The 288,358-nt window shown below is 46.3% G+C and overlaps 1 protein-coding gene across 1 annotated transcript; it reads right to left on the minus strand.

Annotated features, from left to right (window-relative positions):
* Positions 1-67,933: 67,933 nt before the first annotated feature.
* LOC147712006 (calcium homeostasis modulator protein 1-like) lies at positions 67,934-184,648 on the minus strand. Its single transcript, XM_086920275.1, has 2 exons — positions 183,802-184,648; positions 67,934-69,668 (listed from the first exon to the last, which is right to left on the minus strand). Exons 1-2 carry the CDS (start codon positions 184,348-184,350, stop codon positions 69,204-69,206), a joined length of 1,014 nt encoding a protein of 337 aa, XP_086776401.1. The 5' UTR covers positions 184,351-184,648; the 3' UTR covers positions 67,934-69,203.
* Positions 184,649-288,358: the final 103,710 nt, after the last annotated feature.

A 288,358-nucleotide genomic window follows, 5' to 3' on the forward strand; every position in this document is an offset into this window, starting at 1 on the left:
GTGGTAGAGTGAGGGTGGTAGAGTGAGGGCGGTAAAGTGCGTGGCTGAAGGTGGCACGTAGCTCTCTGCTGCTGGCACATTCTCCTACAGAACTATCGTTCAAGTTTGGGAGTATTAGCATTTTTTAAGCAGTTCTAAGCCATGCATGCTTCCCCTGTTGCGAGGTTTGGTCTGCCCAGGCCATATGCTGTAGAAATATAGAGACGAAAGTACAGTGTTTAGTTTCCAAATGTATCGCCTCGTCAGGGAGGTAGTAGGTGCTATATAAATAAAAAAGAAAAAATGAAAGACTCTGGGACGGACCGGCTGACCGGTTACAGGTTATACTTAGTGAAAAGTTAATGTTTCCTCTAGCCATCAAGTAATAAGCATGTAGCTTCAGGAGGGGGAATTAAAGAGAAGCTATTTACAATCAATTATTCAAGACTTGCATAGCGGCTAATCACCCAGTAGGGTATCCAGGCGCTGAAGATGTGTCTAGAATTAAAGGAGGACACCCTTTAATTCAGGAACACGCTTGGCCCGGTGATAGCCGAAAAGCTGTAAATGGCACTTTCAGTCAGACCTTTCAATATTTTAGCAAACTGGTTATTTTGAAAGTAAAACTGCAAGTCATAGACCTCAACTTGCTGCTGGCTTAAAGCCAGGCTGACGTTGTTACGCATTACCAGTCAACCATATAGTGGAATTCTGCTACGGTCCCAATTGTAGATGTGAGGTGTTCCAATTCTGGCATTCCAGCTACAAACTGGTTATTGTGGTTTTACTTTTTAATAATACAATTATATATATATATTGATGCTCTATGTAGCGCCAACTTCATTCAAGGGCACTAGAGCGCTTTACAAGAGAATCACATTATGTTCACACACTCTCACAGGCAGGGAGGTTAGTTTTTCGTAACAGGTAGGGCAGGAAGCGAACGGAAAGGTTGAACGAATAGAAATGTGGCCCCTGCCATATCCAGTTGGCCTGTGCAGTAGTTTCTAGCTTTGTGTGCTAAAGCTTTGTGCCTATATGGGGCCTTGATGTCCAATTGGACCGGAATTGGGCAGGCTGCATATGCTTATCTGCCATTAAATCCTCATTTCTGTAAATCCCCTTGGGATGCAGATACTATTGCCCAGTAAGTACCCCGCTATCAGGATAAGTGGCTGCCCCCTGGGGTTGGGCTGAGGGCCCTTCCTTCTCCTTTTGTCACAGCACAGCTAGAGAGTGCGCTGTGAAGAGCTGAGAATGGTGCATTGCTGCTGTGCTTTATTGCAGCCATATAACTGTCTCCGAAAGCAAGAGGTGACGGACCAACACGGGGTGGAGGAGGGGGAGGGGGGAGAGACAGAATGAGATGAGCAGACTTTGTTCTAAAAAGATTGAAGAGTCGTGGTTTTCTCTGAAGGCACCAGGGCACATGTTCAATGCTGAGTGGAAGGAGGGAGCACAAGGAGCGAGGAGAGAAGAGGGAGGGACGGGGTCACGGGGAGCTATGGGGAATGCTATGCTGACATTTTTAACACCACAGACACACATATAAAAAAAGCCAATAACAAAAATAAGCTGTGTTTTAGGAAGGAACAGGAAGAAGGCTGTTTGTGAGGGTGCACGTGTGATTGTGCAGTGTGGGCTTGCATGTGTGTTTGGTATGGAAATGCATGTATGCATATGAGACTGCATGTGCCAAGCGCGAGCAGAGCATCGGCAAGCGCGCACTTAGGACCCGTCCCCCGCCCCCTACCGTATCTAGATAGGGGCGGCCGGTCTGCCCCAATGGGCGACCGGCCGCTTAACACTTCCGGGGCAGGAGGACGCACTTCCGGTGCGACAGAGGGCGGAGCCTGGTGACCTATTTAGGTTCTAGGGGCAGGGACCCCGGCCTCTCCTTCCTCTGTCGCACCGGATCGGTGGCGGCCCCCCAGAAGCGTCCCCCCTCCTACAGCCCCTAGTATAGTTTTAAACTCCCACCCACCCGTCCCTGTAGCTCAGTGGATTAGAGGGGCTTGTTGCGGTAGAAAGACCTTGGAACAGTACAATTGACCGACGGAATGGACGGGAGTCCGCCTTGCGTACTCCCTAGGCCAGCACTGAGGGGGGAGACGGCAAGCTCTCCGCTGTGAAATAGGGCCCCGGCTGGGGAGGCTAGGGCGACAGGTTACGAGCCTCCTGGGTTCCCGGTCAGCCTGGTGGTCAGAGGGTGGGCCCCTGGAGAAGGCGGACAAGGATCAGAGGTTGGGGGCCCACTCCTCATGGGGCGCAGGTGGGTTCCACCTCGCGTGGATGCACGGCATGGAAGAGGGGAGCCGGAAGCCCCCTTAGTGCTGGAGGATTAGAATCTTAATCTGGCGGAAGAAGATCAAGAAGTCAAGAATAAAATTGTGTTGATAACTGTATGTAATGAATTTTGAAATGCCTTGTCATGTTTATGAAATGTCAAAATATTAAACATGGCCGTTTTACACCCACACAAATCCCTGTTGTTGATTCTCATGTGGGTTGTCAGGTTATAAGGAGGGAGCGGGGAGCATGCTGGGGAATCCGGGTCCTATATGAATGTGCATGTTTATAGAAATGTGAGTGCGTGTCTATTTGCATGTATGTAGTTATTTAGGCACCTGTGCTCATGCATGAGCCTGTGCCTTGATGTGCGCATTCCCACGCATGTGAGTATTATTGTAGGTCTGTTTGCGTATACAAATATGTGGTGTACCTTTGTACAAGATTATCCTTGTTAATTTTCCTACCGTCAAATTGCATATTAAACTATCTGAAGGTTCTTCTCTATTGGCCCCGGGATAATGTTATTCTTTATAACAGCATTCTGACAAGCAACCTGCTGATTGTGCGTGCGAGATATTGAGGAAATCCGAGCGGCATAACCAAAGCTGGTGCTCCCGCAAGAAACATAATGAAGTCAGACTGCCATTGGAATTTCTTATTTTGCAGAAACAATGCCCTAAATCTGCTGCTTATATCTGCAATACAAAGATGCACATCCCAGTGGTGCGTGCACGCGCACACACAAAATGTTTAAAATGCCATGCAATGCCACATTTCCATTAGTGAACTCCGGGCCTTCTTAAAAGGAAAGAAGAGACCTGGTGGGGGGGAGGGACGAGGGGGAGGATGACAGAATGAGAGATGGGGAGCTAATGAAACAAGCATTGGCGGTCCCTTTCAAGTGAAAGCGGGATGTAATTAGGGGGGAGATGAAGTGAGGCCAAGACGCTGGGGAAGCAACAGATGCCTGTCAGAGTGCATTTTGGTGTGAAGGGCTGGTAAGGCTAGGACTGAGTCAGTTACTTATAAAATAGTTTGATGCTTATGGATTACGAATTATAGCCAAGCAGCCAGTGTTAGGCTGTATGTTATGTTTTTTTTAAAGATTGTTAAACATGGGTTAGATGTTAAAGGAAGACTGGTGGCGGATAGGTTTGGTTGTGGCAAGATAGTCATACCTGGTGCAGCAGCAGAAGTGGGCTATTTGTGTAAATGAACCAAGTCAAAAACGCTCTGCTGAGATTAACAGAGATTGTGTGAAATCACCTATGCACACTGGTGTTACGGGAGAGCACTTTGATCATTGTGAATTCCAAACATGATGTATGGATGGCAGCCAGCTAACAATTGCGACCCAGGGGGTCTGATTGCAGCAGCCTGTAGTTAAGATGCTTCTTCAGAACGTTGCCTTTTCCTGGCTGGAACAGAGTGATTTACATACAAGATATGCGGCGTCTCACAAGTACATACGAATACTGTGTAAGTGTATGACTTTGCAGCGAAAAGATCATAAAAGCTGTAGAAGCTGCATGAGCATTTGGCACAGCTTATTAAATGTAGAGTAAGCATACGACGTTGGGTACCATTTAAAAGGAGTGGCGTGAATACGTGACATCAGACAGTTATTCCAGTTGGCAAGCAAGAAGCATCTGTGGCTATTTGTAAATTCCATTGTGAGAAATTAAAACGGACATATTAGAGAGGGTGTCCGATTGGACCATCGGGGGCTGCTTATAAGAGGCATTGAAGCATGTGACATCAGACAGAGGGGGTGACCTTAGGACATTGGAGGTCACTTATATGCGATGGCATTTGAGATTCGACATCTGACAGGGGGCATTTACAAGAGGTGTAGACTGAGAAACTTTAGACGCAGCTATCAAAGTGGTACATCGTGAGCTATCACTTACTAGAAGTACTCTGTAAACAAGGTGCTTTTTCGCTGCTGCATGAAATGCATTTACATTTCAATCAAGAATAACAAAGAAAGGGGGGTGCAAGGGAAGGAGAGGTGGAGGGCGGGGGGGACATGAGAGGTTTTAAAAGGCGCACATGAGAAGGGTTTCAAGAGGACAAGTGGAGGTAGCGGGATATCAATGAGGGATTTACAGAATGGCTGCAAAAGAAGCAACAATGAGCGAGGCGAGGGGAGGACACTCAGGGAGAGAGAGGGGTGTCAGGGATGGGGACAGAGAGTGAGAGGAAACAGAGAGAGAGACAGGCAGAGATAGAAAATGGGAGGGATTGAGAGATGGAGAGAAAAGGAGAGCACAGGCAGAGAGAGACAGAGGAGGTAGGCCAAGGGAGTCTGCGAAAGAGAGAGGCAAAACGAGAAGGAATTAACAAGGGGGAGCGGCATGCATAATCCTGATCTAGGAAGAAGCCCAGGGGAGCTTTGAAGCTCTCGGAGAATGCGAGTCATGGCCTGGCGGCAGTGAAGTGTGAAGCAGTGGGCGGGGAAGCACAGGAGCAAATGGTAAGGGGAGGAGAAATGTTGCTGGCTGGAGGAAGGCTCGGGCAAGCTCGTGGACGAGAGCACATGCACTCGTGGAAATCCTCTTTGGGAGAGCTTAGTTTAACTCTTGGTTTCACTGCTATAGACTCGTCCTATTCATTCCTGCGGAATGGAATAGGCCGAGACCTACACTTATATGCGATGGCATTTGAGATTCGACATCTGACAGCGGGCATTTACAAGAGGTGTAGACTGAGAAACTTTAGACGCAGCTATCAAAGTGGGACATTGTGAGCTATCACTTACTAGAAGTACTCTGTAAACAAGGTGCTTTTTCGCTGCTGCATGAAATGCATTTACATTTCAATCAAGAATAGCAAAGAAAGGGGGGTGCAAGGGAAGGAGAGGTGGAGGGTGGGGGGGGACATGAGAGGTTTTAAAAGGCGCACATGAGAAGGGTTTCAAGAGGACAAGTGGAGGTAGCGGGATATCAATGAGGGATTTACAGAATGGCTGCAAAAGAAGCAACAATGAGCGAGGCGAGGGGAGGACACTCAGGGAGAGAGAGGGGTGGCAGGGATGGGGACAGAGAGTGGGAGGAAACAGAGAGAGACAGGCAGAGATAGAAAATGGGAGGGATTGAGAGATGGAGAGAAAAGGAGAGCACAGGCAGAGAGAGATAGAGGAGGTAGGCCAAGGGAGTCTGCGAAAGAGAGAGGCAAAACGAGAAGGAATTAACAAGGGGGAGCGGCATGCATAATCCTGATCTAGGAAGACGCCCAGGGGAGCTTTGAATCTCATGGAGAATGCGAGTCATGGCCTGGCGGCCGTGAAGTGTGAAGCAGTGGGCGGGGAAGCACAGGAGCAAATGGTAAGTAGAGGAGAAATGCTGCTGGCAGGAGGAAGGCTCGGGCAAGCTCGTGCACGAGAGCACATGCACTCGTGGAAATCCTCTTTGGGAGAGCTTAGTTTAACTCTTGGTTTCACTGCTATAGACTCGTCCTATTCATTCCTGCGGAATGGAATAGGCCGAGACCTAAAAAGAACATACATAGAAAGTGTGGAAAGTGATCCTGTTGTTGATGTACACTTAACAAACTCAAAAGACAAAGAGCATGACAAGAAAAATTGAAGCCTTTCTAAATCTGTATTATTGGTATTATTTTCTATATCAAAACTTAACGTTTCTCAGTGTGAAAGTACATTGTTTTTTTTTTTTAAAAAGACCTTTATTGATAGTAAAGCCATTGACACCACCAAGTGTAACACATGAGCACAGTGTACCTCTTCATACATTATGATCATCACATGAGCAGCAAAGTACTAGTTCGTACACAGCCTTTTTGCCGGCATCCCGGGGGCCCGGCGACGTGGTAATGCATCGATTGTATAACTGTGCCATTAGAAGTGTTATGTCACAAGCCACGTGTTGGTACGGTGTGGCAACTGGCAATTTACTACTGCAATCGCGGTCAACAGATCTAGTACCGAGACAAGGTCAAGAAACAACCCCAACTAACCTCCAACCCCACCCTCTAGAGTGTGTCTGTGTGTCTGCCAACCCAGCCCCAACTATCATGTCCCCATGTGTGCCTACTCTGTGTCCAGTGTCTATCCTCCCGCAGTGAACGGTCCTCCCCCGGCAGCCCCCAGTCTCATCAGCCCCCCACTTAACTCGGAGCACTCCCAACTCCTCCCCCTTCTGTATAGCGAAGAACACAGTCAGGACCTTACTCCTCCACCCTATCCTGTAGTTCAACCGCCTCGGATGTGTCAGAGCCTTCCTCCTCCCCCTTCTGCAGGTGTTCTTTATAAAGATCCCAGAAATTCTTGGGCCTACTCCTGGGCGGTAACAGGTCGCTGTATAGTTCTGTCTGGGTGCAGCAATACTGTAGGTCTCGCATCCATCTTGTTTTGGTTGGCAGGGGCCCTCGCATCCAGCATGCCGCCACCACCCTCCTCGCCAACAGCAGTGCCATGTCCACCAGACGACGCAGAGAGGGGGCCAGTGGCTTAGAATAACCAATAAGCGCCAGCGCCGGTGTGCGGGGCAGAGTCTCCCCCAGAATCTGGTCCAGTTCGGCAAATACCTCCCCCCAGAATGCCTGCACCCCAGGACATAACCACGCCAAATGGAAAAAGTCCGCCACCATTGTCCGGCAGCGCTCGCATTCAGCTGTGGGGCGAAGGCCATAGCGGTGCAGACGCTCAGGTGTATAGTACACCCGCTGTAGATATTTAAAATGCACCAACCGGTGCCTGCCATTCAATGAAATCTTACGCGTGCTGGAGCAACAGTATCGCCACATAACATCGTCTATGGGGGATTGAAAATCAACCTGCCAGGCCTCCCTGGCCTTAGAAGGCTGTAGGCGCTGATGCATTACACCCAACTTGTTAACCTGCGAAATGAGCTTCGCCGACGAGGTGGATTTAATTACATAGGTCAGTTCCGGGACCTCCTCCGGTTCCTCTAAGTCAGGGCCCAATGTTTCACGGAACGTAGAGCGGAGTCTATGATATTGGAATTTCTGTAGCGGGGTGTGGCCTGACTCCGTGGCCGTCAACTGGTCCCAGGTTTTAAGCGTGCCATCCGCGAATAGGTCCTCCATTCTCACTATGCCAAGGGTCCGCAAGGCTTTAATCACTCCTTGTTCACCCAACGGGTCAAGCCAAAGGGCCCACTCGACAGGCATCAATGGGGAGTATAGCAATGTGCAGCCACGAGAACTCACCAAGTGGTTCCAGGCATGGTTGGTCGCTTTAAGTGAGTCCATCTGGCCAACCGTGCGGTCCGTGGGCAGGCAGACAGTGGCAGGCAGAGGGAGCGGGTCCGCAAACAGCCGCTCCAATATGAGGTGCGGGGTCCGAGCATCACCATGAATCCACGAGTGTAAATGCGTTGCCTGTGCTACCCTATAATAGCGTTCTAGGTCCGGTGCTCCCAGTCCTCCCATCTCGCAGGGGAGTATCAGGGTCGTCCATCGGACTCTGGGCTGCTTGCCACCCCAGGCCAGTCGTATCATGACTTTAGTAAGTTGTTTAAAGAAGACCTTCGACAATACCACAGGCAAATTCAGGAAGAGGAACAGGAATCGGGGAAGCACCACCATTTTCATTAAAGCGATTCTACCAGAAAGGGAGAGCGGAAGCCTGATCCAGGTATCAACGTCATCGACCAATTTGCTATATGCCACCCCGTAATTGTCCCGAATTAGGATCTCAGGATCTGTATGAAGGCGAATGCCCAGATAACGAACAGAGTCGGAGGACCACTGCAGCGGGTACTCCATAGCGAACGGCCGTGTCACCGGGGTGAGCGGAAAAGCAATCGACTTATCCCAGTTCACCTTCAGGCCCGACAGTGAGCCGAAGCGGACCACCTCACGAAGAACCGCGGCCAAGTTAGCCTCCGGGTCTCTGACATACAATAATGTATCATCTGCATAAGTCGATATCCCTATTTTATAGGTGGGGAAGCTAATACCCTCCAGGCTGTGGTATTCCCGTATGGCACATGCCAGGGGTTCCGCCACCAGTGCATAGAGCAACGGCGACAGGGGGCAACCCTGTCGCGTGCCCCTTCCAATGTATATCGGCTCCGTCACCCTATCGCCCAAACGTAGCCTGGCCGAGGGCCGATGGTACAGCGCCCCAATCCTTGCATGAATGGCTCGCCCAGACCCAACTTTCGCAGTACACGTACCATGAAGGGCCACTCAACCGAGTCAAACACTTTTTCCATGTCAAGGAAGATTGCCAGCGCGCTGTTCTCCTGCTTGACATGCTGCTTAGTGCCCAGTACCGTGCGTATGTTGTAGGTCAAATTTCTGCACGGGACAAACCCGGATTGCTCCGGGGCGACCAGTCCAGGGACCAGTAAGGCCAGCCGAGTGGCTATGACCTTTGCATAAATCTTAGCATCGACATTCAGCAGGCTGAGTGGTCTGTACGAGCCGCAAAGGTCAGGCGGTTTCCCCGGTTTAGGTATAGTGATGAGCAGCGCTTCGCGCATAGTAGGCGGCATTTCGCCATTCTCACAAACTGCATCAAAGAGGGCAACCAAGTGTGGCAGCAGTAGGTCCTTAAAGGCTTTATAAAAACTAACCGTGAGGCCATCCGAGCCCGGGGCACTGCCCGATCTCATGCTCGCTAGAGCCTCCAGTATTTCGTCCTGGTGGAAGGGGGCCATCAAGAATTCCCTGTCCGAGTTCTTGAGAAACGGCATAGCAATATGATCTAAATAGTCCTCCATTTCGTCCTCTACTCCCTGCGTCTTGGACTGATATAACCCTGCGTAATATCTTCTGAAGGTCTCTAGTATCTGCTCCTCATCTGTGACTGTGTCTCCCTCCGGAGTCCTCAGCTCCTCAACGACCAGTGGGCGTCTAGAGCTTCGGACCATGCGCGCTAGTAACGCACCAGGCCTTTCCCCTTCCCCGTACACTCTGGCGGTGGCATATTTGCCCATATAAAGGATCTCCCTGTCCGCCAGAGCCTGAAACTCGGACAGAAGTTGGGTGATCGCCGGTCCCTCAGTATCGCCGCCTGACTTCAGTCGCCTAGCCTCCAGCCCCGCTATCCTATTCTCCAAAGTGGTGAGGTCCCGTCTGATGGAGCGTAACACACTTGAGTGCTTTGACATAGCCACCCCCCTGATGTACACCTTAAAAGCTTCCCAGACCGTAAAGAAGTCGTCTACTGTACCTATGTTTGTCACAAAGTATTGTTCTATGTCTTCCACGAGCCCCCCCCTGAAGGCGTCATCCAGCAACGCGAAAGGGGGGAACCTCCAAGTGAAGGCCGGGATCCCCTTCCTGGCTGTTAAGAGGTGTAGGAGGATAGGGGAGTGGTCCGAGAGTGTGCGTGGAAGGACCTCGCATGCGCTAATATTACCAAGTACCTGGGGGGATGCCAACCAGTAATCTATCCTAGTGTGGACATCATGGAAGGCCGAGTAATGTGTAAAACCGCCCTTCGTGGGGTGCCTCTCCCTCCAAACATCCACCAAGTCTGATTTAGTCATTTCAGCTCTCATATATGAGGCCGAAGCCACCGGGCGCCGAGCAATGCCCGCAGAACGGTCCATAGTTGGGTCAAATACAAAGTTAAAGTCCCCGCCCCATAACGTCCAAGGCTGTGCATATGACCTGGCAAGAGCAGACAGAGTCGCGTAGAATTCAGGGTGGTCATAATTGGGGCCATAAACATTCACCACCAATAGATCTAGGCCCTTACCCACACATCTAGCCAGGACGTACCTGCCCTCCGGATCAGAGTGCACTGGAATGAGCTTCAGCTGTGATGAGGGATTGGCCCAGATTAACACCCCACGGGCGTGTGTCGTGAAGCCCGCGGCGACTATGTTCCCAGCCAAACCCCTACCTTTTAGCATTCTACTGGAGTGTGGTAAGTGCGTTTCCTGTAACAGGGCTAGGTCCACGTGATGTCTGCTAAGATAGCTAAGGACCTTCCTTAATTTACGGAAGTCGTTCAGACCCCTCACATTCCAAGTCATCAGTTTCAGCGTATCCGGGGCATGTGTAAGCAAATTCGGTGCAGCATTAGACATTACAAGAATACACTCGTGCATAAGTAGCAAGGATAGGCAAATAAGGACACAGCAGTTCACATAATCTCAAAATCGCCAGCCGGCGTCTCTGAACAGGTACAGCACCACACCGCAGTTCACACTCCGTACAATCAAACCCCACAAACAACCCCAGGCAACAACACTCCCCAACAAACCAGATCCTAGTCCCCACCCCTCGAGCACCAACCCACCCACAGCCGACCTCCCCCAACCTGGTCAGACAGGACCCAAGAACCCCCCCCATCAACCCTCAAAAAGTGTAGCGTTCAACAGTTCAACACTAACCCCTCAGAGAGTATCACAACCAAAGGCAACAGGGCAGAGCGCGCCAAAATACTGCACCACCAACTGTTCCGAAGGAATGTGTGATCAGCGCCTCAGTCCGGCCCCACTTACATAACAGTGCCCCTCGAAGAGCAAGTGTAACAGCCCTCTCCCACCCATACCAGTCCCCCCAATTCTGCAGCATTTGTCCAGGATACCTTCTCCCGCTGCAACTACTACCTTACCAGCAGCGCGTGAGACCTGTGTCCGATCAGCATCTCCACCCCCTAACCAAACAACCCTAGTGGAGCGAATGTAGGCCTCTCGCGCCTCTGCAAACATGGAGTCCTCATGGTGCCAGGGTCAGGTGACTGCCGTCATTGAAGAGTTCCAAACCACGCTACAGTGACCTCTAGTCCTGTTCTTCCAGGTTCGATGTCGAGCCGGCTTCGTCTTCCTGGCCTCGCCGGGCCTCCTTCCGCTCCCGCTTCCAAGTCTTCAGGGACTTATGAAGTTCCTTAGGGTCCGTGAAGTAATACGACCTCCCACCGGTGTTTATACGGAGCTTGGCGGGGTACAACATTGCATAGTCCAGGCCCAGAGTTCGGAGTTGTTTTTTATATGGCGCAAACTGTCGCCTTTCTTCCTGCACCCTGGCTGTGAAGTCCGGGTAGATGGATATATCCATACCCTCATGTTGTAGTTTGCCCTTCTCCCTCGCCATTCGTAAAGCTGTGTCTCTGTAGCGGTAGTTAAGTAGCTTCGCGATAATGGGGCGAGGAGGCGCGCCAGGCTGAGGTTGTGGGCTCGTTCCACAATGAACATGGGGAAAACACCTCCTCACCCAATAGCAGCTTCAGCAGTTTCTCTACGTACAACTCCATCTTCCCCGTTTGTGTAGTTTCCGCTACGCCTGTGATACGGAGGTTGGATCTGCGGGAGCGCGCCTCCAAGTCCTCTGTCTTGTCCCGGATAAAATGTAGTAGTCTATCGAACTGCTTTCTTTCTTTGTCCCACTCTGTTTGAGCCTCCTCAGCTTCGGTGAGACGGCGCTCCGCCATGTCTAGGCGCTCCGTATGTTTGTCCACACGCTCCGCCATGAATGCCCTTCTCCATTGCAGCCAACATTTCTCGGAGTTCCGTGGGTGCCGGGGCTGTCGCCATGGCTCCCTTCGGCGATGTTTCCGGCGCCGCCACCTCCGACCCTTTTGGCCGGCGCCGTTCAAAGGAGAGCTTCCCTTGGGCCGTGTCGTTCTTCCCCATCGTAGTTCCTAATGTGTAGAAGTGCAGAGCCGGGGAGCCCCTCTACGGCAGCAGGCCGCGTATGCAACCCTGGGGTCTTCGTAAGCAGGCGAAGTACTGCCACCAGTCTCCGGGTGTCCGACGCGACCAAGATGGCGTCTGCAATGGCGGACGAAGCCCTTCCTTTCACTGCAGCAAGTCTCTCACCCTCACAGCCCAGAAGGCAGCCAGAACCACAGTTCCTGCCCCGGTCGATCTCGCCCCTCCTTGACCAGGGGGCGTCGGACAGGTCGGCTATGGCACCAAGCTAACGGACGCTCCACCTCGTGGCGCAGGAGTTCAGTGTTGTATGCTGCCCCCCGCCGCAGAGCCTCCGGGCCCTTCACTCATGGGGCAGTCGCCGACTAGGAAGGAAAGGACGCCTCAATCAGTGACAAATCCAAACTACGGTCCGGTCCGCGCCCAGCCCGATCACTCTCAGCGCTGAGGCCGCACGCCCGATGACGTCGCCCGGCCACCTCTCCAGGATAGTGCGCGGCTGCCGGCCTAGTTCTCCACCGCCGCGCCGCCGGGAGCAGCACCCTCAAGTGGTTGGGAAGGCTCGCCCGCAATCGGTCCAAAAGTTCTCCAAAGGCAGCAGGGGGTGCCAGCAGATGTTCGAGAGCCCGCTATGGCATGTTCGGCACAATTAAGGATAGTTTAACAGGATTATTCCGGGGCTATGCGAGGAGCCGAAGGCTCACGCGTCCGCCATCGACGCCGGCTAGCTCCGCCGTGAAAGTACATTGTTGATATATGATTTCAAAAACATAATTTTGCGGACATTATGGCATTCTAACAAAAACGGTGAGTTTCCATTATGTGTTTTGGCCTAATGCTTGCGGTTACCCACATGAGTGCCATGTGTTTTGAATTATCGTGCCCAGATGCGTGCGCAATTATTCAAAACACATGGCTCGCTGTGACGCGTGCACGCACCTCTCGTTTTTGCTTGATCCGCAAGACACTTCATTTTCGAGCACTGTGGGAGAAGGTGGCGCAGATCAATGTTTCAGCTTCCACTCAGTCGTACTGCTGTATCCAGGAGACCCCTTTGTCATATCTGTACTTTCAAGATTCCGCAGACAGACTTAGAGCTAATGGTCTCCAGAGAACTTTAGGATTGAATGGGGCTGACCCTTTAAACGCCCTGGACAGAGCTACACATGACCAATCAGGCTCTTCTTCCTAGGTGATGGATGGCGTGTCCTGGATAAAAGGTGTTGGTAGCTTGTGGAAATCAGTGGGCTGTTCCCAGTAAGCACTAATGTGCTGGTCCATTGCAACTCCTTCGAGCGTATTACATAGAGATCAAAAACGAGTTAGGTAAATATGAAACGTGTCAAATGCAAATGGAAAAATTAAGATCGCTTAGGATAAATACAATATTATTAGGTGATAAAAAAGAAAATAACATGTCAATTTCAGTCAAAAGGTCCTATGGAAGTAGCATATGCATGTAGAGGTTACCGTTTAATATATACCGCAAACTCTGCCCAAGGGCATTGGTTTACCATGATCACCAAATTACTTTACACAAGATCAGATTTTTTTTAGGTACAGGGAGATTAAGTGATTTGCCCAGAACCACACGATGTTGAGACAACGCCGTGACTTGAACTTGGTTCCCCAGTTTCAAAGTCGGCAGCTTTGGCCGATAGACCACATCGTTCTACCGAAAAATTACAGCGAGGAAAGAGAAGAAAGGTCGCTCACAGAGGAAAAGAAAAACCCGGCGGGGGAGAAAGACAACCTGATCAGTTTAACTGCGTAAGAAGTGGAATGAAACACGCAGGATTTGGGAGAACGTTGTCTCACTGTTTGCCATGCGTAAGGATTACACAAATGTGTATTGAAGAATGTGCATTTTTCTTCTTTGCATGTAATGCAAGTGTTCAGCTTTTGGAAGATGGAGGCACAGGAACATCATGCGATCTCCACAAGATCACACAGAATTGCTGAAATGGTGAAGCCGGCATTATATCGCAAGTCTCCTTGTTCCAGGTTTGACAATTCAGCTACTATAACAAGTCTTCTCCCTGTGCCCCACCTGATACTATGAAAAGTTACTAACTGCACAAAGAGCCCAGAACAAGTCTTTAAATGGAGCCAAACGGGCAATTAAAACCCACGCAACACAGCACCCCGGTAAAACTCCCTGCCTTTTTACCCTGCCCCCAGCACAGTGGCAGCGACAGGACATCCTTTTAAATACAAGCCCCAGCTGTCCCGTGGGCTGTGCAGGGAATGTGACCCCCACACTAGAGGTTAGCAGCAGCACTTAGTTTTATGTTCCTGCCTCCAGGAGGGCCAGGGTAAAGCTGCCTCGGGTTCCACAGCTTGCACTTGTTTACTCAGTTGTGCAGAATTTGGGGCCTACCTCGTGCTAGTGGCTCCTTTCTCCGGAGACAATCCCAAAGTACGGCACGTAATTAGCAATTAAGTGATTGTGGAATGTTGGGGGTGTGGTGCCATTTTGTTAAAATAAGAAACACCTCGTTCCCGCTCTTCAAAGCCTTTGTGTTTTTCAGTAAACTAAAACATAGCGTGAACATGTGGCCAATGAATGCCGCTAGACTTATTTTTTTTATTTTTTTTTCAAACTATTTTTTATTACAATAGCAGTAAAATTGGCAATACAGGCCGCAATCAATTACATTCCATTATTGACTTAGGTCACATTTCTCCTATAATACATCGTCCCATTAAATCTATGTGTACCTTATTACTGTGTCAGTACCTCATCCTATTTCTAATCCCCTCTTATTCCCCTTCTAACTCGTCATCTGAGCTATCTCCATCTGATTCTGGGAGCGGATCACAAATGTCCCCTCTAAAAGCATTCCATGCCACCCATATCTTATTCCATTTCCGCGGGCACTTTCTGGTGGCGTATACTGTACGTTCAATGATCATTGTTAGGTCCATGATTCTGCACCATGCAGACAATGTCGGCACCTCTGCCGCTCCCCATTTCTGTGCGATGTCTCTCTTGGTGATTAATAGACCCAGTGTAGTCTATAACTGCCCATAGCGTGTGAGGTCGTTAGGTTCCCATATGTTTAGCAAACATCTTTTTGGTTCTGGTAGGAGTGATGTTTCTGTAGTCTGAGATAGTGCGTAGTACCTGTCTCCAATAATTTGCTATTATTGGACAAACCCATATTGTATGTTAAAAGGTTCCCTCGTCCCCGCATCCTCTTAGACAAAAAGGGTGTGGTGCTCTCTGTATTTTATGTAGGGTCGTCCTAGTATAATATATTCTATGCAGGATTTTAAGTTGCACTAACCTCAATCTGGTAGAGATGCCTACTTCCTTAGGTGATGCTAAGGCCTCTCTCCATTCTGGGTCATCCATGTCACCTACCTCTGCAGTCCAACTCTCTTTCAATATACCTGTGGGGTCTGGCAGATTGTTAAGTAGTTTTCGATATGTGAGAGAAGGGACACTTTGGGGCATATGGTCCGTCAGTAGTCGGTCCTCTAACGGGGAAGCTTCAGGGACTTCAGTATCGAGTGGGAGTACCCTTAGTAAAGCGTGTCGTATTTGCATGTATCTAAATTTTTCGTTCGGGTCTATATTATATTGCTGCTGCAACTGTGTAAATGGTATCACTGTTCCCTTGTCCCATAGATCTTCCACTGTGGAGATGCCTATGTTGTCCCACTGTGTAAAGCCCTTACTCCGCCGTAATTGTCCTAATGCCTTGGCGTCCCAGAGTGGGGTCAGTTTCGTGATCACCCCTCTCCATCCCAGTCTGGCTTGCGCTGCATACCAAATCAGCGCTGTATGTTTAGTAGGTCCCACTAGCTTCGCGACTAAACCTCTGTTATAGAGTACCGCTAGCATGTTATTCGTTCCCAATTGCGCCCTGTCTGCGCTGTAGGCTGGGTCGTCGTGGGGTATGTGTATCCAGTGATTTATGACTTTGAGTTGTGCGGCCCAGTAGTACAGTTGGAGATTTGGGATTCTATCCCTCCGTCGTACCAGCTGTTGTACAGTTTCGCCTGAGCTATGCGTGCCGGACGGTTGCCCCAAAGAAGAACTGAAACCTGTGCCGCCACCTGCTTAAAATATCGGGGTGGGATCAAATCGGGTGTATTTTCAAGGGCGTATAGGAACCTAGGGATGGCCTTCATTTTGTATAGTGCTGCTCTGCCGGGGAGTGTGAGGGGTAGTGATGCCCAGTGCGTCACGTCACCCTTCAGCCGCTCTAGTGGGGGAGCTAAATTCTTAGAGAAGAAGTCTGTTGTGGATTTAGTGACGTGTATTCCTAAGTATTTAAACAAATCTTCTGTAGCCAGCAATGGACACTCTGTCGAAAGTATTGGCTTCGGTCCCTGCAGGATGTACATAACCGATTTAGACCAGTTTATCGTATACCCTGAGAATCTTCCATGGGTGTTACATATATTAAGTAGTTCTGGTATGCCGCTCTCTGGCTCTGTGAGATAGACCAACATGTCATCCGCGTAGAGTGAGAGACGGTCTTCCCACCCCTCCTTCCAACTGATCCCCTTTAACAACCGGGTTTTTCTAATCAGTGTCGCCAGGGGTTCCAGCGCTATTGCGAATAGCAGCGGCGATAGGTGGCATCCTTGACGTGTTTCCCGTGCCAGGGCTATTTCCTCTGATATGTGGCCATTAGCCATCACTAGAGCCACCGGTTTAGTATATAGGAGTCTTACCCAAGCACAGAACTTAGGGCCAAAGCCCATATGGGCCAAATAAATATTGCCACTCCACCATGTCAAACGCCATTTTTGCGTCTAAGGACAATATCACAGCCGGTTCTGCTAGATCTGTGGCCCGTGCTATTGCTCCTTGCACTCGTCTAAGATTGAGGGCTGTGTTCTTGTGGGGCATGAACCCCAATTGATCCGGGTGTATCAGTTGTGGCAGGTGGGCTATCATTCTTTTAGCTAATAGTTTTGCTAGGATTTTGCCCTCTGCGTTTAGCAATGAGATTGGGCGATAGGATGTACACTCTGTTGGTGGTTTACCAGGCTTCGGGATCGCCACTATCGTCGCAATACATTGGTCTAATGGAAGTTCGGCCTGTTCTAAACTCTCTTCGTACATAGCCAAGAGAGGCGGGCCCATCGTTTCCGCCATTAGTTTGTACCATTCTATGGGTATTCCGTTCGGTCCCAGTGCTTTCCCTGATTTTACAGAGTGTATTGCAGTTTGGAGTTCTTCAAGCGTTAGGTCCGCTTCCAACTCCAAGGCCGTTTCCGGTGTAAGGGTGGTCATCTCAATGTGCCTGAGGGTTTCTCATATGTCCGTTTCTGTTAGGTCTACAGTGGGGGTATATACCTCCCTAAAGTGATCTGCTAGGATACGTACTATGTCTTCTGGGTGTGATGCTAGTGTCCCATCCCTCGTTCGTAGCTGCTGTATTCCTCTTACGCCTTCCCCTTTCCTATCTAGCCAAGCCAGCATTTTACCAGCTTTGTCCCCTACGTCATACACTCTGTCTCTCGTCGCCGTAATGTTCCCAACCGTCCGTATTCTCAGGTAATCTCGATATTGCTGCTGGCGTAATTTTAGGGTGTGGGCTGTGTCTTGGGTCGGGATTGCAGAGTGTGCTGTTTCCGCCGCCAGAAGAGCCACTTCCAGCTCTGTCAGTTCCTTTTGTTGATCTCGTTTATACCCAGTGATTGACGCTATTGCCTGCCCTCTAAATACCGCTTTATAAGCCTCCCATACTATTACTGCTGAGTCTACTGAGGCCGTGTTTTCTTCGAAATAGAGTTTGGTCGCTTTGCGGAGTGCCTTTTTGATAGTCAGGACCGTAAGGTTCCTTGGGTATATGGGGTATAGGCGTCTGCGGGTTTTTTCTCCACAGGAAAGTGTAAATATCATCGGGAGTGGTCCGATATGCCTATAGGCTTTATGTCGACGTCCTCAATATTTTGGAGTCTAGAGTCCAGCATTAGAAAATAGTCTATGCGGGATAGACTGTTGTGGACTGTGGAATGGTATGTGTACTGTTGAGTCTCCGGGTGTGTGTGCCTCCATACGTCTACGAGGCCCATTGCTTCTAGAAACCCTCGGAAACGTGAAGGCCCAGGTGTCTGTGTTCGAGTTGGGAACCTATCTAGTGCCACATCAATTGTGGTATTAAAGTCCCCTCCTATGATGAGATTCCCTTCTGGTAGCGCCAGTAGGAATTCTCCGAGCGCCGGTAGAGCCACTGTGTGAAGTGCCGGCGGTATGTAAACCGATACAACATTCAGGAGCCTGCCTTCCCATTGACCCTGCACCGCTGCAAACCATCCCTGATCATCTATTTTAGTCTGGAGGATTATGAATGTTGAAGTCTTTTTAATTAGAATGCCTGTGCCTCTAGATCCCGTGGAGAATTCAGAGTGTGCAGGCATTTTGTATCCCCACCTGTCCATTGCCTTACATGCTGACCCCGTGAGGTGCGTTTCTTGTAGGAGTGCCAGTGCTGGGCTGTGTCGCTTTAGTGCCTGTAGGACTAATCCCCTCTTTATCTTGTCGCCCAGTCCTCTTACATTCCAAGTTACGATTTTAAGGGGGATGACCGAGGTCTCTTGCGTCGTCACATCAGCGTTACTAGGCAGTGTGTAGTGGGCCATAAGTGTGATGTTCTAATGAGGAGAACATAAAGGGTTGTGTCAGTATGCGTATTCGTGCAGTGTCCTTCCATCGTGAGTACGATAGAACAGTGTCTGTAGTGTGTAATGTGTGTTTGAGTTAGAAACCTATCTACTGATCGTCGGTCTTCACTGTCTCTATTGCCTCTAACAAGTGCAAACAAATTGCGTGAACTGTTAACTTCCCCTCCCTAAACCTCCCCACCCTCCCTGCCTCCCTGCTTCGCAGTATTGCAACTTCCCGCCACCCCAACTTAGCAGAGCGCTCTCCCCCTCCCAACATTATAGTACTTGCGTGTCCGGGGTAAAAGGACCAATGGAGTCCCCAGACCGTCTTGCCCTCCAAGGCCGGCCATAGTCTGCTTCCATAGCTGCCCCAGCCGTGATTTCAGTACGATGGTACTTTCTGCCGGTAGTCTCTTGTCTTAGTGATGTTGCTTAGCAGCCTACTCTTCTTCATGTCTTGGCGAGTGACCTGGGTCCTGGTTTCTGGTTTCTTGCGTATCTGACTCCTCTTCTCCCTCACGCCGGCGGTGATGTCTGTTTCCCCGATTGCTGCTTCCCACTTGTCGCCATCCATCTATCCAGTCTTGCGCTGCCTCTGGTGTCTCAAAGAACCATGTCCGTTCGTCAGCCATTACTCTAAGTTTTGCTGGGAAAAGCATATAATAGGGCAATTCCCTTGCTCTTAGCACTTTTTTGACCTCCAGGAAGCTCCTCCTGCGCTTGGACACTGCAGCCGTGTAATCCCGAAAGAAGGATATTGTTGAGTTTTGTACCCGTATAGGCAGAGAGGTTCTTGCGGCCTGCAGTATGACATCTCTATCCCTGTAGTTAAATAGTTGTGCGAGTACCGGTCTCGGGGGGGGGGGGGGAGGGGGGGGGGGCCCGGTTTCGGTCTGCCGCCAGGAACTCTATGTGCTCGCTCCACTGTGAAAAAGTTTGAGAGCCCCTTGGGTTGCAGTCCCGTCTTCACCAGTTATTCCACGTACAGGTCCATTGCTTGCTTGCCTTCTGTCTCCGGAATTCCAATTATGCGCACATTATTGCGTCGTGCGCATCCTTCCTGGTCGTCTATTCTGTCTGCAAGCAGCTTATTGTCTTTTTTAAGTAGGGAGACTTCAGTCTGTAATTCTGATGTGTCCGTCACTAGGGATTTTGCCACTATTTCAACTTCTTTCACCTTGTCCGCAATTTTGTGGAGGTCCGCTCGCAGGAGGGAGACGTCAGTGGAGATAGCTCCAACCGTGGTTTGGACATTCGTTAAGGCCGTCATAATGTCTTCTAGAGTGATCTTCTTTGCCCCTTCTCCTTCCTGGTTTTTGCCTGTGGACGTACGTCCTTCTGACTGCGACGTGGAGTTTTTTTCGAATGCGAATTTGTCCAACTTAGCTTGGGCGGCGGCGTTCCTAGGTCCTCTGCCCGCCATTGCTTCTTCATATGTGGAGTGAGCTGTGGCTTGTGTGGTGGTGCAGCACTTTTCCTGTAGCGTGATTTTAAGGAGGCTATCAAGCATCAGTCTGCGTGGTCAGCTTTGGATATGGCGACCTCTCTTTTAACGTTTATTCCCCACTATTCCTGCGTTATTTGGCGGTATCAGGAAATGTGGCTCCGCATCAGTAGTGTCCTTTCTTCCAGTAGCTCACCCCCTGCGCTTCTCAATGCCACTGCTCTCCCCTTAGTTGTCTTGCAGAGTCTTCCCTTATGGCAGTGGGTAACTTGTGTCCGATTCGTTCTCTGCAGTAGCCCTGGTCGCATGATTGCACTCTGTGTACTTCAGAGCATTTTACGGCTGTTCTTTCTGATGGTGGATTATGGCTGCAGCGTATTCGGTGTCTTCTGCTACTCCGCCTACTCGCCGTGTGAGGTGGTGAATGGCGCTCGCCGTAATTGTCCCCAGAGTGGCCTTTATTCTAATCTATGCGTGCAGTAGTACTCGCAGACTGCCTTTCCTAGGTGCAGAGATATTTCAATAGGGGTTTCTGCAATGTTCTAGCCGCAATGTGCCTGGCCCGGTGGATTATGAGCACGTTACTGTTGCGGGAAATGCTGTCACGTACCTTCCGCCTTTAATATGCCGGGTCGGCCTCTCCGAGCCTTTGCATCGCGTTCAGGTGCTGTTTGGGTCTTTTTGTGGTCCCAAGCCCTTACGACCTGGGTGATATGGTTTCTGTTTGAATTTACGGCCCGTGTCTGAAATTGTGGCCCTTCACTACACCGCGTATGATGTGGTGGTTCAGGTTGGCCGTTACTCACTGCCGCTTCCTCGTTGAGCTTCCCGCGGCCGCTCCTCGCGGTTGCTTCCTTCCTGCGTGTGATGCCCCCAGATGCAGGCCGGGTTACTTGCGTCCTGTGTCGGTGTTGGTGTGTACTTTAGCCCCCGGTCTCCTCTGTGCAGTTAGGCCGCCCCTACGTAGTCGGTGGTAATCCGACTTCCCGGCTTTGGATTTGTACAGGAGTTTCACCGGCTGTTGCCGCCCAGCCGCGGGTTCAGGCTCTGGCTCTTGGGGGTCCGTGTGCTCCCGGATTCATGTGCAGATTGATTGAAGGCCTGTGTTCTCCCCGGAGCTTGTGGGTCAAGCAGCCATCTTAGTCGACTGTTAGCCACGCCCCCTAGACTTATTTAAGAATCATTTCATTTAGAAATTCCCAATTTTAAAGAGCTTTTGCATAATGAATGTTTTAAAAGACCTGTTGCTGTTCAGTCTTCCATTTGGCATGTCGATTGCATTCTCCCTGTAAGCCACTGTAGTGATCCCATGTCTGGAGAGGTTACCTTTTGGGTTAAGCTCTGCACATTTGTTTAGTGAGTTTTGGCCTTGTGGCCTGGTGTAGCTCAGGGCAGTCTTGGCCCTTCTCATCGGTTCTGGGGTTTTGCGTTGACTGTAGTCCCAGTGGCAAGGTGTCACTGTGTGAAGTTTGTAAGTGGATCAGTAAGCTCAAACTTGTACTTAGTGCACATTTCTTTTGTTTGTACCGAATAACCCCTGTGTGGGCCTTGTTTGAACCTTTGGGGTCTGTGCATCATAAGGTGTACCCCTAGTCACAATGATGCTCGTTTCCACCCTTTGGTTCGTTGGTTCTGGTGCTGTTCGTGTAACTAAAATGGTACCTTGGGAGTGAATGTGTGAGCAATGGGATGTACTGTTAGTCCGGCAGCTTCACATTGCCATCTGTATGATTGGTGTGCCATTTTAGGCTAAGTGTGGTGCATATTGAAGTTCTTATCTGTTGTGTAGCTGTTGCTTGTGTGTGTAAGGAGTTGTCTCTAAAGGCGTTATTTTCTTTTTTCCCCAGTTTTATATAGCACAAACCCAACCCAAAGGTATCAGAGCACTTTACATGAGCACCAGTTGCATAAGAGACAGGCACGTTCATTTTTAGGCGCGGGGAGATGAAGTGATGTACCCAGAATCGGAGGTGCTCAATTCAAGGTGTTATCCAGGCCTTCCCCTGAGAAAGCCTTATGTCTGCAAGTTCATCCTTTCAATTTTGCGACCGAAAATGGGCCAATGCTGAGGATCTATAGTTGTGACTACATTTAAATCAATTGAATCTCCTTCACTAGACCTACATTGGGAGGAGGTGTGACATTGTGTGCACGATTAATCAAAGTGCACTTTTTTTCTCACAAGGTCAACATCTCACCACATGTTTTCGTGGTTTGTTAGTGGTTAACTCTATTCGCAGTAAACATAGTGCTTGCTAAACGACCTCTGTCACAAGCTGGTGAACCAGAATGAGTGAATTCTTGGAAAGTCGTATAGATACACAGCGGCAAACCAAAACGGTTATCGAATTTCACCCCAGGCTCTAAAAGCTTTTCGGTGCCAGCTATGATTTACCCATTGATTATTTGACTTCACTGGCTTAATATAAACTAGCAGGACTGCCACAGGTGTGGCTGCAAAAGGAGGAAGGTTACCCCATGCATGTATCTCAGTTATGCGGTAGTCTGTGAGCTAGAACCTTATGTGACTGAAATTAAATGTGCAAGATCGGCAGTGTAATTTATTTCAGATGGACAGTTGGATGAAAGATTCTCCCCATCACTCATGCCAACGTCTCCTGCACAGTTAATTATTCCAGGAGTTCACACCAGAGTTGTGGCCAGAACAGCACAAGTGCTTACTTCCATTGAAAGTTTCAAGCAGAACCTCCGAGCACTGTCCAAGCAGGGAATAAACTATGAGGGGGGCCACCAGAAGAAACCACCTGGTAAAGAAGAAGTAGCACAAAGTCAACCATCTTTAGATCCCTCGAGGGTCTATCTAGGTTAACCTGCTATTCAGGAAATGTAGTCAGCCGAGAGCCTATTGGCTGTAGTAACTGAGATATGTTTAGAAGAATTTCCCAATTTAAATTACTGTGGTTTATCTGATCAGAATCACCTAATTGTAGCTGCAAAATAACAGAGCGCTGTTCAGACTGAGGTCTTATTGTGCATGTGTTGATGAGGTGAGAGGGCGCAAAGAAAGCAGGCAGGAGGACGAAAAAGTAGCAATTATAACAAGCAATGGCATAGCCAATAGGCTTCACCTCTGGGACCTTGTACGTGTTTGGCCATGCAATGGTTGATGTTGTTGCACAAAGGATATTGTGCTGGATAACTCAACACTTAGAAGGTCCCAAAGGCGAGGCCTATTGGCAATGCCAATACTTGTTTAATACTTATAAGTCACCTCTAGGGTAGGCCCTAAATGCCCATAGTGTGAAGTGCATGGTATTTAAGTATTTAAAGTAGGACATGCATATTTAAAGATTTACATGACCTGGCAGTGAAAAACCTCCAAAGTAGTTTTTAACTCCAGCAAGGCTGGCTCTGCCATAGAAAAGCACTGGGTTACATTATAACTCCTTATAATGCATAACCTCAGTTTGGGCTAACTAGAACAATGGTTTGAGGGCTCATTGGAATAAGAATTTTAAATTGAACTAATGGTCAAATCGGGTTTTAAATTACTGTTTTGAAAATGCCACCCTTAGAATGTTTATATCATACAGCAATCAATGTCTGTAAGGGTATTAGTTAGTGGTCAGTTGTAAAACAGCACAACTAATTACTGGAAGCACGGGGAGAAACAAGGGAGACAAAAATATAATTTGACAACCAAGAAATGAGATTTTGTAATTTATATATATTTGTTTTAAATGACTTGATACATTTTTGACATGTAGAAAAGAGCAGCACTGAGTTACATTGAATGGCATGTAACCTGTGGGATACTGTGCACAAGTGCTCGTGAAATGGTGATGGTGCAAGTGTCACGTTAGGAAGTATGTACAGTGATACGAAGGGCGAAACAAAAAAACACACAGTTGGTGGTGACATTTACAAAGTGGAGATACCCAAACAATAAATTATAATATATACAAGAGGAATCAAGATAGGTATCTTCATGGAATTAGCTCCGAGATTTTTGCTGCAATAGTCGACGGCATTTCGGCCTGTTGAAGTGGTAAGGCCATCATCAGGACCAGGTTACTCATAATTAATGACAGTGGCGTAGTACACAATGGGAATTCCAATAGTAGGTATGCGGAAATCCTGTGTAAATCAGGTAAAAGACGCATGTGTTGGTCTGGAAGAGTCAGAGTTGTATAAATCAGGATGCCTCTAGCAGATGGTCCAGAGTGAGTCCGGTGGTTGCTTTGCGGGTCCGCAGTAAGTAAGTAATGGCTGTTGGAAATTTGAATTGTAGCAGGTTTATCAGCGTTGAATAAATCACAGTTAATCTATGCCACCCTACTCTGCAACACTGCGCTCTATGCCACTTCACTCTATGTCAATGCAGTCCATCTCTCTTGCCCCTGTCACAAGTAATACGAGCCAAGCTCTTGCCAACAATTACTTATGGGAGTGAAGTACAGAGAGGCAGAGATGCAGTGATTTTGGACAATACAGTTACAGCTGTATATAGGATTATTTTTAGCCTGCCCAAACATACCTCCTTGGCTCAAATTAGGCTTGAGTTTGGCGGCCAGAGACAGCTTCTGGCAAGACAGGGGGCGTACATAACCGCTTGGGATAAAGTCCGGAAAGCCAAGAAGGGAACCGTAAATGAATATTTATGGTCGGAATGGATGGATGACCTTAAACTCCTACCCCGCACAAGCACAACAGAGTTATCTTGACTTGGGATACTCAAAAACTACTAAGTTGAAGTTTTTAAAGTATAGATTGGGCCTTTTACCATGTATCTGCCATTTTCCACACTGGCTTAAGGATAAGGCGGGATCCCTCTGTTGCTTATGTGGCATGGCGCCTGAGGACATGCCGCATCTGTTGTGTTCCTGTGACAAATTGCTGGAGGAACGGAAATGTTTGTTAAAATTTCACTTTAACCAGTGAGGAATACGGTCACGAAGACAAGCAGTTCTTACCTGCTTTGCATCCAAAGACCCGTAGTTGAACTGTAGTTTCGTGAAGTTTATGAAGGTGGTGGAAAAGAAAATGTCGAAACTTCACCCTTCATTGACTCTCAGATAACATTAAAATACAAGTTATATCTCGTTTTTAACAATTATCGTAAAAAAAAAAATAGTCAAGCTTACGATTTTAAATGGAAAATTGAAACAGAATTCATATCATTTTAAATATGCAGATGTAATTTTATGCTTATAGTGAGAAATGTTTTGCGTGTAGACGTAATTTTAATGGTTTTATTGCAATGGTTTTCATTAACTATGCAAATAAAAAATTACTTACTTACTATGCCAATGCACTCTATTCTGTACCACTCCACTGTATGACCAGTGCACTTTATGAAAATCCCCTTTACACAACTCTAAGCTACCCTGCACCAGTGCACTCCACTCTGAAATATTCTACTGTACGCCACTGCACTGGGTGCAAATGCACTCAGCACCACTCCACTCTACTCTGCACCACTTTATGCCACTGCACTCTATGCCAATGCACTCCACACCACTGTACTCTATTTCAATGCACTCTACGCTAATTTCCTCTCCACCACTGCACTGTACGCCACTGTACTCTCCGCCACAACACTCTGCACCATTGTACTGTCTGTGCATTCTGCGCCAATCTATTCTAATCTGCACCACTCTACTCTATGTCACTTTACTCTTCACCACTGCACTCCACTCTTTGACAGCATACTTTGCAACACTGCACTCTCTGCCACTCTACTTTATGCCACTCTACTATATGCCACTGCACTCTAAAACAGTAAGCGCTGCAACACTGTACTCTCTGCCACTCTACTTTATCCCACTCTACGTTATGCCTCTCTACTTTATGCCACTGAACTCTACGCCACAGAACTCTGCATTGCTCCACTCTATGCCACTACACTCAATGCCTATCCACTCTACGTTACTCTAATTTACTCTGCACCACTGCACTCTGTGACATTCTACTCTATACCCCTACACTCTACTTCACCTTACTCTGAAACAATCTACTCTATGCCACTGAAGTCTACGCCACTCTATTCCACTATGTGCCACTCCACTCTGTGCCAATCCATGCCACTGCACTCAATGGCACTGCACTCTTCGCCACTGGACACTACAACATTTTACTCAAAGCCAATACACTCTACACCAGTGATACTCTAAGTACGGCCTGGGGCCGCTTGCTGCCCTCTTGACCTTCACAAGCTGCTGTTTAGTTGCGGAGTAATATACAGAAACAAATGTTAAATAAACAGCCAATCATTTATTAACCTGCAAATAAATGCTTTTCCGCTTATTTAGCATGATTTTACACCTCTTTAAAAAATCCCTAATCCACCCAGACCGCCTACCACCACCCTGCTGGCATCAGTGTCGCCCTTGGTCACTCCCCAGACTGCACTTTGCGGCCCCTGGGCAAATGTTTGTGAGTACCCATGCTCTACGCCATTGCACTCTATGCCAATCTACTCTGCGCCACTGCACTGTACACTTCTATACTCTACTCTATGCCACTCTACACCATTGCATTCTATGTAACTTTATTCTGTACCACTGCACGCCACTGCACTCTACACCAATGCAGGCTATGCCACTCTACTCTACACCACTGCACTCTACTGCACTCTAATCTGCTGCACTGCACTCCCTGCCACTGAACTCTCTACCACTCTAAATTTGCACCAGTATATGCTGCTTTACTGCACTCTACATCAATGCACACTATGCCACTGTAACTTGCTGTGCACCACTGCACTATGACACTGCACTCTATGTCACTTCAATCTATGCCTCTCTAATCTGCTCTGCACCACTCTACTCCATACCAGTGCACTCTACCCCACTGTACTATGCACCACTGCACTCTTCGCCGCTGCACTCTACGTCACTCCATTCTAGGCCACTCCACTCTGCACCATTCCACTCCATGCCACTCCAATCTGCAACACTGCACTCTATGCCAATGCACTCCATGCCAATGCTCTCTTTAACACTTTGCTCAAAACCAATACACCCACACCACTGCACTCTATGCCAATCTACACTGCACCACTGCACTGTATTCCACTATATTCTATTCTATGCAACTGCACTCTATGTGACTCTACTTTACACCTCTGCACTCTCTGACACTCTACTCTGCAGCACTGCACTCTCTGCCACTGAACTCTCTGCCACTCTACTCTATTCACTCTACTTTATGTCACTTTACTCTTTGCCACTGCACTGTACTCTGTACCACTCTATACCACTCTACTTTTCTCTACGCCAATGCACTCTATACCACTCTAAGCTACAGTACACAACTGCAACTCTATGACAATGAACTCTACGCCACTTCACTCTACGCCTCTCTACCTGCCTCTGCACCATTCTACTATATGCAAGTGCCCTATACTATTCACCACTTCACTCTTCGACACTGCACTCTACACCACTTCAGTCTATGTCACTCCACTCTGAACACTGCACTCTACACCAATGCATGCCATTTCTCTGTACCACTCCACTCTACCCTCACCACTCCAATCTACACCACTTCCCTTTACTCCTGTACTCCACTCTGCGCCATTGCAATCAATGCTGCACCACTCTACTCTATGCCACTGCTCTCTACCCTGCACCACTATACTCTACTCTGAACAATGTACTCCACGTATTACTCTACTCCACTCTATGCCACTGACTTCTCTGTGCCACTCTACGCCTCTGCAGTCTATACTATGCCACTGTTCTCTAAACCACTGCACTCTACACCACTTTACTCAAAGCCGATGCACCTTACACCACAGCATCTATGTTAACTTCTTTGCACCACTGCACTTTACCCCACTATACTCTACAACATTCTACTCTATGCCACTGCGCGCTATGCCCGCTATACCATTTCACTCTACATCACTGCACTCTATGCCACTCTATTCTACTCTGCACCACTGTACTCTACGTCACTGCTCTCTGTGCCACTTTACTCTGCACTCTATGACCCTGCACTCCGGGACTCTGAACTCTATTACTCTGCGTTCTGACACTCTACTCTGCATGACTGCAGCCTATGCCATGACACTCAATGCCACTACAATCAATGCACTGCACTCTACTCTGCACCACTGCACTCTACATCACTCTACTCTATGCCATTCTACTCTACACCTCTGCACTCAAACCTGCACTACTCCACTCTATGCTATTTCACTTTACAAAACTTTACTCCACTCTTCACCACTCCACTCTACATCATTGCACTCTACCCTACTGAAATCTACTCTGCGCAGCTCTACTCGATGCCACTGCACTCTGCGCTACTCTGCGTCACTGCACTCTACGCCAATGTACTCTACACAACTTTACTCAAAACCAGTGCACTGTAAGCCACTGCACTCTATGCCAATCTACTCTGCACCACTAAACTTTGCGCCACTTCACTCTAGGCCACTCTACTTCACTCTACTCCTCTCCACTCTATGATGCTCTACTCCATTAATCTTTGCTCCACTGACACGCTACCCCACTCTATGCCACTCCACTCTTCTTCACTCTACTCCACTCTATGCCATTCTACACCACTACTGCACTCTACAACACTATGCAACTCCCTCTATGCCATTCCATGCTACTTTACTTCACTCTATTCTGTGACACGCTACTCCACTCTTCTCCGTTCGATTCCACTCTATGCCACTCAACTATATGACAATATATTCCACTGTACTCTAACAACACTCTACTCCACTCTACGCAACACCCTCCATTAATCTCTGCTCCACTGACACGCTACCCCACTCTATGCCACTCCACTCTACATCACTCTACTCCACTCTATGCCATTCTACAATACTCTCTACCATTCTACACCACTACTGCACTCTACGACACTATGCAACTCCCTCTATGTCACTCCATGCCACTTTACTCCACTCTATTCTGTGACACACTCCTCCACTCTTCTCCAGTCCATTCCGCTCTATACCACTCAACTCTATGACAATCTATTCCACTGTACTCTAACAACACTCTACTTCACTCCACACAACACCCTCTACTCCACTCCACTCTGCTCTACACCATTCCACCAGATTCTATGCCACTCCACTGTACAACACTCTACTCAACTCTGACACTGTACTCCACTCTACACCACTCAGCCCTTCCACTCTATGACACTATACTTCCTCCAAGACACTCCAAAACACTGTACACAACTCCATGACACCCCACTTTACTGCTCTCCACGCCACTCAACTCTACTGTGCGCCACTCCACACCACTCTACTTCACTTTATGACACTCCACTCTCCTTTACCTCACTACCTTTTTTTTTTTTTAAAGTTTGTTTTTATTGTTGCATCCATACGTATATGCATAGAGACAGTCATCAGCCGGCATGGCGTCAACATTCCGCCACTGTCAGCCATTTGCGCAACTTTTTGGTTCTACAACTCTTAGTTTGCAATTTATATCCATAACATTTAACAAAAAACAGATAAATCAAAAAGCAGCATACACCCCTCTACCCCCCTCCCACCACCAAGCACAGACAGTACATCATCCCAGTCTGGGACTCATGTCCCCTCCCTTTTATAGTGAGATTAATCAGTGCGCACACATACCGCATTGTGTCCTCTGTTAGGTCCACTGTGCTCTAGATCTCCCCACCCCGTGCTCCCCCCTTATTGCCCACCCTCCAATCCATGGTATTGCCTCCATTTTGCCCATACTCTCCGGTACTTTTTTTTTTGGGCAGCCTCTGGCTTTATAAGTCACTCTTTCTGCAGCCATATATAAGTCCAAGCCCCTCCTCCACTCCTCTATATTAGGCATTTCCGTTGCCCCCCAGTACTTTGCAATGTCCCTTTTCGCTACCACCAATGCGAGTACCAGAAAGATAAGCAGGGGGCGTGGCAGGTCCACCTCGTTTGTCATGCCCAATAGCGCCAATTTTGGGTCTTGCGACAGAGTCACTCCCAAGACCTCCCCTAGCTCCGTGAATATGTGCGACCAATATGTCTGTATTATGTCGCATGCCCATATTGTGAGGTAAAAGTTCCCTTGGTGGTGGCGGCATCTAAGGCAGGTCGAGCCCTCTATTCTCCCCATTTTAAGGAGTCGTACCCTATCAAAATAGGTTCTGTGGAGCACATTCAGCTGTATGAGGCGTAGTCTCGATTTGATCGCCACCTCCCGGGGATGCATGAGGACGATCTCCCAATCCAAATCTTCCATTTCTCCCACATCCGCCTCCCACACGCCCCTCAGCCCTACCAAGTCGCCTAGCATATTATTTGCCAAAGTTTTGTATGTGAGGGATACCGCCTGGCTCATAACCTGTTCCTGAAGCAGCCTACCCTCCAGTGGTGCATATTCCGGAATCTCCGTGAGCGTAATGTTTTGGGCCCTACATGCATGCCTCAACTGTGTGTATTTGAAGAATTGTGTAGTTTGCAACCCAAATTCGTTCCTAAGCGCCTGAAAGGACTTTGCAATCACATCCCCTATAGTTGAGATACCTATATCATCCCATCTCCGGAAGCCGCGCAGCTTACTGAGTTCTCTTAACTATTGGCAGTGCCACAGCGGCGTCTGTCGGGTAGGTTTCCTTTCCCACCCCATTCGCCTTGTAGCCTTGGTCCAGGCGATCAGAGTGATCACCGTCGCCGGTAGAAGCGGTGCCCGCACCGCCCCTCCGTAGAGATAATACAATGGGTTTTTGGCGGACATTTTGAACCTTTCCAACGTATAGGTCGGGTGGTCCACTGGTGCATGCAGCCAATCATTTATTGGTATCAGGTGTTCCGCCCAATAGTAGGCCTCTAGGTTGGGGAGTGAGATCCCTCCACTATATTGATGGCGCTGTAGCGTTGATAGGGCCACTTGCCGCTGTTTCCCCAGCCACAGGAAGGTACGGAGGTCTGCATAAATTTTGGGTATCGTCTTGGCCGGGAGTGGGTAATACTCGTTTTGGAGCGCATATAGAAACGTAGGGAGTACAATCATTTTGTACATTGCCGCTCGGCCTAATAGAGTGAGCGGCAGCTGCCGCCACCTGGTCATATCCGTCACCGCGCTCTCCATAATCCGTTCTATATTTTTACTGAAGGAAAGTTTCCTATCCAGGGTAATGTAGGTACCCAGGTACTGGAATCCCTCCGGGGTATGGACTAGTTGCTCCGGTAGGTTTCCCCCTTGTTCCAGTCCCTGTGGATCATAGAGAACCGATTTGTGCCAGTTTATGGTATGACCCGCCCTCGCACCATAGCCATCCAACTCCCTGAACAGCTCCGGGACTGTAGTTTCAGGTTTAGTGATGAACAGTAGCACGTCATCCGCGTATAATGATATTTTTTCTTGTGCTGACGCTGAGATTTCCTGGGAGAAGCCACAGATCTCTGGGTTCTGTCTAATCTTTGCTGCCAGAATTTCGATGGTGAGCGTGAATAGAAGGGGGGACAGAGGGCAGCCCTGGCGTGTACCCCTTCCGATCTGGAATTTGTTGGGAAAACCTCCCATTCACCCGAACCCGCGCTCTCGGCGCCGTGTACAAGAGCTGAACCCACTTCTGGAACTTAGGGCCAAGGCCAAACCTCTGTAGTGCCGCCATCAGAAACGGACAGTGTACTGCGTCAAACGCCTTCTCCGCGTCGAGGGAAAGGAACCAGTGGGGCTCACTCCTCCCTTTGACTTCTTGCAACCAATTGTGTGCGCGGCAGAGGTTCAACTTGGTCGCCCTATCCGGCAGAAACCCCGACTGATCCATGTGTATGAGGTCTGGTATGACCGACCGCAAGCGTTTAGCTAGGATGGTCGCCATGATCCTCACCTCCATGTTGAGGAGGGAGATGGGGCGGTACGAGGCACACTCATCCTTCGGTTTGCCCTCCTTGTGGATCGAGACAATTGTTGCCAGGGCGAGGTCCGGTGGCAAGCTCCCCATCTGATAGGCCTCCGAGAAGAGGTTTTTAAGGTGCTGTGTCAATAGATCAGTCGCCCGCTTGAAAAATTCCGCCGGAAAACCATTCGGCCCGGGTGTCTTCCCCAGTTTCAGTGTGGCAATGGCGTCAGATATGTCCTCCAGTGTCACATCTGACTCCAGAGCTGTGCATGCTTCGGAGGACAGTGCGGGCACCTCCGTGCATCCTATGTATTGCATTGCATCCTCACTAGAACCCAGGTCTCTGGCCTCATAAAAGTGTTCATAATGTGACGCAAACACGTCTGCTATTGCCTCATCTGTGTGTACCCGTCTGCCCTCAGCCGATTTGATCTGGTCCACCCACCTTGCTGCCCGTTCCTTTCTGCTGAGCCAAGCCAGGAGTTTGCCGGACTTGTCCCCCACATCATATAGACGGTGGAGGGTTGCCAAGGATTGGGTCCGCGCCTCGTTGGAGACTATCTCCCTGTAGCTTCTTTGGGTATCTAACAGTTGTCGGAGAGTCCCTGCCTCCTTCTGCTTTTGATACTCCGCCTCCAAGGCCAGGATTGTCAATTCCATGCCCGCCACCTCGGCCTGTTGCACCCGTCGTACCTCTCCCAGCCTACTCTGTATTCTATCCCGTAGGACCGGCTTCATTGCCTCCCAGAAGGTGACCCGTGAGTCGACCGTTCCTTCATTCTCCGCCACGTATACCCTAATGTCAGCTCTAATGCCACGTATTATCTCAGGTGTTTGAAGGTCCCATGCCTCTAGACGCCATTCAGCCCCCCCCCCTCCTCCTCACCTGTCCCATCTGAACATATAGGGGAGAGTGGTCCGAGATTCCCCTCGCTTTGTATTCCGCCATGTCATCCGAGGTTAGGTTCTGTCTTGATGTGAATATATAGTCTAACCTCGAAAAGACCCTGTGTGCCCCTGAGTAAAAAGAGTAAGCTGTCTGTGTAGGTTGGAGCCACCTCCAAATGTCAGTAAGTCCTATGTCAGTCATCTGCTGTGCCAAAGCCGATCGAGTGCCTCCTCTACGCGTCGTCCCTGTGCGGTCCTGTGTTTCACACATAACATCATTAAAGTCGCCACCCACTACTTGTATGGTATCCGCTGTATCTATGAGAATGAAAGTGATTGCTTTGAGTGTGCGCGCCTGGAGTTTCGGTGGCGCATAGACCGAAATTATAGTGTACCTGCGTCTTTTCCATGTCCCCTGCACTCCCACATATGTCCCCTGGGGGTCCAGCCATGTGCGTGTGATGCTGAACGGGGCTGTTTTTTTAATTAGGATCGCCACCCCTCTAGAGTCTGACGTGTACCCTGCATGTGCCAGTACCTCATGACGGCCTCTCGCTATGAACGCACATTTATTGCCTCTAAGATGTGTCTCCTGCAGCAGGATGATATCCGGCGCTACTCTCTTGAGGTAAGCATTCACCAGTCCCCTTTTGATCCTTGACCCTAGGCCATTCACATTCCATGTTAAGATGGTGACTCCCTTGTCACCCTGCTGCGGGGTTGCTAATGTACTTGCCATGGTGTAAAGTGACACTCTTTCATGGTGTGTCCCAATGATGGATGAGTGGCATGGTGTATTAAGGTGCGCTGCTGCTTCTTACTAACTGACGCCCCCCTCTTCCCCCTGACCCTCCCGTTCCCCAACTTGAGAGAGGTTGAAAACTTTCCCCCCCACCCACCCTCCTCCCCACCTCCCTCCCCTTCCAGTCGCATCCCAACGTGGGACCAAACTATCCACGGGAGAAGATCTGTCGCCCTCCCACACATCCCTCCCATCACAAACCAAAAAACAGTAGGAGAAACTTAAAGAACAGAGAAGGGCGTGTCAACTTGCGTGCTCCCATATGTCGATCTGCCATCTCCAAAGTCCCAGAGCACCATCGTTCATGAGTGTGAGTCTTGTGTGTCCATTACGGGCGCGCAGGACTGCCCCGAGGAGTCCTGCTCCAAATGTTGGATTTCCTTGACTAGCGGGTGGACAGAGTCCCCCACTTCCACTTCTCCCTCTCCTCCGGATGCGCGGCCCTCCGATTCCTCCTCGTCATCACCTTCCGAGCGGATTCCATTCCGCAGGCAGCTGAACCTGGAGCCTGCCACTGAGTCGTTACCTGGTGATGTTGATCTTCCTCCTCTCTTGTCACCCGGGCCATGGGTCTGGTACGGTGTCGCTGGCGTCTGCTTCCTCACCCTTTGTGATTTCCGCCACTGTGGTTTCGGCACCTCCCAGCGCGTCTTTCCCGCAGTGACCTATCCAGTGCTTCACGGCCCACGACCTCCCTGCTGTTCAATATAGGGCGTTCCTCGAGCCACTGCCATGCGTCTTCCGGGTGAGAGAAAAAGATGGACTTGTCTTTGTAGAGCACCTTGAGCTTAGCGGGCAAGAGGAGCATATATGTAATGTTCAAGGTCCTCAGATTTGCCTTCACTGAGTCGAACGAGCGGCGCTGTTTCGAAACTTCCTGGCTGTAGTCCAGGAAAATCATTATGGTCTTCCCCATTTTTCTGGCTTCCCTCAAGATCAGATCTCTGTCCGCAAAGTTCAAGAAGAGCGCTATGACCGGTCTCGGTCTCGTCCCTTCCGGAGGTTTAGCCAGGAGGGCCCTGTGCGCTCTTTCAATGATAAAAGACGGGAGAACTGTGCTGCCGGGAAGGTGGTCTTCAACCTTCAACCAAGCGTGGAGGAATGAGGACATGTTCGTCCCCTCAATTCCTTCTCTAAATCCCACGAAACGAAGGTTCTTGCGTCTCGATCTATTTTCCGCATCATCCACCTTCCACTGCAGCTGGCGGTGCGAGGCCTGTAACTCCGCCATATGCTTCTTCAAGGCGGATATCGATGCATCATTGTCACTGATTCTCGTTTCGGTCGCCGTCACCCTATCGGACAGTTTCCGAAAGTCTTGCCGCAGCAGTGTAACCTCGGAGCCTACTTCCCCAATCTTCACCTCCAGGGCCGCCCGAGACTCTTGTATATCCGTTCCGGATGCCTGGATGGCCTCCAATTACAGTGCTGTGTCTGTTCGCGCTCCGGATGCCGCCGACTGCTGCTCCGCTGTGTTTCTCGGTGCCGCAAAGTTGTCCATGGGGCCTTGCTTCGTGGGTTTAGGTACCAAGTCTCTTTTCCCCATGGCTGTCCACTCCTTGGATCCCTTAGCAGGACGTAAGCTCAGACCTCTGGAGTGCCGAAAGTATGGCTGGAGCCGAACGATGGGGGCGGGGGAGGGGGTTCCTCCTCCCCTTATGCTGATTTATCGTGGAGTTTGTAGGCCCCCAACCTCCCCCGTCGACTACCTCTCCGCTGGTGGCGGTCGCAGCTTCCTCTGTTCGCCACCTTCTCCGCTTTCTGGGCCCGTTCTTAAGTGTCCCTTCCGGATGTCACAGAGTGAGAGCGGCTCCTTCACTGCTCCCACCTCGCCCAAGAGGGGCACAGCGCCGCCAGACGCCCAGGGCCTCCACACCGGTCTCCTCCTCTGGTCCTCCGGGTCCCCTTCCAAATGGCCAGGCAATCAGGATGTCGATCGGGCAGCGCTCCGGGGGGCGGCGGGGCACCCCCAGGTCCCCTACCGACTTCTAGGTGTTCCCGTGGCAAGTATCCCCCTCGGGTGTCTTCCGATCACCGCCTCAGGGTCTATGCATAGGTCCCGTTGTTCCAGTGCCTCACGGCCCTCCCCTGGGATTGCCTCCTCTCGGGGATCGCACCGGAGCTCCTCCGCTCCCCAACCCCGCCATCAGCTGGTCGTGTGGCAAAGGGGAGATGGTGGTGACTGGCTCCGGCTCTCTCTTACCGGCTCTGAGTCGCGCCGGCCGCCATCTTGGTAAAGGCGGCCGGTCTTCAGTGGTTCTCTGATCGCCCCCCTGTGCACCGGGCAGTCGGTACCGCGGACTGGCTCTCGTGTGGCGACGTCCCAGGCACTGGATTCCGGTACCGCAGGGTCTCGGGCGGGCTCCTAGGTGCCTCGTGACCATCGGGCGTTGCGGCCGCCATCTTGGGCTCACAGGGTCGCGCTGAGTCGGGAATTTAATCTGGAATTTCTGCAGACCCCAGCGCGGTTCTCGCCACAAAAGCACCCTCGCCAGCTCCCAGGGTGTTACAGCTCCCGCTGATCTGTTTTGGGCTTTGTGGGGATTAGTTTAACGATGGATCTAGGTGCAGCTCGGCAGGAGCTCCAGCAAGGCACTTCCTAACTGGCCATGCTGCTGGCCACGCCCCCCTACCTCACTAACTTTTAGCCATGCTGAACAGCAGCCACTCTGGTGTACAACATTGCTAAAACATATTGGCAAAGCCAATGCCTCTGGCATAGGCGAGACCTATTGGCTTTGCCAATTCTTGTTAATTCATGTGAGTGCACTTGTAAGTGTTTTCTACTGTAAGTGTTCCTGTGATTCCACCTGAAAGTGCACCTTTGTTTCCTTCTGGGTGTTTTTCTTTGTTTTATCTAGGCATTTGGCACAGTCAGTGTGTTTGCATTTCCTTCTGAGAGTGTGTCTGTATGATAATGGCCACTAACAGAAGGTAAGTCCCATAATGTCCTTTGAGAACTTCTTTCCTCAGGGATGATCGGTGTGCTCTACCCTATTGCGAATGCCCCTTCCTTTTTTGAAAGAGAACATGGGGTTGTCTATTGCCAGGCCCCCAGATGTCAAGATTCGCAAATGTTTGTTTACTACCTTCTTGACATTGTTGGAATAATGATTAAAAGTTGTTACACAGATTAAGTGGTCTGTTTGGCTTTTGGCAGAGTGTTGGAACAGTTGCTCATATCTGTTATTAGGGTACCCATTTTCTAGCTTTTATAATAATTTGTTCTGGATAGTCTTTATCTCGTTGTTTAGCTGCCAGTATATATACATGTCTTTCATAATTGGTTGTGTCAATGCAGTCCCGTCTTAATCTCAGAAACTGGCCAAATGGCAGATTCTCTCTGGGGGGTATTGGATAAAAGCTGTCAAACCTCAAGAGATTGTTTCAGTCGGTGAGTTTCTAATATACCTCAAATTTAACTGTATTCTTATGTGCACCAATTCTTAAATCTATTAAGGACAATTCCTTGGCAGTGATAGAAAAAAGGGAGTTTTAAGAATGTATTTATTTCGGTCAGCCAACGAGCAAATTCTCTGGCTGCCAAGTTCAGCCCTGCCATATCACAAAGATATCATCTATGTATTTCTTCCAGACCCTAATGTGTTTAGGGAAAGGGTTGCTGTTGGTGTAAATGTCCATTGTCTCAATTTCATCCTCTACAAGCAGGCCAGAGTGAGAGTGGATGCACTGCCCATCGATGTAGCACGTGTATGTAGGAAAAACTTGCCTTCAAACTCAAGATAATTCTCTGCCAGAGCCATATAGGCGCAATCTAGCACAAATTCATGTGGTGTCAAATGGCCCCACTGGAGTACAACAGAAGGGAATCTATCACAGTATAAATCTCTTTCTGTGGGATACTCGTATAGAGTGCTCATAGTCCATACTGATCATTGATTCATTCTCATGGTCAATGCCCTTCTGCATATTTAGTATTTCATTTGTAGATAAGGCTGGTGGGCTCAAGAGCAGGATAGCAATTCAAGCACTGAGCCAATACCCAAAACTGTTGGTCAGCCAGGAGGTGAATCTGACAGGATGTAAAAATAAATATTATCTTATCAGGGTGGGGTGAGGTTGCCTATAATGAAGCACACCACTACAATGTGGGTGAGGCTTTTTTCGTAAAAAATTATCTTGCTTGCCAAATAACTTGGATGTTAAGGGTGCCCAATACTGAATCATCACATTATTCGTGGATTAGTGTTACATAAAGGGAGGATGTGTGATGATTTCTCTTTTTGTGATATACAATGTTCAAATGCATGGCATTTACCTTCTTTGTGTGCCTTTCTTTATGACAACAAACAGATAATACCTGGCTCCGCATCTTATTTATTTTGAAGTACATTGTGTTTTTAGTTATTCTCTTACATGTTTAAGCATTTGCTTTGTTTACATTAAGGTTTTGTTTCAGCGAAGGCATTTGTGGGCATCATTTCACATATCTCGGTGTAGCATGCCATCCGTTTGGATAGACGCTTGGACGCCCCTATTGAGGGCAGTAAGGGCTATGCAAATGATGCAGTACAATATGATGTCTCACAAGTACCTGATGTTTCTTTTTCTTTCTACAGTGCTAGCTCATCAGACTGCAGGATGTCTCAAAAAGTCTCTGTTATATTTGATCTCTGTCTCTTTTCCCTGGCTGGGATTTCCCTGTGGCTTACATGGTGTGACTGCTGGAATGTTTGGGGACATCTCAGAATGTAACATGCCTTGCCTGTGTGTGAACTGACAGTTGATGGCAGGCAGGCTGAGCGACATGGAGGCCACTCCTGGTGGGGTTTTACCTTTACATCTTAAGAACCGAACTGACAGTTGATGGCAGGCAGGCTGAGCGACAGAGAGGTCACTCCTGGTGGGGTTTTACCTTTACATCTTAAGAACCTAACCTGCAACTCAACTTAAATAAAGCTATCCTATTTATACACCCGGCTCAAGGATCTTTTGTGTATAACAGTCTCCTCATGTTATATTCCTTAAGTCCTGTAAGAAAAAGCGCCCTTGACTTAGAGCTATTGTTTCCAACTCCATTCAATTGTTAAAAATACAACACGTAGTTGGGAAGCCTAAGGTATAACTAATATTTCGTGCAGATTAGCAAGTAGACACCAAAGGCTCAAAGTCAATTGTCAATTCAACTGACCGGGCTCTCACCAGAAAACAGTCACTAGGAGCATAAAGCTAACATATACAAAAATCAAGCCAGTATATATAAATATTTTCTACGAATACAAGTAAATAGAGCATAAATGCGTGACTGAACTGTGTTACTCTCAGCAAAATCATATCTAATGAGGTGTCAGGATCTTCTCCTCGAGAAAGGGCTGGGTGTCCACTAGGTTCATTATTCTCCCAAATGTTGCTTTCACATTCCAAGTTTGTAAGTGAGGTTGCACCTTTAGGAAATGAGTAAATGTGCAACTCTGGGCCTTGAAAATTCAAACGCATTCAATGTCAAAGGAAGCCTCAAACTGCTATAAAAAGACAGCCAAATGTCATGATAAAATATAGGCACATTCTTGGTTATATATGTTGTGATTAACACTGGGCTACAAAGGAGTGTATAAAGGCAATACCGGTAAAAGTTAAATTTTTACATTTTTTTGGGAACAGCCTTCCTTCCCCTCTGCCCTCAGCATGCCATACTCTGTTCGAGAGTAGGTTATTCTAAGTTGCATACCTGTCTGCCTTGTTCTTTTCTATTGTATTTCTGGAATTGTCCACACCTCACCTCATAGATCACAACCACTCCTTTTTTTGGAACCAGATCCCTGCAACCTCACAGTAACTAATCTCATCTAGACTATCTATTCATCCCACCAATCATGTGCATTATCTCACTAATGATGGCACCTAAATGTTTTTAATCGACCAAGAAGAAACTAGCATAAACACATAGAATTGTGTCCTTAAGAAGACAAGATTAATCACAGTAAACAACAATGATCATTAATAACAAACAACCACTTGATATTCAGTGCCAGAATAGCACTCTATCTGCTGTTTCTAAATACAACTAAACACTCTAATAGGGAGGCAGCAGCAACATCATATTGCGCCTCAACTAGGGATTCAACATGGATTTGGGGTGCATGTGTGATTAACATGACGTGCACGCCTTACTAACCACAACAGCAAGTCCCAGCAAATGTGAAACCCAGGTTGCTCCCAGCCACCCAAGTTCAAGCTGTAGCACAGCAGGCACTCAATGTTTTTTAGCCTCCGTTTGACCCCCAGGACTGCACAGAACATAACATCCACACTGGGTCCATTCTAGGAACCGTACCATACTTTTGTACCTGCATTACTACACACAGCCAACAGTCATTGTATTTAGTGCTGGTTGTTGGCAGTGGTTTTATTACTCATTACATACATAATATTTGTACACCTCCCCTGGACGCCTTCTTGGGGCCGGGGTCATAAATCATTATCATACATGATCACAAAATTGATTGTAGATTGTTCTTTGTTGTTTTCCACGCCCCTTGTGTGTGGGGGTAGCCTTTCCCCGGAGTTAGGCCCCAACTCGCAACCTTGCTAGTCTCTTTTGTGCCCTGCCGTCTGGCGGGGACTGGGCCGCGAGTGCCGTCTCCGTTTGCTACCCTCATTTTTGTCAGGGGTACTCACCCAGCCATGAGACATCCCAGAATGAGTAGCCCTCCTTCTACACACCACCCTGTCGGTGTGTTTCCATAACCAAACCAATACACCTTTTGTTTCCGCCCCTCTTTAGCTGGATTTGCGCTCTCTTTGTGCTATCTTCGCGTGGGGGTAGCTTCTTCCCGGAGTTAGGCCCCAGCTCACTACCTTGCTAGACCTTTGTGCCCTGCCATCCGGCGGGGGATGGGTTGCAAGTGCCGTCTCCGTTTGCCGCCCCCTTTTGCTAGACCACTTCATTTAGCCGTGAGGCATCCCAAAGTGAGTGGCCCCACTTCACTTAGCAGTGAGGCATCCCAAAGTGAGTGGCCTTACTCTTACACACTGCCCGGTGTGTCTCCATCGCCAACCATTGTACCATTAGTTCATTTCGTCCCTGTCAGCACTGCGACGCTGCTGTTGTAGGTGTGGGTGGGGGGACTCAAAAATCGCTGGCGCTGCTTCCCCAGCTCCCTGATGTAAAGGTGAGCTGCCCAGGAGGAGTGTCGTCTTATATCCCCTCCCCCTTCCTCTCTTCCCTTTGTTCTTGGAAGGGGGGGAGAGGGCCTCTGGCGTGTTTTGCCGGGAGGCGCAAACTAGCGCAAACTGGATCAGTTCCTTGTGGGCTCTGGCGGCCGTTATGGCACCGGCCCTCTAGGCCCCCTTCGTGGGCGGTCTTTGCTATAACACCTGCACTGCGACCATTCCAGGAACCGTCTCATACTTGTGTACCTGCATTACTACACACAGCCAACAGTCATTGTATTTTGTGGTGGTTGTTGGCCGCAGTTTTATTACTCATTACATACATCATATTTGTACAACTCCCCTGGACGCCTTCTTGGGGCCGGGGTCATAAATCATTATCATACATGGTCACAAAATTGGTTATCACTCAGTGTCATTTGGTCATCATCATTCATGGGTTATAAATCATTGGGTATCATAAATCATTCTGCCACAATCGGCCATTATTCTGTCGGCATAAATCACTCTGGCTTAGCATCATAAATCAGTGGTCATAAATCATGGTCAAAAATCATCAGGATGCCCTAAATCATTCTGTCACAAATCTGTCATCATTTTGTTTTCATAAATCATTCTGCATGAGCATCATAATTAGGGCTCCCGGTTTTCCGTTTTTAAGGATATTTACATATAAATACAGACGGAAATAGATATTTCCTTTGTCTGTATTTATATTTAGAAACCGCAAAACACTGGCAAATGTTGCCGCGCTGAAGCTGCATGCTGTTTCCTTTCCACGCCCCTGGAAATTCATTTTTATTCCTTCGAATCAGGGTCTTTTAGTGCCCTCATGTGGACCTATAGGCACAGGGTCTTTCAGGGACGGCCGTTCCCCTGAGCCAATCCTCGTCAGAATCAAGCATATGTGTGTGGGCTTGCCAACACCTCCGGCCTCGCCCTCATAACCTTTTCCCTTTATTTGGGGGCTCACCTGACTGTATTTCTTCTTTCCCTACCCGGTTTGACAATGCCTTCTTGCCACCATCCGCTTTTCTACCTGCACCGGCCCTTCTCTTGACGTTTGCATCTCCAGGACACCGCCACTCAAGCCCTGCACCTGGCCGCCACCGTTTCTACTGGCAAGGTAAGTGGGTTTCCCCTGCCCCGCCCCGTATGCCCCGGCTGCAGCAGAGGACCGTGTTCTCCGTCGTCATGTGGGTGAGGGGGAGGTGGGGGTTGTTGTCATTGATTTCCCTAATTACTGTGTGTGAATGCCACAGGGTGCCTTGTGTCCCATAGTATCAGGACTTGGCTAACCTCGCGCCACGGAAGTCAGACTGATGAGTTTGGTCCTTTCATGCCACGTATTTTGCAATGATTTGAAACTTCTGCTGAAGGCTTGTTTGAATGTACGTTTTTGAAACCCCAAATGTGTCCCATAGTATCATTAAGGCTCGGAGCCTGCAGTGTCTCAAGAACATAAAGCCTAATAGTTTATAGCGGACCCGCTGTCACGCCATTCCATGATTGATTGCCTACTTAGCATGAGGTTAACGAACTGGGAGGGGGGGTGAGTGGGATAGTGGTCGGACCGACTCGAGAGCCATGATTCCCTCCCTCTGGGATGCAGTGTGTCTCCCTCAGCTGTTCGCCCTTCAGAGATCCCTCTTCACCCATGAAAAGCCTCCCTGCTGCTTTAAACGTCCTCCTGCTGCAGCCAGAGATGAGAATGTCCGAGATTTGTGGTCTTGGATTCGGGCTGTCATCTCACACCAACTGCCTTAACACAGCTCCGGCCTCGCCCTCATAACTTGTTCCCTTTATTCTAACCTGCCCCAGAATTAAATATTTTCCAGGCTTCCCCGTGACACGTCTTTGCAGCATGCTTCCAAAGGCACATTCTTTCAGAGTTCTCATTAATTTCCAGCGGCACATATAGCCCTAATTATCTGCCCTAAGGCTGGGACTTCACAGCCTCACCAGCATCTTGCTGGGAAAGTCTTGGCCTGCAGATTTGTAGCAGGAGCTATTTACATGGCTTAACTACGCACAAGCAATTTTTTCACTGGTTGCTGCATGCATGATGATAACTGATTAAAGGGAAATTCAGTCCAGCAGAGGCCAGTATGTAGATATCACTGGTTTTCCAAGGTCAAGACGCGGTTTCATGCTCTTGTCACACCAGTGGTCGAAGTGGGGGAAAAAAAGTAGGGGAACTGTGGGCAGAGAATCAGGGGGTGGATTGGGTCAGTGGGCGGAGTCAGAAGTGTGGGAGAAAGAGCAAAATATCCCAATTTTTAGCATTTCTTTCAGGTGAATGTATTGTGTTGACCAATAACAACCGGGCGCTGGTGTGCATTGTCAATTTAAATAAATGCGGAAAAATACTAGCTGTGGCGGCGTCTTTTGCGTGTGGCAAAAATAAATGTTGATAAATACAGAAAAAATGCCCAAAAAATAAATATGGATAAATACAGAAGGAAATGGAAAAAAAATAAATACCATAAAACCGGGAGCCCTAATCATAATCCATCAGCCATAAATCATCTGCTGGCCATAAATCACTGAATTATGACCATCTCCGATGGTCGTAAATCAACCTGACAGCTCATAGATTGTTCTTTGTTGTTTTCCATGCCCCTTGCGTGTGGGGGGTAGCCTTTCCCCGGAGTTAGGCCCCAACTCTCTACCTTGCTAGTCTCTTTTGTGCCCTGCCGTCTGGCGGGGGCTGGGCCACGAGTGCCGTCTCCGTTTGCTACCCCGATTTTTGTCAGGCGTACTCACCCAGCAGTGAGGCAACCCAGAGTGAGTAGCCCTCCTCCTACACACCGTCCTGTCGGTGTGTTTCCATAACCAAACCAATACACCTTTTGTTTCCGCCACGCCACCAGGGAGGCTTCCATCTTCCTGTGGCGACCCCAAACCTATGTCGTCCCTTTGCGCCTCCCTCTGCTCCTTCTGTGGAGCCTGCCCATGCAGTTGCTCGACTTGAGCGCTAGGATACTAACCTCTAGCTGTGTCCCCAGGACGCTGACATCTGGTAAGCTCTGACGGCAATCTTCACACAAACGCCATGGTGTGCTCTGCTCCGTCCTTGCCATTATGTAGTGGCAAGCCTGTGTCCTTTTTAGAGTCTTACAGCACTGTCTACTCTCGCCATGGCTCACACATGAAATCAGAAATTGGGAGAAAGTCAGATACCTGCATGTGGAGGCGTGATACAACATACCTTATTTAAATAACGTCCTCTACTCCACCCATGCTCCTGTCAGGCTCCCCCCGGTAAGCCCCCCTGCAAAACCAGTAGCCTTGCTTAGTAGCTGCCAGGCTGAACTAATCACTCAGCTGTACATCTTTCTTACTCTGGGAGGATGGGAACCCGAGTGTACCCTGCCAGGGGTGCGGGACGCATGCCTACCAATATGTTAATATTATTAATTTCCCTACGCCTGTATTCATCTTACGCCCGCCTGCCGCCCCATTGCCCCACATACTCTTGCTGGGGTGGTAGCCTGTTGGTCAGGCCCTCATCCACTTCTAGCACTGGTGTTCGAAAGCTCTAAGACCTATGTGCAATGCTATTGTTTCTCTGCCGTACAAAAGTGGGTGGTGATGGATGGAGTATCTGAACCAAACAAACACTCACACCCAGTCAACAGATCTGGGTTTAATCCATCACCGTTCTTTAGCCCACTCTGCCACCCCAGTTCAGACATGGCCATATGCAAATCAGTCTGACCCTGTGCCTTATGGGAACAGTCCAGCCCGAACTAACAAGCCATGCCTTCCCTGGACCGGAAACAAGCTTCCGAGGACCGGTTTCTGGCATTTCAGCCGTCTTCAGCCTGGCTTGCTTGAATCCAGTGGCAAAGTGAGCAAGGGACTCACGGCTGAGCATACCCTGCCAACTTATGGCGAACAAAGTGGTACAAAAGGGGTGGTGATGTTTCTCTGCCATCAAGGTCATGCCACCCAGAGACCCTCGCTTATTTTTGTTCCCCGTGAGGAGGCCGACCTCCGATTCCGGCCTCAGGTGCCCCCCTTTTGACTTCATCTAGCCCTAGCAGAACTGAGCTGAGTATAGCAGGCACTAGGACTCTCTTACTGGAGAGTGGGACTTTATGTATGTATCCCTAACACCAATGAGAGGCCCATTGGGGCAATGGACTGGCTACACCATATTATGGGGCTATGAACGTCCTGCATTCTCTACACTACTAAGGATTCCAGGGGCTGCTCAAAGTCCCCCTTGGTTTAAAACCTTAGCAGCTCCCTCCCTGGCTGTTGGGCAAAAGGTTTGTGGGGCTCTCTGACGCCTCTTCTAGTGAAAATTGCTGGCGTCGCTCCCCCAGTCCCTGATGTAAAGGTGCGCTGCCCAGGGGGAGCGTCGCCTTATATCCCCTCCCCCCTTCCTCTCTTCCCTTTTTCTTGGAAGGGGGGAGAGGGCCTCTGGCACGTTTCGCCAGGCGGTGCAAACTAGCACAAACCGGATTAGTTCCTTGTGGGCTCTGGCGGCCGTTATTGCGCCGGCCCTCTAGGGGGGCGGCCTTTGCTATTCCTAGTTGCTTTGTGTTCCACCGGGCTCCATTTCCAAAAGAATAAGTGCCAAGGTTCCAAGGTCTTCTCAGGAGCCCCTGGCTTGCGTTGCCGAACTTTGGGGCGGGCAAATACAAAGGCAGTCTAAAATTGATTCCACATTATGCCTCTTTCATACACCATCCTAGGCTGTCTGCCCATTATTCTCACTCTTGCTCCTTATTCTACTCTCTGCCTCTTTCTCTTACTATCGCTGCTCATTCTTCTTCATCCCTGCTTTCTCCCTTTGTTTTACAATCTTTCCCCCTGTTCTGCCTTTCTCTGTTGTTCTGGGTCAAATTCCGACGAAGAAAAATAAGCCCAGGTCCCCCAACATGAGTGCCGGGGAGTCCCACCGACACCCACAGACTTAAATTAAGCCTTGCTCCTTCCAGCCTGTTGAGGAGCTCTTTGCTCGTAGAGAGAAGGGTTTGACTTATTTTTGCTTGTTCTGCATTAAATACTGCAGTAACCCCAGTGTGTTGACCCTGGTGAGCTCCGGGCCGTGGCTCTAGCTCTGTACCCTGTCAAATGTTGAAGGACTCCCACAGACACTTTATCCAATTTACTAATTTTTAACTGTTATTTCCCACCAGGTTCCGCAATAGACATCTACGTCCTCAAAGCATTTGAGGAAATAGAAAAGGTGATGGAAGCTGAAGGATTTCCTTCTGTTTTTCTATTAGGTGACTTTAATGGGAAGATCTCCAATGGTCTTCTCGAGAAATGGGAATATGACGAACAAGAGGAAGTACTGCTAATCCCTACTCCACTATTCCCTGCAGGGATTTAAGCAGATAATCGTGGGAAAATTCTACTATCTTCTCTTCCAGTAATAAACGTCGTCATATTAAATGGATGCACAGAAAGAGATATCCCGCTTACTTTACAAGAAAGGGTAGCTTTAGTTCCTCGAGCCTGGACTATATGATGTGTAGTCAGGGTTTATTTGGAAGAGTATTAATACTAACTACATCATTTGTCCTAGGAAGTGATCAAGCAATATTAAGCCTTGAAACTGAAATTATGCTGCAACTTACTTCATCTCCAACTTTTGTGTATTCTCATAGTACTGTAATGGTGAATCAGGCTTAAGGGCGATTAATATGGACTTCTACCGTATGTAATAAAATCAACTTTTCAATCACTAAAATTCAAGTACTACAAATAAACTACTCTTCAGATCCAATGGTAAATTACAAAATGGCCCTTATCAAGATAATGCAACTCCTGGAGGAGACCTCAAAACACCGAGATACTCCGGTAATAAAATATACAAAAAAGAATCTGAATAAAAACACTGGTGCGTTAAACAAATTAATCCGACAGCAATTCTTACAATTTTCAGAGGCAAGAGATAAAGAAATTAAATATCTAAAAAACTGCAGACGGAGGGAAAAAGAAAAAACGGTAAAGGGACCAGGACCAAAATTGGGTTGACATCCAAATGGCAACTAATAATCGTGATATCCGCACATACTGGAATCTAATAGCTAAACAAACAGGAACAAATAAATGCTTGCAAGCATCACCAGTTCCTCCAACTGACTGGGAAATATACTTAACCAATTTATACAAGCCAAACCCAAGTTACGAAAATCGGAGGCAAGCACCAAGTGAACTGGAGGAAAATACTCAAGACAATCTTGCCCCTGTTACACGTCAAATAGAGCAATATATAAAGATCGCAAGGTCTACAGCCGCCATGGGTCTGGACCAGATCCCGATACATGCCCTTAAAAACAACTCAGAAATGTGGAGTACATTTTTGGTTCCCTTATATTCTTATTGCTACTCCACAGAGAAAATTCCGAAATCATAGAAGGGGAGCACAGTGATTCCCATCTTTAAGAAGGGCTCTCGCTTACGTCCCCGTAACTACCGACAGATTGCCTTATTGGATGCAACAGGGAAAATCTTTGCGGCTAGCGTATTGGATCATCTTAAAGACTGGGCCTTTTCCACTGGAGTAATCCCCTTTAATCAGGCTGGGTTTCGCCCAAAACATGCTGTTACTGACAACATCGCAGTATTACAGTCAATCATAGATAAATATGTGGTTACAAAATCTCAAGTTGTTCATGCTATCTTCGACGATTTTACAACAGCATTCGACAGAGTGGACGGACCCACACTTTGGAATAAGCTCAGAAACCAGGGAATTCCATCAAATCTCCTTTACATAATTATATCACTCCATACCGAAACTTGGTGTCAAGTTCAAATGGGAAAAGAGAAGGGTCTTACACAACCAATAGATACATTTAATGGACTAAGGCAAGGTTGTCTGTTGCCCCCCCCTCTTTTCGTTATATCTTAGTGACCTACCGGCATGTTTTTCGCAGGTCACTAATTTCCCTCCAAAGATAACTTCTTGTAAAATTTATATCATGATGTATGCTGATGATGTTGTAATATTTGAACTTACCCCAATTGGACTTCAAAGGAATCTTGAAGCTCTCACCAAATGTACAAAGGAAAATGACTTGATTCCTAATACAACAAAAACGAAAATTTTGCGGATGGCTCCGGAGTTCCACGCCTCCGGATAGCCGTCACGACCCTTGGCCCCGCCCATCTCGGCAGCGCGGCAGTGAATTGCGGCAGTATATCGCCGCGGTAATGGCGTTTTTGAAGTGCAGAGCTGCGGGAAAAATGAATTGCGGCTCGCTGTTCTTTTGAGTTGGAGCTCCCTGGAGTCCCTAAGAATCTGCGGCAGAGAGAAGGTTCCCGTGCAAGCGCCCCCCTTGCCTCACCCTCCCCCCTGTCCCTGGCTGCCCCGTGAGGAGACTTTGTCGGATTTATGACCGCTTTCTGCACAGGATAAAAGATTTATTCCTGCACCACCGTCTGAAGGAAGGAAGGCTCCTGCCCCCTGGAGTGACAAGCAGTGAGGCAGGATGTACTTCATCTTTGTTCACCGTGTCCTGCACACCTTCTGCAAGTTAAAGGTGAGGCAAGGGGTAGCTAAAAAAAGAGACATCAGGGCGGTACATTAAGACTGTTTGCTGTTTACTATCGCTATTTACAGTATCCGCCCTGATAAAATGGGGAGGCAACTGAAAGACAACGAAGACAGTGAGGAAGCAAGTAAAACTGCGAAAATGGAGTTAACTGCCCGTCTCAAAAGTAAAACACGCTTAGCACTTGCCAGAAAAGCTGCATGGTTAGCTGCTAAAGAAAGGGAGAAGGCTAAGAAAGGAGAGGGAAGCTCAGCCTCGCCCATTTTGGGGAAGGATTCTGCGGTTGATAGCTCCGAGGATGAACTTCACATCACTCTAATTTCTCCCCCTAATGGAAGGGTAGGAGTTCTAGGAGAAGTAGGAGAAAAAGATGGGGGAGAAAGCCACATGCATGATGCGACAGATGATGCAACGGAAAATACTCCAGCACAAATTAAAAAAGGAGCGGGGTTCGAGTCACCCCCTGGCGAGAAAAATATGAACATAGTGAAGGAGAAAAGAGACTTTCCCTTATTTGAAAAAAAGACCGTGCGCACTCCCCAAATTTCAGCTACCCCGCTTGAAAAAAATCCAGAAACGGAAATTGAAACTGAAACTTCAGCTGTATCCTCAGTACCAGTGGTAGGGAATGACTCTCTCATACAACTGCCCGAGATTGTCCCACAAGTGATATGTGTAGCTCCCTCACCGTCAAGGTCAAGTGGCTCTGTGGTGGCAGAAAAGCTTCAACCAAGCAGTATAGCATCTGAAATGGAAGCAAGTTCGATCCTGATTAGTGAAGATCCTAATCTAGAGACTCTTTCTGTGCAGAGTTCACCATCCGCTGCAGCTCTTCCATCTCCCTCTTGCTCGCATGTCGAAGTGCATTAAGTAGGGAACTTAAAAGGTTTGACACCTGCAATCCCAACTTTGGCGTCCCAGGTGTTTCAAAAGGGGGAAAGTTGTAGCCCCGAGAAGGAAGTGAGCTATCAAATGGACATCCGCGAGCTGTTAAACCTAATTCTGGACGAGATCCGGGAGATAAAGTTAAATCAGCAAGTTGAGATAGCCGCTCTACATTCTAGATTGGAAAAATTTGAAGAATCAATGCAAGGACTTCCCAATAAATTGAACAAGGCGGAGGAAAGAATATCGGCTCTTGAGGACCACATCAATCAAGCAAGAATAGAGGCCGAAAAGACTGCAACTAAAAAGAGCTTCTTGGAAAGCAAACTTGAAAACAAGCTTGAGGAGCTTGAGACCATTCCCGAAGATCTCAGGATAGTGGGGGGACCTGAAGGACTGGAAGGTTCAAATATGCTCCAGTGGGTCAACTCCTTTTTCATCAAAAAGTACTGCCAGAGTTTGAAGGTGATCTGTCCATCATGAGAGCACATCGGGTCCCGGCTCAGAGGTTCGCCAATTCAACCTTTCCTAGAACTATCCTAATGAACTTCGCTGACTTTAGGATCAAGGAAGAGATTCTATCAAAAGCATTTCAACAAAGGCAATTTTCCGTTACTGAGACAATTAAATGCAGAATTTTTTCAGACATGACTGCTGCAGCTGCTCGCCGCAGGAAAGAATTTGTTAAAATTCTCCACCTGTTTAAAATGAACGGCGCCCAAGCCTCAATCGCTCAGCAGTTTAAGTTAAAAGTTCTCGTAAAGGGAAAGTTTTATATGTTTTCCAATCTTGAAGAAGCTCAATATCTCTTAAAAGAGATAACTCCGGAAACAAATGTTTGAGTAATTAAAACCAGCCCGCTGAGCAATAATGGTAGAGCTTGAAGGAAAAATTGCAATTAGTTCAAAAATTTTGTTTTTCTCTGTAATAAAATAGAATAGGATAAAATTATTTTGCCTGTCGAGGGGGGCACCGGGCTTATAGGGTCACTAAGGGTGTAACAAGAAGACACCCAGGCCATCTGAAGGGGGGAATATGGTTAGCGTGGGGGGAATGGAAAGGGCCACTTCCCAGGGGAGGGTGGGGGTCCACTCGGGGAGGGAGAGGGGGGGTCGGTGAAAGCAGTAAAAAAGAGCAGAAGTTGTAGGCAGGGTGGGTATCCAATTTTGAATGAAGGATTTAACAACGCCAAAAATTTAATATGGAATTGAACAAATGTAATATCCTATCAGTCAATGCCAATTGTGTTTTAAATAAACAAAAATACGGTGCTCTCATAAAATGGGCAGTCTCTCTAAGTCCCCATGTGATATTTCTCCAAGAGACCCATCTAAAAACCAACACCCTCAATTTATTTATCCCGAAATATTTCTCCCATGTGTTTTTCACTTCAGCTGGGGTGGCCCAGAGAGGTGTTGCAATTTATTTTTCAAGGAGACTATCCGGAGAAATCTTAAAAATAAGAAGGGATCCCAAAGGGAGATGGTTATGGGTAGCAACTAAAATCCAAGGGAAAGTAATGAATTTCGTAAATTATTATGGGTAAATATCCGACGAGGTATCTAGTATTTTAGAAATCAACAACCTTCTAAGGGGGGTCCCTGGACAGATCATCATGGGAGGAGATTTCAATTACATACAAGACTTAAAAAAAGACACATCTAACAAAAATAAGAAACAACTAAAGCCTAATACTAAAAAAGTTGTGGGCGCCTTTATTACAGAATATCAGCTTATAGATCCATGGCGTGCCCTAAACCCAGAAGGGGCATCCTTCACCTGCTATTCACACCGCTTCCAGACGGCATCAAGAATCGATTACTTTTTGATATTAAGATCGATTCAGATTTTAAATTCATCTATTGGTTGTAATCCCTTTTCCGACCATGGGAAAATAGAGTTGGAAGTTAATTTAGGTGGTGGGGGCAGGGACCAGTCCAGGTGGCAGCTGGATCGCACCCTGCTCCAGAATCACGACTGGGTGGCTGGTTTCGGAGAATGTATCTCAGAATACTTTAAAATTAACAATGATTCAGCAGAACCATTCCCGGTCTGGGAGGGATTCAAGGCGGCAGCACGTGGCCAGATATTATCTTTTACATCCGCCCAGGCCAAAAAGAGGAGACAAAAGATATCTACGCTCCAAAAGTCTGTAGATACAGAATATGCTTTACAGCTCTTTCTTTGCCCAAATCACCTGGAGCAAGCAAAGGCAGAATTAAGGGATTTCTTTATATTGGAAGAGATCAACAGTTCTAGAACCTTCCAACAAAGGATATATGAGGATAGCCAATTGGCAGGAAAGCTCTTGGCGAACTCTGTGAGGAAAAAACAAGAATCTGCTGCGATAGTTAAAATCAGAAATCCGTTAAATGATCAAGAGATAGTAGACAATAGTTCGATTCAAAGGGCTTTTCTGGAGCATTTTAATCGCATTTACTCCACTGAATATCAAGTTGAGGAGGGTCTGATTCAGGATTACTTTATAAACTTAGATATCCCAAAGATCACGCCCAATCAGGCTTTACAACTAGGGTTAGAAATTAATACAGGGGAAATAGTTGATGCTATAAAGGCAACACCAGGGGCGAAAGCCTGTGGGCAAGACGGGTTCCCAATTGAATTCCATAAAATCTTCATAAAAGAACTAGTAACTCCTCTAATGAATTTATTTAATTACATCAAACTAGGAGGAATGGTACCCGCGTCCTTTAAAGAAGCAATAATAATATCTTTTGTAAAAAAAGATAAAAGTCCAGAAGATATCAATTCTTATAGGCCAATAAGCCTTCTGAATTCTGACTATAAAATCTTAATGAAAATCTGGGCCCATTGTTTTATGTATGCGACGCAAGAAGTCATACATAACGATCAGTCAGGATTCATAGCAGGCCGTGTTATGGCTTCTAACACTGAATTCTTAGTTCAGGCACGACTATTTTAATGTTAATTCAACCCCCGCCTGTATCCTAATGGTCGGCGTTGAAAAAGCATTCGACCTAGTTAACTGGACAACCCTGTTCCATTCTCTTACCAAATTCGGGTTCCCAGAACAAGTGATTAAGATGCTCCAGAACATCCTATCAAGGTGCCTCAGCACAGATTACAATAAATTCAGAAAAAGCTGGCTCACTCCAAGTTAACCGCTGGACCAGGCAGGGCTGTCCTTTGTCTCCTCTCCTTTTTACTTTTTTTATTGAACCCTTGGTTATTAAAATTAGAAACAACCCCGACATCCTCCCCCCTATCTCTGGGATGGCGAAGCTTAAGCAATTTGCGGATGATATTATCCTTTATGCAAAACCAAACAAGGAGAATATTGAAACATATTAAAAGAATTTAAAGCATATGAACAAATAGGAGGTTACAAAATTAATACAAAAAAAACAGAGGTCCTCGCATTAAACACCAGTCTTATCCATCTTCCATCATGCTTGCATGTCCAGGCCGTAAGTCGAGACCCTATTAGATATTTAGGCATATACGTGACCTGTGATTACCATCCGCTCTATCTCCTTAACTATGTGAGAATGAAGAATAAAATTAAGAATCTTCTCTCCCAACGGCTTTTAATCCTTCTCTCCTTGATTGGTAGGATATCTATGATCAAGATGTCGATTCTACCTTTACTAATATTCTTGTTTAGCAATGTCCCTATTCAATTGAAATCTATTTTTTTCAAAGATATTGAATCTATGATCAGAAGCTTTGTTTGGGGGGGAAAACCCCTAGGGTAAAGCTATCTGTGATCCAACTCCCAGTTGACCAGGGGGGACTTGTTCTTCCACACATAAAAACATATTATGAGGCAGCCTTTTTGGATTTGGTGGCAGGTCTGATAGGTCCAAAAAACAAACGAGATAGCTTCTTCTTAGTAAAAATGCTTCAAGAGTCCAATTCTCAAACCCAGGTATTTTTAAAGACCACAAAACTCCCTAAAAGGACGAGATATAAGACCATAAAAGAACATCTATCTAGATTACAGTCCTTTTTCAAGAAAAATCTGAGCTCCTCAGCTTCCCAGTTTTTAAGCTTACGAGAGTGTTTCTGTTTGGGCCTCCAAATTAGTAATAGCCGAATACTAAATTGGGAGAATTTGGGATTTTGGGAGTTAAGACACTTCTTTGTCCAGAATAGAATTATCTTATGGCAAGAAGTACTAGCTAGAATAACCACACCCATACAACCAACGTTTTTTGAATATCTACAAATCGTTCACTTCCTCAGAAAAACAATTGGTGGACATCCCCTCACAATAGGTGAGCCGGTAACACTCCTTTATGAGGCCAAAATCACGGGCATAGGAAATTGGTACAAAAGGCTCCATTGTGCCGGTCAATTAGACACGGTAGATAGCCATCTTGAGAAATTACTTAGTCAAACTCAATGTAATTTAACACACAAGGAATGGGAAACTATACGTTTGTTAGGCTATAAATCACTACGTGCCGCTAACTTTAAGAGGATGGCCTTCTTGTCCCGTTGGCTAGCGTACTGGACGCCGGAAGCACTCGAGAAAAGGTTCCCAGAGGTCGAGAATAAATGTTTTAGATGCCAAGCCGCTGGTCAGAGGGGTTGGCTTCATACCTTTTTTTCTTGTCCTCTACTGAAATCTTTTTGGGAGGCCATACTCATAGACATTGAGGAGGCTATAGGGAAAACACTAATACCTTCAGCTGAATTGGCCCTCTTTGGTATATCCAAAGATAGAGGTACTCTCAATGATAATGATGAAATTTTTGTGTTTAATTCTTGTACAGTTGCTCGTTCCCTAATACTCCAAAATTGGAAATCGAAGGAACCTCCATCCCATCTAAAAGGGTTTAACAAAATGAGGAGGTCCCGGAATTTCGAAAAAGCATATGCCTGTAGAGTGGGAGCAGTCAGATGTTTTGAAAGAAAATGGAAGTATGTTGAGAATCTGGAGGCAATAAAAGAGGGGTTAAGTTAAAAATTAGACTGAATACTAAAACCAAATCTATATGATTTTAAAAGCAGTCATGAAATGTTGCTAAACTTAATTTAACAAGCAAATTTCATAGCTCAAGCACTTTATTTCAGGTTGGATTGCACTGTTTTGCACTTGCACTTTACGTTCAAAGCTTGCGGATGTTGCACATTGCCTGTATTACGTTGGATTGTACTGTATTGCACTTGCACTTTATGATCAAAGTTTGCGGATGATGCACATTGCTTGTAATTGAAAATTAATTAATATTTTGTGTAATAAGGATTACAATAATGACTGCTTTCGAGTTTTATGTATTTTAAATCTCTCCCCCTTTTATCTTGTTCTTCAATCATGTTTTACTCTTGCGTGACTCTATTTGACAAAGAAGCTTTTTTTTAACCTTGTTTTCATTTCCATTGCTCAAATTCTTCATTCATGAATTGTATTTTAACCTCTTTCTGCTCAATAAAAATGTTTTGAAAAGAAAAGTTTCACCGTTTCGAGGGAGAAAGCACTACACAATGTTCAACTGGACATTGGGGGGTGAATCGCTGGAAGTGGTAAAAGAGTACACATATCTGGACCGAATATTTACTCAAGCATTATAAAACTTTCCCCATCTGCAGCACATTAGCTGAAAAGCAGACGTCCACGTTGGGGCACTCCAACGCTTATATTCCTCTTCAGGAGAAAGGCATTTTTTTCCCACTATTACAGGTCTATAGTTCTAAGATCCCTGCCAATTTTATCATATGCTTTGGAATATATCCCAATACAACACTGGCATCAAGTGCAAATTAAGGAAGGGAAAATTATTTGCAAAATGATTAAAGTCTATCATTACGCACTACGTCTAGAACTTTCCTTAGTTAGTTTCAATGCCCAAGCCATCACTAACATCTTAAAATGGGCTTATAATATCTTACACTCTGATCCAGGTACCCTAAGAGCATTAATAAAATGTGAGACTTTCGAGCAGGAAGTAAGGAATAAATAAATAAATAAATATATAAATTATACTTTTACTTCTAGGGATACTCCCTCTTAAATCGTTGACATCTAAATGGAACTATAAAGAAAATGCTACCAGTGAATGTGATTAATGTAAAGGAGGAATCCAAGATCTAAAGCATGTTCTATCTATATGTCCAAATCCGATAGTAGTTGAGGCCAGAAAGCGCTATTTAAGATTGATTCAATTTAGATACAATAGTTCATCAGTGGAAAGATTGAGTATGTTATGTAAATTTCCACCAAACGAATTTGTTTGTCACAATCTGTTTACATTTTATAAATCATTTTTAAAATTATATTGAAAAATTCATTGTATACTATATATTTTAACTGTTTTATCAGAAAATCTGATGTTTTCAGTAGAGAACTAAACCAAATAAACTTGAACTTGAACCTGAACTTGTGTAAGTGGTTCCGTGTGTTGTAGCTAACATTTTCTAGGGCTTGTTTATATCCCAGATAGCATCAACATTCAGCAGACTCCAGTTCCTAAATTTAAATCTTGAGATTTGAGGAAGCTTGGAAACATGGGACGTACTTTTATTGCAGCATGCACATGACAACACTGTTTAAAAAGTATTTTTTTTAATGTTTGTGTTTTAGTTTAATGCACTGCACTCTCTTTTGGAAAACAAACGTAAGCGTTACCTGTTTTCCGGAAGACACTGACATTGGTATCAATTACCCTGGGTGAATTACGTCAATCATATGGCATAAATACATAAATACCCTGATTGCCTGTTAGAAGGACATCATTGTTCAATTTAGCACTAGCAGCACTTCATATTTAGGGATTTTTTTTTACATTTGTCTAATTTCCAGCCACAGACCTTCCCTTTTCCTCTTCATACACTTAATGAAGCCCATCTTTGCTTGGCAGCGCGAGGCTGAGTGTCGGACAATCAAGCTAGATCCAGATAAGAATGTTACTTTTTTTAATACAGGCAATCCTGTTTTTCTGATTGTCTGTTTATGCACCCGTGACCTTTATGTGCTGCTGATTGTGAAAATAAGTGTGTGACAGCATCCATGTCTGTGTGCGTCTTCCAGTGTGTGTCAGTGCTAGAACCTTTAACGATGTGCACATGAAAACTATAATGTCTGGTTTCTGTTATTGTGTGTGGTGTGTCAATGGTCCCAGTATGCTGATAAATGTAACTTGTATTGCAGAGGTAATTCTATATGAGTAAAACCTACCTATAAATAGAATGTGACCTGATCACCTCTGCAATACTTGTCTGTCTTTACATGATTATTTCACTTTTAGTGCTACACCTGCCTCACCAATTTCAAAAGTCTCCGACCGCTACTGTAATGGACTCACTGGGTTCCATCCGTCTTAAGCCTCCTGGATACGTTCGGGTGGATGGGGACCTGCTTTGAGCACAGAGTGTTTTCTTGTTTAACACATTTTTGAATCATGCAATTCAGTCATGAGAATTTGTTAACTTTTTAGAAATTGGAGAAGAATCCAGAGCTTTGTGGGTCATATAAGACAATCAAATGACTAAACTTTGAACATACTTATGAAGGTTCTGTCTATGAGATTGGCTACATTACCCCAAGACCCTATTTGTTTCTGGTCTCTTACTAGAAGCAAATACACACTATTTTTTCAAGGCAATAGACTAGTTCAGCTGTACATCAACACAAGGGGCCATTTTGTTCTTGGATTCCAAGAAGGTTTCCGACGTGGTAAATGTTAAATAGTTCTCGATGAAGGACACGAATGCACTGCCTCAGTATACCAGGTTTATGATATCCGTCTAGCAGGATGCCTCCACTGGATTGGTCCTTAATGCGAAATACCTTGGCTTTGAGGAGATTGACGGATGGACCTCCCGTGTTGACCTCTGTCCCTATTCTCTTGTCTATATTCTTTGGAACCATTTGCTAGCTGTATAAGAAATGCAGTGTTAATAAGCACCAACTGAAATCTCTCATGGCCCTCAAAAATCAGGATGTATGCACAACAACACACTTTTTTAGAGGCTGATGAGGGAATACCCATAAGGTTTTCAGTTTGATAAATAAATTCCCAAAGTTTTACAGCTACACAGTTATCAATTCATTCTGCTATATGTGGAGTTCCAACTGGCAGTTGCGAATCTGTAGTGTACAAGCTATGGGCAACTATTTTCCAGAATTAAACAAGATTTCCAAATATGGACCCTTGCTTCAGCTTCCATGATAGGATGCAATAATCTTGTAAAATGTTTTTCTTGCCGCAGTGATTTTACGTGTTCCAGACCCCACTGACCTGTCTTCAGAAAGCCTCTTTTTTAGAAAGCTAAATGGCCTTGTCATTTCTTTTGTTTAAGCTATAACAGTTCATCGATGCATCAAAAATTACGCACCAAATTTGAACACAAGGCTTGGACTTTACCACATTTTAAAAATGAGGATCTCTCTGCCATCTGACAGGTATTATATACGCAGATTTCCCCAAAATGAAAAGCCAATTTTGTCAGATGTTTTTATGTGAATTATTGGTATACTCATGAATGTAAACGCAATAGGGCTAATTTAGAGTTTGGAATGATAGTAGCACAACCAAAAATTGGTGAACATCCTGCCCCATCAGACTTGCGATAGTTCTGTTTCTGTTAGAGTTGAGGGAACCACATGGTTTCCATCATATTTTCTACAATGTTTTTTTTTATTGGGATGGCTCCACTTACCTTACCGCCCCCAGAATCCAATACATTACCGAATGTTGCTTAGTTTGGAGTGGGAATAAGCAACCCTACTGAGTCCAACAGTTTCTACAATATTGCTTAGTTTGGAGTGGAAATAGTCAATCTAATCCTCAGGAGTCAAACATTTTCCCCAATATTGTTAAGTTTGGGCTGAGTGTGGTAAATCTGACTCTTCTCTTCCCACAGATTCCAGCACTCTCCCTAATGTTGCTTAATTTGGAGTAGAAATAATAAATATTACCAGTCAAGAGTCCAAAACTTTCCTCAATAATTCTTAATTTGTAGTGAGAATAGTAAATTCCCACCCCAGCCCAACCCTCAATGTTGGTTATATTTTAGATGGATTAATAAATTTGACTTCCAAACTCTACATTACAACACTTTCTACAGTGTTGATTAGTTTGGAAGGGGGAATAGCAGTTCTGCCCCCCTCGCCTTAGCGTCCAACACTTTTTCCAGTGTTGTTTAGTTTAGAGTGGAAAAGTAAATCTGACCACACAAATAGATGCATTTTCCTCAATGTTAGTTTGACTGGAGTTAGAATAGTAAATTTGACCTTCCTGCATTTTGCATTTCTTCCAATGTTAGTTGAATTGGAGTTAGAATGGTTTAAGCCTCCCACCCCAAAATAGATGCACTGCCCCCAATTTCTGTAGAACCGGAGTTTGAATAGTAAATCTAGGCCCCCCCAACTAATGGGCCTGATTATGTTGTCTTTCGAGCAACATCATTGCGGAATCGGGACCTGCAAACCTCTGGTCGGTGGTCCTGACTTCCTGTTTACAATGCGACAGCACATGGTGTGGTCGCACACTCCCATTTCCCTATGTGAACCGGCCATAGCACAAGATCCTATAGGGAAATGGGAGTTTGTTTTCATCCCTGCACTGCATGGCAGGCACCTCCTGGTGCCTGCCATTCAGTGCAGGTAGCAACAGGGGGGGCAGCATAGGTACCCCCTCAGCCCCCAACCAAAGGCCCAAAGAGAAGGGGGCCCAACTAGGGACCCTAACTCGCTTTTCGACAATCAATCAATCAATCAATCAAGAGTATTTGTAAAGCGCGCTACTCACCCGCTAGGGTCTCAAGGTGCTGGGGGGGGGGGGGGGGCTGCTACTGCTCAAAAAGCCAGGTCTTGAGTTGCTTACTGAAGGAGAGATGGTCCTGGGTGAGTCGTAGGTGGGTGGGGAGGGTGTTCCAGGTCTTGGCCGCCAGGTAGGTGAAGGATCTACCTCCGATGGTGGTTCTGCAGATCCGTGGGACGGTGGCGAGGACGAGGCTGGCGGAGCGGAGCTGGCGGTTTGGCGTGTAGAACGTGAGGCAGTTGTTAAGGTATTCGGGGCCCAAGTTGTGGAGAGCCTTGTGTGCCTGGGTGAGGAGTCTGAACGTGATCCTTTTGCTCACGGGGAGCCAGTGCAGGTCCCTCAGGTGGGCGGAGATGTGGCTGTGTCGGGGGATGCAAAACACACAACAGAGCAGAACAGGTCAAGAGGTGGTGTGTGACTATATCAGTGACTATGAAACAGTAGGATGCAAATGTAGACCAATGCTGTCGAAAACTATTGGTAAAACAAAGCTGGAACAATTCCCATCAGCCCACCCTTATGGTGAGTTAACGTCACGTGGGAATTGTCTGATCAATCCATACCAGGTCCGGCCATATAGTGCCGGTGTGGAAGATGGATGTCAGGAATCTAGCCATGATGTTTTACCATTAAGTGGACTAGATAATGTGCAGTGCTCGAGTGATTGTGATGGATAAAATTGGCTACACAACCTCTGAAAGAGCGTACATACAGAGGTTAGTGTGTCAAGGGTTAAAAACACGCCTGGTAGGAAGGCTACCTTGTGGCGCGGTGCAGGACGGTCGACATGTTTCAGCCAACGGGGCATTTCCCCGGCTTTCTTCAGGACCTTGTATGTAGAGTGGCTACTGCAACTATAACTACAGGTGATGTGTGGAATAGAAAATAACCAAAAGTATACTAATAGACAAATACATATCTACCAGGAACTTTAACGCTTAGACGTCCACTGGCGGGAGAGAAGCATGTCTTCTTCCTATCAACAAACAAAAAAGTTTTGATGTATAACAACACTAGATTACACCGCCACAACCATCTGAATACAGAGAGACCGTATAGAGAAACCACACCTGCATGAATAATTGACATTCTGCATATATTGAAAAAAAGCATAATAGCTTTATCACCTAGAGGAATTTCCTCACAGTGATACTCACCCAGCCTTGTGTGGGTGAAGACCTCACCTCAGCCGGCAACCGCTCGGGAGTATGAGGCCCCGCTCTGTGGTGTAGAAAAAAGGGGACACAGTAAGCACACTGCTCTACAATGCCCAAGCCAATTGCTCTACACACATAACCCAACGAACGTGTGATAGGTGCACAACTGCCAAGCCAACACACAACATCCTACCTATAGACAGTGTTATGACTCCTCGTTCAGTTTTATAGCCTAGAAGCTTACAATAGAAGCTTGCTACAAAAACTTACTCTAAAACCAGATCTAATGACAATAGTGAGAAAAGCTTATAATAGCCAAAGGGTGACCAAGAGGGCTACCCACAGTTAAGGGCTCCTGCAATATAAAGGAATCTAGAGCAGTGAAGTCCCCTTTAAGCAACCCAGTCCTGTGAAAAAACAAATACCAGCCAGGTTACTACCAATCCTATGTTATCAGCAGAAACCCACCGATCCTATCTCATCTGCGGGGATTGGCCAAAATGAGGAAAGTCCAATAGGACGCTCACCTGTCCGTCGGTGCCCCTGTCCATGAGCCAAGCGGAAGTGGAGGTGGTGGGAAGGCCGCCCTTCACCCTTAAATACCCATCAAACGGAGGATAACGAGGCGTCCGGGGCGTTCAACATGACACAACTGTCGGAACCAGCGCGAGGAGAGACACTACTCCCTCGCGAATGCGCAAACCGTTGGAAACCGAAGGTAAAAGGATTTAGATTTACACACATCGCGTCGCTTGTCAAAGAGATTGCTGTGCTCAATCACTGATGCACATGTAGCGTTATATGCCTCCCAAAAAAATGTTGTATAATTTTATATTTTTATATTCAATTCGGTAGCTCACCCTTAGATCACGCGCATGCTCACACCGGGAGACACTGTTCCCTAAGGCATGCGCCCGGCAGATGACACTGAACAAGGCTTAAAACTCATGTGACACACAGATATCTCTGGCGTGTATCTACCGATTAGGGAGCCATCAAAAGTACCAAGTATCAATTGAAATCACTGCGATATTTTCATCAAGTATTAAATAAAAATATGATATACACTCTCATCCTAGAGGCGTTTGCAGTGAGTGCAGTGCATGGTACATAGTGAAAAATGATTGTTTACTGTACTGGAAGTTAAATCAGCCAAGGGCATTCTGTCCACAACTAAATACTCATGGAGAGGAGAGCACAAGGTGTCGGGGGATGTCCAAGACGAGTCGTGCTGAGGCGTTCTGGATGCGCTGGAGTCTTTTCTGTAGTTTGGCGGTGGTCCCAGCGTAGAGGGCGTTCCTGTAGTCCAGACGGCTGGTGACGAGGGCCTGGGTGACCGTTTTCCTGGTTCCAGTGGGGATCCAGCGGAAGATCTTACGGAGCATGTGGAGAGTGTTAAAGCAGGAGGAGGTAACGGCGTTAACTTGCTTGGCCATCATGAGGGAGGAGTCAAGGATGAAGCCCAGGTTGCGTGCAAGGTCCAGGGGCTTGGTTGGGGGGCCCAGAGCAGGGAGCCACCAGGAGTCGTCCCAGGCGGAGATGGATGGGCCGAGGATGAGGACTTCCGTCTTGTCTGAGTTCAGTTTCAGGCGGCTGAGCTTCATCTAGTCTGCGATGTCTTTCATTTCGTCCTGGAAGCTGGCTCTGGCGGATGTGGGGTCGTTGGTGAGGGAGAGGATCAGTTGGGTATCGTTGGCGTAGGAGATGATGTTGAGGTTGTGCTTGCGTGCGATGGCTGCGATGGGGTCATGTATATGTTGAAGAGGGTGGGGCTGAGCGAGGAGCCTTGAGGTATGCCACAGATGATCTTGGTGGCTTCTGCGAGGAAGGTTGGGAGACGGACTCTTTGGGTTCTGTCGGAGAGGAAGGAGGTGATCCATTCCAGGGCCTTTCCTTGGATCCCGGCGTGGCGGAGGCGGGTTGTCAGGGTGCGGTGACAGACCGTGTCGAACGCAGCCGAAAGGTCGAGCCGGATGAGGGCGGCGGTTTCTCCATTGTCCAGCAGGGTCCGGATGTCGTCGGTGGCCTCGATGAGGGCAGTCTCGGTGCTGTGGTTCGCTCGGAATCCGGACTGCGATGGGTCGAGGGAGCCGTTCGTCTCCAGGAAGGCTGTCAGCTGTTTGTTGACGGTTTTCTGGATGACTTTTGCAGGGAAGGGGAGGAGCGAGATGGGGCGGAAGTTCTTGAGGTCTGAGGGGTCTGCGGTGGGTTTCTTCAGGAGGGCGCTGATCTCTGCGTGCCTCCAGCTCTCCGGGAAGGTGGCGGATATGAAGGAGTTGTTGATGATGTCCCGAAGTTTGGGTGCGATGATGGAGTCGGCTTTGTTGAAGATGTAGTGTGGGCAGGGATCGGCTAGGGAGCCCGAGTGGATGGTGTTCATCGTGTGGGTGGTATCTTCCGTGCTGACCTGAGTCCAGGCGCACATGGTGGTGGTGGGGGGTGTAGGTTCGGTGGTGGGGTACGTGTTCGAGCGCCGAAGCTGTTGTGTATGTCGACGATCTTACGGTGAAAAAAAGTGGCCAGAGAGTTGCAGAGGTCTTGAGAAGGCGTGATGTCGTTGTTGCTGGCGTTGGGGTTGGAGAGCTGTTTCATGGCATTGAAGAGTTCCTTGCTGTTGTGGGTGTTGTTGTCCATTCGTTCTCTGAAGGATGACCTTTTGGTGGTGCGGATCAGCTGGTGGTGTTTGCGAGTGGTGTTCTTGAGGGCTGTCATGTTGTCCGTTGACTGGTTGTGGAGCCAGGCTTTCTCGAGGTCATGGCAGGATTTCTTGGAGTCTTTGAGATCGTTGGTGAACCACGCGGCTTTCTTGCTGTTGAGTTTGCTGGGAGGGTTTTTCAGTGGAGCAAGGGTGTTGGCACAGTCGGTGATCCACTGTGTGAGGTTGCAGGCTCCTTTGTTGGGGTCCGTGGTGTTGGTGGGAGGGTTTAGGCGCAAGGAGGTGCTGAGTTGGTCGGTGGTGATCTTGCTCCAGCATCTTCAGGGGGTTTGTTGAGGGCGGTGGTGGGTTGTTGTTTTCCTGAAGTTGAAGTGTACGCAGCTGTGGTCGGTCCAGTGGAGCTCGTTGGTGTGGCTGAAGGAGATGTGGTTGCTGGAGGAGAAGACAGGGTCGACAGGCTTTCCATTTCAGAAAACCCGGCATGGAAATCCTGTGGGAAACCGAGCATCCTAATCCCAAAGGCGGAAACTCCGTCCATTGGTATTAAAACTGGTTTCCTACTGGCCAACGAGCTCCTGAGCCTGCAGGAATCTAGCCGAAATGACTGGCCGTTTTCAATTCTGACCACCTAGATCATGGGTACTCATAGTACGGCCCGCGGGCCGTCAGCGGCCCGGCAAGCCTTCCCTGGCGGCCCGGGGACCTTGTTTAAAAAATAATTTATATTGTGTCAGGATACACGCAGTTTGCAGCAGCCCGGACTCTCAGAGACTCTGCTCTGTGGGGGGCGGGCGATTCCAGTGATAGAGTGGAGCTGCAGGGGCCTAGGAGGTGAACAAAGCCTCATTAACATGTTAATGGTCTTTTAAAGACCTGTGAAGTATAGGGGTGAGGCTGTGCGTGTGTGTGCCACAGAGGGAGGGAGAGGGAGGGAGAGGGAGACAGAGGGAAGGAGGGGGCTTAAAACGGATCAAAAGTTAGCCAAAAAAAGTTGGCAACACGTTTTCCCGTGCAGTGGAAAGGCATTCGCAACTTCTGAATAAATCATCAGATGGGATTAAATCCTCGAAAATGTATTCATCAGAAATACTTTGGTCCCAATTACTGGTGTCTCTGGAATTCCGCATCAGTATTCTTGCATCACACATTAAATTACCAATATTATGGATACTAGTGAATTACCTTGCTGGAACCGGCAATACAACATTTCCACAGAAATCCTCCATTTTTCAGCCTATTCACACCCAGCAACTTCACAGGCTTTCAGAGGGGATTATCACAAATGCAGTATTCATCTATTAATAACAATTGCCAATTCGTCTGGAAACAGAATCCAGAATTCCACAGGACACACGATGGGGCCTTAGTGATGTTGATGCTCATTTCTTCAGCAGGGGCCTGCCACAAAAGGATCATCAACAACATTTTCTGATCACAGTGTCTGATTCACATCATTCTAACACGAAGATTAAATATGGCGGCACGCAAATGAGACGGGAATAATAAACAATACATGCAGGATAAAAGAGAAAACAGAGTTTGGGGGCCTGGAGAGTTTATTTTGGTAGGAAAATATTGATGGTCATGACACATTTTGTTTAGCATACACTATTTAAAGAGTGTAGTCCAAGTAGGCAACGGAGACCGTTCGTTCGACAGAGGGAGGGAGACAGAGAGAGGCAGTCAGGGGGGGACAGAGGAAAGGAGACAGAGGGAGGGAGAGGGAGACCGAGGTAGAGGGAGAAAGAGGGAGAGGGAGGGAAGGAGGGGGAGGGAGGGAGAGTGAGACAGAGGTTGACAGAGGGAGGGAGACAGAGAGGGAGAGAGAGGCAGTCAGGGGGAGACAGAGGGAGGGAGACAGGGGGAGGGAGAGGGAGGGAGACAGAGGGTGAGGGAGGGAGAGGGAGACCGAGGGAGAAGGAGAGGAAGGGAGGGAGAGAGAGGGAGGGAGGAAGGGAGAGAGTGGAGGGGAGGGAGACAGAGGAAGGGTGGGAGACAGAGGTTGACAGAGGGAGGGAGACAGAGGGTGAAAAAGATAGTGATATCAAGAGAGGTAGTCAGGGGGAGACAGAGGGAGAAAGAGGGAGGGAAACAGGGAGGGAGACGGAGGGAGGGAGGAAGGGAGACAGAGGGAGGGAGAGAGACAGGGAGGGAGACAGAGGGAGACAGAAGGAGACAGAGAGAGAGAGGGAGACAGAGGGAGGGAGACAGAGAGGGAGGGAGGCAGAGCGGGAGGGAGACAGAGAGGGAGGGAGACAGAAGCAGGGAGACAGAGGGGGACTGAGACAGAGGGAGACAGAGAGGGTGACTGAGGGAGGAGCGCGACAGAGGAGGGAAAGAGACAGAGGGACAGAGACAGAGGGACAGAGACAGAGGGAGACAGAGGGACGGAGAGTGGGAGACAGAGATAGAGAGAGGGAGAAAAAGGCAGACAGAGGGAAGAGGGTGACAGAGGGAGGGCGACAGAGGGAGGGCGACAGAGGGAGACAGATGGAGGGAGACAGACGGAGGGAGACAGACAGAGGGAGACAGACAGAGGGAGACAGACAGAGGGAGACAGACGGAGGCAGACTGACGGAGGGAGACAGACAGAGGGAGACAGACAGAGGGAGACAGACGGAGGGAGACAGAGTGAGAGAGAGGGAGGGAGAGGGAGGGAGAGAGATGGAGAGAGATGTGTGTATGCCGGGTCTGATGGCTCCGTGGACGAAGGCGTCTGCTGCAGGGACCTGTGTTCTTATGATCAATTTTTTTTTTGCTTTAGCCCCGCCCCCTCCCCTTCTGACCTCGCCCCCACCGGTGCGGCCCTCAGCCACAAACCAAGCTGTACATTTGGCCCCCGAGAGAAAGTTTGTGAGTACCCATGACCTAGATTGTAAGTAGGCGGTCAGAAGTGAAACCGACGATCTTTGTCAAAAAGCCTCTGACCTCAGGCTTTCCGACCAAGATCGTAATAGGCCCCTACATATTTATTTGCCAAACCTTCAAATGTAATAAAATAGTATTACATTTTCATAAATGTATAAGAAATTACTTTATATTTGTACATTTTCAAAAATAAATGCATTTGCGAAAATATTTAATTTGATTTTTCCAGAAAAACAGATGTTTCTAAAAATATTTTTGGATAGATCTTCATTTTGTAAATGAAATATTTAAATGTAAAATTATTTTAGTATTTTATCATTATTTGCAATGTTAAATGCATATTTTTGAAAGAATACTTGCAAAATAAATGTTAATTATATAGAATATATTTATAAAAAGAGAAGCAACTTTTCATGATTCAAAAAGTAGTTCTTAATACATTTCCTATTTTAAAATTATATTATCAATATTGTTTTTCAGTATATATATATTTTTATATTTTTGTTAAATTCTAATGTTAATTTTAGATCTCAAAATATTCAAGCTATACTTTTGTACTGGATTTTTTTTATTGTAGATGTTTTTATAGGACAAGAGTTTGGAATCTTGTTATATTTCTAATAAAAATTGTGTTTATGATATCTTAGTAGTCAATAGCTTCACCTCGATATTTTGGCCGACCAATATTTTTTTTAATTGTAATTGATATTCAGAACCAGGGTCTGTCAGGTTCTCCTATAAATTTCCGCTGAGACTCTGCCGGCTCTTCTGCAATCTCCATATTGACCTACAATGGGCGATAGCCCACAGCCAGTAAGATACCAGTCTATTTTCTCTGTTTGTGGGCCAAAATATCCTTTGGCATATGAGAACTGGGGTTGGGTCACTAATAAAGTACTAATGAATACTCTACCTCATATTCTCACCAGAAGCAACCTTGCAGAATTTCACATGGGTCAGAATAAATCACACAGTGTCTACTGTTAAGTTAATACACTTGTGGTCAAATAACAACAAGCTTAATAATCCATAGCAACTGTTGTTATATTAATACAGTGGTATGCAATTTATTTAAAAAAACATTTTAAATTTAATATTTGCTTATTATTTATGAAAGCACATTGTGAACGCAGCCTAAGCAATTTGTACCAGAGCACTTTATATGTAACAGCAGGAACACATTAAAAAAAGCTATTGTAGGAATGTGGTGTCAGCAAAGAAGAGAAGGTGAGGTGTCAGCAGAGAAGAGAAGGTGTGGTGTCAGCAGAGAAAAGAAGGTGTGGTGTTTCTAGCAGAGAAGAGACGGTGAGGTGTCAGCAGAGACGAGAAAGTGTGGTCTCAGAAGAGAAGGTGCAGTGTCAGCAGAGGAGAGATGGGGTGGTGTTTCTAGCAGAGAAGAGAAGATGCAGTGTCAGCAGAGAAGAGAAAGTGTGGTGTCAGCAGAGAAGAGAAGGTGCAGTGTCAGCAGAGGAGAGATGGGGTGGTGTTTCTAGCAGAGAAGAGAAGGTGCGGTGTCAGCAAAGAAGAGAAAGTGTGGTGTCAGCAGAGAAGAGAAGGTGGTGCAGTGTCAGCAGAGGAGAGCAGGGGTGGTGTTTCTAGCAGAGAAGAGAAGGTGTAGTGTCAGCAGAGAAGAGAAGGTTTGGTGTCTGTAGAGAAGAGAAGGTGTGTATGCAGAGAAGAGAAGGTGCAGTGTCAGCACAGAAGATAAGTTGTGGTGTTTGTAGCAGAGAAGAGAAGGTGCAGTGTCAGCAGTGAAGAGAAGTTGTGGTGTCAGCAGAGAGGTGAAGGTGTGGTGCCAGCAGAGAAGAGAAGATGCGGTGCCAGCAGAGAAGATAAGATGTGGTGCTTGTAGCAGAGAAGAGAAAGTGCAGTGTCAGCAGAGAAGAGAAGGTGTGGTGTCAGCAGAGAGGTGAAGGTGTGGTGTCAGTAGAGAAGAGAAGGTGTGGTGTCAGCAGAGAAGAAAAGCTGCGGTGTCAGCAGAGAAGATGAGGAGTGGTGTCAGTAGAGAAGATAAGGTGTGATGTCGGCCGAGAAGAGAAGGTGTGGTGTCGGCAGAGAAGAGAAGGCGCAGTGTCAGCAGAGAAAATAAGTGGTGGTGTTTGTAGCAGAGAAGAGAAGATGCAGTGTCAGCAGAAAAGAGAAGGTGTGGTGTCAGCTGAGAAGAAAATGTGTGTTTTTTTCAGCAGAGAAGAGAAGGTGCGGTGTCAGTAGAGAGGAGAAGGTCTGGTGTCAACAGAGAAGAGAAGGTGTGGTGTCAGCAGAGAAGAGAAGGTGCGGTGTCAGTAGAGAAGAGAAGGTGCGGTGTCAGTAGAGAAGAGAAGGTGCAGTGTCAGCAGAGGAGAGAAGGTGTGGTATCAATAGAGAAGAGAAGGTGCGGTGTCAGCAGAGAAGAGAAGGTGCGGTGTCAGTAGAGAAGAGAAGGTGCGGTGTCAGTAGAGAAGAGAAGGTGCAGTGTCAGTAGAGAAGAGAAGGTGCGGTGTTAGCAGAGAAGAGAAGGTGCGGTGTCATTAGAGAAGAGAAGGTGCGATGTCAGTAGAGAAGAGAAGGTGCGGTGTCAGCAGAGAAGAGAAGGTGTGGTGTCAACAGAGATGAGAAGGTGTGGTATCAGTAGAGAAGAGAAGGTGTGGTGTCAGCAGAGATGAGAAGGTGTGGTATCAGTAGAGAAGAGAAGGTGTGGTGTCAGCAGAGGAGAGAAGGTGAGGTGTTTGTTAAGCGTCATGGCTCTGTGCAGGCATCAATACCTGCTCCCTGTCTATTATCTTTTTATCGGCGTATGAACATAACCTACCCACGTTATTTGAAATCACCTTAAACCTAACAGTGGCAATATATAAAACAAAGTTATTGAAAGATCATGAAATCACCTAATAGGAGAAGGCGTGGGAATCAACAAGTCCCCAAGACACTTTGCTTTCACCAGACTCTGCTTCTTTGAACAATCACTGTTTCTCCGCATGTTCGCCCCACCACCACCCCCTGGGTCTGAAGTACTCAGCTGCCAAGTGAGCCACTGAATGAATTCCTGTGTTCTAGGCTCTGTGCTATTTCACATAAACTATGCATTGTTAGAGCATCATCAGCTGGCAGCATTAAATGGCACATGGAACTAATAGGACATGCTCCAAATGAGCCTCCATGAAAAAGCTGTGTTGGCAGAGGGATTTGTCCAATTAAATTGACATGTTTAATATTCTTCATTGTGCAAAAGAAAGTAGAGCTGGCATGTACTAAGCAATACAGAGTCCAGCATAACCACGCAAGGACAGACGTACTCACACAACTATTCCACCCTGCACATTGATGAAGCACCTATCAACATATTGCCACTTTCTTAGGTTTTATATATTTTTATGTAATACTGCAAAGTCATTCTCAGTTTATTTCATAGACTCCCTCCTAAAAGTGGCCACTTTTCATTGACGATGCTGAATCATTTATCACAGTTTAAATATATTGAATTTTCATGAATTCACTATTCTAATCCGTCTGTTTCGATATCACACATCAGCCCGCATCCCAGCTCACGTGTGCCTGACCCTCCGCAACGTGAAATCAGAGCATTCCTCGTGAAAATATCACTAGCTCCCACTCCAAAGGCACAAACAGATCAGTTCCAGGAGGCCTCCTATAATTTTACTACTGAGTTTTTCCAAGAAATCATCTCATCATGAGATCATCATTGAGCGCTGTCTTCTGAATGTGGCACTGGTGATGCCACAGTGCAGTTGTGTTGACATCTTCATCATGTCAGTCGTAAGCACAATTGAAATGCAAGCCTAGCACTGTGTTGTGTCTCTGGCTAGTAGTTCAGACTTTGCTGTAGTACGTTATTATCTCCTTCTTGGGCAGCGTCAAGTTGTTGAGCTGGTTGTGTTCCTTGATGCACCCGTTGCCATTTTGGTGCACCTCTTGGTTGAGGTCGAGCGGGGGCTTGCAGATATGCCAGCTCTGCAGGAGCTTGTTCATGGTCCCCTGGTCCGTGATGCCCAAGAGCTTGTCTTCCTCCTCGTTTTCAGAGGTCTTCGTTTCCTGGAGGTGTGGGTGGACCAGCTTCATGTCCTTGTTCATGGTCTCGAAGAATTGCTGAATGCATACTTTGGCAAAGCTCTTTGCGTGCTCCGTGCAGGTTTCATCGAAGAGCTTGCGCTCGATGTCGATGTAATGGGACCAGTACTTGCTCTTCAAGAAGGCGGCTTGCGTGAAGCATGGACGGATTGACCTCGCAAGAAAGGCCATCATCGTCATAAGCAGCACAAATGTCCAGCCAAGAGCCTGGAAGATACAAGAATAAAGGGAAGAATGTCAGCAAATTTTGTTTCACTTATTGGACTACACAACATAAATTGCCACTTCACTGGTTTCCATTCTCCTCACTGCTGCACACTATTTCACATGTTTATTGCGTTTTGCACTAGAAAGCATGCAATCTAACCTGCAAGCATGAAGGATCTTCAGTTATATTTTTCTTTAAGATGTTTACATTACGTTGCAACATTAGGGCCCTCATTACGATGTGAGGCGGACCATCACTGACAGCCCATCGATGGCGGTCCGCCTGACATATAAGCGTTTGGGAATCCTCACTAAAGATCAGCAATAGAAGACAGGAACCGCGCAAATAGGATAAGGAACCCGTTTCTCTCAGCGTGTGTTGACGTTAGGGGGTGAAACGTTAGTCGTTTTGACGATATTAAACCCCTTTTGTAACCAGTTACCACTCTTCCCCCTTTTGTCACACAGCTTCCTGATCGGTGCGCGACAGGAGCCTTTCTCGATTGAAGTGTTGATTTTAAGGTAACTTAACTTATGTTTTGCAATTAATAAATGTCAAAACATTGCTTTTGGCTAATTATATTAAAAAATCCCCCTCTGTCTTTTAAACAGTTCCACGATCATTGGGGACAGGGATTGAGGTTTCTCTGTACATCCAATTGGAATTTATTTCTACAACATAAGCTTGGACGACATGTTGATGGATGATTGAATCCCCCACTCAAATAAGGTAATCTAATGGACAGACCATTGCGATTAATTGGCACATTAGGGTCAAAAGCATTAGTAGTCCTTAGTTTGCATCATTATGTATTGCAGGAGTTATTCCTACTTGGCTGATCCGAGGATACACTGGTTTCGGCCCTGCTCCCTAGGGTAAGCATACTGCCCGCAGGGGAGTTTTTATTTAGTTTTAGTTTATATCACTACAACAGGGTAATTCCCCCTTTTATTCTTTATAGGGTCATCTTTAACCCTTGGTTGCCCTACCAATTGTCCTGAGTAAGAACCGCACGGTCCTGTTCTAACTTACCGGCTGACCATAAGTCGAGTCGAAACGCCGACAATACTTTTCCAACCTAGGATCCACACTTGCCAAAAAATGTGCACAAAAAAATTTACTTGGCTGTCTGTGTTTAGTTTATACTGACATCATTTGGTATTTAGCATTATTTTGTGGACCAGGTTCCGACACGGAAAATTGTGAGACCGTGATTATAGAATTAAAATGTGAATACCTTTATCCTATTACTTTGAATTCTTTTCTTTTCCTTACTCACCATACACTCTTTTGATCACTTCTTTGTGCACGCCTTTTCGGGCAACCTTCTTACTTCAAAAAAGCAAAAAATACTTTTGTATATCATCATCTACTTGTGTAGAGACAATAAATTAAATATTGTACTCTGAATTGCTGTTGTAGTGGTATATATATAATTGTTTGACTATGTGAAATAATTGATTTGGAGCGGATCCTGTTGGAACGCCCAGGAACATTCCTATTGTTTGAATATACACTGATTGAATCAGGCTGAAAAGAATTACCATTGTTTTTTCTTACTGACATATAGAGCAGCAGCCCAACTGCCGGATTATGATGTCAGCGGTCGGATTGCAGAGAGCGGGGAAAGACTGCTGCCTTCAACAGGCTCAAAGAGCCCATCAGGGAGGCAGTCGGACCGTAATCCCTACAATGAGGGCGGTGCGTGCGCAGACACCGCAGTAGGGATTACAATGTCCATTACCCACAGCCTTTGGAAAGGGAATTTGGGTGCCCCTACAAGGCTCTCCGTCCCCTGTGGGCCTCCGCTATGTGGTCAGGAGGGCACATGTGGTGTCCTCCAAACATCCATGCATCGTGTGCCAGGCACCACATGATGCCTGCCACACAGTGCATGGATGTTTAAAAACATCCTTTTTACTATTGTGTAAAGTGCTGGCCCTTTTCAAAGCCGCAGCACAAGCCACTATAGAAAAAGGCGGTTGCATCATAATCTGGCGGGTGGGACCACCGGCTACTTGTCGGGCGGTCCCAATCCCACTGTGACCACCATCATAATGAGGCCCCAAGAGTTCCATGGTTTTATTGACTATTTTGGTTTGTACAATTGAATACATGTTGATAATACATAATAGACAGTTTACAGGCAAATTAATAACATGGGTTTGTCAAAGCGTCTATATGTATCTGCATGGGTACATAGGTGGTACCTGTTTTATGCTATATATTGCTGTGCAGATGAGAATCAGGTTAATAACGGTGTCCTATTGATGTAAATGTTGCTTTGTCATAAAAGATTTAAGGTATCTCGTCTCTAATGTCAAGTTTAAGGTGGCCTGTCAATATTTGCTGTCTTTCTGTAGGTTGTAATTTGTTTTTCCAACCCAGTGCCGCTGCCTTTGCCCTTAAGTTATTGTAGTGCAAGACTTCTCCCTCTATGTCTGTCCATTGTTCCAGTATTTTACGCCATTTCTCATGCCACGAATTCATGAATGACCTCCAACTTTGAGGTTTGCATCTTTTGGCAGCCACAAGGGCATGGCCTAAAAATCTGTTTCCTAGTTCCTAGTTTATCTTTCTTTGTGTGTGTGTGCAGGCCTAGAATGCACATATAGGCTTTTAGGAGTGGGGTTCTGCCCATCGTCAGCCGCTATAATCTGTAATACTCAGAAAAACCTGACAGTGTCGGCCGCCAGTTACAAAGGGTGGTGGGACATGTGGGGTGAGCTCGGGGTGGGAGAGACGAACGGGGGGGGGGTTAATAAAAATGATAAAAACTTACCTGACGCCGCCTCCCGCGTCGCTTTGCTCCTGCTGGCTGTTTCCTGTGTCACAACAGCACCTGAGACAGACTCCCAGCCAATCACTGTGCTGCAGAGCAGCGCGGGGATTCTTCTGAGCAGGTGGGAAAGATGCCCTGCTCAGATCAGGGAGTCTGTGGGGGTTCCTCCATCCTGGCTGCTGAATGCTGCCGGGTTGGAGAAACCTAAGTACGCATGTGTGTTTCGGTCGGCCTGAGATGGCCGGCCAACACACATAAGCACTTAGAGACTAGGGAGTGCACAAGCACGCCTCCTCCCCCTCCCATGCTCTGCCCCTCCATGCACAAGCAAGCAAACGAAGAATAAAATGATGCTATAGAGCATCGTTTTATTTTTCCTTTGCTGCATCTGTGCCAGGCGGGGGTTGGCGACACTCCTCCGCCATTGCAAAGGAGTTGCCACTGAAACCTATACCATGAGCAAGAAGATGGCTTTCACCTACTGCATTTAATGCAATTTGAAGACATGATGAGGTACATTTTAGAAAATGTCTTGGGTAGTAAGCATGTGTGATGCAAACACTTAGAACATAGTTTAAGTTGGGCATTCCTGGAACCATTTTGACTTTTGTATAACCTCAGTGCAGGTGGTCTCATTTATTTCTCTATCCGTATAGCCCATTGCGCTCGCTGCCCACTCAGGTCTGCCTTAAATTCCATCAGCTGTGCTTTATATTGGAGACTAACTGATATTTTCTCAATTCCCAATGTGTATATTGCAGAACTTTGAGGTTAGGAGATTCAACCCTGACATCCCCCCACCCGCCCCCCCCCCAATTCCTCCTGTAGGGATCCCACTAGTCTGCTACATTTCAGAATGTGTCTTTTTCGGATTCTGTAGTCCTGGGCCAGGACTCGGATGTTCAGTAAGGTGTCTTCTCGAAACAGGTCTCCCAATGTTTGAATTCCATGTTCATTCCAGTTTGGAATGTCTGACCCACATTTTTCAATCAAAGCCACTACAGAGAATAATGCTGGTTCGCTGTTACACTTTGTCGTTTTCTAAGTATCACATCTAACATTATCTCGCCACTTTAAGTAGCTGGGACAGCTGGGTACGTATTCTTTTGGGGGGCATCAGTAGGGCCCTTATATTAGTGAGTGGAAGTGCAGTCGTTATTGCTCTTAATCTGCCCTTACTGCAGGATCATCCCATTTTTTTTGGCCTTTTTGCTGAACCCTATTCTTGCGGCTAAAGAACTCTGTACATTTTACACCTGCTAACCAGCAGTAAAGTACTTGTGCCCTTCCTTTCAACATGGTAAAATGAGTATAATCCAGACTGGCTTGTTTAATTTCCCAATAAGTTCCTAGTTTATGGTAGTCACAGCTTACCCTCTGCCTGTACGTTAAATGTCACCAGTGTGCTGTAGCACACATTGTGGTACACAGTGCAGTGACAGGACAAACTTGACTGCAGTATGCCATGCAGGGGCATAATGAATCCCCCGCTTTAGCAGCTATAGCGAGAGTAGGGTTTTTATAGGCCTCTTCCGTCTGCAATTCAGCAGACAAAAGCTCTTATTTAATACTGTAAAAATAACAAACAATAGGTTTACAGACAAAGGATGGAAGGGTGGAAGGGAGGAAGGGTGGAAGTAAGGTAAGGTGAAAGAAAGGTAGCAAGTGTGGTAGAATGGATGAATGAGTTGGTGGTTGGATGGATAGAAGAGTGGGGGTGAATGGGTAGATGGGTAGATGGAGGTGGCGAAAGGATGGATGAGTGGATGGACAATTGAAACAACGGCAGAGCAAATAGAAATCTGACTGGATGGTTAGATAGATGTATGGTTGGATAAAAAGATCAATTTAATGAGGAAAGGTTTATTGAAGGAAGGGTAAGTCAAAAGATGGATGTGCGGTAGATGGATGTGTGGATGGATGCATGCATAATAGATGCGTGAACGAATGGATGTAACGGCCAATTCATGCATGGAATGGTGAAAGGTGTGATGGATGAGAGAATGAATAGATGCAAAGTTAAAATGGTGGATATCAGCACATGAATGGAAGGGTAAAATGGTGAATGGATTGATGCTTGGATGGAAGAGACAAGGAAGTTCTTCAATGGAGGCTCAGACTCACTTGCTGTGCTTGCTAGGTGCGAACATAGCTTTGGCTCGAGGGAGGGATTTACATTTTCTGGCTACTCCCTTAATGTCATGAGTAGCACAGTGGTGCACGTTTAAACTGCAAATTTGACCTGTCAAAATAACCACTTTTGACAGGCCTAAATCCCTCCTTTTAAATATTTGTAAGTAACCTCTGACTAAGCCTTACTGTAGATTATGGCAGGGTGATGATATTTAAAAGTAGAACATGTAAAGGTCACTGTTAAACATGTCCTTATAGCAACTAGCTCCTCAAAACTGTTTTCACTGAAGTAGGGCTGGCTGTTCTATAGAAAGCACTGGCGTAAAGCGCTCAAGGCCTGACTCTATCATATGTAGGCCCAACTCCATCTTGGCTAATAGAGGTCGCCATCTTTACAATCTTTCTTAATTTATGCAGAATCATTGTTGTGTCTGCTATTAGAAGCAGATGTTGTCTGACCTTATCTTTCTAAAAACTGCGAAAGCGTTAAGTCATTCGATGGATAACTTAAATACGACATTCATTTGAGTCAAATGTCTACTTTCCACCATATCGGTTTACTAGGCACACATACAGACATATAGCTGAAATAATGTGTCTGAATTAACATTTCTTTTCCTTATAAGTTCATAAGAAAACATCTGGGACGCACACCTTGATGCACCTAATCAATGTCAGACATTCCTAAACTTATGTCAGAAATTTCAGTTTCTGATAAGATTTTGCATGTAAGGATTATCACTTGACCAATTGTCACGAGAGGTTCTTCACCCAGATTATCACCGAGATTCTGCCAGAGATGGGCTCGCCTACTGCCAGCACACTTTGCACTTTATAGAAGCTACATCTCGCCTACAGCCAATAAAACCAAGACTCCTGGAGAAAGACCCCAGCGTGTGTTTGCCCTTTACGGGGAACACTGTCTTCACGCCTCCACTGATAAAACAGCCTTTGCTGTCAACAAGGTGTACAGTGCATCTTCCTAAGAAACTCTAGCCTACAAGTTTCTCTGCCTTCCATGCTTTCTTAGTGTGGCAAATAGAAGTAGATGTTAGGTTCTAGATGACATTTTAATGACATGTTAACCATGTTAGAAATGTTAATTATATTCTTGTTATTTATAACGTGTCTTTTGCTGTTTTGATAATATTTTGTGTATTTGTTTTAGATGTACTAAGTAACAGAATATTCCTGTAGTGATAAATACATTTTACTTAAAATAGTTAGTTCTTCTTGGTACAGTGTGTGTGATATTGTGAATAATGAAATAAGATTTGTTACTGTTATCACGGTGCCACTAATCCCTTTATGGAACTATTAGTAACCCAAAAGCAACATCTCTATTCTCAATAACATGTTGAATAGTATTTTGCGGGACTACAATAACCTGTCTTTGACATTCATCGCTGGTGCATTGAAAGAAGTTCACCTGTGGGTGGAAAAGTACACCTTGTAGAGCTATGCCAAAGTCGTAGCCTACGCAAGAGCATCAGGATACAATATTACGTTTGCTAAATGTTATCTCTGCCTAGAAAACAGCTACGGAAATATTTTGAGGACTCTTTTCAATCGTTATTTTTAAAACTATATTTTATTGATTTTGAATGAAAACAACAAGCCATACAGTGCACCATGACAGTATTAGACTGGATCCATCAAATGACATACACTGGGAGCATATAAGATTGAATAAGACAATTAAAGACTATGTGGAAATATCCATTGGCCCGAGGCTCTTTCAAGACAATAATAATACGTGAACCAAGACATAAAGCAAATCCATACTAATATAATAAAGAGAGAGCCCAAACCTTTGAAGCGGGTAATCTCAGGAACCACAGCACCAACCATTGGAAAGGGCAGTTGCAGCAGAAGGACATAGGCTATGCAGACGCCCACCATATACATTTAAAAGGTAAAAGAACCGTGCCAGCAAAGTAGTCCCTTGTGGGCGTGTCTGCGTTGTGCTATGGGCGTGTGCTGGGGGCGTGACAAACGTTGGGGGCATGACAAACGCTGGGGGCATGTGGTACGTTCCGCCCTTCATGCCATGTCTCATATCGTGTGCTAATCCCACCCTGCTCCCTTTAAATACCCCTGCACCCCATAATCATAACCCACCCTTACTCCGTAAAAATACCCAACACCCTTAAACACTAACCCATCTTAACCCTATAAATATACTCTGTACCCCAAAACCCAAACCTATCCCTAAACCCTAAAAATACCCCTGTACCACAAAACACAAACCTAGCCCTGAACCCTATAAATACCCCTGTACCTCAAAACCCAAACCTACCCCTGAACCCTAAAAATACCCCTGTACCCCAAACCCTAAACCTACCCCTGAACCCTAAAAATACCACTGTACCCCAAAACCCAAACCTACCCCTGGATCCTAAAATACCCCTGTACCCCAAAACCCAAACCTAGCCCTGAACCCTTAAAATACCCCTGTACCCCAAAACCCAAACGTACCACTGAACCCCAAAAATACCCCTGTACCCCAAAACCCAAACATAGCCCTGAAACCTTAAAATACCCCTGTACCCCAAAACCCAAACCTACCCCTGAACCCTAAAAATACCCCTATACCCTAAAACTCAAACCTACCCCTGAACCCTAAAAATCCCCTATACCCCAAAACCCAAACCTATCCCTAAACCCTAAAAATACCCCTGTACCACAAAACACAAACCTAGCCCTGAACCCTATAAATACCCCTGTACCTCAAAACCCAAACCTAGCCCTGAACCCTAAAAATACCCCTGTACCCCAAAACCCATACCTATCCCTAAACCCTAAAACTACCCCTGTACCCCATAACCCAGAACTATTTCTGAACCCTTGGCAGTGCGGAGTCATGGTACTTTCGTAATGAAAGTATGCAGAGTGATGGTATGCGGAAAGAAAGTTGCTGAATAATGGGCGTTTACCCTCCCCCGGTAAGTACATTGGTGGCACGGCGGCCCACATCTCCAGCAACATACTCATATATTTTTTCACCACCCATTTGAAAAATGCACAGGTCTCTCTCATTGATGGCCAGCACCGACATACACTTTTAGACAAACTTCCCGCCACAAGTTCTACAATTGCGAACTCTAGAGCTGGGGAGCTACGTTCGAATCTCAGCATCAGCTCAACATCCTGTGATTCCAGGCAAAACGCTTTGTTTCCCCGTTTTGAGAAGTTGTAAGTGTGATCTCCACATAAGATTGGTTTAATTTGCCAGGATTAATATCCGTTTTTTTCGGCTCGTAATATATTCAGGGACAGAGACATTTCTGTTTGCAGCAAGGTTTCTTTATTTTTATTCAAACGACAAGGACAGCTGACACGTGTTTCGCCCCCTCTTAGCGATTTGCGCCGGGGCTTTCTCAAGGCTGTTGAAGAGGAATAAGAGAAAGTTTTAAAATGGTGTGGTCTAAAAGCAGTTGACCCCAAGAGAAACCAGAAAAACACCAAATGTGTGGAAGTGATTAGATTAATTCTTTGATACCAAGACGCCTAAAGAAACGATATCTGTGCTTAGAGAATATTGGCGCCTGAGTACAATGCAGTGGTCAGGAGAATCCCAAAGAACCGCGAAACAAGATTGAAGAGAGAAAAGCGTGGATGAATTGATAGTACTAATTTGCAAATAGACAGCAAGATTTGGGTGAACGTGAACGGCAGTGTGAAGAGGGAATTGGTCAAACAAAGGAGCCCCCAAGGTATTAAAGCAAAGAAAAATGAAGGAGAAGCGATAAACAGTGTAATCAATAAGATACAGTCATAATACCTAAATGGGTTAAGTCACGTCGAAATTCATAAGTGCAATAATGTTGACATCCAGTCATGTATGTAACATATTAAATAAGACATTATGTCAAGCGGATTCGTACTATGTGAAGTCAAAGAAGTTAAAAAGAAACAAATTTCAAACCGAGATACCCGAATTAATGCTAGCAATACATAAAGTTAGTCTAGCCCATTGACAATAATGTCTAGCAATTATATATTGTACTTTTTTCACGGAAACCCAACCATCCAAGCGATCATGTGGCAACAAATGCTACAAACATCTGGTTGTTCTTAATATCTTACATTTGAATTGGGGCATCTGTGTTACAGAAACCTATGTTTGCCTCCCCTCAGCAGCATCTGGTTAGTTATGTTCAGAACGACTCATGTAAATAAATGTTTGCATAGTCTACACTTCTTATTTGTACATAATTTTTTCATACATTTAACACATTTTCTCGCATTCTGTGACATAATTGGAACCATATATACTCATGATTACTTAACAGCTAGGTTGCTTCTGCATGGTAATGTTAATGTGGGACAGAAGGAGTAGTGATGACTACCAAGTCTTGCAACCGGGCATATATCAGGGTGGTCCGGAGAGGCATAATCGCCCCACATGATCCGCCCATTGATAGATACTGCGTGACTAACTGGCTGACATGCCGTCGGGTGTATTAGTGTAAAAACACCGGAAAATCACTACACGGGGGCCGTTTGTAGAGGTGGTGTCAAGACTGGATGTCAACATTATTGCACTTATGAATTGTTCTGTTTAAATTGACAGGAAATGTTTTATTACTGAAGAACTATATTTATACGGACAATGTACAAATCTTGAAACAGGAACTTTCGACGTGACTTAACCCATTTAGGTATTATGACTGTATCTTATTGATTACACTGTTTATCGCTTCTCCTTCATTTTTCTTTGCTTTAATACCTTGGGGGCTCCTTTGTTTGACCAATTGAACAGAGTGACATTCCCTCTTCACACTGCCGTTCACGTTCACCCAAATCTTGCTGTCTATTTGCAAATTAGTACTATCAATTCATCCACGCTTTTCTCTCTTCAATCTTGTTTCGCGGTTCTTTGGGATTCTCCTGACCACTGCATTGTACTCAGGCACCAATATTCTCTAAGCACAGATATCGTTTCTTTAGGCGTCTTGGTATCAAAGAATTAATCTAATCACTTCCACACATTTGGTGTTTTTCTGGTTTCTCTTGGGGTCAACTGCTTTTAGACCACACCATTTTAAAACTTTCTCTTATTCCTCTTCAACAGCCTTGAGAAAGCCCCGGCGCAAATCGCCAAGAGGGGGCGAAACACGTGTCGGCTGTCCTTGTCGTTTGAATAAAAATAAAGAAACCTTGCTGCAAACAGAAATGTCTCTGTCCCTGAATATATTACGAGCTGAAAAAAACGGATATTAATCCTGGCAAATTAAACCAATCTTATGTGGAGATCACACTTACAACTTCTCGAAACTGTTTCCCTAACCCTGAAGCCCAAGAGGTCCAGAGCTTCGAGTGTGTCTCCATCCACCAACTAACCACACTTATTTAAGTGTTGTCTAAAGCCTTGAAATCCTTGGGCCTTTGCTACCTCATCCGCTTTGTTTCCCCGTGCCTACCACAAATGAATGTGTTCTTCTGTAATGTAAATTGTGCTCATGCCATGTTGTCGAGTTCACGCTATATAATATTGCAAGGAAAAATAAAGTAGGGAAACTCGAGTTCACACACTACTGAACGCACACTCTTAAGTGCATCAGCAATGCACTGTGAATCGGAGCATTTCACAGGCCTGTCACAGATAAGAAATGCTATCAAAACGAAATCCTACAAAACAATATACTACTGGCCGGCAGCAATTCATACCCAGGCAATGTTGGGACGGGCTGCTAGTATCATATAAACAAACATTGACCACTTGGTTGTCTAGGAAACAAAAAGTACAGGTACAGAGCTTTCTGTTCAATCCTCTGTCTCAGACCCATCCTCACTGGAATGATTATCATCATCGTTAAACAAACCCAACAGTTGAGCATTTTTGCATTAGAGCCTCAGACGCCCCCATCATTATGTGAAAGCCACATGTGCTGTTCCTCTGCTACTCCCCAATGTAGCAAATCCCTCAACCAATGGGTTAGCATCGGGCCTTGACCCCAACCAGACAATGGCTACCTGTCTCTTTGCCATCAAAAGGCCAGCTGGGCTAGCCGATCGGGAATCTTGCATCCACTGGGTCGCTTCACCATGCCCAGGAGGCAGGCCTGTGGTTTCAGTGAAATGCTAATTCTTTTAGCCGTTTTTTTGTGTGGCACCACATGTGCCCGATACGTTTGCGCCTGGGCACATTCCCAGTCCAGATGCCAAAAAGTGGCCCCAACCACCCCACATTGTGCCCAGACTGCGCCCCTCCCTGAGTCTATTTTATTAGGGCCACATGGAGTAACGTATGCATGATGCTGATAAGAGAAATGCAGAAGCTTAAACCTGTTATTACAGGACACATTGCGAACAAGATGTAATGCAATTTCCCACTCAAGATCAAAGATGGGTGTGACCAGCTCCCTCTCCCAGGCTCTCCGTACCGGGTAATGTCGTGGCTGCATATCACTTCTAAAGGCTCTGTAAAAATGTGTGATGAGATGGATCCTCTCCCTCCACTTTATTAACCCATCAAGGACTCCTGAGGGGCAAGGGGCTGCCAGAAAATCTGTCCATAACTCCCTTGCCACATTCTCCAACTCGGCATAATGTGCTGGCCCCACTCCAAAAGGATCCTGTGCATCTTGAAAGGATATGAAGGTGTCCCCTGGATACAGGTCCCCCACCTCTCGACAGCCGCCCTCTCTCTATTGCTCCATTGACATGCTAGAGTCTCTATTTTGAAAGAGTGCCAGGTCCCACAGCTTCAATGCCCTACTGAAGGGAGTCCTGCGAACCAACGTCTGGACCACTTTTTCCCATAGCTGTGCTGTATGAATAACCAGATACGGGAGTGGGTGCTCTGATTTTCTGCCCAACCTCAGTAACTGGGGCAAGGTGTCCCCCTCCTGACCAACCCCCAGGAGTCGCTTCTGCCAGTTATCTGAGCCTGTGAGCCAGTGGGCGGTATGCCTCAGGTTAGCCGCATAGTAGTAGAATTGTACATCCAGCACCACCAGCCCCCCATCTTTCAAGTCCCTCTTTAGCGTTGCAAGTGCCACCCTGCTGCGCTTACCTGCCCATAAAAGAGTCACTAGCAGGCTATGCAACTCGCAAAAAAAATCAAACGATCTGGCAGCGGAAACAGGGGATACTGTACTAGATACAGGCATCTCTGGAAGAAAACTATTTTTGCAATGGCTGTCTTACCCATGACGGATAAAGGGAGCTTATTCTAAAATGTAATGAAATTCTCCAGTCTGGTCAGTACCCTATCCACATTCTGAAGCTGGTGTTTGGCTTCAGAATTAGTTACCCAAATCCCTAAATACCAGAATCCTTCCAGTTCCCACTGGAGTCCCACATCTGGTAACTGATGCGGCTGCTTCCCAATTAACCCTCCCTATGGGAACACTAATAATTTGCGGATATTGATCCTGAGACCGGGGACTTCACCGAAGGCATCCTAGAGCCTCAGCAGCTGCAGGATAGACTTAGGAGTTAAACAAATCAAATTCGAAGTTAAAGTTGAATTTTATCTAAGTATTACAGAAAAGGTATTTTAGAAATATTATCTTTTGTCTTCCTAAAACCTTTGGAGGCCTTTCTGTAAGTAGTCACCTGGCAGCTTGATGACTTCCCTGTGGTGAGGTGTGAATTGCTTCCAAGATAAAGGCGATGAGCCTTGGGTGTTGGGAGGAGTTGCCCTACCCTTGACAGGGTGGACAGATGTAGCTCACACGTGGGGTTGCCCCCTCTTTTGTTGTTCTTGTCAGCCAGACATCAACCCCAGCAGGAAGAGGAGCTGCCACAGAACTGGTTTAGAGTGACCACCGGGTGGGGCTGAGCACCCTTTTTGAAATGACATTGTTGCAGCCTGTTTGATGGATCTGCTGGTTTTACATATATGATTTGGGGCACACTTTAAAGGAGAGAAACAAAATTCCAAAACACTTTGTGTGCATCAACTGTCTGGTTGCTGAAAGCTCAGCTTTGATAGTAACAGACATTTGTCTCTGAGTTTGTTAGGGATTGCGTCAAACTAGATTTTAGTGCTAGCTTTAAAAGGACAACAATATTAGTATAGTGCACTCCCCATACACACATCCAGCCCTCAGAGCCCAAGTTTAGGGCAGCTGAAGGCTTCAGCCATCTGAAAATGCCCAAAGTGGGTAGGGTTAGCCCTGGAAACCGGTGTTAGAACAAAATATCGATGTAAAAATATCGGGAGGCAGAAATATCGGAAAATAAATATTGTGATACACAAATATTATGATGCACAAATATTGTTTGCAAGAATATTGTTTTTAGGTAATTAATATTGTTTTAATTAACAATGATGTTTGTACAATCATTTTCAATACCATAATGGTTAAAAATATTGTGTTTTAATTATTTAAATGTTTTTTAGTTGATATATTAATTTTATGTTGTTTATATAAAGATTTTTTGTTTTTAAATATAGTTTAAGTGATTTAGAATTTTTTATTATATTGTTTATAGTAATTTATGGTGTCATAGTGAGTAGTTGGGATTATAGAGGGATGGGGTGGGAAGTTAATTAGTAATAATAATTGTAAATTAATTAATACATTGTATATAATTATATGGCTGTTATTTATTATGTAAATTATGGATCCTTGATTTATTTATGGTATATGTTATTTGTGGGTGGTTAGGTTTGTAGTAGTGTAGGGTGGACGTTAATCAAGTAATGGCCAATGTCTTCCTCCCAAGTCCATTTGAGTGGTTCCAGGGGATCCTGTATATGTGGGAGAGGACCCTAGTCAGCTAGGTAATCACCCGATGGCTGGCACCCATTGTATGCATTGCATCTATCAACAGGTGTGGGTCAGGTTCCGTGCTCACTATACCCAATACTCTCTCCATTTCACCTGCCAGCCACCCATAGAGCAGGAAGCGGCCCTCCAGACGGTCTGCATTGTCCACCAGCTGATCGAAGAGGATGGGGGCCCCATCCTCGAATTGGTGACCCAGCATGCTCACACCTGCCAAATCCCAAAGCTCCACTCCCTCCCAACTGATCTGTTCCCTAACTCCTTGCATGGAACTCAAGTGGATCCCAGGGGCATACTAAGGCTTATCTGGGATGAGACGCAGGGCTCTCCCACAGCTGGCATATGCCACCCATAGTAGATCACTAGCGGGAGAGGGGAGCACTACCCTAGGGAGAAGCAATTCCCGCACCAACCATAGCGATTTCCTCTTAGGGACCAGTCCAAGTTTCTCCATGTGTCTCCCCGCAAGCCGGTAGGTGGGCCACTGTAGTTGTGCCACCAAGTATTAATATTCAAAGTTCAGGGCACCGAGTCCACCCCTCTCCATGGGAAGCTGCAGCAGGGGCAGGGCTACCCTGTACCTGCCCTTATTCCAGATGAGGTCACAGAGCATAGTGTGTAATGTTTGGAATGTGCTGCGGAGGATGTAATATTTGGAATGTGCTGCGGAGGATGCTCACTGGTAAGTTAGTAAAATAATACAATAGACACAGAAGCATCCCCATCTTGGAGACAGAAACTCTTCCCTGCACTGAAATTAAGAAGGAACACCAGAATGCGATTTGAGGACAGAGAGAATCGATCACCTTTATTAGATTTCCATCTAGGAGATCTCGGTTGTGTGTTAAACATTGATGCCCAGGTTGAGGAAAGCGCAGGGCTCCCAGCGAAGGGCATGAGAGCCAACCACAACATGCTGCGGGGGCAATCCTGATGGATCAGAAACAAGCAGGCCTTTGCCCAACTTATCCCCAGTCCCAAAGAGGATCTAAAGGCATGTAGGATGTTTGCTATCTCACCAATGCTCGACCTGATGTCCTTGACACAGATGAGGACATCATCGGCATATAAGGAGACTATGTGAGTCTTCTATCTCTATGCACAATTCATAACCTGCCTGTTGGAGTCTCTGTGCGCCAGAGGCTCTATTGCCAGGGCGAAGAGCAGGGGACAGAGGGGCTCAGCCCTGACATGTGCCCCTGCGGACTGGGAATAGGGGCGATGCTTGTTGCACAATTTTCACCCTTGCTATGGGTTCCAGGCTTCGCCATCATACACAAAAACACCCTCCACCTCACAACCAGCTCCCAGACCACTCATCCGACATGGAGCACCTCCACTTCCAGATCCAGACCAACCTGAAAGCCACCCTCTGTGGCACCCTCGTCTACAGACAGCTGGTCACATCTCTAACCCACTCAGCAGGACACTTGCTCAAACCCATATTCTTTGAAAGCAACAACATCTATGTCAGCCACACCTCTGAGCCACACTGGACTGACCACCACTGCGTCCACTTCTCCTTCACCAAACCCACTGTATGCCACCACACCCACCGCGATCCCCGCAGAAGCTGGAACAAGATCACTGAAGACCAGCTCACCATCTCCCTCAGCAAAACCCCACCACTGACATCCACAGACACTAACATCTCAGCACGCAACCTCCACCGTTGGATCTTCGACTGCATCGACACACTTGCTCCCCTCAGGAAACCCTTAGGCTAGCAGCCCTCCAAGAAAGCCAGCTGGATCTTCCTCGCCCTCCAAGAGTCCAGGTGCATCTGCAGACGGCTTGAGAAAAGATGGAGGAGCAGCAAGATTGGGTCAAACCATGCAGCCTTCAAAACCACCATCATGGCACACCGCCACCTCATCCGAACAACAAATAAAGCAGCCATACAGGAATGCATCAATACCAACACACAAAACAGCAAAGTATTCTTCGCTGTGGTCAAAGAATTCACCAAGCCCAGCACAGAGACAGCAGACATTCCCTCCTCTCAAGACCTCTGCGACAACCTCCCCACCTTCTTCCACTGCAAGGTCTAGGTGATCTATGACAGCTTCGCAACCCAAGACCCACCCACCCCATCGGCAACCACTGCACCCTTTGGCTCCAGACCCCAGCAAACCTTGCTCAAATGGACCACCCTCACCTCTCATGACCCTTAGGATCACAAAGAGCATCCACTCCGGAGCCCCCTCTGATCCCTACCCTCACCACATCTTTAACGGAGTCAGCACTTCCATTGCACCTGAACTCTGCCACACCATCAACTGCTCCATTGAGTCTTCCACCTTCCTCGAAGACTGGAAGCACGCAGATATCAACTCTCTGCTGAAGAAACCCTCTGCCGACCCAACGCACCTCAAGAACTACAGACTCCTCTCTCTGCTCCCCTTCCCAGCCAAAGTCATTGAGAAAGCCATCAACACCTAAGTCTCCGAGTTCATCAAAATGAACCACATCCTGGACCTCTCCCAATTGGGCTTCAGAAGCAACCACATCACCGAGACCACTCTCCTCGCCGTTACAGATGACATCTGCAACCTCTTCAACTGAGGCAAAACTCTTGCTCTCATCCTCCTGGACCTCTCAGCAGCGTTCGACCTCATCACCCACCCCACCCTCTATGCAAGACTCCCCGACGCCCGCGTCCGTGAGAAAGCCCTAGAATGGATCTGTTCCTTCCTCACCGGCCGAACACAGTGTCAGGCTTCCACTTTTCAACTCAAAACACACAGAGATCAGCTGCGGAGTGCCTCTGGGATCCTCTCTGAGCCCCACCCTCTTCAACATCTACATTGCGCAGCGTGCAGACATCGTCTCCTACGCCAACAACTCCCAGCTGATTCTCTCCCTCACAGACGAACCCACAGCCGCCAAGAGCAACTTCCACAATGGGATGAAGGCAGTCGCCACCTGGATTAAGGACAGCTGCCTCAAACTTAATTCAGAGAAGACCGAAGTCATTATCCTGTGCTCCACGCCCTCTGTCTGTGACGACTCCTGGTTGTCCACAGCACTCGAAACCCCCCTCACCCACGGACCTCACACGAAACCTCAACATCATCTTAGACTCCTCACTCTCAATAAACTGCCAAATCAATGCTGTTTTATCCTCCTGCTTCCTCACGCTACACTTGCTTTGTAAGATCTTCAAGTTCATCCCCACTGAGTCTAGGAATATGGTCACCTATGCGCTCGTCAGCAGCAGACTCGACTACAGCAATGCACTCTACACCAGCACCACCCAGAAACTCCTAAATAAACTGCAGAATGCCTCCGCCAGACTCATCCTGAACATCCCATGCCACAGCCACATCACCGGCCCCCTGAGAGACTTTTATTAGATACTTATCAAGAAAAGAATTACATTCAACCTCCTCACACGAGCCTACAAAGACCTCCACAATGCCGGACCTGCATACCTCAACCACACCTCTCCTTCTACACTCCCACCAGATATCTCCACTCCGCCCAACTGGCCCTGGCCACCATCCCACGGATCCGCAAGACCTCGGCTGAAGGAAGATCCTTCTACCTTGCTACGAAGACCTGGAACTCCTTGCCTCTGCACCTCAGGCAATCACCATCAATGCAGCAATTCAGGAAGGACCTCAAGATCTGGCTCTTCCACTGAACCGCAGATCTACCCCCGCCCACCACTCAGTGCAATGAAACCCCTTGGATGAGTCGTAATGCTTTTTAAGAAACCTGATTGATTGATTGATTGAAGGCAGCCGTCCCACAGTAAGAATAGCAGTGTACAGCTCTAATAGCTTGGGGGTCAGTGGTGCCTCATAAGCTTTATAAAACTCAATAGTCAGCTCAACTAATCCCGGGTGTTTTACAAGTGAGGAAGTTTTGAATCACACATTCAGAGTTCCTGTTCTCTTAATCGGGAATTTAGATCCTCTAGGGCCATATGTAGGTAAATAGCATTTACCGAATCATAAATACCGAATTTTACCGATTCGGTATTTACAATTCGGTGAATGCCATGTAGGTAACAATTCTTTAACAATTACCGAATCTGTAATGTTCGGTAATTACCGAATTGGTATTTACCGAATCGGTAATTGCCATTGATTCCTATTGGCCTTGAGGCCCATAGGAATCAATGCCAATTACCGATTCGGTAAATACCGATTCGGTAAATATACCGATTTGTCAAGAGGGACAGGGTGTCACTTTGACACCCTGTTGCACCCCTGATTCTGGCTTGTGTGCCATGTGACACACATACATGCCCTTAGGGCATGTATGTGTGCCACATGGCACAGGTGTACATGCACAGATGTGCATGTACACAGAAATTCGTTATTTACCATGCCATTGTATTTCATGGTAAATAACGAATTTCTAAGGGCCTGTGGCACTGTTTCCAGTGCCACCTACATCCCAATTTTCCGATTCTGTACATTTACCGATTCGGTAATTTACCGATTCGGTAAAATTACCGATTCGGTAAATATACAGAATCGGTAATTTTCTGGCCCCCTACATCTGGAAGTACAAATACCGGTCGGTAATGGCTGAAATCGGCCGTTACCGACCGGTATTTTGCCACCTACATATGGCCCCTAGTTGCTCCGGCTCCACACCTGTAATGTGACCAAGCCCAAGAACTCACGGGTCTGGACCTGGCTATCCTCAGAGGGTGGTTCCTCTTTCTAAGTGTGCTGTATTCTGCAGTACACCTAGAATGAGGAAAACACCTCTAAGGATTTGTGAGAGGCTGGCTTAGTACATGATGTACACTTATGTAAGTGGACACCTTGCACAGATCCAGACAACCTTTATAGTGATTTTTGTGGTCTTGGACAACCTTAGAAAGCTCTCTAAGTGGTAGATGTGTAGAGCAGCCTCCAGGCTTAGTCCAGTATACAATATTATATATATATAGATTAAATGTAAATTTGCATTTTTTATAAGGCACTCACTAACACATACAGATATCTCCTAGACGAAGATATACACAATACACACAATACTTTAAAATAGAAACAGGTAAGTAGCACAGAATACACAGTGATCTCCAGGGGGAGACCAAACCATATACTAAAATATTGGTATGCGAACCACGAATCGAGTAAAGACAATAGTCAGAGGACGTAGAAGTGAAGGGGACCCAAGGCGAGTATCTAGGAGCCCAACGGAGGTCTGTGCAGTGTAAGAACACAACTGCGTTCTCCGTACAAATCAAAGTGTAAGTCACAGTTGCAATTTCAAAGAAGAAGGACCCTTCCCAGTGGAGCCTGAAGAAACCTTGTGGAAGACAGAAGGTTGTAGAGCCACCCCACCCGTGGATACCTTAGGAACCAGGATACCTTCCCCAGGGGAGCTGGGTGCATTGGTGTGAAGTGGTGTCAGAAACTGTTGTCAAACTCAATGGGAAACTTTAGGAAGGTACCGCTGCTGGAGAAGATGAAAGTGTCCGGCGGAACCCAAAAGTGCATTCAAGTTGAGAAGTACCTGAAAACAGAGGGGACAGAGTCTATGCCACTTGGAAGTGAGCAGGAGGCATGGAAGATGAATGCCCACCAATGTCAGGTGTTGTAAAAGAGTTGACAAAGTCCTTGGAACTGCAGCTGGGAGGTCTAGGTGATGCTGTGGAAGACCAGGAGTCATTCACAAGCTTTCCCACGTTGGTTGTTGGGAGTTGAGGAGTTGGTGTCCGGAGGGAGCGCCAACAAGCCTTGGTAACTGCAACCAACAAGGCAGTAGATGAAGGTGCAATGTCGGGACCAACATGGTCCAGAAGACTCACCACAAGCAGAGGAGTCAGGGCAGACCCTGAGCAATCAGAGAAGCCCAAGAGACTACAAAAGTGACCCTGAAGAGGACCCACAGGCTGGAGGCACTGGAGTCGCAGAGTACCTTGAACAGCTCACCAAAGATGCATGCCCACGGTACAAGTGATGTGGTGAGGACAAAGATCTTGGTTGCTGGAGATGCTTGAGATTGTAGCTACTTGGAGCCAAAAGATCTTGATGGAAGGAAGCCAGCAAGCCGTTGCAACTGCAAGTCGATGCAGTGCACAGGGATTTGGTTCCCGCCCCTCCGACAAGGGATACTGGCCTCAAACTTGGTCAGAGGACAGGGTAGGCCTTGAGGGATATGAAGAACCATCGCCTGTGTTGCTGAGCCTTCCGAAGTCCGTAGGAGCTCAGGATCCTCAGACCGGTCAGCTTAGTTGCGGTGCCTGCGAATGCAGGGAAGTGACTCTTTCTCTTCAAGGGAGATTTCTTCAGGTGTCTTAGATGTGTTACAGGCCCTGGATGCAATCCTGTATGGAGCACAGGCACGGATGTTGCAGCACACGAGTAGGGCAAAGAGATCAGGAGCAGCAGGAGTCTTCCCAGTTGAAGCCTTGATGCCCAGAGCAAAGTCCAACGAAATCCAGAGTGCCCAGACAGTCGAAGATGAAATGGTGTCTGAATTGTATTGTGGTCCATGATGAATACAGGGACCCACCCACAGGTAAGCCCTTAAATACCCTAAGGAAAGGGTTGGGACGATACATGGGTTCCTCCACCCTAAGGAGGTGCTGGACAAGGGGGAGGAAACTCCCCTGTCCTTTGTCTAGTTTCACACCAGAGTGGGAGCCAACGGCTCCCTGAACTGGTTTGAACTGGACTATGCATGGAGGGCACCAAATGTGCCTTGCATGCAGACTATGTGGCAATTGGCAATTGCTCCCACCCTGCCCCAATACACTAAACCCTGTCTGGGAGGTGGTCACACCTCTTGTGACAAGTTGCCTGTTGTTCTGCCTTCCCCTGCTTGAGCTTGGCTCAGCAGCAGGAGGGCAGAATCGTGTTATGGTCGGCAGCAGCCATGTTCTGCTGTCCGGGTCGAGAAGACTTGTACCGGGAGCACTGAGGACCTGACGGAGGGAATTTACAGTGCTTGGAATCATAGCTCCAACACTGTTTATGGTTTGGGGGGGGGGGGGGGGGGGGGGTATGATTCCAACATGTTTGATACCAAACACAACGGAGTTCGTTACAGCCAGTTTCGAGATGGTCATTGCGTAATGACGCAGTATCCCTCTATAGGTTATATGACTGTCTTCCCATACAACCCAGGAGAAAGGACTCTGAAGGCTGTAGGGGTGTCCTGCTCATGCAGGGGCACTCTCACACTTAAAACCGAGCACCCTGCCCTCAGGATGGAAAAGGCCTGCTGTAGGGGCAACTTATAGGTCTTAAGTGCAGTGTCCCTAGATGTAGGAAACCTCTATCTTTCATAAGTGGTGCCAGCACCAGGAACCATTTACACATATTGCTACCTACTTGTTTACCACCAAGGCACCCAGGCACAAAAATAAACCTGATCCCTTCACTAACAAGAGTTTATAAAGCTAACAGAAATACGAGCATTGTGGTAATTACCACACTCCCATGCATATTTCTCTCGGTAAATTTCGGCAGTTGTAACCTGCTGACATTTCCTGCAGGAAAATATGGGGAAAATCTCTTTTACATGCAGAAATAGGAATGGGAAGCACCACTTTTCACATGTCATTCCTCTTTTTACAATTGTCAGCCCATAATATGATATATGCACCACTCCAGTTAAACACTGGCTCTCGGAGTATTATGTATCATTGCGGTAAATACCTCACCCCACTCCAGCCCATGCATAATCAGTCAAGACACATTTTGCTGTTTCCAGTTGACAGCCAAAATCTTCTTGCACCACCAGGGCCGGACTGGGAACTGAAACCAGCCCTGGCAAACTGCCCGGCCGGCCCCCCTAGAGGGTGTTGGGGGTACGGCCGAGCTGTTTGCCAACCCCCGGTAACAAAACGGCCCCCAGGGGCCCAAAACCGCCCCCACCCTGCTGGCCCGCCGGGGAAACGCCCGGTACCTGCTACCGACAGCCCTACCCTGCGCACCACATTTACAGGTAAAGTTGCTCCTGTCAATTAGTATTTTAAGACCACAGATTTTACTGTACCAATGGGACAAAAAATCTGTGAAAATATCTAAAAATTCACTCTTATCATAGAAAAAATGCTTAAATGCTTAAATGATCTTTTAAATATCTGCTACATGACTGCCTGGTGGAAGAATGCACAGAGGTGTTGGAGGTGTGCCTAGTCATTATTGCGACAGATGATTATCAGCAGAGGGCGGTAAGGCAGGTTTCTCATGCAATCTTTAACCTGACCCCAGTGGTAGAAAAATAGTAAACGCAAATGTATACTGATTGTTGAGGGAGTATGTGTTTATCCTACTGCGACAGTCTTTAATGTGGTCCCTACAGTCCAGAATGTTGTGGCGTTTACATCCATTGAGATTTAATAGAAGATAGTATTAGTCAGCTACCAAATACTCCTTTAGTTCTGCTTCAGGAAGCAAAAGCGCAGGTAATGCATACCTCCCTCGGGCAATGCAGCAATGTTGTAAGACTAAATTATTACTGTCAGGACAGAAGTCCAGACGTGGGTGGCTGATAAGAATCACCACTAGTCATCCAGACAGAGCTGCCAGGTCTTTACTCTTTGTTTATCACAAATAAACCACTTGTGTCTGTCTGAAGCCTTTCTAACCGGTGAAGACTTTTAACAGAGATACATTTAATTGTAAGGTAAAGAGCCGATCCAACTAAACCGGTTGTGATTTGAGATATCGAAAACTAAGGGAAAGACAAAGTGATGCAAGCAGAAAGAGAGATAGACAATTGTCATATACAGGAACAGAGAGAATAGCACACAACACATATCCGTCCAAGGCCATCTTACAGGCATGTCCCTGTGAACACCTTTGTAAGAAGTGGCTCTAAGAAACTAAGGTCCAGATGTATCAAGGAGTTTTACCCATTTTGTGTTGATGGGAAAATGTGTTCATACATATAGCCCTATGGGCCTTATCTTGAGTTTGGTGGACAGGATTTTCCATCGCAAAAGAGGTGGATTATAGCCTATGGCACTTGTAATAATTGTAGATGGGATATCCACCATGTTTTGACGGAGTATCCTTCTCACAAACTCTAAATAAGGCGTCACTTATCGAAGTTGGAGGTGTTATGTTAGCTTCCTTTCTGACAAATTTCTCTATGGTGATAGCCTGGGATAGTCTGGATAAAGAGATGAAAATATCACCTAAAGAATAGACTAATATTATTGTTGTATGTGCGAGTCTTATTTTTTGAAGATTGGCTGCTGCCTGAAAAGGAGACAGTTGCACACTAATGTGGTGTTATGGAGGCTTCCAATCACCAGTCTTTTGGAAAAATATGGGACAGGAGAAGTAGGGTTAGCCGTAAGCTAAGATGGCCTCTTTCCCCGAAAACTGACCAGCACCCTGAAAAGAACAGTTTTCTGAGTACTTACTGCTCGAGAAGAGCAATTGATTATGGGTTAACTAATATTACAAGTAGGAATTTAATTTAATTTAATACATGTATAAAGCTCTCTCCCTAAAGTGATGAGGATGTGTAATATAAAGGGTAACAATAAAAAACATATACTATGACAACATACCATCATGTGAAGTACCTGTTAAGCAGTAAAAAGGAGATAATGAAACAAGGACAAAGTGGGAGGAGAACACCGGGGAAGGTGGTCTCAGGCTTGAGCAGGCAAGCTCATGTTTTTTAAAATCTTTTACCCAGTTATGTGCTGAATAAATGTCGATTAGTTTCCTTGAAACTAGCCTCATTTATTATGCATGAGGATTCTTAGAAAAGTCCCTACAAATGACGTATGTAACAGCATGAACCTACTCTTTGTAAAAGTCATGGTCGTCTTCATGCTAGGACAAAAGAACTACTTTGCATAATCACAGGTATTGTTGTAGGCTCATTTGCATATTCATATTCACAGCATATCCATTTTGTAAGGAACTCCGAAGCTATCTTTAAGGTATAAAAGACATATCCCACCACTAGATAGGCAGAGGAGAAGCTTCACGCTGACACTACATGATGAGGTCCGAGCCTGCAGAAGCTACAACATGCAGCAGGATGCAATCCCTCACGGAGTGTCCAACTTGAGACCAAGACAGGGCCCCTCTTTCTCTCCCAACAGGTAATGGGGTTGGCTCTTTCCTAGGGGATTCTTGGCTTTACACCCACATACATGCTAGGCATACTTAGGTACACTTAGGTAGGGTTTGCATCTTAGGAGTACGATTGATTACTGTCTTGTATCTATATGCCTATATATATTCACTGTTTTAGCATCATGGTAGGATTCTACCTTTTATTTAATCTGTTGTTGCTTGTAATCTTATATATCTGTTTCTTTCTAATGATTGTTGCAGCAAACATGTTTTATACTAGAATGACGCTGGTTCAATAAATGCTTATTGAAAACGTCCCCATAGTTTATTCTATGCATCTCTCTGAGACTAAGTGAGCACGATTGACTGAGCGAAAAGTACTGTACTGTTTCCACGATCCCTGAAGGGCCAAGAGTTGTCATGTTCGATGGTTGCCAGAAACTATTCGATCCTTGGTAAGATTAGGGGGCTTATGCTGGCACTGTGAGCTAGCTGGTCTAAAGGCTAACATATCTTTTGGGGGTGTCTGAAATCAGTCTGGACACCAATCCCTTAGTTTATGTTGTCTGAACTTGCAGATTCTTTGTATTTTTAGGAACTACTCGACACCACTGAAACAGAACACAGTGGAAACACTGGATGTTAAGCACTGCTACTGATCTGTCTTGCGTAGTGTTAGAATCCAACACCCAAATCTGTTTTTTTATTTCTTTGTTTACACCTCCTTTGTTAGGTCTCGCCCTGGAATTCGCATCCGAAGGATGCGTCCAGGGTCGGAGACTTATAGCTATCGGACACGGGGGAATGGAGGACAAGAAACTGTCACGAGCAGATTTGGGTGCGCACGTTCCGTCCTGCGCCGCGCCGTGCACTTCCCTCCCATACTCCCAGCAAGTCAGCCTAACGCGCATGCATGCACACACACGCGCACACGCACTTACACTTACACAGACACGCAGGCACCCAGACAGGCAACACCCCCCCCCCCACAGTCACACACACGCATGCATACACACAGACTCCAAGACACATACACACACACACACACGCTCACACATACACAGCCCGCCGCCGTGCGCACACACATGCCCCCCGCCCTCGCAGCCCAGCAACAAGGCGAAGTCCCACTCACCGGCTTCCTTGGTGCAGCGGCTCTCGCCGGCAGCAGGACTCTTCCTCCCTTCTTCGGCACCGGGGCACAGGGTAGGCTTCTGCCTGTCCGGTGCTCCAAACAATCGCGGCTCTTCCGTGGGAGGCGGGGTAGGCTCCCACCCTCCTACTTCCTGTTTCCGGTTGTCCCGCCCGGCCTGCCTGACTTCCTGGTCGCAGGCCGGCGGCGGACTGCAGCACGCCCTTAAGCAGGGGTTGTTCTGGAGACTGGCAACGTTTTCTTCCAAATTGGCCAGTAGCGTACATCTTAAATAGCATCTCTCTCTGCACTATCATGCGAGGCCCAACATGAATCGTTTTGTACATATATCAATTTGTCTAACGTGTCAAATGTCATTAGACAGCTAGACACATTGGCCCCTTCCAACTTTGGGCACGGATGGTCTTAAGAGACCTTTGCAGATATGATTCGCCTCGGATTGCTCATCTTTATACATTCCATTTTTGCCTACAGAGGATGTATTTGTTTCTTTTTTTTATTTTAAGAGTGCATAACTGACAAGCTCCTCCATGGCATGTGGCCTTTTCGGCAAGAGCAGCTTTGCAGTGGTTTAGCATCATATATTTCCATTATAAATCCCTGCGTGTAAAGTGATGGCTGAAAAGCGATCACGCCACGGGAAGGCGGCGTCACGCATGACCTGCAGCCACTTCCCAGCTATGCCTTAAAGTGAAAGTAAGAAGTTTTAATACTAATTAACTTGGGCTGCATTTTTCCTGAAATGTGAATTATAGCATCAAATATATATGTACTTTTATCTCAATTGAGAACATGTTAAATAGCTATGTAATGTAAATGTAAATCTGTATTCAGCCCGGCATCTTCGGCCCAGTACAAGAGACAGCATGCATCAGCACATTTGCTTCAGAACGTCTCCCCTGGTAAATTCTGAATCTTATCCAGTCGAGTTGTGTTCTGTGCATTATGGTACATGCAGTCTTGAATTAATGACCCAAGCAGTGACTACAATCAGGAGGCAAAGAAAAAACCTGGCCTGGATAAGCTACTTACGAATGCAACCTAACAATTGTTGGTCCTCAGTAGAGATCAATGAAAACAATAAACTGAAATCAGCACTCCAAGAAAAATTCCCTGGTTCATTGTATGTCCCTACAAATCACCATACAACACGGACCGACGGTGGACATTTACATCTGGCGCCCCATGCCACGCAATGATCTGATACGGAGCGGAGACCAGACAGGGAGAAAGGCGCGTTCCTTAAATTCTGCTCGTCGGCTTCCAATAAAACCCACCCCCAGCAACGGAAACAGCTGAGCGGCGGCGCTTACTCACTCCCTCTGTGAGTGAACTCCGCTCTTCCTGTCCATTTCTGACAGACTCCTCGGTCGTAACTAGGGGCAGGGAAGAAGCCGCGGGGCCAGTACCAAAGCCGGCAGCGTCCTCCCGCCGGCAGGCGCTCCTGAGCCACGGCTCTCCAGGGAAGCAAGAACGCACTGCCATGGCGTCTCTGGCAGGGGCACGACGGCTCAGCTGCCACCTGTTCAACACAGTGAGGCAAAGGCTTCATTCAGCTTTTTTCCCTCAAATAAAAGCAACCAAGCTCACTGTGCGCGAGCTTCATGCTTATTGCATAAACCGTAGTATGCATAAACCATTGTTGATGCCTCGATCCAAAATGCAGAGTAAAGTAAATCAAACACCTAGACGGCATGCGCTATTTACGATTTTTCCTTGAAATTTGAGAGGTCTGAAAATACTCGAAACAATTAGTCTTGTCAGGTTTCCCAGTTCCATGGATGACAGACGACTCATCACGAGGGAGGCTGCATGGCCTCAGTAGGCCCCGGTATTCCCATCCCCGAGGCCGTATCTTATTTTAATTGAGAGAGCCCCCCCAAGCCCATTATGACCCTATCACCCAGAGCCTGGCTTCAATATAGGTGAGTGCCCCGGTGCCCGCTACGGTCACCCATATTGTATATGTACTTTTTTTATGCAAAGAAAATTTAAATACTGCATAAATGACTTTTCTACAACACATATTTTATATGTACCTTTTTATGCAAAGAAAATTAAAATAGCGCATAAATAAAAACATTGCCATTTACAGTACTAATAGCTCAAACTTAAATAATGCGAGACCTATTGCATTGCAAATGCTTGTTTTTTCTTCTGTGGTATTTCAGAGAGGATTGTGGGATTAATGATAGTTTGGTGGTGATACAGGTAGAATTAGGGTGGGTTATGTGCTTTTGTGGCAAGCGGTTTGAACAAGAAGAATCTTGGAGAAAACCAGATACGTGACAAGGTCTCTATTTCACAAGTTCATGAGTACCTTTCAACCACCCGGAGGCACCAATTTATTCTCGACAAGTCAGTGGCGCCGACAGATGCAGTTGTCGCACAGGAGAGGTTCAAAGGGCACATTTCACCGAGGCGTTCTATTGTCCATCATGTCTCAAAGGCAACATCTCGTTCACTGGTAGATTGGAAAGGTCAAAGGCACTCGTACAATTGTAAGGTAATCTCGTTTTGGATGATCAGTGCTACCTTGACACTGAGAAGCATGCTCTTTAGCCTGTCTTTGAAGTATGCTCTGGGGCAGATATGCAAGAATGTGACTGAACCTGAACACAAGTTCTCCTTTACTTAGTGGGAGGGGACTTGGTCTTCAGTTGAAAGCACTGGGTAAGAAGGCATGGGTTCAAGTGGCTGACTCATTGCTCCCCTTCGTGTCTGTCTGAAAGCCAAGCATGGTAAACTTGTAAATCCATTTCTCTAAGCAGAGATTTTTTAAGTATGCCTTCCGCCTGGAAATTCAGTAGCACACCATGATTTATGAGAGTAAAAATACTCATGGAGTCAATGGCATTGAGAACAACAGCAGCGGTAGAGTAAGGGGTGAATGGTGGCTGGTTAAGCTTTATGGTGCTTATAAATGCACAAGATTACTTGCTCCTCTGGTTGCCTCCTAAATTGTTTGCAATTGGTGGAGAGGTGGTTCTGTGCACCACATGGTCCCCCAACCCGATGATGTTTGCCACCCTCGCTCGCTTCCAGTTGGTGGTCCAGAGGTTTTTAAGACTCTTTGTTGTGGATGGCACACTTTGTTTGAGTGTTGGAGTTCTTAAGCCATATCACAGACCACTGGCTAGCCAGGCTGGATTATTGTTTGGCGTTGGGAGCGGCTGGCAGGAGCCTTACCCTCGCTCCAATCTATTCAGGCTTAAACGGTGCTACCTCTGGGCGGTTGCTGAGATGCGGGGAAGGTGGCTGGTGTTTAGGACCTGCACATTCCAGTTTGTAGTGAGTTTACTTCAGTGGGAGGTAGAAAATGCAGCTGGAGGAAAAGCTAGCTAACTTATTCCCAGAACTGCTAGGAAATACCATATAGGCAAACCCAGGCTGAAGTTTGCAGCTTCCATAGCGCTGGAGTTAGCTCAAGGTATAGTGCCTGCTTCTCTTGAAGCCCCTACCTTTCTTCCTTTATGTATTGACGCTGATACCACTTTTATTAACACACAACCAACTTTTTGTACATTTCTTCTACATTTCTTTACTACGGCCAAAGGGCCCCAACTAGTCGTCTTTACGAGTGGCCTGGAGAAGTGTGTGTTGAATAACACCTACTACGAGATTTTCCACATTATATTTTCACTAAAATCCACATGTCCCAATAATTAAAGAGCATTGGCCCCATGTTAAATTTCAGGAGGTTTTACCTGCCAAACGTATTGGGTGTGATAGAGGCTGCATCACTTGTAAAAACTGTTTTGGCAGGGATCAAAGTTATCCGGTAGAGCTGGTGGTGGAGCCCCCTCCCCAAAGACCTGGCCGAGAGATGCCGCAAAGATAAAAGTCGGGAAGCATTACTTAATGAGAGTTTTTTTTATCGTTCTCAGATGTTACTGAAAAAGCATTAAAAATGGATTTGGAAGGGGACTCATGTGCTGAAATGTCCCCATTGGATGGTCAGTCTAAGATTCTACAGTGTGAACTAGCTGCTAACAATTTTACACCAATATCTTCAGTGATCTCTGTAAAAACATGTCCCAGATGGGAATGACAAAGAAAAGAACACGCACAAAGGGGTCTCAGAATCAGGACGAGTCAGCCCCCTGCCGTGACACCATATTTAATCATGAAAGGGCACACTGGGAGGAGACTGCAGGGATTATGGAGGAGTTCCCACTCAGAGCCTCAAAATGCACCTTGCTTTCCTCAAGCTAACAAGAAAATCGAAGACTATTCAGCTTGAGTTACCTCCCCTCAATTCATTATGGATTTATTCTTTATAGCATTTGGACAATAAGTCTAAGGGGAAAGGATGTATCCTAAAGGCTAGGGCAGTCCATCTCTAATCCCGGGGAACAAGATTTGCTTCTTGGCAATGATGCTCAACATTCTTTGATTCTGGGCAAATCACTTAATCTCCCAAGTCTACAATTTTTTTTAAAAAAATGAATGTGATACCTTCGGGTCAATTTCGTGCTATATAAAGCTACGAAAAAGAAAGCCTAGTGTTGTTTTGATTGCTTTGGAGAAGTTAACTTGAGGGAAGCCATTTACAACTAAGCCGGGCTCAACGTCCCCATTTTGTAAGCACAACTTTATTTTTCTCTTTGTTTTCTCTTGCTTTGATGATGCCACTCTTTTTCGATGATGATGGTTTCGTCAGTTGCTTGGATAATTCAAAGAAGAGGGTGCTCAAGATCTTTTTTTCCCCAGAAGTCTTTTAAAGTGAAGTTGGTGCATCGGAATTTGACTCATTGTTCACAGCTTTCTTCGATCATTTAAAAACAGCCATAAAAGCAGGCAAGGCATATAGACACTGAATATAGAAAAAAGTGTTAATCAATAAATAAAATAGGCTTAAAGTATACTTAAAACAGCAGTTTTTTCCTATGACAAAGGGCAAATAAAAAAAACTAACACTTGAACAAACAAAGGCTGGGCTCAGTAGCTGGAGAAATAGCAGAGTGGGCCTGCAGGTAGCAAAACCATAACTTCTTAGAACGGGGTTTAGTATATACAGCATACAATGTACAAAAGAAGTTAAAGTGCAGTAGACTTTGGGTAGAGGACGCAACACATAGGCAAATCATAATAGACGACTGATCAAACTGCTACAGAGGGAAACATAAATGACATCCAACAATGCTGAATCTAAATTTAGGAAGGAGGATCCGGTCCCAGGTATTAGTGACTATTCGGATTTATGCAAACCATGGGATTCGAACCCCAAAGACTGGCAATCCTCAACGATATCCCTGTAAAGAGCTGCCAGCGTATTGCACTAAATTGAGCATCATAATAATAATGGGCAAGATTGATTGAGTCCTCCACTTAAGCAAGACCCAATTAGAATGCAAAAGTGAGGCAGCTGGGGGGCAAGCCCAGGAGGTGTCTGTAGACTCCATTTCCCTCCAATTGCAGAGTCATCAGATCCTTGTAACTCCACACTCCAGAGCCCTATGTTAAAACAGGTAGACACTTCCTATGATAAATTTCTAGAAGGGGCAATGGGTTTTCTGTTGATAGAGGAAGCCAAATTAAATAAAAACCCAATAACGTTAGAAAACCTCAGTGCCAGTTTTGACAGGCAAGAACTCCAGCTACCTTTTGAATCCAAAGTAACACCTAAGAAGTGGAATTTGTGCATTCCAGCACTAGGCTTTTCCTGAAGGGCCAACCAGCAGCACTTGAGGTTCTTAGCTCAGCAGACCATAACAGAGGTCTTGGTTAAATTGGTTTTGAGGTTGAATTTGGACATAAAATCAACAAATATGTTCATCAGGATTTTAAGCCCGTGGCATCATCATCATCATCATCACACAGTAAGATAGGAACCAAATTATCCTTAAACCTTGGCATGTCTCTACCCTGCTTAATCAAAGATACTCCTAACCCATTGATGTGCAAGAAAAAAGTACAAGGGTGAGCACGCATCCTTATCTCACGCCCCGAGAAATACTAAAGGGATCTGTACATTCAACGTTGATACCATATCTTACAAAGGCTTCCAGGTCATAGTGAAGGGCATGCAAAAAGGTAGCAATGCCTTGGTAAACCCCCAACCCCTCCAGGATTTTCCAGAAACTGGATCTCATAATGCAAACGAAAGCACAGGAGAGGTCCATGAAGGCCAAGTAGATGGATCAACACTTAGTGATGGAGTATTTACTAATCAATAGGTGGAGATTAACCTCTTGGCCGTGGCGCGAATTCCGCTGAGGCGCTGTGGGGGTGGGGGGTGAGCATGGTGTCGCTGTGCTCGTGACGGAACCACGCCATCATGAGTCACGGGCGACCTGTGCTCAAGACAACGCGGTTCCATCATAGCCCGCCCGCTCATTAATTTGCCCGCACAGGCGGGAAATTAATGCCGCGTGGGCGGAGCAGCAGTCGCATGATGGAACCACGCCGTCATGAGCACAAGCCGCCCGTGGCTCATGACGGCGTAGTTCCGTCATGCGCATGCAAGGGGTTAAGACTCTGCTCCATTGTATCATGGTCCTCATGGAATACGAACTGTACCGTAGATTTAGTTTTCATCTATCTCTGGGGTCAGACGATGGAGCATCACTCTGCCCATTACATTCACACCAGAGTTCAATAATGAAATTGTTTAGTAACAGCTGGGACAGGCGCAATCGCCTTTCTTAACAAGCATTTACAATGCAATGGTCTCGGCATTATTAAAGTTAGAGCTATTGGCATTGCTCATGACATTATTTCTATTTATGTTTTGGTTTTTAAAACATAAATAAATGGCATTGTCATTTACAATGCCAATAGCTTAATCGCTCGCAAATGCGAGACCTATTGCATTTGCACCCACACAGTGCCACACACACAAAGCCACGCACACACACATACAGAGCCACCCTCACAGAGCCACCCACACAGAGTCATTCACATAGAGCCACCCACACACACACAGAGCCACCCACACAGAGCCACCTACACACACACACAGAGCCACCCACACAGAGCCACCTACACACACACACACACACAGAGCCACCCACACACACACGGAGCCACCCTCACACAGACAGAGCCACCCACACATAGACCACCTACAAAAAAAGCTACCCACACAGAGCCACACACATACACAGACAGAGCCACACCCACAGACAGACAGAGCCACACGCACAGACAGACAGAGCCACACACACAGACAGACAGAGCCACACACACAGACAGAGCCACACACACAGACAGAGCCCAACACACACAGAGCCACACACACACACAGCCCCACACACACACACACAGCCCCCCACACACACACACAGCCCCACACACACACAGCCCGACACACACACACAGCCCCAAACACAACCACAGCCACACACACACAGCCCCCACACACACAGACAGCCACCACACACACACACACACACACACACACAGAGCTCTCTGCCCAGTAATGCCCCAGAGAACAGTGGCAAGCAAAAAGCGATGACAAGCAGGGAACAGAAGCAAGCAAAAAACGATGACAAGCAGGGAACAGAGCCAAGCAAAAAACAGGTATTTGAGGCGAGATTGAGTCTACCTCTGCAGAGAGAGCGTATTCCCATAGAGTGATATTGGAAGTGTAGGTATGCACTGACGTGAAGACAGAACATGATACACATTGATTGACCTGTGATGCAGGTTTTTCTATCGGGTCCGATCCTGGCTGGGAAGGTCTGAGGTGTGGTTACTGATCTCCGCAAATTAAATGCAGATGCCTCCTGTAAAAATATCCTAGTATGGGTTTATTTCACACCGCTCGCACACAGTGTGTACAACACTGTGCTTTCTCTGGCTCCTACTCATCTTCCCTCGCCTCCTCCAAAATACATGCCAAGCTCGCACTTGCATCCCCCTCCAGCCCCCTGCTCATCACCCCTCTACACAGTTCATCTGTTTCTCCTGTTCTAGGCTGTACGGTTGCCCTCTCTCTCTCTGTATGTCATCAGTATACTATTTCCTGTCCATGGCTTTTGTATTACGAGTATTGTTCCCTGGTGCCTTCATTCGGTTGGTTCATTTGAAACAAACCAACACTACAACTCCCAGAAGGCATCAAGTTGTCAAATGAACAGGCCTAACTGGAAACCTGGTTAAATAATGACGACTTGGAGTGAGGCAGCAACACTGCTATCATCGCCGAAGTGCTGTACTCTTCCTCAGCCCTCCGTCCTCTCACTCACCCCACACCCCCATCAGACCACTCTTAAGAGATCAGCTGCTCTTACTGGTGCACTGCCCTCCGGCTTCGACTATCCCCTCACAGAGATCTCAAGTTGTATCACGGCCAGCTGGAGTACCTCATCCAGTTGTTACTTTTACTAGTTGCATTCCTGCATTTGCAATGGGAAAAGTAAACCCTCGTAAAACACAACAAATGAAAGACGGACTGGATACACAACCCCTAGACATTATCCCGTATACCCCAGGACCAGCCCGACTCCCCCCACCACCACCCTCCAACTAGCTCTTATCTGTACTCTCCTCTTCTAATACCTCGGTATCTTCCCCCCCAACGCCATTCACCACTTTCAATTGCTTATGTTTCCTCTAGAACTAGACTGGCTTTTTCATCAGGTCTCCCACGGACTCTCATATCCTCCTTTTCTAGTCCGATCTTCTTCAACTGCTTCCTTCTCTTTTCTGGGGCTTTCATCTGCACCCCTTCTCTTTCGCGCCCTCACCTGTCCTCCCTTGCTCAGTCCTGCAGCTGCCATGCTGTGTTCTCCTCTGCTTTCTAACACGGAGTCGCTGTTCAGCGTCCAGGCTGTACGCTGCCTGTGAGAGCGCGAAAGAAAGCTTCCGGGGTGAGATGGTTCCTACTGCCAATCCGGCACGGGTGGCGGGGGGGAATGAGCTTTGCATAGGGCGGGGTTTACAAGGTGAGATCGAGGATAATGATATGCGCTAGTCTTAAAAATATAGGTGAGTGGTCAATTTTTTTTTGTGTACATTTATATAGCGCAAACTCGACCCGAAGGTATTGGAGTGCTTTACAGGAATGAGCACCATTTACGCTACACAAGGACACATTCATACTGACGGTGGGGGAGAACTGCGGCATGCGCAGGCCCGCCTGGTGGAAACGCAAGGCAAGCTGGAGAGCGCTCCTGCCGCCGAGGCCCCCCCGCATGGTGGACGGTGCGGACGAACTGTCCTCTCCCCTGGAGAGCACTCCAATGCCTTTCGGGCCGCGTTTGTGGTATATTAAATTAAAAACAAGCATTGGGCAGACGGGCAGCAGGAGTCTGTAAGCCCCGTCCATTTCAGACTGGGGGGCGTGTTTTTTGTTGAGTGACGGATGACGTCACTAATAGATAGGGCAGCAAAAAACACGCCCCTCAATTCAAAATGGACGAGGTTTAGAGTGACAGGCAGGGCTCTTCTCCAATGGCTGGCTGCCGTTTAGGAAGCCAGCCAATGGAGAAGAGCTGACTCGTTTACCTCCCAACTCTAAGACATAATTTTTCGCCCAGCGAGACTGCGCAAGCGCAGCCTACGCAGGCCAAGACCTAAAAATGAAACAATAATGGAGTGCGGAACCGAGAGGCACAAGCAGCATTAATACAGTGGGTATGTAAAGGTGACCACAGTATGGTTTGTCCTTGTAGAGATCCATGGGGACCTCATTGGCAGGACAGATAGAAATAGTGTCAAGGACCTCGACCAAGGAAAAAACTATTCCAATGGGACAAAAGGTGGCAGGGGTGTCAGTTGTCAAGGTAGGACTATTTGTAGGATTGTAAATGTTATGGAGGTGATCTTCCCATTGGCACAAACTAATGTCAGTGCACATTCTATGCTTGTTGCCAGTCAGCAAATTGTTATCAATGAAATTCGCCAAAATATACCATTGTTTCAAATGTTGCACGCAGTGACCAAATTATACCAGATGTCAGCCTGCACTTCCACATTCCTCTTACGCAGGTCTTGTTTGTAAGAACTGCTGCAGTTGGCAATCAGACCCCTGTTTTGGGGGATGGAGTGTAAGCCCTCCCTGAGTCATTTATTATCTGACATGCAGCTTCCATCGAACTACGAGGGTTGGGTATCAGGCCTGTTCCTAGATGGCTCAGTGAGGAATACCTTAATTGCAGAGCCCAATCTAAGAAAATCCAGGATACATTTTGAGCACTCCTGGGTACCTGAGAGACAGCTGAAAATCAAAGCCAAATGATTTATGCACAGTTTCCTACTGGGTTCATTCATGTTAACTGAGTGCCAGCCCATTTTTCACCCCTATCTAGAATAGAGTAAGACCTAGGCACCACCCTGGACCTTTCATGGCTATCCCCAAGCTCCTGTAAGACAATGGTCAGAAGTTTATGATCAATGAAAGCTGAATATTTAACCAATCCATCAGTGACCCAGTTCAGAAGGAAATTCAAAATAAAAATGTAGTAATTGGTGGTGACATGCCATTCTCTCATGTAAGCAACAGCTGTAGAAGGAGGTGGATGAGCCACCACCATGACATTACAGAGCAGCTAAATGAGAGTAAAGCTCACCACCCCTCTTCAATCAGTACCTTGAGATACCCTTTCAACCCAGGCGGGCTAGAATGAATTATTCTGATTGTCCAAAAGGGAATCCCCAAGTTTAGCAGTAAAATCCCCTGCTAAGATTACATTTGTTCTCAAACAGCCTTAGCATATTTTCAGATGAATTCTCTGATAAACTCAAATCGTACTGCTTAGTTGGGATTGTTTGTGTAGTTAAAATTATCATTATAAAAATAAATAATACGAACACAGAAATTTTGTGGCCAGCATAAATAGAAGGCTTCGATCAGACTCCACTTGTGAGGAATGCGTTCAATACTACAGGGAAGGCTCGTCTTGGATTAGGAGAAATTGTTCAGAGATTGACAACTTTGAAGAAGAAGCAAAAGAACTGAGAGACAAATTACAAGCATGAGTGATTAAAAATGCACGGAAACGAGCAAGGAACAACAATAGGGAACCCCTTTTGGAAACTCATGAAAAACATGATAAAGACAAAAACATCTGTGTCACCACATTCAGTACTGCCTCCAACCAGGTAAAGAAAATAGTGAACAATAATTGGCGGATTCTCAATTCTGGGGGTCTAAATCTAGACAGACCACTGTTCGTATTTAAGAAAAGTGCAAGCCTAAGGGACTCATTTGTACACACATGACCTATATCAAGGAAACCTTGACATAAGAAAACAGCATGAGTACAATACAATAGGAAGACATAAGAGTTACCTGAAACATAAAAAGTAAATGGGGGTGCAGTGGGAAGATGAAGTAGCAAGTGATTAACACAGAAAGGTTTTTTAGTGTCAGAAAAGCACTGGGCGCTCTGCCAAAAGTGAACGCATAAAAGATTGTCTCTAGGAAGCAATACATTGGTGGTGCAACTGGGTGAGTGGAAAAACCTTAACAACCACTCGAAGGTTAGCCAGCAAGCTGGTTAAACAAAAGATACAAAGAAAAACTACCCTATGCACACACAGATTATATCCAAAACCAAAGTATACAGATAAATATACACAAAGTAGCAAATAAGGCTGCAGAAATTCAGGGATCTCCTGTTCAGTATTAGTTCATATGGTTTCTTTAATTTCCTTTCACAAGAAAGCAGCCAGCCGACACGTGTTTCATCGCTTCTGCGAATCCTCAGGGCTCCAATTGGCTGTGTCTAAGAGAAAAGGTCGCTCCGCCGGTGATACTTCCGACCCGGTAGTGCCCGTGACCAGTTCAATAGAAAGCAAGGTAGTAGAGATGGCACCCTTTATGGTGGAGATTCCTGTATCGAAGAGTTATGTCATAGGAAATATATGCTAGGGTAGGATAGTGGCGTATATCATCCTTTCTGAGTCTGCCGAATGAATAAACTCGGGCAGGGAACCCAGGAGCTAAAGATTTTGACAACAACCTGTCGATCGGACAAGTGCTTTGTTTTGGAACACACTGCCTTTGTTGATGCTAGGGAGAGTGGCAGTTTCTAAGACATTGATACTTCCAAGATTGCTATGCTATGTTTTTTTCAGCCTTTCCAGTGATATTAAGGAAAGCATTTTTTCTGGAAATGCAGTCCCATCTTATCTCTGTGATTTGGGGAAAGGGAAGACTTAAGGGAGTGATCGCAAAATTACATACCCCCCTGGTGTACTAGAAGTCCATAATTATGATAACTGCTGTGGCCTGCAAGGTGTCTCGGAGGCCTGTTCATTTTTGAAACACTTAATTTTGGTAGCCTATTGCAGTGATAATAGAATTGCTATTGGGAACGGGTGTAAAATAAGCTAAGTCAATGTACTTTTGAAATTAGCTCATTGGTTTTGCAAGACTTGAATAGGGAAGGTCAACAAAGTTGCCATATGACCCGAAGTTGCCCTTGTGGTCTCTTCCTGGCTGTGTACATCTGACCTTCACAAATGATACGCATCCTTGGTCGGAGGCGACCATTGGGTCAGGAATAATATGTAAGTGGAAGGGGCATTGAGATCATTCAAGAATATTTGAGAAGTCTATAAGATAGGTCCAGGACAATTTTTGTTGTATAATGTGCTTATAAGTCAGGTGACTGAAATCTGGGGGACTGGTACCAAGGAACCTAGCATATCACATCCTCTTCAAGTTATACTAACACTTGGGATTGGTGTCGTTACAACGCAGGCTAGTACAACGCCTGCTGTTACAACGCGGTTTTTACATCGCATACCACTACAACGCATAGTGCTTTTAAGCGCTGGATAGTGATTAATTTAATTTACTATTCCAACTCCAGTCCCCGTGGATAGTAGGGAAGGTGTTGGATAGTAAATTAAATATATTCCCTATCCTAGAGCGCCCCCCAGCGCAATGCGTTGTAATGGTTTGCGTTGTAATGGTTGCGTTGTAATGGTAGTGCGTTGTAATAAATGCGTTGTAAGTGATGTTTCCCTAACACTTGGTCCCTGAAGGAAAGCAATCACTTATTCTTAATCTTACAACATCATGGGATGAAAACCATATTCATTTGGGGCATCAACTAATTGCCCCAGATGTGCAGAGGTGGATCCAGACTTTGCACATATGATGTGCCATTGTCCAGAAATCTCTCAGTTTTCGGATATGGTACTCGAACATCTCGCTAAATTAGACTGATACTGAAAGAAATGGCTTGCATCCTCGGGTTGATAGTCCGCTCAAAAAAGTCTAAACATGTCTGTTGATTTTTAGACCTAGCTTTGTTGGTGGCGAAGAGATGCACCGCTGTGTCTTGGATGGCAGCGGTAGTACCACTCATTAGTGATTGGCTGATAGATGTTCGGAAGTGGGCTGTCGTGGAAATTGACACATTATTGGGACCCCAGAGCAGGGGCACCGCCTTCACAACATGTACGGCTTTTCGGAAAAGATTGAGCCAAATCAGATGGTCAACTCCCCTGAAGAGGAGAAAATAATTTGCTATGTGTTAGTTATCACAGTGGCCTGGACGTGGTGTGGTCATCCCACTGTTCGCGGAGGTGCTGTTATCACTGTTTTACGGGTGCTCTGCCTAGAGCCAAGGACTTAGCTGGAGTTGCAGGCGAGTCACCTGTTATTTCTCTAAAATATGTTCTTGACAATGGGCAAGATGATGCTGGGTTCTAGTGTTTTTATGTTTCGTTAATTTTGATTTTCTGTTCAAAACAATTACATAACGCACCGTAACTTATCCTACTATTTCTTTTTACTTAAATAGCCAGTCAGTTGCTTAGCAACTCAGAAGACATCCCACAAAGCATCAATAAAATACAGTTGCAATTGTCTAGAGAGCATTCTTGTTATTTAGCAGATTCCCCAATCCAACAATACTTCTTTAGAGCAAATATTAAATTAAGCAAATGATATTTCTCATATTGAAAAAAACACATAAGTATTCAAAATTAGGATGCTACATACATTGTAAAAATAAATTTTTCTCATAATCTATAAGTTACTGCCATTAGTTTAAGGATAATCACAGGGAGATATGTCACTGTAACCTCACCAATATCCACTGGACTTTGCTGTATCCAATTTTTTTTGTACGTAATTTGGGGATTTGTATGCCACATTGTCCAGGCTCTATGAGCTTCAGGAAAACTCCGGACCTTATCAAACGTAATGAATTCAGAAGCTACTGTGTATCTCCCAACAAACATAACGGCCAATCTCAGATGCAACACGACTAATATACCCTTATTAAGGAATATAAACCTTTGGAGCAGAACAACACAGGACTGTGTATTTAACTGTGTAATAAACTTTAAGCCCTACGCTAATAAGCTGCACAGGGTGAATGAAACACGTGTTGGCTGAACTTTCAAGGTACTACAGGATGTACCCGCTACTTCATTAAAAATAGGACAATAAAACGAATGCTTGTTTTTGCAAAGTATTTGCTTGCTTTACCATAGACAAAACACATCACTATGATATTTGAAAATGTATAATATGTATGTTTGAAATAACATGGTTTCTCTGGCCTTAGTTTGCAATAGATCATGACACTGCAGTATCAAAAGAAACCATGCTTGATAACAGTAGAAGCAACCAACGACTAAACTAGCTTTTAAACCGGCCACAACCTAAGTAACACTAATGTCTTTTGGAGCACCTGGGAGATAATGGCATTTGCACCATTTTGGATGACTTCAGGAGAAACCTAGACTCTTCTTTTACATCTTGAGAACCAACACTAGGGTCAATTGAAAGGTAAGATCTTGTAGTGTAAGGTGATTGAAGTGAGTAAATGTATACCTAGTTATTTATATATCGCTCAAGCAAGTGCTGTGAGTAACATCCTTTTTAACTGAAAAATAATCAAAAATATCAAAGGATTTGTCAAACCAGTTCATAGTTTCACTGTAGTCTCCTCCTCTGCCCCCTTTGAGAATCTAACAACCATATATTTTCTGTCATTCCTCTATGTTGACTTTAGCCAGATGTACACATGTGGATGTTTTTTGCTTCTCTAGGGCTGCTGTTTCCTTCTCGTGTAACCTATCCTGGTATCCCAGCTTTGAAGATATGTATGTAGGCTTTAGTTCTGTTGGGTAACCGAAGTGAAAACGTGTTCTAAAATGCTGGCAGACAATATTTTATATCACCTTTTTTAACAATTTATTCTGAGTTATAATGCCTGAGTAAGTCGTTTCCACAACTTATCACATCTATGTGTTGTTTTTCACTATGGCAGCAATTGCTTCCTAGAAAGTTATGTTTAGTGATAAGAATGTATATGAGAGATTTCTGAAAGATGAAGTGCAAGTGGGTTAGAAAAAGAAGGTTGTTCCATACCTTTTGTGTAAATTTACTCCTACGTGCAAGGGAAGTTCATGCTGACTTGTAGAAACATGTAAGAGCCAAGTTGTAGTGGCCCAGTAGGACTACTTCAAGGTAGGGCCTCATTTATTATAAATTTAACTCCTTCCGTGCTCGCGCACAGTGCTCGGGTGCTCATGACAAGCTGAGCTCGTCATGAGCCGTGGAAGGCTCACACGCGGGGCTAATTCCCCTGCTGTGCTGAACGTTCCATGAAAACGGGCGCGGTCATGACGAGCTCAGCTCATCATGAGCACAGCGCCACCGTGCTGCGTGACGAGCTCAGCTCGTCACGAGCACTGTGGCGCTGTGTGTGCCCCCGCCCTCCAGCTCAGCGGGGGAATTAGCCCCGCTGCGAAGAAGTTAAGCAAGTATGCTTAGAACATTTATTTTGCTATTTGGAAGTTGCCTTTTTTAGGTATGGATTGACAGCACAGCTGTCTACCAGCTTTTGTCACTAATTCATTAAATACCTCTCTTTCCATATGACATGCTCTTTGATGTATCATTCCACCTCAAAGAGGTGCTTCCATTGCAATTCACGAGATGCTGTTTTTTTACCAGCTGGCAGGGACTATTTGGTAAATGGAAAGTCCATCTTGGAATGAAGGCTTTCACTGCCAACAGGTGCATAGTACCCTAATATTTGCTAGAAGTATGATGCTGATAAGTATTTAAATGCAATAAAACCGTTTGAGGTTTAATGTAAAATAAGGTAATTTTTGTGTGTAAAAATAATTACTACATCAAACTAAATAATTTGCTTTGAAAATAAGACCTGAAATGCATATCACACTTTTCTTCACCTTAATTCAAGCAAACACTGTTTTATTATTTCTCTTGTGTTGCTGTGACTTTAGCCGCATGTGTTTGATTCTCATTGCTCCTGCTCCTCCATCATTCCTCTAATGTGTTTTCTTCCTTTTGGCTTCCCTCTTTCTCTTTAAGTGTGTACTCCTCTTTGCTCTCGCCCCGCCACTCCATCTTCCTTCTTGCATGTTCATTTGTCATTGTCCCCTCCATATGTAAAATGTTGCAGGTGTCTTTCCATAGAAACCTGACATCACTTGAAAATAAAAAAAAATCTGCCATTATCATGCTTTTCAGATCTGGACTTTGAGACAGCTTTCGCTGTTTCTCCAGATTACATTTCCCAAAAATCCATACATAATATACGTATACAGATGGACTTTTGGTCAGTGGGCTTCATCCATTGGTGTATTAAACTGTCTGTTATATTTTGCTCCCGACATCTACATCATGCTGCACGGGGATATTTTACCCATTGCTCCCTTCACCTTGAGTGACTGAACGAGGTTGGAAAACATGGTTTACATCCAGATAAAGTAGTTTCCTTCTCTTCAGTGATACATCTGGTTGAAAGTGTTTTTTATTTGACTAATGTTTACATTAAGTGATGGCAATTTACTTTGATGCACTTTAGATGTCCATTTAGATGGTGATTTATTTTCCATCTCCTTTTTAAAGGTGCTGTTACAAAGGGTTTATATGGCATTGTAACATTGTTAGCTGTCTCAAATGTGAACTCGTTTTAGAGACTATATATTCTTATCTCCTTCACAAATGATAATAAAATGCATGGCACAACTAAAAGGGTTGTTATTTAATAGCCATCACTAGTAAAATGGCCACATCAGAGAATGTTTTCCATTTTTGGCTGTTATACCAACCATATGGAGGTAAGGTGGAGGTGGCTGCTTGTGCTTTTCTTTCCATTTTGGGGCACGTGATTGGAATGAAAAATAAAAAATAGCCATTGCATTCAGTAGGCCGGACGTATGCCAAAGCATGTTTTATCACACAGGTATAAAACCACAATAGCATCAATTTTTAAGAATAACACATCTATACGTATGTCCATGAACAATATAAACTTCTGCTCTTTCAAGATGGCCGACACTTTCTGAGTTCATCTTGTTTTTATGCCCATGCATGAGGTATGAAGCTAAAGCTCAGAGAACATTTAATTTACATCTGAGTAAGAGGGCTTCAAGGGAAGTCACCAATTCTTATCACAGTTGCTCTGCACGATGGCCCAGAATGAGGTTAGTTTCCAGTCGAAGGCCTGTGTTGTTTGTCAGAGTACACGAGCGTGACGTGTCCTTGATTGCCTCCCTAGAACATTGACGAACCCGCGGGATACTGAGGAGCTGTACTCTCCCCCGCTAATGTCCTCCTGGACCCCAGCACTCGCCTGACACTATCGGTCTGATTGTGTCTGCCTCCAGGATCTCTGGTATTGACTCGAGACTTTCGCCGCCTGCCCTCCCGGCTCTTCACCGCTGAGGCTTCGTTGCCCTCCCAGCACCATTATTATCCACAACCCGGTCCTGAAGATGATCCTGATTGATAGGATCGAAACGCTGTCGACCCCTCAGCGCAACTGATGGAGCGTACCCTACAGTGGCTCTGCTAAAATTGTTCTCCAATTTGTTTATTTCGCATTGTAAATCGCAGTTTTGAGCCACATCGTTCACTGGATACACTGTATATATTCATACATTTCTGCACCACGCGCCGTTCTCCGCTGATTACACAATTGTTACTTGCGTCGCCCCCTTCTGTGTCACATACACATTTAGAGCACCAAGTCCAATTCGGGTTGTTTTAAATGTATTTACCTACAGTTCTGCTACAACAGTACTTTTGTTATCTTTGAGCTTAATTATACGATGCAATGAGCACATTTGAAAATCATTACAGAGTCTCCCTGTTTCTGTTCACGTAATGTTTCGTACATACATTTCTAATTGCCATTTAGAGTGATGCCAGTTGAGATATTGTGTCTTTGTTCTCACGTACCTACCTTAATCTCAACGTGGTTTATGGGTCATACTCCTGTAGTTAAATACAAGTTTGTCAGAGTACAGCCCTGCGCACTGCCATTGCTAGACCTGCAGAACAATATCCAAGCTTGTTGTTTGCTATCTGCTTTGCTGCAGACAAAGCTCTTCAGGCTTTTGTGTTGCATGCATGAGGTGCAATACATGTCAATTCAAGCCCTGCCTGTTACTGCACCAATTACTGTAAAACAGAGCAGCAAGTGGTGTTGCCGTCCCATGTGATGCCCACACCAATATTTGCCTGCATGGCTTAGTTCTTCTAAGTCTGTCCTGTTTGGATTTCCACCTTCAAGTGAATCAGATTTCTAGGGCTATAGTTTGTTCATTATTATAATTTTTTATAGATATATATTCTTCGAGTTGTCACTGCAATGATTCGCCAGATCAACACCGTCTCCTTCGTATGCTTGAACACCCTCCGCATACTACATAAGACATTCAAGTGAATTCCCCCCGACTCTAGGAAGACGGTGACTCATGCACTCGTCACTAGCAGACTGGACTACAGCAACGCTCTCCATGCCAGAATCAACAACAGACTCCTCCACAAACTCCAAACTGTCCAGAACGCCACACCCAGACTAATCCTCGACATCCCACGGCACAAACACATCACCCAACACCTGAAAGAAGAATAACATTCAAGCTGCTCACGCACGCCTACAAGGCCCCCCACAACATCGGATCTCAATACCTCAATGACTGCTTCTCTTTCCACGCCCCCAAGAGAAACCTCCGCTCAGCTGACCTCTCCCTAGCCACTGTCGCACGTTTCTACAGAACCAGAGTGGGTGGAAGGTCCTTCTCCTACCTCACAGCCAAGACCTGGAACGATCTACCCCTTCACCTCGGGCGAAGCCAGACACTGCACCAATTCAGGAAAGACCTCAAAACCTGGCTCTTTGAATGACCCCAACGGAGCTTGCTCACACCCACCCATCAGCGCCTTGAGACCCTAACCCTTGAGAAGTGAGCTCTACAAAACCCTGATTGATTGATTGACAACCAAGAACAATGCTTTTGCCTGTTCTACTGCTCATCTAAAGTCCTGTTGATGTATACAAAGCAAGTAATGGCAAACCCAAAAGATTTTAATGTGCTAACACTTGCAAACACAAGCATGATCAAATACTGTTTGCATGTGTTAGTGCACTAAAACCAAGCTCACCTGTTCTGTCAATGTTGGTTTTAAAATGCTGCTCCTTTGAGATATTATTAAATTCAACTATTCCTAAATGTGTGCAAAAGACACACGTGAATTAACAATTTCTAAAATGACCTGTACTTTTTTAAAACACGTTTATATCAGATCATATCCGGTTTATTTGTTGTTTTTCTATACTGCTCTCAGAGCCAGAAAGCCACTACGGAGCACTAATGTAAACATACCACTCTAATACACATCTGTGAATCCCAGCTAGAAATTCCTTTTCACGTTGCAAGGTTACTTTTAAGAATGTACACACGGATGTGCAGTTGACATGCTACTTAATAGCTCATATTAACTTGAAGCGTTCCATATTTTGTGTTACTGATCATAGCAAAGGTGTGCACAGCTACTTACAGTATTCTTCACATCCCTTAATTTGTCCTTTTGGCATACGATTCAATGTTAAAAATGCTTGCATTATTTTTAAATTAGATGTATGTATCACATCAGACACTGATGTTGTGCATCGAGAGCCAGATCAGTATAGAGGCATGAATGCATGATTTATGTATGAATACATACATTACATTAATAATACATGTATTTACATCTATTATATGTGTATATTAAAATTTGACCTCCGGATTTCGGGATGGGTGTCTGGGCAGGGGGGAGCAGCATATTAACTTCCAGGTGGCTTCCACGGGGCATCGGGCCCAGAGGTCAGGGTATTCCACGGGCACACAAGGCATCTGGCCATTTCACCTGGCACTTGGCCACCACCAGTAATTTGGTGTGCCTGCCCAGTGTTTGCATGTGCAGATTTGTGTGTTGTTTTCTAAAAATGTTTTGTTCAATTTATTATTTATCGATGCTTTAAGAATCAACAACTTTTAGAACCATCTTTTTTCTAAATGCCTCTTTGAATCTAAATACACACTGTCTGAAAAACATCCATCTTCTATAGGAAATGTGTCCATCTGAGTCGAAAGAATACAATATTTTAAACTTTTCGCTAAATATATTATTCGCACAAAGCCTTTAAATCACCTTCTGAAGTATCTTGACAATCAATTGAGTTTTGAGTCTGTTCTTTGACAAGCGATGGTTTTCAATCATTGTGAGTTGTATTCCCCCTATCTCCCTTTTTAGGTTTTGCCTAGCCAATGCGTACGAAGTACGCATGCGCTAGGAAAAACTTAATGATATCTGTGTGTGGGGACTGGAACGTCCCCAGTCTCCCATTGGCTAGCCCCATAAATGGAGGCTAGCCATTGGGAGACGGCTCTGTCCGTCAATCCCGGACCAGATTCGGGGGCGTTCCCGAGAATTTTTGGCTTTTCGGTACGTCATGCGGCGGTGGGCGGGGTTTGTCCTCCAGGTTTGGTCATTCTGCGGCCGTCCGCCGCCGGAGGAAGACCAGGTGAGTGCTTGTTTTTGCTTCCCGCCGTCCATTCCCGCCCCCCCCCCCTCCCGCTGTCCGTGTGCTACAAAACCTTTCCGACCATTCCCGCCCCCCCCCTCCCTCCCTCCCTCTGTCCGTGTGCTACAAAACCTTTACGACCATTCTGCCTTCCCGCTGTCCATTCCCGCCCCCCCTCCCGCTGTCCGTGTGCTACAAAACCTTTCCGACCATTCTGTCGTTTCAAGTCGATTCCCTCGATCCAGCTGCTGCACATGAAATTGTCTCCTTTGCTGGTTATCGGTCTGAAGTTATAAATGGCCATTAAACCTACTTTATCTGACGTTCTAGCTGTAAACATGCTGTGCAGTATCGTACTTTGCACCAGACTGCAAACTTGTGTGTGTGTCACTGATGAATTTGTTCTCTGTGACACCGACTTAGATGCTTGCAGAGATAGTCCTAGCGCCACTCATCCCTCCACGCTGGCACTCATCACAATGTCAAGAGAAGAGCCCTTAACGTGGTTGTAGGTGGTAGGCTGGAAATGAGAATGTAGGAGGGTCAAAGGGCTAGTAGAGGGTATGTGGGGGCCGGAGGCGTCTCAATTCTGTGCCAACAATCAACACGCTCTACAATATCAAATGTATAGCCTGTGTTGCCACTCTTAACAAAAAGACGTAACGGAAATTAAGTCCGAAGTAGAACTTGTACGATTTCTCCTTTGTCAGCCCACGGTAGTAGCAGTGGCGTCACTTGGGGGGTGCGGACCGCACCGGGTGACACCAGCACATGGGGTGACACCAATACGCTGTGTTGTCCAATGTCCAACTTTGCAGCCTCGCCTCTGCCAGGTGTACCGAGGCTTTAACAGCGAGCAGCTGGACCACGTGTACCAGAATGCACCTGTGATATGTGAAGCTGTTGCTGCCTCAGAGGTCCTGGTGCTGGGCAACAGAGGAGGGAAGATAGACAGACGCAACATGGACTCCTACTGAGCCTAGAGCAACGTGGGACGGGGCACAGGAGGACAGACAGACAGAGGGCTGACCTCTTACTGAATCTCCCCAGCACGGAGGAGAAGCCGGCCCGGCGGCCAGTAACGCCCCAGTGAAGCTCAGCAGGCAGAGAGAGGGGGAAGACGGCGATCCGCAGGGGTCAAAACTCCTGCTGGCGCTAAGAGCAGCCGGGGTAGGGCAGGCGGGTGAAGCGCGGACAGACTGATGCAGTCAACTGAACTCCCTCCACGCACTGGAATTTACCGGAGCATCTGTGCCTAGTCGAGCTCCCTTTGCTGCTCCAGGAAGAGCAGGTGAGTGTCTGTTGTTACTGCTGAGGTGTGTAATGTTCTGCTGAGTGTCTGTGATCCTGTCTTGAACCCTACGCAGCCTCCTTTACTCCGTACAGTATCAGGAACACAAGGGTGTAAGAGGTGCTTGGATAATACTAAGGTGGGTGTAGTGTCGGTACATACATAGCAGAATCCAAGCAGGGTCCTGCATGAGGGCTGGCAGTAGTACAGTGCGAAGATGGGTGGGTGTGATGGAACATCAGATGCATTCGCTACAATCTGCGTTTGCATCAATATTTTCTTAAGGTCGGTCCTGGCAGTGTGTGTTTTGAGTACTTGGGGAGAGGGGGCGTAATCTCCTAACGCATGTGACCCCGCTCTGGTTAATTTGTAAAGCAAAGTGTGTGGAGAGAAGATGGCCACGTGTGTCTCTTGGGCTGCTGCGTCCAGTTGGCAGAGGGGGTGGGGGAGATCCCCCTGCCTTCAACTCACGTTTAATGCCTCCTCAACACAACCAAGTGCGTCTAAAGAGGCGACAAGTGTGTGCATGCGGGTTAGATGCCCACTATTATATGCGGCGGTGCCAGTGAACCTTTTTAGCCTGTAGCATTTTCGCATTTAAATATTGACACAGTGCGATGTTAAAAGCGAAACTACAAGTCCCAACATGCAAAGTTCTGTTGACTAACATATCAGGATTGACAAAAGTTATCACACATGGACACTTTTTGACCGTGTTTCCTTCTGTCTTCCTTTGGGTCATTATAGTCCCTCTTTTCTCTAAAACTCATACATTTAAGGAATAAAAGCTCAAAGAGGGTGGAGAAGTCCGAATCGTTGAAACCTGGCTTTAGACACATGGAAGCAAACGACCCGAGAGGCAAGAAAATTAGGCAGGAAAGCTCTTACAGAAATGCTAAAATAAACATTTAGCAAATATTTTCCCAGTACTTGTATACATACGCCATTAATGTACTTACTCTGTATGCTTGAAGACAACCGCACACTGAGCCAATTCTTCTAAACTCTGTAAAATAAGTGTAACTTTCTGTGCTTGAAACAAATAACGTTTTGTCTAATGGAATTATCCCTTTCCAAGTTCCGCAGCAGCCCAATTTTGGAGGAAAGATCTATATTACAAAAATGTATGCAGCGGGGTCAATGCGCCTCGAGTGAAGGAAACAGGAAATCCTCATGTGAGGCTGGGCTGCTGATTATTTTTCTGCAGCACGAATAATGTCGAGTCCTTCCGTGGTGCTTGCAATGTTAGTCAACTTAATTGAATTTGAAGTTTAACGAACTATAACTGGCCATACATACAGTTTGCTGCTCTTTAGAATTGTATTACGTAAAGCAAGTACCTTTGATCAGATATGCAAGAGTAGCATGTTTACGGAATTGATAACTTTTTGTTCGGGTGATATATTTTCATAACCTGACAATTTATATTTTACTTTGGAGGACATTGTGTGAACGTTCTATTTTTCTCTGGTGAAGGATTTTGTGCATTTTTAAAAACTCAAATGAGGCCGAACAAATTATGATAATTCTCGCCTTTAGTACTCTTTAAAGGAAAACTTCGGCATAATAATCCAATCTGTGCATTTTAAGATAATACATCTTCAGCTGCTGTGTTTTTACCGGCGCCCGGTGGAATTTTTAGGTAAATTGACAAAAGGAATGTAACGCCCATATCCTGTTGAAAAAGGCGCAATACATTAAGGAACCGGTTGCTACCGATTTTGCGTTCTTCACGCACCCTGCAGTATGTGAATATAAATTAATCACACCATTGTATTTGGGCCCCCTCCTGTCCCCATACGTTTTTTTACATTTGCAATGCAGTGGGTGTGCCCTCGACCACCTAGGGTATTTTCTTTATCAAGAAGTTACCTCTTTCCTTTGTTGTGCCGAAATGGTTGTGTTTGGAGGTCCATTAGCTGGGAAAATGGGAGAGCGCTTCCGCCGGTTTGTACTTAGCATGAAACAGCCTTATCTTTGGGGCAAGCAAGATTGCATCATAGTCCTCCACAGGCCGACTTTAGCCTGGGTCCCATACTGATGGATTCTCAAAAGTTATAATATGCAGGAAAACATATAATGACATTTCCTAGGAGGAAGCAAATATTGGTTAGGCACGTACACCTGAAAACATTGAAAACATATGGTTAATCCCTATCTATCATATTTACCTAGATCAGGGTTCGGGAAGAACTTCAGACATGGGAACGCTCAGGTATGGGGACCAGATTCCGGGAAGGGTACGTCTACACGGGACACCACCTGGGACTGCTACTGGGACAGGACAGGGAGGCTCTGTGTGGGTGTGGGTGGGGGGGCTCTGTGTGGGGGGGTCTCTGTGTGGCTGTGTGTGTGGGGGGCTCTGTGTGGCTGTGTGTAGGGGGGGCTCTGTGTGTGTGGGGGGCTCTCTGTGGGTGTTTGAGTGTGGCATTTGCGAGAGATTAAGCTATTGGCATTGTAAATGACAATGCCATTTATTTATGTTAAAAAAAAACATAAATAAAAATGTCAAGAGCAATGCCAATAGCTCTAACTTTCGTAAAGGCAAAACCATTGCATTGTAAATGCTTGTTTCGCTTGCACATCTGGTGATGCAATGTATTTTTCTGCAATTTGGGATCTGGAACTGCCTGTGTCAGCATAGTGTCCTTTAGTGGAACCCAAAAAAGTTTGTGTCTCTGGAAATTTTTTACTGAATCTTAAAACATCCCTCCTCCAGGATAGTCCTATGTCCCATGGTTTCATCTGAAGGTACCCAGAAGGACGGTTCCCATCTTTTCTTGGATTGGATTGTTATTCAGGAACGCTAAATTTATCATTTTCATTTTAGGTGTCTAATAACCTCTATGGACTGTTTTGTTTCCTGGATCAAGCAGCATGGGTCTCAAAATATGCCTTCAAGGCGCAGTGACACTGCAGTCTTGAGGTGATGAAGTGAGTGCCTCTGACAGAGAGGGGCAGATAACTGAGATCCCCTCTGACAAGTTTCTTAAAGATGGAAAATCTAAAGAATTTACCATCGGGTGATGTCAGATATGTTGTGCAGGATATCATGGAGCATTTATGATTCAAGAACAGATTTACAGACATGTTTGATGGCTTCTGGCAGCAAGTTAACAGACTGCCTTTTGGACAATATGCTTCCACTTCTCTCCATATTACTACTGCATATTGGAACACATAGAAGGTGTTAATATGTCTCCCGGCAGGCGCAAGGACAGTGTGTTGCAGTAATCAACGTGATTGTTAATAAAAGTCTCAGTCGCTATCGACCACTTGCTACGTCATTCCAGGGGTAGTATCTTTTTGCATTTTGGTAGATGAAAGAAGCATAGTTTTTTTTTTTTTAAAGACCTTTATTTACCATTTGCAAAAAGTACACAGCTTCTGGCCTACAACCTCTGGGGCCGGCTGCCACATTTTCTCATGTACGTAGTATTTTCTGGATTACACAGCCCATGTGCCGCCATTCCGGAGGTGCGGCGGCGTTATACATTTATGTGTGTAGCTGGTTCGCGTTCAGAATGCGGATTGGTGTAGGTCTAATTTTTATTTTATAACATTAAACAATATTAACATGAAGTTACCACATTCGGTCATTAATTCTACAAGTAACGGGTGTACAACCCCTAATCCGGCTTGTATTCGCCAAGCGTCTATTTTGTGTGAGCAGATCTACGACAACTTAGTTTGCTGTGTCACGGTAGGGTGATTCTATATGGCGATCAATTGTTACAAATGAATCCACCCACCCTCCCCTCCCCTTCCCACTCATGTATCTGGTTATGTCCTTGGGTCCCTACCCTCTCCCCCACTATCTCTCCCCCTAGTCATCCTCACCCTCCTCATCTGATGTCAATGTGTCTTCTTCCTCCAGAGGTTCACATATTTCCCCTCTGAAGACGTTCCATGGGGTCCATATCTTATTCCATTTGCGTGGGCATGCTCTATTGGTGTATACTGTCCTCTCTATTATCATGACCCTATCCATATGTGAGCACCATTGTGTTAGTGTTGGGGTATCTACTGCTCCCCATTTTTGTGCTATGGCGCGTTTTGCTATCATCATACCTATCATGGACCACTGTTGGCCGTGTCTGGAAAGGTCGTTGGGCTCCCATATGTTTAATAAGCATTTCCGTGGTTCAGGAACCAGGGATACCCCCAGTGTTTGTGATATTGTACGCATGGTTTGTCTCCAGAACTCCCGAATGCGTGGGCATTCCCAGATAGTGTGAAACAGTGTCCCCTCCTCTCCACAACCGCGATGACAATATGAATGTTGCGCCCTCTGTATTGTGTGAAGCATCTTCCTCGTATAATACACCCTATGCAGGATTTTAAGCTGTATAAGTCGAAATTTTGCCGATATGCCCACCTCCTTAGGCGACGCTAGCGCTTCGTTCCATTCGGACTCGTCCATTTCCCCTGTGTCCTCCACCCATTTGGCTATCAGTTTTATTGTTGGATCCGCTAGGTTATTTATCAGTTTACGATACGTGAGTGATGTCGCCCGCTCCTGCATATATTCCGTGAGGAGGCGATCCTCGAGGGGAGATGCCTCTGGGACTTTTGTGCCACGTGGAATGGCTGTCAGAAGAGCGTGTCGCACCTGTATGTATCGAAACAATTCTGTGTGCCCCAGCTCATACCGCTGCCGCAGCTGGTCAAAGGGGGTCACCGTGTCTTTTTCCCACAGATCTCCCACTGTGGACAGACCAATGTTGTCCCACAGCGTGAAACCCTTACTGCGTCTCAGGTTACCCAGGGCCCGCGTGTCCCACAATGGGGTGAGTTTTGTGAGTCTCCCTTCCACCCCAGTTTTGCCTGTGCTGTGTGCCACAGTGATGCAGTAAGCTTTGTGGGTCCCGTGAGTGAGCGCACTCTTCTCTGGTCATAAAGAGGTGCCAATATGTTGTTGGTACCCAATTGCTCCCTGTCCGCCTTCTATGCCGGGTCTTCCTGAGGTGCATGCAACCACTGGTTAATGGGTTTTAGTTGGGCGGCCCAGTAGTAGAGTTGCAGGTTCGGCAACGCAATCCCGCCATCGTACCATCCCCTGTGCAATTTTGCCTGGGCTATTCGTGCCGGGCGATTGTTCCACATGAGGCCGGCCATCAACGCAGACACCCGCTCAAAGTAGCCCGTGTCTACCCGGTACGGTGTGTTTTCTAGGATATACAAAAACCAGGGCAATGACATCATCTTGTATAGTGCCGCTCTACCCAACAATGTCAGTGGCAGCGCTGCCCAGAATTTAACGTCTTGTTTCAGTCGATCCAACGGCGGTGTTAGGTTCTTCTGAAAGAACTCAGTTGAATCTTTCGTAATATGGACACCTAGATATCGAAAGGAGGACCCTGCCACTTTTAGGGGGCAATCTTTGCGCAGTGCGGGGGTCGGGCCTTGTAGGACATATATTTCCGACTTATTCCAGTTCAGAGTGTATCCCGATATTCTCTCCTGTTCGTCGCACAGCACCAGCAGCGCCGGTATACTGCATTCCGGCTCCGTCAGGTCAGCATATCATCTGCGTATAGAGATAGGCGGTCTTCCCACCCCTCTGACCAGGTGATCCCTTTCAGCAATGAGGTTGCGCATATCTGAATCGCCAATGGTTCCAGTGCGATCGCAAAGATCAATGGCGACAGGGGACAACCCTGACAGATTCCCCGCTCTAGCCGGAATGTTCGAGAAATATGGCCATTCGCCACCACCTGTGCTACAGGTTTAGTGTATAATAGCCGGACCCAGGCAACAAATTTAGGGCCAATTCCCATATATACCAGGACTTCGAATAAATACTGTCATTCTACCATGTCGAATGCCATCTTTGCGTCAAGCGCCATTATGACTGCTTTCGCTGATAATGTGTCCGCTCTGGCAAGCACACTATGTACCCTGCGTAAGTTGAGGGCGGTGTTCCTATGTGCCATAAAACCTGACTGGTCGGGGTGTATGAGTTGCGGGAGGTGTGCCATCAGCCGGGTGGCGAGGAGCTTAGCCAAGATTTTAACCTCAGCATTGAGAAGGGAGATAGGGCGATATGTTGTACACTCTTCCGGCGGTTTTCCAGGCTTGGGGATTGTGACTATGGTCGCCATCCGTTGATCTAACGGAAGTTCGGCCCTTTCCAGACTGTCTGCGTACATAGCCAACAAGGGCCCACTGAGTCCCTCCGACCCGGCCTGATACCATTCTATCGGGATACCATTTGGTCCCGATGCCTTACCCGTCTTGATAGCATGAATAGCCCTTTGTATTTCCTCCTCTGTGATGTCTGCCTCCAAGTCCGCTATTGCTTCCTGCGTCAGTGTCGGAGTAGGGATGTGTCCTAGCGCTGCGCGGGCCATCTCCGCTGACACTTCAGTGTCCGGTGTGTACACTCCATCAAAATAATCAGCTAGGGTCTCCACTATCTCTTCGGGGCTTGTGTGCACCATCCCCTGCTTGTCATAAATGCGCTGTATACCTCTGGCACTACCTCCCTTCTTATCTAGCCAGGCCAACATTTTCCCTGCCTTATCCCCTATGTCGTAGGTTCTGTGGGTCGTCTCTCCTATCTGGGTCATTGACTGCTGCTTCACGTAGTCCCTAAATTGCTGTTGCTTTAAGAGCATGGCGTGGGACGTATCCGGTGTAGGGCTCGCCTCATGCGCCACAGTTGCGTCACATAGGGCCAGCTCCAGCTCGGACAATTCACGCTGTCGCTCTCTTTTATGTCCTGTTATGGACGTTATAGCCTGTCCTCTTAGCACCGCCTTGTACGCCTCCCACAGGATAGCTGATGACTGTACTGACTCCGTGTTTTCCGCAAAATAGTGTGATGTTGTTGTTTTGAGTGCCTTTCGTACCTTGAGAACCTTAAGGTACGAGGCGTGTATCGGGTAAATTCTTTTTTTTTTTTTTTTTTTTTTTTTTTTTTAAATATATTTTTATTGCAGAGTTATAAACCACAGGATACAATTATTCAGCCAGTACACTTGTGGGATCCCCCCGTCCAATAAGAATTCCCAGTCGTACACAGCCATTCAGCCCGCATCCCGGAGGCCGGGCGGCATATTATATCGCTCAAGAGGAACACATCCCAGTGCACGTCCCGTAGGGACCCTGGTTGAAAGATCGTCTTGCGTATCTGCTTTTACCCCCCCACCCACAACAACATTCCCGTCAGCCATCCCAGTGATAGTCAGTGATGTCGCCCTTGTCGGGACCTGCCCTAGGCGCTATGGGTCGTCACACCTGGCCGCTCTACCCAGCCATTCTACCCTCCACATAGTATCCACCGTCCCAGTAGATCCAAGGCCCTAACAAGCGACCAACTAATGGCTTCTGGCCCTCCCCAAACACCCTACAACCAACCCCCCCAAAGCCCCCCCTCCCCTGGCAACTGCTAAGGTGTGTGCCTCGTTCTGTCGAGTTGGATGGGTCCACTACAGTGTGTGGTACTATACTTCGTGTTCGCCCCGCGGTGTCCAGCGGCTTAGTTCTCGCCATCCTCATCCTCTACCAAAGAATCACGCAAAGCCTGTACCACTAACTCCCATGCACGCGCCGCATCCAGTGCCTTCTCATTCCCCAACTTCACAGCTTGCTTCATCCGGAGCACACTCTCGCAGTCAGACCACCGCAGCAGCTCAGTCTTCCATCTACGCAGTGAGGGTCCCCCCCTGGACTTCCAATGCCACGATATTTCCCTCTGTGCCAATATCAGGCCCAGATCTATGAATTTGCTTGTCACCCTGGTGTGCTTAGTATGCGGGAACCAGAGCAATAGGCACGCCGCCATGTCGAATTCCACCTCCCTGTCAGTCACTTCATTCAGAAGTTCCCCTACCTCCGCCCAATAGGTCCCCAGTTGTGGGCACCCCCAAAACAAGTGGTCCATGTCCGCTCCCTGGGACGAACACCGCGGGCAGCAGGCATCCGGCACCTGAAAGTGCCGCTGTAATTTCTCAGGAGTTAAATAGGCCCTATGGAGCACATAGAAATGCACCTGCTGAAAACGCGCGTTTCTAGTGCCCTTCCACGTGCGTCGCAGGATGTGACCCCATGCCGTATCCGGTATGGGCCGGCCGACGCTCACCTCCCATTTAGCCTTGAGCCCTTGGAGTGGTTCCAGCCCCTCGTTCAGCATCCTATTATGGAGGCACGTCACAGCTTTGAGCGTACCAGCCGCCATCACCACATATTGGCACGCCATAGTCGTCGTGGGTTCCAGGAGCCCCTCTTTCCAATGCTTTTGTATGGCAGCCACTACTGCCGCGTGTAGGAGGAAGCCCCCAGCAGGCAGCCTGAACTGGTCCCGGAGCACTTCGAACGACGCCAAAGCCCCATCTATGTACAAGTCGCCCACCACCTGCAGTCCCGCCTCCTCCCAATCCAGCAACGGGGACCAATCTCCTCCGTGCGGCAATGCCGTCAACATCCCGATCGGGATCTCCGGGGCATAAGGCCGCGATGCCCTCGCTCTCCGAAGGCTCCTTTGCCAGCACAGCCGGAGCGTCCGCTCTTCCATGGTGAGGGCCCGTAACTCGAGCCGCTGCTGCATGATGATGTAGGACAGCACGTGGCGTTGTATTCCCCGATCCCGGTCCTCCTCCGGGCCCCGGAACACCCTGGCCACGTTCTGTGTAAGGACCTGTAACTGCGCTGCAAGATAATACAGCTCGAGATCGGGCACCGCCATGCCCCCTTCCAGCTTGGGGCGAAGTAGCGTGCTCAGGGCTACTCTATGGCGGCCGTGCCCCCATAGAAAGCCAATTATCATGGACCGCAGTTCTCTAAACACCCCCTGGGGAATCCAGACAGGCAGCGTTCGGAAATAATAGAGGAAGCGGGGGAGCGCCACCATTTTCAACAGTGCTATCCTGCCCAGGACTGTCAGCGGGAGGGTTGACCAGAAAGACAAGCTGCCCCGCAGCGCCCGGACACAGCGGCCAATGTTGCCCTCCAATAGGTCCGCAGCCGTGTGGTAAATGCGGACACCCAAATAGGTGATGCAAGAGGGTTCCCATACCACACCCAAATCGCTGCTAGGGGCTGGCGATCCCGCTCGCAGCGGGAACACACAAGTCTTCGCCCAATTGACCTTAAGGCCCGACAGCCGGCCGAACTCAGACAACAGATCCATCGCTCCAACCAATGCCCCCGAGGTGTCAGCTAGGTACAGGAGCAAGTCATCCGCGTATAGCGATATATAATGCCACTGCCCGCCACTAACTATCCCCGCGTATCGGTCACCTGACCTCGCATGGACCGCCAAGGGTTCCATCGCCAGGGCAAACAATAGGGGGGAGAGAGAACATCCCTGTCGTGTTCCCCTGCCCACCGGGTACGCCGCAGACACCAGGCCGCCCAATCGTACTCTCGCCGTCGCCGAGGTATATAAGACCCTCGTCCACCTCCGAAACCCCTCGCCCATGCCAAACCTCTCTAGCACTCCATCCAGAAAAGGCCATTCCAAGCTATCGAAGGCCTTCTCGATGTCCACAGACAGAACCGCCGGTGCTCCCTCCCTGTCCAAGATGGCGTCCATTATTCCCACCAGGCGGCGGATATTCAGCGCTGTGCTCCTCGTGGGTATAAACCCGGCCTGGTCCCTGTGTACCAGGCCCGTCATATGCGGGGCCAGCCTGGTGGCCAGGATTCGGCTCAGGATCTTATAATCCACCGTCAACATGGACAGCGGGCGATAAGACCTCACATCCGCGGCATCCCGGCCAGGCTTGAGGAGCGGTACAATCAAGGCCTCCCGCATGGACCCAGGCAATGCCCCTGTCTCGAAGGCTTCCGTATACACCACCAGCAGCCTGGGCGCCAAGCTGTCCACACATTGTTGATAGAATTCAATTGGCAGTCCGTCCACCCCGGGCGTCTTGTTGCGGGCCATATGTTTGATGGCCACCCGTATTTCCGTGAGCGTGATCGGGCTACCCAGCTCCCTCACGTCGTCCTCGTCCAGGACCGGAAGCTGCCTCTCCCCCAGGTATTCCGCGATGTCCTGAACCCCTACTCCCAGCTGACTCCGGTATAGTTCCTCATAATACCCCCTAAATCGTTCCAATACCGCTGCCTGGGAGTACACCATCTCTCCCTGCGCGTTATTAATGCTGAGAATCGGGCAGCCCCTTAGTTCCGGGTTAGCTAGTCTGGCCAAGAGGGTACCCACCTTGTCCCTTTCTGCGTGTGCCCTGATGATGTACTGCCTATAATCATAGCACCTCAAACGTTCCGTCTCGGTGGCAACCACTTCCTTCGCCTCCAACAACTGGGCCTGTAGACCTGGCCTAGCCGGCCTGCGGCGCTCCAAGTCCCTCAAAGTTTCTTCCGCTTTCATTAGGTCATTCAGCACAGTCGTACGAGCATTTGAGAACCTACCCAAACACACCCCTCTCACCACCACTTTCATTGCGTCCCATTCAGTAGACCTACTCGCAGCCGTGCCCTCATTCACTCCGAAATAACTATCAATGCCTTGCCGAACCGCATCGCTGAACACAGAATCCTCTAGCGTCTCCGGCCGAAGCCGCCATGTTGGTATCACTGAGCGCTCCCTCTGCCACTGAATGTGCACCAATAGGGGGTTATGATCGGATATAGTCCTAGCCAGGTACTCCGCATGGGTAATCAATGGGGCTAGGGATCCCCCGCAAAGCACCGAATCGATCCTGACATGTAGATCATGGAGAGCGGAATAAAAGGAATAATCCCTGGCTCCCCTGTGCCGCTCCCTCCAGACATCCAGCAACCCCCATCGTTCCTGCCAGTCCTTCCTGTGCGCGGCCAGCCTGCGCACCGGAGAGTCTACTAGGGGGGGATGGGACCTATCCAGAGTAACATTCGTAATCGAGTTGAAGTCCCCCCCTAACACTATCGGGCCCGCCAGGAAAGAGGCCAAGGACCCCGAGAGACCATCAAAGTATCGGCCTTGGTCAGTGTTCGGTGCGTAGACACAGCAGAAAACCACATCCCGTCCATATAACCTCCCCTCCACCGCCACAAACCTGCCATCCGGATCTACTACTTGGTTCAGCACTTGAAAGGGTACCCCCGCCCTCACCCAGATCAACACCCCCCTGGCATACGCTGAGTAAGTGGTGCCAAACACCTGGCCCCGCCATCTTTTCTGCAAGGCAGCGCACTCTTTTTTGGTGAGATGAGTCTCCTGGAGCATAGCAATCTGAACCCCCCTGCGTACCAGATATGCATGGACTTTGTGACGTTTCACCATGGTCCGCAGCCCCCGGACATTCCACGTTAGGCATTTCAAGTTAGGTAATGTCCCCATTCCAACTTCGTACAGTCCGAATCAAATAACAAAGGTCCATGGCCCCCCCATTGCAGTTGCCCCCCCCGAACATTCCCAAAACTGAAACACTTCCCCAACCCCACTCCCCAGGACAGAGCACACGAACCCAATGGCCGCCCCCATCCAAACCTTGAACCAACTTCTCACACTCTTACCCTGTGGTCTCCACCACAGTCGACCTTAAGGGCCCAAGGGGGGTGAGTCGCCGCCGACCCCAGCTAGCGGAGCCCGCACCCCGCACCTTCATCCCCTCCAAAGCACACAGCTCCCCCTCCCGGCAACCCGCCCTCCATCAACAGGATATCACCCTACCATGAAGTCCCGATCTAGTCCCAGTTCTATCTCAGCCGCAGAAAATACCATCCGATGTCTGTGGGGTTACTATCGGCCCCTTCGAGCTTTCCGCCTCTGAAAGTTCCTCTCCTGTTCTGCTGCCTTCCCCTCCCGAGTCCGTTCCTGCCCGTTCATTGTCCTGTTGCGACCCTGTAATGGCCGCCGTCGCTGCGAGCGCATCCCTCTTCTCCGCCGCCATTTGAGCTTCCCGTTTCTCCCGCTGACGCCTGTTGCGGGATCTGATGCGTTGTGACTGCCGCACCCGGGGCTGCTTGGGTTGGTCTCGCCTACTTTGGTGTGATCTGTCCGTCCCCGCTCTATATGACTCGAGCCATTGCCAAACTTCGTCCGGAGTCTGGAAAAAGTGCGTAGTGCCGTCCATAATGATCCGCAGCTTGGCTGGGTAGAGCAAGGAGTACTGGATGCCTTCCTCCCTGAGCTCCTTCTTCACAGTGAGGAACGATGCCCTGTTCTTCTGGACCGCTTGAGTATAGTCCGGAAAGATCGTTACCTTACTGTTCTCCACCTCATACGGGCCCGACATCCTGGCCCGCTGGATGAGAAGATCCCGATCCTTGTAGTGAAGGAGCCGCACCACCATCGGTCGGGGGGGGCGGCCAAGCCCCGGCGGGCGAGCAGGCACCCGGTGAGCTCGCTCCAGAGTGAAAAAAGGAGTAAGCCCCTCCGGTGCCACCACAGTGCGGAACCAGTTCTCCATGTAGGCCACCGCATCCTCCCCCTCAATCCGTTCCGGCAGGCCTACGACCCGCACGTTGTTCCGTCTATTGCGGCCTTCGGCATCCTCCGCCCTCCGCTCCAGTGAGTCCAGTCGGGCCAAAATGTCCGTGATCCTGTGCTCCGCGGTCACCACCGATGGCTTCAGGTCCAGCAACAGCTGGTCATGGTCCTTGACCCTGTCTGCCAGCTTCGCGTGATCCGCGCGTAGCAGCCCCAGGCCCGTGGCCACTTGGGCAATGTCATTGTGCAATGCTTCCTTAGTGGAGGTGATCGCATCAAGGATGGCATCCAGACGCCGGTTCAGCCGCTGTTCCTGATCAGGCTCCGGGGAGGGACTCTCACTCAGCCGAGTCGATGTCGCTGAGTCCCCCTCGCGACTCCCGGGCATCGGCCCTCCGATCGCCGCCATGCCAGGGTGCTGCGTCACAAGTCCAGTCGCCCGTTTAGCGATTACGCCCGTGGTTCCGTGCCGATCTCCGGGCACCGGGCAGCGCAATGTCCCCGCCGACGCTCTCAGGAACAATGGCCCGGTGGACAGGCTCCGTTCTGTCACCCCCCTCCGGCCTGAGGGGGGAAGGATGAGTCTCAGGGCGGTGGCCAGCGAGGGTCCCCGAGCTCCTGGGTGAATCAGGTCAGCGTCCCCTGGTCTCAGGACACAGCACCGCCAATCCTAGTGCCTCGGGCAGCCGAGTGCAGGATCTCTTGCCACTCGGCGACAACTTGGCTCAGGGCTGAAGTTCGGGACCGTCCGACCTCCACGCCGCCATTTTCTTCTCACCCTCGGCAACACCTCGGCCGCCTCTTTTCTCGATCTTCTCGGGGCCAGCAGTCCCCCAGCGACTCTCCGATTGCGCCCAGCTGTCCCCTTACACTTCAGAGGGCAGGAACGTCGTCTTCGGGTCGCCTAGGGTCCCAAAAACAGGAGAATTAGCGGGATTCCGCGCGGAGCCGCGAGCTCACGCCGCCATCCCGATCGGCGTCCAAGCCACGCCCCGTATCGGGTAAATTCTTCTATGTGATTTCTCCTGCGTGGACAGTGTGAGCGTGACCGGGGAGTGATTTGATATCCCCCTAGGGTGTATGTCAATATTATCTACGTGTTGCACCCCACCACCCAGCGCTAAGAAATAGTCGATCCGTGACAGGCTATTGTGGACTGTGGAGTGGTATGTGTACTGCAGGGTGTGTGTGGCGCCATATGTCGACTAGTCACATTGCAGTCAAGAATCTCTGAATACGGGAGGGGCCTCCAGTCTGAGGCACCGCGGGAACCTATCCACTAGTGAATCCACCGTTGCATTGAAGTCCCCTCCGATTATTATGTCCCCATCGGGTAGGTCTAATAAAAATTCACCAAGCACTGGTAGCGTGACCGAGTGTAGTGCTGGGGGGACGTATACAGAAACCACATTCAGGAGTCTCCCCTCCCACTGCCCCTGGAGCGCTGCGAAGCAACCCTGTGAGTCTATCTTAGTGCTCAATGCGATGAATTGTGCAGATTTCTTAACTAATATTCTGTGCCCCTTGAACCCGTGGTAAACTCTGAAAGTACCGCCATTTTATAGCCTTTCCTATTGAGAGCCTTGGTCGTGCCCCCCGGTGAGGTGTGTCTCTGGGAGGAGTACCAAAGCCGGTCCCTGCCTTTTCACCGCGTTTATCACCAGCCCCCTCTTTATCTTATCTCCCAGCCCTCTTACATTCCATGACATGAGTCGGAGAGGCACCACTCGTGATCTCAGCAACCCCTCCTCAGTTGCCTGTATTTGAGAGTTGTGCATGGTCGGTCCTATGCCTAAGATAGTGGAATTCGGATCTCACTCCCGGGGTGCACCCGCCGTTTGCATAGCCTAAACAGTACATGTATTCTTTTACAATATTTGACCTTACACGTGGAACTTCAATAACTTCTAAACAAACCCTCCCCTCCTCCCTCCTCCCTGCCTCCCTGCTTAACTGGCTTTCAACCGCCCGCCTCCCCAACATAGCAGAGTGCTTAACCCATCCCTTTAACAGTTTACTTGCGCACTGGGGTGGAGTGTCCTCCGGAGCAGGCGACATCCCTGCCCTCCTCCGAGCTCCCCAGGCCAGTGTCCAAGCGTGTCCGTTCTGCAGAGTTCTTCAGTTTACAGAACTGTGACTAACACCGAGAAGTCAGGATTCTACTCCTCCTTCCGCTCCCTGGGATTCAAGCGTTGGTGACCTGTTCACACCACCTCTTCCTGACAACTGTGAACCCGCTTGGCTGTTGTCTCGGTGGTTTCGGGTATTTTTATTTGAGCGGTGGGGTTGCCCTGCGGACCTCCAGCCCTCTAACCAGTCCTGAGCCATCTCCGGCGTATCAAAGAACCAGACTTTATCCTCTGCTACCACTCTAAGACGTGCCGGGAACAGCATGGAGTAGGGCAACTCCTTCGCTCGTAGCGCCCTCTTGACATCCAGGAAAGTTCTTCTCCGGCGCGCCACTTCAGCAGTATAATCCGGGAAAATGGCAACCGTAGAATTTTGGATTTGAATGGCTGGAGACCCCCTCGCTGCCTGTAGAATTGTATCCCGGTCGCGAAAATTAAAGAGTCTCGCCAGGATTGGTGTCGGGGGAGCCCCCGGTTTCGGTTTTCCACCGGGTACTCTATGGGCCCTTTCCACCGAGAAGAAGTGTGAGAGGCCCTTGGGGTTTAAATGTGTCTTAATCAGTTCTTTCACGTAGAGATCCATTGCGCCTTTACCTTCTGATTCCGGAACCCCCAGTATTCGGATGTTGTTCCTCCTCGAGCGCCCTTCCTGGTCATCCATCTTGTCTCTGAGGGATTTGTTTTCAGTCACCATCTTCTCCATCGCCACTTGCAGCTCCGACACGTCCTCCACCAGGGATTTCGTCACCACCTCCACTTGTTTCACTCTCTCATTCATTTTTTGGAGGTCTGCTCTAATCAGGGTGACCTCTGTAGCTGTGGATCCCACCGTGGTTTGTACCTGTGTCAGGGCACACATCACAACTTCTAACGTTGCCTTTTTCGCCCCTTCTCCTTCTTGTGCCTTCCCCGTGGAATTGCGAGGTTCCGTCTGGGGGGGGGGGGGGGGGGGGGGGGGGGTTGTTCCTGTCGTAAGCGAACTTGTCTAATTTGGCCTGCGTTGAGTTATGGTTAGAGCCCCTGCCCGTCATGTCCTTTCCTGGGTCTGCCTCACCCCTTCGCTGTGTGTTTGCCGTGTCTCGAGGATCCTCCTGCGATCCACTTTCCCCCTTCTCCGACCGCAGCCTCCGGGTCGCTCGAGGGCCTTTGCTTACCAGTGCTAGACGTGTGGCAAATTGGCACTATGGGACATGTGCCGGGTTCTCAGGGAGTGCTCCTCCTCTCGTGTTGCGTGGATGTGGTAGCGACACTTTCACCAACGTTTCTTCCACGGTCTCATGTGGGGGGGAGGGGGGGTGGGGAAGGTCCCCAGTATTACTGCGTCCTTGTGATGTGGGGCCACTAGCAATGCCCTAGCGCTAGTGTGCTTCTACCTGCCCACAACTCCGTCCACTATGGCCACCTCTGCTTCTTTTCCATACCCCACCGCGGCGTGGTAGTTCACCGTCTTTCAGGCGGAGCATACGGCTAGGAGTCCCCGGCCCGCTCATAGGTTTTATAACTTCACTGCAGGTTCCACTGCCTCCCTCCTGTTCTGCAGGCCACTGTCCGAGTCAGCGCGACCCCAGCGCCCCGTCCCCGGCACGTTCCTGCCCAATGTCTTCACACCTGGGGCCGAGTGGGAGAATGGACCCAATTGCTGGCTAGACGGTGTTTAGGCGTCTCGCACCTTATCTACTGGGCCTAGATCCGTAGCAGTCCCTCACCGTCCTTCCTGTTAATGTGCCTCAGTTTGCGCCACTCCCCTCCACCCCGATGCCTTCTCCAAGTTGCCGTGTGTGGGGGGGGGTTACAGCGCTGCCGCACTCTCCTGCCGATTATTGGCCTCCCGCAGGTTCCCCTCTGGCTGTCAGTGCGGGTCGTGCTGCTTTCTCACCACTTTCCTGGGGCTTCCGAGCAGTCGCGCCGCTTTCCTGCCGCCCGACCGGTCTCCGTTTAAGTCCTCTCTCTCCGCTGGTCTTTTGGTCGGCGGCCGATGTTGCTTGGCCCCCTCCGTCTCCAGCTCCTCTCGTGGTTTCGCTTTCAGCGCTAGCTTCCGGCGCCTGGGTCCCACCGCACCTCCACTTCTGCCCGGACAGCTGCCGAGGGACAGTTCGCTGTTCGCAGCCGCTTTCAGGCCTCGCCGCGTAGGATACTGTTGCTGCGGTTTCCGGTGTCCACCGGTGTTTATACTTCCCCTGCTGGGCACCGCTCGGTCCTCGACCTGGTTCGCCCCTTCAGAGTGTTTTTTTCTACGGATTTACGTGCCGGATTGCCGGGGGATGTCGCCTCGCTCCTGGAGCCTCTCTGTTAAGCTGCCGCCATGAACGGCTGCTAGCCACGCCCCCAGAAGCATAGTTTTTTAAACAATTTGGATAGCTTGACGTTCTTCATTAATCATTACTCAAAGTATCTGAGTAGCAAAAGCAGATGTATAACAAACAGATTCAGTGTGAGTGGGATTAATTTGAACTATGACCACCCTAAAGGTTGTGGTGTTAACAAACCATGGTCTGGATAGGATTAGCTTGACCTTTTTCAATCTACGCTTCATGGCCTGTTTATGTTCCAGGTGTGTCTAGTGATATAACTCCTTCAATTTGTGTCATCAGGCAAACAATAAGACTTTAATCTGAGCAATCTGAAGATGGTCCTTACATTATTTCTGTCAAGCTCCTCAGTGCCTGATTGTTATTCTCATATAATAGTCCCAACTCCCCTTCCTGTAACACAAGAACCCAGTCAAAGGCTTCATACCGTACAAACTTTATTATGTCTGTAGCTTACCCATTGGTCTGCTATAATCCTGATTCATTATTCTGGGCGACGTCAATAACTTATATCATCTGCTCTGGTCTATGTTTATTGATTCCTATGCCACCCGGTGGGCGCTCGTTCTCTGCATGCCACAGACTACCAGGACATTCTTCAAATTCATCATCTTCAAGGTAACTCATTTAGTACCTCCTCAACTGCATCAATGTCTAACTTCCCCCTGTCAACACTCTATGTTGGGTAACTCAATGCCACGTCACAAGCCCCATAAGGCATTATCACAGATTTTAACCTTCAGCCTCCTGGTCACCGTCAATTGGAAATAAAATTCCAGTTCTAAGGTGAAAGATGCAGGCTCTCTCCTTTGTCAAAGATGATCTAATTGGCCAAAAAGCCAGAATTGACTCAGGAGACATTTTCAGTAGAGCCTTGCTTATGCTATCGCAACTGCAAACAAAGGATAAGGGTTTGACTGGTAAAGAGCAATACATCCCCCAAGGGCACATCAGAGTGGAAATGATCATTGTGCAGTGGAACATGAGAACTGGAAATATCACATGCCTGGGCTTTAGAATGAGTGTTCGACAGGGTGGAGGAGTGGCAGAGAATGAATCTACTCATTGAACAGTGTGTACTTTTGCAAAAGACATTAGTAATTAGGGAGCACCCTGAGGATATGGAGAACTCTCAGGAAAGCAGTAAGCATTATAGTGAATTATTTTTGTGCTGGGATCAGCCAATTCTCAAAGATCGCGTAATCATGAAGATTCTCAAAGAGATGTGTGCCAGTTACCAGGTATCAATCAATCAATCATATCACTTGTGAAGCGCACTACTTACCTGTGAGGGTCTCAAGGTGCTGGGGGTAGGGGGTGCTGCTACTGTTCAAAGATCCAGGTCTTGAGGAGTCTTCTGAAGGTCAGTAGGTTTTGGGTCTGCCATAGGTGGGTGGGGAGGGTGTTCCAGGTCTTGGCGTCGAGGTGGGAGAAGGATCTGCCACCGGCCGTCGTTCTTTGGATGCGGGGGACAGCGGCGAGGGTGAGGCCGGTGGAGCGGAGCTTGCGGGTGGGGGTGTAGAAGCTGAGTCGTCTGTTAAAGGTATGCTGATCCAGTGTCATGGAGTGCATTGTGTGCGCGGGTGAGGCACTTGAAGGTTATCCTCTTACCGACGGGGAGCCAGTGCAGGTCTCTCAGGTGGGGTGTGATGTGTCTGCGTCGAGGGATGTCAAGGATCAGGCGTGCAGAGGCGTTCTGGATGTGTTGCAGCTGTTTTAGGAGTTTGGCTGTGGTTCCTGCATTGAGGGCGTTTCCGTAGTCCAACCTGCTGCTGACGAGGGCCTGGGTGACCGTTCTTCTCGTTGCGGTGAGGATCCATTTGTAGATCCTGCGGAGCATGCGGAGGGTGTTGAAGCAGGAGGCGGAGACTGCGTTGACCTGTTTAGTCATGGAGAGGGTGGAGTTGAGGATGACCCCTAGGTTGCGTGCGTGGTCGGTGGGTGATGGAGCTGTTCCCAGTGTGGTCGGCCACCAGGAGTCATCCCAGGCTGAAGGGGTGGATCCGAGGACGAGGACCTCCGTCTTGTCCGAGTTCAGCTTCAGTCGGCTGTTCCTCATCCATTCAGCAAATGCCTTCATTCCTTCGTGGAGATTGGTTTTGGCGGTGAGAGGGTCTTTGGTGAGGGAAAGGATCATCTGGGTGTCATCGGCGTAGGAGATGATGTTGAGGTTCGTGCTGTCGGGCGACGTGGGCGAGAGGTGCCATGTAGATGTTGAACAGTGTTGGGCTGAGGGATGAGCCCTGGGGTACACCGCAGATGATCTCGGTGGCATTGGAGCGGAAGGGGGGAAGGCGGACGCTCTGTGTTCTGCCAGAGAGGAAGGATGTGGTCCAGTCCAGGGCCTTCTCTTGAATCGTTCACTTGAATCCCGGCGTTGTGTAGGCGTGTTTGTAGTATGCGGTGGCAGACTGTGTCGAAGGCTGCTGACAGGTCCAGGAGGAGGAGGGCCGCTGTTTCTCCGTTGTCTACCAGGGACCTGATGTCATTGGTGGAGGCGATGAGGGCGGTTTCAGTGCTGTGGTTGCTGCGGAATCCGGACTGGGACGGGTCCAGGATGCTGTTCTCCTCGAGGTAGCAGGTCAGTTGTTTGTTGATGGTTTTTTTGATGACCTTCGCCGGGAACGGGAGCAGGGAGATGGGCCGTAAGTTGTTGAGGTCCTTGGGGTCTGCCTTGGCTTTCTTGAGCAAGGTGTTGATCTCGGCGTGCTTCCAGCTTCCCGGGAAGGTTGCTGTCTCAAAGGAGATGTTGATTACTTTCCAGAGATGGGGTGCGATGGCTGTGCTGGCTTTGTTGAAGACGTGGTGTGGGCAAGGGTCTAGCGGTGATCCAGAGTGGATGGTGTTCATGATTTTGCTGGTGTCCTCGTCGTTGATGTTGGTCCAGGCAAGCAGGCGGTTGGCGCGGGTGGTGGTCGTGGGGGTGAAGGTCTCTGTGGTTGTCGTGGCGGTTGCGGCATCGAAGCTGTCATGGATGTCGGTGATCTTGCAGTGGAAGAAGGTGGTCAGCAAGTCACACAGGTCTTGCGAGGGTGGGATGTCGTTGGTGTTAGAGCTGGGGTTGGAGAGTTCCTTCACGATGTTGAAGAGCTCTTTGCTGTTGTGTGCGTTGTTATCTAGGCGGTCTTTGAATGAGGTCCTTTTGGCGGATCTGATGAGGTGGTGGTGTCTGTGGGTGGCGTCTTTGTGGGCTGCGTAGCAGTTCGGTGTTCATTCGCGGAGCCAGTTCTGCAATTTTCGGCAAGTTCGTTTGGAGGCCTGGAGGTCTTTGGTGAACCAGGTGGCTTTCTTGCTGGTGTGGCTGTTGGGAGGTTTCTTGAGCAGGGCGAAGGTGCTGGCGCAGTCGTTGATCCATTGTCTGAAGTTGCGGGCGGTGGTATCTTGGTCGGTGTAGTCGGCGGGTGGGCTCTGGGCGAGGGTGGTGGATAGCTTGTCTTTGGTGACTTTGCTCCAGGCATCTGTTGGGTGCGGTGGTGCGTGGTGGGCTTCCTGAAGGTGAAGTGGATGCAGTGATGGTCGGTCCAGTGGGGTTCTGTGGTGTGGCTGAAGGAGACGTGGGGGCTTGCGGAGAAGATGGGGTCAAGCGTGTGGCCAGCGGCATGGGTGGGTGTTGTCACGAGCTGTCTGAGGTTGGTGTCGTTGTTGTTCTCGAGGTGGAAGTTCAGGTCCCCGAGGAGGATGTAGTCCGTGGAGGCAAGGGCGTGTGTGCTGATGAAGTCGGTGATTGAGTCGCTGAACTGTGGTCGGGGTCCGGGGGGGTCTGTAGATGAGGGTTCCTCTGAGGGTGGTGTTGGGGTCGGTGTGGATCTGGAAGTGCAGAGGTTCGGCGGTGCTGAGGGTGTCGGCGGTGTTGGTCGAGATTCTGAAGGTGTTCGTTGGTGCGATCCCTGCGGGTGATCTTGTAGCCGCCTGGGATGGCTATGGCGATGTCGGGTGCTGAGGCGGAGTTCAGCCAGGTCTCTGTCAGGAAGGCGACGTCTGGGGAGGTTGAGTCGAGAAGGTCCCAGAGTTCAATGGCGTGTTTGCGGGCGGAGCAGGTGTTGAGGAGGATGCATCTGAGGTAGTTGAGTTCTTTCCTGGGCGGAGGTTTGGCGGGCGGATGCTGGTGAAGCTGCAGTTCCGGCAGGTGAAGGGTCCCTGGGTGCGCTTCGGGGTGGCCCGGTAGCAAGTGTGTTATCGTCCGGGGATGAGTGTGTGGAGGGTGCTGGCATCGTAGTGCAGTCAGGTGTCGTGGTGTTCGCGGGGGCTAGGGGTTCTGGCACTGGGCGCGGTCCAGGCGCGGACGGGCGCAGACGGGCTTGCCTTAGGCAAAGCACAAAATGAGCACAGAATAACAGTCACAAAGCACAGGCAAAGGAAAAAAACGGGCACAGAATAACAGTCACAAAGCACATGCAAAGGCAAAAAACGAGCACAGAATAACAGTCACAAAGCACAGGCAAAGGCAAAAAACGAGCACAGAATAACAGTTATAAAGTACAATAAAAGCGGGTGAAATACCAGACCTAAGGCCTACCACTGGCCACCAGGGATGAGGCGCAGGTGGTAGCCTGCTGGTGGAGGCGGCCTCGAACACTCAGCAGCAGCTGGGATGGAGACACTGGCAAAGGGTCAAGGATCGCTCCAGAACCAATTCAGATCAAGTTCTGGTGCTGATGGATTACCTGTATTTTGCCGGGAGCCAGGACACCCCGAGAATAGTATTGTTTGTAGGAATTTTGTGGAGCCTGAGTGCTCTGGTCGTTTGTTGCAGGCTGTACAAGCCTGGGGCGAAGAGTTGATCACCCTCCATCTTTAGAACTTGTTACTTATGGGACCTGGGTTTGCTTTAAATTTCAGAGCTTTGCAAAACACTTCTTCAATGCCACGATGAAACATCACTCCACTCATATTTGGGGCAAGTAAAAGGTTTGTCACAGCTGCACAGAAAAATCACTTGTACCTCAATGCATTTGTCTTACTTATTATTACATTTATTTATCTGCAAACTAACAAAATGCCCTGACTTTCTGATGCAGGGTCCTCAGTTCCATTTAAGTCAAATAAAAATGATGACGGAAATGCTTGCACTAATTTGAAGCATGGGTACATAGTATGTGCTCATTCCATTCCATTGTTTTTATATTATATTTGCTTTTAAAATAGACTCCAACTATTTGCAAATCAGTGTTGATCCTGCCACTACAGTACAGCACAGCCCAAATCGTTAGGCTATCCCTTCTGACTGGAAGCCCAAACAATCCAACGCACAGTCTGGCCTTATTAGTGAGGTGTCTTTTGAGTCCCTATGGCACAGAAACCCAACACCCACATCTGGGTTTAACTGTGCCAATAACAGGAACTCACTCAGATTTCACATTGTGATGGTTGCAAATTCTTGAAGTACCCTGAACCACTTGTAATTATTTTGAGTACAATCCTTTCTATCGTATTTTACTAATGCCCATTCGCAATGTGTAATTAAAATAACACAATGCACAGCAAATATGGACCCTATTAGATACCGCAATGCTAAGCACTCAGTTGTTTACATTTTCTGATGTCTTCTTAAAAAAATGCTAAAATACTTCAAAATATTTCCGCCATATTAATGGTATGTGTGAGGAGACCGGGTGTATTACGTGGCGTGGTTGTGCATGTAAAACAGAGCGACTAGTGTAAAGCATTTAAATAGCACCAATACAATTGAAGATGAAATCAACATGACGCTCAAGAAATCCAATACCCATTTATAAAGATAAACTGTATATGTATGCATTAGAAGAAGGATGCTGAAGTTTCTCCAAGGATGCTGTGGATGCGACGCGGTTGACGGGGTCTTCCTGCATGGATGCCTCAGTCCGCAAAGATAGTAAGGGGGTCCTGGCTGCAGGGTCAAGGTCCCATTAGGTCCTCTACAGTCTGGCTGAAGTCCAGTAGCCGCTGAACTACTAGTCGCCTGGTGTCGCAGTCACAAAGCAAGCTTTCCTGAGTCAATAACTCACCTTCTGTGGGTCTTAGCAACTTTCCGATAGCACTCCTGGGCTCAGCAAACTCGGGTGCATTGGGACTTGGCCCTTGGTGCTGCACAGCGGTGGTGGTAGAAGCTTGAATTCTTTGAGCTACCAACTTGCCCCAGCAGGCTTCTTCAGCTGTTGCGTCCCTGTGCTGCGAACAGGAGACCTGTGGACTGGCTCATGGAGTCTCTTGACTTGACTAGAGTCTGGACATAGCCTCTCTTTGAGCAGGACATGACAGACACAGTCCCTCTCTTCGCTAGCCTTCAGGTGCAGCAGGTGCAGTCTTCGACAATGCAGCCTCTCTTCGCTGGTCCCTCGGTGCAGTAGGGAATTCCTACTACGATCCTTCTTCCAAGCTGAATGAGATCTGAGTTTGGGTGCCACGGGTGCCCTATTCATCTTCAGAAACTGCACTCAGGGCAGGATGCGGTTGGTAGCCAATGGACTGCGCGGTTCTCTCCTTCCTAACGGCCACATCCTGGGAAGTGTGGCATCTGAATATCCTACGATGCACCAGTCTGCCTGCTCCCAACATGTTGAGACCCCTCTCTTAACACTGAGAGCTCCTGTGAGGAGACCGGGTGTATTACGTGGTGTGGTTGTGCGTGTAAAACAGAGCGACTAGTGTAAAGCATTTAAATAGCACCAATACAATTGAAGATGAAATCGACATGACACTCAAGAAATCCAATACCCATATATAAAGATAAACTGTATATGTATGCATTGGAAGAAGGATGCTGAAGTTGCTCCAAGGATGCTGTGGATGCAACGCGGTTGACGGGGGTCTTCCTGCATGGATGCCTCAGTCCACAAAGATAGCAAGGGGGTCCTGGTTGTAGGGTCAAGGTCCCATGAGGTCCTCTACAGTCTGGCTGAAGTCCAGTAGCCGCTGAACTACTAGTCGCCTGGTGTCGCAGTCACAAGGCAAGCTTTCCTGAGTCAATAACTCACCTTCTGTGGGTCTTAGCAACTTTCCGATAGCACTCCTGGGCTCAGCAAACTCGGGTGCATTGGGACTTGGCCCTTGGTGCTGCACAGCGGTGGTGGTAGAAGCTTGAATTCCTTGAGCTACCAACTTGCCCCAGCAGGCTTCTTCAGCTGTTGCGTCCCTGTGCTGCGAACAAGAGACCTGTGGACTGGCCCATGGAGTCTCTTGACTTGACTAGAGTCTGGACACAGCCTCTCTTTGAGCAGGACATGACAGACACAGTCCCTCTCTTAGCTAGCCTTCAGGTGCAGCAGGTGCCATCTTCGACAATGCAGCCTCTCTTCGCTGGTCCCTTGGTGCAGCAGGGCATTCCTTCTTCTGTCCTTCTCCAAGCTGAATGAGATCTGAGTTTGGGTGCCACGGGTGCCCTATTCATCTTCAGAAACTGCACTCAGGGTAGGATGCGGTTGGTAGCCAATGGACTGCGCGGTTCTCTCCTTCCTAATGGCCACATCCTGGGAAGTGTGGCATCTGAATATCCTATGATGCACCAGTCTGCCTACTCCCAACATTTTGAGACCCCTCTCTTAACACTGAGAGCTCCTTAGCTGACCCCCAGAGTAGTGACTACCAAGGTGCTACTCGCCCCTGGAAAAACTGATTTGACAAGTGGCTTCTCCCCTCCTGGCCCCAGTGCCAGTCTGTCTACCTAAACAATAGAGCAGCCCTTCTCCCAGCCCAATTGCCCCTCAAAGGCGACTTCTCCTTTGAAGCTCTCCTTTTAGGCTAACACCTCTGTGGCTTCCTGCAGGAGGAAGGGAACACCTGTTTTTCATGCACACCCATATTGTGTCCTTTCCAGGGAGTCATTAGAATGTCTCCCCAGGAGGGCAGAAAGCTGTCTACAGGACAAGCTCTGTGTACATCAGTAAACAGCACTGGAAACCTTGGGCAACTAAAGCAGCGACTTCTAAATTTGCCCTTTGCCCACCAGTGGCATTAAATTAGATGTGGCCATTAATTCATATTTAATGTACTGATTCATTTGATACCAAACAGTACCAACCTTGGTAGTCTCATCAAAAATTAGTAGGGCCGGGGTGCCACCCTGTAACTCTATATTTGCACATGTAAAAAAGTCAATTTAGGGTTTTTACTGCTAGAAAATGTAAAATACATGTTCCACATTTTAACATCCTGCCTTAGAGCCTGTCAAAGAGATTACTTACATACATTAAAAAGTGAATGTTGGGGTTTGCCATTACCTCAAATCCCTAAATAGCAAAGTTGAGAGTTAGCAGTTAAAAGCTGCCCTTCCAGTCTGTAGTGGGAGTCATGTTTTACCCTAAGGTACTCAAGGGTGGCAAGACAAGTGCTGCAGTCCCTGGGCGGGGACTCTCTAATTGACAGTCTGACTGAAATTATGTCGGAACGCCGCAGACGGCCTGTTGGTGGTGGTCCGACTGCCATTGTAATCAGGCCCCAAATAACCACCCATCTGAGCACTCTCATCATTGCCTTTTTTTCAGCCTTTGACCTCTTCTCTGGTGTGCTCTTACTTCCAACCCTCCCTCTCTTCTTTTTAGGTCTGGCACGACAGCAAAACTGCCATTACACCTTATGTCAGAGGTCTTCAAACTTTTTGATGCCGAGACCCCCTTGCCAAACCTTTTTAGGCGTAAGGAACACCTTCTGACAACATTTTCTAGAAACTGGTACTCCTCATCATCAACATCTATAGACAACCATAAACGCCCCTGTTAGACTTGGCATCTTTTAGCATGTTTCCCCTGTTTTGTTCCTTTCTGACCTCCCGGTTCTGACTCTTTTTTTCAGGTTTAGTGCCTCTGCGCACTTTCTCACTGCTGTTCAGTGTTAAAGTGCAAGTGCTCTTATTGTAAACTGTATTATGGATTGGTGTTTCCATAATTGGCATGTTTGACCTACTAGTAGGTCCCTAGTAAAGTGCACTGAGGGTGCCAGGGCCTGTAAATCAAATGCTGCTAGTGGGCCTGCAGTACTAAATGTGCCACTCACCCAAGCATCCCTGTAAAGGGTTATCAGACCTGCCACTGCAGTGTCTGCATGCAGTTTGTAACTGCCATGTCGACCTGGCAACCCACTTGTGGTCAAAAGATAGTGACGTAATTCCTGGGCGTTTCTACTGTACTCGGAGGCGGGGTGGCTCCCTCTTGCCACCAATCGTTAGGACTAAAGTTAACATTTTTCCCAATGGGCAGTATTTCTGTTTTTCCGGAGTTGCATTTTATGAAACCTCTATTAGTTAATGCACTGCAGAGGTCTGTGTGTAACTAGAGAACTATAGAATTAAAGCTTGGTTGGTGCAGTGGAGAATAGTGATGTTCATTTTTAGTGCTACGAAGTCACAGCCTGTGACAGAAAGAACTGCCAATATGCAAGTCAATTATTTATACTTGCATTACACACAGGGTAAGATAGAATGCTGCAAAACATGCACATAGTTTTACGATAAAATGGTGCTTTCAAAATGTAGATGTGAATAATACTAGAGTGTATGTAATGCAATTTCTTTTTTACATAACTGTCCCTTCAACACCTCTTTAGGGGCACCAAGGGCTGTGGAAATGCAGTTAAAATTAAAAGCAAGAACTTTCCAGCCCAGTTGTTAACTCTTTGCACTTCCACTCAAAAAAACGAATCTTTGTCATCACAAAGAGCCAGAACTAATCCCAAAGCATCATTTACACTTGCAGATTAACTGAAAAGCACATTTGCCTTTCATTCAGGCAAGCCGCTGATAACAATCTAAATTGGCCTTTCAGGACAGCTGTCTTTTTTGCAGGGACAAGTAAAGCTGGGGAATCTGCAACCCCCTTCCCAGGACTCCATGACCCCCCTGGGGGTCGCTCTCCACAGATTGAAGACCTCTGCCTTATGTGATGACCAGAAAGAGCGCTTTAAGGAGCAGTACTGAGAGAGGGGGCTTAGGCTCCACCCATATGTTGATCTTCGTCTCATCAATCTTTTGATTTGCAAGTAGATGGCTGTTTCCACTTAAAAAAGAAAGAATGCTTGAATTGCATGCATTTGCAATTCGGCATAAAAGTTTCTATTCAATACAGTAGACATGAGATGGTTATAGGGACTAGCCAATGATCAAGGCTGATCTCTTTACCCAGGAATGTTTTGACAAAGACAGTAATACAGACCTAACTATTGAGAAAAATATATGTTAAAGGCAGTAGACCTTTAAGGATAGATTGCTTTTAAATATATTTTTGCAAAATTCAATTGTGAGAAAAAGTATATACTATTTAATATACAACCAAGGGAAAATTAATTTGACAATTATCTCAAATTCATACAATTCAGTTATGTTTTCACTTTATATTCAATCTCCATGCCCCACAATACATCAAATTGCTAAGAAAGTCTTTCTGCCATATTTCTTTGTATTTGACCACTTAATTCTTTTTGTATAAGTTAATTTTAAAAAATCACACTATTAATTTTTAGCTGCCATTGAACAAAAAGTTGACTTCCAACCCTGTAAAATGAGAGAACGAGCTAAAGATATAAGTATAAAGACACATTTTCGACCTGAGACTGAAATGGGAACTTTGTGTCTTATATATCCAGACAGGATGGTAAACACATCAGCTGGAACATTTCTGTACATTTTAAGATTTGTAAAAGAGAACAGCCAGTTCCACAATGTAGAGAGAAAAAGGCAGATGGTTATGACATGTAGGCAGTACCTTTTGGGTATAATAGAGCAACTACCTAATGAAAAAATCCATCCTTCTAAAATCGATCGCTGTGGTTCTCAAAAAAACTGTAGTCATATTGAAACATTTGCCTCAATTCGTTCAATGCGAGTTTGCACCTTGTTTCTCTCTCAACTCTGTTCAATTGATGAAATAGAAGAGGGATGTGCCTGATTATCTATAGCAACATCAGATGCCTTTAAGCTTATGTTTACAAATCATTTTAGCCTTCTCGCCAGTCAAGGCTGAATAGTATTGGAACAAGTTGTAGCTTTCAAATAGCTGAACCAAAGTCACCCACCCACTATTACATTTGAGAAGCCTAGCTGCCCCCATATTTTTCATAAGGGGTAATTTTTTAAATCAGCTACTGTTTGAAATCCCAAACTATTCCATTTTGAAATTGTCTTGCTTGTGAGTGCACAACTAAAACTTTTGCAATCTCTCAGCATTAGAGAATCACGGCAATCTGCTACATTATACTTTATAGCAGATATTCTCATTCATTAGTCTTAATCCTAGAGATTGCATTTTAGTGCAACTTGGATGGAACTTTTCATCCCGCATGCGACCTTTAACGATTGTACATGCGGTGCTATATTGTTGATTACTTCCTATGCCGGGTTGAGCAGATCCGTCAGTGTAAATTATATATTCATACTGATCTAGAGGCAGTATTTCATTTGGTAGAAGATATTCTTGTTCGTATTGCAGGAATGCTTGTGTTTTTACATTTGGGGCGTACCTATATTCTACATCTGTCGCAGTGAGAGAATTAACCCGTTGTATCCATCTCAGATGTAAGGCTTTAGCGTTTGGAATGCTTGCCTTTGTCACAGCCTCTAAGGCTGGGACTGGAGTCACTATTATTATGTGTTTCCCCTGAGCCAGTGCTCGTTCTCTCACTACAGCAGTTTGTACTGCTGTTAGAATATTTTCTATAGATGCGAATCGCATCTCAGCATTTGTTTACAAATGTGATTTGTATGCAATTGGTACTGTTTCATCTTCATTGTATGTCAGATAGGTGTACCCAGATTGACCCGCAATTATACGGATTTCTGCGTAATCTAAAATGTATGTTCTACCAAAATGTAGGAATCCCAGGATTGATTGTAAATTTTTTTAATGATTTTGGAGGTTGGAGCAGCGCACATCTTTCTATAAAATTTGCTGCCAGGATTTTCCCTTCACTTGAAAGCTCATATCCTAAAAACAGGATACTGAAGTTAATCTTATATGTACGTGTAAGTATAAATTCCACATTACATACTATACCACCCAGATTAATATCATATACATTGCTGACCTGTGGTAGAAATTAAAAGATCAATACATTTACAAAATTAACAAACTAATTAACTTCAGGCTTTAAAACAGTACTCAAGTCATCATCCTTTTAAACAGTCATGATGACAGTTCCAGATAAAATTCTGAATTAAATATGTAACTTCATTAATGTATTGTTTTAAGAATCTTGATGGTAACATCCGCTCTCACTATATCAACGCCATGTCCTATCCGGACGACACACGATTCGTTCTTTTACTCAACAGACAAGATGCCCAGATCAAGTTCAATGCTTGCATGACTGAAATTATATAATTACATTCTGATTTAATGTATGCTTAAAAAAGGTAGCCACCTTTGCTATGGGCTGCACTAACAGACGCAAATATAAAGTATACAAAAAGGTGGTGGATAGAATGCTTGAATCAATCTCAGCCACTGATAATTACTTGGGGTTGCGTCCCAATCCACTATTATCTTACAAACCATACCACCTCAGTTTGGATCCAGCCATATGCAAATCAGTCTTGACTCTACTCGTATGGGAACAATTGAGCCTGAGCTACCAGGTCAGTTCATCCCTGAACTGGAACACAAGCAACCCACAATTGGCTTTTGTGCAGCAATAACACATCTGGACATAAAGGGCCCATTTACAATGCAATTCGGAAGACCATTGGGTGGACCCTTCCTAACCACATCGTAAAGTGATGGTTGGATTCCTTTCCGACCACCTCATTTTGATTGAGGCAGTTGGAAAGGAATCTGACCGGTCATTCCTGCTGGCTTCCAACGAGTTCGGAGAGCCCGTCTGCTAGTACGAATGTGTCAAGTAATCTCAAGGGAGGGCCTTTCTGCCGTTGTGATCACAGTGACGGTTTCTGACATGGTCGCCCTGCTGGCCTGTCCAACATGGGACCATGTTGGAAAGCGTCTTTGGGTGCCCCCAGCAAGGCCCCCTTGGGTGCATGACCGCCGGTTGAAGGCTGAGGGGCATTTATTGGGCTCCCCAGTTGATCCCTGCACCTTGTGGCAGACACCTTGAGGTGCTTGTCATGAGGGCATGGATGAATCGCACCTCCAGTTTTACAACGGGAGCCTGCATTACGTCCGGTTTACAGCCGTAATGTATGATCCCATTGTAAAATAAAGGAATGTGGTGGTTGGGACCGTTGACGAATAGCACTCGTTAGAAAGCATGCGTTTTCTACGCATGCTATTACAACACAAGCCGTTACAATAACTTGCTGGGGGGGGGGGGGGCGCTGGAGTTTGGAATAGTATAATTTACTATTCCAACTCCAGTGTGTGCAACAGTAGTGAAGGTGTTGGATTGAAAATCCAATACATCCAACACCTTCTGCCCCCTACAGCAAGTCGTTGTAATGGCATACAATGTAACAACGCATCGTTGTAAAAACCTGTGGTGTAATGGAATGCGATTTAAACAATGTTTCCCCCAACGACTGGGTGTAGGTCGTAGGTCGGTCCCAGGACCGAAGCGGTGTCGGGCAGAAGTGATTCCGCTCAACATCATAATGAGGGCCAAAGTGTTTATCTAAAGCTGCATGATATTTCCACTCATTATTGGTCCTACTTATATTACAGAACATATTTTTAACTAACTCCATTAAGTAAATCCATGTAGTAGGTAATGTAGTAGATCTGACATATTAAACTCAAGAGGCCTTAACGGGTGGATCATTATTACATTGTATGAAAGCCTTTAAAGTGGGGCTTTCTCACATGAAATCTAAAGATTACCCTAGTTGGCAAGGGGTTTGTTATTGGTTGCTCCCTCCAGCAAGGATCAGGGACTGTGGTCGAGCATTGTTGGCCGGACCACCTTAAACCTGCCCCCCTGCCCAAGGTGACTGTGAAAAACCTGGGGGTGGGGTTTGACAGTGACCTGACATTTGATTCCCAATCGAAGGTAGTGGCTGGTGCGTGTTTTGGGCTTCTGCGAGGCTTGAAGCCGTTGTTGGTTTTCTTTATTCCAAAGGTCTGCCAAACTATTATCCAGGCTGTAATTCTATCCAGACTGGATTATGGCAATTGCCTATATTTGGGAGCCAACAAGGCTAGTATTAAGAGTTTACAGAGAGTACAGAATGCAGCATCTCGCATTCTGGTGGCTCTCCTGAAAGCCTGCTCAGTGTCACGTGCTTCGCAACTTCATTGGCTGCCTGTTGAGAAGCGCATTCAATTCAAGTCGCTTTGTGTGTCGCATAGGATTTTGACGTCACAAGCGCCCCAGGGGTTGGCTAATTTGTTGGAGTTCTATATGTCACGGCGTCCTTTGAGACCAGCTGATTTAGCGCTGGTCTGCACTATTCGTGTTCTAAAAGCCGGAACAGGTGGTCGTTCCTTTCGCAGCTTGGCTGCGCAACTTTGGAATTCGCTCCCTGTGTCCATCAGAGCCATTCAGAACCACCTTGCCTTTCGAAAAGCAATAAAGACCTGGCTTTTCCCTGTGTCACCTTTAGCTTTTTCTGGTTCTCGCTGAGGAGTATGTGGGTGCACTGAGACACCTCGTCGCGGGGCAGCTATACGCATTACAAATTCGACAAATAAAATATTAATAAATAAACAAACACTGGTTTTAGGAGATTTGAACTGTGATCATCTTTGTTAGGTGCTCCTAGAAGCGTTAGTATACATTTTTGCCAATTGTAGTTTTGAACATATTTCACATTTTATTACTGCAAACCTCGTGGTTGCATCGTGGGGAAGCCTCTGCTAAATACAATTGCCTTGAGCTGGTTATGGTGACAAACCACTGATAAACACTATAGCACTGCCTTATTAATTGGGAAAAGGTATGTCAGATTACATTGGTCTGATATGTTTATTATGCAAACAGATAAGCATTCACTATGTTACTACACTATGTGTACATGATTCAGAATACCCTTCGCTTATTTTTTACTGCAAGGTTATGCCCACCATGTTCAGGCAACTGAATTTTAATTTTTTTTCTACTTGCATTCTTCTTCTTTATTTTGCTCATCCTTTTTGAGATTGTCTTTATTGTGAGAAAGGGTGAATGCAAGAGTGAGTCAGTGGATGAATGAATGGATTCAGGAGTACAAGGATAAGTGACAGATTGCAAGTGTGTTGACTTATTGAATCCCAACACATACACAAGTGAAGGGGTAGGAGGAAAAACACCCCACTTCGACCTCATATAAACACTTACACACACATGTAGAAGGTGGGCAGTATTAACACCCTGGTGTGTTTTCTCACCCCCAGATCACAGGGATCTCAAGTGCGAAGCCCCCCTTCTACATGTGTGTGTATGACTTATTGAATCCCTACCATCAACAGTGACCGAAGAGGCAGTTATGGTTATACACCAGATGTATTGGCATTGCCAATGCTTGTTAACTCTTTTCTTACTAATATACTTTGTGACCCCTTCCTCTCGTATTAATTTACCTTAAGGGGGAAAGCTTGTGTACAACTTTAGGCCTGTCAGTCCTGGGCCATCAAATTAGTTTTTCTGTTAGTTTGTATTGACTATGGTAACAAGTTACATCCAGTAATTTTGTGAATTTTCCTATATGAAAAACATTCATTAATTCAGGTGACATAAAAAGAAAAAGATAGGAACGGTATAAGGTGTTGAGCTCGTCTTTGTTGAAACAATCCTGTTAGGTGTAACATTTATCTATGTGAATAACATATTTCTGTTTTTTTAGTTGCACAATCATAAACCAACAGATGATTTTAAACACATCTGTGGTTTTAATTGAGATATTTTAAACGAATGAATTGCGTTACTATTGTGTAATTTGCAACAGAACATTTGATGTTTTTATGTAAGAGGTAAACCATGTTAGAGGTGTGTGCCTCCCAGAAGCTTATACTTTCTTCTGGAAACATATCTTCTGTTTTCTGTTTCCCACTGGTGTATTCTTCGATTCTGTTCGGCTCTCAGGTTTCTGCTGCACTATGAACTATTGTTACAGTTATCCCTTCTTTTGCAAAAGAAATCTTTTGTCCATGGGACTATTTGTTGAAAAGTCCGAACATGCCCTTTCTATTTCAAATGTTCTATATCGAGCACTTGTTTTCTTAGCATGTGCATGCAGCACAGCACTCCTCTTTTGAATGTTGGCCACGAGGTTGGATTTGCCAAGGAGTCAAGTTTCAGCTTTGGCATGCAAAAGACATGGCGCTGGACAGAGTTTTTGGTTTCTGAACGTCAAAGCAGCAATCCCTTTGACGTCTATGGTCACATACACAGAGCTTCGGGAATATTCCACGGCAGTTCAGAACAAGCATTGACAAAGTCAATAGGTTTCACCTGTGCAACGTCTATTGGCTTTGTCAATGTTTTTTCTTAGACAGGTTGGATAGCAGCGCAAACTGCTGTTGAACATGGCTTAAAGTAAAAAAAGAAGTGATATGATATGGCAGCGTTGACCACGTCGGAGCACTTTTTTGCCTTTAAGCCCGGGCTGCTGTGGAATATTGCATTTGTAATTTTATTTATATAGCACTACCTCAGACGAGGCGTCAAATTGCTTTTTGGCGAGTAGCACGCTACTCTGGAGCCCAAAAAGGATTAGTGGTGGATTAGCATAGGAAAGTATGAGCCAATTTAAACGGAGGACATGCAAGTCTGTTTGTTCAATTGAATTGGATGATGGAGGGATAGAAGAGATTAGAGTCTAGAAAGTGTTATTTGAGAGATCATAGTCGGAAGATGAGGTTTGGGATGAGTAAAAGAAGAGATTGAGGAAAGAAGATTCTCCTGAAAGGTGTTAGAGAAATCTTAGTAGTAAAATGGGATTTGAGATGAGTCAAGGAGAGACACATGAGGGGAGAATTTAAAAAGGGTTGTTTGGGAGATTGTAGTTGTAAAATTAGGTTTGGGGTGAGTCAAAGAGGGATAGAGGGGTAATTGTCTAGAAAGGGTTATTTTGGACTTGAAAGCAGTAGAATGAGGTTTGGGATGAGTCAGAAAGTGGAGGTGGTGGATATATTGAGAGAGGTAAAAGGTGAGACAGAGTAGTTCAATGGAGAGAACTAGAGGTGTTTTTTTTCTTCTTCTACAGTAGGAGTAAAGTAATGAATATATAGATACATAACTACACAGAAAGGGTATACAAGCATATGGAAGATAAAGTATTGAGATTTAAAGTTGTAATCTATAAACTCAGACTTTCAAGTATTGCTGCACATAAAGCTAATTTATTTGTGTATTTTTATAACTATTTTTTTTTATTTGATCTTTTCCTCATTATTTCAGTAGTGAAGCACTTGGATATAAAATAGTTTTGATAATATTTATTTGTAAAAACAGTGTACAGGAAGGTTGGGGAGTCAAGCAACCCCAAGGAGGAGGGCGAAGGGGTGGGGAACAAACGGAACAAAAACATGGACAGCAGAAAGATTGCAGGTGGGGTGGGGAAGAACCCAAATAGTCAACAGACAGCAAGAGGAGGGCAGGGGTGGGAACAGAGATAGAACCAAACAAACAACCTACAGCAGTAGGTGGGTGAGGAGTGGGGCAGTCAACCAAATAACGAACAGTGGGAGAGGGGCAGGTGGCATATGGCACAGTGGGAGGAGGGATGAGGGGGGGGGGGTCAACCAAACAATCAAACAACAGACAGCGGGAGGAGGGTTTGGGGTGGGGACCAACCAAACAAAGAAACAACAGACAGTGGAAGGAGGGTGGGATTGGGGAAACAACAGCGGACAGTGGGACGGAAGGGGAGGAAAGAAACAATGAAAGAGGGAGGGGAATGCAATACGAGGGAGGGAGCAGCAACTAGGGGGGAGGGATAAGGAGTGCAGAGATATACACTTTATAAGAGTGCCTGTGAAAAAGTTAGAAAAGAGTACCTGCAGGAGCCCTACCGGCAGCGTAAGGACACTGGCTGCAGACACGAAGCTATACTTTGTTCATGCGCTATAGCAGGGACACACTCTGCAGCCCGAGGAGGAAGCAGGAGGTGAGGAAGAGGTGCTGACCAATAGAAAGCAAGGACATGAGAGTGCTGTGGAATCCAATCAATGGTAAGTAATGGTAAGTGATGGCTGGCTTTATGCCTGTTTATGAGATTTTTTTGTGGTTTAGAAGAGATTTCTAAAGCACATCGCAAGTGCTGTGCAGGTGCAATCTATAAATGCAGGGTGGAAGTGACTGGATTCTGTGATGGAAAGTGCCTAATTTGTCAGAAATAAGTGCAGGGCCCAAAGATTTCCTAACAACGCGCCACCAGCACTGCAGAATGCGCACATTGCTAAATCCCGAGGATGCCTAGTCTTGATTCCACCTCAGTCATATTCTGTGCACTATCCTACATTTTCCTTTGCCTTTTGCTGATTTTATCTCTGACTCTTCTTTCTCCCTTTTCTGTCTTACTCTTCCTTGGTGTGAGCCAAAGCCTGCAGATGAAAAAATATAGGGCTACAAAACCAAATGCTGGTGCTGAACACCTGCAACCACTAGCACAAATTAAGCACTAGGCATCATAACTCAATGTCAATCATGATGCACCCAAATGTTCTTACACTGCTGCAGCTTTTCACTGGAAAAGTAATATATATGTGTGTATATATATATATATATATATATATATATATATATATATATATATATATATATATCTGAGATATAATCAGTGATGTCATCAATTATGTCATTGAACATGTCACGAGTGCTGCAGTCTGTGCGGTCATGAATAGACCATGGTGGGGGCACAAGTTCTAGTTAGCTCAGTAAACAATGACTGGTGCATTTCAGTGTTTTTTTTAGTTTAAAAAGTACCATTTTAATTGACATTTTCGCCTAACCATAACGTCACTTTAACCTTTGTTTTTTCACTGAATTTCCATGGTTTATTTTAAGAACGATATTAATAACAAAAGTTTATTTCACAATACATTTATATTTTGAGGTAGTTAGATTGAAAAAAAAGCTGTTTTCTTTATAGCACCTCTAAAATACGCATACATGAATTATTACAGTGCAAAGGTTAAATCATTTTTATTAACATAGTCGAGGGAAACAGCTAAGAAAAAACATTTCTTACTCTCTGACTGATTGTATGTTATACAAAGTTTACACAGGAAAAGCACTCTACTAGCAGTCCTGAAGCTAATCAGTGTTTTTTTTTATCTCAGTGCATACATTTTAGCACTTGTATCCCGGTTCTCTGTAGTTACCTTAACCTGTAACTACTACACGTGACATAACAGAATGTGATATACCACATATTTCTACATGCAAAGTGTAATATCCCATTTATTCATGAAGAAAGGACGGCACATAATTGCCCACTCTAGCTTTCTTCTTGTGAGCCATGGCTCCTCATGAAACTCAACAATGGTAACAGATAGCATATTAATAGTGTGGTCGACAGGATTGAGAACGCCACTGACTAACCCTCGAAGGTGAGGGTCCTTTCAAACTAAATGGAGATGCCCCCACTAGATTAGTAAGGAGGGCTTCTGGAAAGAATATAAGTGGGTTCCCTCTTTCAGATGATTTTAAGACATACTAAATAGGAAGAAGAGTAAACTCAGGCTTAACTATGTTTCTCTTCCCTTTTTGAGAATTGGTACCACAGCTGTAGGAGATACACACACACAGGTAAACCAGTTTTCTTCTAATTAGCAATATGAGCTAACAAAAACTCTAAACCAGAAGTTAGCAAACACATCCAGAAAGCTCACCAAAGGAAGACCATATTTGTATTTGTATTTTGTATGTGGTACTTGTAAAGCGCGACAATCGCTCCGGAAGGAGCATCCTGGCGCTAACTGGAAGTTCCACAGACAGTTGTCTTTACGGAGGCAGGATTAGATGGCGGCCAAGACATATTCATCTGGGAGGCCGAAGATCCATGTTTTTAGTTGTTTCCTGAAATGGGTTTCTTTAGTCTGTGACCTCAGGTGGTGGGGCATGGCATTCCAAGCCCTAGCGGATAGATAGGTCAGGGTTTTACCCCCTTTGGTTTTTAGGTTGAAATTGGCGAGTTTTAACAAGTTGTTGTTGGAGGATCTCAGGGTCCTCTGGGGGATGTAGTGTGGGTAACGTTTAATAAGATATTTAGGGCCAGTGTAATTATATGCCCGGAAGGCAACGACAAGGATCTTGAAAAGAATCCTTTTGTGCAGGGGCAGCCAGTGGAGAGTTCTCAAAGCAGTGGAAGCTGAGGACCTCCTGGGGAGTTTAAGCACCAATCTGGCGGCAGAATGCTGGACGCTCTGCAGTTTTTTGAGTGTGGTTTTTTTCACACCTGCCATTAAACCATTGCAGTAGTCAAGGCGCGATAGGATTAGCGCGACAGCTACCGCTTTTCTGGCCTCAGTAGGTAGGAAATCGAATTTTTTTTTGAGGGATTTGATAATCCCAAAGCAGCTTCCTGCCACATTCCTGACATGCTGGTCAAAGGATAGGTCAGTATCGAATGTGACTCCTAGGTTTCTTGCTGTTGTGAGGGGGGGAGCGGTGGAGTTCTCTGGCCACCATTGGTTAGGACAGAAGTTTACATTTTTCCCCATGGGTAGGATTTCTGTCTTACTTGTATTGCACTTCAGATGGTTTGTTTCCATCCACAGAAAGACGTCTTTCAAGCAGTTTTTAAGATTTTGTTCGGCATTCGTTGAGTTTTCATCTAACGGGACGATAAGTTGGGTGTCGTCCGCGTATGATGTAACAGTTATGCCAAATGATTCTATCAGGGACATGAGGGGAATAAGATAGACGTTAAAAAGCAGAGGACTTAAAATGGATTCTTGTGGTACTCCAGATCGAATCTTTTTCTCTGCAGAGCTGAAAGGTCCTAGTGTGATGGATTGTGATCTTTCCGTTAGGAAGGATGTAATCCAGTCCAATGCTAGGTCGGAGATACCGATGTCCTTGAGTCTATCCAGGAGTATGGAGTGAGAGATTGTGTCGAACGCTGCTGTAAGGTCTAATAAAATCAGTAAGTGTTCTTTCTTTGATCCTGTAGTTGTTTTATGGAATCAGTCAGTTCAATCAGAGCTGTTTCCGTCGAGTGTTGGGGGCGGAAACCTGATTGTTGGGGGTGAAGGATATTGTTGGTTTCTAAGTGGTGTTTGAGTTCCCTGTAGACTATTTGTTCCGTGATTTTTCCCAGAACTGGGAGGAGTGAGATTGGGCGGAGGTTGGTAAGGTCTGAGGGGGATTTATTCGTTTTTTTCATTAAAGGTTTTACGATGCCATGTTTCCATTCTCTAGGAACAATGCCTGTACTGAGGGAGGTGTTTACTATTTTGTTTATTATGGGATTGACATCATCAATCAGTTGGTGAAGAATACTAGGAGGGCAGGAGTCGGAGGGGGCACCTGACTTACACGCTAGAATTACTTCCCGGGTTTGGGTTAGACTGACCTGTGAGAAAGTTTTTAGATATCCAGTTGCTTTTCTTGCTTGTTCCAAGGGGATAGGGCACTGGGAGGTTTGGTATAGGGGAAAATCTTTTTGGATAAGATTAATTTTCTCTTCAAAGAAGTCTGCTATTTGATCGCAGAAATCTTGGGAGGGAGGTATTTCAGGCTGTAGTGCTTTAGGGTGAGTGAAGGTTTTAACTATGGCGAACAGAGTTTTTTGTTTTTGCTTAGCCTCAATAATGGCTTTGATGTAGAAATCTTTTTTGGCGCTTTTTATGATGGAGTGGTAGCTTTTCCTTAGTTGGACATAGGAGTTTCTGTCCGTACTGTCATAGGTTTTACGCCATTTGCGTTCCCCTTTTTTACAGAGAAGATGGGCCTTGGCTAATTCTGGTGTGTACCAGGGGGCGTTTATTTTGCCTTTCTTATCTGTTTTCCTGGTGCGTTTAGGTGGGGCACGAGCTCTGATTTCGTGTTGTATCCAATTATGGAAAAGTTTAGAGTCCTGTTCTACATTACCCGTCAGACTAGGGATCTGAGTCTCGATGGTGGGCTTGATTTTAAAGGTGTCATCTATCATTTTCCAGTTGACGTGGTTCTCTGGCAGAGGGCTGGGTTTGATTGTGTTTATAGGGCGCGGGGTTCTGATGGAGAAAGGGATCAGGTTGTGGTCTGTCCAAATCTGTAGGACAGGGGTTTGGGTTTCTAGAAGGGGAGAGTTAGTACAGACCCCGTCCAGTGTGTGTCCGGCTTGATGGGTGGGATGCTTAACCCTTTGTTGAAGGTTAAACATTTCCAACGTTTGGTGGAAATTTTGTGCCTGCACAAAGGAGGACCTTAATTTGATCCTCTTAGGTCCTCCATTACTTAATGATATAAACATCACATAAACTACAGCTCAAACAAATGATTGGAATACACTTAAGGAGCCAAACCGCAGCCAGATTAAGACAAATCTACATGGGGTAATAATCATTAAATATTTGAGATCTAACGCTGCCTGTCAGGGGAATTTTAGTTTCCAATGCTCTTCACAAAGTTCCAGTGGACCCAACTTTTAGAAACGATTGGTTGCTAATCGCTTGGCCCTGCACCAGGGATTGCCTCATCCTGATAATCAAAACTACCAAAGGGTTATTTGAGTCATTAGCAGTGAAAATACAAACAAACAAGAGTCATCTTAGCACAACAATTAGAATTGCGTTTCACAAAAAAAGACTAGCAGAAATCAATAGGGAAATGACAGACTAAAAAGGTTTCCTAACGCATCCAAGAAACAAACATTTCAAAAGGATGTTAAACAATTTTCAAACTGTCAAAGGAGAGCTTTGATTGGCGGGCATCCTGTTTGCCCATTGTGTCCCAAGGTGTGATGTAGGTCACAGGGAATGGCGCCGATGAAGGCAGTTCTCAGGCACTGCGTCAAATGCCCAGATATCTGAGAGGGCTACTACAGGCGTGCTGGGTGGGTGAAGCGAGTGTCTGCAAGGTGCGATGAAGACTACACTCAAGTCCCGCAACACTCCAAGAGGATTATTATATTAAGGATATATATTGGCATGGCGGCCCCTGGGGTTTGGTGGCCCTGTGCAGGTGCACAGCTTGCACATGCCTAAGGCCGCCCCTGGCTGAGATAACATATCCGATGGGCAGCCCAAGCCCTTGCTGCCCCAACAGAGGCACAGACTTCAAAGCCCTATATTTATTGCTGTCTGGGAGGAAGTTTATTTGTTGTTTGTTACACCAGTTACTGAGTGAATTTAAAAAGCTGGGACAGCGTCACATACAGGAAGAACTTCAAGATAATACCTTGAGGTATATTTAATTTTGAATCCCATGCTGATTATAAAGCGCTGCAGTTTAAATTACTGTGGTGAGCTTTTAACACCCAATCTAAAACTTAACATGTAGCACCGAAAAGCAGGCCCTTCTTAGCTCCTAGGATTGGGCAGAACTCATACTTAAAGATACCATCTCTGTGCATCCGATCTTCATGTTAATCCATTCGTCTTGTTAATGGAAAAGTACTACTAATAAGTGGCAGAGTGAGCTGAAAGTGATCCTAGTTAATATCATGATGTATAATTGCAAGTTAGATTCATGCTAATTAGAAAGCGCTACAGTTTACATTACTGAGTAGTGTTGGGAAAGCTAAATGCTGTAGTAAACATGCTGCGCCCTGTAGCAGGTCCTTCATAGTTGTTATTGCAGTTTTCTTTACGAGACTATTCATGATAATACAGTTATATATTAAGTTGTTAAGCATTCACAACCCCAGCCTGGAACCAAAGCCAACCAAAAAAACAAGTTGAAAGTGCATCACTTCCTTGAATTACGTAGCCCTAGTTAAGGTTGGAAATAATGACCAAACATGAGCGCGGTTGTAGCTGTCTGGGCAGTTTTGTTGCTGTGGGTTAAATCCATGCAAGTCAGAACTGAAGTAATCAAGCCCAATCCCCCTTAAAGGAATCCTAAAACCAAAGGAAATCCTACGAAGAAAATCTCAACTGCTGGTCGACATTGAAAATTGCAAAAAGAGTAAACCAGATTCTGATAAACTGTATCAGTGATGTGTGCGCTTTGTGAGAGTGAGTGTGCGCTGGGGGAAGACAATGTGCACGCAGTAAGTGCGCATCCTACAATGATTGTAACATGAAAAATATAAGAGTGGGCGCCGTGCTGAAACATGAAGCGCAGCGTCCGTGTACCCAACAATTTATATAAAGAAACGCCTTAGGTGGAGTAAAGTTTAAATACTAGTGTTTATAGGTAATACTCAATGTTATCATAGTTGTTAGTAAAAATGCCCTGCTGCAACATGGCCTTCCTTCTATGATTGTCTCAGTCAAATTTTTAAATTAAGGCTTCAACAAGCCCAATCTCCCTTAAAAGGAAGCCAAAAACAAAACGAATATCCTACCAACGGACTGTCAACATTGAAAATTTCAAAAAGAATAAAACAAGGCACAAAAGAAATACAATCAACGGAGCAGGAGGCAGCACTAACACAAATGTGGTCATTAAGAGGATGTGGGAGGGAGGAATGCTATATTAAAATGTAAGCAACTATGGCACTGAAGCTAAACACAGGCAGACAGCAACAGAGCAGGAAAGCTTGAAACAAATAGCCCCCCATAGAAAAGATAAAGAACCATAGCATAATGATACAGTACTTACAGCCTGATTCATCAAGCTGAAATCGGCTCGCAAAGGGTCAGATTCTGAGAATCTGGCCCTTTGCGAGCGCTATTTTTGCATTTGGGATTCATCATCCCAAATGCAAAAATCGGTAATTGCTAATTCGCTAAATTGCGAGGAATTACATTTAAGGAATCTCTATTTGAGATTCCTTAAATGCAATTCATCAACCATTTTTAAATTGCTAATTCGCAATTTCGGGCCGCTATTTACCGAGAGGTCAGACCTCTCGGTAAATAGCAAAAACTTAGAAAAATGCTTTTAAAAGCATTTTTCTAAGTTGCATGTTGCGCACACACATGTCCTTTGGACATGTGTGTGTGCAACACCTGTGTGAAATTTCATTTGAGGGGTGCTACAGGGTGTCCTGTGGACACCCCTGGCACCCTTCAAATCACAATCTTATTTGCGATTAGCTAATTGCTAATCGCAAATAAGGAATACTCCCCATTCATTCCTATGGGCCTTTTGGCCCATAGGAATGAATGGCGAGTTATTCCTTATTTGCGATTAGCAATTAGCTAATCGCAAATAAGGAATTGTAAGGAATCGCATTTTTATTGCATATTCCTACTTGAATCCCGTTTTGCGAGTCCTTAATAGCGATTCGCTATGAATCGCTATTAGGGCCTCGCAAAACGGGAGCATGATGAATCAGGCGGTTAGTCCCTGCTCCATGGGAGGAACGGAAGAGAAAAAGGAGGGGACAAAGAGGTAGGACTGACCACTAGGAAGAAAGGTTTTTTAAAAGACACTGACATAGACAATTGAAAAGCAATAGCAAGAAATGGGCAGAGAGAACTCCAAAAACCATATACAACAGGTCACTAAGCGTAAGTCCAAGCACTGTCCAGGCTAGACCTAAAAAGTGAAGCCATTTTTTAGGCTCTTCTTCACGTCCGAATAAATTATCCTGTATGAATTGAAACTGTGTTTTGAATTCACTGAGTTTGTCACTCATATGGCTTGTTAAAACTCTGGGGAATAGATGTCATGACTATTACCAAACGTATGCAAAGTTTGAAACCGTTAAGCTAAAAACATGGGGCCACATGTATCAAAATAGCAATTTGCAATGATGAAATAGTGATGTTTTATGGATCGCTATTTCATAATCACAAAATTCTATGTATGTAATTGCCAAAGATTTTGTGATTCCTTAATATTACCTAATAGCGTTTTGTAAATACTGAATCGCTATTAGGTAATATTACTCTATTCGTTCCCATGGACCAAAAGGCCCATTGGTGAGAATGGTTTTGCATTAGATGATTTGTGATTACCTAATTAGTAATTGCAAATTGGCAAATGCAAAGCCAAGGGTCCCCGGGGGCCTAAGGCCCCCCTGAAGTCCCCCCCCAAATTTATGTTCACATGTAAAGCGCACACATGCCCTAGTGGCATGTGTGGCTGCATGGCACTTTGAAAAATTAAGTTTTCACATGTTTACCATCGGCTTGAAGTCGATGGTATTTGCATTTTCCTAAATGCACAGTTTGCATTTTGAAAATGCTTAATACCTGTGCTTTCAGAATCACAAATTGCGATTCCCTACTTGCAATTTTAGGTAATCGCAAAAAATTGCGATTACCTACATTTACAACTGCAAAGCCTTTCATATACCATGAAAGGCTATTTTGCCTACGAAAATGGCCAAATTTTGCGATTTGCACCATTTGCGAATGCAAAATTGTTTCATACATGTGGCCCATGGTGTTTTTCTGAAATGAACATGTTACATGGTAAATGAAGTCTACTGATGACGGAGTGTATTCTGTGGTATTTAGCATGCCAGCCTTAATTGCAACATATTTGCAACATTCTCTTTCATCAGCACTATTTTCAAGCTGTTCCGGGACATGGTGGACCTGTCAGGCTTTACTTTTACTGTTCTGAAGCAGGACGCATGACCGAGCAGGTCACGTCAAAATACTAGACTGCAATACATTTCTTTCTATTAAGTGTTCATAAAGTTTTTTTGCAGGCCTTAGATTTTCATTCCTAAATGTACTTGAATTGTCTCTGAGAGGTAGTACAGAGATGGATTGCTCAGAATGTTGAGGAACCAATATCTATGTGTATCCCAGAGTCTCACTTTGAAAAGGGCTTTCAGGTAATAAGAATAAAAACCAGTCCCATTCAGCCACCTCTGTTCCAACAACACTTAACGATAAAAGGAGTTCTAGAATGTGCCTAAGAACTGAGACTAGTTCTGACGTCATTTCCTGGATGGCCCTTTAGATATTTGGAGCATCTGCTCTCTTCTTCTGGAGGAGCCTATGAAAGGCAGTTCTGATAGAACGGCCATCTCATGCACTGTATCTCAGAATTATGCCTATTTGTAGGTCAAACTGCAGGTAGAAGGTGCCCTTCCCCCAAGTGACAGCTTTGTCTGAACTCCAGGGTTAAATACTTCCTTGCTGATTTAAACAGGGGCGGCCGCTCCATTAGAGCGGAGGAGCGCCATACCCCGCCACCAGCAGAAAAATAAAACAATAACAAAATGGCTTTTAAACCCGTTTTAATATTGTTTTATTTTAATCCCCTGGACCCGCCCTCAGGACTCTGACGGGTCGTGGGGGTGGATCCAGGGGATGGTTCAACTGGTGGGCACTCACTTCACTGCACATGAGGTGTTTGGCTGGCCGTCTCAGGTCACGATCAGTGAAGCTCTCTCCAGCCTCAGCTGCATTGCTTGGGCTGCAGAGAGCAGGCACAGGCTCCCAGGCTGCCTAGGAGCACAGGTTGCGGCCGCTCCGGCCAAGCCTGAAGCTGCTCTCATGCGAGAGTAGCTTCAGGATTGGCCGCAGGGCTGGCTGGGAGCCTGTGCCCAGGGCCAGAAGAAGGACGAGGCGATGCGCGGGAGACGGGGGCAGGGCTGGCTGGGAGCCTGTGCCCTGGGCCAGAAGAAGGACGAGGCGATGCGCGGGAGACGGGGGCTGCAAGGGAAGTTTATTTTCTTTTTTTGTCCCCCAAAACCCTCTACACCTCCCTCATCCCCACTTTCCTTCTCTGGCCCACCCGCCCCCCTACTTTGGCAGGGGATGGGCCGCTACTGGCTGGTTATCTCCAGGAAATGTTATTAGGCTTTTTTTGTATTGCATAGCTCACTTTACTGTGACCAAGAATGACTCAACACAAGCCTAAAGGGCATCTGATAGGCAGGACAGCTGCTTCTCTTAGGCTCAAAGAGAGCGGAGCAACAGTTGTCTTACAGTTAGGGTTAATGAAAGAGTCAAGGTTCAGCAGATGAAGCAAGGCCGGACAAGGAAATGAAAAGCAGCCTGGGAAAAACGCTAAAACGGATAGCGCTCCCTTACGCGCCTTGCTCCCTCTCTTTTTCGCCACTTTCTCTCTCTCTCCCTCTCCCTCTCAGGGCAGGTACAATTTACTTTAATTACATTTAATTTTTCTGGTGAGAATTTTGTTGTTACTGTTGGGGAGGTGAAAATGTGAGAAAAGTCGCCCCTCCCCCAAGGGCACTTGAACAGTTTTCCATCGTACAAGGAGCAATGGCAGCCAATACCCATTTATTGCCCCCCACTCCCCCATCTGTTCATTTTGGAGATACTAGGAAGGAAACTGCTTCATTTCAGGGGAAGTGAGCGTTGTACATATTCTCTTGTTTACCACAACCTCCCTGTTGAGCACAGGCCGAGTACGCAGAGCTGGCGCTGGTGAACGCTAGTACTAATACTGAAATGATGTGCCCATACCGGGTTCCAGGCACAGAACACTAGATTTCTTCTACCTATACACCAGGCAAGTGCCACTGAAGGGTGAGATTCAAAGCGGCATGGTTGGAGGTGATTGGCTGATTTAATCTGGATCCAGGATCAGGGTTGACCCCAGTCCAATACGCTGAATTTGTTCCGGTGTAATTTGCTGACATTGGGATATTTTCAGCAGCATCCGCACTTTGCCTGCTTTCCATTCAAAACAGCAATATGCAGGCAATAAAGGGTCTTTCTTATTTTCACTTCCAGCTGGGCCAGGTTTAAAGGGCCATGAGCCCTTCTTGTGCTGGAGTATCATCTTGTCTGGGAGCTATCTGGAACTTAAAACCTAGATGCCAATGCAATGGAAGGTAACAAAGGCACACAGCTTGTTATCACTTCACAAGTACTTAAGAGAATCTATGACTGTCCAACCTTTGTATAGTATGAACTGTAAGAATGTCAGCTGCATGAGTAATTAGGCAAATAGCAATTTAAATATCACCTACTCATTGACTGACACTCAGCTCCTCCTCACCTTCGATAAAGATACCCCGAATATCAAGAACATTTTCCTAGAAGGCATGAGGACAATAACATCATGGATGAGTAGAAACTTCCTGCAGTTAATGCAGGTAAAACTGAAATAATGCTCTTCAGAGAAGCAGTGTCCACCTGGTCCCCCAGCTGGTGGCCGGAAGAAATGGGCCAGGCACCATCCCCTAAGCCAGTAGTCAAAAACCTAGGAGTCCTAATCGATAGCAAACTCAACCTCGACGAACATATAGCCACCACAAAACGAGCCTGCTTTCAAGCACTTAGTCTTCTTCGCAAAGTCTTTCACTTCCTTCCCACGTTCACCCGTAAAACTCTGGTTCATGCCTTAGTTCTCAGCCGTCTAGACTTCAGCAATGCCCTGCTGATCGCTGCCAAAGAATCTGCCCTGAACAGCCTTCAGGTGGTGCAGAACACTGCCACCCGCCTGGTAACCAGCTCTCCTTATCGCACTCCATCACTGCCCTTGCTTCGCAAACTCCACTGGTTACCCATTCGAAAAAGAATAAAATTTAAAATCTGCTGCGTGGTGTTTAAGGGCCTCAACCAGTTGGGTCCCTCATATCTGACCAACAAGCTGACTAGGCACTCACCCTCGCGTACCCTTCGCTCCAAGGGGAAAGGTTTTCTCATCATCCCGCGCATCAAGCAAACCAGACTGGGAGGCAAATCATTCTCCCATCTGGCACCCCAATACTGGAATCAGCTTCCATTGGAGATTCGCATTTGCACCAACTATCTTAGCTTTCGAAAAAAATTGAAAACCTCCCTCTTCTAAATAACTCCTACTGCTACATTTGCTTGCGTCTTCAGCGCGGAGATACCCCATGTGGGGTGATTCAGGCGCTTTACAAATGACATAAATAAAAACAAATAAAAAAATTAATTTATGTATTCTGTTATAGTGCTATTTATACGGATGCAGGGTGTCAGAGCACTTTACATCATATGCACACATTATAAAGAGAAAGTAAGCGTGTGTAAATCAATGTACAAGAAATGTTACATAAGACAATGAGGGTCACAAGGTATAAGAAATACATATCGTCTTTACTGATAGGCTTTATATATTAGGATTGCATAGCTGGGAGAACCAGAAAATTAGGATATCGCAGTGCTTGGTATTGTCTGTACCTATAAGACTTTATTATTACCCAAAGGAAGGCTTTTAGCAACCTTAGAATATTCAAAGAGAGAGAAAAAAAGGTATTAAAGTTTTAAACCTATGCCTTGCAATTTGCAAGTGGCAAAAGCAGTGACCCACATGCCTATCTACATAAAATACACATCTGTGATCTGATTGTTACACAATGTGCTTTAACCCACTTTGTTATAATCACCTGAAAACTGCTGGGTAGAACCTACTGATCTGTCACATGTGTTCTTGTTGGCAATTTCTTTGCGGCAGAATTTATTAAAAATAAATGTGTAAGCTGACTGTCAAACTCTGCTTTTTATTATCCCCACCACTTGTGACCTCCCCCCTTTCCACTGCGACACCTTGAACCCCAATCTTACACCTGCCAATTTATACAATATTTCCACTGTGTGAGGAGGAGGTGGGGTTTTGGAGGGTGCGAGGCCTTGTGTCGAAAGCTAATTGAGAGGCACTCTGCCCCTCCCCAAGGCCCACACCACCTACTAAAAAACCCCAAAACAAAGGGACATTGAGGCGGTCACAGATGTCCTGGGGTGTTTTCGCACCTTTTATGGGCTGGAAATCCACTGTTTACAGTGGTTTTTAGCTTGTTTTCCCTGCCACTGTCTGATTTCGGCTCCTTGCCAGGCGACTATGTGAAGGGAGCCGACATCGTGTGACACACAATGACACTGTGTGAGTTGGCTGATTTGCAATCTATGGGCTCCCTGAGTACATGTTTTTCCATTTCAGCACTATGCAGGTATATAAAGCAGTATGCAATCCTTGGGCTACAACAAAAGCCTGTAAGAAAAATACCATTCATAATTGGCATCAAGCTACTTTTGTGAAGTCCCACAGGCGTGCACCTTGGAAGCCACCTCTCTCCTCCCAGCTTGCTGAAAGTGCCTTTGACGTTTTTAATCCTGCTGATGTTATCAGGTTACAGAAGCTGTTAACACTAAGTGACGCACATCTGTGCCACCCAAGGCCACATACCACCTCATCTCTCAACTGGCTTTGTTCACGTGGGCAGTCCGACTTGGCGAACTAAGCAGAGGGTTTTCATTGGGGTATTTCACGTTTTTCTGCTCGTTTCTAAATTCTTACTGCCTTCCTATGGTGTCCCAGGGGGATCTGCAGCACGTGACTCTTGCAGAAATGGCCGACTCTGGAAACACCGCGCTCCTCATTGAAGCGCGTACCGCGACGTTTAGTCCAATGAGGAAAATGTTACCGCTGTTGGCATTTGTGATGCAACAAGGGTGAGGAATCCCCACTGTCAGGGCTGGCCTTTAGCATGGGCGAGCTGGACCGAGGCACAGGGCGCCAATTATCTGAGGGGTGCATGGAGCTGTGTGCTTTAAGATTATGCCAAGAGAAACACACTTCTCATCTTGCTCCAGCCTTGTCCTTGTCCCTACCTGTTCTTTTCTGTCTGATTTCCCAGTTTAAAGTGGTTTTAGTCCTTCATTATCATACAGCAGGTGATGTTTTAACACTCCTTTACCCCCTTCCTTGCCCTCCCTTCACTCTCTGACACACTTCAAGCAAACCATCATCTACGTGAGACAGCTAAGCTATGGGTGATTTACGTGAGCTGGGGGAGGTCCGGAAAAGTTTCTGTACAGGGGCCAGTTCCTGCTCTTCCGGATAGTGACCAGTGAACACGGAAGAGACCCCTTGCTGCTCATGTAATTCACTACCATCAGCAAGGGTGCCAAATGTCTCAACTCCCAGACAATGTCATACATTCACTCCAGTTCAGAGTTCTGGGCCTAAATTCATAGTTTTTTGCTCACCATGCGATTCCAGTTTGGAACCAGCCATAGGCAAATCAGTCTTGACCCTGCACCCAATGGGAACAATCCAGCCCGAATTGCCAGGCCAGGTCCTCCCTGGACTGGAAACAAGCATCCTGGGACCAGTTTCGGGCTTTCAGACATCGTCTTTTTGCTGAATATGCCATTCCAGTTTGGACCCAGGATCGTTTTTTGCTCACAATACCATCTACTGGCTGAAGAGGGGTGAAACCCTGAAACTGGTCCTAGGATGCTTGTTTCCGGTCCAGGGAGGACCTGGCTTAGCAGTTCGGGCTGGAGTGTTCCCATGAGGCACAGGGTCAAGATTGATTTGCATATGGCCACGTCTAAACTGGGGTGGCATGGTGAGCAAAAGAATGATGAATTGAACCCAGATCTCTTGACTGGGGGTGAATTTTCTGATTTTTTCTGCATTTCGTCCCTCAATTGTGTGTCCTGGGCTCACTGGGCCACTGGAATCTAGCTATCCGGGCTGAAGAGGGGTGAAAGCCTGAAAACGGTCCTAGGATGTTTATTTCTTGTCTAGAGAGGACCTTGCTTAGCAGTTCAGGCTGGACTGTTCCCATGAGGCACAGGGTCAAGACTGATTTGCATATGGCCAGGTCTAAACTGGGGCGGCATGGTGAGCAAAGGAATTATGGATTTAAACCAGATCTCTTGACTGGGGGTGAATGTTTTGATTTTTTCTACATTCCGTCCATCAAATGTGTGTCTTTTGCAGGGCGCTATCTTAGCAAAGGCCAGTTCTGGGCTAGTAGTAAGATTGTCTTCTGTGAAGATAGATGACCTGATTGCTGTTCTTCATTCCAGATTCTCCCTTTGCAATTTTTTGGGACTTTCTCCTCCTTATTCGTCTTCCCTTTTCATCTTTTTTCTCTTTTGCTTGGAATGAAATTCTAATGAAAAAAGATCCCAGTTTCTAAAAACAAGCGCTGTTGCCCACCACACAAGACGAACAGCACACATTAAGCACAATAGCGTAGCAATGATGCCATTGGTATCGGTGCAAGCAAAGGGAAATGACTAATTTGCCCGCTGTTGGAATAGTAAAATACAGCAAAAATCAGGTTTCAATGCACCCTAGGACCAAAGGACCTAGTTAGTGCCCATAGGTGGCAAGTGCATGATAAGATCTGAGTGGGGCACTGTGACCATATTGGGCTACACATCTTCATTGGTCCATCCATCTACTATGACTGGTTCCGTGTCGCCGCCCACTCATCCATAATGTTCGTCAATCGTGCTTGTGTACAGCGCTATCTCACCAGCAGCCAGCAGGAGCTTCTAAACTCGATTCTACCCTGTGTCTTAAGTACACAAAAACCGTCTCTGTGTATACTGTTAGCCACTTCAAGTGAGAACAACTTGGGCCGTATCATGCTCAGCTACGCTTGTTCATCCTAGAGCCAAGTGCCTTTTTTGCATTACAGGTACCTAAAGTTCATATATATAACTTGGAATTTCTCTGAATTCATGAATGAAATGCAGACAGCAGAACTTGGAAACAGTGAGCATGGATTGTCTCTTTATCTATTTGACTCATTATGCTTAAAGTTCATGCCTTAACTAAAAGACATTTTGAGCTATAAGTACGAACTTTAGACACCTCAAACGCAGTGCTTAATTTGAAAGAGAGATTTTTGTTACCTTGTGTTTAAAAAATGCACTATTAAAATGAACAACAATGGTGCATTTTTTAAACTCAAGCTCACAAACATCTGACTTCCAATAAAAGAAATGGAAACATGCTCAGCTGCAATCTTTCTCTTTATAATTGCATTAAGGATGCAGTACCTTATGTGGCTAAAGAGGTCCCTTTACAACTCCACAAGGACACCTAGTAACAGCCTGTGCTACTGCAATTTTTTCATGCTTTGTGGATTTTATTTTATTACTTATGCCACTGCTAGTATATTTCTTGACAACAAAAGCAAACATTATAATTTGCAACGCAAATAGCTCAAACTTTCAGTGATGCGAGGCCTATTGCAAAACGCCAAGCAAATAGTCATCGGACAGAAGCAGAGACTCAGCAAGTTAGCACATAAAACGAGAACCACAGATCAGATTGTTGGTTAGGTAGCAATGAAATGCCTGCAGAGTGATTTTTTTGTTATTTTTTAAATAATTTTATTTTTCAGTGTACACAACATAAACAAGAACACCAAACTGGCATCATATCAGTGTATGTAAACAGATTGACAACCTCATTAGCGGCACTTAGGACTACAGGCAGCATCAGGGGGGGAAAGGACTCATGGGGATTTAGACAATTAAAACATCGTGTGGAAGGAACCAAGCACGGCACTTCTGCAGGTGGCGAATATCTCTAGGGGCCAACCCCTCGCTCCCCGTCAGACCCAGACCCAACTGGCGTATTCAACCCACTGCCCTCCACTGTCAGACGCGTTATGGGAGGAAAGCTCCTGTTCTTCTAGCCCCAATGCACACATGGCTCGCCAGGCCAGTAAGTCGTCCTACAGCTTCTCATCCCTCCGAGTGAGTTGCATGTGAGTTTCCTCAGCCAGGGACCACTCCCGTACATCTCTGAGCCAAATGGGCACCTCCGGAGCCCTCTGCCCCATCCAACTAATCGCCACCCTGCATCTGGCTAGCACCAACATTAATTGTATGAGTTTATACGAAAGTTTATTTTTCTTGGGTTTGGGGACTAATGCAAGCAGACAATGCAGGGGGTCGATCACCATTTGAAGGCCTGTAGCTGTGACTATGTACTTCACCACCCTCACCCAAAAACGCCTGACTGAAGGGCAGTCACCACATCTTGGAGTCCCAGGAAGTGTAAGTATTGTCCCCTCCCAAGGCCAAAGGCCTCATCTGCTTGCTCATAAGTTAGGAAGGATTCATTGGGGTAAATGTCAGCCAGAACCTCGCAATCATCCTCCCTCCAGGAGTGAAAGGACATGTACTTCCCCATGTCGATGAAAGGGGCCAGTATCCATATCGGGAGCTCCCCGTGAAAGAGTGACCTCCGTAAGACCCTCTCAACAAACCACTGCCATATGCCAACCGTGTGACACACAACATAAAGAAGCGACGCGTCTATCCCTCTACCCTGCATTAGGGTGACCTACAGCGTCTGGATGTCTGCCCTACCAGAAAAGAGGCGCGTCTCCCAGTTGTCCGCATCTATAAACCAACGGGCTGCATGTTGTAACTGTGCCGCATAGTAATATAAGTCGAAGCGTGGCTGCGGACAACAGTGTGGAGAGCTACCCTACTGCGCCGTCCCGCCCACAGCAGGGATGTGAGCAGCATATTGAGTTCTGGAGAACATATAACATCCTGAGAAGCATTACCATCTTGGCAACGGCCAGCCGTCCCATCAATGAGAGTGACAATGAATTCCAAAAAGACACCGACTGCTGTAAGGACGTGAGTATATGATGCACATTCCAGGCTAGCACCTGCGTGTCTGTCGGAGCCACCTGTATTCCAAGATAACGGAACCCCTCTTGTTCTCATCACAGCCCAAGGACTGGTAAGTCTCCCAAGGGCACCGAGTCAAGCCCCTGCAGAGTGATTTTTAAGTGGCTTTTTGTTTGCTTTCTTGATCTTGAGTTACTGATGCATGAGGCACTTCTTTACTCACGGATCCCCACCAGACATATGTTCTCTACACAGTCACCAGTGTGTGCTCACTCAAAAATGTTGCTGTAGCTGAAAAGCAATAATTCAGGCATGCCTAAACAACAGTGGCCTTGTATCATTTAACCACATGCCAGTTTTTATCCGTCACTAAGTTTCTCTTTCCCTGTCGGTAGATAAATATTTTCCCTTCACATGCAGTCTGTCCTCCGAGATTCTGAATTTGACCTGCATCATTTGCTTCACTCCGGTAACGATCCAACAGTATCAACATGGAACTTTTGAACCAGACTAAGCTGCTGTTGACAACACCAGTAGACCGTGAGGTGAAAAATGCATCCTATGGAGAAGCAGCATATGAAGGGGGTCCCATGGGCGAATGGGCAGGGCAGCAAGATTTTAAACAAGCACTGGCAAAGGAGATGGGGCACAACAAGCACACCAGTCCAGGAGCACTGTGTTGAGGGGTGACTCATAAGAGTCCAGTGTCTGCTGGACCCCAGACTAAGGGCAAGTTACATCCTGGTATGCTGCGGCATAGGATGAGGGGCAGTGGGGTTAATTGCAAGTGGCACAGGTATGGCAGCGGCTCAGTGAGTTGCAATGGGCAGGGCACAATGGACTAATTGCAGGCCATATAAAGGGCGATTTAAGGGTACACAGCCGCCGAAACATCCATTCAGGCCTGCAGTGTGCACTAATTCAGCGTGTGATGCCGCTGTGACTCACAGCATCCGTTATGGCTAGAGCAATACCCACATTTTCACTTTTAGGCGCTAGTCCAGGGACCATATGGATTTGCAATGGAATGAAGAAATGTGTGACAGAATGAAAGCAATGTGTGATGCATCCTGCAGCTTTTTCCAGAAAAGGAATTAATTTATTGAACGATACGCTCCAACTGTTTGTACCTAGTTGCTCATAAGCACCAAAATGGACAAAGATAAAAATGCTGAAAATCTGCTGCAGTATGTGCTGTGGGTGGTCTTTGCAGCAGGACGTAAGTCAGGCGTATTTATAGGCGCAAGCAGTGGCCAATTGGACGAGCGGGCTGGGAGGACAGCGTGCATACTAAAAGGGATGGCGATCTGCTGAATAGGTGCACAGGCGCCATTGTTAAAGTTAAAGCATGGCATGGTGGGCTGTTGACAAAAAAAGAATGTTTTAAAAGTTGATTTTGGTGTACTGCACAGGACAAAAGAAAGGTGCGTGGCCACAATGTTTAATGTGAAGCGCGGTGTGGTGCATTGTAAAAATAAACATAATTAAAGTTGAAGTGCGACGTTGCGGCGAGCACTTTTTGTAAATATGAAGTGGCCACACAAGAGGTGCTGCTACCATATTTTAAGTTCAAGCGCGACGTTGCGATGTGCGGCGAGCGCTTTTTAAAAATATAAAGAGCCAAATCAAACCCAACCTCCAAAGCAGCTGTAGCTAAGGCAGGGGAGCGAGCGTTAAACAGAAAAATAGTGCTTAGGCACTAATAAATAACATAATGAGTAACATCACATGTAAGAGGGGCAGTCCTCGTGGGAGGTTATGAAAGTAAAATAGGAGGGAGTATTGACCATATAACCAATGAAAAGCAGCCATTTACAAAGGACTGTAAAAGGAGCCAATCAGAAAGATGGGTGTTGCTTAATGCCCATATCCTGAATAAAGCATGTCTCGAAGAGACAGCGCTAGCGCTGCCTAGGCGAGACTTAAAAATAACTAAGGCCTGTAGCCCAAGCCATTCTCACAGCTTTGGGGCCTGGAATAGTCAGAATTGGCATACCTGTAGGAGTGTGGTAGTTAGTCGTTATGTTGGCACTCTCATTGGTAGCACTGGCAGGGCCATGGGTGGCGCAAGTTGTAGTGACCACTGACGATGGCCCTGGCATTTATTTGCTTTACAAATTAAGCACTGCTCAAAAGTAAAAGAACAGGTGCTTGATTGCTCTGAGCCAGCTCAGCTCTTCATGTTCAGGCCCTAGGTGTTTAAAGGGCCGTGCCAAGTTACACCTCAGTAGCCAGGATGTAGTTTACAAAAACCACCAGTTGCAGGATTTTTGGTCCTGGAAGGTGTTATGTGTAGCACGGTAATTGGTGCAGCAGGTCATGAGATATCTCAAGGGATATCATCTTGAAGGTATTTCAGTGCTCTGACATGGCATATGAGTCACATTTTTCAATTCAGTGAAACAGCACTACCTAAGCGGTAAGGGACAATGGCCCTTATTACAGAAGGGGTAACATGAGATCTGCTGGCAGTATTTGTATATGCCACCTGCTGCAGAAAGATGAAATACCACCCATAGGCAAAATCCACTCTGTTACTTACTGACCTTAGAAGATTACCAGCTGTAAAGATACATTACCAATAGTAAGCAAACACATTAATAGCTGGAATTGCCTTTTAAGAAAACGCTGAAAAATGTGTTATTACCACCAAACTAGGATCTAGGCTTGTCTTTATAAAAGTCAAAACCAGCTCCTGAGACAGTGAATGTGGGTTAGTTTTGCTCTTTAAATACTCCAACACTGATAGGTGACTGATTTTACCAATATTTTAGCAAATCCCACCTCATTTATGGGCATCAATGTTTGTCTACCTTTAGGGTGGCCAGCTTTCTATTATTTTTTCACAAGACACAGCACATACAATTAGACACTTTGGGTGTGCAGAGCCATCAAAAAGCATTAATTAGGGAGGTTGGCTCGTCAAACCCATTTTATGAGTTTCATTCCATGCCACTCCTTTCTAAAGCAGGCTTCTAGTACTTTTAAAATAAAAAAGATATGACCGGACATTGAGTTTAGCAAGTGTGATTGCTGTCAACCTGTACCATAGTTGTTAGCTGTCTCTCACTTCATGGAATTATCTTGATGCTCGATATCTCTATCATTGGAGAGTCAAGTGTATAAAGAGAGTTACTTCGTTATTTTAAATGGTATAATGTGGGCCCATGGCAAACTAGAGTACCCACCACTGATGCTGCCTAGGAACCATATACTCCCACAGGACACAGAGTAAGGCTGCTTAGATGGAGGCAGATAATATGCGCTATATGTGCAAAAAAAAACTTAACAGTTCCTCCAACTGGATGGGCAATTCACTGGGGCAGGCAGACATCACCAACCCTAGCATTAAATTTCGTCACTTGGGTAGGTTTTAGCCATCTAGGAATGAGTCCTGACATCTAATTCTGGAGCTACAATGTTACCAAAATATGCTGCAAATGCACTTAGAAATCTGGGCCAGGGTCTTGCCAACAGAAACATGTCACAGGAGAGGGCACTCCGAGAGCTTTGCATTCCTGTTACTCTTATCGGTGTAGTGCTGTAGCGGGAAAATTAGAAACTGTGGATCATTGAGATGTGGTTTTTAATCCTTGCTTCTAACTGTGTGCTTTTTGTCAGTCACTTTTTGAATATATTCCTCTGCAGGAAAGTGCCCTATTTGTATGGTAACCCCCACGTTTTGCTCCAATGCTGATAGTTATGACTCTAATGGTACACTGGAGTCTGCTGCCCAGATCCCAGTGCCAGTGCTGTCTCCCTAAAACTGTTATGTGTAAATTGGCATACCCAATTGACAATTACTTTACCCCCTTATAGCTTCCAAGTATATGGTCCTGGGATCCCAGGACATGGGTGGTAAAGGTGTCTCCAGGACCCGCATCACTATTTGTGCCACCCTGAGTGACCTAAGTAAAGTACTGACAGCAGGCCTGCCATTGCACACTGCAGGAGCAGTGCAAACTGCTCGAACGTGACTTTGTCCACACCATGTGTGGCAAAGTCAATGCGCTGTCTTTGATATATGCCTGTCACCCCTAAGGAAGGCCTCTTAGAGGAATCTCAATTTGAGGGTGATATGGAATGCACCCAGGTGGCTACCTTACAGGTTTCCCACCTGGCTGTCCCGGCTTCTCTGTGCTCTGGCTGGCAAGCCCATGCTTCCCACACTTGCTGCCACCAAGACAGGTTTCTGACCTCCTGCCAGGCAGTGTGATCACTTCCAGAAATCAGGAACAAAGGACAGGGCAGGAAGGAGGTCACACCTCCTCCGTCCCAGGCAGGCTAGTGAAGTCTCACATCAAAGCAGTAAGTTTCAAAGGCTCCACCAACTCTGATATGCATCAGGCTGACTTCCAGAGGAGGAAACAACCCTCCCCCTGCCACAGACAATATTGCATCCGGCCTAGATAGTCACACCCCCAGAAGGCTAGCCACACCTCCAGGTTGGGTAACCCAGTCTGTACACTGGAAGGAGGGTTCTGCCATTTTAGAAGTGGCAGAACCACTGTAGAAAAGTTGACCCACATCCCCGTATGTCATAATCTTCCTTGGATGGACTAGCAGTAGAGACACATAGCCCATTTGCTATGTGCTCCCACATCCTTAACTCCCCTAAATCAAGAATTGAAGGGACACCATTGACACCAGAATCTCAGTTCTGAACAACCTGAATCAAAGAGGTCAGAAGAAGAGACTAGTGCCTGGAGCAACAGGACTATCTCAAAGTAAAAGAAGGATACTCTGCACATGTGGCAACGCTCCTAAAACTGTCTGAGACTTGTCCTGGGCTAACTTTCAGTTTCCTCAGACAGAGGGACTCCTGTGGAAACCTGAAGCACCCTCAGATTCCCCTGGACAAGTGGCCCTAGTCCCTTGCAAACTGCACATAAAACAACGCTCTGGATCTGAAGAGCCATTGGGTTTTCTGTGGGATCGCCCAAATCCAGATGGTCTAGTACATCCTGGGAACTGTAGTCCTGACTTCCATGAAGTAACCAGCACCTACCATGCTCCCCAGGACCACCGGACAATGAAGTACCTTTTTCCAAGGATTACTGCTGCCAAGGCTTGCTGGTTACCAGTCTGGTAACTGACCTCTTCACTCGACAGTGCATCTAGAGGGATCTCCTTCTGACGCATCCCAAACTCCTCAGTCAGACTCATATTGGACATCCCTCGGCAAGCTCACATTTCCGACCACCTGAAAGACCTCCATTGGCTCCCTGTCAACAAGAGAATAACGTTCCGTCTCCTCACCCACGCACACAAAGCCCTCTACGACCAAGGACCCGAATGCCTCAACACGCGACTATCCTTCTACACCCCCTCCCGCCAATTACAATCGTCCAATCAAGCCCTCGCCGCAATTCTGCGCATCCATAGATCCACCATGGGGGGAAGATCCTTCTCCTACTTAGCGGCCAAAACCTGGAATTCTCTCCCCACCCACCTCCGCCTTACACAGAACCACCTCTCCTTCAGAAAACAACTAAAAACTTGGATATTCGATAAGTAAAGCACCCCCCTCCCTCAAGCGCCTTGAGACCCTCTGGGTGAGTAGTGCGCCATACAAATTTTGGAACTTGAACTTGAACTTGAACCTTTGACCGACATCATCAGCCACCTCATTGTTGTGTTTTCACATCTTGTTCCGCCGCAGCACTGTGTAAGCGGTAAAAGCAGCGCTCCCATTCAGCACCAGGGACAGCCGCAACAACTCTGCACCTATGCTCCACGGGCCAGGTAAAATTTAACTTACTCTTGTGGACTGGTCCGGGGACCAGCATCACCTTTACCCTGCATGGGTACCAAGCAAATCGACCTGCAAGTGACTAATTAAAAATAGTGTTTTTTCCTATTGACCCCAATGTTAAAGGTTCACTGTATTGTTTTGCACTGATTTCATATTGTTTCTAAAATCTAAAACTCTGGTTATGTGTATGCTATTATATTCGTTTTGGTGTCTAAATTAAGATGAAATACACTCTATTTTTATGAATTTGTGTCAGATTTCTCTCAAGTTGTGTCAATTACTTATCATCCATGTTGTTACTCTGAAATGCTGAACACATGTTACTCTAGTAAAACCTGACTGCTCGTTGCCACTCTACCATCACTGAGCTAAGAATTTATTAGTATGAATCCAAGGACCATCTCTGGGGTTTGTGAGAGTATTGTATAGTGAAGCCTAACCAACATCACCACATAATACTTCACATTCCTTTACCTCTGCTTCTATTTTTACAAAGGTTAGAAGAACTTTGGGGCATATTTGCAAGGGAATGGTGGAGCGTGGAGTTAAGCACAAAATGCTAACGCCACATTTCGCCAGCCCGAAAATGCAGGTATGAACTGTATTTACAAAGATACGGCACATCCCTGCGTTTTCCCTAACGCCGTCGCTAAATTAAGCCGCCTAGTGCCAATGCAGGCACCCTTGCACCATAGTGCAAGGGTGCCTGCATTGAGGGAATGCTTGTTTATGTGCAGGAAGGTGACCGTTCCTGCACATAAACAATCCCAAATGGTGATTTGAAATTTCTATGAGTGCTGCATTGTGTAGCACACATAGAAGTTGCAAATCAGCATTTTTTGTAATGATTGTTTATGTGCAGAAAGGGACACCTTCCTGTACATTAACAATCATTCATGGCATTTTGCTGTTACCATATGTGTTGCCATGCTATGTACGTGTGTCAGAATGGATTTCCCACTCCCCGAACCCAAATGAGTGCAGGTGTGTTTTTTCATGAATGCTGTGAATGTGTTTACTCATTCAATTTACCAACGATGTGTATGTTTTTGTAGGTTCCTTATGAATACTAGCCTAGCTGGTTTTGTCTACTGTTCTTGCTGAGAATCGTTTTATTGTGTTACTCTTGATAACCGCTAACTTTGAGCTCCCTCCACATCTGAGTCCTACATAGACCGATATTAAACATATATGTTTCTTTCTTTAAAAAAAGGAGGTATAAAGAAAAAAGAAATATGATAAGCGTGTTATATGTATTATGAGTTTGTATGTTATGTATTAGCAAAGTGTTACTTAATCCTGTGTTTAAGAATATGTTCTTCATTTACCACACAGTTGCCGCTGTTTTGAAGCATTGTCTATTTCCCCCGTGCTCCCCTACATGCTCTTGCCCTGACGAAGGTGCGGCCGGTCATCGGGCCTGGCACCGAAAAGCGCGTTGGCGTTGTGACATCTCGTCCTGATTGTACTATTCTGGGTCCTTGACATGTTACTTAGAGGACCACGCAGGACGCTCCCAGTGCATTAGTTTAAAATGTGCTCTGAATACATTGGATGATTTGTGATTGTGTGGGAGGGATTGGTGAATATACACCCAGCTGTATGTGAGGAATGATTTCGTGTTTTTGATGAGTGAATGATGTGTGGGTCCATGGGGGTGCTTTTATCTTTGTGTTTATGTTCTCTAAAACATTCATGAATTATGTATTTTTTTATATGAATTTATACATGAAAAAGTTTTGTTTATGTGTTAAAAAATGAAAATAAAACAAACATATATTTTTGTTACATTTGTTTGATAAATAATTTGATGCGGCACTGAAATGTGATGAGCTCAAAGTGGTGGTGATTTAAAAACGCTGGACTCTGTGTGAGCCTGTAATTAATTAAGATAGGGCAGGCTTTCTCCTTGCTAGTTAATATTCATTTTTCCCCTGCTAGCTTGCCCTTTATTTAAACCAGGGGGGGCCCCTTTGAGTATATTAGATACCATGTGTGTTGCACAATGCAGCACAGATAGAAACAGCAAAAAGGAGGAGAAAGAGCATTTCTTCTCAATTCACCATTTTAAGACGTAGTTTTCTCTGGTCTTAATTTTGGCTTTGGCTCCTATATACGCCACCCATGTAAATAGGGGGCATAATCAAAATCAAAGGGTGTTGGAGCAGACCGCCCACTGCAACACCCATTGCCCACCCATTTCACGCTAAGTATAGAGTGAAAGGGTGCCTTATTTACAAGGCGGCTTAAGCCCTGTTAAGTAGCTTATTGCCACCTTGTAAATAAGGCGAAGCCCCTAACACCACAGGAGCGTGGTTAAAAGTAACGTTCTTGTGGCGATAGGGGATTGTAAATATGTTAGCACAAGAAAGACAAACGACAGACCAAGGTCCGGCTCAACCAATCCACATGTACAATCAGTAATACAGTGGTGAAAAACACTTCCTACACCCGTCGTCCAAAGGTGCGAATCACAGTCACAATTTTTCGAAAGAAGGTGGAAGGTACCCTCGTAGCCAAGTTAGACACGTAAGCAGTAGATCCAAAAATACTTCTTTTATTAAGTCAATCCTTAATAATCGGCACACAGCCAACGCGTTTCGTTCCCAGTAGTGCCAAGAGGGAACTTCATCAGGGCTCTTAAGTATATAACCCATTGGTGAAGATGACTTAGATGCTTGAACAGGAAACGTCCTAAAGGGCACAGCACGCTTCGTGGTGATACAACCAATCAGCAATGAAGAATAATATCCTTGAGCAAAGGGCACAGTTCACCTGGATCAATATAGGTAAGTATCTCTTAATTATATAACTAATCAATGATGATAACTTGGATGCTTAAACAGGAAACGTCCTAAAAGGCACAATATGCCTCACGTCACTGAGACAATGTCTCTAAAGCGGTCTTGCGGTCTTGTAAGTGCAAAGCACCACTGATATGTCAATAGATCCTAACTGGTACTCTCCAAGGAAGGATTTTAAAAAACAGCATGTTAACCGGCGAGGCGTTCTGTGCCCTTTAGGACGTTTCCTGTTCAAGCATCTACGTCATCTTCACCAATTGGTTATGTACTTAAGAGCCCTGATGAAGTTCCCTCTTGGCACCACTGGGAACGAAACGCGTTGGATGTGTGCAGGCTTGTAAATATGTCCCTTGGTGTCAGGTATAGTGGGGCAGTTAGCGACCTTTGCAAGATCAGTTCTGCATTGCACTATGTGTTTTCTAAGTTGATCAAATTGCTTCATCTTTGGCAAATCATGTTCTCCCTATCATTTATTTACCATTGTGTGAGTGCTTAGAAACAGGCTAAACACAGCAAATGAGCATTAAGAGCCTATTCCCAGGACAGGTCCCAGGAACTCTTTTCATGCTTATGAATTCATAATAATCTTGTGGTTAAATGGGAGTAAATTAACAGTTAATGACCACCTTGATTGCCACTGTGTCTGATTTATAAAAACTGGCGGCCGGCTGAGGTAAGCGCGGTGAGACGGGGCACGGCACAGCAGTGGGGGAAGACGACAGATGATGGAATAGGTATTATTTATTTATTTAATTATATGTATTCCGTCGTCTGTCGACTCCCCACCCTCCCACTCCGCTCTGCCCCACTGCGTTTACCTGCGACGGCCGCCATTGTTAATGATACACTATACCACACTGTTTTGATTCAAGTGCTGTCTTTGGTCTTAATTATAATTACAAGAAACACATGTAAGCAAATCAAACTTTCATCGTAAACCACAGTAGTGGAACATAGATTCCAAAGCAAAGATTCCTGAACGTACTCATTTGTATTTTTCTATTTTTTAAATGGTAAATTGGTGAAATTCTTAACTCGCATTAAGAAAGAGTCTCAGAATATGTAGTCTTTAGGGACTGACTAGCCTTTAACTCAGTCAGGCTAAGGTGCAGGTTTTAGGGCGGATAACTCATGCCTGAGGATCGCCTCACTTCAGGTGCTCACATTCCTCTGTGTTGGCTCATCCGAAGGTAATTGTGTTTCTAAAGCATCATTGCACAGGTCAGCTGTGCTGCAGCTCGTCGCTACCAGGTACCATGTCCCCTTACATGCTCCTCTGGACACAGTACCAGGGCTGGGACATCTGACAAGACCACTCCAGTCTTCCAGACAGCTGTTTGTGTCAACCCCTTCACACTGCTGTCCCTCAGCCTGCATCGTCCTCCATGATGGGCAAAAAATGGGAATTTGCAGTGGCAGCTGCTAGGGGCCAGAAGTGGAGGAGCAGCGGGGGGAGGGGTTAATAAGAAAGAAAGATCACGTATTTGTATACAGCTGCCACCTCTTCTGTTCCTCACTCCCAGCAGCACACAGGCTTCGAGACTCCCCTAAGCCAATCAAGAGGCTGCTGTCATGCTGTTCATAGTATTACCAGTATGACAGTGGTCTTGTGATTGGTCTGAGAGGACTGGTTTGCCGCTGAGACAGTAACTGGGAGCCTGGGAGTGTTCTCCAACCGACTGTGCAACACAGATGAGTAGAGAAATGCTAACTGTGCATCACGGTTTGGCCATCCTAAGGTAGCCGGCCAAACGCTCACGCGCACTTATGGTGCTCACCACTCCTCCTACCTGTTGGCAGCTGGGGTCCATCAGGGTAGCACAGCCCCTTCCCGCCCTGGCTCATTACTGGAAAAGAAAATGATAATAACATTGTGTTATCATCATTTTATTTTTCATTTTTTCCCTTCTCAGAGAGCAGTGGGGCGGCGCTCCTCCGCCTTAATAGGGAAGCCACTGCTGGGCATTTGTGATTCCAGCACTAGCTCAGATGCAGCACTGAAATGTGAAATGCAGGCGCCTGGATGACTGGCCACACTCTCTCCCATGAAACATATGTCTTCATCACTGGCAGCATTTCTTTAGTTGCTTAAAATGATGAAAGTAATTTGTCATCAGTTAATCAATCAGGGGCTTATAAAGTGTGGCTACTCACCCGTGAGGGTCTCAAGGCTCAGCAGTAATGCCAGAACACCTTTGCAGAAGAAAGAAAATTGGAAGCCCCCAACACTGATTATGAACCCATTGTCTATGAACATTGGCTTCCTTTTTTTCTTCTGAAATTCCGTTGTGATTTCAAGTTCCATCATCAAACAGAGGAACATTCTAGAACGTTTATTGTCCGTGATTGTTGGTGAGGCAGGACTGACTTAGTAATCAACACTGCTTGTTTGCTCTGCACTGCATGCCCCCTTTCACTCAATGTCAGGTGCTATGCATCTTCACACATGCTGTCATGCTATCTCAGCATTGCTATGGCAAAGAGTAATACCCGGAGGGACCCCCATCAGCCCTCGGGCTCAGGTTTAGTTTTGCTCAGTGCTATTACTAGGTCGTGTGGAGCAGGCTTCCCTCGGCCTGCCTCCTCTCTGGAGGCAAATTTGTACCCAAAATAACTGCCAAGCAACTTACTGTGATTCAGGGACGCAGCACTTCATCCTTGCTTCTGAAAACATGGCTGCCCCACATAGGAATACTTTCGTCCTTCATTATCAACATCTCTTTTAGACTGTTTTGTTTCCAGGCCTTTGAAAGTCTCTGCAGGCCCCGGTATTTGGAAAATGAGATGTAGGTGGGCTTTTTACTGATTCAGTAATTTACCGAATCGGTATTTTAAGGAATCGGTAAAGTACCGATTCCTTAAAATACCGATTCGGTAAATTACCGATTTAGGGAGCATTCAAATGAGTGCTTTTCCCCTTTTGGGATTCATTATTTACCACCAACTACAAGTTGGTGGTAAATAATCTAAACCTCGGCAAAAGCATTTTTTTTGCTTTTCCAACAGTGCAATGTTTCAGACATACATGCCCTTAGGGCATGTATGTCTGCAACATGTGCACCCATACACAATTGAGGGGTGCAACGGGGTGTCAAAGGGCCCGATGTAGGTAGCCCTTTACCGATCCGAAACGGACGAAAATACCGATTTTCGGCCGTTTCCGATCGGTAAAGGGCTACCGAGATGTAGGGGCACATTTTCGGTAATTTTACCGAATCGGTATCATTACCGAATCGGTAAATTTACCGATTCGGTAATATGTACCGAAACGGTAAAATAATTACTGATTCGGTAATATTTACCGATTCGGTAAAATTACCGAAAATGCTATGTAGGTAGGCTATGTACCTTCTGCACATGGCTTACAGAATCGGTATTTTACCATGGAAAACAAATCCATGGTAAAATACCGATTCCGGTGTGCATGCACATGTGTGCATGCACACCTATGTCATGTGACAGGCAGACCTGCCCTTAGGGCAGGTATGCCTGCCACATGGCACCTGTGCCTGTTTTGGGGGTGCCAGAGGGTGTCAAAGTGACACCCCCTGCACCCTTGTGAATTCTTTAATTACCGATTCGGTAAATACCGAATCGGTAAAGCCTAATCATTCCTATGGGCTTCAAAGCCCATAGGAATGAATGGGCATTACCGATTCGGTATTTACCGAATCGGTAATTAAAGAATTGCTAAGGATTCGGTAACGAATCCAGATGTTGGGACCTACATACCATTTACCGATTTTGAAATACCGAATCGGTAGGATTCGGTATTTCAAAATCGGTAAATGGAATTTACCTACATCGAGCCCAAAGTGACACCCTGCCACCCTTCAATGTTTCCCCCTTTTACCGAATCGGTAAATACCGATTTGGTAATTGGCATTCATTCCTATGGGCCTCCAGGCCCATAGGAATGAATGGCAATTACCGAATCGGTATTTACCGATTCAGTAATTACCGAAACTTACCGATTCTGTAACTTTTTCGGTAAAATTACCTACATCCCATTTGCCTGTTCTTAAATACCGAATCGGTACGATTCGGTATTTAAGAATCAGTAATTTGGGATTACCTACATCGGGCTCTAAGTCAGCTATCTCTGATTTGAACTCCGAAAGGCCAGGACTGTCCAATACTGATCCAGACAAAGGAAGTGACTATCTGCCCCTCGGCCACCATGGAACGACAGTGGCTGCTGATCCAGGCTTTTGTAAGATCCAGTCTGGCAGGCTCGCGCACAAGCACTCTGCGGGGGGAGCTCCACTGCACTGATGTTGGGAGCATCTTTCAACACTCACTCTGCACCTGTGCCTTTGCTAACAGTTCCTGCATTTCCCAGTGCTCATTCAGGAGTTTACAATTTCTCCAGTTTGTGACACCAACCAGAGAGCGTTCATCTTGTGGACATCCCTTCCTTTGCCGGCCATCCGTTCTGCAGTGACTGACCATCCCTTCTGTCGCTGATCATTCCTTTGGTCAGTGGCCATCCCTTCTCCTATCGACGTCCCTTCTGTAAGTGACCGTCCCTTCGCTCGCTGACCCTTCCTTTTTATTCTCTCTATCCCTTCTGTCTCTGATCCTCCTTTCTGACGCTGACAGTCCCTTGTCTCGCTTGCCATCTCACACTTCGAGGTGCACTGAAGGACCCCCTGAGTGACCGAGGAAGCCTGTATGGTGCAACCAGAAGTGATCTGCTTTTTGAGACTTCCGGGTTTTACAGTGTATTTATGTTTTTTATGTGATGCTAAATACTGCTGACCAATGCCTTTCTAAGTGACTCTAATGTGCTTGATTATTGAACTGTTGATGTCAGAGCTAAAATGATTTATCCAGAATGACAATCTTGACCTATTAAAGATGCTGGAGTTAGAGCCCAGGTCTGCAGTCTGAAAGTCTGCCCTTTAAGCACTCTCCACTTGTCTAATTAAATCAGGTAGGGCACAGTGCCTTGAAGCAGTCACGCCACCAGCGTTTTACTTGAAAGATGTGAGTGGCTAAATCAAGTCACCCTGTTTCCAAGCGCTCTCTATTGTTACTCTACGAGGAACTGAGGCAAAGACTGTTGGTTTCATGTTCCCAAAATCGCACCTTACGTCAAGGTTGTGATGGAACTAGATCTTATGATTTGAGGTAAGAAAGAAGCCACCCAGACCACTAGTCCGCGCGTAGTGATGTCAACAGCAGCTCTTATCTGTCTTTGTGTTTCTGTTTACTTCTGTAAAATTCTGTATACAGAGGAGAATGTTAGCATTTCTAAAGGGAAAGCCTCATGCCTTACTAGCAAGCCATACTTCACGTTGTAATATAAGGTGAATTAATTGGGGTAATCAACTGTGAAATGAACATTCCAAGATCACACTCAGTGACGGCAAAGAACACAGGCTACACCCAATGAGACAGCAAACAGTGTAAGATGGAAATTGTTAAATCAATCTTGAAGTGCTGGGCCTCTTCCTCTGCCTCTGGGCTTAAGCTCTACCTCCCTCACGCGGGCTGGGGAGGATGAAAGGTGTCTAGGCTGCTAGTGCTTTATTCGCGGGGGGGGGGGGGGTGCTGGAATGCTTCTTTTGGAACGTGACAAACATTGAATTATCTATGGTTGATCCTTGTGTAATGTAGAGGCATGATAAAAAAAAATGGTGGAATGGAATCATACTTCAGATAAATTAAAGTATTCCACTCCATTACTTTTTTCTTTTAACAACCAAGGAGAATCAAATAGCAAACTTAGGGCTTCATGTACACAAACCCGTCATAAATAGTGGTCAGAAACTGAGCACCGACATTTTGAGACATGTCATTTTGCAGTGTGACCTAGGAACCCAAGTATGGAAATTTCTCCTCCCTCTTTGTAAATGAAATGAATTTTTAGCTTATTTTTTAACTCATTTTTAAACTCGTTTTTAAAATATATAAAAAAAAGTATGTATTGTGTATGTACTTTTATGGTATCTTTTTAAGTACCGAATAAAGATTTAAATTGAATTGACCTAGGAACTACTAGGTCGTGTCGCAAAATCTCACTTCATGAATATTAATTAGGCAGGTTGCAATTGGCTGGCTTGGCTGTAAGCAAAGTGCTATTGGCCTGCAAGGAACAGCAGATCCCCCATATCTTCCAATACAGTTCTAACCACCAAATTTTTTTTTAATGGTGTCTGTGTTATATAAAGGAAGCACTGCCGCTTTAAAAAAAAGTATTCCTGTTTGGCAACACATTGGAGGAAAAGGTCATTGGCAATGCCACCCAACAAAATTCCCAAAGTGAAAGCTGTCCAACAGGGAGAGCTTTCCCTTTACAAATGGGTCACCTTACCACCTTCTTTGAGGAGCCGGTAACTTTTCAATGATTCACAACTGCCATTGAGGTCACAAACCAGTGATACACTTCATTACATAATACAAACAGGAATGAGTTGTTAAATCTATTTTGCAATTTGGAAAGTCTTTACCGAATCTCAAATGGGTGTATTAGATTGCAAAACACTACTTTTGCAGTTACAAAGCTCTGATTTTGCAGATATCTGGGTTTCTGATTGTAAAATGGTTCTGTACATCTGGCAGGTACCACCTTCACATTGTGTTCCCATTGCGTCTCATAGCAGTAATCCTGCATTTTCAGGAGATGCTTCTTTCTCCTTCATCCCCTGTTACCTGTGCCACCTAACTTATCTTTTAAGGTCCCATCCCATGTAACATGCATGTGCCTCTCTTACCTGAGAGATGCAGCGCAGGTATCTGGTCGCAACTTCTCGTGCAATAATCTCATGTCCTTCATAAATTTCCTTGCATGGAAGCCGGGCCAGGATCTTCATGATGTCCTTCTCCGATAGGCCGATGTCAGTCGTGTTCCCAAGCTTATCCAGAGGCACCATGGTGCTAAAAGCGCAAATGAAGCACTTCCCATCCAGTAACGTCACTGAGATCCAGACAGCCGGCGCAATCAGTGCCCGCTGCGTCATGGAGGCAAACATGTACCTCAGGACAGCCGGGTCTTTCTGTCTCATGCCCGTGGGCCTCTTCCACTCCTCCGCCAGCATCGACACGTTGTTGTTCATCACAAAGCCCAAGAGGAACAGCACGATGGGTGGCACAATCAGGATGCCCATGCCGTAGGACATGTTGTAGCTCGGCAGGCATGGGCAGTTGAAGTCGAATGCCGAGTACATGTGGGCGCTGGCCAAGGCCATGATCCCGCAGATGCCATTCATGAAGGACTCCTGGTTGGACTGAAGGAACTGGAAGATCATGCGGAACTTATCCATCTTCACAGGCGCGCTCTTCGGCTTCTTCTGGCGACCAAATGGGGCGGTGTCGGATGCCTACACACTTCAATGGGTCAAGAATGCTCAACTGCTTACCAAAATCTGAGATGAACGCTATGGTTCTCTAAAGACCAGAGAAAATAGTTGAGGTGGTTGTCTTTCCTCAAACTGAGGTGACTTCGAAAGTTGGCTCTGTCCCGGTCTCCTCACAGCTTCTGGCAAGGACGTTGCCTGGCAGGTCTTTGAACATTGGCTGCGTGCGTAGGAAGTTGGTCGTTTATCGCCTGTCTGCAGGTAAGCTCGGTTCCTTCCACCTGACTGCTCGGGGAAAGCTTGTTTGCAAAAGCAGAGGCGTGCTGCCCACTGACACGGCCGTCAGTAAACAAGACAAGCCCGCCCCGCCTCGTTCATCTGCATAGAAGGGAATGCTCATGCAAACATCTCGACCGAACTGGTTCCTGTGACATTTTAGCCGAAGGTGCGCGTCTTGCTGGCATCTGAAGCCACCGACCCTCGAGGCGCTGCACCGTCGCCTGCTGAACTGAAACAAGATGGGATGTTTAAACACACTGCAAGGGCAGATGTGTGTTGTCTCAACTAATGCACTCACTGCAACTTACATCGGGTTTAAAACCCTCAAAGAAAAAAATATTTACCCACGCCATCACATCCTTTTACTTTTATTTACATGTGTAAACCATGACCGTAAAAATAAATGTTCCCCGATAAAACATGCTATTGGAAGCAATTATACTGATAACATGTAGCACAGTTATTGCTACAGTGAAAAGGTCAAAGCAATTGTTATTCTCCTTTCTTTTCCATTTCTTTCCTCCTTTTTCTCTCTTTCCTCCTTTTTCTGTTCTTGAAACTCAAAAGCAAAAATGCTCATTTTATTATGGTACTATATGATTTTCTCTTCCTCTTATATTGGTTTTGACTCTCGTTGTTGTATGATGTATTTGGTTTTTCACCATTTGATTCTTACTTTTTATTCTACGTTATTCTATGGATTTGTACTTCATGCTCTTTTTTATATTTCTGTACCATGTTTTCTCTATCTATTTTAATAAAGCTTTCTAAACTCAAAAAAAGTAAGTGTTATTTCCACAGACTGCCTTCTACCTCTCAAATTCCACGTGTCAACCACTTAACAATAGAAACGATGTAGCACGAGCTCATAAGACTTATTTAAAGAAATCTGATGTCGCCCAACAGACTAACCCCTTGTATTCTTATTAGGCCTGGGGGTGAACTCTGCCCCATTTACAAAGTTTTCCACACTCCACGCTCCGTGGAGCACACAGAGTTCCGAGTTTTTTCCTCGCTAGCCAATGTTAAGTTAGTGAGAGTGAGCGAGGAAAATCTAATGCTAGACCACCTTCTAGCGAGATTTCTCAAATCGGGCGGTTGCGGATGGTCATAACGGCTCGCGTTGTGAAACCTTCCATTCGCCTTGAGGAAGCTGCTGCTCGAGTAGAACATCGACGCAAGCAGCAGAAAGAAGCAGTGCCTTCTTGTGCTGCACATTGTGCAGTTTGCTGTGATTTTCCAGCGCGGAACAAAACCAGGTGCTAAAAATCAGTGCGAACAGCATGACTTAGCACACTCCACCGCTTGTGGAACTCCGTGTAGTGCGGCGGGGTTTTATTGGTCATAGGTGGAACTCCGCGAACTTCGCCCATGTCTAGTTCAGGTATGAACTGCTCCATGCCTCTACCTCAATGCCCAGTTATAACCTCACACATGGAGTTTTCTTTCTAGAGGTTTGACCCTGGCTTGTCCATTACAGGTTCCCTGTTCCGAGTTGGTTCAATACTTATTGGACATGTTTCTTACCCTACCTACAATGGAGGAAGACCGCGGCGTAGGAGGGGGTTGAGTTTAAAGAGTGCTACCCAGTCAGTCCAAGGTTGGTCATGGAGTCAGATAACTATTTTGTGACAACCTTTTTTTTACGCAGGTAAGCATAGTAGTTCCATAGAAGAGAGTGAACCAGGAGGTTTTAACTGGGTTAGTCACAAGGAAACGTATTCTGACAGGTTTTCAGTGTTGTGCTGCCAACGTCACACTTTCTTGATAAACTGATCAAAAATACCTTGACTAACTCCTAAGTTTTTTACGTGAGAGCGTCATCGGGCCCCTGAAAAACAATACCCTGCAGAGAATTTCGTGGTGTAGCTTGTCACATTTGGCCGTAGCAAATTACTGAGCCACCAGAGGTTTTTCATTCGGCAGGCCCAAATGTTTTGGTCACAGAGCATGTTGTTTGAATATCCACTCTATCAAGATCCGGTGCCCCCAGAGCCTACAGCGTATTTTAATTATTCCCGTGGATACTGGGTGTGTGGCGTGCTTTTCAGCCATTTACTAAGAACAACTCAGGCCGGCCATGGCCTTTATCTTTACACAGGTGTGGTCTTATGGAGTTACCTTTGACCACACCCGCGGGCAGGGCTTTAAGTGGGATAAAAAAGAGAGGGGGGCTCTGAAACAGGTGTGGCCTATGTAATTAAAGGCGTGGCTTAAACATGTTAACCTCAACCAGCCAGGACTATTGGCTTTGTCAATATCTGTGAGTTGTTTAGGATACATAAGTAACAAAGATTTTGTTGTAAATAAATAATATAAAAAAAATTCAATTCTGAAAATGAGACTGTGAATTAAACATTACAGAGATCTGTAGAAGGGGCAGTTGTCTTTAGAGTGTCTCTATCATTCCCTTTATGTTCAATTTATGTTAGACATGCACAAATATTTTCTCTCCATATCTATGCCATCTGCATATATTAACCTCATCTCTTTCTCTTCAGAATCTTCTTTTCACTCTCTCCTGAACGCACTTCGTGGCATCTCCTTCACTTCACCAGCTCCCAAACACACAACAGACCCATTCTCCTGTAAACACTGCATTTTATTTTACTCTTGCCTTATCAATATTTAGACAGTTGTGTACCTCCTTCACACAAATTTGCAGCGAATCACAATTGCATTTGGAATATGTGACTATTGCTCTGTGTTCTTCGCAGAGAGGCCAAGCATTGGATGACCATGTATTCTGAACTCCATTTTGACCACTGACAAGCACTATGAGAAACTCGCAATTCAGCAACAACTCCAGCCCTCATAAGTGAGAGCCATTATAAACACCTGGAGGTGACAAAGTACCAGATGTATCAAAGGGTTTTACCCATTCTGTGTCTATGGGGAAAATGTGTTCATACATATGGCCCATAGTTCAAAATTATGCACTATGCAAGAGTAATAAGTGACACAAAAAAACACAGCATCCATCCTGTAAATAGCTAACACTCTTAGGGAATGCAAGGTTAAGTAAAACCTGAAAGATAAATCAGAACCAAACAGCTGATATAGATTACTGTAACGTTTTTTACATTGATTGTTCAGCAATCGATTACTGTTTTTCACCATTAAAGTTAAGGACATGAATAAAGGGCCCAATAGGGACCCATTTTAAAGTTCATTTTTAATTACTACTTGATTTGAGACTTGGGGGGACCCATCCAAATTAAAGACCTGCCTACAGGCATCACCCAACGCCCCAGTAACAACTAAGTCTCCTGTCATTCAGGGGCGAGTCACCAGGAACTTATGCCTCACCCACAGAGTCGGAAGGTGATAGTACTCACATGAAATTTGATCTAAAAGACTGTGTGTCAAATGCACAGGGATAAAGACCCCGGACAAGATGGCATCCCAGGGGACCTGTTTTTATCACAGCCAGAAATCTGTGTCCCTTGCTTTAACACACTGGGCAATGTCATTGTGAGAGGGGAGGACATTCCGTCTTCCAGCCGTGGTGCTACTATCATCCCTATTTATAAGGAAGGCAGGCGTGATGTTCCCTCTAATTATAGGCTGATAAGCCTTCTTGACAGCCGCCAAAAGATCTTCTGCAGGCAAGTACTGTGCAGACTACACCTGTGGGTGAATGACAATCATGACCTTTCAGATTTCCAGGCTGGCTTCAGGCGCAGGGTCAGCTCAGTGGACCAGGTCTTCCACTTCAAGAAATAGATCGTCTTGAAGTGGGACCATCTCTACGTGGCCTTCATGGATTTGAGGGCCGCCTTTGCCCTGGTCACTAGGGATGGCCTGGGAAGGTCCAGGAGGACTATGGAATCCCTTGAAATCTCATGAGGATTTTGAGGGTTCTCCACCAGGAAACATATGCTCAAGTCCGGAAGAACATGGAGGTGCCCCAACACAGAGAACACCGGTGAACCATGGAGTAAGCAAGGATGTGTCCTTGCTCCTATGTTGTTCAGCCTGTATATCAATGGTGCTGTCAATTGGCTGGGGGATTGCAGGCATGATGTGCCTACATCTGCTGGCAAAATGACCCCTATCCTGATGTTTGCAGATGATACTTTGCTCCTCTCTAGAACTCCCATGGATCTCCAGGTTCTCTTGAATGGCTTTGACTCTTTTTGATAGAGATATATTCTGCAAATCAAAATTCATGGCTTTGAATCCTCACCAATCCTTTAGCGGTAGGATGATGGTGGATGAGTCGCCCTTGGAGCAAGTGAGCCACTTTGATTATCTGAGAGCCAGTCTGGCAGACAATATGTCTTGGGCCACCCAAATAGCAAAAAGTAGAGCTGTCTTAGGTCAAAGGGAATCTGAGGTAAAAAGGAAGTGAAGGGTCACCAACAGTGATGCGGTTACCCCAGCCTTGGAAGTTTATAGGGCCACTGCAGTGGCTGGGATCACTTATTGGGTAGAGATCTGGGGCTATGCCCGCCTTTCTGCTCTAATCCAAACCGAAAACAAGGTCATCCGTTCACTACTTTGTTTGCCATCAAGCATTCCCCTGTTGCCCCTACGCATTGATTTGGCTATGAATAAGGTGGATTTATCAGCCCTCTTGAAAATCCTTCAATACTGGGTACATCTCTGGACTACACCGGAGTTGACTTTCGAAAGGGAAGCCTTATCCAAATTGAATGTCTGACATAATATCGACAGACAGAATATCGATATGCAAAAATATCGGAGCAAAAATATCGACAGCAAAAATATCGGAATCCTATCTTCATTAAGGTAAGTACAAAAATATCGAAAAAATAATATCGAAGTACAAAAATATCGGAATCAAAAATATCGTTTTTTTGAATGTATTAATAATAATGTAAAAATAAATTTAAAATACATATAATTTTACAACTATTAAATAAAAATATTAAAACAAAATTTCAACTAATACATATACATTTAAAATAAATAAAACACTTAATAATTTAAAGTAATTTTAATTTTTTTCATGTAATATATTTGATTTAATGTAATTTTTTTTTGTTTTTACCCTGTACGCCTGTACCCCAAAAACCCAAAACTGACCCTGAACCCTAAAAATATCCCTGTACCCCAAAAACCCAAAACTGACCCTGAAACCTAAAAATACCCCTTTACCCAAAAACTGAAAACTGACCCTTATCCCTAAAAATACCCCTTTACCCAAAAACTGAAAACTGACCCTGAACCCTAAAAATACCCCTTTACCCAAAAACTGAAAACTGACCCTAAACCCTAAAAATACCCCTTAACCCAAAAACTGAAAACTGACCCTGAACCCTAAAAATACCCCTTTACCCATGAACTGAAAACTGACCCAGAACCCTAAAAATACCCCTTTACCCAAAAACTGAAAACTGACCCAGAACCCTAAAAATACCCCTTTACCCAAAAACTGTAAACTGACCCTGAACCCTAAAAATACCCCTTTACCCAAAAACTGAAAACTGACCCTGAACCCTAAAAATACCCCTTTACCCATAAACTGAAAACTGGCCCTGAACCCTAAAAATACCCCTTTACCCAAAAACTGAAAACTGACCCAGAACCCTAAAAATACCCCTTTACCCAAAAACTGAAAACTGACCCTGAACCCTAAAAATACTCCTTTACCCAAAATTAATTAATATTATTTAATTACCAATTAATTATTAATTAACAATAACAATAAAGTAAATATATTAGCACATTTGCTGTAATTAATTTAATTTAATAATTAATATTATTTTTCCCAATTAATTAATTAAGAATAACAATAAATTATATATAAAAAAATTACTATAATTAATGTAATTAAATAATTAATATTAATTAATTACCAACTAATTAATAATTATAAATATGTCAAAATTATATTAATTAATTAACTAATTAATAGAAATTAATTACCAATTAATTATTAATTAAAATATGTACAAACATATATCAATTAATTAATTACCCTATTCCCCTATAAACCCATAACCCGCTACAGAGCATATTTATCAATTAATCAATTAATTAAAAATAATTTAAAATTATTTCTCAATTAATTAATTAATAATTCCTACTAATTAATAATTAATTAAACATAATTAAATTACTTCCCACCCTATTCCCCTATAAACCCACAACCCGCTACAGTAGTAAAAGACAATATTTAATTAAATTACATTAAAAATAAATAATAAAACATAATAAATACAATATAATATACACTAAATTCATTTAAAAATTGATATTAGTAACATCAAAGTTATTAATTTCGATATTATTGACATCGATATTTACAACTTCGATATTACTGATATCATACCAATATCGATATTAAGACTGTCGATATTACTTACCTTCGATATTTTGTCCCATCGATATTTAAACTTCGATATTTTTGTATATCGATATTTAAAAATCGATATTTTGTCTGGGTACCATTCAAATTGATTACCCTAGATAGAAATTTGTGTACCCCATGGCTCAAAAAGATCAAGCAGCTATGTGTATCTATTAAAAGAGAGCATTTATGGCAATCTCCAACTGAAATGTCAAACAGCACTCCCACTAACTTAAAGGAACATTTCTAGGAAACATTATTCAGAGAAATGTTTTATATTGCTGAATAATTAAAATCAGACAATAGTCAACCATTAAAAACATGTTATACAGTAAAATATATTACAATCACTCAGGCAAATTTAAATGAAATACTTTCAAATTACAGTTTAAAATCAATTTAAAATTCCTAAAATACCACCTGCACGCCAGGTGTCTGCTATTAGCAAACTTATACACTGGTCCTCTTTTGATATCCCGGCTGAATAGTGGCTCATATACAAATCTTAAATACCGAAAACAAGTGAAGATTTAGCATCTCATGTGTACGTATATTGTAATTTTGTTTAAATAGTTCAGCAAATACATGAATGTCCGCTAAAGAATTCGTGGGTATATAATATTATACAATATAATACATGAAATTCCATTACTTGCAGTAAAGTTAAACCAAAATAGCATCATAGGAATCCAGTTTTCTAGCCACAAGTATCAAGAACTTTGTAAAAGTGCAAATCAAAGCTGTATCAGATGTTTTAAAACATGCTATTACTGCTTGCCTGCATGTACATATACCCCCTTCTTTCTTCCAATAGTGCAGGGCAAAGACAAATTAGATGAACAATGTTTTCCTCTCCCTTTGTACATAGTCAGCAGCATGTGGTGTTTGTTACCAGCAGTCAAGGCATCGCGTGAGCCAGGCCTGGGGTAAGACCAATCGTGGTCGAATAAAAACATCTTTCAGCTTCATTGACCAGCCAGTTTCTAGATAGGGCTGCGATTTAAGAATTTTTCACTAATTCAGTTTCATCCAGGCATGTGATCTTTGCACAAGGGACTCTTCATCTTTCAAGATCGAGATTCTTTGCATTAATACGTTGATTACTTTTTTTTTTATTTCAGAGTATTTTATTAGATGTTTTATACATACAGTTATCATCGCTTTACCATTACAGGGTAACAGCCCAAACTGGCTTCCAGGATTGAGAGTGTCATGCCTGCCGATCCACGGAAGCCGTGGTTGGCAAAGACATGGTTGGCGGAAGAGAGTGTGTCAGGAAAGCGCATGCGCAAGTCTCGCGCATGCGCGATATCGCTATATAGTTTCCCCTTTCCGTTCCTATGACGCTTTGCGTTCCCTTCGGGTTTCCTGCATCGCTTCCGGGTCACGGTGGTGGCGTTCGGGCTCCGGCGGATCTCCTCTTGGCTCGGTGACGGTCTTCGGTTGTGAGCGCGCTCCTACTGATGAGATAAGTTCAAGAGTTGATTATTGTTTCTGGAGTTAACACTCGTTAGTGTTTTCTACTCCGTGTAGCGTTTACATGGGGGCGTCTTCGTTTGCAGACACTTGTTGCAGAACTTATTGTTAGCGCTTTATTTTTACTTCGGTGAGGTTTATCTCTTTGGTTTAACAGAGCATCAGAAAATTAGTACTTGGAGCTCCTGAAGTTATTTCTAACTTCATTTGATAAGACAAAACAGGTACGGGCGATACCCTAAAGATATAAAGATGCATTAGACGTGGTATAGGATTACTGAGTATATCCTTTATAATTGCAGAGAATTATTTACTTGATGCGGGAGTTACTTTTGTGGAGAACAGGGAGTCAATATTCATAAAGGCACTGGAAACATTAGGTACGCTCAGTCACCTATTCTTATACATATAGGCATTATGTGGACTCACCCTCATTGATAACCTATGACCCCTATTTTATAGGAATATTCATTTTTCATGTATCACCCTACCTACCTTACTGTGAGGTCAACAGAAGGAAGATTGATTACAGGTAGAAGCACTGCAAGTAATCGCCAGGTACCATACATCTCTGCTTTATAGCATACACACTCACAGATATAATACATCATATTCCTACTCACTCTCTCTTTATCCACAGGAGGGGTTCAGAAGAGACAGTGAGTGTTGACCAGTTCTCTTGGCATCCTGGATTTTGGATTCCTGTGTCTTCCCCATCTTTCCTTGTTTTGTTCCCCTGTGTCCCTTGCACAGGCATCTACTCTTCTCACCAAGTATATATATATCATTGGTGTAGAGTGAACCGGTGTGGGGGAGGTCAGGAAAGAGATTCAACTTCATGGTGTTTCCGAGACATCCTCTTAACAGGCACGACAGAGAGTTTCGATTTGTTGAGACTTCTTGCCAAATAATTTGGCACATTTGTTTTGAGGTGATTTTTTTCTCTTCCAAACCTTAATATAATCTCCTTTCCTTGTGGCAATCTGATTAATTAATCAAAATTCTAGCCTTATCTGGTCGAGTGAGGCGTTGCTGGAGAGATGAAAAAGGGATCTAAATATTTGTACAATGCATGTGTTTTAAAATTGCAAAGTCTCTACCACGCAGTGCCTCGCTTCCATAATGGAAACTAAGCAGTAATTATTCAGTTATTACCTTTAACAATGAGCGCTGGCTTGGCCCACCCAGAGACCTCTGTAAAGTGCTAAATGATAAAAGTAGGGTATTACCGTTCTTCGGCCCATCCATCTTATGCTGCTGGAAGGAACCCGTGTCATCAAAAAGTACTCACAGATACCTGTTATTTTAACCTTCTCTAGTTGGAGGCCTTGTAAGTACCAAGTATGCTTTCTCTGTATCATGTGACTTACTTCCATAACTTTTGTCTTTTTCTCATCTATAATCATGCCTTTAGCTAATAAATGGTTTGATATTATGTCTATAAGTATTTGCAAACCAACGTTTTTTTGATTTAACAGAATGACATCTTTGACGTATATAGGTTCGATATATACTGTCTTCTAACGTATGAGGATGACATTTGCTTTGTCAATGCTTGGGTAAAATCGGGCAAAAATAGATGAAATAAATATGGAGCAAGTATGCACACCTGCTTTAGCCCCTGGGAGGTTCCATTTCTCCTAGATAAATTCGAACCGTCAACTATTCTCACCCTGAACCAGGTGTCAGAGTACAACAAATGAATTACCTTTAAGAGACAGCAGGTATTCCTTGTTTAATCAGCTTTCGTCAAAGAACGTGCTGCTATACACAGTCAAACGCTGATCTTAAAATCTAAAAAACAAAGGTAAATTGGTTGCTTACTTGACTATATATATCTATAATTATTGAAAGTGCTAAATATTGGTCACGAGACCTGACCCTTTAGCGAAACCCAATTGGTTTGGCGGAATATTCTGCCTTGCTACTGCCCATTGTGATAATTCATTCCGGAGGATTCTTGCAAAGAGTTTTGCCTCTGTATCTGGCAGCGTAATAAGGCAATAATTTGCTGGTTGCGACCAATCTCCACTTTTAGAAATGGGTGTTTTTATGAAGCCTTTGCATGAATCCTATATGTTTGCCAACTGAAGAGCATTATTAAAGACTTTCGTCAGGTATCCTGCCCAAAAGGTAGTTTTTTCCCTTGTACAGGGCATGTGGGATTCTGTTCAGGCCAGGTGCCCCCTCTTGTATACTTTTCTTATTGCTCTTGCATACTTGCTCTTCTGAGATAGCAAATTTATATTCATCTTGATTTGTCTGATTCATTATACGGTGTGTTTCTTGGATAGAGCACAGGTTGGCATTCAAAACTTGATTAAAATGTTCTGTTAGAAACCGAGCCAACCAGCTTTTGTTAAGGGAGAGGCAGTGATCATCACCGTTGGGGAGGTGGTGTGGCCTGGCTGAGCGCCAAGGTGCCGGCTTGACTGAGGAGCTCTGGGGAGGCTGCGCTGGTCATGCAGCCTTACTTCGCCTCACCGGTGTAATATTTGGAGCTGATCATCTCCGCTGCTCCCTGCTGCTCTACGGAACATCCTGAGCTCTTTGGGGTGGTATGACCATGCACCCATCGCTGACGCGGAGCCATGGGCGTAGGAAGTGTGGGGGATGTAGTGCTGATTCTGGGTCGCTTTTCTCAATACTTGCTATCCGTAATGCCTTGTTGATGGTTCGCATAAATATTTCGGCCGCACCATTGGCCTGCGGCCACTGTGGTGTTATGCAGTGATGTTTGATCCCTAATGTACTCATAAAGTCGCGGAATTCACTCCCCTGGAAAGGAGGACCATTGTCCATCTTGAGGATCTGAGGGCGACCAAACATGGCGAATATTTTGTTCAATATGGGCTGAACATTCCTGAAGCTAGTGGATTCAGCCAACTCCACAATGGGATATTTGGAGAATGAGTCTATTAATACAACCGTTGTTCTCCCATCTGGGAAACTCCCAAAGTCCATGCTTACCCAAGACCAGGGTGCTGGGGCATGTTCCTCTGTGATGACAGGCGCTGGGGTTTCAGGAGTGCTGGTGAGTTGGCACATTCTGCAATTCTTTACCAGGGTGTCGATGCTGTTCTCCATCTCTGGGAACCACACCTTCTCTCTCATTCGGCTCTTCATCCGCCGCGTTCCTTGGTGTCCTGCATGCGCCAACATAGTTGCTTGTTCTTGCAAGCTGAGGGGTAACACTATGCGGCGTCCCCTGAGGATCAGTCCGTTTTTTGCCATGCTTAGTCCGTTTCCATATTTGGCCCAACCTGGATCGTTCACTTTCTGACCAGTCATTGTTGTCCTTTAAGAATCCACCCCATGTTCCTGTTCGGATGGTGTTTGCCACCTTTTGTAACACTTTGTCTTGAAGGTAATGTTCGATTATCACTGGAATGGACATGGCTTGAGGGCATGCACTCTGAGCCAGGAGATTGATTTCTTCTTCGAACAGGATTTCTTGTTCTTCGGGTACCATTCCATCTGCAGCTGGATGGCGGGAGAGAAAATCGGCTGGGTTCTTTTCACCAGGTCTGTAAATCAAGTCCATTTGATACTGTTGTATTTGAATTGCCCACCTCTCTATCCTAGGGGGGTGGATGTGGAGCGGTTCCTCTGAACAGTGGTATCAGTGGCTAGTGGTCGGTGACCAATCGAAACGGGCATCCCGCCACATATAAATGAAAATGGTTGCAGGCCCATTTTACTGCCAGTGCATCTCTTTCAATTTGCGAGTATCGGGACTCTGTGGCTGTTAATGCTTTGCTGGCAAACGCCAGTGGGGTCCATACACCTGGCTCTGCTTCCTGCGTCAGTAATGCTCCGAGCCCCACCGGGCTAGCGTCGACTAGGATCTCCGTTTTTCTGGTGGTGTCAAAATATGCAAGTGTTGTTGAGTCTAGCAGAGCTGTCTTGATCATTGTGAATGCTTTCTCTTCTTCTGAACCCCACTTCCACGGTGCATCCTTCTTCGTCAAGTTGCGAAGCGGCTCTGCTATGGTGGCCAGTCTGGGGATGAATCGCGCACAATACTGTGCCATACCTAGAAAGCTCCTCACCTCTGACGCTGTGGACGGGGCTGGCGCATGTTTTATTGCATATGACTTGCGGGGATCTACTTTTACTCCGTTGTTGTCAAATATGTATCCAAAGAACTCCACTGATTTCTGGAAGAATTTGCATTTTTCCTGATGAAGTGTGACTCCATGCTCCGACAGCCGTTTGAGTGTTGCACGTAATCGCTGATGGTGTTCCTCACTTGTCTTTGAGTGGATGAGGATATCATCGCTAACATTCAGTACGCCTTGCAATCCTGATAAAATCTCTTTGACAGCGTTTTGGAAAATCTCGGCAGCTGACGAGATGCCAAAATTAAGGCGTTTGTAGCGCCGCAGGCCCAGGTGCGTGGAAAATGTTGTGATATAGCGGCTTTCCTCCGCTAACCGGAGTTGATGATATCCAGCATTGAGATCGAGCTTAGAGAACCATTGTGCTCCGTTGAGATCAGCTAGAATGTCATCGACCGTCGGTGTGATATGCCTCTCACGTTTGATTGCCTTGTTTGGCATGCGCATGTCTATGCAGATGCGTATCTTCCCGGGCTGACGGGGTTTTTCGGCGATCACCATTGGTGAGACCCAAGGAGTTGGGCCAGTGACTTTTTCTATTACATCTTGTTTTTCCAGGTTTTCTAGCTCTTTTTCTACTGCCGTTCTGAGATGGAAAGGTATTCGTCTGTGCCTGAGAGCAATGGGTTGTATTGTTTTGTCGATATGTAGCTTTATCGGCGGTCTTTTGATCATGCCTAATCCTTTGAACAGTGATGGAAATTGCTGTAGTAACTCATCAACTTGGATGCTTCTGACGGCATTGGCGAATGCAATTAGGTGCAAGTCTTCGGCCGTGTGGCTTCCAACCAGAAGGTCGGCTTCTTTGTCCACCACGTGGAACGTTGCAGTGACTTCGTGTTCTTCCGCTTTTATTTGTACCACCATCTTGCCTCACAACAGGAGTGGCTCTTTTCCGCCGTATGTGAATATTCGGACCTTGGATGGAACTAGTTTCGGTTTAGGATCTAAAGCCTTATAGTGTTGGATGCCCATGACATTCACTGTTGCGCCTGTGTCAATCACCCCGGTTGCCGGGGACCCATCTATGAGTATGTTGCACTTGGGTTGCGGCCGCCGATTTTGTTTCAGCTCACTTGTGAACGAGACGAAATAGCACTCTTCATCTTCTTCGTCCGAGGAGTCGTCAAGCCTGTCATGTCTTTGATATGTTGATTTCACGCTTCGTGGTGATTGTTCTTCAATTTCCAGCTGGCGGATCGCTCCAGATAATGATTTCTTCCTGAACGATCCCCTTCCTCTGCCTCTTCCTCGACATACGCTGGAGAAATGATTCGGGATCCCGCAGTTTGAGCAGGTTTTTCCGCGTGCTGGGCAACTCCCTGCCTCATGTGCTTCCCGCCCACAGTATCCACATTGTGGTTGTCTCTGTGTTCTGGTTGGCCATCTGCCTCTTCCACCTCGGCTGGACTTGCTAATCGCATCAACTCTCTCTTCCTTGATTGTTGCTCCGGTGTTTGTATTGGTGTTCAAGGCTGCTTCCATTGCTGATGAACGTACATCTGACAACTCATACGATCTAGCCAGTAGGAGGATTTCCTCTAAGGTGATGTTTGGTTGGCGTAGGATCAGCGTCCTTAGGTGTTTGTTCTTGCACCCTCGTATGAGCTGGGCGGTGACTTCTTTGTTCGAGTCATCCTCTGTGCACGTGCTGACGAGTTCACGTAGGCGAGCGTGGAATGCATCCATGCTTTCACCTTCCCTTTGCCTGGACTGCCTAAGTTTGAATCTCTCATAATGTGGGTTAAGTTGAGGATCAAAATGCGCATTAAGTGCTTGCACTGCGGCATCGTAGTTATTTGATTCTCCTGTGTTCGGGAGATGTGCAAATACTTTGTATATTTCTTCGCCTCCAAAGTGAAGTAGTAGTGAACGCTTCACTTCATTGTCTTTTTCCCTGGTGGCTATAAAATAGTTATTTAGTCTCCCTAGCCAAATAGCCCACCTAGGTGCTGCCGTCGACGGGTCTGCCAGTCCACTGAATGGTGGTAATGCTTGCACCTGCGCGTGTGATGAGTGTTGGGTTGGTATCTGCGCTTGCACGTGTTGTTGGGGTGGAGGTGCGGGGGACATATCCCCCCAGATCTTACAGTGGGGGGGACACAGGGGACAAGGGTGGGGGGAGCGAGGCGAAAAAATAATTTCCCCTCTCCCTTCTGTTATGTGCAGGGCCATTAGCACACGAAAGCACTACTTAATGGCCTTGCACTTGACCTGCCTGGAGTCAAAGAGGCCACCCGCCCTCTGCCCTTTGTTGTTCTGCAGTCAGTCTCAGTTCTGGGAAGGGCAGAGTGGGAAAAAAACGTGTCTCTTTTCCTTCATACCCAGAGAAGGCAAGGACAGTGTCCACTTCTCCTGATCTGCCTCGATCATCTGTCCTCCCCCTCTCTCTTTCTTTATTCCTCCATCTCTTTCTATCTCTGTCACGCTCCTCCTTAAGTTCTGATTTCGAGACAGCTCTTACTACTCTCTCGTGCCTCTCCTTTTCTTTATTTGTTTCCCTGTGAAATGGATTCAAAATAGGCAGAACATTTTGGCTGGAAATGTTCCCATTCCAAAGAAAAACCTCGGGACGGAGAGAAAAAATAATTAAATACCTAAATAAAGAGATACAGAGTGGTCAGCAGACAGACCAGATTGTTATTTACACCCACACACATTAGCGCCACTTTACAGAGTTTGCCAGTGAAAGCGCTACTTTCTTTTTTCTTCTTTCTTTGAACAACATTGTTTTTTCAGGGTGGGGAAGTGCACCATTCCTAAAGGGACTGCAATACCTGGTTGATGGGTGGAGTGGAGACGTTTAATATGATCGTTTTCAACTATTTTAATTATTTTAGCTCATAAAATGTGTACTGTGGCTCTGTGTTCGGGATGTGGTCTTTTTTAAACCAAACTGCTTACATTTTGAAAGGATATAAGCAATGGGCATTGAAACGGGTCCCTTCCTGGTCCTGTAACCATGTCCTGAATTTTTCAGGCAAAATCACTTACTGATTTCTGAATAATGAGTTTAAAACTGTTAAGGTAACCATGTTGTTCCTGAATACATTTCACATGCTTTGCTTATTCTTGCATTCCTTATGAGTGTTTGCTTTTTCCAGGGTGTTATTCGTTTTTTTCAGGCAGCACTTTACTGTTGTCTAGTGCATAATTTGAATTTAGTCGCAGCACAATTGAGTTGTAGCTGAAGGCAGTGCAAGTTTCTCTCAATGGGGCAGTATGGTGTTCAGTGTGGGATAGGATGTGGCACTCTGACCAGAGCTGCTGAATTTGGAATTGGAGCACCACTTTCAGCCTTCATGACCAGTCCACTGAGCCCACACTCCTGACAGAGCTCATTCCGATGCTACACCTTAGAAGGCCCAATAGACCTAAAAAGCCCTGGTGTCTTAGCACCCGCAGGTGGACTCTAACGGTGGCAAGTGTGAGTTAACCTTGAAGGCCTGTCCACCACAATCCATACTGCAGTTCACCTCTAGTCGTGAGAGCAGGCATACGCAGAAGCACACCCTAGATCGACAGTGACTCTGAGGTCACAAGATCCTTGAGGCCAGTCCACAGCACCCATTGGTACCTCCATTGGCCTTTTTCAGCAGTAGTGGTGCAACTCACCAGGGATCGACAATGAAGGATTTGCATGTACACCAAACTTAGGGGGTGATTATAATGGAGGTGGGATCGCCACGTCACCCCGTCAGTGGCGGACCCACCGCCATCGGTGACTGCATCACCACCAGCCATATTACAATGGCGGGTAGATCACTGGCGGTCAAAAAGACCAACCGCCACACACCCAACTGACTCCTTGATCCCGCTATTGCAGCGGAGGGGCTCGTGGTTCCTACAATGCTGGTGGTGCCAACCAGGCACCACAGTAGGGATTACGATACCCTTTACTAGCCAGCCTATCCATGGCGGTTCACCCCCCATGGAAAAGTTAGCAGAAAGGGACATTGGGGGCCCGTAGCAGTCCCCTTTCCCCACAGCCGCCAGACATGGGACCCGGGGGGCATCTAAGATGCCCCCCTACATATCACTGCACCATATGGCAGGCGCCGCATTGTGCCTGCCACATAGTGCAGTGATATATGTAACATTTCAGTTTTTACATTGCAGCGGATGATGCAGCTAGCAGAACCTGCTGCAATGTAAAAGATAGGCACTGCGAACGCCATAGTGGCGGTCGCATTGTAATGCCTATTGTGGGGCCGCCACCTTGAAGGCCAGCGGTCCTATTCCCTGATTCGATGGCGGACGAACTAAAGTCTGCCTGCCATCATAATCAGCCCCTAAATTTGCAAACTTCATGGTCTCTGCTTCATGCACAAACACTTTTAACCTGTCCAGCCTGCTTTCGGGCCACTAGAGTTATGCAGCAATGGAGGCCAAAATGATGTTGCAGTCTAATTATGCAACAATAAAAAGGCTGCAACGTAATGCGGTGCATTTTTGATACTTTATTATTTTGACATATTTATACATACTTACAGCCTCTGCAAAGCTTTTGCCTCATTAGTACCTGTGTAACATATAAATGCAGCAGTGGGAAAGGTGACCAGTCAACCTTTGCAAAAGGCCCTACACTTCACAGCAACATAAGTCACATTTCTTTTAGTAATTTTTGATCCGTTTCAGCTGCAAAATTGTTTTGGGTGAAATAGTTAGATTATCCAGCAGATGATGTATTATGAGCCAACTATGATACAGCCATAGTTAGGTGGACTTTTTTCCCACTTAACTTAATTTTGCCCCAACATTGTAGTTGATCAATTTGTAAGTTCCCCAAACCCAAAAGTCAAGTTTAGGCACAATTTGCATCTTAAAAGCAGTCCTACAACACAGGGCTACTTTTAAACTGACCTCAGGCTTCAGCAGCGCACACATGCAAACGCAGAAAGGGCTGCTGGCCTCTAAACTGCCTTGCCCTATTATATTATAGGGACTTAAAGGTAGTTTTAATCCCCCTGCGCTATTATGTACTAGGGCCTTATAAGAGAGTTCATGCCAATCATAGCGGTACCCTAACCCATGGTGCACCCTAGTGAATGTAGGTGTATTCACGGTATCTTTAAGTGTCTCTTTCAGAATAGCACTGGTTCTGTGCCTGTTCAGGCAGAGGCCAGGGTCAGTCAGAGTCAGGTACCACCAGTACCAGTCAGCAAAACGTTGGGGAGTGCCAAGGGCACAGGATGGCTTTGCAAAACTAAGAAGCACAAACTCAGAATGTAAAACATAACACCATGGTTGGGGGGTTCTCCTAAACAATCAGAATTGATTTCTATCCTAATGAACACATTTTCCAACATTAGGATTAGGAAAGACTGGGGAAAACTCGTAACGTTCTAATCTATACCTTGAAGTTTTCATGCAGTTATTTGATGACGGTTAATAGCTCACTGTTCAATGTTAGGATTTTAACTTATAAACTGCAAATACCAAAATAATCTCTCAGACAAAAGCAGTAACTCACTGACCTATTTACATGATATGCATTTTGTGATCTGCGTGGTACACGTTCTTTGCAGCAGGCATATTACCCCACTGTAGCTACCTTACCAAGAGTCTAAACTTCCACTAGACAAACCTCCGATCTCTCTCAATAAAGAACATTAATCACCGAAGTTATATTCACATTTTTATTGTTGCCTGAAAATTGCTGGATACCAGGAATGCAGCAGCAGCAGGTATTTTTAAAACTGTAATGCACTTGCAAACACAACGCCCCACCTTAAGTCAGCGACCTTTGTTTGCTTGGTGCATGAAGATGAAAGATTCATATACATGTTTTTTAACATTTGGTCTGATTACTATATGACTGTAAATAGCAATAAAGTATACATGTAAACTGTGACAACATGCCTGCTTTTCTCAATATTTCACTTCGAAAGTATGCAATTGTATTTGTTTAACTGGCGGTGATTTATATAGGGTCACTGAGAAGTCCACAAGGTTGTCCCTGTCCCCCCCAGAAGTTTAGTGTGTCCTACGCCCCTGTGCGGAGCAGCTCGCTGGCAGCGGCCTGAGGCAGCCCTTGGAGGCCCTGGGTGAGCCTGAGGGAGGGGCTGCGGCCTTGACAGAGTGGCTCCTCTTAAATCGAGCCCAGAGCAGAAGTGGTGACTGAGCTGGCGTGGGGATCCAGAGTATCCAGGCCCGCACTCTTCCAATGATTGGGGATGTGGCACGGTGAGTCTTCCCTGCCCTCGGTCCACCCTGCGAGCCATCCCCCCCCACCCAGCTCTCTATCGCATGTTTCTGGTGTATGCCTCCTGGTGGGAGCCTGCTGCCGCTGGGCCCCAGGGCCGGGATTTTTTTTTTCTTTTTTGGACCACTGCAGCTGTGCATGTGTACCGTGGGGGGCCTCCACTTCTCGCCTTCATCACCATCGAACATGACCCCATACGTGCCCATGGCAAACTGACAAGGAATTAATGTACAGGCCCTATTCGAAGCCTCTCTCCCACACCATGCTACTGCTCATTGCTAGCACTGGGTTTGGTGGTGTCTTCCTACACACTGTTTTTTGCCCTGACTCTCAGACACTACAATGGGCCCCTTATAGGCACATCTGTGCCTCCACCTCATTGTAGTCTCTGCTACGGTGCCCTGCTGCATCCATTTCAATTATTGACCTACCCCGATCAGCCTGCCGTGGTAGCTGAACTGAGAGCTGGGTTGCAGACCATAGACACACATTTTGACACCCTGGAAGCCAGATTGGAAAGCATGTATGGCCGGAATGAACAGCATGAGTCTCGCATTGACGTGACTGAACACTGCATTTCGGAATTGGAAGGCTCTCAATCGGCAATCACTAAGTGCCTAGAGCTAACGGAATGACTCAAGACTACAGCAACCAAGGCAGAAGATTTGGAAGCCAGGTCCCGACGCAATAATGTAAGAATTGCAGGGGTAGCAGAATCCACTAACACTGGGCACATGGAGGCATATGTGGTACGTAAGCATGGGCGAATTTTGCGAATCTGGCGTTCGCGAATTTTGCAAATTTGCGAACTCGCAATCCGCAAAATCCGCGAATTCTCGCGAATTTGCGGCTTTTTTTTTGTGTTCGCAAGGGTTTCTGCCAGTTCACGAGGATTTGGTACTAGTTCGCAATTGCGAACTTACTTGTCGGCTCGCAACGGTCGCGACTATGTTGTTTCTCTGTCTGGTTCATCATCACAGCCTCCCAGCACCCTCTGTTTCACCACTGACACCCTCTGTATCACCCATGCCACCCTCTGTTACATCAATGCCACCCTCTGGTTCATCATCACTGTAGATTATGGGGGGGAAAAGCAAGCACACCTGCCCTGCTTCAACTGACATGAATTAACCGGCACCGGCACTCCAGCCAATCGCGGTTGTCGAGGGCGGGTCAGGGGCGGCACCTCACGGAGCGTCGAGCGGTTAGCGCTCTAGACCTCCGCTTCCTGGAGGGTATTTAGCCACTCGTCGGCCCTAGTGCGCAGCGATGGCGCGCAGGGTAGGCGCCTCTGACTGCGCCAAAGATGAGCCTAAGACCAGCCCGTCTGTGCCCGTCCGGGCCAGGCCGGGTCACGGGGCAGGAAACGCTGTCATAGGTACGTTTTCTGCGGGCCATCTAAGGGCTTTGCGCCCTAGTAACAATAGTAAATGTCCATTTTAAACCCTTCCTTAGCAGGCTCTCAAGCATGTCCTCACTGTGCTTTTGCCTTATCCAATGTTCAGCCCCACCCAGACGCATCAAACAAACTTAAGACACCTACTCTAACCTCGGCTCAAAATACCCGTTCTTTCACATTCTACACTGTTAATTGTAGATCACTGCCCCAACACAAAGCAGATATTTACCACCTTTTAGCAGAGGAAAAACCATGTGCGATTTTCTTAACGGAGACCTGGTTGCATGATGGTGCTGGTCCCGATGTAGCGGCCGCATTGCCCTCTAATTATGCTATTGTTAGAGTAGATAGAGAAAGACAGGTAGGAGGGGGTATTGCTGTGATTTTTAATAGGGAATTTAAATGTGATCTTGAAATGGTCAACATCCCCGGATGCGAAGCAGCATTTTTTAAAATTGCACTGAACCCAAACTTTACGTTTTCTGTTTTTTTAATTTATTGCCCTCCTGGAGGCAGCAATGTCTGGGCTGCGAATTTGGCTAATTTTATCTCACCTTACTTTTTGAATGCCCAAAACCTGACTATATTGGGGGATTTAAATCTCCATTTGGAGGACAAATCCAATAGCACAGTTGTCAATCTTTTGGAAGATTTTACTACTTTGAGCATGACACTGCGGAATGAGGGCCCTACTCATCAAGCTGGCCATTTGTTGGACCCTATTATATCCAACATACAGGAGTTAAAATGGTTGAAAACTGACCCTATTTGTTGGTCAGACCACTTTTTAACTCTTTTTAGTATTACTCTTACTGAATCTAAGCTGCCACACTCTGCTCGGCCTCCAATTCTTATGAGAAATTGGAAAAGGTTAGACCTGACCGAGTTGCAGAATGCACTAAAAATACACCCCCCCACTCTGGGCACTGATATGGAAACGATTGCGCGGGAAGCCCATACCTGGCTGGAGAGAGCAGTCGATACTTGTTTGCCCGTTACCAAGTGCAGAGGGAATGTTCACCGTCCCCCAGCTCCTTGGTACAATGATGAATTAAAGCTAGAAAAAACCAAGTGTAAGGCACTCGAGCGGAAATGGCGCAAACATTATGATCCTCTAAAAAAGGAAACATATCGTAAGGCCAGAAACCTCTACCACATGGCCTGCACCAGAGCCAAAGCATGCTATGTAACTGAGACCATCAACACTGCCGCCAATAAAGCACGGACTCTTTTTAATACAGTCAAAGAACTGGCCGGAGCTAATTCTATGGCGGCCGCACCCCCCCTGACCCCTCAAAAATGTCAAAATCTTGCCACGTACTTTGTGGAAAAGATCGAGAACATTATTGCCAATATTAATCCCCTGGTGAGGGATGACAGGGAAGTTCCATCTTCTGTAAACCCAACAGGACAACGGCTTGACTCTTGGCCACCCATCTCCTTGGACACTCTGAAATCCTTAGCTGCTTCCACTAAATCAGGTTCTCCCTGTGACCCTCTCCCCATTAGCATCCTGAGCCAACTGGATGACTCAGCTCTGGGGACTATTGCTGAGACCTTAAATGCCTCCATTCATCTGGCAACCGTCCCAGCGGCTTGGAAGCCCGCCATGGTCAGCCCTCTATTGAAAAAGCCGGCTGCTGATCCTGAGGTGCTGGCCAACTACCGCCCAATTTCCCTGTTGCCCGCTTTCTCAAAGATCTTAGAGAAGCATATTCACGGTGTACTCTCAATATATACGGAGAATAACAACTTACTCCATTTTTCTCAGTCAGGCTTTAGGGCGGGCCATTCCACCGAGTCCGCCCTCTTGGGAGTCACCGAGAAGATCAGGGGACTTTTGGACGAGGGGCAAACGGTTGCTCTTGTCTTACTTGATCTAAGTGCGGCCTTCGACACCATCTCACACAACAGACTGCTTGCTAGGCTGAGTGATGATGGTGTCGGAGGGAAAGCGCTAGACTGGATCGCGTCTTACTTGAGCAACCGGACGTTTCAGATCTCGTCCTCGCAAGCTCAGTCAGACACCTTTCCTTCACCCCATGGCGTGCCTCAGGGCTCAATTTTGAGCCCGTTATTTTTTAACCTGTATCTCCGCCCTCTCGCCGATTTAGCAGAGCGAGTAGGTCTAGAACTCATGACATATGCGGATGATTCGCAGATTATTTTTTCTCTTACCAACTCAAAGCCTTCATCCCCATCTGCGCTGAAATTAGGTCTTCACGAAGTCTTCAGCTGGATGTCAACAAATCAGCTAAAGCTCAACGGGGAGAAGACGGAGATTCTTCTCCTAGGTAAAAAGAGAGATCTGTGGCAGGATACCCATTGGCCGCCATCCTTGGGTGCTTTTCCCAGCCCGGCTACCCAAGTCAGAAACTTAGGGGTATGCATCGATGATTCTTTATCGATGAAACAGCAGGTCAATAAAGTAGCTGGTACGTGCTTCACTATCCTTAAATGGCTGCGGAAGATCATCTGGATGCTGCCTGTGGATACCCAGAAGACCGTAGTCAATGCACTGATTACATCTAGGCTTGACTACGGTAACATCTTATATCTGGGTTCCAATTTAGCTGTGATTAGGCGGCTTCAACTGGTCCAGAACTCCGCAGCCAGGCTGCTATGTAAGATCCCTAGGACAGCTAGGATCTCGAAGCACCTAAAGGACCTGCACTGGCTCAGAGTTGAGAACCGGGTTCGGTTCAAAGCGCTGACCTATATGTTTAAGATCAAGGCAGGGACCGCACCAAAGTACCTGCAAAAACTGGTTAGGCCCTACGTTCCTGTACTCAACCTCCGCTCTTTAAATGGAGCAAACTTTGTGGTTCCTAGATTTAAACTGGCCTGTATGGGGGGAAAGCCTTTTTCCCATCTGGGACCAGTTCTTTGGAACTCCCTTCCCTTAGCCCTGCGTAAGGAGGAAAATCTCGCCAGCTTTAAGAAAGGCGTTAAAACCTGGCTCTTTGATAAATAATCGCGGTCTTTGAATGGGCTGCTTTCTGCGCTTTCTGTGTTTTCAGCCTTCCATTCCTTGCGCCGGGAAACCCTTTGTGGGTATCTGCGCGCATTATAAGTGCAAAAAAAATAATAATAATAATTTGGGGTTAGTTTATTAATGTGTCACTGTTTTAAAATTCCAGGTCTGGCACCTGCTTCCTTATCAGTAATTTGCTTTCTGTTGCAGTGCAATTTTTTTTCCCAGGACCTTTGTGGCCTACTTATAGCTATTCTATGAGCCTGATGTGAGGGTCAGAGCAGGGTCATACAATTGTTGCAACTAGCAACTGAACTCTGGAGGGACCCCAGTCAGGAAGCACTACAGGGAATTGTTACTAATGATGAGTTTGAACTCTTGCACCTGCCGATTGCTTTCAGTTTTGCAAAACTCGTTTTTCTGCAATTTCGTGGGATTCGCGGGGCGCGAACACGCGCGAGATCGGATTTGGAAGCCGCGAATTCGTGCGAATATGCGATTTCTTTTTTTGCAGCGTGTTAGTTCGCAAGGTTTTGTGAGTTTTCGCGAGCCGCTTGTAGCGCAAGGCGCGAAGTTACCCTCGCGGTCGTTCAAGGTGCGCGGCCATCTTGTTTGCATGACGTATTTCCGTTTCCGGGCGCAAAGTGTAATCTCGCAAAGTGTGCGGCTCGCAAGTACAATTTCGCGAGTGTTCGCGAGGAACATCTCGCGCGAACTTACCCGCGCAGTTGTGAACGGGCGCGGCATTCTTGTTTCTCATTCATTGCTATGGTTCTGGGCATGCTTCTTGTATCCTCTCTAAATCTGTGCCATCCTTTGCTTGTTTGAAGTTTTTTTTGATCTATTTTACTTATTATCTACCCCTCTATTTTTCTAGCCCTATATTTTTGTGTTTACTGCTACTTTTTGTTAATTTTAAACTACTTTTTTAAACTCTTTTCTTTTCTTCTCTTCCCTATTCTATTTTCTTTATTCCTTTCCGCCCAGACCATGGTGAAGGGAGCCGGGAAGCATCCCGAGAAGGGGAAGGGTCCCGCACCCCGTGCCCGGCTCCCGTGCGGGCGTTTGAGGGGGGAGACAGTCGCACCCCGGAAGATTTTCAGCCCGGAGGAGGTGGGCGCACTAGTGTTCTATGTACAGCGCCACCTCCCCAGGACCATAATGGCAGGCGGCAAGATCGGAGGCGGGTACGGTATGCGGGATAGCCGGAAGCGGTGGGATAAGGTGTGCCGGGCCATGTACCACCACTCTCGGGTCCGGCGCACCTACAACCAGGCCACCCACCGCTGGACGGATGTCCTTACCCGTGAACGAGATCTGTTCGACCTGCTTGGCCTCGAGATCCCCGGGCTTGGTGAGTAGTAGTAGTAGCTATTTCTTTACTACTCTGTTTTCTCCTGCTGTGTTATTATATTGCAATTTTTTTTTACCAAGAGCAATAATGCTGCTCATTACATTGTAGGTATATTATATTTCAAAATCTTCTGTGCATTTCAGGTGCACTGCTCTCCTTCTCAGTAGTGCTGCTACTATGCTTATTTGTTTCCGATTTTGTGTTCCTTTCATTGGCCAGTGAAATTATGTATGAGTGTAGTTTAAAGAACTGCGTAATGCTACACACTAAGGTTCAGATGTTTAATTACTGGCGCATCCCTGCAAAGTAGCAGGGATGCGCCAGTAATTGTGCGCCACGCCACTATCACCCATGGTGCGCCGTATTTACAATGCGGCGCACCATGGGCCCAAAACGTCACCAAAGCGTTACGCATCTGTGCCGTAAGGGCGGCGCATTGCTGGAGTTGCGTCGCAACGATGGCGCAGCTCCATCAATGCTCTGGGGTGCCCTATCTCCCCAAAGCTGCGTCAAGCCGTACGTCTGCTTCAAGCAGGCGCAGGGTTTGAGTCACGCATCATTGTCGTTAAAGTGAGTGATTGAAATCTTGTAGATTTCCCTCAGCCACTTTTAGGATGCGTTCCTGCGCAGGAACACCCTCCCTTGCGCCGGAACGTCCCCTGATGGCGCAGGGCTTTACAACGTGATGCATCTCCCATATGCGTCACGTTGTTAATATACGCTGCACCATTGCGCCTCTTTTGTGCTGCCGCTGCGTCACAAAAGTCACGAAACAATGGAGCAAAAGAGCCGCAAGGGGCTTCTAAATCAGCCCCTACAGACTCAAGTCCAGTCCTTCCTTTGTACACATGGCGATAAGAAGAAATAGTGGTGGTGGATTGATAGTTTGAGTATTTTAATGATTGGTTAATGTAGTAGGAAACTTTAGTGTTGGCGCTGATCTGCAATCACGGTGGACTTTGGCTGTCACTTCGCGTGCTGCGGACTGCTGCCTGCCAATCCTAGGCAAACCTTTTTAGTACTTTGTGTAGTGAGTTACATAAGAAGTTTACAATTCGACGGTCCGCAAATCAAGCAATACTAATAACGTAGTAGACCACATAAGATTGGTCAATAATATATCCCGTTGAATAGTTGTCTATTTGCTATTTTGCCAAAATATTTTGTTAGTTCTTTTGAAAAGTTTGATTTGGTTGACAAATATCATCCATGTTTTCTGTTTTTCTTTCTTTCATGTTGTACATCAGCTTCCCCCAGGGGCAAGAGGAGGACACAGGAGGAGGAGGAGGAGGGTGCTGTTGAGGATGCAGGCCAGGATCGGGCAGGCAAGGGCTCCTTTGCTGGCCCCAGTAAGTTTTAATTTTAATATAGAGTACTTATTTTTTCCCAGAGTTCCTCATTCGATTTTTTCTAAATCGTCTTTGATATTCTTGTACACTGGATCTAAATTCTTATCCTGCCTCGACTATGACTCCGTGTGGTATTACTAGATTATTCTTTTTTTTTTTTTTTTTTTTTGAAAACCTTTATTTCACAGTTTCAGCAAACAGTTACGGGCCTACAACCACCTGGCCGGCCTCGGCTATGACTTAGAAAACATTAGCAAATTTACGCCCACTCAATAGAACATTGATCTAATCAGCAAGCATCGCAAGTTACACCATTACCAGAGCGTCTATTGAGTGACAGGATGAATGAAGGTTAATTTTAAAATATATAGAATATGAAGGATCAAAAGCCGAACAGTCTAGCAAGGGTACCGAGCGGGCAAGGCATACAATAGAGCAACCGGATAGCGAGCGTTTTCATTTTATTGGTCTAAAAGCAATCATTAGGTAGGCAAAATACTATACAAGCAACATACCAGCCCTCGCCCATCCCGGCACCATAGGCAACCCCGGTACTTCCCACAGGACCGCCTGAAGCGGAGAACAGCGAGAGAGTCCCACTAACCCAGCTCTCCGATCCGAAAAAAACAGAAAGAAAAGACAAAGAAAGAAGACACAAAAGAGAGAAAGGAAGAGAAAAGGACCATAGTAACTAAGGAAAACAAAACAAGAACCCCAACCCCCAACCCCCCCACCCTGCACCCCTGCAGAGGCTACGGCCTATCCCCCCCTAGCAGCGTGCCTGTCGCCCTCAAAACGAACCCGAAATGTAGGAAGAAGACATAAACAAGATAAGACCATAGATCAAAGATAAAGTAAGCTCAAGAACCCCTTCTCACCGACCCCCCACCCTGCACATTCTAAGGGGCTGCGGCCCTCCCCCCCTATGAACGTGCCTATCCCCCCAAAGAGCCCCAATGAAAGGGGAAAAAACCGGGGGGAATCATAAAGATCAATTGCCCACCCTCCCCCCCCTTACACAAAGTTGCTCAGGCTCGAAACGCAAAAAACCCATAGTGCACCAAATACTAAATGCGGACATCACAGACCAGGGAAGCGTCCTTAGTTCAACATCAAACCGGGTATCTATCAGGCAATCCAAGGAAGAGAAATGAAATTCAACCCTGGCCCACCTTGACCCTGCCATCAATGCGCAGCCCCAGGTAGTCAACAACGCAGTCCAGCACCAGACAGTCAGGATCGTTAGGCAAACAAGGCAGAGCCGATGTCCTGTGAGACACCACAGTCCGGGGCCCGAGAAGACCACCATTCCAAGCACAGAGGCGCTGCAGGAAGAAAGCGAGCCCAGCTCCCAAGTTACGGCCCAGTACAAGCAGCGTGGAGTGAACGGACAAAGAAGCAGCACGAAGAGGACAGTCCTTCTGCTCACCAGTGTCGGGCACCAAAGTCTCATAACCACAAGCAGTCGGCTCTAGCGCGTCTTCAACACTAAGCAGGGCCTCCCGCTGAGCCATCTGTAAGCATTCGTCAGGGACATCCAGTGGCAGTGGGAGATCATGAGTAGCAGCACTCTCCCCTGGACCGTCAAAGTCCACGGTAGTCAGTAGAGCATGAATGACATCCAGTTTACGTCCGAGCTCCATGCCTTCCCTCATCCAGGCAAGGCGAAGAGACCCCAGGGCAGCAACAATGTCCCGAACCGTGGGTTCCATAGTGCACGGCCAGCACAGATCCACCAGTACTTAATATAGCGCCCGACCCAGCCGGTGGCCGCAGCTCACACGATCGCGCCCGGGCAGGGAGCTGGCGGTAAAGGTAGCATACGGGTGTCCGCCACACTGTAAAAACACTGGTAATCCACTGTACCGCAATGGCTGCACTTGTGTTAGTTCGTCCAAGGGCACCTGGTAGGAAGCGTATGCAGCAGACACACTGGGCTATGCGGAATCACAGCACCACGGGCGATTCAGCCAGACACATACTAGCATTCCAAGAAGCCCGGCACCGGGGTCCGCAAAGGAAACACAGATCTGCTCCAGCGTATGCAGCGTCTTAACCGACCCAAAATGGCGCCCCTCCGTCCTTCCAGCCGGCACAAACAAGCAGCCGAGAACAAAGGAAAAGTCTCACTGATCAATGAGACAAGGTCCCCCAATGCGGCCGTTTCCTCGGCAGCACGGGTCGATGAAGGCAACCAGTGCAGCGGTAATGCTGCCTCCCGCGAAGATGAACGAGGGTTGTCACGGCCTGCAGAGCCGCCCACTCGAGTGATCCCGGCCCCCGGCAACAACTTCCGTCCCCTCGGGCAGCAGCTGGGCTCAGTCACGGTCTGGGCAAAGCGGGCCGGGAAGGAGGGTTACCGGACCCATCCAGACGCGGGAGTCCCTGCAAACGGATCCCCTGGTCTTCCGACGCCGCAGCAAGTCGGCCCGGAGCTTGTGCAAGCGGGGGAAGGCAGGATAGTAGCAGGATTGATTCCGTGGCGAGCGGAGCTCGCAAACTAGGCGGCCATCTCGCTTCGCGCTCAGCCACGCCCCCCTAGATTATTCTTATTAGTCTGTCTGTGTAGCTAACTAAGATTGCACATTTGGCAATTCCATTGGACTCCCATTCTAGTCAGCAATAGCTCTATGCACAGAGTGCAGTCCTCTGGGATTGTCCATAATGTCTTTTCAAGTCTTCTAAATGTTTATGCTTTGACAATTGCCAACAATAAAAAGGTGAATGACCACCAAGAAAGAATAAGATACTACTTTACTTTTGGTTTGGATAGGAGGACAATCCATTCTACTAGTGTTGCAGGGACAAATCTGCACAAACAGAACTATGGACACTAAATAATGCATTGCTTAGCTTATCAATTATAATAGGTGCTGTTAGACTTTCCACATACCTCAGTGATAACAGACTTTGTAGTTGAACCCCCAATCTCCTTACTGACAAGATAGTGTGGCAGAGCCATTTATCTCCCAAAGTCACCGATGATTATGATTATTCCCCAATGATGTCAGAGGCACGGACTTATGCTTGAAAAAATTGCAAAACCTTTAGCTCATCCACTCTAGTCTGGAGGACCAAAAACCACAGAGTCTATTTAAGTTTAAAAGCTTTATTAAAAGTAAACACATTTATTAAAATCAAGTTTGTCATAAAAGTAAACGTTTAACTGAAAATGGAAAAGTGCTTAGTGCTGACGATTAATTGGACACATTTCTTGTGGTCGAGCCGAGCTCTCACCTGGTTTGAACTTGATCCTGCTCGTGTTCTTAGAAGTCAAGCTTCTGTCTGTTAGGAGAAAAAGTGGTGCGTGTTAAAAATAAAAAGCAAGCATTCATCAGTTGTGCCAAAAAGTGCAGCAAGACAACAGCCTTCCCTGGAAAAAGGGACATTTTTACTTTAGAGTAGACAGTCACAAATTATTAAATTATGTACTGTTTTTTTCACATTTCTTTCTTCCTCCTAGACCAAATATTATATAGTAGTGAGTGGTGTATTCTAACATTATTAAATGTACTTTGTAGGTGGAACATCTGGAGGCGGGGCCAGCGCGGAGGTGGTGGTGGCATTGGACGAGGAGGACAACTCTGGGGAGGAGGCGGTGGAAGTGCCGGACAATTCTGTGGGGGATGACACGGTGGTGGCGGGCAGAGGTAAGCTATATATTCCTTACTCATTGAGATTGAAGACTGCAGAGTGTGCTTTCTGCACGGGTGTATTATAAATAAACCAGCTAGTAGCCTCCTCTAAATGTACTTCGACTTAGCTGTGAAGTTTTTGGCGAGAAGAATCCCAATCAGATCTGAGATGAACTTGATGGATGGGATGAACGAAAAGCGAAAGAAGGGTGTAAGTAAGTGTGGAAGGACGAGAAATGTAATGATGACTGGCAAAGAAGAATGATATGTGTTTGCTTGGTCCCCGAGGTGGCTGGGAAGGAAAGAATATGGTATGGTGCATGGCTGGGTGAATGATGAAGCAAGGATGGGTGGAAGGAGAACAGCCTGGGTGGGTGAAACAGAAACTGTATGTGTGCATATACTTTGAATGGATGGATGCCTGGATCATTCATGGTACTATCTGACTCTTAGATAGCATATGTGTATCTAGAGAGAGTAGACGGTCACTGGATGAACTAAGTGTTACTTTGAAGAGCATGTAACACCGCACCCGCACGTCCGTTCCAGTGCAGGAAAGGCAAGGAAAAGAAGTTGTAATTTTGTCCAAATACTACCATGAATAGTAGCAGTAGTTTGTATTGCAACTGCAAGCACAGCATATTCCGGTTATTACTGTGGACACTCCCTACCTCTCTTAATAACTTTAGTTTAGTAGTAGTACGTCATTCATGTGTGGGTGTATCACTGTTCACTCAATAATAAGCAAAGCACCTAAAGTCATCCCATATGTCATCAAATACATCCCATGTGAAGTGATAGATAATCAGATTATTTAGCTTCTTCATTTTCCTTTTCTAATACTCATTTGCACTGTAGGGTGAAAGCTAAATTAATTAAGCAGTAGCCCTTTTAACAGAGTATTCTCAGTGCCACCTGTAATAGGAAAGTAAGAGCTTCACCACCTGCATGTACTGGACCGGTACAGTAACGCAAGTCTGTCTCACTCACCATGGTGTGCGTCTGTTTTTCTCGGGTGCAAGTTCACTGCGCTGGCATTATGCCGGCTTGCATAAGATAACGTACCAATTTTCCTAAACAAGAGAGAAGAAGAAGAATAAGACTGGTGTACTGTCATAGTCGACTGTAATGGAAGTCCATAGTGCTAGTAGAATTTGTTCCTTAAACTCCCACTAATGTTAGAGCAAGGATGAAGAAGTCGGAGGTTACATAGATACTGTCCTCAATAGTTATGTACTATGCTTTCAATTTGCTACTTGTACTGTGACAACTTTCTGCTCAATCATTTTGTGTTAATCTTAAGGAGCATTGGTTACAGACTATGTCTTTCTTTCTTCATGTAGTTGCTCCTTCCAAATCCAAGAGACCATCAAGGAGGAAGGAGCTGGCTCAAATGGCCCGGCAACGGAGGCTGGATGCCACTGTCGCTGAATATCGGCGGCTGGTGGCCCTGGAGGAGGAGGAGGAGACACAGTCTGCTACTACAACAACGTCCACTGGGACAGCTGCATCCTCCTCCGTGCGGGCTGCCAGCCAGCGCAGTGCTCCAGCGGTACGGAGCCGGGCTACCAAAGCCAAACGCCACCGCCGAGCAGCAAAGACAGCAGCTGCCCCCCACAGGATTTGCAAGGCACGCCGGCGCCGCTTATCCCTCAGACTGTCCTACCTGGAGCAGGAGGTCCTGAACTATAAGAACTTGGTGGAGGGCCTCCGCTTCGAACATGCCACCCTCCGCAAGGAGCATGATGCCCTGGCTGCTAAAGTCAACAGCACCCTGCAATAGTGTCCCTTGCCCCTTTTTTAGAGACTTTTGGGGGGTGGGAACTGGGAGTTGGGTTTTTGGGGACTTTTGAAGGACAATCGTTGGGGTTAGGGAGGGTCTTGCGGGAGATTATTTTGTTAGGGCTATAAAGATATACTTTTTGAAACTTTATCTGACCATACCTGTTTTTTACTGCTTTTGAGTCTGGTGGGTGGGGGTTTAACAGTAAGTTTGTTTTCCTGAATAGTCCTAGGACTTTAGTAGTACTACTGTCAATCTCTCGTCTCTCCTAATACTCCATTATTCTACCTCTAACCAAACGCTTATCTTACCTGTAATTTCTGTTTGAAAGTAGGGCTAGGCCCAGGGCTGCCTCCACAGGAAATGGCAATTAAGGTTGCAATCCAGGGCGGCTGAAATTTACTCCTCCTTGTGGTGGTACTTGTGGTGTGACACAGTGGCAGTTGCATGGCTATCGAAAAAAAGGAAATTAAACCTGGTTTGTCCTTACTGTAGCATTACAACAGTACGATAGAGAATATAGCAGGTGACAGTACACTAGACTACAACAGTGCCACAATGTAGCCTAACAAATTGTAAAGTATTTATAGTATAACTTGTACTTGCGTAGGATTTCTTTGACATTGGCTAATACTACAAGAAATAGTACTGAAGCTGAGTAAGTCTAGAATATATCCTCGGATTCCTTCACCAGCCTGTTGCTATGACCTTATCCTCCCCAGCAAGTGTGTGGAATTATTGATGTCAGTTAGTCACACATCAAGCAAAACCACACAACCCGGGGGAAGAGGGTTAGGGTTTGTAAAATGGATAGGAATGGGGGTTTCTTTTGGGTAGGTTTTGTTGAGAGAAAAAAAAAGCACAGCATGGACAAACAATAATTGAACAAAGACATTTTTAGTTACAAAGCTAACCATAAATCTTTTACGTGACATAAAGGAAGTGCATGCACTACTGAATGCATTGTTACAGAAAAGTAAGTAGTACTTTCGACAACCGTGAATGCCAGAATGCGACAGTACAGGGCTACATTAAATTAGGTTAAAAAAATAGCCGAAGTAAAACATATAGAATGGCTGTAGGGATCAATTTAGAAGCAGAGAGAGATCCAAGAAATGCAGTCACACACACTCATTGAATAAAATAATGGATACTGTATCTGTATTGTTGTAGTAGTCCTGTTGAATTTGGTAAGTAAGTTGCATGCAGCAAACAATTCCTCTTATTAGCGGCACTCCTCCATTCCAGCTGACGCTTCGTCCATCAAAGTTGGTGACCAGAAGACACCCTGTACACCACCCCCTTTTCTGAATCATTTTTGTCCACCATAAGCGTGGAAGGGTATACTCAGATGTGAGTCCCTTGCTCATTGCACCATCAGGATTCAAGCAAGCCGGGCCGAAGACGGCTGAAATGCCAGAAACCGGTCCCCGGTAGCTTGTTTCCTTCCCAGTATAAGAATTGGCTTGGTAGTTTGGTCTGCCCTGTTCCCATGATGCACTGGGCCAGGGTCAGACTAATTTGCATATAGCCAAGTTCTGAGCTGGGATGGTGCAGTGAGCTAAAAAACGGTGATGGATCAAGCCCTGATCTTTGGACTGGGTAAGAGTGGTCTGCTTAATTCAGACACTCTGTTCATCACCACCCCCTTTTCTGAATCATTTTTGTCCACCACAAGCGTGGAAGGGTATACTCAGATGTGAGTCCCTTGCTCATTGCACCATCAGGATTCAAGCAAGCCGGGCCGAAGACGGCTGAAATGCCAGAAACCGGTCCCCGGTAGCTTGTTTCCTTCCCAGTATAAGAATTGGCTTGGTAGTTTGGTCTGCCCTGTTCCCATGATGCACTGGGCCAGGGTCAGACTAATTTGCATATAGCCAAGTTCTGAGCTGGGATAGTGCAGTGAGCTAAAAAACGGTGATGGATCAAGCCCTGATCTTTGGACTGGGTAAGAGTGGTCTGCTTAATTCAGACACTCTGTTCATCACCACCCCCTTTTCTGAATCATTTTTGTCCACCATAAGCGTGGAAGGGTATACTCAGATGTGAGTCCCTTGCTCATTGCACCATCAGGATTCAAGCAAGCCGGGCCGAAGACGGCTGAAATGCCAGAAACCGGTCCCCGGTAGCTTGTTTCCTTCCCAGTATAAGAATTGGCTTGGTAGTTTGGTCTGCCCTGTTCCCATGATGCACTGGGCCAGGGTCAGACTAATTTGCATATAGCCAAGTTCTGAGCTGGGATGGTGCAGTGAGCTAAAAAACGGTGATGGATCAAGCCCTGATCTTTGGACTGGGTAAGAGTGGTCTGCTTAATTCAGACACTCTGTTCATCACCACCCCCTTTTCTGAATCATTTTTGTCCACCACAAGCGTGGAAGGGTATACTCAGATGTGAGTCCCTTGCTCATTGCACCATCAGGATTCAAGCAAGCCGGGCCGAAGACGGCTGAAATGCCAGAAACCGGTCCCCGGTAGCTTGTTTCCTTCCCAGTATAAGAATTGGCTTGGTAGTTTGGTCTGCCCTGTTCCCATGATGCACTTGGCCAGGGTCAGACTAATTTGCATATAGCCAAGTTCTGAGCTGGGATGGTGCAGTGAGCTAAAAAACGGTGATGGATCAAGCCCTGATCTTTGGACTGGGTAAGAGTGGTCTGCTTAATTCAGACACTCTGTTCATCACCGCCCCCTTTTCTGAATCACCCTGTACACTGCCTGCCTGGCGGATGCTGAATTGCGGCTCGCTAATGTGAAGCCTGACTCCATCCTTTTTTCCCCATTGCAGACTGAAACCCGGCCTGTAATTATTGAACGAAAAACAGCACTGATAAATAAATATAAGGTATGTACGCTGTGTAGTGCAAAAAGTCACACTTTGATTTTCCTAATAGACAGTACAACATTTTTGAAAGTGCGTACTCTGTCTGAGTCACCTTTTCAAGGATAAATAAGTATGGGCGAAATAATTTAGCGGATCTTTCCTCTCAAGCTAGGTGTACTGTAAACTGCGTTTTAGAGCAAAATTAGACCTTCCCAGCAGTGCTTCCTCCCAGACCCTTACTAAAGCCAGTTGCAAAAATGTAGAAGACCCCCAATCAGATCTCAAAAAACGAGGCCTAGCAGAAAACTGGTGACAAAACGTACTTCGAAAGTAAAAGTAGGCCCAAATACCCCCTTACCCACCGTGGATTGTATTCAAACCACTTGCAAGCAAGCAAAAGTATCCATAGCCAGCATCGCTCCAAGACTCGAAAACCCCCCCACCCAAACACATGCAATAGAAATACTGCTAACCCTAATGAGCCCTAAGTTAAGAATAGTGGCAGAGGCTTTCTTTAACTATGCCAAATCCCCCCTTTCCTACCATGGATTTTCTTCAAATGACTTGCAACCAAAATTACACATTCTCACGAGTGCTCTAAGACCCCAGAACTCAGTTGCAAAAATCTAGAACACCCCAAAACACATGCAATCCTGCTGCTAGGGCTAACCCTAACGAACCCTAAGTTACAAAAAGTGCCAAAAGGCTTTTCCTTATGGATTTTGTCCCAACCACTTCTATCCGGTATTAGACCTTCCCAGGAATGCCCCAAGACCCGCCAACCCACCCGCCAAAAAGCACAACACCCCCAAACAGCCCAAAAGTAAAATCTCATACTTACAATATTTCTCGGCCTTCGGTCCAAACGCGCTGTGTAGCTAGGCCATAACTCCGGTTTACCACCACGGATTTCCTGAAAAGCAAAGGCAATCAAGATTAGAGTGTCCCAGCAGTGCTCCCAGACCCCAAAACTCACCCACAAACAGCCGGAACCCCCCAAAGAGCACCTCAAAGGCAAGCAAGTCAGCAAAAACACCAAAAAATTTCCGCCTCGGATTTGGTCCAAACCACTTTTATCCGGTATTAGAGCTTCCCAGCAATGGCCCCAGAGCCATCAACCCAGGAGAAAACGAGTAGAAGACCCCCAAACAGCCAAAGAGCAAAAGTACAAAAATGGGAACTTAGTAATTTTTTTGCCAATTTCCAAAATCACTCCGCGCGCGCTCTGCAGCTAGGCCCTAACTCCCCTCTGCCACCATGGATTTGCTTCAAACCTCTTGCAAAGTAAAGTATCCATAGCCAGCAGTGCTCCCAGACCCCGAAACCCACCCACAAACACCAGGAAGCCCCCCGAACAGGCCCCCGAAAACGCTACATTGAGAAAAATGTCAGAAATAGCAAAAAAAAATCAGCGTGGATTTTGTCCCAACCACTTCTATCCGGTATTAGACCTTCCCAGGAATGCCCCAAGACCCGCCAACCCACCGGCCAAAAAGCACAACACCCCCAAACAGCCCAAAAGCAAAATCTCATACTTACAATATTTCTCGGCCTTCGGTCCAAACGCGCTGTGTAGCTAGGCCATAACTCCGGTTTACCACCACGGATTTCCTGAAAAGCAAATGCAATCAAGATTAGAGTGTCCCAGCAGTGCTCCCAGACCCCGAAACCCACCCACAAACAGCCAGAACGCCCCCAAAGAGCACCTCAAAGGCAAGCAAGTCAGCAAAAACACCCAAAAATTTCCGCCTCGGATTTGGTCCAAACCCCTTTTATCCGGTATTAGAGCTTCCCAGCAATGGCCCCAGAGCCGTCAACTCACCCGCAAAGAAGTAGAACACCTCCACAAGTGCTGAGTCTTTCTTCATTGGGCGTAAACCAGCCCTCTGCTTTGATGGAAATAGGAGTCTGGAGGAGGAGGATAGAGGAGCATGTTCTTCTGAACTTGTGAACCTGAGGAATGCAGACTGCGGCACCTTCAAATCAATAAGCAAACAAGTGAAGACAGTTCTGCTGATGGGCTTGTTTTTGTGATTAGGTGATTAAAGTTTGAATTATATTAACTGTGCACAACAAAGAAAGACAGACACACAGGAATAAAAGTGAATAAGGACGAAAAAGAAAGTTATTGATTCCTTGTCTCATTTTCAGGGCTCGGTGTCACGGTCCACGAATAAGAATAAGGCTTCGTCATCATACTCTGCGAATTCAGGCAGGGTGAGCTCAGTGTCACCTGACAGAGAAGAAATTCCCTCATCTATGTTGCTGTCCACCTCGTCTTCATCCGGCGTGCTTTCTCGTACTCTGTAATCTGGTGGTATGAGGTGCTGATTCATCTTGATCATTGTTAATCTCTCCACATTTTTGTGCGAGAGGCGGCTCCGTTTGGAAGTTACAATGCCACCAGCAGCACTGAAAACACGTTCAGAAGACACGCTTGCGAGTGGGCAAGACAAGTAGTTTAAAGCCAGGTTGGAGAGCTGTGGCCACAATTCTTTTTTCCCATGCCAATACGCCAATGGGTCAGCATTAACATAGACCTCTGTTGAGTCATTCAGATAGTCCTTCACCATCGACTCAAGGTGCTCCTCCAAGGTTCCTCCACTTTGCTTAGCTGTTGCTGTGACCTTTTGAGAACCAAACCCAAGCGGAGCTAGCCAATCCTCTTCAGCCTCCAATGTTACTGTTGTGTCTGGTGGTGCAGATGATCCGGTTGCCGGTGTCTTTAACGGCTGAGAGGTCACTTGTGCCGCAGCCACAGGTGCAGAAGTGGATTGCTGTGACTGGGGATGGCCTGCTGATGCTGATGTACTGCCTTTTCCTTCAATTTTCTGCCGTTCTCTTTCAAACCTCTTGGCTGAGGAGGCTAGCCACTGTTTGTACTTTGTAACATCTTCATCAGCAAAAGGAAAGAATGCTTGGCCTGGCAGCGCCTTTTTGTAGCGTGGATCCAGAATAGTAGCACAAATGTAATGCTGGTTTGAGTGGATCATTTTAAGACGTTCATCACCTTGTAGGCACTCTAATAATTTCTCCGCCAGAACAAAAGGGTCTTGGTTTTTTTCATCTTTTTGAAACACAGAACACACCTCCTTCAGTTGGTGCTCCAGCATGTACAACAATGGGATAGCTTTTCCCAAATTACAGTCCTCCTTGCTGACTGCACGCGTGAAGAACTCAAAAGGACGAAGCATGCGTGCCAGGCTTTTAACTATGTCCCATTGCGCCGCACCCATCCTCAGGTCCTCCTTCTGAGCTGTACCCTGTGTTAAGAAATAGTGATTGAGTACCGTATACTGCTCATACAGACGCTCAAGCATGTAGAAGGTTGAGTTCCAACGTGTTGCCACCTCCTGAAAGAGTGCTTTCACTGGCATTCGAAGTTCATATAGCAGGCTCCTCAGATGCTTCCGGGCCTTAAAAGAATGGCTGAAATGGTTGCACATTTTTCGGCAGGTGTCCACTACCCTGTACGCTGCACTGTCTTTATCACTCAAGAATTTTTTGACAACCAGGTTTATACAGTGCGCCAAACACGGCACTCTGAAATATTCACCCAGCTCCATGGCCTTAACTACATTGGCACCATTATCCGTGGAAACATAACCAATCTGGCGTTTTTTTGGGGACAGCCAGTCAAGGACCTTTGTGTTAAACACATCCAAAATGTCCAAACCAAACATGGCTAGTGTTGCATGTTTCCGAGCAGCTTTAAAAACTTGGTCCGGGTCAACACCTGCGTTTAGCTTTGCTTTAACCCCTGAAAAAGAGACCCAGTGTGCAGTGATGCACATGTAATCAGCGCCTGCGCCACTGGTCCACATGTCTGTTGTCAGATGTATAGTGTGAACAGCACTCTTCTGCAAAGCTGCCCCAATCACCTCCAGAACATCTTCATGTAGTGCTGGAACCGCCACTCGGGCAAAATAGAACCGGCTAGGAACCTTCCATTTAGGGCAGAGCGCTGCCACTAATTCTAGAAAACCAACCCCTTCTACAAAAGAAAAAGGGAGAAGGTCCATAGCTAGCATTTTAGCCAGCTTAGTGTTATACAGACGCGTCAGTGGGTGCTTGCGTTCATATTGCGCTTCTGTAAACAACATCTTTTTAATGTTGCCCTGGACCAAGCATTTACGGGATAATGATGATGATGATGATATCTTCGACCCAGTTACGCTCGCTGATGAACTTTTTCGCATTGGTGTCTCACTCTCTCCCACACTCTTAGTGTGGCTCATATGGGGTGTGCTGCTGACAGGGGTACTGGGTGTAAGAGAAGTGTTTGACACGTCTTCTTCTTCCTCGTCATCATCAGATGAAAAATCAACATTTTCATTACGTGCAATTAGGGCTTCCTTGATCGCCTGTAGGTGCGCAAACCATTGGACAGGGTGCTGTCTCTTAAGATGACCTCTCTGGCCTCCGGTACCATAGTTAGTACCAAACTTACCACGACTAACTGCAACCTTACAAATGCTACAAATGGCAAAGTTTTCCCTTTTTGGGCAAACACTAAAGAAGTCCCAAGCTGGGGACTTGAATTGTCTGTGGGGGCCGGAGGAGGCGGCGATACTGGTGGTGGTGGTCTTGCTGCTAATGCCAGATGAAGTGGAGGATGTGGATTGCCGGACTTTAGTACGTTGTGCACTTTCACCACCACTAATTGAGGTCGAGGTGGATGGAGGTCCCTTCTTGCGAGGAAGAAATATGGAAGCGGTAGGTGTTGGTGTACTAGTTAACTCCAATGATTGTTGTGTTTCCATTGCCTCCTCGTCGACATCATCATCACGCTCAGCAGCTTCTCGGGCTAGGGTCAAAATGTCTCTTTGCTGCATGCCCGCTGGGGCTGCAGTGACCTTTATGATGACTGGCTCGTCGTCGTGAGAGGCTTCATCAGCAGCAGTATCCGCCACTTCTTGTTGAGCCTCATCATCACACTCCATAACGATGAGTTTTTCGACGACCTTCCTTTTACGCTTAAGTACCTTTGTCAGATCATGGTGTGCCTCACTCTCAGGCGGCCGTGATGGTTCCCAATCTTCATCCAGATCATCAGAAGGAGGTGGGCTTGAAGAAGATGTAGACACCCCCCTTGATCTTTTCCTTGCTAGGGATGTGGAAGACAATGAATGATCATCAGGAGGAGTGGCTTCCTCAAATGATACCTCGGTTTGATTGTCGATTTCCTGATGTGCCCCTACTTCGGGAGGAACAACTATTGTGGGCACTTGTGACCCTCCATGCACCTCTGCTTGCGCATCTCCTTGCGCTGCCTCTCCTTCCACATGTACTTGGGCTTGTACTTGCACATGTGGTTGTTGTTGCGGCTGTGGTTGTTCAACACTTGTCAGATGAGTTACAACAACCTGTGTTGATTCAGGGACAATGCTGCTACTTTCTTGCGATGAGCCAACATCACTGGTCGATGGTGATTGAAGAAGTACACTGACTGCCTCTGCAGCACTCAAGGACTTGGACTTAAGTTGGCGTGGTGGTGGTGGTGGCGGCACTGAGCCCAATGGAGCGGGGGTGCTGCTCCCAGCTTGGTCCCCAACAGATCCCGCTGCTGCTGCAGGCGTACTTTTTTTTTTACTCCCAAAAAACGTGGCGGCCGGCACACCAGCCTCCTTGGTAACTCGCTTCTTCTGCTCCTTACTGGCAACTTTCTTGCTAGAGGAGCTACGGGGAACTCTTTTTGGGGCCATCTTCTTCAGAGCAGGTCAGAACAGCAGGCCGCAGTTGCACGAGTTGCAGAGTTGTCTGTGGCCAGACGTGATGCCGCGTGACGTTATGCTGCACACACACACCGCTGCAGGACTTCTTCCTGGCACTGGTGGTTCTCTTGAGTCTTGTGCACCTAAAAGCAATGGAAGACAGAGGAACATCCGTTCAGTTATACACCCCAAAACAATCGAAAAAAACCAGAAAAATCAGCACAATCCCATGCCCTCCATGATGTTTAAATTCAAGACAACCCACAGAAAGACTAGGCCCATGCACCACACACTACCCCTGGGCATAATGGATGAAAGCTAGGCAAAATGGGTGCAGGCCTGAGAACACTGCCTGCATTCAAAATGGCCCCCTCCCTCCCAGCACATGGCCAGGGCCTGTAGCAGCACTCAAAATGGCCCCCAACCACATGGCCTGTCCACAACAGGCCAAAAAAAATGAAAATCACAGAAAAATCTGCACAATCCCAAGCCATCCAGCCCCTCCATGATGTTTAAATTCAAGACAACCCACAGAAAGACTAGGCCCATGCACCACTCACTACCCCTGGTGAAAAGCCCACAACAGGTCAAAAAAACGAAAATCACAGAAAAATCAGCACAATCCCAAGCCATCCAGCCCCTCCATGATGTTTAAATTCAAGACAACCCACAGAAAGACTAGGCCCATGCACCACTCACTACCCCTGGGCATAATGGATGAAAGCTAGGCAAAATGGGTGCAGGCCTGAGAACACTGCCTGCATTCAAAATGGCCCCCTCCCTCCCAGCACATGGCCAGGGCCTGTAGCAGCACTCAAAATGGCCCCCAACCACATGGCCTGTCCACAACAGGCCAAAAAAATGAAAATCACAGAAAAATCAGCACAATCCCAAGCCATCCAGCCCCTCCATGATGTTTAAATTCAAGACAACCCACAGAAAGACTAGGCCCATGCACCATTCACTACCCCTGGTGAAAAGGCCACAACAGGCCAAAAAAACGAAAATCACCTAAAAATCAGCACAATCCCAAGCCATCCAGCCCCTCCATGATGTTTAAATTCAAGACAACCCACAGAAAGACTAGGCCCATGCACAACTCACTACCCCTGGGCATAATGGATGAAAGCTAGGCAAAATGGGTGCAGGCCTGAGAACACTGCCTGCATTCAAAATGGCCCCCTCCCTCCCAGCACATGGCCGGGGCCTGTAGCAGCACTCAAAATGGCCCCCAACCACATGGCCTGTCCACAACAGGCCAAAAAAATGAAAATCACAGAAAAATCAGCACAATCCCAAGCCATCCAGCCCCTCCATGATGTTTAAATTCAAGACAACCCACAGAAAGACTAGGCCCATGCACCACTCACTACCCCTGGTGAAAAGGCCACAACAGGCCAAAAAAACAAAAATCACAGAAAAATCAGTACAACCCCAAGCCATCCAGCCCCTCCATGATGTTTAAATTCAAGACAACCCACAGAAAGACTAGGCCCATGCACCACTCACTACCCCTGGTGAAAAGGCCACAACAGGCCAAAAAAACGAAAATCACAGAAAAATCAGCACAATCCCAAGCCATCCAGCCCCTCCATGATGTTTAAATTCAAGACAACCCACAGAAAGACTAGGCCCATGCACCACTCACTACCCCTGGGCATAATGGATGAAAGCTAGGCAAAATGGGTGCAGGCCTGAGAACACTGCCTGGATTCAAAATGGCCCCCTCCCTCCCAGCACATGGCCAGGGCCTGTAGCAGCACTCAAAATGGCCCCCAACCACATGGCCTGTCCACAACAGGCCAAAAAAACGAAAATCACAGAAAAATCAGCACAATCCCAAGCCATCCAGCCCCTCCATGATGTTTAAATTCAAGACAACCCACAGAAGGACTAGGCCCATGCACCACTCACTACCCCTGGTGAAAAGGCCACAACAGGCCAAAAAAACGAAAATCACAGAAAAATCAGCACAATCCCAAGCCATCCAGCCCCTCCATGATGTTTAAATTCAAAACACCCCACAGAAAGACTCAGTGCACCCACCACTGAGTACCCCTGGGCAAAAGGCCCTAAAACAGCCCAAAAATCGAAAATTCCAAAATTGTAGTTGCAGCAACTGTAATGCCCCAAACAAACTTACTTGGGAAATTTCTAATCCAAAAGTGATCCAAAGAAAGTCAAAAAGGCCTCAAATCCAAATATCCAGCAGCATCCACAAAAAGTAATCCTTCCAGCTCCAGATCCAAATGAAAAGTGACCAGGAGATGGACAAAGCACTGGGAGGAGCCTGCTGGACAGGAACAGGAAGTTGAAGACTGTGGGGCACTTCCTTCCTCCCACCCCCCCTCCTCAAAATGGACTCCTCGCAAAAAAAGTGCAGGCAAATGTCAACCTGAGGAGTTATTCACATAAAAATCATCATTTCCAGAAGGTTTATGCTGCTTGCTGGTGGATTTCTTGTGCAGAATTGCAAATTTTGTATTTTCGCGAGTGCGAGATTGTTGCTGCTCGCCGCATCTACAAGCTCGCAATTGCGAAGTACCGCGATACGTGATCACGGCGTACTCGCGTTGACAAACTCTCGCTGTGCAAGTTGGCAAGCCGCGATTACGTAATCGCGCTCGCCAAATTCCCGCGGGATCCCGCAGCAAGATCCAAAATGGCGCAGCACTCGCAAAATATCAAGAAAAACAACTCGGCAAACGCTGAATGACGGTAAGTAAACGCCGCGCGCCGCAAAATTGTATCACCAAGAAAAAAAAATCCGCTGCGTGCGAATTTGCGGATTTTCAGTAAATTCGCGAGCGTTCGCGGATTGCGAATTTACAGAAAATCCGCAAAATCCGCGAGCGTAACGGATTTTCCGCCCATGCTTAGTGGTACGACTCCAATTGGAACTTTTTGGTAGAGACTCCTTCACTTCCATATTCGCAATTGAAGGGTCCCGCAGGGCACTCGCCCCCAAGTCGGCCCCTAGAGCCCGTCATGACTCATAATTGCTCAGCTTTTAAACTATCATGATCAGGACGTTGCCCTATGCATGGCCAGAGACAAGGGAGACCTGCACTATCAGGGCATGTCTTTGTCCTTCTTCCCTGATTTTACTCTACTGGTCCAAGAGGACCCAACGTAAATTTCAGGATATCAAGCGGACCTTGAGAGATGCAAATGTTCGATTTGCCATGCTTTACCCAGCGCGTCTGTGCTTTCAGCTTAATGGTAAAGCATCACAAACCGCAACCAAACTCCTCTCCCGGGAAGTAGAGTCACTGCCCTTTGGTCTACTATTTATGCACTGTACTACATTCGATTCCTCTGTGGTCTGTACCATTGAACTTGAGCTCGTTGATGGTTTATCTGATGCATTGAGGGGACACGCCTTAGTTATATAACTTTGTTTTATGTCTATGTCATTAGCTGCAAATGTTTTGTTGCTATCACTATCTTAATATTAGCAGTCCCCCCTGCCCCCCCCCCCCCCCCCCCCCCCCTTGAGCGTTGCGTCTCCCCTAGAAGATCACCTACTATGTTATTGGGTACAATGAGATTCACCGGATACAGGCTAGATGGATGTCTGATGTGGGTGGTGGGAGGTGGGTTGGGAGTTTGGTTATGTTGTATGATATGTTAGTTTCATGCAGGAGGTTCACTTTTTCAGCTGGCATAATTTGATTGTTCATATTGACATCTTTACGCACATCTGCCTAACACTTCTTCCGCACAGACGGGTGGGAACTCAGGGGCATTAGAGCTGAAATTCAAGTCCTCGAATGTTAGAGGCCTTGCTAATCCCTGTAAAGGTAGACAGGTGCTGGCTTACCTTTCCCGCCTCAAGGTACATATTGCTTTTTTGCAAGAGACCCATTACACTGCCATTGCTGACAATCTCTTTGCCTTTTCCTGGGGTAATAATCGCTTTTTCGTCAGTTACAGCACCTACTCATGCGAGGTCTGAATTTTGATCCACAAATCTATACCATTTCAGACGTATACCGTAGTTAAGGATCCTGAGGGACGGTATCTACTGGTGGCAGGAACTCTTGGCACAAGACAGATACTGTTGGTAAATGTGTATGCCCCCAATGTGGATGTGAAGGGCTTTTTCTCTGGTATCTCCATGCATATTTGAAATCTGCCATTGACTCCATTATCCTAGGTGGAGATTTTAATCTCACGCTGCAACCTATACTTGACAATACAGGGCCGGGACATATCACTAAAGTACACTCTACACGTGAACTTACAGACTTATTAACAGCCAATTTATTGTCAGACGCTTGGCGACATCTCCACCCTGCTGATAGTGGCTTTTCCTTTTTTTCTACGCCACACGGTTTGTGGTCCCATATAGAGCATCGTTACCTGACCCCTGACCTTTTACTTTATACACACTCAGCGGACTACCTACTGCACACCTTATCAGATCATTCTCCGGTGGTACTATCGTTCAAGATCCCCTCCATCACACAACCAGACTTGCTCTGGCGCTTCCCTACTGATGCTCTTCTTGACGCAGTGTTTAAAAGCGAGATTAATGACAACATTGTTGAATATTTTCAACTTGTATTGTATTGTATTGTATTGTATTGTCATTTATATAGCGCGATTGCTGCCCAGTGGGCGTCCAAGCGCTGAGGCCTAAGACAGAGCTGAGTAAGCGGAAGGAAGTTAGAGTACAGTGGACCTCGCAAACAAGTAGGTTTTAAGTTGTTTGCGGAAGGAGAGTAGGTTTGGGTTGGCCCGGAGCTGTAAAGGGAGTGAGTTCCACATCTTGGAGGCGTTCAAGGAGAACATCCTGCCTCCGGACCTAGCTCTCTTTACTCTGGGTACTATGGCCAGAAAGGCTTCTGTAGATCTGAGGTTTCTCTTAGGGTGGTATTACGTGACTAGTTTGTCAATGATAACTGGGCCTGATTTCCAGAAGGCCCGGTGGGCAATACATAGTGCCTTGAATGCCACTCTCTGTCTCACTGGAAGCCAGTGTAGTTTATTCAGTGCTGGTTTAGCTGACTGAGTCCGTGGGATCTGCAACAGGGTGCGGGCTGCACAGTTCTGCACCACCTGTAGCTTTCGCAGGGTCATCTCTGGGGCTCCGACATACAGGGCATTGTTCGAGTCTAACCGGGACTGAATCAGGCCTTGTATAGCCACCTGTTTGGCTTCCATAGGTAGGAGGGGTAGAACCTTCTTTAGTGTTCTTAGTAGGCCAAAACATGTGGCAGAAAGCTTGGTGGCCTGAGTGGAGAAGGAAAGATTTTTGTCAATCCAAACTCCTAGGCTTTTTACGCTGTCCTTAGGAGTTGGAGGGGTACCTAGGCACGGAGGCCACAGGGGAGTGAGCGATACTGGGGATACTGAGCCCAGGAGCATGAGCTCAGTCTTGTCTCCGTTAAGTTTTAAGGAGGAGCAAGTCATCCACTCCTTGACGTCCTCAAGGCATTTCATCAGACCTGCTGACGTGTGTCTGGTACCCTCTTGCGCCAATGAGACCACTAGCTGGGTATCGTCGGCATACGAAACAATTTTTATTCCGTATGGTTCGACGATCCCAGCCAGCGGCCTCATATATACGTTAAACAGCGCAGGGCTTAATGAGGAGCCTTGCGGTACCCCACAGTTCAGGAATTTGATGGCTGACACTGTATCCCCGTCAAAGATCTGAAAGGATCTATTGTTGAGGAAGGAGTCAAACCACCTTAGAGCCTCACCTGTGACGCCGGTGTTACATAGACGGTTCAGCAAGGTGGCATAGCTGACCGTGTCAAAGGCCGCACTTAGATCAAGGAGGATCACTGCCACTGATCCTCCCTGATCTAGTGTCCTTCGTGACTCTTCGGTGATTGCAAGTAGTGCAGTTTCAGTGCCGTGCTTGGGCCTGAATCCTGTCTGGGTTGGGTCCAGGAGCAAGTTATTTTCCAAGAATTGTACTAATTGGGAATTTATGTACTTCTCCAGCACCTTACTTACCCAAGGAAGTAATGAGATTGGTCGGTAGCTGGAGTGGTCTTCTGGGTTAAGAGTGTTTTTTTTTAGTAGTGCCCGAACCATAGCTCTTTTCCATCCAGTGGGTACTGTACACGAGGAGATGGAGGAGTTGAGTAGGTCAAGAACCACGGGGAGGATGGCTTGGCTAGCCTGGAGCAGTATCTCCGGAGGTGCCGGGTCGCGGGGGGAGCCGGATTTAACCTGCTGTGCCAGTTTGTGAAGGGTGTCTATGTCTAGTGGAGGGAAGCGTTCTAAAGTAGGCTGATCTGGGGGGGGGAGTGGTTACAGGAGAATGATTGGGTGGTCCTGGGTTATTGGCTGCTACCGGGAAAGAGGAGTAAATTTGAGAAACTTTATCATGAAAAAAATCTGCTAGCTCGTTGCATTGTACCAACGTTTTTGTCAAGGGGGGGGCAGAATTCACTTTAATGCAGTTTTTTATTAAGTGGAAAATCTCCTTAGGTTTTGAGTTAGCTGCCATAATTTTATCTGCGAAGTAGGAGGTCTGTGCCATCCTGACCCCGTTTCTATAGGCTTTGATTGCCTCTTTATATTGGGATTTTTTATCAGGGTGAAAATCTAGTCGCCAGGCTCTCTCTTTTTTTCTGCAGAGGCGTTTTTGGTCTCTCAGAGTGTCTGAGAACCAAGGTGCAGTTTTGTTTAGCCTCTTTGGTATAGATTTCCGTAGAGGTAGGATAGTGTCTAGTGAGTCCCTGACCCAACTCTCATAGTATTTATTTGCTTGGTTGGGGTCTGTGCAGGATGGTGGGCGAGAGCACTCGAGGTTGGTTATCCAAGGCTCTAAAGGGAGTTTTTTCCAGTTGCGCTTAATTACGGGTTGGGGGATGGGTGGGGAGGACTTGTTGGTGAGCCAGGTGAGTGGGATTAGGCAGTGGTCCGACCACGGAAGACGGATGGGTTGCCCCACTGTTAGCTCCGTGCAGTTGCTAAATATTGGGTCTAGGAGATTACCCTTTTCATGGGTGGGAGCTGTGACCAGCTGGGTCAACTGTAGGGCTGCGAGGTCGTCTATCAATTCCATAGCGGTGAGATCTGTGGGAGAGTTAAAATGAAAATTAAAATTTCCTAGAACCGTGTAATTGGCGGGGGTTACCATACGGTTGGCTATAATATCTGGTAGGGATTTGTGAAACAGCTTTGCTGGTTCCGGGGGGCGGTAAATCAGAGTACCAGAGAAGGAGATGTTTGCAGTGAAGTCTATGCTAAATGCTAGACTCTCGCACTCAGGAATGGCTTCGGTAGTGGTGCGGCAGCAGTGCTTGTCTTTTAGGATGATGGCCAGGCCTCCGCCTCTTCCCTTGGTTCGGTCTAGTCTGTGAATTTGGAACCCGGGGGGTAGGGCGGAGACTATGTCTGGCTGTGAATGGGGCGTGAGCCATGTCTCTGTCAGGAAGACGGCGTCTGGGTTGTGCTCCTCTAATAGTAAGGCAATTTGAGTGCTATGACGCGGTAGAGAACGGCAGTTGAGCATGTACATATGGTACTCCTGCTTCGTGACTGGCAACACAGGTTTTTCAAAAGAGTGGTCACAGCCAGGGCAGCGAGTGGGGAGTTCAGCTGGGAGGTAGGAATGTGGGCAGAGTGCAGCCATGGTATTTCTGATATTCTGGATGGCCGCCGAGCTGTAGGTTTTAGCCTGGGAGAGGGAAGGGGCAGGGGTTGTGGCCCCTGGTCCCGTCTGGTCGCAGACGGGCTTGCCTTAGGCGCGACTTCGGCGCGCAAACGGCGCTCCCGCTGCGCTCGTCCGCTGCGCTTGCGTGGGACGCACATTTTATGGAGGGAGGGAGGTGGGCGTGGCCTCGCGTTACCAGCGATGGCGTCCGATGTTTGCCCTTTCTACAGCGCTAAAATCCGCTGTTTTGTAGGTGCCTGCTGGTGGGAAAAGTCTCCAACTAGTTCAGGTAGGTGCAGTGAGTTTAAAAATACAGTAATCACAATTCACACAAATTTTTTAAAAAAACGAGCAAATTGCACCTCCGGCTTCCACCTCAGAGGTCTGTCTATTCCACTGTGTCGCGCTCTCCAATCAGCGCTTACATAGGGAGGGAGGTGGGCGTGGCCTAGCAAGTGGGCGTGGCCTCGCGTTACCAGCGATGGCGTCCGATGTTTGCCCTTTCTACAGCGCTAAAATCCGCTGTTTTGTAGGTGCCTGCTGGTGGGAAAAGTCTTCAACTAGTTCAGGTAGGTGCAGTGAGTTTAAAAATACAGTAATCACAATTCACACAAATTTTTTAAAAAAACGAGCAAATTGCACCTCCGGCTTCCGCCTCAGAGGTCTGTCTATTCCACTGTGTCGCGCTCTCCAATCAGCGCTTACATAGGGAGGGAGGTGGGCGTGGCCTAGCAAGTGGGCATGGCCTCGCGTTACCAGCGATGGCGTCCGATGTTTGCCCTTTCTACAGCGCTAAAATCCGCTGTTTTGTAGGTGCCTGCTGGTGGGAAAAGTCTCCAACTAGTTCAGGTAGGTGCAGTGAGTTTAAAAATACAGTAATCACAATTCACACAAATTTTTTTAAAAAACGAGCAAATTGCACCTCCGGCTTCCGCCTCAGAGGTCTGTCTATTCCAACTTAATACAGGCTCGGTGTCCCATTACGCCACTTTATGGGAAGCCTTCAAAGTATATGTCTGCGGCCGGTGAAGTATCACAGGCAATTGACGACGTAAATGGGACACATGCTCCCGCCACAGACGATGTCACAGGTGTCTTTTATAAGACATATAAGACTTTGCTGATCCCACACCTATTGGACGTTTATGCAAAAGCTCTTGATTCTGGTATACTTCTTCCCACAATGTGTGAAGCCATCATCTCCTGGCTGCTCCAACCTGGCAAACACCTAATAGATGTGCCTCCTATAGGCCCCTATCCCTACTTAACCAGGACTATAAAATGTTGGCTAAGATACTAGCAATCGGCATCTCAGTTCTAATAAACCAGATAATCTCTCCTCTTCAGTCTGGTTTTGTCCTGAATAGGTCCATTTCTGTCAATTTGCATACCATATTCGCAGTCCTCACTCAAATCAAGCCCACTCTCCCTGCTGCCGCGATATTACTGGATGCTGAAAAAGCATTCAATTCTTTAGAATGGCCCTTTTTATATGCAGCGCTTAATAAGCTAGGATTCTGTCGCTGTTTCGGTAACCACATCCGTCTCCTGTATACTAACCCCTTGGCCCGGCTGCGGATAAATGGTGAACTTACAGACCAGTTCACTTTATCGAGGGGCACTAGACAGGGCTGCCCACTTTCACCCCTACTGTTTATAATTGCTCTGGACCCTCTGGTGCGACATTTCCAGGAGAGGCATCTTCACTGCGGTCTTAGGTTCCACCGAGGACCTCTCCTGCCCTCTCTTTATGCAGATGACATTCTCTTGTTCGATTGTGAACCTGAGATCAATCTTCCTCCGCTTCTGAGAGTACAATTTGGGGTTTTCTCTGGCCTGCTTATAAACCGGTATAAGTCCGGACTATTTCCGTTAACAGATGCCACACTCTCATTTACAATGGACTTTTCACTGCAGTGGTGCGATGATCCCCCTCGATATCTCAGTGTTATATTACATCGCAGCCTTTTCGAAGTCATCCGCCTAAATTACGGCCCAGCAATAGACCGACTATCCACGCAGATAGATTGGTGGATAAAGCTCCCTTTGTCGCTTGCCGGCAGGATAGCTATTATTAAAATGGTTGTGCTGCTTTGTTTCTTGTACCTCTTTTTAAATATTCCCATCTCCCTCACGACTAAAATCTTTGAGTCACTTCGGAGCATATTGATAAGACTGATCTGGGCAGACAAACAGGCCCGTATAGGCTGGCAGACACTCACAATGCCCTTCACACGTGGGGACTTTGGGGTACCACATTTCTACTTATATTATCTCATCGCCCAAATACACTACACTTATTTGTGGTACCATTCGGACGTGCGGCTACAATATTTGAAACCCGAATGGGCGCAACCCCCGCCTCCTCGCTACCATTTTTCTTCTTGGGCTCACAAGGACATGTACGGAGATATAAACATTACATACCACGTACTGAGCATGGGAGACACTTTGTTGCTGTCTCCGGGCCTACCTCCTGTACTCCCTGAATTTACCTTTACTGGACAACCCCTGGCTATCCCCAACTACTGAAACCATGACAAAGCTAATTTTGACCCGGTGTGGTCTCCACACTGTTTGGGGCCTATTTCATGAGGCGCAGTTGCGATCGGTATCCGATGTGACCGCGGGACGTGACGTTCCCTCCGGACAGCTTTCTCCTGCATAGGGTACAAACTTCAGTTATAACTGCACTACAGTCCTCTGCCACCGAACCGAAAGAATTTCCGCCGGCCTCCATAGTCATTGTCTCATCTTACGAAACCCATTTTGTTCCCCATTTGTACTATTTGGCTCTCACACTATGGCAGGAGGTGGGAGGCAAGCCTAGGGCAGCGTGGGAAAGTGATTTGGGTCAACCCTTGCAGGACAAAGCATGGACTTTCTGCTGTGAAGAGACTTGTTACATATTGAGCAACTACCAGCACATAGTGCCAATATCGACAACACTCCCCATCCCTCCCACAGCAATACTTCAGAGAAATAATCAGACACAACACATTTGTAGTGGAGAAAATTGCTGCAGATTTATTTGCATAACAAGTATGCCAACATGGTGGGTTATCTTACGGGCGATTCCAGGGCAGGCAGCCCCTCGCCGCCTGCCCACCTGATGAGCCAACCTACCCGGTGGCCCTCACCAACCGGTGTTTGTCGATTTGGGAGAGGGGGTAGTCCCTCCCACCGGCGGACTGCCAGTCCACCCCCTTACTCACCCCCCTCCCAGCTCAGGGGGGCCGAGCATTGCAGGCAACCCCCGGTTGCTCAGGTCCACAACCGCCCGAAGGACTAACGGGGCGCTGTTGCTCCTCTAGGGTCCAACGTGAGGATCTCCCTGGGGATTTTTAGCTTTCGCACCCTTACTGTGCTCCTGCAGAGGGTACCCTTCTGTACCTTACAGCCTCTGGATCACCCTGTAACTCCGCCCGCAACACAAAATAATAAGTTAGTGAAACACACCCCCCCTGCCATTGCGCCGGGTATGCGGTGGGGAGGGAAACGGCATCAGGGCAGCAAGAGAAAGAAGGTGCTCAGTGGGCGGGAGAGGTATAAGTTCCTCTCCCCCGCCCTTTCCTGCCCGGAAGGGACGCAGACCTGGCGGACCCTCGAGGTTCCCCCAAACCTGGGAGGCTAACAGTGTGCCATCCTGTGGCACTAAGTGGGGTCGCCCTCTTAGGAAGGCCCCCTTCGTGGGCCCGGGGCAGCCCTGCATAGTGCCAATATCGGCAACACTCCTCATCCCTCCCACAGCAATACTTCAGAGAAATAATCAGACACAACATATTTTTAGTGAAGAATATTGCTGCAGGTTTATTTGCATAACAAATATGCCAACATGGTGGGTTATCTCACGGGTGATCCCAGGGCAGGCAACCCCTCCTGATGAGCCAACCTACCCGGATCCCACCTTCATGGCAACCTTTCGCAAGACAAAGAGACAGGGCAAGAGTTAAACTACTTGATGCGTGAAGCAACTGCATATCTCTATGGTGAGTGCGATAACCCCAGTAGAACTCGCGCGAACATGCTCCGCAGGCAGTGGGCCTCAGACAGTAGAACTATTTGATGATCGACTGGAACGACAGTCTAACCCCACCGCTTAGCTACACACAATGACCTCCTTCTACTCTTGACTCTATCAGTCCACAACAGTACTGAGCAGAGAGGAGCTCCTAGCTTACCTGGATACTATACAATTACTCTTGCTCAACTGCGCTCATTGCCTATACTTAGAGTGACCCTTCACGGAGGATGGAGAACTACTGGTCTTACAGAGCCTTCCCAGTGATAAGGTGCCCGGTTTAGATGAGCTTACAACTTCCTTTTACAAGGAATATGCTTCTCTATTGATCCCGCACTTACTATCTATGTTTGAGGCATCTCTGAAATCGGCTGAATTGCCACCATCGCTTCGTGGGGCAATCATCTGTATGATACTTAAACCCGACAAGCCAGTGAACCAGTGCGATCCCTATAGGCCACTGTCATTGATAAACGTTGACAATAAAATACTCGCAAAAACTAATTGCTAACCCCCTCCTTGCTCTTTTTCCAGACATAGTACGCCCAGACCAATCAGAGTTTGTCCCGGAGCGGTCCACAGCACACACCTTCACATGCTGTTTGCTATTATGAACATCATGGAGCCCAGTCTCATTGCGATTGCTGCTCTACTAGACACCACAAAGGCGTTCAATTCACTGGAATGACCTGTCCTATTCTTTCTCTTTTCTCATTTGGGCCTTAGTCAGTGTTTTGTGGGCCTTATCAAGTTAGTCTATACTTCTCCAATTGCCAGACTACACTTAAACGGGAGGATATCAAACCTGTTTCTGATCACACGTGGTACCCGGCAGCGTGGTCCTCTTTTCCCAGTCCTTTTTAGGTCGAGCCTAGACGAAAGCAAAAGCGAAGCTTTTGCTGTCTAGGTCGACAACTTATGCTATCACTCTGGGGGGAATGTGGACAGCAGACTGACATGCGCTTCTCCTGCCGGAGATTGTACCTCGTGGGCGCGCACGGCGCCGTGCCCCTCTCGTGCCTCATATTCCCGTGCGCAAACACTCACACAGCCACACTCACGCATGCGCACATACACAGCCACACGCATACACAGACACACACACACACACAGACACACACACACACACTGCATACACACGCGCACCCCCCCTTAAACAGACCCACGCGCACACAGACAGACACACGCACAGACACACTCGAACACACACAGACACACGCGCGTACACTACCCCCCCAACCCCCCCACCATTTACCGGGCTCTTTCGGCGTGTTCTGTGTCTCCTCCGCAGCGCTGGTCTTCACCCGGGCCCCCTCCTGGGACCCGGGACTTCAGATGCCGCACTCCGCTTTTGCGCCGGGACTCGGAGCGCGCATGCGCGGGCAGCCCCCGCCCTCTCACTTAGCCCGGGCTGCTTTCTGTTTCTGTTTTCTGTCAGGCTTCTTTAGAAGTGGTCTCCCTTAGGCCCCACCCACCCGTCGCTCGTCACGTGTGCGTTGTGTCCTTGCTTCACACTCGAGACCCACTTCTCTCAGAGGCTTCCGTCGTGTCTCACCACCGCAGCTAGCGGCTTCAGTGCAGCTTTTGTCCATTTGGGTGTTTTCGGGTAGCGCTAGCCTGCTGCTTTGATGGCTTCGGTGTGCTTAGAGACATTATTGGGAAAAGAGCATGGCAAAGGCAGCTCACATGGTGTGTCGGCCGTGACCCGAGCAGGCTGCAAACCACTCTCAGTCCTGCCAAGTATCCTGTATCACACATTTGCGTGCGCTGTTCCGCTTTGCCGCACTTAGATGTCAGTCACGCATTTGTAGCGCCTCCTTGAGACCACCGTAGGTCACAGTGCAGAGGAAGAGGCAAGCAGTACCGAAATTGACGCCCTGGGCAAACACTTCTGATGAGCATGCAGCGGACCACCTGCTGCTCTAGGAGAGTTTCTTGAATAGTCTCAAGTGTGCTAAGTCTATATGGTAGGTCAAGAGTGTTGTGCCGAACCGGTGGCTCATTGCTGTGACCAATGAGCTTTCATTAGAGCACAGCTACTGCGGGCCGTCCAGGGGCATGGCAATCACGTGACACAGTGAGGTCTCATGATTGCAACAAACAATGTATCCATAACTCTTCGAGTGTGCGGCAGGGCAAGCGGCAGTTATGTTATTTTTTTGTTTGACGCCGCAATCATTATTTAGGTGCCTTTTCCACAATGCGCGCCGGCGTTCAACTGGACAGTGAAATTGGTTGTTGAGTCATGGCAGAGCCAGCTGAGGGGTATGTGCAAGCCACTGTGTGACCGCTTGCACCACCGCAGTCTTGCCTCGGCCTCTTTGAGGCTCACCCGGCCCAACCAGTGTTGGGGGCAGCTGACTCAGTTGTGAGTCTGCTGCCGCCCTGTAGCAGAGCTAGGTGCTGCTTGCCACTTTTGACCCGCTGCCTGCTCTGTGCAGTGTACGGAGTGGTACAATCATGGTCCCGTGGTGGACAAAGGATCAACCAACTCCGGCCCGACCAAAGCCGTGCTGCCTGCATTGCAGCTGTGAGAGCATGTACCAGCCCGGGGGGAGACACCTGTTGCTGTCTTCGTTCGTCGCCTGCCTCAAATCCAAGTAAGTGAATTTATAAACTGTGAACTCAAAAAACTCTTTTAAATAAAAGTGATGGCCATTTTACTGGCCAGATTTATAGCGGCCGAGTAGTCAAGAAAGCGATTAGGTAAACCTTGTTATTTTACGTTTGTCAGAGCAAAACAAGAAATTAAAGAATACCTGCTGAAAATTTCTGTAGTGGAGTCTGCACCGTGGCTACATTCCGTTCCCCAGCGAGCGATGATGTGTGCTTGCATGTGAGGAGACCAAATCTGGAAAACAGATCCGCCTCTTTCTCTTCTTATCCCCCACTATAGCAGTCATTATTTATTCTCTGTACTTGAGATGAGCTAGTGGCAAGCACACTGCGCCAGATTTTGCAATAGATAATCTGACCGTATTACAATAACTGACCGCAAAAATTTACAGAAACATTCTTTTGTTTGCAGTGGCATGGCGCACACTGTCAATGAGTGGTGCAGATCGGAGTCCTCGTTTTGTTTAACAGTATGATCAGCTTAGAAGAGAACTAAAGTGCTTCAGTTTCTGGTGCTTTCCAGCAGTTTAAACATCTTCTTATGGGTGTGACAGCTGATATTTATATGTTTTCCTGGTTTTCATTGCCTGATTTTGGTTGCGAGAAAGTGTCACTCATAGTTGTTGAAATGTCACACATAATTACACTGAATTTATGAAAATGTCACACATGGCAATCTGAAATCTTGGAAGCTATGCACTCTTCGCTGGGGAAGGAAGGTTTAGGTCCTCGCGCACCTTTTGCCCTAGTTTTGAAGTGCGATGCGGTTACCCACAGACCAACAGTTTAGCGCTTGATTTCGTTCTTTGAGGCACTTTGCTACGGTCTGCATTTGATCACTTTGAATTTCCTTTAATGTAATGTTTCAAAAACGTTCCCTTAAGTTTAATTACGCAACCCCTGCAGATAACACACGCCGAGGGTTTAAATCACAAACCAGTTACGTGAAATAATGGATTATGTATTTACTCTGCTGTTTTCTTTGCAATTTCAGTTTTTCGCGCTGACATTACAGTAGTATTTATTCTACCCCCCAACCTTGTAACATATTCTTGTTGTCCTTTCTCTCCAAGAGCCTTTCTGATAACAACCCACTGCACAATCCAAGAACACCCACATCACTCTAGTGTTTACCAACACAGTGCCTTACTTGCTCAGCTCATAGAGGCTGCTTTCCCAAATGTTCTGTTTATTTATTTATTTATTTTTAAGGTTTTATATAGCGCGGACAAGATCTTTGCAGATATCAGAGCGCTTTACAGAAACAGGAGGTAGAGTAGACAAACTCTTGAAAACAATATAATATTCGGTAGTGAGTGAGTTGCAAGGTAGGATAGCAATCAAATAAGAGTATACACACTAATAAACAATCAGGAAACCAATAATATAGAAGCCATGCAATGTCTTTGATCCAGTAGCAATCGAATAAGATTATAGCACCCAAGGGGGTGAGTAAACAAACTGTTGAAAACAATATAGTAGTCAGTAATAAGTGAGTTGCAAGTTAGGAGAGCAATCAAATCAGAGTATAAACCCTAATAAACAATCTGGAATCCAATAATATAGAATCCGTGCAATGACTTTGATCCAGTAGCAATCAAAAAAAAAGATTATAGCATAGATAAACACTCAGGTAGCCGATAATATAGGAGCCGTGCAATATCATTGTTCCAGTAACAATAGGGTTCAGGTGAACTTAGCCATAAGGATGGCTTTTACCTCTTTCTTGAAGAGTGCAGTGGAGGAGATAAGCCTGGTTTCAGGCGGGAGTGCATTCCAGATCCTAGGTGCCAGTCCTGAGAAGGAGCGTTTGTATGTTTTTTCCTTCCGGAATCTACGAGGTTTCAGGAGGAGGTTTTTTGTGCTTCTGTTGGATCTTGAGCCTCCTGATATAGTCAGCTTGTGAGTGAGGTAGTTGGGTGACTTGTGGTGTACGGCCGAGTGTGTCATACAGGCAATTTTCAGCTGAACTCTGGCTTCAAAAGGCAGCCAGTTCAGGGCTTTTAAGTCAGGGGATATATGCGAGTGTTTTCTTGAGCCAGTGATGAGTCTCGCGGCCGCGTTCAGGGAGGCTCTTAGTGGTACCGTTGTTGTTAGGGGGAGCCCGCTGAGAGCCACAATTCCGTAGTCTATGCGAGGAATGAATAGGGCTTGTACAGCAGTTTTGAAGTCCTTGGGTGGTAGGAAGGGTTTGAGTTTTCTCAGAGTGTTGATTTGGAAATTGGCTCCTTTAGTTTCTTTGCTAATATGCTGCTGCATGTTGAGATTGGAGTCAAGTGTGATGCCAAGGGATTTCGCAGAGTCCACGATGGTGGGCTGGACATTGAGTGCTGTTAGATGATTGAGCCAGGTTTGGGTGATGGCCTTTTTCGCAGGAGGTGAGATCAGAAGGAACTCAGTTTTCAGAGCATTTAGTTTGAGGTGATTATCGGCCAACCATGCTTGGGTGTTTCTTAGTGTGGCGTTCAGAAGTTTGATGTCTTCCGGGGATTGTAGCTTGAGGTAAAGTTGAGTGTCATCGGCGTACATATGGAAGTGTACATTTGATGCTTGAAGCAGGGTAGTGAGTGGTTCCATGACGAGGTTGAACAATGTGGGGGATAAGGAGGAACCTTGAGGGACGCCTAGTGTTACGGGCACAGGTGAGGACAATGCGTTGTTGATCTTGAACTTCTGAGACCGGTTGTGTAGGAAGGACGTGAACCATTTGAGAACAGTCCCGGATAGACCCATTCTGGTATTTAACAGCTCCAGTAGATTCTCATGTTTGACCGTATCAAATGCTGAGGAGAGATCAAGAAGGATGAGGAGGCAGGACTCATTGTGATCAAGGATTTGGAGGGCGTCATCAATTATGTGTGTCATAGCCGTTTCCGTGCTGTGTTTTGCTCGGAATCCTGATTGGTGAGGGTTGAGGAGGTCAAACTGATCAATGTGTTTTGTCAGTTGGAGTTGTACGCATTTTTCTAGCAGTTTGGCCAGGGTGGGGATATTGGTGATAGGGCGGTAATTGTTTAGGTCGGCCGGGTCAGCTGTATGTTTCTTGAGTATAGGCGTGACTTGCCCTATCTTGAGGGAGTCTGGCATGAGTCCTTGTTGAAGGGAGCCGTTGATGATTTTAGTCCAGAGTGGGAGGAGCAGGGGGGTGAGGGCTTTAACAGCATTAGCAGGTAGGGGGTCTGTGAGGTGATTAGCGGGCTTCAAGGTGCCAAGCAGTTTGTGAATTGTTTCTTCAGAATAGGTGTCGAAGGACGTCCATGACGCGTTGTTTTTAGGTTGAGTGTTAGTTATGCAGATGGGGCTGGAGTATCGACTTACATCCTTGAGGAGATCACTTCTTATATTGTCGGTCTTTTGCTTGAAGAAAGCAGAAAAGTCTTCACAGCTTGGAATAGCACTTGTTGTGCTGTTAGATTGTAGAGGTTGTGTCTTGGTTTGGGTTTTGACTAACTCGAACAGTTTTCTTGGTCTGTGCTGTTGGGGCAGTGGGTCCTCAATCTGGGAACGATTTACAAATAAAAGAATGAGCACATGTACTCACCAAAGACCACAGAATCTCCGTCTACCTGGGCAGCACCAGGGTCGCCACCCAAGGCCCCGGCCTGGTGATAGGGAGACCGGTCCTGAGGCGGCGAGTGGAGGCGCTGACGTGCGCCATGGCATAAGCTTTGGATCCTACACCCGTAGTTGTAGATCATTAAAAAAGAGATAACTTGTTGCTTGGCTTCTGTGTCATACATACAAAAGCTAGCCAATTTGGCATGTGTGAAGGTTGTTGTGCCAGTGTTTTGGTTAGCCCTGAGAGCGAGACACACAGGAGTAGTTACTGCAAGCGTCTGTCCAACTGAGCAGGATAGGATATCTGGGGTCAGCTGTCCCAGAGTCATTGCAGGGCTCACTACTGGTAGCACTACACAACAAGCATTTGCAATGCAATAGCTCTCGCTTTTGCGAGAGTTTAAGCTATCGGCATTGTAAATTACATATCTTTTATTTATTGGTTTTAAAAATAAAGACATAACTAAGACATTGTCAATTACAATGCCAATAGCTCAAACTCTCGCAAATGCGAGACCTATTGCATTGCAAATGCTTGTTGCAATTGCGATGGAGTCGCTGGCTGCCTTGTCCAGTTGCAACAACATCACACACACCAGGGGCTTCACTTTACACCACACAGGATCTTAACCTCCATGTACACTGAAGACATCGCTCTTTATGTCCGGGACCCTCAAGAGAATCTTGACCCAATCATATGGGAAGTTTTCGATTTGGCAGCCACTCAGGCATTTCGTATAAACTGAGCACATCCAGCCTTTCCCCACTTACTGCAAGTATGCTGTCATTTGAATGAGTTCCCCTTAAGGTGGGTCTCAGAACCCATGAGCTATTTCGGCATCTGGCTCAGCTGCGTCATGGATGAGCTGTGGCGTGCTGATTACAGTAAGGCCATATCCTGGCTAGATGTAAGAATCCCAACATGGAACCGGCTTCCTTTGTCCCTGACAGGGCAATTAACAATAGCCAAAATGATTGTCTTACCCAAATTCCTATACCTCTTCCTTAACATCCCCATGCCGCTCACTGCACAATTTCTTCGGCACCTTCGCTCAAACCTGATATCACTAGAGTGGGCTGGAACGCAGCTGAGACCTGCATGGGATTTACTCAGATTACTGTTTTGACAAGGAGGCCTCAATGCACCAGACATGAAATTGTAAGCACTTTGCACTAAGGCTCAATATCTTAATTTTTGTCTATACCACACACACTTCAAGTCACATGCAGCGGTAGAGGTGCACATGGCATCCCCCTGGCCGCTGCCCACTGTGCTCTATCAGGCTTAAAAGCCCTCACACACAGAAATTGAGACAGTGGAGTGTGTCAGTGGGCCTGAGATGGTCTGTTATGACTTGCTTGATGGCAATGCATCTATGCCCAGTCCATCCCCTTAGCGCGCAACCCACTGCTACCAGCCCTTTCCGATGACGGTCTAAAGCACATGCACACAAGAGAAAGCTATTCACATTCGCCGACCTTTACCCTGATGGCAAATTCCCTCCATCCATCTACCCTAAACAAACCCCTGCGCCCCACTGCACTAGACATCCTGCTTTATCACAAGATCCATTCCACATGTTGAGCAATACACAACATGTTCCCTGAACCTCTACCTATGCTACACGCTCTTGAGCACATGCTGGTGAACGCCTCATCTCACAAACTGGTCACCCGCCTATATACAGTTCTGCAAGACAAGGCACCAATCTGGTCCCCCACAGCTTGTGCTACTCGGGACCTCATGCATGAACAGTGGACCTAGTGATGTGGGCAAACTGCGCCTCTCTCACCTAACTACAGACTGAGGCTCCACCAGCTCCACCCTACACTGACACAATTACAGTGGATGGGGCTGGTGATGGAAATGAGCTGTGTGAGTAGTTCAGCGCCCAGGCTTCTTTTCTGTATCTCGCCTTGTACTGCCGAAGGTGGTAGACTATTGGCGGGCAGTGCATCATACCTTGTAACAGATTACTGGCCGCTCCATACTGCAGACCCCATTGAAATGCATTCTGGGCTACGTCAGAGACATCCCTCCTGAAACTCAACGTCTCACAGTTATGCTAGTGCTTCTGGCTGAGCGTCGAGTTGCCATGCACTGGGGGAGGAGACGTGCACCCAAAGTTGATTCCTGGCTACAGGATGCAGCCTACTGTCAAGAGCAACTGGCCTACTACTGGGAACTAATGCTGTCAGCATCCTGTCCTAAAGATATCTGGGAACCACTGCTATTGTATCTGTGAATATGAGACTCTCCCCTCGATCGAAGGCATATGGCGACTTGTCTTCCAACACCCATTCCCTCGACCCTGTATTGGCCGCCCCCCTATAGGTACATCATGCACTTTGTAGGGGTGCCTGATCCTCCCCCTGAAGTGGTTCCCTAATGTTGGAGTGCAACACGACTTTACAACTTGGGGGCGCCTGGACTCCCCCAAGCTCTGTCTCTAACTTACAGACTCAGTAATACTGTCAAATCTATCTCTCATTATTTGTAACCTTGAGATACTGTGATGCATCTGTTGAACTGAGCTGCCTCTCTCCTCCTTCATTCCCCCTATTCTTTCCACGCTTCCACCCCTTTTTCTGTTCCTCCTCACTCTCGGTTGATCGTTTAAGGCCTCTGCCTCTTTGTTGTTTTTTATAATTAAAGCTAACAAAAACTATTAAAAAAAAACAACTAATATTCGTTGTCATGCTAACTTGTGCACTTTTGAGTCCACGCTGCTATTACTATCGTGATTTCAACGAGGCTCACATCCAATGATATTTTTTATACGTAATGATTTAAGATTGAAACCTTTTAATTGTGCGTGGAGCATTTTTATGCAATTGCCCTTTATATGACAGGACGATGACAAACGTTAATATTCTTATTTTGCATTTATTGTGATGGAATGCGAAATCTGAAAATCCGGTGTATTTATCTCCTACATCATGGACAATATTTGGGTTGGGGACAGGCACAGCTTAATTCATATGACACGATGGACCATGATAGGTTTTTGACTATGAATGGTCCTTACTTGTTGACCCATTACTATATGATGTTAGAGATCCATCCATTTGCATTTTGCTTGTCAAATGTTTGCTAAACGAATGTGATGTCTGTTCACAATGAAATGTGTTTTATGATTGTTTTTATTTGCAACTTTTATGGCCAATTGACCGAAATAAAGGTTATTGTTATATTACTATAAATAGGTCTCACTAGGCAATGGTCTATTTTTCCTCAATTATTAACATTTCTCTGAGTACTTATATAGAAAATTTAACTTTTGGGGTCCTTCTATAATGTCTTCCACCCTTCACAAATTTCCATGTAAACAGTAGCGGCTGGTGCCAGGAAAATGAGGTGTGGCAGTGTGGGGTGGGCCCTGTAACAAAATGAAAAAAACGTACCTGCCAGTCTTCTGCATGCTGCTATGTCCGCTGCTCTTCTGCTCCTCCGGACACAGGCTCAAGCTTCCAGACTCCCCTATGGCCAATCCAGATGCTCCTCTCATACCCATGGGAGCAGTATCGGGATTGGACAGAGTGGGCTTTTTAAAACTTCATTGGGGCTGGCAGCCTGTGCCTGCTTGTCTCTCCACCCAGCAACACTGCTTGATTGGACGATTTCAGTGCACATGATGATTTGGCCCCCCTAAGACGGCTGGCCAAACCGTCATGTGCACTGACAGCAGTGCCCTCCACCCAGTGGCGTAACAAAACATGAGGGGGCCCCCCTGCAAACTACATGGAGGGGGCCCCCCTCCCATTCTCCGTGCCGGTCTAGAGCTCTCAGGCCAGCGACCCGCCATACTGCAGGGGATGCGGGGCGATTGTTATGCCACTGTCACCAATACAGCCGTTATAAGTAACACTTACCTTGCATCCTTCTCCTCTCTGCCTTGCACCCTTCTCCCCCGCCGCCTTGCACCCTTCTCTACCCTGCATCCTTCTCCCCTCTGCCTTGCACCCTTTTCCCCTCTGCCTTGCACCCATCTCCCCTTTGCCTTGTACCCTTCTCCCCTTTGCCTTGCACCCTTCTCCTCTCTGCCTTGCACCCTTCTCACCTCTGCCTTGCACCCTTCTCACCTCTGCCTTGCACCCTTCTCCCCCTCCGCCTTGCACCCTTCTCTACCTTGCACCCTTCTCCTCTCTTCCTTGCACCCTTCTCCCCTCTGCCTTTCACCCTTCTTCTATCTGCCATGCACCCTTCTCCCCCTCCGCCTTGCACCCTTCTCTACCTTGCACCCTTCTCCTCTCTGCCTTGCACCCTTCTCCCCTCTGCCTTGCACCCTTCTCCCCTCTGCCTTGCACCCTTCTCCCCTCTGCCTTGCACCCTTCTCCCCTCTGCCTTGCACCCTTCTCCCCTCCACCTTGCACCCTTCTCCCCTCCACCTTGCACCCTTCTCCCCTCTGCCTTGCACCCTTCTCCCCTCCGCCTTGCACCCTTCTCCACTCTGCTTTGCACCCTTCTCCCCTCTACCTTGCACCCTTCTCCCCCTCCGCCTTGCACCCTTCTCTACCTTCCATCCTTCTCCTCTCTTCCTTGCACCCTTCTCCTCTTTGCCTTGCACCCTTCTCCTATTTGCCTTGCACCCTTCTCTTCTCTGCCTTGCACACTTCTCTCCTCTGCCTTACACCCTTCTCCCCTCTGCCTTGCACCCTTCTCCCCTCTACCTTTCACCCTTCTCCCCTCTGCCTTTCACCCTTCTCCCCTCTGCCTTTCACCCTTCTCCCCTCTGCCTTTCACCCTTATCCCATCTGCCATGCACCCTTCTCCCCCTCTGCCTTGCACCCTTCTCTAACTTGCACCCTTCTCTCCTCCGCCTTGCACCCTTCTCCCCTCCGCCTTGCACCCTTCTCCCCTCCGCCTTGCACCCTTCTCCTCTCTACCTTGCACCCTTCTCCCCCTCCGCCTTGCACCCTTCTCTACCTTGCACCCTTCTCCTCTCTTCCTTGCACCCTTCTCCTCTTTGCCTTGCACCCTTCTCCTCTTTGCCTTGCACCCTTCTCTTCTCTGCCTTGCACCCTTCTCCTCTTTGCCTTGCACCCTTCTCCTCTTTGCCTTGCACCCTTCTCCTCTTTGCCTTGCACCCTTCTCCCCTCCGCCTTGCACCCTTCTCCTATCTGCCTTGCACCCTTCTCCCCTCCGCCTTGCACCCTTCTCCTCTCTACCTTGCACCCTTCTCCGCCTTGCACCCTTCTCTACCTTGCACCCTTCTCCTCTCTTCCTTGCACCCTTCTCCTCTTTGCCTTGCACCCTTCTCCTCTGTGCCTTGCACCCTTCTCTTCTCTGCCTTGCACCCTTCTCCTCTTTGCCTTGCACCCTTCTCCTCTCTGCCTTGCACCCTTCTCCTCTCTGCCTTGCACCCTTCTCCTCTCTGCCTTGCACCCTTCTCCCCTCTGCCTTGCACCCTTCTCCTCTCTGCCTTGCACCCTTCTCCTCTCTGCCTTGCACCCTCTCCCCTCTGCCTTGCACCCTTCTCCCCTCTGCCTTGCACCCTTCTCTACCATGCATCCTTCTCCCCCTCTGCCTTGCACCCTTCTCCCCCTCCGCCTTGCACCCTTCTCTACCTTGCACCCTTCTCCTCTCTTCCTTGCACCCTTCTCCTCTTTGCCTTGCACCCTTCTCTTCTCTGCCTTGCACACTTCACCTCTCTGCCTTGCACCCTTCTCCCCTCCACCTTGCACCCTTCTCCCCTCTGCCTTGCACCCTTCTCCCCTCTGCCTTACACCCTTCTCCCCTCCGCCTTGCACCCATCTCTACCTTGCATCCTTCTCCCCCTATGCCTTGCACCCTTCTCCCCCTCTGCCTTGCACCCTTTTCCCCTCTGCCTTGCACCCTTCTCGGCCCCCCTCCCCCCCCTCCTGCGGATGCCCATGGTGTGTTCTAACAAGAGGGCTTACCTGAGGGCACCATTTTGCTGCCTAGTCCCTTCTCATGTGAGCTTTGCTCTGGAGAATACTCCGTCTGGGGGCCCCCACTCCCACCCTTGTCAGGGTCCAGAGCACTGCTCTGTGCTGTCTCTTGCTCTTGCTCTCTGAGGCCCCCACCCCATCCTTGTCCCTGTCTCTTCTCTTCTCTTGTGGGTGGGCCCCCCACCCCATCCTTGTCCCTGTCTCTTCTCGGATGGGGGCCTGTCCCTGTCTCTTCTCTTCTCTTCTCTTGTGGGTTGGGGCCCCCACCCCATCCTTGTCCCTGTCTCTTCTCTTCTCTTGTGGGGTGGGCCCCCCACCCTCTCTTCTCTTCTCTTGTGGGGTGGGCCCCCCACCCCATCCTTGTCCCTGTCTCTTCTCGGATGGGGGCCTGTCCCTGTCTCTTCTCTTCTCTTGTGGGGTGGGCCCCCCACCCCATCCTTGTCCCTGTCTCTTCACTTCTCTTGTGGGGTGGGCCCCCCACCCCCACCCCGTCCTTGTCCCTGTCTCTTCTCTTGCTCTTGCTCTCTGAGGCCCCCACCCCATCCTGGTCCCTGTCTCTTCTCTCCTCTTGTGGGGTGGGCCCCCCACCCCATCCTTGTCCCTGTCTCTTCTCGGATGGGGGCCTGTCCCTGTCTCTTCTCTTCTCTTCTCTTGTGGGGTGGGGCCCCCACCCCATCCTTGTCCCTGTCTCTTCTCTTCTCTTGTGGTGTGGGCCCCCCACCCTCTCTTCTCTTCTCTTGTGGGGTGGGCCCCCCACCCCATCCTTGTCCCTGTCTCTTCTGTTCTCTTATGGGTGGGCCCCCCACCCCATCCTTGTCCCTGTCTCTTCTCGGATGGGGGCCTGTCCCTTTCTCTTCTCTTCTCTTGTGGGGTGGGCCCCCCACTCCATCCGTGCCCCTGTCTCTTCTCGGATGGGGGCCTGTCCCTGTCTCTTCTCTTCCCCCACCCCATCCTTGTCCCTGTCTCTTCTCTTTTCTTGTGGGGTGCGCTTTGTTGAGAGGAGAGAGTGGGGGCCGGGCTCTGTGCTGCCTCAGAGGAGCAGTGGAGACTGCTGTCTCTGGGGCCCCCATCCTCTTTCCGGGACTGCCTCTGGCTCTGACTGAAGAGAAACAATGTATATTGATACTTTGTTTCTCTTCAGTCAGAGGGAGGGGGCGAAGGGCTCCGAGCAGGCTGCACCTGCTTCAGATGCAGAGAGAGAGAGGCTTGCTTCAGGCAGACCTCGCTCACAGCTCTCAGAAGAGCTGAGGGGGCCGGGGACCCCTGGGGGCCCCTTCATTAACTGTAGAGAGTGAGGCCCCCCAGGGGTCTGCGGGGGCGTTTGTTACCCCTGCCTCCACCCCTCCTCCCCATGCTGCAGTGCTGTGGCCATGCCCCCCAAGACTCAGCTACAGGACGAAAAATTAAATGATCATCATTTTATTCTTATTTGCCTCTGGGGCAGGAGGGCAATGCTCCTTCGCCATAATGGAGGAGCCTCCACTCCATGCAACATTCTGAGTGGAAACTTTCCAGCTATCCCCTGCATGCACAATGAACCCTTCCACCGGCATTGGGCTGCCACTGAAGACTCCTTTTCTTTACCTGAGCCTAAGACCCTAGTAGCTCACGCTGTCTGGAGCCCCTTTTGCTCTTCTTACATCATCACAGTGTGTGAATGAGAAAGTGGAGCTGACCAAGGGGTGGTGAACTATAAACGTACCCAATGCAATCGACTGAAGCGGGAAAACGTTGTCCTTCATGAAGACGGGCAAAGCTTCAAGTGGCAAAGTTTTGCAACACACCTGTTCAGCAGGGGTGTAGCTTCGGAGACTGATGGGTGTTTGTGGTGTTACACACCCATAATAAATGTATTTTCTTTTAAATTGAGCGGTACAGCTGCTTTCTGTCATGTATGGTGAGATATTGGTCAGATTTTATCAGTCAAAACAGACAAAAAAGCACACACACTCTTTACCTTTCTCTGTTTTGAAACTCTTAACAAATGTTGGTAAGTTTGCAAAATACTGTGTTTTCCCTCACTTAGTACCCCTACCAACTTGCATTGCTGTTCCTTGCCACTGCTCCTTAAGACCCTCTCATGCTCCCTGCCCCCAAATAATATATTTTGAGGTCTCGCCTAGGCAACGCTTGCGCTGTCTCTTCGAGATATGCTTAATGCAGGATATGGGCATAAAGCTCCAGCCACTTTCCGCTCATCTTTTTAATTGGCTCCTGTCCCTGTGCTTTGTAAATGGTGGATTTTCATTGGTCAATAGGCTTAGTAGTCCCTCCTTAGTACCGCCTTGTCTCGTCTTGTAACCTCCAATGAGGACAACCCCTGTTACATGTGTTGTTACTCTCTAGGTTTTAATTACAGCCTAAATGGCTTCAGGCAGGACACACGCTTGGTCGTAAGCAAGGCCGGCAGTAGTTACTTTACTCACTAGCACATCTCACATTTATATGAGACCTTCTATAAATTTACCTTCATCAGCTCCACATAGAGTTCAACCTAATCCAAAATTAATATAATAATTATTTTGTCACATTTCAAAGATACTAATTGTATATATGGCTATAGCTATTTAGATGTACTTGTGGTACTGTCTTGCATGCATTGTATTATGGGTATGCTGGATTCTCCATATCTTCTACCGGGTGCAGTACCATATGTGGCCCAAATAGGTCTCTGTCGGCCACATATGGTACTGCACCCTGCAACATGGCTAGGTAAAAAACTTTGCCATAGATAATAACAATAACTCCAACTTTGCAGGGTGAAGTACGATATGTGGCCAAAAGAGGTCCCATGGGACCTCTTTTGGCTACATATGGTACTGCACCCTGCAACATGGTTAAGTAAAAAATATTAGCATTTATAGTGCCAATTACTCCAACTCCAACAAATGCGAGACCAATTGCATTTCCTTTAAAAAAATAAAAATGTTGTTGAAAGGATTTTTAGGTGCTAATTTTTCCCCTTTTACACCCACTCCCCACCCATAGTGAAATTACATATAAAAGCAGAAGGAACCGGGAGCCATAGGCAATCAAAATCTATGACCAAGTTAAATACAGAGCTCAAAAGAGGAATAAATACATAGGCTTTCCCTAAAATAATAATTCAGTTAATTAGTATACACAATTATACTATTCAATCAGTCAAGTGCATGTGCAATTTATCCCTTTTAATCTGCCCAACTGGACTAGTACTCCCATATTTTTTAGGCCTTATTCCCCGTATCCTAGAACCTCTGGGCAAAAATAGATTTTTTCACACTTGTAAGCACCCATCCTCACACTGTAAATTTGCAAACAGAAATAGGGGAAACCGGGGATCCATTAGTAATCAAAAGTAAGACCAAGTTCAATACAGCGCTGAAAAGTGGAATACATACGTAGGCTTTTCCTAAAAAAAGAATTAAATCAGCTGGTAAAAATACAAAATCTAGTTGGCCAATCCTATAAATGCATGTGCAGTTCATTCCTTCATCCCTTCATTTGCTCTACCCAACTGGACATGTGCTCCCATATTTGTAAGCCTTTTTTCCGTGCCCTAGAGCCTTTCCCGTCATAAATAGATTTTTCAAAATTGTAAATGGACAACATTCAGGCTAACCACTGCTGAAAAGTGGGGGATCTGGATCCAGCCAGGCCGAAGAAAAACATAGCCTAAATATAGCCATTTAAATACTTAATAGCTCTCTTCCCTCATTGGTGCTACCACCCTCTTGTGTGCCCAATATCATTAGGGCTGGTGTCATAACTACTTCAGGCATAACTTATCTCTAAAGATTTCCCCCATTTGATTAATGAACGTTGAAAGAGACACACATGTTGCAAATATGTGGACTATATCAGCCTCGTGAAGGGCACAGTGTGGGCACCGCATTCCTTTCTCTTCTCCCCACTTTGAAATTCAGTATAGTGTATAGTATAAAAAGGAACACGTTTTATAAAACTGGACCTGCAGTTTAGCTGACATCAGTGAGGTCTGTGCCGTTAAAAAAGCTTGATGAAACAGTCTATCTGTAATATCAAGTTTAACTTGCCACCTTTCAGAATACTTCTTCATATCATTCCTTCATTAATCCATTTAAAAAACAATATATAGTCCCAATACGGGGGATGCTCCATTTATTAATTTCTCCACTAATTCATTTTTAACTATATTCCCTGCCCCCCCTTATTCTGTAAAAAGTACCTTATCTGGAGGAACTTAAAAAAACTCTCTTTTTAAAAAAAATATCTTTATTGCATTTTATCTTACAGTTATAACACATTATTGCACATAGTAGACTTACAGTAAGAGAAATGCCGCCATGGGTCTGTGCACATAAGGTCGGGTATTTCCACCTAGTAATTATTACAAAACTTGTATCTGCAGCGCACATAGCAGTATGCATGTATAATGTATCACAAGTCCTAACTGCATACTTATACTATTGTCTCTATTGACATATCAATGTATGTGTCCCGTGTATGCACCACTTAATCGGATGCTGGATTGTTTGTGATGAGTGCTGGCTGCACTTTCTATTCTAATCAAAGTTGTGTAGATGCCAGGGCAACTTATGGCTAAATATGAACCTACGGAATGTCACTAAGGCCTGTGTGGTTGTGATCTAGCTCGGCAGTTACAGTAGAAAGCAGCGCTGTACATGGCATAATGTACTCATCGACCGAAACTTCAAGCAATCTCACCTTCCCGTTGTGTGGGGGCGTTAGTGGCATAGCATGTGGATTTGTAAGGGCTTTGAGAATGTCATCCCAGGATTGTGCTATGGGGTACTTCCGCAGCTCCGCCATTTCTTCCCTGTGAAGGACAGTGCTTTCCGCCTGCGCCCATACCTCTAGGGATTTTTTCCAACTAAGTACTTCAGGGGGATCCTCATGCTTCCATTGTTTAGTAATTAGTCGTTTTGCAGTGATTAGGCCCAGGTCGCGAAATCTGGAGCTTACCTTATTAGCTTTATTGCAAGTATAAAATCCCAGTATACAAACCTCCGACGTGTTAGGTACCTGGGTGTTAGTGCAGTTCGTGAGTGTCTCAATTATAACTCGCCAGTAGAGCAGTAGTAGGGGGCAGGACCATAACATATGTAGGATGTCGGCATCTATAAGCCGACATCTCGGACAATTGGAATTGGTGATGTTGAAATATTTGTTAATTTTGTTTAAAAAACTCTCTATGTGTAAGATTAAACTTGGTCTTAAGTTCATCATATGTAACAAAACTTAAGGCTGAATAAAAACAATGTATTTTTATTAATTCCAGACCTCCGCCATTTATTCATGCATGAATCAGAGAATATCTCTGGTAGATTTCCATTACCCTGAAGTGTAGTATAAAAATTGAGCCTGCCTCATCCCAAAAGACAACAAATAGGAACTCATATTTTATAGGCAGCCATGAGAGTACTAAATCTGACTCTTTGAAAGTACCCCAGCTCTAGCTCTCGCCATAAGCATCCCCAGGCCTCAACCCCAATTATCAGTTCAAAAGGAGAGGAGTACATCGGTGGATCATCGCTGGGGAATTCCCTAAGAAGAATCATATAATATCCTAAAACCGCGGCCCAATAATATAGCCTTAAATTGGGTAATGCCAGCCCACCGTGCTCTTTGGAGAGTGTCAGCAGTTTAACCGACCTTCTGGATTTCGAATAAGCCCAAACAAATAGTGAGAATATATTTTCACATTTTTAAACCAAGGATTAGAAAAAAAGGAGAATGGCTCTCATTAGGTATAATAATATGGGAAAGTACACCATTTTTATGAAATTGCACCCACCCACCAACTTTATGTGCAAATTATCCTACTTCCTCAATGTATGTTTGCTTTTTTCCTCTATAGGTGTTCGATTTTCCTCTACAATAGCATCCAAGTCAGCCCAAATTATAACCCCCAAATAACTAGCACTCTCAACTACTCTAGCATCCATCAATTTAAAGTGCTCATTGATAACTATCTGCGTTTTTCCTCTAGTCAAGGAGTACCCTATACATTCCCCAAAAACCGTTGCTTCTTCTTCTATAGCTTTTATAGCAAGCTCGGTGTTAGGAGTAGCCATTGCCACATCATCGGCATATGCCAAAACGGTGGTAATATGGCCATTACGGGAGGTATGCTTGGGTTAGCTTCCAGTTTTTGTAGAAAGGGATATATGTATACAGTGCAAAGAGAAATGGGGAGCAGGGGCAGCCTTGCTGCGTTCCATTTGGAATACTCAGGGGGCTAGATAATTCCCAGCTAATGCAAACTCTAGCTACTGGATTTATATATAAGGCTCTGACTGCCCTGATAACATTTGGACCTATCCCCTTCCTCTGCATTGTGATCCACAGAAAGTGCCAGGAGACCCTATCAAATGCTTTGTCTGCATCAAGCAGGATTACAGCCATAGGATCTCCTGACACCTGTCCTGCATCAAATAAGGATCTTATTCTTCTAATGTGGTCGATAGTCCCCCTCCCGGGGATAAATCCATGCTGATAATTTACCACCATTTTATCGATCACTCGGGACAGTTGAGAGGTCAACACTTTTGAGTGAGCCTTTGCGTCACAATTAACCAAGGTAATTGGACGATAAGAGCCTAGCTCTTGAACTGCTTTATTGTTTTTGGAAAAAACAATCATTTTGCTTCTGCCCAAGATTTTGGTTTGTTACCCCCATTACAAATGCGTGTAAAGAGATCTATCATTACATCTTTTAGCTCTTCTGCAAATCCATACTAATATAATAAAGAGAGAGCCCAAACCTTTGAGGCGGGTAATCTCAGGAAACACTGCACTAATAACAACACCCAATACAGCGTTGGAAAGGGCAGTTGCAGCAGAAGGACATAGGCTATGCAGTTGCCCACCATATACATTTAAAAGGTAAAAGAGCCGTGCCAGCAAAGTAGTCCCTTGTGGGCGTGTCTGCGTTGTGCTGTGGGTGTGTGCTGGGGGCAGAACAAACGCTGGGGGCGTGTGGTACGTTCCGCCCTTCATGCCATGTCTCATATCGTGTGTTAATCCCACCCTGCTCCCTTTAAATACCCCTGCACCCCACAATCATAACCCACCCTTACTCCTTAAAATACCCCACCACCCTTAAACACTAACTCATCTTAACCCTATAAATATACCCTGTACCCCAAAACCCAAACATATCCCTAAACTCTAAAAATACCCCTGTACCCCAAAACCCAAACCTATCCCTGAACCCTATAAATACCCCTGTACCTCAAAACCCAAACCTACCCCATAACCCTAAAAATACCCCTGTACACCAAAACCCAAACCTAGCCCTGAACCCTAAAAATACCACTGTACCCCAAAACACAAACTTACCCCTGAACCCTAAAAATACCCCTGTACCCCAAAACCCAAACCTAGCCCTGAACCCTTAAAATACCCCTGTACCCCAAAACCCAAACCTAGCCCTGAACCCTAAAAATACCCCTGTGCCCCAAAACCCAAACCTAGCCCTGAACCCTAAAATACCCCTGTACCCCAAAACCCAAACCTAGCCCTGAACCCTAAAAATACCCTGTACCCCAAAACCCAAACCTAGCCCTGAACCCTTAAAATACCCTTGTACCCCAAAACCCACACCTATCCCTGAACCCTAAAAATACCCCTATACCGCAAAACCCAAACCTAGCCCTGAACCCTAAAAATACCCCTGTACCCCAAAACCCATACCTATCCCTAAACCCTAAAACTACCCCTGTACCCCATAACCCAAAACTATATCTGAACCCTTAAAATACCCAAACACCCCAAAACGTATACCTCAGTACCCCAAAACATATACCCCTATACCCATACTTACCTTATCCAAACATTTAAAAAAAACATGCTTTTACCATTCATGCATTTACAACGAATTTCGTTGTAAATGTATGCGTGGTAAAAGCATATAAAATGTAATGCCATGCGTTATAATGGCATTGCGGAGTCATGGTACTTTTGTAATGAAAGTATGCGGAGTGATGGTATGCGGAAAGAAAGTTGCGGAAGAATGGGTGTTTACCCTCCCCCGGTACGTACATTGGTGGCACGGCGGCCCACATCTCCAGCAACATACTCATATTTTTTCACCACCCATTTGAAAAATGCACAGGTCTCTCTCATTGATGGCCAGCACCGACATACACTTTTAGACACACCTCCCGCCACAAGTTCTAGAATTGCGAACTTTAGAGCGGGGGAGCTACATTCGAATCTCGGCATCAGCTCAACATCCTGTGATTCCAGGCAAATCGCTTTGTCTCCCTGTGCCCACCACAAATGAATGTGTTCTTCTGTAATGTCAATTGTGCTCATGCCATGTTGTCGAGTTTGCGCTATATAATATTGCAAGGAAAAATAAAGTAGGGAAACTGGAGTTCACACACTACTGAACGCGCACTCTTAAGTGCATCAGCAGTGCACTGTGAATCGGAGCGTTTCACAGGCCTGTCACAGATAAGAAATGCTATCAAAACAAAATCCTACAAAACAATATACTACTGGCCGGCAACAATTCATACCCGGACAACGTCGGGACGGGCTGCTAGTACCTTATAAAACTCGGAGGGTATTAAATCAGGCCCGCAGCTTTCCCATCACACAAGCTTGATAGTGCCAAAGCATCTCATCCACAGCCAGAGGTGTTTCTAAATCCTCTTTTTCTTCCTCCATCAATAAGCCACGAGCACCGACTTTAAATAGTTACTGATGGAGTCATGTTTCTGGGGGCCTATCTCCTCAGATTTCTCAGTGTACAGATTTTTATCGAATTTCTGGAAAGCCTCTAGAATCCCTTTAGAGTCGGTAACTATACCCAAAACGCGATTCCTGATATTAGTGATCACCCTACGTACATATTCCTGCCAGGTTTGTACCGCGAGTTGGTGACCTATTTTCTCACTATTCTCGTATATCTTTTCCTGATGGGTAATGGCCACTGATTTCTTCATGAGGATTTTACTGACTGCACCATTGGCTATTGCTACCTCAATTTGAGCCTCTTCTTCCCTGTTCCCTAGCTGTACAGTCACTGCAAGTTTTTTTTCTGCTTTTGCAAGACTTAGGTGGAGGACTTGCATCTTCCGTTTTTCATCTTTCCCTTTATTTAAGGAAAATTGAATGGTTTTCCCCAGGATGCCCGCTTTAAGGGAGTCCCAAATGCTGACTACTGGGGAAGCTGTTCCAACATTTACCTTCAAGAACCCCGGTATCCCCTTCCATCATATGCTTCCTATAATTTTCATCAAGGAGTAACGCTCTTTCAAAGGTGCAAGTTGAGGTTTTCTGCCTCACTCCCCACTCTGCCAGTCCAACTCAAGCTGGTTGTGGTCGGATAAAAATCTGGGATGTCTGTCTATTTGACACTTTTTCTGAATCGTAGATGATACAAAAGAAGTAATCCAGTCTCGCATGTTTAGAATGGAGGGGGGCAGAGAAAAAAAGAAACCATCCTCTAACGACCTCACCGTTGCCCAAAAATCTATCAAATCATGCATACTACATAAATGTGATAGTGCTTGAAATACTCTAGGTTTCCTCCCTACATACTTTGGGTTGGACTCACAGTTATTAGGTAAATTAACGTTAAATCTCCACAAAGAATGATGGGTAGTGGCCAGTTAGCTAACTCATTTGTCAACCAATAAATGACCCCAGGATCGTCCACTATAGACCCATATACAGAACAAAGCGTGAAAGTGTCAGTCCCCGCTAAGCTGCACTTAGTGATCACCCATCTCCCCATAGGATCCGATCACATTTGTGGAAACTGCATTTTATTGTGTTGGGCTAAAATAGCAATCCTGATCCTTGGATGGTTCCTCCTACCAGCCGATAGCCCAAGTTTTTTTAACAGGCCCACCTTGACTCTTCTTTTTTTTAATAACCAATTTTATTGATTTTAAAAGGTAGAGAACGTAGTAATATCAACAGTCATGGGTACAGTTTACAAGACAAGGCAAGAACACAAAAAAAGGAAATCACCCTATTGCATTTATATATAAAATGACAAGCATAAAGGAGATATTGAAATTCCAACCCCAGTCTTTAGTTGCGCAATTGAAAACCTTTAGTCCTCCACCACCCCAACCCATTTGCCCCACATTCGACGAACTTTTTTCGGGCAACCTCTGGCCGCATATAGTGGGTGTTCTTGCGCGGCACACCAGTCCACTCCCCTGAGCCACCCTTGACTCTTCTATGTGGGTTTCGGCTTGCAATGTTTACATTCATTTATGCACCCTCTGTATGTTTTTTGGCATTGTTCAGCCCACATATATTAACAGAGGCTATTCGAAGCTTCCCAACACCTGTCATCCGTACCAACATAATGTTATACCTTCCTTGAGCCATAAACCACATGTAACACACTTACTCCTTAAGATGCAACAGTACCCTGCCTCCCAAAACAAACACCAAATGCAATCAAATTGTGTGGTCCTTTCATCCTATCTCCCACCCCCACGCTCCCCCTACAAAAAAATTAGCAATAAGGCATGGTCTGAACAAAGTATCCCCAGGCCACTACCCCCGCCACCCCTCTCTCCATACAGTAGAAAGAAAAACTTCATTTTCCCCATTAGCCCTCCTGTGCCTCTTCCAGGTAATACATTTAAGAGTGAATCCTTTATAATTATTTAGATTTACTGTTGCTGTTCCCCTGACCCAGTTCCATCAGATATTCCTGAGCTTGTATCTCCAAAGTGAAGCTGCTGAGTGTGTCCTCCAAAGATAACCTTTGACCTGGCCGGATTTAGAAGATAGACTTCTGCCCTGGGTTTTGGAAGGGGTTGATTAACTGCCGAGGGCGCCATCTTCGCTCCACCGTTGGAGTTGAAAATGACATTTTTTTTACTTTTGCTTTTTTATATCATTGGCAATAGTGCTATGCAAATATAATAACTCCACTGCACATAAAAAAACAAAAGTGACAGAAGATTTTTATTTTCAAAGACAACAGCTCTAACTTTAACTAATGTGAGTCCTATTGCATTGCAAATGTTTGGTACAATATATGCCAGCGTGATCGTTGGCAAATCTGAAGGCGTATCGATAATAATAATACAAATGTGGTGGAGGCTCCAAGGGATTTTATAGACCTGCCAGGGATTAAGTCCCCAATCAATATTATCAAAACAAAACAAATAATCAGGGGGTCTGGTGTACCAGCCACCTAACAGAGGAAAAGGATAACTGACCACCTATGTCATAAGGAGTACCACAAAAAGAGATTATGAAGTGAAGAGACCCTTACACATGATTGGATTCTCATCGCTCACCAAAGTGATCAGTATCATCATCTGGGTGTCCATCCTACCATCCACTTTGCCTCTTGATCATAGAGGGCTATTTAGTGGATTGTATCTTAAAAGGGTCATGTAGGAGGAACAGAGAAAAGAGAGGATTCAGGTTCTCAAGAACCAATAGAAGGGATCCCAAAGGGTATGTGGGAGTAATGAGTGCAGTGCAATTGTGTAAGTGAAAATTAAAAAGGATTTACAAGGGAGAAAAACTTTTATTAGGGTATCTATTGTAATCCTTATTAAAAACAGTGCAAAAAGCTGTTTCAAACATCACTGCTTATAAATACGGTAGACATGTTTCAGCCTTCTGGACTGATAGTCCACGGCTTTCTTCAGGACCTGTCTGTAAATATTGTTGCTACTGCATTAAAACTAGTGTGTCATGAACAGTGAACAAATAAAGAACACATCCAAAAAAGGGTTGGAATAAATATAACCTCTTGTGCCAAGTACGAATCCTCCGTATTGACGGGATGTAGAAGGCACCCTTCTACATCCCGTCTTGTATGAGGCCTTGACCTCACCTCGCCTGGTAACAACTCAGGTCAAAAAGGCCCTGCTCTGTCCGTCGTTGCCTGAAAGCTCGACCTGAGCTGGATGTGAAGGCACCCCCACCCCCCACCAATTTTACTGATCAAGTTATGCCCCTGCCGTCCAGTTTCCTGCAGATGAAAGTCTGGGGATATTCGGCTGCAGTGAATTGTGTCTCCCCCCCCCCCCAACACACTTCACTCTTTGAGCACTGAGTGACAGCGCAAAAATCCGCATCATTCCGCCTCAGCAGGTGAGCACTATGGCCTTCCGTGCTGCGGGAAGCTCCGCCCTGTGCCCTTCTTCATCAGGTAAGACAAGTACATGGCTCATTACAGCTCCTCAAAGCTCCCCTCTCCGTACAGTGGATGGTGCCTTTCAATACCGACAGAAAACGGGGTGTGACCTTTTCCCTTTCTTTGTCATTATGTGAAATACTATAGATGTCTTAAGTTTCATGAAAAATAAGCGGGGCATTTTATTGTGACGGCTGACTGCCGCGTTGGCAATCTCCTACTCTAAAGTTTATCTGTGGGCGCCTCTTCTTTGTTGGAGCTTTCAACGCTCCAGGGCGAAGCACATATCGATTTACTGTAGGAGGCAGAACAACAGCATTGTGTTTTATTATTAATTGTAATGGTTGCGGTGGCTTAAAGGGAATGTGGTTTGCAAAACGGTAAAATACGTGTTTCCGCTTAGGAATGCATTATGAATCTAGAAAAACGAGTTAGATGTGTATACTCAGGGCAGATTTAATTCGAGGCTGCTGAGAAATATAATATTGAATAACTGCTTCTTCATTTACTGCGTCGGAAATGAAAGGATAAGCGACAGCCATATTTTGTGCAGATCAGAATGACAAAGCACTCCTAGACAAGTATTGACAAAGCCAATAGGCATGGGTGTTTGCTTCATTGTAAAGATGACATTACACGTGTACACATGCACACACACATGCACACACAAAGTAGTTCACTTGAAAAAAAAATAACATTTTAAAAACATTGTTAAATAACAAAAAAATTAAATATTCTAAAAGAAAAATTATATATATATTTTTATTTAAAAAATAAACACATTACATATTTATTACAATCTTTAATACATAATAAATATTATTATTATGATTAAAATACTATACTATATTCCCCAAATAATAGCAACCAATAAATACAATATATTTAAATTCAAATGCACAAAGCAATTAACGCATAAAATTATAAAACAAATAACAAAATATTTCTATATTTGTTATTTCTTAAGTAACTTCCTACCCTATACCTAAACAAACTACCTACCACACATCTAAACATTTTTTTTAAATTATAACATTTACACATTTTCCATTATTATCAATTAAAATATTAATAATAATGACATAATAGTAGAATAATTATATCTAATTAACTTCCCACCCTTTAGTCTTACAAAACCAACAACCCACACCTAATACATTAAAATGTGATTACATAATTTACATAATTAATTATCAAATAAACAAATAAACAAATAAACAAATAGGAATAATTAACTAATACATTAATTATATTTAATTAACTTCCCCTTACAAATACAACTCACACCTAATATATAACACAAACTCTCTCTCAATAATGTTTTTTTTATAACTGAACATTAAATAAATACTATAATTAATTTCCTGCACACCCTTTTAACATACAAGAACTAAAAACTACACAAAATAAAAATATATATTTAGTACACAATTTACATAATATATTATCAAATAAATATTTATTTATAATAATAAATATTTATTAATTAATTATATTTAATTTACTTCCCACTCTATATACCTTCAAAACCCACAATCCACACCTAAAACATAAATAATTATCAATGAAATCCATACTAATATAATAAAGAGAGAGCCCAAACCTTTAGGCGGGTAATCTCAGGAACCACAGCACCAATCACAACACCCAATACAGCGTTGTAAAGGGCCGTTGCAGCAGAAGGACATTGGCTATGCAGACGCCCACCATATACATTTAAAAGGTAAAAGAACCGTGCCAGCAAAGTAGTCCCTTGTGGGCGTGTCTGCGTTGTGCTGTGGGCGTGTGCTGGGGGCGTGACAAATGCTGGGGGCGTGTGGTACATTCCGCCCTTCATGCCATGTCTCATATTGTGTGCTAATCCCACCCTGCTCCCTTTAAATACTGCTGCACCCCATAATCATAACCCACCCTTACTCCTTAAAATACCCCAACACCCTTAAACACTAACCCATTTTAACCCTATAATTATACCCTGTACCCCAAAACCCAAACCTAGCCCTAAACCCTAAAAATACCCCTGTACCCCAAAACCCAAACCTAGCCCTGAACCCTATAAATACCCCTGTACCTCAAAACCCAAACCTACCCCTGAACCCTAAAAATAGCCCTGTACCCCAAAACCCAAACCTCGCCCTGAACCCTAAAAATACCACTGTACCCCAAAACCCAAACCTACCCCTGAACCCTAAAATACCCCTGTACCCCAAAAACCCACACCTAGCCCTGAACCCTTACAATACCTCTGTACCCCAAAACCCAAACCTACCCCTGAACCCTAAAAATACCCCTGTACCCCAAATCCCAAACCTAGCCCTGAACCCTAGAGATAACCCTGTACCTCAAAACCCAAACCTACCCCCTTAACCCTAAAATACCCCTGTACCCCAAAACCCAAACCTAGCCCTGAACCCCAAAACCCAAACCTACCCCTGAACCCTTAAAATGCCCCTATACCCCAAAACCCAAACCTAGCTCTGAACCCTAAAAATACCCCTGAACCCCAAAACCCATACCTATCCCTAAAACCTAAAACTACCCCTGTACCCCATAACCCAAAACTATATCTGAACCCTTAAAATACGCAAACACCCAAAACATATACCTCAGTACCCCAAAACATATACCCCTACACCCACACTTACCTTATCCAAACATTAAAAAAACATGCTTTTACCATTCATGCATTTACAACGAATTTCGTTGTAAATGTATGTGTGGTAATCCATACTAATATAATAGAGAGCCCAAACCTTTGAGGCTGGTAATCTCAGGAACCACAGCACCAATCACAACACCCAATACAGCGTTGGAAAGGGCAGTTGCAGCAGAAGGACATAGGCTATGCAGACGCCCACCATATACATTTAAAAGGTAAAAGAACTGTGCTAGCAAAGTAGTCCCTTGTGGGCGTGTCTGCGTTGTGCTGTGGGCGTGATAAACGCTGGGGGCGTGTGGTACGTTCCGCCCTTCATGCCATGTCTCATATCGTGTGCTAATCCCACCCTGCTCCCTTTAAATACCCCTGCACCCCATAATCATAACCCACCCTTACTCCTTAAAATACCCCAACACCCTTAAACACTAACCCATCTTAACCCTATAAATATACCCTGCACCCCAAAACCCAAACCTATCCCTAAACCCAAAAAATATCCCTGTACCCAAAAACCCAAACTTACCCCTGAACCCTAAAAATACCCCTGTACCCCAAAACCCAAACCTAGCCCTGAACCCTAAAAATACCACTGTACCCCAAAACCCAAACCTACCCCTGAACCCTAAAATACCCCTGTACCCCAAAACCCAAACCTAGCCCTGAACCCTTAAATAACCTCTGTACCCCAAAACCCAAACCTACCCCTGAACCCTAAAAATACCCCTGTACCCCAAAACCCAAACCTAGCCCTGAACCCTAAAAATACCCCTGTACCCCAAAACCCATACCTACCCCTAAACCCTAAAACTACCCCTGCCCCATAACCCAAAACTATATCTGAACCCTTAAAATACCCAAAACACCCCAAAACATATACCTCAGTACCCCAAAACATATACCCCTATACCCATACTTACCTTATCCAAACATTAAAAAAACATGCTTTTACCATTCATGCATTTACAACGAATTTGGTTGTAAATGTATGCGTGGTAAAAGCATATAAAATGTAATGCCATGCATTATAATGGCATTGCGGAGACATGGTACTTTTGTAATGGAAGTATGCGGAGTGATGGTATGCGGAAAGAAAGTTGCGGAATAATGGGTGTTTACCCTCCCCGGTAAGTACATTGGTGGCACGGCGGCCCACATCTCCAGCAACATACTCATATTTTTTCACCACCCATTTGAAAAATGCACAGGTCTCGCTCATTGATGGCCAGCACCGACATACACTTTTAGACACACCTCCCGCCACAAGTTCTAGAATTGCGAACTTTAGAGCTGGGGAGCTACGTTCGAATCTCGGCATCAGCTCAACATCCTGTGATTCCAGGAAAGTTGGTTTATTTCGCCGTGCCTACCACAAATGAATGTGTTCTTCTGTAATATAAATTGTGCTCATGCCATGTTGTCGAGTTCGCGCTATATAATATAACAAGGAAAAATAAAGTAGGGAAACTCGAGTTCACACACTACTAAACGCACACTCTTAAGTGCATCAGCAGTGCACTGTGAATCGGAGCGTTTCACCGGCCTGTCACAGATAAGAAATGCTATCTAAACGAAATCCTACAAAACAATATACAACTGGCCGGCAGCAATTCATACCCGGACAACGTCGGGACGGGCTGCTAGTAATTAATATTAACTAAAAAAATTATTATTCATTATAATGAATTTACTTCCCACCCTGTACCCCTATAAACCCACAAACTGCTGTAGTACTAAAAATGACAAAAACAGATTAAGTAACATTTTAAACCTACCAAAAATTCACAAACTATATTAAAATACATGAAAATTTTTTATAAATACAATATTTCACACATACTATTAAAATGTATAGTAAAATACATCAAAATAATAAAAACTCTATTATTAACAACAATATTTTTAACATAGACATTTTTGTGGTCGATTCTATATTTTTAATATCGACATTACTTACCTTAAAATCGATGCTCTTGCCAACAATATTCTTGCTGACGATATTTCTGTATGACCATATTTCCAATTTTTTATTTCTGTAGGTCGATATTGCATTTTTGATATTTTGTCTGAATACCAGAAGGATAGAAACAGGTGAAGGGCATGAACTTTGCTAGCTGGTTCCCAAGACTTCAACAGGGTCACATGAAACACTGGATGAACGGGTAAATCTTCTGGCAACTGTAATTTCACAGTTACTGGGATAATGATTTGTTCAATAGAAAAGGGACTCACATATCTGGTTACGATACGTGACCCCTGTAATCGCAGGTGCTTAGTGGACAGCCAAACTTGATCTCCAACCTTGTAGCCTGGCTGTGTTGTCGATGTCTGTTAAAAAGGTTTACCATGTGCAACTTAGCCTGATGTAAGTTTGATAATACCAGCTGTTGTGAATAAACCATATGTTTTACAAAATCTCGTATGACAGGTACATTTTCGAAATACATTACAACATTTTCGGGTAACATACACAGATGTCTACCAGTTAAACAGTAAAAGGGGGAAATTCCAGTGGTTGAATGCTGTGAGTTACTGCAAACAAAGTCAGTGAAGGTTAACATGGATTCCCAACCCTTAGGAATAGAGGTCAATAGAAATCGCAGTACCTGTTTCAAAGCCTGGTTACCTGTTCGGTCTGCCCATCATTGTGTGTGTGATAGGCAGATGAGAGCCGAGAATCAATGTCCAATGATGTGCAAAGACTGCGCCAAAATTGTGAAATGAATTTCAAGCCCTCATCGGAAATGATGACCAAGGGGAGTCTGTGCAATCACATGATTTGTTGAGTAAACAGCATTGTGGGGGTCTTTGTAGCAGGTGTTTCTTTTAGGGCAATAAAATGCAACATCTTGGAAAAAGAACAACACAAATGGGTGTATAACCACTGCAGTTATGGAGACCAGTAATGAGGTCCATGCTTATGGCATGCCAATAATGTGGGGCACTGGCAAAGTTTGAATATAGCCTGATGGGATGGATTGGGATGCCTTGTTTTGAGAACATATTGGGCAGGTCTGAAGGTAGTCATGCACATTCTTGGACAATGTGGGCCCCCAAACCCATAGCTGATAGTTTTCTAAGGTCTTTTGGATTTCTGGATGACCTGTTTATAGATTGTTTAACACCAGGTTACGACTTTCAGTCTTAATTCTTTCATGGGGACATCCATGGTGGTACCATGGTAAGGAAGCTCATTTTACACATGATTATCCTCTCCAATCATCTAGGAACCCATTTCTTCTTGTCTCATACTCTGCCAAATTATATCCAAGAAGGACTCTGGGTAGCAGGGTCCTACAGTGCACTTTGAGCGTACAAAGTTCTTTGGTGTCTGTCCCAGAGTTTCCTGATTTGTGTAATGTCATCTAGATTGGAGATCAGCCTTAGTCTCTTGTGGGTATGCCGGAAGGTAGTGTTGCCATTCTTGAAAGCATAATTTAATGGCAAATAACTCTAGTCTGGCAACTGTGTAATTTTGCTCTACTGGCAATAATCTTTTGATAAAAGGGCAATTGGGTGCATGTTTCCTGTTCAGCTGTCATATTGTGATAACATACCTCCCACTGCTACCTGGGAAGCATCTGAATCCACAAGGGAAGGCTGCGTGGGTTCTGGATGTCTGAGTGCCAGGGCCATGGTGAATCTCTCCTTGAATAAATGAAAGGTATCATTGGCCTTCTGGGACCACTCAAAAGTTACCTTCTTTCTATCCAATTAGGCAAAAAGAGGATGTTCTGTCTCGGGCTCTGAGGAAGCGTAATCATGATGACAGGTAAGTGTTGCATTTAGAATCAACTCTGTAAGACAACCAATTTCCCAATGAGGAGGTAGTTGTGTAAGGTCTGGTTTAGGTGTTGCTCAAGTCAAGAAAGATGGAACTTTCTGAGCATTATTATAGCAATGAGAAACGGGATCCCAAGGTGACAAGATGGAGGGACCAGTCAATAGCAGGATTGTACAGCTGAAGCCAAGGGATTCCTAAAATAGTGCCAAAGATAAGTGTGTCAATGAGATCAAAGGTCAAGGTCTCTGTATGTCCTTTCTCACATACTAATGATAATGGAGTAGTTTGGTATACAATCATCCCAGAAGAGAGCTCATAGCCATCTACAACTGTAACAGGCTCTGGTTCACTTTTTCTAATCTGTGGGATTTGTAAGGAACTGGCCAAGGCTAGATCTAAGACGTTTCTTGTGCCCCCAAAATCTACAAGTATGGGCAAAATCTGGATCTGACGGAGTGCAATGAAAAGGGTAACTGGTATTGTTATGGTTGTGGAACAGTATGTGAGTTATTAGCCAGGGAAATGGGGGTCAGGTCAAGAACCACACCTGACTGAGTGAGCAATTTGTCAGTTGGGCACTCTAACCTTGTCAACACTGTTTCAAAAGTCAAGGCACTAGCCTTCCGGGTTCCCTTCCGTTTGGCAGAGCAGTCTCATGCAAAATGCCCTGATTTACCACAATAGAAACACAGGTTTAATTTCTCTTTACGTTTATTTTCCTCGGCGGTCAGAGTACCACACAAGCCCCCAATCTGCACTCTGTCTCTTTCCACTCCGACTGCACAACTATCAGTCTAGGTTTGCCTCAAGGGCGTTCCTTTAAACTACGGTCAAGCCTGACAACTAAGTTACTGAACTTCGAACAATCTGAGAGTAATCTACAATGTGCGACAGGGGATCCTTCAAGTCATCCCATAACCCTCTGTAAACGAGGGTATTCCAATTTTCCACTGGCCACTGGGTTTCTGTAACTAGCTCAAAAAAGGCAATAATGTAGGTAAGGAGGTCCTTACTGTCCTGACGAAGTTTTAACAAGTCATTATCACTGTCCTGGACAAATGTGTGCATAGCAAAGAAACCATGCGTTGCCTCTTTAAAGCTTTCAAAATCATGTAAAACCGGGTCATTATTTTCAATGAGTGTAATAGCCCAACTAGCATCTGTTTCCCTGAGATAGGATATGATAAAGGCTATTCCAGTAGTATCAGAGGGAAAGGCTCCTCTTTGCAAAGAAATTGCAACTGGCACTGATTCCAGAATGAGCACGATAAACATTTCCACTAGTGGAGGTGATTGTTAGATTTCCCAAATCGCGGAAGTGTGGGGGTTGTAGAATGTGATGTGTGCTCTTGGGAACCCACCTGCACAGTCCCCAACTCAAATAACCATGGTGAGGGTGACATTGGACCAGTTAGTCCTTAAGCAACGGATTTGCCTGTCGGAAGGACTAAACTTTGTGCTGCACATCCACTAAAGCCCCTGCCAAATCTAAAACACTAGTCCTGAATGTGTATCTGGTTATCCATGTCATACAACTGGTGAAAGCATGCAAGGCTTGGCCTTCTTTCATGCACTCACCTGGTCCCAAGACGACACTTGAGCCGATGCTGGACCTCCTATCCCTCTCATAGCTGCACAAGATCAAGGAACCAAACTCCTTAGATCAGGCACGGCCCTTGTGATCAATGGGGGGTTAGGATAAAGAAAGAAAAGAGAGACTTGCAGTATTAGATCTGCTCAGCAGATGTGTGCCGCTATGTAACAGGATTTGTGACTTCTAAGACCATCTGCGTTTGCAAGGTAGATGTGCACTTGACCGGAACCTCTGCTTTTGCAATGACGCAATGCACTGGAAATAACAAGAGGAGGCAGTTATCATCAGTACACTAACAGGTTTCTACATACAATTACCATGCCTTAATTTCAGTGACATACCCAGGTTTCATCAGCAGCATGGCATGAGAGTAGAATAGCCAAAATCACAGATTGAGTGTGTCACTCCTAGGGATAAACTCGGGGCACAGATTGGAGTTACTTGCACTGGCAAGGAAAAACACGGAAAACAGGTTGGAGTTACTTGCATTCCCAAGGATAAACTCTGAACACAGGTTGGTGTTACTTGCACTCCCAAGGATAAACTCAGAACACAGGATTGGGTAAAAGGTTCATACATATATCACAGAGTCTGAAGTGTATTCTCTTGGCACCACAGTTCATCAAAGAAACACGGAGCTAAAGTCTATAGTCATTGCGCAAACTCAATTCTAGTGCCAAGGTTGCAAGAAGGGTCTGGAGTATGAACACACAAGAAGTGCTGGTGTAAAGAGAGGGCATGGAGAAAAAGTCTATGGTCTTTATAAGACACTGATAGTTGGTCCTGGTTACTACTATGGCAGATTAGTGTGCACTAACCTGATATCAAGTACTTAGCATAGTTCTCCCACTTGACTGAAGTTCGAAGAAGATCTCGAGGCTTTGACTCAGGGAGTCACAGGAGTCCAGAGTAGCTCTGCAGGTGGGAGAGATGAGGAATAAATCAAGGGAGCTGAAGCCACTAGAACAACTGGTTCACTTGTACTTAAAGGAGAGTGAAGCCCTTCTCTGTTCTGTCCAGATTCTTCAGGTGAGTGGGAAAGGTGAAGCTTGTTCCACAGGGATTAAGGCCAAGCAATTTCTCAGGGTTGGGCGGGGTTCACATACTGTCTCAAAGGCTTATCAGATGCAACTGGATCCCGTGTGGCACATGGCCGTCAGGAAGGTTCTCCAATCCTTGAAGAAAACATGTGTTGGTACACTGGCTTTGACCTTACAAAAAGGACATGTACAACTTGGCAATCAGAACTAAACAGCAGGAAACAAATATATTGTTTCGCTTGAACGTGCATAATGGATAACAACATCAAGGTCTTAGTAATAGCTGGAGCAAGGCTTGCCATTCATTCATGTGATTCTGGGGGAAGCTTTCAGGGATTCAAGCACAATGGAATCACAGGTTTAGGGGGATATCAGTCATGGTATCATAGCGTGCCATAAGGTGCCGCAGGGACAATACCACATGAGCCCTGCGAGCTAGACCACTACGGGGCGGCAAAGGAAGGAAGGAGTTGTGATAGAGAGGGCACAGGAGAGCACCATGACAGAAGAAAAGTTGACAAAACAAGCCTCAGGTGTACTTGCCTGATACTGTCCCATGTTGATGCACGGAGGCATTTAACCGCATGCGCGCTAGCGGTTTTCCCGCTGAGCGCTGCGATTTTAAAAATCCAGCGTTACCTGACAAGGTCAACTCGTCACACGCACAGCGCAGGTAACGCCCATGACAAGCTGACCTTGTCACACGCATCAAAGGGGTTAAAACCCACAAGGATTAATCAAAAGAATGTGCCTAGGGTGGCTGGCCTCCATTCTGTAAGAATAAATGCTCTTTGACTTGCAGTTTAGTTTCTGTTCTGATCTTGGAATATTGAATTCTTGTCTCAATCGTTTCTTGATCCCCAGCTGAAGACTAGTGCCTTATGTCACAACATCGAGCACAAACATATTGTCCTGAACACGATAACAGCACAGATTTACTATTTTTAACCTCACATCCACATACTTTGACCATATATTGGTTTTGTCAAGGCACCTTGGTGATCTAAATATATTTATATGCATATCATCAAGATATGTTATTACATAGTTAAGTGTAGTAAATCTATATATAGATATTTCATAGTCAATCTTTTGGCTGCAACATTTTTATAGCACAACGTTTAAACTTTGATATACTTTTAACATACAAACCTAAGACTAAGGGGATAATGTTTTCCTGGTTCCGACCTCAATAGTGCAGTGTAGGCTAGCTTGGGGATGGCATGGCAGTGGTGCTTTATCTCACTATTATGCTGTGCTGTAAAATATAGCTGTGTCGGAAAGACAAGGCCCACTTACGTTAGTGGATATCCAAATGCAAGAAATTGTAGGTAAATAAGAAGTGATGCAGGCACTTCCAGAAGCGACCATCAGAACAACTGTCCCACAACAACTGACACCCACAGAACTTTCTCCTCATTCCCATTCTACATTCAAGCCCGCCAACATTCCACCCATACCATGTACGTGTCCCACACAACTTTCCCCTAATAATACACTCCAACAAAATTACAAAGCAAGGAATTATACATAAATCATTATGTCCAACAAAATTAAAGCAACCCTAAAGAACCTTCCTAAGGGACTACTCCAGCACATAACCAATGAAATGACCAGGTAGTTTCTTCTCTCTCGCATTCCACCACACATATCTTATGTCTTCCTCGACTGCCTTCATCAACTACTTCCTCACCACGCTCATTTATTTCTACTCTTTCTCCATTCACACTCACAACAACCTCTGTCCGACCCATACCAGCGTATTTTCCATTTGCTATCAAGTAATCACTTTCACCACCATCCTCACTACGTTTAGTCACACAATTGTATTCCTTGATACTACTAGTGAATGCAGGATTGACAACCAAGCAAATATACTAGGTGTGCCAATCACAGAGCAGATGACTGCAGTAGTATTAAATTACCCACTTGTACTTGGTGCAATCACTGTTGAAGAACTTGAGATCAGCTCCAAAATGTTGCACTCACCGAAAAAAGCATAATAAAATCTTCATGCCATACCAGAAAGTGGCTCCAAATGTAGTTCATCCCCCAAACAACCCTGCTTTGTCAGGGCAACCAATTTCGGAATAGCTACAGCATAGACCCAGGTTTTCTGTAATGGTGGCCAATAAGCGTTGGCGCAAGCAGTAATGCTGCGTAGACCCATAACTCCTTAAATGGTCACCAATAAATGATGGGATGCAAGCGTCACACGTTGCCAAGGCAACACCTTCATCCCAGGAAATGGCCATCAATAAGCGTTGACGCAAGCAGTCAAGTTTTGCCGAGGCCGAAAATCGCCGAAAATCGCCGAAAATGCCCATCGCTAGTAACACAAGCGGAACCACACTGCCAAAGCAATGCCCTCAGGAAGTGGCTGCTGGCAACCACAATGACACAAATCTGCACCACCAATAAATGCGGCCGGCACACAACACCGCCTCCCTAGAAGCAGATCATATCCGAGGGCAAGCTCGTCACCAGGATCCGGCCAACAAGAGTAGGCCAATATCCCAATGTTCTGACACCATCATTTGGCAATCCGGATGTCTGTGAACAAAAAGCTTTGGCCTTTAAGGGATTTGTCTCATTGTTTACAAAGCAACACATTCATTTTGTTTTTAGATATAGCATTTAATACTGCAGGATGTATCGAAAGGGAGGATGGTGGGCCTTTTGGGAGAGAAGAGGCTTGGATATACCAAGGTCATTCATTTCAGGAGACAGGCAATAACCAGTACCAGGCACAAGACACAGGGGTTCCTTGATTGAAGTCTCTCTCTGGACACCATGGCTCCTTTTGTCCTGGGTGGTGCAACACAAGGAGCAAGCCATCTGTGACAGCATGAGCCTTTTTTTTTCTTTGCAAACATCTTATTCTGCAGCCTGATGGTGTCCCAGCTACCGGTGTGCAAAGGACCACCAGAGATTGTGAGCTCATCTGCAAGATAAACAGTTGTGCTGTTTGTGATGGCTTTGTAAATAACGTAGTTGTTTTTAGGGTTTTTTTATGGTGTGGGCTGGCAAAGGGAGCCAATGGAGTTCTATTAGGATTGAGGTGAATTAATCATATTTATTCTGGTCCTGGGTGAGACATTCTGTCACATATAGGATACCCTTGAAGGGTGGCATTGTTGAGTGTAGATGGCCATTGATGGAGTGTACATGTTAAAAGACGCTTGCCTCTATCAATTCTCACTATGAAAAGAGATTTATGACAATATGTTATTGATAAACACATGTATACTAAATACGTAGAAAAACGTGAGGTTTCATACTGCATCGTAAAAGCATGCAGAGTGTTTGATAAAGACGAAATGAAAATGTTATTAAAGAGAGAGAAACAAGTGACATTTACATACGTATGGAATCACGTTTTGAGAAACAATCATAGCTAACATGGAGAGTATGGTGTGATGATTGTTAGAAGTTGGCCTGGTATATGCTGTCCACTATTCTAGTGGGCACCTTGCATCAGTCCAAATGACCCCTTATTGATGGTAGGTTAAAGACAACCTTATTTAAAGCTATCCTAGTGGTAGCTGTGGATAGCAGCTTTCAGGCTAAGTCTTGAAGGAATGTAAAGCAGCTTATAGTCCATGCTGTCTGACGATGGTGGCGAGTGGGGACATGTAGATGGTGAGGAGAGTGTGGCTGAGGAATGATCCCTGGGGCACGCAGCAGTTGATCTCTGTGGGTTCAGAGAGGAAGGGTATGAGTCTGATTTTTTGGGTTCTGCCGATGAGGAAGGACTGAAGGCAATCGAGGGAGGCTCCCAATATCCCAGCGTCGTGGAGTCTGGCGGTGAGAGTGCGGTGGGAGATGGTGTCGAAGGCTGCAGAGAGGCCAAGCAGAATCAGGGCAGTGGTGTTGCCTTGGTCGAGGAGGGTGAGGATATTGTGTGTGGCGGCGAGTAGGGTGGTCTCGATGCTTTGGTTGCTGCAGAATCCGGATTGGTAGGGGTTAAAGATGGAGTTTGCCTTGATGAAGTTCGTTAGTTGGGCATTGACAATCTTCTCAGTGACTTTGGCCATGAAAGAGAGGAGAAAGATGTGTCGGTTGTTCTTGAGGTATGTTGGATCAGCTGAGGGCTTCTTGAGGAGGGGCTTGACTTCAGTGCATTTCCAGTCATCAGGGAATGTGCCTGCTTTGTAGGTGGCATTGATGGTGCATTGTAGCTCAGGTGCTATGGCGGCGGTGGCTCTGTGGAAGATGTGTGGAGGACAGGGGTCCATGGGGGCTCCTGAGTGAATTCCTTTCATGGTCGATACAGTGTCCTCGGTGGTGACTGGGGTCCAGAAGGTGATGGTAGGCTGGCTGTCGTTGCTGGGGGGGATGAATGGGTTTAGTGTCTGGAGTCTGTTCATTGAAGTTGTCGTAGAGGGATCTTATTTTCAGGTGGAAGTAGGAACCGAGTTTGTTTTCAGAGGTCATGGGAGGGTGTGATGTCCGTGGCTTCGCTGAGGGGCTCGGTGAATTCCTGAATGAGGCTGAAGAGTTCCTTGGAGTTGCTGGTGTTGGCGTGGATTTTGTTTCGGATTAAAGGTCCTTTTGGTGGTTCTGATGAGTTTGTTTCTTGCTGTTTTTTTTAAATATCTTTTTATTGAGGTTCAAAATGATATCCATAGCAACACTGCTGTGCAAGGCAGCTCAAACAGTGAACAAACATACAAATAATGTGAGATTGCTCATTTTCCGTATATCACTACTGCTAGGTGTCTGACCATAGATGTGTATTAAGTCCACAATATAAAGGTTGTGTACATACTTTTCCATTAGTCTGCTGTGGATTGTGAACTGGTGTGGGCTTGCTGTTGGAGATATTGATGTAGAGGTTCCTAGACGTCCTTGGGTTTAGATTATGTTGGAAGTTCTTCTGCGTACAGTTCGAGGTTCTCCTTGCAGTACACCATATCTTTAATCCAGTGCTCGAGTTTCAACGCAAGGGTGCTCTCCCATGTTAGAGCCACAATGCGCTTGGCCATCAATAATGTAATCCGCACAAATTTGCCCAGGGTGCCCTTCAGTTTGGGTACATAGCATAGTAGACAAATCAATGGTGTACATTGAAATAGCACCCCGGACATGTCTTGTATATGTTTCACTACCTCTTCCCAAAAGTGGAGCACCAGCCTACAGTCCCACACCAGGTGCCAGAAGTCAGCATCTAGTTGGCCACAGCAATTGCATTTACTAGAATCGCGCAGCCCGCATTCATACAATTTAAAGGGCGTGTGATACACCTAGGGAATATACTTAAAATGTATAATGCGCAGGTTGCCATTAGGTGTGAGGGTGCTAGTGAGATTGCGTATGTGCTCCCACTCTGATGACGTCAGGGGAGGTGTCAGCCTATCATTCCAGCGGGCAAGGCTTCTGTCCGGTGCAGCAGCTTTCTCATCTTGCACAGCTCTATATAATTTGGTGACCAGATTACGCCTTGTGGGCACAACCAATAACAGTTGTAGTGACTGCAAGGCTGGTGGTTTGGCTGGATAAGTAGTGTAGTGTGTTCTAAGAGCCTGCTTAAGTCTATGCATAGTAACTTGAAACAGTGGAGTAGGGTTGGTAATATATCGGAGCCCTTCCGGAGTAAGGAAACTCCCATCAGGGTAGAGGTCTTGCATGGTATCAATACCCGCCTCCTCCAGTGACCATAGCCGGCCCTCCTCCTGTGTCACAGAGAGCGCAGCATGGTCAGCTAGGGGCAGTGCCAGGGCATAGATAGGGAGCTTAGCTGCGAGTTTGCCTATAGAGTGCCAGGCCACAATAGTTGTGTTAAGTGTGTTGATTTGGCCCACACCAAAGGGTACTCCATACTTGGAGGAGTTGTTGCGGGTGTCAGCGGTATCATCACCGACTTGTCCCAGTTGACAGTGAGACCAGAGAACAACTCAAATCTGATATACTCTCTCAGCACTTGCGCCAGGTATTGTTGTGGCTCTCTAATAAAAAGCACCATGTCTTTGGCATAGAGGGATATACCGACAGGGCTGACGCTCTGTGACGCTGGCGGATCGCACAAGCCAAAGGCTCGAGTACAAGACCGAATAGTAGCGGTGCCAGAGGGCAACCCTGACCGTTGATCGGGAATGGCTCTGACGTCAGTTCCCCCACGCGTACACGCGCTGAAGCGTCAGCATATATTAATCTCACCCAGCCAATAAATATTGGGGGAAACCCCATACATTGCAGAATTTGGAACATGTAACTTCACTCTATAGAGTCGAATGCTTTCGCCGTGGCTAACATTACCGTAGCCGCATGCAAATATGGATCCAGGACATGAAACATCGTAAATATAGTTCTTAAGTTGTGGGATGTGGATCTTTCCGGGATAAAACCAGATTGGTCCGGGAGGACCAGATAAGGTATCAAAGGCTGGAGCCTGTTCAATAGAATCTTAGCGAATATTTTAGGGTCTATGTTGATCAAGGACAAGGGCCTATATGATTCGCAGAGATCTGGTGACTTGTCCTTTTTTAGTAAGGTGATAATCAACGCCTGGCGCAGGGATGGCGGCAACACACCAGATTCATGTGTCTCGGCGTACATTTCCAGCAAATGGGGTGTAGCTAGATCAGCATATTCTTTATAAAATTCGTCCGTAAAGACGTTGGGCCCCAGTGCTTTTCGTTGGGTAGAGCTTGTATAGCCACCTTAATGTCTGATTCGTCAATCAGTTGACTTAAGTATTCACGATGACCATCTGACAGTCAGGAGCAGGCAATGTCTGATATATATCCCACAAGAGCCGAAGCAGGCGCTGTCCCCTGTGATGTATAGATAGTGGCGTAGAATGTACGAAATTGGTCCACTATCTCCTGAAGGGTATAATGTTCCTCACCCTGAGGATCGAGTATTTTAGCTATGTGGTGATGTTTGGCTCGGAATTTAAGTTTAGCAGCTAAGTTGTGGCCTGGTCACCCACCCTCCCTGAAAGCCCAGGCCACATGTCTATGAAATAGATAACGTATTTCGGACTCAGCCAAAGCGTCATATTCCAAGACTAGCTCATGAATACGAGAAAGTGTGGTTGCACATGGCTGAGCTGTGTAGTTGCTTTCAAGATCCGCCAATGCGGCTTCTGTCTCCGCGAGCTGCCCCTTAATATCTTTTAAGATACCCATTGTGGTACTGACTATGCAAAAAGAGAATGAGGTATGAGGCAATGGTGACTGCACCTATCATTCTGTGGGGTTATAGTCGGTCCTACTCTTTTGGGTGTCAAGGATCTGCGGTTCAATACCTCTAAACCCCCTAGGATCTAAGATCCTATAAATCATGAACAAAACACTGTGATCCAGCACTCCACACAATCATTGTCAGTTACAATATTAAAAGACGAAGAATATCAATCCATTCAGCAGGTCTGGTTTAAAGTTTCTTTATTTAACTTCTTCTTTTAAAACGACCATAGCCAACGCGTTTCGTCCCTAAGGACTTCTTTAGGGCAAAATTGAAATATAAGGGGCTTTTCTTTGTACCTGACAATGATTGTGTGGCGTACCTCTGGTTCATCTACTATGGGACCAGAGCACAGAGTCCTTCATCGTCTATATAGGTTTTGATTTGTGTAAAGGGAAGGCCTTGTTTAAACATAATGATAACCCCTCTGGCATAGGAAGAGTTCGATGAGGCAAGTTTGTAGCCAGCCCATTTATGAGCGGCGATCTTTACCTCAGATATCTTGGTCAGGTGCATCTCCTGTAGGAGAGCAATCTGAATCCCATGACGATCCAAGACAGGCAAAAACCTGTAGAATTTGTCGGGGGGAATTCAGCCCACGGACGTTCCATGTCAAACAAGTACATTTGTCATCCATCAATAGATTTCAAGACAGTGACCATCAGCAGAATATCCAACCTAGGTGAGAATAGAATGTAGAAACTGTATTCCAGAGCCAGTGGAATGGTGCAATCGCAATAAACAATACCTATATTAAAACAGGTAAAGCGCCCATCCCCCAAGTAGTAGTACATGAATGTCGGAGCCAGCATATTGGTGCATTCACATTGAGCAAATCCCACTGAATAACATTGAAATCCCTCACCCCTACTCACTTTAGCAGACCCAATTTGCCAAAGCCATTCCCTGAACTCAAACATACCCCAACATGTAGAAACAGAAGCAAAAGCTGATATGGGGTACACCCATTGGGGAACGCCACGGCACATCCAACTTACTGGTGAACAAGGGAGGTGGCCGCCGATTAGGAACATATGCTCCCATGATCATTAGACGTGCGCCAGAAACATGTTAAGACAATACCCCCAATGCAGATTAAAACAATGCTACACTCGCAATGGCGCAAAATGCGGCGTACAATAAAAGGAGAGAAGTATACAAACGCAGCCAGAGACATCAGTATACCATGGTGGTACAATTACCAAACCCAGCTCATCAATAGAGCTGTGCCATAGTGTTCAGTAGAGTAATGACAACAATGGTCTCGACATCACCTGGGCCGCAAGACGGACAGCAAGTTCAGAATCGAAGAGACAATCCATGTAGGTCAGTTCTCAATACCCGATGCAGCAGGAGGATTTTGTTCTTGCATCAAAGAGACTTGACGACATCTATGGCCTGTTTGGGGCTAGTGAAAATTCTAACCTTATCATCCGTACCTATCCGAAGACGAGCTGGATATAGCATGTTGTATTGAATGTTCTCCTTGAACAGGATCATCTTTACTTGTTGAAATTCTTATCTTGCCGCCTGAACCGTCGCCGTAAAATCAGGATAGAATGACAGGGTATTGCCCTAAAACATGTTGGTGCCCTTCTGGCAGGAAATGCGGAGCACGGCATCCCGGTCCCTGATATTCAATAAACGGGCAATGATTGGTCTGGGTGGGGTGCCTGGAGGTGGACGGACTGCCAAGGACCGGTGGCCCCTTCCCACAATGAGCAGGGCAGAAAGGTTTTTGGCGCCACAGATGTCACGGAGCATGTTCTCCACATAGGTTTCCAATCTGCCCACATTTGTGGATTCTGGCAGACCCAATATGCGTATATTATTGCGCCGTTAGGAGCGGTTCAAGGTCTTCATTTTTAGCTTGAATGATCGCTAAAATCTTCTCCATGTCTGTTGTTTTTGTAGTGAACTGTTGTAGCCCATCATCCGCATCTGAAATGCGTTGCTTTCCCTCGCCGATCCTAACTATCTGTTTGTCTAGTTTAGCTGATATGTGGTCCATACGGGTAATAAGGGCCTCAATTTAACCGTCTATAGACTACAGTTCCGAGTCTGAAACTGCAGATTGTTGTGATTTCCCTGCTTTGCGCAAGTCAAAGTTAAGGCATGGTTGTTTTTGCTTGGTTTGTCCATGGCGGCGGAGACACGCAGCAGCTGATGCCTGCTCTCGAAGATAACGTCCCCGGGTCGCTTGCGCACGTGCTGTTGTTACACTGTTTATACAGTAGGCACTCTGTGCACCAGGAGATGTTGGAGTCAGGGTGGATCTCTGTGCACAGCGAAGGCTGCATATGCGGCGAACTTCTCCACTCTCTGTCAGCGAATTGCCAAACAGTGTCCCCTGGCCAGTCTCCCCGAAGTCTGATGCACAGGGCAGCATACCAGACCCCAATTCTGGACATAATGTTGGAGTACGCTTGCAGGCGGGGATAGGCCTCCCCAGCTAGACCGGGTTGTTCGGCAGAGCTGCCCACCGATGGCTCAGAATGCCCCAGCAAGTCCCAGAACTGTGGCAATAGGCAACTGGTAGTGCAGTGTGGTCGGTGACAAGGGCAACACAACACAGTTCACCAAAAGCACCTCAGCATCCCACACTAGGCCCCAGCATGCAATCCAGGTGGGGAAGCAGTACGGAGAGTAGGCGGAAGGAGCACGAGCTCAAGAAGCCCCAGGTTCCAACTCTCCAGGCCCAGCAGCGATCAGGAAGTAGAATCTGGCCCGTGAGATATCACCTGCACCAGTTCATCCCAGGGACTCCCCGCAGGTCAGGAGGGCCCCACTAGGTCCTGGCCTTGCACTCCGGCCTCCACAACGTCAGAACCACTAGGCCAGCACGGGCCCCCACGGTCAGGGAACCCACAGTGAAGATATAGCCTCACCGGCGTGCTGTTGTCAGAAGAGCCGTCAGGATTGAAAGCGCCGCGGCCCTTCAGCGCGCTTCCGCTGACACAGACCCAACCGCTGCCTCAGCCCACAATCAGCGGGGGCTTCATACTGCGCGGTCATGGGCCGCGTCAATCTCCCAAAGCCGTCCGGGTCACAGGAGCCGCAGGCACAATATCCCCTAGTTGAGGAAGCCAGGTACACACCGCAAGCCGCACAGACTGCTTGTGGGTGCAGCGGGCCGATCCCAGCTCCGCGTGCGCACCTGCACCAGCGGCCCCACTGGGCGACGTTCCTTTGCAGCAAGCCGCTCCTGGGATGCAGAGACAGGAAAGAAGTTAGTGCTGTGTCTTCGAGAACACAAAAGCTGATCAGGCTGCACTGGAATTTCCACTGCAGTCCGTCGTCTCTAGCGGCCGCCATGTTGCCACGGAGATGATATGTTGGAATTCCACACCTCACGCCTGTTAGGGGTTGTCAGCAACATCCAGACACTGCCAAACCGATGCACAACTGTTGTAAAGGAGCTGCCTTGCATTTGACGGTTCGGATGGCTTACAGGGAGCAGGATATAGAAAAGATAATGACGACTGCCGTCAGAGCTGCTCTACGGTGCAGCCATCTTGCCGGGTGCCCTCTAGAGCTCCCTGTGGATCTGATGAGTTGGTGGTATTATGTTACGCCGTTTTTGTAGGTGGTATGGACTTCCGAGGTTTTGTTGTTTCTCCATAGCTTCTCGAGATGTCTGCCGGTGTGTCTGGATTCTTGGAGGTCGGCGGTGAACCAGGTGGCCTTCCTGGGGCACTGTCTGTCGGGGTTGCGGAGAGGGGCAAGCTTGTCTGCGCAGTTGATGATCCATCTGTGAAGTTCTTTGTTGGTGGAGTTGGCATCGGTCGAGGTGTGGAGGATCGTGGATGAGGGTGGAGTTGAGTTGATCCTCTGTAACCTTGCTCCAGTATCCTTTGCTGAGGGCATGGTGTAGGTTTGGGAGTTGTGGCATTGTCAAAAGGGAAGTGTACGCAGTGGTGGTCCATCCAGAGGGGTTGCGTGGTGTGGCTGAAGTAGATGTTGTTGCCTCCTACCAAGATGGGATCGAGGATTTGTCCTGCCTTGTGGGTGGGGGTGTTTACGAGCTGTTTCAGTCCGAGGTTGGTGAGGTTGTCCAGGAGGGTGGCGGAGTTGGGGTCGCTGAGTTTGTCGAGGTGGAAGTTGAGGTCTCCGATGAGTATGTAGTCCATGGAGGTGATGGCATGGGGTGCGGTGAGGTCTTTGATGGTCAAATGCTTTTTCTTTCATGCTCAGAAGGCAGAACCGAGCTGAAGTAGTAACTTTAGACGCTGTGAGAACTTTTCCTAAAGTTTCTTTTCTGTATTTAACAACAATAGGCTCACTTTTGATTTAGTAACCTCTTGACAGAAATGTATCAATATGATTACAAACCAGGGAAAGCGCCTGGAAACAGACAGACTGTGAGAAAAGTGAAGTTTTCCTACTTCAGTGGAAAGGACGGAAATACAATACAATTGGAACTTAATGAATTTCGAAAAGGATTACTTAATGCTTCCGTATTTCTTAGTGAGGTATAGAGCACACCATGAGCAGCCCACTGTGAGCAATCAATGGAAACCATATGGGCTGAAGGAAAAGATACTTTGTGGGTGGAAACCATTAACATTTGAACTTATAACTGCCCCTTGGAGGAGGGGACTGGCTGTCGTTTTTCCGTTTGCCCTGCCTGGCATGCTGTCAGACTGAACTTTGTTTTCCCCTCAATGCCAAACCTTTTGAACTGAACTTTCCTGACTGTCCAGAACCTACACGTTGCCGGCTGGTAAAGTTGAGCAAGAAATAACATTTTGGCTGAAGGGTTAACTGACTCCTTCTGTGGCACGCTGGGTTACAGTTCTGAATTGGCCAGATCCTTATTAAAGACGGACTATATCTCAACCATATTTGGTTTGTATGATATAATAACTGAATCTCAAACTTCTATTGTTTCTCTCTCTCTCTTTTGACAACCAGCAAATGTTCATCATTAAACCTGCTTTGTAATGTGTGGCAATTGCACTATTGAACTATTATCAAATATTAAATCTGATATGAAATGCGAATTCATGTTCTATCCATTCAAATTGAGGCTTTAGATAAATGTTTCTATGACTAATCATTTTTGTATGAGTGTCATTTCTTTGGGTCATAACTTTCTCGTCTCAAGATAGGTGGTCTTGATGTTCCAGAGAACAGCGATGAAATAGACATATGTTTTGGCATTTCTTTATTTCAGGAAATTGCCTCACGTCCTCTAAATATCCTAGTCCTTCTTAGCTCATCAAAAAGATCCATTGGAGGACCAAGGTTTGATATTTAGGATGGTGAAACAATTGTAACGTTTATGTGAGTCCAGCTGGAGATGATGAATAAAAGTGTTTAGTGTGATACATTTTTGGTAAGGCTTCCGCTACATCGCCATGAAGCAGGGCGTTATCATCATCCATATGTGAGAGTATGAGAGCTTGTACACCAGTCTTGAACTTGTTTTCTGTAGAGTGTTGGTTTTAGGCCATTTTGTTTTTTTGGCAATGCGTTCCTTGATGATGATGGTGGCTCCAGTGTGAATCCAAGTGATTTGGCATTCAGTGAATATTGGTGTTCAACTATGTCAAGGTACATGCTATTAAGCCAGGTTTGTACTGTTTCTTGTTTGTTGTTCTTTTCCGAATAACAGGAACTCTGTGGTGGTTGGTTTGAGCTTCAGGTAGACGCCGGATATCCAGGTGGCTAATGTGTAGGCAGAATTTGAAGCATTTCGTGTTTGAAACAAAGGAGACTTTCAAGTAGAATTGTGTATCATCTGCATATTGGAGAATATTGATGCTGTTCTCTGTGAGTAGCCCTAATTCTAAGTGGGATGGGTATGCCCAGATGTGGGCCCTGTGCTCACTATGCCACTGGATTCAAGCTTGCCAGGCTGATGAGGGGTGAAGCCCTGAAACCGGTCCCAGTATGCTTGTTTCCGGTTCAGGAAGGGCCTGGCTTGGCAGTTCGGGCTAGACTGTTCCCATGAGGAACAGAGTCAGGACTGATTTGCATATTGCTGGGTCTAAGCTGGGGTGGCAGGGTGAGCAAAAGAACGATAAATTAAACTCAGATCTTTGTGACTGGGATGAATTTTTGCATTGTTCAGCATTCCGTCCTTCATTTTTCCTGTTGCTGTAGCTCTCTGTGAGTAGGGCACCACACCACTCCATATAGAGGGTGTAGATGATATGAAATAATATGGAAATCTGTGGGACTCCACAGGTAACAGTGATCTTTGGGACCTGGAGCTGCCCATGTGAACAAAGTAATGTCAGTCAGAAAGGTAGGAGGAGAACCAGTGAAGGACATGGCCAGTGAATTTCATTCAAGACTGTAGAGTGTGTTTGAGGGTGGGATGGTGTTGGGATCTGCCCCTGGCTCATGCGTATGCTCGTGCTGGTGGTCAGGTTCCACTTACTGATTTGAGTGTAGAACATGTGTTCTGGTCTGGCAATTGCTGCTCGGACTCGGAGGTTGCTAGACCTTATAAACGCAGCTCCACCTTACCTGGCTGTGTCATCCTTTCAGTGGCGACGAGCTGGTCTGGCACCTTTGCTTCCCCTTGATGTGCCTCGCTGATGTGCCCCGTGGTTCCTGGTGTCCTGAATCTTCTGTTTTATGCGGGCAAGTCTGGTGCTGCGATCCGCCTGCTGTCCGCTGTTTCCCGGTGTTGGCGCAGTTTCATGCACATCATTCCTGTGGTCCGTTTTGAGGTGCAGTTATTCATCTTGAAATCCTGGAAACCTGTACGGTGCTGACGTCATTCCCAAACCGTAAGTCAGTTTTATTGCGTTGCCTCCCAGCACGCGCGAACGCTACCAAGCCACAGAGAATCAGCGCGTTCGCTTCCTGAGCAATCTCCACGCAACATGAGTTTGTCATCACGCTACGCGGCGGCCATTTTGAATTTCATTGAAGTTTAGCTTGCAGTTTGTTTCCATGGATACGTGCATCACCAAAGATGCGCACACCCATTTAAATTGAAACCTGCATCTCCTGCGCTAGATGTTCACCATTCTTTGTATCAGTGTATCCGGGAATACACACACCCTTCTTTCAAGCTCTTGCCTTGTTTACCATCGTGTGCTTGCCAATCAGTGACACGCACACTTTTATCCAGATTTTGTGCATTCCGTGATACGCACACCTTATTCCACCTTAACCAGTGATGCACACACTTATTATTTCATGGAACATTTGTGCATCATTGCATTTCATCGCTTCTAATTTCCTTTTCATCTTTCTTTTGTGCCCTTGTTCCATTGGTCTCCATAATTTTTTGTGTTCTTCTAACCACGTCTCTGTTTTAAAGTGTTCTCAATACAATTTGTATCGTGTGGGGCAGCAACTCACCCACGTTTGAATATGGATCGCGTTTTGGCACCTCCTCCCTTCTTACAGTCAGCTGGCACACCACCTGTCCAATGGGAGCAGTGGAAAGACACTTTTGATGCGTATTTAGAGGCCATTGATGGTGAAACTTTTACTTCCAAGAAAAAAAGAGCACTTTTAATTTACAACCTTGGTACTGAAGGTAGGAACATTTCGAAGACTTTACCGCTTTAAGTCGTAAGCACTTTAGTAAGTGGTGGTGACAACGGTGATTCTCTTTTAGTAGATGAATATGCCTCCCTTGTAAAAACTTTAGATAAGAGATTTTGTCCTAAGAGAAATGTCGTACTGGAACATCATAAGTTCCTTTAGCGTGCCCAAACTCCAGGTGAATCTATTGATGATTTTGTGGCAGCTCTCCGGATTCTTGCCATCACCTGCAACTACAGGGAGTTTAGGGACGAAATTATACGAGATCAATTGATCGAAAGAACTTGCAACAAAAAGATTCAAGAAAAACTACTATCCTCTGGTGATCCTGACTTAGAGACTGCACTCACGTTAGCTAGAAGCATAGAGCATTCCCAGTTTTGGTAAAGCAAATGGGTTCTACTTCTTCTACCACTGAAGTAAAACTGTTGAACTCAAAACCGGCTGCCAAACCTAAAGGTACCTGCTGCCAGCGCTTCCCGTTCCACCACGTCCTTCTCCATCAAAACCAAGCCTGAGCAAAATGATCTCATGTGTTTTCTCTGTGGGAGCAAGTCGCATTTAGGCAATGCCAAATTCTGTTTCGCCCTCAATCTAACTTGCTACAAGTTTGGGAACAAAGGCCACTATTCTAGGATGTGCAAAGCTGCTTTTGTAAAAATAAAGTCCCACACAAACAGTGAAGGCCATCACTGAGGATTCTGACGAAGAGTGTTATGATCTGTTAACGCGGTCCCCCTCTTTGTCTCACAGCTTGTTGGTGCACATTTAGAACCCTCAAAGATTAAACATTTTGCATACAGTGGCAAAAGGGTGGAAGTACTAGGAAAATTGTCTGCCAATTTAGTTTTCAATACTGATCATGCCTCTGAAACTGTATTTGTGGTCAAAGAAGGTGCAAATTTATTAGGTTGGGATGAGCAAGGAGCTTTGAACATTGTTCTGGATCCTAACCATCCTGACATGGTTGTGTCCCGCAGTGCCCTAAGCCAATTTTATAATTCCACTCTTTCTAGAGCATAGTCTGCTCAAACTGTTACTCAGATTTCCTACGTCCAGTGGGCGCAAATGTTTCCTGAAGTATTCAATGGTGAACTCGGTAAGCTCAAAGGTTTTCAGCATTGTATTGTACTCAAGGACAATGCAAAAGCTGTGGCCTACAAGGTGACTTTGAGTTTACGTCCTGAACTCAAGAAAGAACTGGAACGTCTTTGCACGGCAGGGGTTATCGAACCCATTGAGGTTTCCGAATGGCTCGCACCCATTGTTTAAGCACGCAAATCCGACAAAAGCCTCAGGATGTGTGTTGACTTGAGGGACCTCAATGCTAACATCTGGATTGATCGTCAACCACTTCCGAATAATAATGAGATGCTGGCCACTCTGGAAGGTGCCAAGTTTTTTACCTTCCTCGATATCTCATCTGCTTACCATCAGATTGAACTGTGCAAGGAGTCCAGACACCTTTCATCTTTCGATACTCCTGAGGGCACCTATTGTTACATCTGCATGCCTTTCGGCCTTGCTTCAACTTCAGCAGTATTTCAAAGGTTGATGAACAATCTGTTTAAGGACATTCCTGGAGTTGCATTCTTCCAAGACGATATCCTTATTCAAGGGAAGAACGAATCTGAGCATGATGAGAGAGTCAAGCAGATTTTGAGTATCAATAGAGTCAGCGGTCTAACTTTAAGGGATGGCAATTGCAAATTCCTTCAAGAAGGAGTTGACTGGATCACTGAAATAATATCGAGCCCACTCCAGTGGGTGCAATAGTAGGGAAAGCGTTGGATAGCGTAGGGGTTAAAATTACTATTCCCACTCCAGTGGGTGCAACAGTAGGGAAAGCGTTGGATAGTGTAGGGGGAAAAATTACTATTCCCACTCCAGTGGGTGCAACAGTAGGGAAAGCGTTGGATAGCGTAGGGGTAAAAATTACAATTCCCACTCCAGTGGGTGCAACAGTAGGGAAAACATTGGATAGCGTAAGTGTTAAAATTACTATTCCCACTCCAGTGGGTGCAACAGTAGGGAAAGCGTTGGATAGCGTAGGGGTAAAAATGACTATTCCCACTCCAGTGGGTGCAACAGTAGGGAAAGCGTTGGATAGCGTAGGGGTTTAAATTACTATTCCCACTCCAGTGGGTGCAATAGTAGGGAAAGCGTTGGATAGCGTAGGGGTTAAAATTACTATTCCCACTCCAGTGGGTGCAACAGTAGGGAAAGCGTTGGATAGCGTAGGGGTAAAAATTACTATTCCCACTCCAGTGGGTGCAACAGTAGGGAAAGCGTTGGATAGCGTAGGGGTTAAAATTACTATTCCCACTCCAGTGGGTGCAACAGTAGGGAAAACATTGGATAGCGTAAGGGTTAAAATTACTATTCCCACTCCAGTGGGTGCAACAGTAGAGAAAGCGTTGGATAGCGTAGGTGTAAAAATTACTATTCCCACTCCAGTGGGTGCAACAGTAGGGAAAGCGTTGGATAGCGTAGGGGTTAAAATTACTATTCCCACTCCAGTGGGTGCAACAGTAGGGAAAGCGTTGGATAGCGTAGAGGTTAAAATTACAATTCCCACTCCAGTGGGTGCAACAGTAGGGAAAGCGCTGGATAGCGTAGGGGTTAAAATGACTATTAATTAATTAACAATTAACAATTTTAATTATTTTACATAATTAATTAATTATTATTACATAACTTCCCACCCTATCCCCCTATAAACTCACAACCCACTACAGAAAATAAATTACTAAATATTAATTATTTATCAATTAAATATTTATGTTTAAAGTATTTTATTTATTCAGTGTGACACATCCAAACTTATATACAGCCATATAAGATCAGCAAATGAAAAGAAGCAAAAGTCCGGCATGTCACAACATTTGAACCCAAACATTCCCCACCCCCCCCAACGTCCCGATGCCCGCCCAACTCCCCCCCCACCCTGCCCCCCCCACTGTCCAGTGCGCTACTTAACATACAGCCTATCTCCGGAGGCTATAGGTAATTGGGGAGGAGGATCTCATCCCTCTCACTGATCTGGCGCTGGCGAGATCGTAAGCCGTAGGAGGCGGAGGTACCTCGGGCAAGTGAGCTCCCTGAACTCTGTGATCAGCAAAGAGTGAAATGGTTGCCACAGTTCATTAAATTGCGTTACATCCCCAGCCACAACCAAAGACAATTTCTCTATCCCCAACACGTGCCAAAGTTTGTAGAGCCAGCCCGTTATTGTGGGTACTGTGTCTGTACGCCAATATTGTTTTTTTATATGTCTTTAAATTAAGTTAAAACTAATATACAAATAAATATATTTAATATAAACTTAGTTAAAATGATTAAATAAATGTAATATTAATAAATAATTAATGTAAATTACAAAAAAAAAAATATATATATATATATAAATACATATTATTAACTAAACATATACAATATTTTTACCGTAGCATAGCAAATTGGTTAAAATTTATTGTAACAACTATAGTGAATTCAACAGTAGAAAAACGCTGGATAGCGTAGGGGTAAAAATTACTATTCCAACTCCAGTGGGTGCAACAGTAGGGAAAGCGTTGGATAGCGTGGGGGTTAAAATTACTATTCCCACTCCAGTGGGTGCAACAGTAGGGAAAGCGTTGGATAGTGTAGGGGGAAAAATTACTATACCCACTCCAGTGGGTGCAACAGTAGGGAAAGCGTTGGATAGCGTAGGGGTAAAAATTACAATTCCCACTCCAGTGGGTGCAACAGTAGGGAAAACATTGGATAGCGTAAGTGTTAAAATTACTATTCCCACTCCAGTGGGTGCAACAGTAGGGAAAGCGTTGGATAGCGTAGGGGTAAAAATGACTATTCCCACTCCAGTGGGTGCAACAGTAGGGAAAGCGTTGGATAGCGTAGGGGTTTAAATTACTATTCCCACTCCAGTGGGTGCAATAGTAGGGAAAGCGTTGGATAGCGTAGGGGTTAAAATTACTATTCCCACTCCAGTGGGTGCAACAGTAGGGAAAGCGTTGGATAGCGTAGGGGTAAAAATTACTATTCCCACTCCAGTGGGTGCAACAGTAGGGAAAGCGTTGGATAGCGTAGGGGTTAAAATTACTATTCCCATTCCAGTGGGTGCAACAGTAGGGAAAACATTGGATAGCGTAAGGGTTAAAATTACTATTCCCACTCCAGTGGGTGCAACAGTAGGGAAAGCGTTGGATAGCGTAGGGGTAAAAATTACTATTCCCACTCCAGTGGGTGCAACAGTAGGGAAAGCGTTGGATAGCGTAGGGGTTAAAATTACTATTCCCACTCCAGTGGGTGCAACAGTAGGGAAAGCGTTGGATAGCGTAGAGGTTAAAATTACAATTCCCACTCCAGTGGGTGCAACAGTAGGGAAAGCGCTGGATAGCGTAGGGGTTAAAATGACTATTAATCAATTAACAATTAACAATTTTAATTAATTTACATAATTAATTAATTATTATTACATAACTTCCCACCCTATCCCCCTATAAACTCACAACCCACTACAGAAAATAAATTACTAAATATTAATTATTTATCAATTAAATATTTATGTTTAAAGTATTTTATTTATTCAGTGTGACACATCCAAACTTATATACAGCCATATAAGATCAGCAAATGAAAAGAAGCAAAAGTCCGGCATGTCACAACATTTGAACCCAAACATTCCCCACCCCCCCCAACGTCCCGATGCCCGCCCAACTCCCCCCCACGCTGCCCCCCCCACTGTCCAGTGCGCTACTTAACATACAGCCTATCTCCGGAGGCTATAGGTAATTGGGGAGGAGGATCTCATCCCTCTCACTGATCTGGCGCTGGCGAGATCGTAAGCCGTAGGAGGCGGAGGTACCTCGGGCAAGTGAGCTCCCTGAACTCTGTGATCAGCAAAGAGTGAAATGGTTGCCACAGTT

Source organism: Lissotriton vulgaris, chromosome 5, assembly GCF_964263255.1.
Source record: "Lissotriton vulgaris chromosome 5, aLisVul1.2, whole genome shotgun sequence".
Classification (NCBI taxonomy): domain Eukaryota; kingdom Metazoa; phylum Chordata; class Amphibia; order Caudata; family Salamandridae; genus Lissotriton; species Lissotriton vulgaris.

Excerpts from the sequence above, each read along its gene's own strand:
- LOC147712006 (XM_086920275.1), bottom strand. The coding sequence starts at position 184,350 with ATGGATAAGTTCCGCATGATCTTCCAGTTCCTTCAGTCCAACCAGGAG. Across the intron at positions 69,669-183,801 it reads ACCTGCGCTGCATCTCTCAG|GCTCTTGGCTGGACATTTGT; the intron begins GTAAGAGAGGCA and ends TGTATCTTCCAG.